This window comes from Mirounga angustirostris, unplaced genomic scaffold (assembly GCF_029215605.1).
Source record: "Mirounga angustirostris isolate CCGP_5_RB_7025 unplaced genomic scaffold, mMirAng1.0.hap1 SCAF_11, whole genome shotgun sequence".
In the NCBI taxonomy this organism is placed as follows: domain Eukaryota; kingdom Metazoa; phylum Chordata; class Mammalia; order Carnivora; family Phocidae; genus Mirounga; species Mirounga angustirostris.
The window spans coordinates 9,194,686-9,445,118 of record NW_026991719.1 but is presented as its reverse complement, the minus strand read 5'-3'; the positions used below and the strand labels follow the sequence as shown (position 1 = coordinate 9,445,118).

At 43.2% G+C, this 250,433-nt stretch overlaps 2 protein-coding genes across 2 annotated transcripts; one reads left to right on the top strand and one right to left on the bottom strand.

Moving 5' to 3' along the window:
• Nucleotides 1-42,734: 42,734 nt before the first annotated feature.
• Nucleotides 42,735-241,026, bottom strand: FRMPD4 (FERM and PDZ domain containing 4). Its single transcript, XM_064573738.1, has 17 exons — nt 240,975-241,026; nt 238,161-238,277; nt 134,576-134,736; nt 130,015-130,117; nt 91,045-91,090; nt 82,385-82,489; nt 79,427-79,534; nt 74,619-74,750; nt 70,111-70,230; nt 64,265-64,401; nt 61,187-61,313; nt 58,857-58,946; nt 58,176-58,358; nt 56,134-56,272; nt 50,378-51,442; nt 48,715-49,986; nt 42,735-46,662 (listed from the first exon to the last, which is right to left on the bottom strand). Exons 2-17 carry the CDS (start codon nt 238,196-238,198, stop codon nt 45,338-45,340), a joined length of 5,151 nt encoding a protein of 1,716 aa, XP_064429808.1. The 5' UTR covers nt 238,199-238,277; nt 240,975-241,026; the 3' UTR covers nt 42,735-45,337.
• Nucleotides 227,612-228,180, top strand: LOC123844289 (histone deacetylase complex subunit SAP18-like). The gene has a single exon (XM_045874565.3). It carries the CDS (start codon nt 227,640-227,642, stop codon nt 228,099-228,101), a length of 462 nt encoding a protein of 153 aa, XP_045730521.1. The 5' UTR covers nt 227,612-227,639; the 3' UTR covers nt 228,102-228,180.
• Nucleotides 241,027-250,433: the final 9,407 nt, after the last annotated feature.

Here is a 250,433-nt window from a genome sequence, read left to right as displayed (position 1 = left end):
GGGTGCCTGGGTGGCTCAGTCGGTTAAGCGGCTGCCTTCGGCTCAGGTCATGATCCCAGGGTCCTGGGATCGAGCCCCACGTCAGGATCCCTGCTCAGCGGGGAGCCTGCTTCTCCCTCTCCCTCTGCCTGCCGCTCTGCCTACTTGTGCTCTCTATCTCTCTGTCAAATAAATAAATAAAATCTTAAAAAAAAAAAGGACACTTTTCTTCATGATTCCAGCACCACGATCACATCTAACATATTAACATGTCATTGTCCCGCTATCAGTCATACTGAAGCTGATCACTGGTTTAAGGTGGTGACAGCCTGAGTTCTCCACAATAAGGCTTTCTACCCTACAAAATGCTAGTTTTCCAGTTCTATCATTCCTTCCTGTCTACAAACACTAGCTGGAATTCCTCAGTAAAGAAGAGCTTAAAAAAAACAAAAAAAAACAAAAAAAAACAAACCAAAAACAGAAGAGCTTCCCTTCATCTTCTGGGGCTCCTTGGTTACCCCAAAATAGAGTTCGTACTGGAAATGCAAGACAAAAGTTTCATTTTCTTTCCCTTTAATTATCAATCTTCAGAGAAAGGGGTTTGGTGTCTAAATGCTGCCTCCCACTAAAAGGGACCAGAGATCCTTGTGGATTTGTTAGATCCAAGGTCTGGGGCAGGGAAGGGACAATGTGAGCCGGGACATCTTGCCTCAGCTATATCAAAGACAAGGAGGAGTATGTCCAGAGGATAAAGAAACCAGCTTGAAGGAGTTGCTACTGATCAAAGGTAGGACAGTGTGAGCAGCAAAAATTCGTGGAATGATAATTGCCTGAAATGTACCAAATATGTTAAAATCAATGAGTCTACAACAACACTCAATTAAATGAAAACCAGAACAAAACAAAGAGAAGTAAACCTCACTTGAACCCAATGAAGAGGAATATTAGACTAAGTCCTTTCCATGAAAATTGGCCATTAAAGAGTAAGCTTTCTTGAGAGGCAAAGTGCAGATGGAATTAACTGATTTCTTGGGTAGTTACATATCATCTGATGCTTTCCATGTAGGTCAGATCAGTCACTTCTGGAAATTAGATCAAAGATAAAGGCTCTGGTGCCCTCAGTGGGCTTAAGAGAGCTAGATACAGCACACATAATTCAAGCAGAGGAGTCAAAGGCATGGAATTCCCAACCGGGGTGTGTAGATAGGAGCATGAGGAGGTTTTACAGCGGTGGAGCTGGAAGCTTCTTAAATGGGATACACCATTTGCATTGTTGTGAGAAGGTGGGGTAATGTTCTGATGAGAGGAGCAACAGGGTCAGTTAAACTGAGCTTCATTTTAGCGTGAGCCAAACTGACAGAGTAGAGGGTCTAAATTAAGTAGGGACCAATAAGAGCAAGTTACTGCAGATCCTTTCTAGAATAAGGTAGCCATTGAGGGAAGGAATAATGATATGAGACCTGTATATAACACTTACTACATGGCAGACCTTCACAGCAACCCTATGTAATCAGTCTTATTACTCTCACCCCCATTTCACAGGTAGAGAAACTAAGGAACAGAGAGGTTAAGTAACTTACCCGAGGTCACACAGCTTCGTAGTGGAGCCAGGCAGCTTTACCTACTGCCTCTTACTTCATTATGTAAGTGGGAGCAGTTGAAGAAGGCTATTTTGGATCAATGTGGTCTATAAAAAGAGTACTTCTTCCTTATGTTTCCTGCTCCTAAATAATCCCAGTAACACAATTTTGATAAAGATTATCCCACCCACCCAACATTTTTTGGAATGTTGTTGGAATAACTCCAAGCATGATCCTGGGCTTTCTTATCTTCTTTGTTCTTTTTATAAGCTCTCCTTACCGTCATCTAGGCCCATGACTGAATCCCAGTGACTTAATATACACATTTATATCTCCAGCTCCAATCTCTCTCGAGGGCTAGACTTGAACATCCAACTCTACAACAGGGGTGGGCAAGCTAAGGCCAAATCCTGTTCACAGCCTGTTTTGTAAATAAAGTGTTACACAATCACACACTTATCCATTGCCTCTGGCTGTCATTGTCTATGGCCACAAGAACAGAGTTGAGGAGGTGGGGCAGAAATCAGGTGGGTTTAGGGGCACCTGGGTGGCTCAGTCGTTAAGCGTCTGCCTTCAGCTCAAGTAATGATCCCAGTCCTGGGATCGAGCCCCGCATCGGGCTCCCTGCTCGGCGGGGAGCCTGCTTCTCCCTCTCCTTCTCCCCCTGCTTGTGTTCCCTCTATCGCTGTGTCTCTGTCAAATAAATAAAATCTTAAAAAAAAAAAAAAAAGAAATCATGTGGCTTTAAAGCCTCAATATTTACTGTTTGGTCCTTTACAGAAGAAGCCGGGCCTCTCCAATGAGAAGTCTTTTTTTTTCCTCCAGCTTTACTGAGATAAAATTGACATGTAACTTATGTACGTTTAAGGTGTACAAAGTGTTGATCTGATACACTTACGTATTGCAAAATGATGACTACCATGGCATTAGCTAACTCCTCTATCATGTCACATAATTACCATTTCTGTCTTGTGGTGAGAACAATTAAGATCTACTCTCTTAGCGACTTTCAAGTAGATAATACAGTATTATTAACTGTAATCACCATGCTGTACATGAGCTCCCCAGAGCTGGTTAATCTTATAACTGGAAGTTTGTACCCTTTGACCAACACCTCCCCATTTCCCCCACCCATGGCCCCTGGTAACCACCACTCTGCTCTGTGTTGTTCTGAGTTTGGCTTATTTATTTTTAATTTGTTTAGTAATCCCTACACCCAACGTGGGGCTTGAACTCACAACCCTGAGATCAAGAGTTGCATGCTCCACTGACTGAGCCAGCCAAGCACTCCTTTGGCTTTTTTAGATTCCATACAGTATTTGTTTTTCTCGATCTGGCTTATTTCACTTAGCATAATGCCCTCAAGGTCCATCCATGTTGTTGGAAACAGCACGATTTCCTTCTTACTCGTGGCTGAATAATATTCCACTGTGTGTGCACACACGAGCACACACACATCTTTTTTCTTTTTTTTTTCTTTTAAAGATTTTGTTTATTTATTTGAGAAAGAGTGAGAGAGAGCGCGTGCATGAGCAGGGGGGTAGGGGCAGAGGGAGAGGGAGAAGCAGGCTTCCCGCTGAGCAGGGAGCCCGATGCGGGACTCGATCCCAGGACCCTGGGATCATGACTTGAGCCAAAGGCAGACGCTTAACCATCTGAGCCCCCCAGGTGCCCCACACATCTTTATTCATTCATCTGCTGATTTGATGCTTCTCCTCCCAACAACCCATTCTTCCCTCTTTACATAGCTCCACTAACCATCCAGTTGCTCGAGTCAAAAATATGTGAAGCATCCTTGATCCTGACCTTCCCACTGCTTTTCATGTGCTGAGACTGTCGGTTCTGTTTGCAAAGTCTCGATCCAAGCCTGTTCACTTCTCTCCATGTCCATGGCCACCAGCCAGCCCCAGCATGGACCTCCTCCACAGTATTTTCATATCTTAGCCTCCTCCAGCCCCTTTCCACACAGCAATCAGAATGATTTTTTAAAATCAAACCTATTTGTATCATGTCACCCACCTGCTTAAAACCCATCTATGGCTTCCGATGCTACTTGGAACTGGGCTGTGCCTAATCTGCCAGCTTCATGTGCCCTTCCCTCACTGACTTTCAGCTTCTCTAGTCTCCTGCCTAAAACACGTATAAGTCTTCTGGCCACAGGACCCTTGCATATGTGCCTTCCTCTCTCACAAAGCTCTTTCCACTGGCTCCTCCATCACAGGCTTGACTCCTTTGATCTCTTGGTCTCAGTTTATAAATGTCATTTCTTTAACCTCCCCTCAAACCACAGGTCTCCTTCCTCTCCCACCGCCACTCCAGTTTGTCTTTTTCTCATTGCTCCCTGTGTGGGCTGCCATCATAGCATTTATCCTAATCTGTAATTATCATCTCACTGCTTTTATGTGCACATCGCCTCTCTGTTCCATTAGTAACTAGACTGTAAGTAGCACAGAGTCAGAGATTGGGTCAGTCTTGGTCACAGCTTTATCCTCAGAGTCCAGCACAGGGTTTGGCCAGAGAGTATTTTCAGCTTTGCCAGCTGTAGGGTCCCTGCCACAAATACTCAAGTCTGCTGCAGCACAAAAGCAGCCACACGGGGAAGCCAATGCACACGGCTGTGTTTCAGTAGAACTTTATTTATGGGCACTGCAGTGTAACTGTCGTCTTATTTAATGTGTCATGAAATATTATTCTTTTGGGGTTTTTTTCTTTTTTTTTTTTTTTGCCTCCAACCACTTAAAACTGTAAAAACCATTCTTAGCTCAAAGGCTGTACAGAAGCATTTGGCCATAAGTAGTTTGCCAGCCCCTCATCTAGCACATTGCTTGGCAGATTCTCCCAATTTTTTTCTTTCCTTTCTTTTTTTGGAAATAAAGAAGACATGCAGGGAAGAACTTAAAAATGAGAAACGTTCTCCAAACAATACTCCTTAAGTGTGCATTCAGAGAGGACGCAACGCATGGTTAGACACAAATGTGATTATTTTGCAATTGACATGATCCATATAGACCGCAACCAAAAGTCCCTTCATCGCTCGGCAGCTTCCGAAAGATCCACTTCCCTCTGTGTTGTGCAGACACGGCCACTCTCGTAAATACCAGTGATAAAATAGGAATTAATATCAAGTGACCCCTAGAAACTTCTTAGAGAGATGACGAATAACTCAACAAAACATGTCTATCTGATCATTATATAATACGGGACACACACACACACACACACACACACACACACCCCCCAAAGCTTTCCAGTTTTACCATTGGCTTTTTGTTCCTCTGGATTCTGAATTGCCCCAACCTCTTCTTCTCTTTCACCAGAACACAGAGACCCTTTTCCTTGGAGGAGCGGGTCTTGACCACGAGAAGAGCACCCAAGTCAGCGATGCGCATCTCCGTTGACTCGACGCTGCTCTTTACACCGCCAGCCATTCTCGGTTCCCACTGCCATTCAAGTCATCAGAACTGTGATGCTAAAACGATTTCTCTTTGTTCTCCTGCGCTTTTGTTCCTCAGGCTCAGAGGTGTCCGTTCAAACGAGACTGTTTATGCCATATAATTAATTTAGCAAAGGTAGTGGGGAAGTGTTGAGATCAATGATTCCTCGTGTTTATTAAAAAAAAAACACCCTTTATTTAAAAAAAAAGTTTCTTTCTATAAAGAAAATGAATAATTTTTGAAAAAAAGAAAATGAGTAATTTTTGAAAACTTTTTTTTTCTCCAACATAGAACTCTAAAGGGGGTGAAAGAATTCGGAATGTACTTTTCTGAAGATTTATCATATGTAAGAATCTGATTTACAAGCACAGCTTTTTAGCAAAAAAATGTTCCTTTCTCTGAATGCCAACTTACGACAATGATCTACATATCAGTTCTCAAAAGCATGATGTGATTTTCTTGATCTTTTTTTTAAAGATTTTATTTATTTATTTGAGAGAGAGAACGAGATAGAGAGAGAGAGCATGAGAAGGGGGAGGGTCAGAGGGAGAAGCAGACTCCCTGCTGAGCAGGGAGCCGGACGCCGGACTCCATCCTGGGACTGCAGGATCATGACCTGAGCCGAAGGCAGTCACTCAACCAACTGAGCCACCCAGGTGCCCAATTTCCTTGATCTTTTGAAAGAAGAATAATGTGACCTTAATCAGGCTTGAAAAAGTCTCAGCTCAAGTGTCTTTGGGGAAAAAGCCACGCTTAGTAAATTATTAACCCCACTGGCACTCCTTCAAGGTTATGCTATCATAGGTAAGAGAGGGACTGTAGCCAAGATCACGAATTTTAGTTCAAACACACTCCTCTGGAATATTTAGACCCTTAAATTTCAGGTGCTTTAAATTCGGTCAATAGAATATATTTAATAAACACCTCTACTGAGTGAAATACAAAGCACTAGCTATAAATCATCTCAGTTTAATATAGAAAAAGGTTGCTCGTGAATTCCTTCATTAACGGAAACCCCAGAGGGAACATGAGTCCCTAGTATGCGCCACACTCCTTCACATACAGACGTTCAGTTCTCCCCACAACCCCGTGGGCTATGGAAAACTGAGGCTCAAAGAAGGTTAGTAAGGCATTCAAGGTGAGTGGTGGGCAAGCATTTGAACTCCCCTCTCTGTTTCTTCTTCCTTTTTTTTTTTTTAAGATTATTTATTTATTTGGCGCCTGGGTGGCTCAGTTGGTTAAGCGACTGCCTTCGGCTCAGGTCATGATCCTGGAGTCCCAGGATCGAGTCCCGCATCGGGCTCCCTGCTCGGCGGGGAGTCTGCTTCTCCCTCTCACCCTCCCCCCTCTCATGCTCTCTTTCTCTATCTCATTCTCTCTCAAATAAATAAATAAAATCTTAAAAAAAAAGAAAGAAAAAAAAAGATTATTTATTTATTTGACAGCAAGAGAGAGCACAAGTAGGGGGGAGCAGCAGAGGGAGAGGGAGAAGCAGATTCCCCACTGAGCAGGGAGCCCGATGCGGGACTCGATCCCACGACCCTGAGATCATGACCTGAGCCAAAGGCAGGCACTTAACCAACTGAGCCACCCAGGCGCCCCTCCCCTCTCTGTTTCTATGTTCCAATTTTTTAATATGTTGAAACACAGAATCTAATTGCTCACTCTTCAATATTGGATTTGGGAACCAGTGGGATTCTAGACACCTGATGACAGCCACCGGTGAAATAAATATATTTACAACTGCAGTGGGAATAAAATTAATATAAAAATCCATACACACATAAAATTATAAGTGTGCTCCCTGTATACTCTAAATAAATGAAACTATACCAACCCCAAACTGCTTACCAAGTAGTCTAAGCGGTAGCATATCGCTCACTGGATTTCGTAATAATTTTCAAATAATTTCTGATTTTTTAGAAAGGGTTGATGTGCTCTGTTACTTGACGCAGCTAAATGATGCCTCTGTCCGAGCCATGATGTAACACAAGGAACCACATCTAACTCTTCCAGTGATGGTCCCCTTAAATGGATGTGGGCCCCAATGCCAGATCTTGGATTTGTTGCGGCCCAGGGACCAGCAGGCTGGGTGCCCCAGATCGGAGCCTGTGAATACCACGACGTTCTTCGGCACAGCACGGACCAGGAGAACTATGGCTCTGCAGATCACGAGGCCACCAACACCCCTTGCCCCAGCCTGCTGGGCACCCCCGCCCCATTGCCATCACTAAGTACCCTCCACCCCACTGCCCCCACATCCCATTGCTGCCAGGAAGCTCTATTATCTGGTGACTTCTTATCTAATCAGCAGAGAGTATATGCTAACGGCAACATTATTCTCGCCCTGAATTTACTCTCAGCCTCTGACGAACCCACAGCAAATTGATGAAAACATTTTTCAGCTGCTTTTCCTAGCTGGGATATTAATATATTTAATATCTCTATAACCGGGGCGCCTGGGTGGCTCAGTCGTTAAGCGTCTGCCTTCGGCTCAGGTCATGATCCCAGGGTCCTGGGATCGAGCCCCGCATCGGGCTCCCTGCTCCGCGGGAGGCCTGCTTCTCCCTCTCCCTCTCCCCCTGCTTGGGTTCCCTCTCTCGCTGTGTCTCTCTCTCTCTGTCAAATAAATAAATAAAATCTTTAAAAAAATATCTCTATAACCTACTGAGACACACAGCCACTACAACGCTTGGTTATCATGCCGTTCAATGACAGGGCGGTTACCATCCACTAACGAGTTTGTATTAGAAGGCAAGTTCTTCAGTCACTATGTTGCATATGTAGCATAGACATATATCCATGTCAGGTTGAAACTGCTGAAACTGCTGACAGTCAACCATTTCCGACCGGCCCAAACAGCAATTTCGAAATGTGTGGTTGCACCTGCCAGTTCTAACAACTTGAATGGCGGTACTGGGTACACCTGGGGAATCGGCTCCCTGACTGAGATAAACGTGCTTCTCTCTCGGCCTCTCAAGCAGAGGCAATTTAGTCCCCCAGTAGTGCTGAGGCTGAGAAAGCCCGCTCTAGGCTAATCTGTCGACTAGCTGGCCACGCCTGGGTGTGCTACCCTCGCTTGCATTTTTTTTTTTTAAAGATTTTATTTATCTATTTGAGAGAGAGAATGAGATAGAGCATGAGAAGGGGGAGGGTCAGAGGGAGAAGCAGACCCCCCGCTGAGCAGGGAGCCCGACGCGGGACTCGATCCCGGGACTCCAGGATCATGACCTGAGCCGAAGGCAGTCGCTTAACCAACTGAGCCACCCAGGCGCCCCTACCCTCGCTTGCATTTCACATCGCTCAGTTTCTTCGGGCCCTACCTTTGTGCTGAATCTCGACTAGTACACCACTTATATTTCATTAACTTGGTAAAGACAAAACAATTGGAAACCAGAAGCTAGGAAACTGGTAGACCACAGATTAAAAAAAAAAAAAAGCAGCTCTACTGCGATTGTAAAACATTTTGGGACGCTTGGCTGGCTCAGTTGGTAGACTGTGTGACTCTTGATCTCAAGATCGTGAGTTCAAGGCCCAGGTTGGGTGTAGAGCCTACTTAAAAAAACAGACCACAAAACAAAAGAAAGAAAGAAAGAGAAAACAAATGAGTAATGCCGTTGTCTACTGCCTACAGGGAGTCCAGGTCTATAGCAGTGGGCCCTCATTTTTTCCAGACTTTTCACCTAAAACCTCCCCTAACAGATCCTCTGCCTCACCCACAGTGGTTTACCCAATTGTCTTAAGATATCTTGTTCTTTCTGGGATTTTTACGTTTACCCATACTGGAACTCAGCTGTGTTTTCACCCTTATTCTCTACTTACTTGCTACACTTACCATGGTGATGCTCACGGACAACCTGCTTGTTCAATATGTGTTTTTTTGTTTTTGTTTAATTTATTCATTTGAGACAGAGAGATACAGAGAGAGAGAGAGAGGGAGAGAGAGAGAGCATGATCAGGGGAGAGGCAGAGGAAGAGGAAGAAGCAGGCTCCCAGACGAGCCAAGAGCCAGACGTGGGGCTCGATCCCAGGATCCTGGGATCATGGCCTGAGCCGAAGGCAGACGCTTAACCATCTGAGCCACCCAGGCGCCCTCAATATGTGTTTTATGAATTAACTGAGTGAACAGATTTCACACGTTATTTTATATAGTTGCCCTTTTTTTTTTTTAGATTTTATTTATTTATTTGACAGAGAGAGACACAGCGAGAGAGGGAACACAAGCAGGGGAGCGGGAGAGGGAGAAGCAGGCTTCCCGCGGAGCAGGGAGCCCGATGCAGGGCTCGATCCCAGGACCCTGGGATCATGACCTGAGCCGAAGGCAGACGCTTCACGACTGAGCCACCCAGGCGCCCCTATATAGTTCCTTTTAAAGTAAACTGTATTGGGTCAACTGGGTGGCACAGTCTGTTGAGCACCTGACTCTTGATTTCTGCTCAGGTCATGATCTCAGGGTCGTGAGATGGAGCCCTGCATCGGGCTCCACGCTCAGCATGATGTCTGCTTGATATTCTCTCTCTCCCTCTCCCCCCACCCACTGCTCGTGGGTGTGCTCTCTCTCTCAAATAAATAAAATCTTTTAAAATAAATAAATAAAACTGTATTGTGGGATAATTAAAAAAAAAGAGAGAGCATGTGTGTGAGCAAGTGGAGTGGTAGGTAGAGGGAGAGGGACAAGCTGACTCCCCACTGAGCTGGGAGCCCGATGTGGGGCTCGATCCCAGGACCCTGGGATCATGACCTGAGCTGAAGGCAGACACTTAACCAACTGAGCCACCCCGGTGTCCCAGGAAAATTTTAGATATACAGAGAAGTTGCCAAGCTAGTACAGAGTTCCCAGACAACCCTTCACTCAGTCTCCCGTCCCATTCCCATCTTACAGAACTGGGGTCCATTTGTCAAAAGTAAGAACTTCACATTGGTTCGATACCACTAACTACACTCCAGATGTCATTTGATTTTACTATTTTACCATTAGGGGGTTTTTGCTCCTGTTCCAGGATCCAGTCCAGGACACCACCTTGCATTTAGTATACAGTGTTTTTTCTTTTAATATTTCCTCGAAAGAAGAGTTTCTGAAAGAATGGCATGTATCTCAGTTTATATTTCAAGGACAAATGCAACCCTGAGGTGAACTGCCCGCTCTAGGCCACAATGAGAAACCCATGCCTTGCGGTTCTGTTTTCTTTGCTTGTCGTAGTGACGTTGAGGTGTTGTAGCCTGTCACTTGAACGAGTTGCCGACTTTTTTTTTTAAGATTTTATTTATTTAATTATTTTTTTGGTAAAGATTTTATTTATTTATTTGACAGAGAGATAGAGAGAGAGCACGAGTAGGCAGAGTGGCAGGCAGAGGGAGAGGGAGAAGCAGGCTCCCCGCTGAGCAGGGAGCCCAATGCGGGGCTCGATCCCAGGACCCCGGGACCCTGGGACCATGACCTGAGCCGAAGGCAGACGCTTAACCAACTGAGCCACCCAGGTGCCCCAAGATTTTATTTATTTATTTGACAGAGGGAGAGAGCGAGCACACAAGCAGGGGGAGCAGTAGAGGGAGAGGGAAGCAGACTCCCTGCTGAGCAGGGAGCCCGATGCGGGGCTCGATCCCAGGACCCTGGGATCATGACCTGAGCCAAAGGCAGGCAGATGCTTAACCGACTGAGCCACCCAGGCGCCCCGAGTTGCTAACTTTTAAAACAGAGACCAGTTCCTAGAAAAGCCAGATCTAGGACTTCTCTTGAAGAATCCAAAGATCTGGACACCAGCCTTGCTTTGGCATCGAGCCACAATTGTTTACCCCGTGGTCAAGGCTGTCCCCTTTGGGGGGGGGTAGCAGTCTCCCCTCTGCCATGCCCCAGCAGTCTCTATTTTATCCCCATGGAGGTCAAATGTCAAGTGCCCTTTCTCATCAACATTGTGCTTCTGTTTGTCGTTACGCCATGCTCTCACCGCCCATTTCCATCGTCATCCTGGCTCTAGAAGGCGGCTGATTTTCCTTGTCTACCTCTAAGCCTTAGGACCCATTTAAATTAAAGGACAAATAGCTGCCTGGCTCCAATTATCCTGGGCCTGCAGCTTGGGACATGCATGCATCTGGAGAAATTTAATTATCCTCCTAGAGAGGGAGTGTGCTTTTACTGCTGAAGAAAAAAAAAACCCAAACAAAGAGCATATCGAATACGTCTGTATAAATGTTGCCTTAATATGTCTACATTTCGATTTTTGTTTCAGATACTGTTGGTTGGCAATTTTCCTTTCCTTTTGGATTATTTGCAGGTTTAGCTTAACTGAGATTTGCATGTTTAGCTTCACTTCCCAAACAGCAGTTATTTTAGGAATGTGTTGATATTTTAATTGTCTTCTAGAAAAAGGCTTTTATTGAATCATCATTGTTTTGGTAAGAATTTTCATTTTTTATTGGGCATTTTCTCTGACTTGGGAAAATTAAAATATGGCATGTGTGGGTCTCATGGTGAATTCGGCATTGTAGAAGGGAAGGAACCAGAACTTTCTATTTGAGCTTTCTGAAATAGAGCAACTTTCAACAAACCTGTTTTTCTAAAAGTGAAGGAAATATAAGAATGTTTTACCTCTTGGTTATTTTACTGATATGTGTCTTGAGATCATATATTGTTAGTTTTTAAATTTGGGAAAAAGAAAACTCCAAAGAAAGTATCTAATTATCTTGAATTAAAGATCACCATATGCAAATCAAACCTTTAACTGTCTTATTAAGCTAGTATTTCACTACAGTTACATTACAGGTATAAAAATTCAGAAAAAAATACTGGGGAAACTCCTAAAGAGAGAAATAAGGTTTCCCTAGAAGTTTTTCTTTCCATAGCCCCCACGCCTTCTTACAAAGGAGAACAATTTTGAATGCTCCTATTATTAGAATGATGAATAATAACATAGCCAGTCACGTAGTGGTGTCCAGCTTTCTGCTGGAAACAAAATGATAAAACTATACTTATGTATTTGGCTATACTATGTTTATTTATTTGAGACAGAGAGAATGAGAGAGAGAGAGCATGAGAGGGGGGAGGGTCAGAGGGAGAAGCAGACTCCCTGCCAAGCAGGGAGCCCGATGCGGGACTCGATGCGGGACTCGATGCGGGACTCGATCCCGGGACTCCAGGATCATGACCTGAGCCGAAGGCAGTCGCTTAACCAACTGAGCCACCCAGGCGCCCTGGCTATACTATGTATTAAGCCCCTATTACGCATTCTCCAAGCACTGCGCCAAGTGTTTGCGTTTATTATTTCAATTAATCTTCACAAAAGCCAAAGGAGTATGAATTACTATCCCCATTTTACAGATGAATAAACTGAAGAACAGAGAATAAGCCACGTGATAGCACGCAGCAGAGCTGGGGTTTGAACCCAGGTGGATCCGATCTCCCGAGCCTGTCCCCTGAGCTACTGTACATACTGTCCCCACTTACTGCTTAGGCTTTCTGTCCCGTGATTCCTCTGGGTTAAGAAAAAGGAGAGCAAAAGCGTGTTTCTGTCCCCGGCCACCCCTTCCACTTCCGTGAGCAGGAAGCAGGGTCCAGGGGTCTCCTGGTCTCTCGTTTCCCCAGTGCCTGCCTATAACCAGATCGCAAAGGCTCGGAGTTAGAGATGCTTACTTCCAATTCATGTGTTTGTTTATTCTCGTCCCCTTCCTAAAGGGTTTTGGAGCTGCTTGAAGAGAAAAAGCACAGAAATCATAAAGCTGAACATACTAACACAGCTTCAGAAGACCTAGCGGGTTTGGAAGAACTCCATTAGAAAGCCAAGCTAATAGAGAACATTGGAAACCCCAAACGGCTCTGAGCTTCCAGGCAGCCAAGGGAGGCAAAGAAGGCAAAGTAGCGTCTATGATTCCCGGAGCAACCTTGGAGATGGGGGGCACCCCCAGACTCAGGATTTTGCAAGGCAGCTTCTGACATTTACTGAAGATCCGGTTGCAGGGAGAAATGAAAGGACCCCCTGGCCAGAAGCTGAAGCAGCTCAGCACCTCTGTTCTTAATACATCAATTTTAGGAGCCCTCTATTATACACGAGGCCAAGCCATCCAAGCCAGCAAGTGAGGTTCCCCCCTTTCCCTCCCAGAAACTGCTTTGTGATTCCCAGCTGAGAGAGGCTTCCCCTCACAGGTAAACACATTTCAAAGGCCGTTTGAAACACAAAACTGATCCTATTTTTGAGACGAGGTTAAACTTGTACTTGAATATGGGGGGAATCGGTATTTGCTCAGAAGAATAGAGGCAAGATTGACACTGAAGATCGATGAGGAGTCATGGTGTGTGTTCAGGGGAGTAAACAAGATCTTTCTATTAGCTGAGTTTTTCATGTTTAGAGTACAAGGCATGAAGTTCTCTTGAATATGGATGAGCTGGAGCAAGTCTTTTCAGAAACGTTCTCAGAGAAAGTGTTTTTTAGAAAGAGAAAAAAGAGAGAGAGACAGAGATGTTCTACATGTACCTGGAGAAATGACCTGAACCAGCAGGAAGCCATCCCAGGGGAGTACTGGCCTTGAAGTGACAGCCACTGGGTTTGGCTGGGAGGTCTTGCAAAACTGAGCTGGTGGGCCACCAGCTCTCATGTTAGAAACACAAGTCGAGGTGGTCATCTTTCTCCCTTCTGCGATACCTAGCGTCAGAGCAGCCCCACCATGTTGCACAAACAAGGGGCTGTGATTCACATCACCGGCCACGTGGCACAGGCCTCCTGGAGTGGTGCAGTGCACAACCTATGTACCCATACATGGCAGACCCGAGGGAAAGTTCCTCTTTTTGTTTTCTTGTCTGCTGGATGAGCAAGTACAAAAATAAAGAGCCAGTGGCTTGGACAAATAGTTTGATGTGCTTCGCTTTAACCCAAAAAAAGGATTGCCAAGTAGGTGAATATAGAATCGGGTTTTTTAACTAACTAATTTAAGTTATAGAAAAGGAGTCAGTTGTCTTAAGAAATCCTGTGGTGATTTTTTTTTCATAAAGAGAAGAAGCCTTTCACAAAGTAAATAATCATCCCATATAATCAGAAAAATTTGGATTTTCCTGCCTTTGTTTTGCTTTAAATAAAGTATGTTGAAATGAAGGACATTGGTCTGGGATGTGGCCTGGGCTGTGGAATTTTTAAAAGATCCCAGGTGATGCTAATGTCCAGACATGTCAAAACCACTGGGGTAGTCCAGTTCTACCCCCTTCTCTAGACAAACCTCTCCTAGGAGAGATTCGTACTGGATTAGAACACAGACAAGAGCTTAGCCATCAATTCTGTTTTCTTTCACATCCTTGTGTGTTTCATATGCCATATCTTGAAACTTTTGGTTGAACCACATTTCATTTTACGTCAAATAATTTTGAACATCTACTCTGCATTAGGCACTTAAAAAAAAAAAACAACAACAACCCAGCTCATATTTCAGGGATCAGATCATTGTTCGAAAGAGAAGATGTGTTCTTAATTTAGCCACTAGATGGCAGGAATTTGTAAATCAAAGTGAACATACACCCAAAGCCCACGATAAATCAAAGCATTTTTTACTACAAAAACAAATAAATGGCCCCTTGGTGAGGATGGGACAGGCTTAGGCAGTATTTTAAGGGAAGTGCAATTTATCTCTGATGCCTCTAGAGTTCCCTTTCCCCCCCACCTGCTTTGGCTCTGCTCCCATCTGGTACTGACCTGCCCCCACATTGGTGGGTACCCTGCTGGTCCGCTCCTCCTGCTGGGAGCGCCATGTCTCCTGCTGATCAGGAAGGGCTGGGAGAGCCAACCAAGCGGCGGATCATGGCACGTGGATTACGCCAACCCCAGGCCGATGTATGCAAGATGGGGGACAGTGAGTTTTGACTCACTATAGTTGCTTCCGGAGGACAATGCAACTCGTAGAGCTGGGAAGGAAATGTGGGCACACTGCTGCAGGATCCAGGATGCATGCGGACCTGATCTGTGGAGGAAGCCACAGGCCCTTAGGACCCTAGGCAAGCAGGTGTGCTGACTTGGGTGACATACCACTGTAGTTGGGATCAGGACAGTCTCCATGTTTAAACGATGACAGAGAAGCGAAGGAAGGGTAGTTTGATCCATCCCCCACTATTACCTGTCAGTGCTAGCAGGTGAATATGGCTGTTTCTGCTTTAGGTTTTTTTAGCCTCAGATTAGGTAGGCCCTCTCCCTCAGCCTGAGTCCTTGGAGAGACGATGTCCTTTTTATGCCTCAGCTAAAATCTCCACCTGCTAATTTTCAGCCACCAAACTTGTAGATTGAAACTGCTCTTCTATAGCAATGACTCAGTGCTTTTGATAGTCAGGTGGGACAAAAGATGCCTGTAGAACACCCATCTGGGGACACCTGGGTGGCTGAGTCAGTTGAGCATCCAACTCTTGATTTCGGCTTGGGTCATGACCTCAGGGTCCTGGGATCGAGCCCCACAGTGGGCTCTGTGCTCGGTGCCGACTCTGCTTGGGATTCTACCTCTCCCTCGGCCCCTTTCCCTGCTTGTGCTCAATCAATCAATCAATCAATCAATCAAATCTTAAAGAAAAAGAATACCCATCTGACTCATTTCCACTTTCCAATGGAGGAAAGATGTAAGAGATAACAAGGAAATCTTGCTTTATAAGCACTTTTGGCTAATAATGTCATCTTTAGCAATAGGAATGGGGAAGACCACCAAAATCCACCTGCACCTTCCTGGGCCCATGGCCACACACACAAAAAGTTGGAGAAAACGTATGGAGGATGTGATTTGAAAATGTATCTAAAATATTGCTGTCAAGTCAGTCCATCCTATGTTTCCTGATGTTTCAGACATGTGCAAATTTCCCAGTTGCCTTTGCAGTTAGGAGCGGGGGCAGGTGGCTGACTTCTAGCCAGTGGAACTGGAGCAGAAGTGACCTGGAGGGCCACAGCCTCCTCCACGGCCTTCCCCCCTCCCTGCTGGCTTCACTGGTGACCGCAGCGTGCCTGGAAGCCACGTGCTGAAGGTGCTGGAGATGCCATCGGCCTGGGGCGCTGAGTGGCTGTGTGGAGCTGAGCCCCTCCCTTCCCTCTCCCCACCAACCTTGCCCGCTGCCCGCCTCCCATCCCTCTACTCCTGCCCCTTCCGAGTGCTGTGTGAATCAGAAACGGCTTTACAAGAGCCATTACGTGCTGGATCTACCTGCTACCGCAGTTCAGCTTCTAACGAAGCATGTGGATGATTCCTATTCGGAGTCTAGATCTTAGGCACCGTCCACCCTGTTTGGGGAAATTACAGGCCCCCGGTTGGCAAAAGCATACCTTGGGCTGACAAAAATCACTGCCAACAAGCTAGAGGAAGACGTTACAGTGGAACGCAACTGCAAATCACACCCTGGGAGGCACTGATTGTGCATTCTCCGTGTTCTCGAAAAGTTTGGGAATCTCAGTTCCGCGCGAGCTTTAGGGCGCCCGGCCTGCGTTGCAGAATGCTCAATTAGATTGCCCCGCCAACCCTGGTCACGCGCCAGTTTTCGTTCACGAAACCCTACTTTAGTGACTTTTTATGACCCGCCTAGATGGAAAGCCACTTAAAAGCAGCGATAGATGAGGGGAGATAGCAGCGTGGTGGTGGACGTGGGGCTGCGGGGGCGAGGGGGGGGGACCAGGGCCTGGAGAACGCCGCAAGGTCCCCCCACCACCCAGGACCCGGGACCAGCTGTCTCCCCCGCAACCCCGCACACCTGTCTCCCCCCACACCTGTCTCCTCCCTCCTGAACAATGCGCCTGCACGTGATCTCTTCCAGCGCTAACGTTTTAGGATTCTGTCGTCATTCATTTTTTTTTTTAATTTTTGCTTTTCTTTCATTTAGTTTTTATTCTTATAAACACCGACTTGATAAATGTTTGATTGAATAATCCCCGCCATCAATATTGTATTGGTTTCAGGTGTAGAAACGCGGATGGTTTAAAACGGGGGGGTTGGCACACTTCTTCTGTCAAGAGCCAGATGGTAAATATTTTAGGCTCTGTGGGCCCCAGGGACCCTCGCAACGACTTACAGCTTTCCGTCTGCCCTTGTCGTGGGAAAGCGGCCAGCGACAGCAAGGAAACACATGGGCGGGACTGTGTGCCAGGAAAACTTCGTTTAGAGCGAGAGGCGGCCGGCTCCGCCCCCGCCGGCCCATCCACCCTCTGGTGGTTCGGCCGCAGGTAACCACCGCTTACAACCTTCCCATTCCTCCCCTCATTAACCTCCTAGCTCTCCAGTATATGGACACACAGTTACTGCCCAGGAAGCTTGCACGGCTTCAACCAACCCTCCAGCTGATTTGCGTTCAAGCTGGAGACCCCCTGCTCCAGAGGATTTTCTCTGTTCTGTTATTGAAAATGTATGTAAAAGAGTGTTTAAAAATATGTTTGCTTTTCTCGTAAGCCCAGTCCTCCTGTTACTAGCCCCACCTTTGTCACTGGTTCTAGAGTTTTTCTGGAACCATCTCCTTCTCTTTCTTTGGGACTCACTCCCTCCTTTGGGGGGCGGGTGGGGGGGCCTGTCTTCTAGTAGCTTCCTGAGCAATAACGCATAGGAAATAAGTTTTTGCAGTTCTGCAAGTCTGAAAATGGCTTCAGCATACATCATTCACACTGAACTCCAATCTTGGCTGTCTGCAGAATTGTTAATTGGAAATTGTTTTCTCCCAACATTTTAAAGGTTTCGTTCTATAAACAGTAGTCCCCCTTATCTGTGGGGGATTCGTTCCAGAACCTCCGGTGGATGCCTGAAACCCCAGCTAGTACCGAAGGTGACATGCGATGTTTTGTCTTATGCACACTTCCCATGCCTATGACAGTTTGATTTATAAATTAGGTACAGTAAGAGATTAACAGCAGTAATAATAAAGTAGAACCATTATAATAATATACTGTAATAAAAGTTAGGTGAATGTGGTCTCTCAAAATATCATATCGTGCTGGGCGCCTGGGTGGCTCAGTTGGTTAAGCGACTGCCTTCGGCTCAGGTCATGATCCTGGAGTCCCTGGATCGAGTCCCGCATCGGGGTCCCTGCTCGGCAGGGAGTCTGCTTCTCCCTCTGACCCTCCCCCCCTCTCATGCTCTATCTCATTCTCTCTCTCAAATAAATAAATAAAATCTTTAAAAAAATATATCATATCGTGCTGTACTCACCCTTTTTCTTGTGATGAGGTGACATGATGAAAGGCCTGCGTGATGAGATGAAGTGAGGTAACCGATGCAGGCTACTGTTGACCTTCTGAGGAGAGGTCAGGAGGAGGAGCATCTGCTTCCAGACGGCAGTTGACTTTGGGTAACCCCAACCGCGGAAAGCGAAACAGCAACAGCGGATAAGCGGGGACTGCCCTCGTTCTCCCAGCTTCGTTTCTGTTGAGAAGATCAGAGCATTTCAACTTCTGATCTTTGGCACGAGGTTTTCTTCCCCACTTTCCCTGGGGAAGCCATTCCTGTGCAATCTTTTTCCCCCTGGCTTTTTCCCTCTGACTGTTTCGTTCTCTAATTTTAACATTAGAAGGTTCCCTTTGATGATAATATCAATTAATAAAAGCTAACATTTTTATGGCACCTACTGTCTGGCAGAAACTCTTTCAAGTACTTTACACATATTAACTCACTTAATCTTAACATTCCTAAGTGGAAGGGACTATCAGAGATGAGGACACGCGAGGCTCAGGTGTCTCAACTGTCTGCTAACATTTAAGACAAGGCACCAAAGAGAGGGGCAGAAGCTGTGTACCAGTGAATGGGGCTTGTCAACCAGGGGTTTCGTGGAGAGTGATGGGGACATCGGTGATAAGCGCAATAATGGCCCCCAAAGGTGTCCTCGCCCTCAGCTCTGGAACCTGAGAATATGTTCCTTTATGTGGCAAAAGGGGACTTCGTCCATGCGGTTAAGGACATTGAGATGGAGAGATGATCCTGGACATTCCAGGTGGGCCCGGTGTGTTCCCAAGGGTCCTTGCAGATGAAGAGGAAGGCAGGAGTCAGAGAAGATGTGAGGAAAGAAGCAGAGGTTGGGTCATAAAGGGCCATGAGCCAAGGAATGCAGGCAACATCCATCATGTCGGGTATCTTGAATTGATACAATGTCGTATGTCAATTCTATCTCAGGACAACTGAAAAAAAACCCCTATTTTTAGCCTAGAGGGCTTTGGAATGGGACAGAGAAAAGTGCTGAATTTTAATGGACCATCTTTAACTGGAAATCCTGGTCATTAAATTGATATTTGGGTGTTTCAGCAGAGATCAAAAGAAATAGAAAATTTGAACATCCAATTTTTTCAAGACTTACCCAGGGTCTTTTTTTTTTTTTTTTAAAGACTTTATTTATTTGTCAGAGAGGCAGAGAGAGAGAGAGCAGGGGGAGCAGCAGGCAGAGGGAGAAACAGGCTCCCTACTGAGCAGGGCGTCCGATGCAGGACTCGATCCCAGGACCCTGGGATCATGACCTGAGCCGCAGGCAGACGCTTAACCGACTGAGCCACTCAGGCGTCCCACCCAGGGTCCTTTGAAAATAAGTCAAATTCACTATAGTTTTCCATTTTAAGCATTTGAATACATATACTAGCAGATTTTTGAATTAGCACCAAGTCTCTGTATTTGAATGAACTTCCTTGAGGTCCATGTGGTAAATGATGGATTAGTGCTAATTATCTGAAAAACACGTGCTAGGAAAGCGTTGGAATGTTTTAACTGCCAATTAAGTGACCACGGAAGTGCATTTTGTACTTTATTCATTCTCACAAGTCCGTCAAGGTGATGTTGCTCATAAAACTAGAATATTCTTAGAGACAGAGAGACACAGCAAGAGAGGGAACACAAGTCTCTGTATTTGAAGCCTGCTTCTCCCTCTCCCAAGTCCTCAGCTGAGAAAAATTCCCGCTCATTCTGGAATGGGCCCCACTGTTTCCCACTTTGCATGAAGTAAATTGACTTGCCATGTACCTGCGAATAAAGCCCGCCTCTTACTTTTCCTCAGATACACGTGTATTCTGCCACATTTTCTCTCTCAAATCTCACATCCAGAGTGGGTCACAAACTTAAAACATATTTTAGAATATGGACCTTTACAGGTGACTCTTAAGAGTAGTGGTTCTCGGGGCACCCGGCTGGTTCAGTCGGTGGAACGTAGGACTCTTGATCTCCGGGTTGTGAGTTCGAGCCCCAGGTTGGGTGTAGAGATTACCTAAAAAGAAAATCTTAAAAAAAAAAAAGCAGTGGTTCTCAAAGTGTGGGCCCTGGTCCCACCCGGCGTTAATATCACCTGGGACCATGGTAGAAATGCAAATTCTTGGGCCCCATCTCAGACCTAGTGAATCAGAAACCCTAGAGATGGGCCCAGAGTTTTAACAAGCCCCGCAGGGGATTGCAGTGCACACTCAAGTTTGAGAAGCCCTGCCTTGGAGGACTCCAGGATAAACTGACTGCCATTTTGGCAGCTGGTACATTGACATACTGAGGGTACTCAATAAATTTTTCAGGGAAGGAACCTAAGAAAGACTCGCTTAAGACACATAATATTGGAAGAGACAGCCGAATGGGCATAGTATATCTTTAATCTTTATAAAGGATCAATAGAGGAATCCATCATGCAGACAGGCAATGACTCTTAGGTAACTGTAGTTAAAGGTGTTGTGTCGACTTTGTGACCAAGTGTCCTTTACTCAATACCCCGTTGTGATAAATGAGCTTACTTTAGGAAAAAAGTTTGTTTCTGAAGAAGAATAAAAAAAAAAAAAAAAAAAACATGAGCCAAGATCTGCCTTTTTGGCTTCGTTGTCAGGAAGCTTAGCGCCGCCAAGAGCATTCTCGGCTCTCTTTGTCACCGGGTCTCTTTATTTTCTATGTACCCCATTGTGCCTTTTGCATGTGCATGTGAGTAGCCGCAAAGCCTTTGGAAAAGTCAGGGTACAGGTTTGAGATAAGAAGGTTCCCAAAGGGCCTCAGGCAGCCCCGAGGCCAGGGCCAGCTAGCAGAAAGCAGGCCGCAAAGGTGACCTTGATCCCTGGGGACAATGCAGCAGCTTGCTCCTGAGAACACGGGTAAGACTCTGGAATATTTGGTAGGATGGGGGTGCAAGCTAGAGAATGTGAAAAAAACCCTGAGGGAATGGCACACAGGAATTTCTGGAAAACACGCCCTGAGCTCCTCCTCTCTTTGATCAGCTGGGTGACTTGGTGGAAGGTCAAGTTTGGTGAAGCTTGTCCTTCCAGCTGGGGGCACGCGTGGGCTCCTTCTGTGGTTAGGTTGCTCGCGGAACCTTGTATCCTTGGCCTGGGATCTTTCCAGCAATTGGATCCTTGGCCTGTTGGGACAACCAAGCAGTAGTTTAAAACAGAAATGACCGAGGGGCCCCCGGCTGGCTCAGTCAGCGGAGCCTGTGACCCTTAATCTAGGGTCATGAGTTGGAGCCTCAGGGTGGGTGTAGAGATTACTCGAAAACATAAAAAGTAAATAAGATAAAAATGACTGAGATGTGGAGGCCTTACGTGCCCAGAAATCCTTGGCCTTGGCTCTCACCAAGAGCCACGGACTACGGGCGGGCCTTCGTCGCTCGCCTCGAATGAGAATGCAGCTTCATCGAATGAGCCGCTTCGTGACTCCTCCCGAGGCGAGGTCATCAAAAATGACACGACTTCTACCCGCTGTCTCCTTGGGTCACACGCTGTGGGGGGTGGGAGAGGGGAGGCTGCTGGGGAGCAGTTGCAGGGAGAAGACACTGCGGGAAGAACACCGCGCTAGAGAATGATGGGGGGCTCCGCCGCCCCCCGCTCCAGCTGTTGGCATCTGCCCAGCCCACATGCAGACCTGGGACTGAAGCAGCTTTGAGACGGCTGCAGCCTCAGCCATCGGCTGACCCTAGTCCCACGGGAAACCCTGAGCCGGAGCCCCCCGCCCAGCAGAGCCCACTCAGTGCCCCCAACCACGAGGGATAGGAATGATCAAGGAGCGCTGACTGAGGGCACCGGGTTTGGGGGCGGTTTGTTACACGACAGTAGATTTGTGCAGCCTGCACTGGGCACTTTTCATCCCGTGGCTTCGTGGTATCCCCTCCCTGGGTTTTCCTCCTGCTCTGTGGCTCCCCTTCCCAGTCCCGCCATGGGCTCTTCCTCTCCTGCCAGTCTCTCAGGCGGCTTGCGTCCTCGAGGTCCCAACCTCTTCTCTCTCCATTCTTTGCCCTTTCCTTGGATCGCATCACCCCCGTTACTCCCATGACCTCAGGTAGGGGCGGGGGTAGTGGCAGGTACTGGTGACAGCCAGCCCACCAGCCATGGCGCTGCTGACCCAACAGGGTCACGTCCAGGTCTCTGGCGGCGACCCTTGATCTCATCCCCAGCACCAAGGGATGCATCATGATTAGTCTGAATCAACATGGGGCTCTCATTCCCTTTGGCCCCTGATTGGTGTGGGGGTGAGCATTTCTTCCAGGGCTGGCTAGCGAGCTGAAAGGGGAGGTTTGCTTGGGAGTTTCCCTTCCCACATAAAGAAATTACAAGAATGTAGAAGCTCGGGCGCCTGGGTGGCTCAGTTGGTTAAGCGACTGCCTTCGGCTCAGGTCATGATCCTGGAGTCCCGGGATCGAGTCCCGCATCGGGCTCCCTGCTCGGTGGGGAGTCTGCTTCTCCCCCTGACCCTCCCCACTCTCATGCGGTCTCTCATTCTCTCTCTCTCAAATGAATAAATAAAATCTTTAAAAAAAAAAAAAGAATGTAGAAGCTCGCAGGGGAGACCTTCTGGCTGTCATCCTTCCCCACTTCTTCCTGCTTGAAGCATGTAGCTCGACCTCTAAAGCAAAAAGACAACGCGCGAGGGATGGAGGAGGCACAAGATAGAAAGCATTTGGTTCCTTGGTGGCATTACCGTCTCCCCGAGCTCACTCTTGCAGTGGCTTCCCTCTGCGTTTTGTGGAGGGAGAAAAATCACATATGGAACCCTCAGCGTCCTGCCTGAATTTCCTTGCGTGCGCTCTCCTGGTGCTGAGCACTACCTCTCCAGTCTCGGTGCGCGTCGCTTCTAGCTGTTCACACTGCTGACCTTGAGTTCTACCGGCCACTTTCAGCGAGAGAAGTCACAGCATGCAGCCTTCTTGGGCAGCCGAAGACCGACGGGGGCAGAGCTTTGAGACCCCAACTGCTTTCTCTCACAACGCAGAGTACTAACCACTGTACGATCACGGCCCCAACTCCTTTCTCTCAAAGTGAAACACCCCAGAACCCCTCCAAGATCCCAGTGACTAAGTAACTAGGATGAGAATCGGAACCCCAGGCAGCCTCGTCCCCCAAGTCAGAACGCTGTTCCTTTTGACCTCTTGATCGCACTCTATTGAAATAACAGAAATCCAGGAGTAAAAGCGCTCACAGCCTGGTCAAGATCACATTTACATTTTCATGCGCCCTACCGCTTTCTGGGTCTTCTCAGTCTGTACATTCAATTTTTATATATTTGCGGTGAAATATTTTACAGCATTTTATGTTTGATGTGCCCCATGTATGTTACAATATGTATTCTTTTCCATCTGCTCGTCTTCTCTTCCCAAGGCCCCGCTCTGCAAACCTTTCTTCCCCTGCCCTTTCTCTACCTGTCATGAAGGCAACTGGTTTTAGAAATGGTAGAACGATGTAAATGTGCAAACCCCAGACTTAGCTGCTTCTGATTGTGTGACCGCAGGCATCTTTCATCATTTCTTTGTATCTCATTTCCTCATCTGTAATCCTGGGATCATAATACAAGGATTTACCTCCTAGGGTTGTTGGGAGGCTGAAAGGGGTGTTATCTATCCTGCCCGCAGGGTACCTAGGGCACAGTAAGTCCTCGGCGCACTTGCTGGTTATACATCGCACACCTGTTGCTATGTATATTTCCGCCTGGCAGGTCAAGGCCATCTTGGCTGGCTACTGGGTTCTTCAAGTGCAATTCTCTTTTTCTCCATTGTGTATGGATGTTATTTCGCATCCTTCTAATTTAATTTTTTTTTCTAGAGAGGGAGGGGGCTGGGGGGGGCAAAGGGAGAGAGAGGGAGAGAGAGAAATCCCAAGCAGGCTCCATGCCCAGCATGGAGCCCAATGCAAGGCTCAATCTCACGACCCTGACGTCATGACCTGAACCGAAATCAAGAAGCAGATGCTTAACCCACTGAATGGGTTTAAATGTTTATGAGAAGTCTGATGGCTGCCTGTTTCTTCTGCCTTTCTAAGTAATGCATGATTTTTGTCTGAACAATGCTCATAAGATTGTCTCGGTACCTCTGGAACTCAGGAATATCATCAAGACATTGCTAGGCAAGGGCCTTTGATTTCCATTAATCCTACCTGGATCTCGGTGGGCCCTTTTGGTCTGCAGCCTTGTCTTTCTTCAAAACAGGAAAATCATTCTTTTATTATCTCTTTAATTATTCACCTTCCTTTTGTTCTTTTTCTGCTTCCAGAACTCCTATTACTTACATATTACAGTCCCCAACCTCTTGCCTTCGTGTATCCTATCTTGTTCTTCCTAAATTCTGCTTTGGTAATTTTTCTCCAGAACTTTCTCATCTTCCCAAACTGAAACTTTGTGCCCATTAAACAATTCTCCTCCTCTCCAGCCCCCACCATCATTCTACTTTCTGTCTCTATGAATTTGACTATTTTGGATACCTCCCCGCCAAAAAAAATTTTTAAAGGGGGTGGCACCTGGCTGGCTCAGTCAGTAGAGCATGTGACTCTTGATCTCAGGGTCAGGATTTCAAGCCCCATGGTCGGTGCAGAGTTTACCTAAAAAAAAAAAAAAAAAAAAAATTTAGATACCTCACATTAAGTGGAATCATACAGTATTTGCCCCTTTGTGTCTGACTTATTTCAATTAGCATAATGTCCTCGAGGTTCAGCCATGTTGTAGCAGGTGTCAGGATTTCCTTTCTTTTTTAGGCTAAATAATATTCCATCATATAGATGGACCACACTTTGGTTATACATCCACCTGTCGATGGAGATCTGGGTTGTCGCCACCTTTGAACTATGGTGCACGCTGCTGCTCGGAACACCGGTGTCCACATGTCTGCCCAAGGGGCTGCCCTCATTTACGTGGGGTGTATACGCAGCAGGGCAGTTGCTGGGTCTCATGATAACTCTATGTTTCGTTTTTCGAGGAACTATCACGCTGCCTTCCACGGTGGGTGCTCCACGTCACATTCCCAGTGCCGATGCGGGATTCCCTTTGCTCCACATTCTCGCCAACACTTGTTACTGTTTTGCTTTATTTATTTATTTATTTAGAAAGATTTTATTTATTTATTTGACAGAGAGATAGAGAGAGCACAAGTAGGCAGAGTGGCAGGCAGAGGGAGAGGGAGAAGCAGGCTCCCCGTTGAGCAGGAAGCCCGATGCGGGGCTCGATCCCAGGACCCTGGGACCATGACCTGAGCCGAAGGCAGACGCTTAAGGACTGAGCCACCCAGGCGCCCGTTTTGCCTCTTTTGTTTTGTTTTGTTTTAAAGATTTTATTTATTTATTTGCGAGAGAGAGAATGAGAGAGAGCATGAGAGGGAGGAGGGCCAGAGGGAGAAGCAGACTCCCTGCCGAGCAGGGAGCCCGACGCGGGACTCGATCCCAGGACTCCAGGATCATGACCTGAGCCGAAGGCAGTCGCTTAGCTTAACCAACTGAGCCACCCAGGCGCCCTGTTTTGCCTTTTTTAATAACAGCCATCATCCTACTGGCTGTGAAGTGGTAGCTCCTCGTGATTTTCTTTCATGTCTTTAATTGTTGGAGCATCTTGCGTCCACTTGGAGGTCACCGATTCTCTTCTCTTCGGTTCCCGCTGCCTCTTCTATTTTATCTATTGAATTTTATTCATTTATTCACTGAATATTTGTGTAATATGTAATGAACAGGAACAGAGACAGTGAACAAAATCCACACATTCTCTTTTAAAACTTAGAAATTATTTGCTTTGTTTGCTTTTAGCTCCAGAGAGTGTTTTTCTAATGCTGAATCGAATTTCCCTAAGTCTTCTCCTCCATTTTCTGTTTCAGTGAGAGGCACTACGTCTCTTCCATCTATTACTGTTCACTAGAAGATACCTATTCTGGGGCTTCTGTTTGCTCTCCTTCACCTTGGTTACTGGGCTCTATTTGCTGAGAGGTCACCTTCTGCAGGTGGGTGACGCCGTTGGTGCCGCCCCCCACCCCCCCCCCGGCCCCGGGAATGGCAAAGCTCAGTCTCTCCTCCGATGGGGTGAGGTTGACCTTCACAGAAGCTCCTGGGAGAGAAAGCCTTTGGCAGAAGAAAGAACCAGTGAGCCCTCCTAGGTTAATACTCACAGAGGCAGATAACACCCGTCCTGGGAGGGATTCATGCATCAGCAACTTCAGAAGATTTAGTTCCTTTTATTACTTCTACATTTTTCATTAGAACGTGTTGTGCGTGTTCTGCTCCTGAGAAAGAAAATCTGCGTGAGACGGTTGCAAAGCTTGCTCTACGATAAACCGAAGCTTTCGGTGATTTGGAAAATTTAACCCAATGTTTATGGATAAGCTCTCTCTGGTCTCCCTGTTCGGTGAGAGAGGGCAGGACTGGAAGGGTGGCCACTCGTGGGGCAGAGACAGGGGGAGAAGCAGCTAAAAACGGCTTGTGGGGAAGTTGGAATTTGGTGCCTGGGAACAGAAGTCACCGACCTGGGAGCGACTCCATGGGAAGGCCTCGGCACACACCTGCGGCGGCCGGCGATGCTCAGTCTCATGTGCCAACCGGAGCAGGCCGCAGCTGCGGACCCTCGGCCAAGCATTGTTTCTGTGAGGGTGTTTGGGGATGAGATTAACATTTAGATGGGTGCACTGAGTAAACAGACGGTACTCCCTGATGTGGGAGGGCCTCGTCCAAATCGGTGGAGGGCCTGAACAGAACAAAAGGCTGACCCACCCTCGATGAAGAGGATTCTCCCACCTGTGGGCCCCACTGGGACACCGGATCTTCCTGGTTCTCTAGCAGCTTCCTGGTGTTGGGGCTCCATCCGGGCCATGGGCCCTGCAGATGCCCAGTTCGCCAGCGTCTATAATCTCATGAGCTAGTTCCTTACAGTAAGTCTCTTTCTATGGATGTACACATTCTATTGGTTCTGTTTCTCCGGAAAACCTTAATACACTTCCTCCCCAGGGATATTTGGAGTTCTAATCTTTGGCCAGGTAGCTCCACCTTTTATCTCTTGGTTCACCGGAGAACAAAGTCCTGTGCTCGTTGTTTCGTCTAGGACAGTAGAGGAAAACAATTTCAGCATCATCAGAAACACATACACACTGACGTCCATAAATGCACTTACTTACAAATTATATACATGTACCACCCCATTAATAAGTCAAAACTATTACATGCATTTACTTGCAAATTAAATAAATGGATCACTTCATTAATATGGCAAATGTGCAATACACTGTAAAAAGATGAAAAAATATAAATAGTTTTCTTCTTTCACCCCCACTGAATAGTCTTGTTCCTGGGGTGTTTGCAGCGTATTCTGCAGAGCCCTAACTCAGAGTCCCCTGCCCAAGCTGAGGCTGTGGGTGCCCCCGGGCTCTGTCTGTGCGCCAGCTGGCTCTGGGGAGGACGCCGAATGGGAGTCGCGAGAGGAAGGCCGTCAGGGTCTCCAGATGACGTCACCATCTCATCTGTTCATGTTAGAGTATTTGCTTACACCAATGCATCTCCAACCTAGTGAGAAGCTTGGGTCCTCTTTCTTTCTTTCTTTCTTTCTTTCTTTTTTTTCCTATGGCTTTCCAGGTGATCGTGATGTTTAGTCACTTTGGAAAACGGTCGAACTAGACTAGGCTGCTTTCTTTCGTCTTTTGTGAATGGTCACAGCTTCATAGGAATGAAAACTAAAACGTATTTTTTTTTTTTCAGGCAGGTCAAAAATAAAATCAGGGACAAACGCTGGTCTGTGCCCCGAAAGGTCTGAGAAGGAATAATTTGATGAGAGACATAGGATATGTATATTTTTTATTGATTTTGCTTTTCCTTTCTTCTGAGTTTAGTATTACCCATCTCTTAAATTTTACTGAGATTGAGCTCTCTTTATACTTTCCCAGCTGCTCAAGGAAGAGATGACATGAATTAAATTTCACTTTCGCTTTTTTTTTAAAAAGATTTTATTTATTTATTTGAGACAGAGAGCATGAGAGGGAGGAGGGTCAGAGGGAGAAGCAGACTCCCTGCTGAGCAGGGAGCCCGATGAGGGACTCGATCCTGGGACTCCAGGATCATGACCTGAGCCGAAGGCAGTCGCTTAACCGACTGAGCCACCCAGGCGCCCCTCACTTTCACTCTTGAGCATGGGCTGTGTGTGTGTGTTTGTGTGTGCGTGTGTATTCCAACTTTGGATATCCAGGCATTGCCACAAAAAAGTAGACAACATTTCTATCACTCACAAGGTAGATATAATTAATTGGTATATTTATTATGACAATTTCCTAGCAAACAATAATAAATTGTGTTGGCCTCGAAAAAAATGTAGTACATTTCAGCAATTTTCCAACATGTGAGGTAAAGTATCTCCAGGAAGGTGTATCTTCTTCTTTTTTTAAAAAAGAGTATTTATTTATTTGAGAGAGAGAGACAGTGAGAGAGGGAACACAAGCAGGGGGAGCGGGAGAGGGAGAAGCAGGCTTCCCGTGGAGCTGGGACCCCGATGTGGGGCTCGATCCCAGGACCCTGGGATCATGACCTGAGCCGAAGGCAGATGCTTAACGACTGAGCCACCCAGGCGCCCCAGGTGTATCTTCTTCTAATTTGCACGAAGGTATCCTATGGATACCTTTTTGGCTGGGGGGTTAATTAACTGTTCCAGCTACCTCTGCTATCGACTTCCCACCTCTGGCCTCTGGCCCGTCCCCCGGAGACACTATTCCTCTAAGAGTGCATAGTGCCAAGTCCCATTAATTTATTTGGCAACCCTACTGGGTTGGCCTGCCTGTTCTGGAAGGCACGGCTGGGCGCCCCGGCGCAGGGGCTCTAGCCAGCTGACCGAAAGCCATGCAGGCTGAGCTGAAAACCCCATCAGATGCCTGCCCTTCTCTGCAATCCCTTGATTTCAAGGAAATAAAACCACGGGGCCCAATAACAGAGGCACAAGGCCCTTACATGTGATTCTTTCATTTTTGTCATCAGGAAATCGAATCCCATAGTCCCTGTTATCTCCATTGTAAACGTCAGAGCGGGTGGGGCTCAGAGGGGTTACGTGGCTTCCCGGAAAATAGCGTAACTGGGATTTGAACTCAGGTCTGTTTGGCTCCCCTGACCACAATTCCAAGGTTCACTGGTCCCTGACAAAAAATGACTCTCTCTCTTGCTTCTGTCAACCGAAGCATTTGGCTTCTCACAGTTGATTAAGGAGCAGAGCTGGTTGTTTTGTCCTTTCACCATGATTCATACACAACCAGTGCAAGCTTTCTAGGACTGAGGGAAAGTGGCACCTGAATGGACAGATGAAACTGCCAAGTCAAAGTCAATTAATAAAGCATTCTAGTAAGTGACTGCAAGATTTGCTATGCCACCTTGTTAAAGTTGGTAAACATCAATTTGGTGCTCACAGATTCATAACAATGCAAAAATTTCATAGAGAGTTCTGCACATTTGAAAACAATTTATACATTAGATTTTATTCTTCATGACGTTCCTGAGTGCTCATGAAAAGAGCCAAGAAATTAGAAGCAAGGGCTGATTGAATGATTACTCATAACTGATTTCAAAAGCGAATTATGAAAACTGTGTCATTCTAAATCTATGTTTAGTGTGGGTTACGGGGTGATTTGTTAACATTTTATTTTCCAACTTCTTACTGTGAAAATATTTGACACCCATCGCTTAAATTCAACCATCGACACCATTTTCCCATATTTGCTTTGCTTATGCAGCGACCTATCTTTATTTTTGCTGAGCCTCTTGAAAGCTGCAGGTGCTATAACGTATCACTCCGGTATCTCCTAAAGACAAGGATATATTTTTTATGATCATAATAACCTATCACACTTAAAGTTAATAATGTCCTGATAGCATATAATATCTAGTGCATATTTGAATTACCATCATCATTCCCTGAATCAGTTCTCAATTGCCATGTAACGAACACCCGAACCCTTGCTTGGTGCCTTCACACAAAAGCCCCTCACTTAGCTCGCGGTTCTGTCGGCTTGCTCTGTAGCCTGGGCTTGGCTGGGCCCTTCTGGCTTCAGTAGGGCTCTCTCACTCAGCTATGGGAGGCAACGGGTCAGCTGGGCCCTTCTGTTTCTGGAGGTTGCCTGGCTATCAGCTGGGGCGTTGGGGGCAACCGAGCCACGCGTCCCTCCTCACCTAGCAGGCTTGTCCGAGATTTCCCACGTGCTATTTAGTCTGTAGGCCAGCCTTCTCGATGATCCCAACTCTCTCCTGGGCCTCCCTCCGTTTTTCCGTTAGCTTCGTCTTCTCTTCCTTACCTCAATTAGCCACCATGGCAACACCTTGACTCTGGAAAACAGTTCTGGCTTGCTGGATATAGCATTTTCGGGCAATCTGGGCTCCTAGCTAGGTTTCCTTCCTTTGTCTGCCCGTGCACTTTTTGGCCACTGCTCCTGGCCTCAGCCACGCAACCACAGGCCGAGCGCTCCTAACGACGGAAGCCAATCCCACCTAAGCATCCATACTGGCGTAGCCAAAGCCCCAACCTGCGGGCTGTTAAGACCACCTATTTCCACTTAATTCGTGGGACTCAGACTAACTAGGAGGGTAACTGAAACCACCCCCTTTCATCCTTGATTCCCTTCTGCCCAGCCTGGCTTCCTGATGTTTCTCTCCACCCCCCCACCTGTGCTTGCTGCGCTCAGGAGACCCTTCCAGTGGGTGGCAACCTCTACTACACGGCGAAGCAAAGAGCAGAGGAATTGGTGGTGGATTCAAAATGAGGGCTACGAGTCAATATATGCATCTTTATGTTGGAAAACAGAGGCGTGGACATCCTTCATATGTCCACACGCTATGGTCTGCCGTATGACATGGGGTGGTATCAGGATGTGAGCTGGGCATTCCGAGTCAAGGACCAGAGCCACACTTCTGCCTCCCGTCCTTCTCTCTTCACAGGTCCCTGAGCAGATCCTCCAACCTCTCTGACTCTTTACAGATCATTTCTTTGGTGTGAAAGGGGGATAACAACAGAATTGTGTGGGAGATTGAAAGAGGACAGCTGAGAACGCCCTCTGTAAATCAAAACACTGTGTAAGCCTAATGAATCATTTCTAAAAGTTGTGCTGAGAGAACTACGCTCTGAACAACTTTTCAAGTGTACAGTATTGTTACAGTGTTGTACGGCAGATCTCTAGGACTTAGCGCTCATAACTGAAGCTTTATACTTCTTAAAAACCTGCCCGTTTGCTCTTCCCCCAGCTCCTGGCAATCACCATCCTGCTCTCCACTTCTCTGAGTTCCACTATTGTAGAATCCTCATATAAGTGGAATCATGCCACATTTATCCTTCTGTGACTGGCTTATTTCACTTTGCAAAATGTCCGCCAGATTCATCCGTGTTGTTGCATATGCTAGGACTTCCTTCTTCTTCTTCTTTTTTTAAAGATTTTATTTATTTAGCTGACACATAGAGCACAAGCAGGGGGAGCGGCAGAGGGAGAGGGAGAAGCAGGCTTCCCGCGGAGCAGGGAGCCCAACACGGGACTCCATCCCACGACCCTGGGATCATGACCTGAGCCGAAGGCAGACGCTTAACCGACTGAGCCACCCAGGCGCCCCTGAACTGCCTTCTTTTTTTTTTTTTTTTAAGATTTTATTTATTTATTCATGAGAGAGAGAGAGAGGCAGAGGCAGAGGGAGAAGCAGGCTCCCCGCAGAGCAGGGAGCCCGATGCGGGGCTCGATCCCAGGACCCTGGGATCATGACCTGAGCCGAACGCAGACGCTTAACCGACTGAGCCACCCAGGCGTCCCTGAACTGCCTTCTTTTTGATGGCCGAACAGTATTCCAGTGTGTGTGTATCACATGTAATTATATAGAGAGAACGCATTTTCTTTATGTAGTCATCTGTCGATGGACACTTAGGTTGCTTGCATATCTTGGTTGTTGCGAACAGGGCTGCTATGAACATGGGGGTGCAGATCTCACGAACCACTGAGACACGGAGAGTCAGGAAGAACCAGGCTTGGAGAAGCACCGTGTCTGAAGCCAGGAACAAACCCCGGGACTCCAACCGCTGAATGATACAGGGGAGGCTCACCTTGATCTGCAGTCAGGAGAAGGACCCAGACAAGACCCTTTGGAGCTCAGGATCTGGGTGGGGGCAAACACCGCCTCTGGCTATGGTTAGAAAGCCCCCACCTTCCTCCAAATGTGTTTGTTTTTGCTCACTCTTAGAATAATAATAGTGAACATTTATTAGGGCTTATCATACGTCAGACCCTCTCCTTTTAAAGACATCTATTATTATGTTCCGGGAAGCAAATTCAGGCTCAGAGACTGGCTTTGTCTTTGCCAGTAATTTATTTAACACAGGTTAATGTCTCTTCATAAGCCAATAAAGAAAGAACATAGTCCAAACCAACAATAGATTAATCACACCATCGAGCCGCCCGGTTGCTGGGGGCGACAGCGACAGCAAGAGGTTCGCCCGTCCCGCGCTGCCCGGCTGTTGTCACTGCCTGTAAGAGTCGCTTTAAATGGCCCAAGGTCTTGGGAGAGCTTTGCAGATCAGCAAAGAGCGGCGTTGTGCAGCCCCAGCTCCGGCGGGGCGCGTCCGTGCTTCTCGGTGACCAGGGATGAGGCGACGCCACCGCGTCTCAGCTGACTTCACTCTTCCAGCAAAACTACGCATAAAAACAACTCCAGTTTTGTCATACGCAAGTGGATTTGAAATCAGATCAAACCAATATACAACAGCTTTTTTTTTTTTTTTAAGGTCTTATTTTTTAAGTACTCTCTTCACCCAAGGTGGGGCTCGAACTCACAACCCCGGATGCTCTACTCACTGAGCCAGCCAGGCCCCCGCGCAAGAGCTGTTTTATCCCTGTCTTACAGATAAGAAATTCCAGGCACATAAACATGAGGTGCCTCACCCAAAAGTCACAGCTGGGACGCGGGCAGGGCTGGGAAAAAAGAGGAATATGGATTTATCGTTCTACTAACCAGGAAAGTGTTTCTAACTAAAAAATAACTTCTAAAATCTAAAAAACAAACACCTAAGTGCAAAAAGATTTCTTTTATTAATGAAAACTTTTACAGTAATAAAAGCCCCAATTTATTTATAAAAGCAAGGCCCTGTAGGAAAACTTTTCTTAATAAAGCTCGTGATAAAGAGCAGCAGTAAAAATACTTGCCTGCGAAAATAATTCTATGTATCATTAAATCTGAAAATTTAAAAAAAAAAGTCATTTATAACTCAGCAACCATGGATTCGTCCCAAGAGAGTCGTTTTCGGCATTGAATTATGAGTCCCTCATTCCCAGTGCTACTTGGTGGGGCATTCCCTTCTAGCAATACTTGAAAGCAACTAAAATTAGAGAATTAGCATAAAGCCAGGGTTTATTACTTTTATTCATTCAATAGCAAACATTTAATGAGTACCTGCTCTTTGCCAGGGGTATTCTATGCTTGAGAATAAATAGAAATAAAACTCATCTCTGTCTTCAAGGAACTCAGAGTCTTTTTGTTGAGCTAGAGAAACAGACCCACCATCGTACTGCTCGAGAGTAAAGGCCAAAGGTCCAGTGAGCTGGAAGGTTGGAATTGCCTGGGGGAGTTCCGGTGGGTCAGCAGAGTGAGGCTTACAGCAGCTAAGTGTGGAAGTACAGATAGGGAAATTGAGGCTTGGGGAGGTTCAGAATTTCCCGAGGGGATGTAAGTCACAGGTTCAAGACCCCGAACTGGAAGTCAGGATTGGAGCCGAAGTGAGGACGAATCCCTAATATCGCGGGCCACCAACTCACTGTCATGTGACAGACGGTGCTGACGTGCTCCCATCCGTTCCCCTAACATCACCTGCGTGAATGATTGGATTCTGACCATTGTGGATGAATTGGTCATTGATTGATTACAATGGTTTCAAGGTGACTTTTAGAGCAATGGTTCCCAAAGGGTGGTCCCTGGACGGCAACATCAGCCTCACCTGAGAGCTTGTTAGGAATGCAGATTCCCTAGCCCCACCCGGACTCCCTGAATCCGGAGCACTGGGTCCTGGGCCCAGACATCTGGGCTTTAACAAGGTCTCCCGGTGATAGTGATGACGCTAGTTTATGAGGCACTGTCTTCGAAGTTTAGAAAAGCTTACTTTCACATGCTTTTGCTTGTTGATCAGGTGTCCAAATGCTGTAAGTACATTTCGTGCGTTTCGTTAGCAGTGGGGACTAGATTCTTGCTACTTCCTATATTGGCTGGTGGGTCAAAAACACTGCATCACCTGGGAGCTTGTTAGAAATGCAGACTCTCAGGCTTGCGCCAGACCTCCTAAGCCATTTTCTGTATCTTAGCAAATGCCCAGGTGATTTACGCGCATGTTAAACTTTATGTCAATACATAAAGAAGGTCCTTAGCATTTCAGTTCACTCTTCAAAAAAAAAAAAAAAAAAGACATTTATTTATCTTTTCTTTTTAAGAAATCTCTACACCCAATGTGGGGTTGGAACTCATGACCCCGAGATCAAGAGTCGCATGCTCTGCTGACGGAGGCGGCCAGACGCCCTTAAAAAACCCATTTATATGGTGCCTGCTGCACGCCAGGTATTGTTCGGAGCACTGGGAATACACATATGAATGAGATGCAGGTATTTCCCTAAGCAGAACAGATTAAAAAATGAAACCTAAAATAAATAATAATACTGCGTGAGTAATGCAGGGAGTTTTGCTCTTGGGTAGGATTAGAGGGCCAATCGCAGAGGGCTGTCCAGGGAGGTGACCTCTGAGGTGTGATTTGAAAAACAAATAGGACTTCATTAGTTGGATAAAGCAGAGAAAGGACTTCAAGTTGGAGAGTTATTTTCCTTGAAAAAGGGTCACTTCAAATTATAATTACGAATTCAAGAGGTATTTTTCAAAAATCGACCATTATTATACTCGAAACTGTACTTATTTCCTGCGTTTCCCCAGGCACCTGTGACCTCTACTCCGCCTTCTGTTCTGTATTCCCAAAGACAGATAAAAATGTCTTCCTGAATTTAGTTATTTTTTCCATTATGCTATTTTAGTTAAGATACATTCAAGGGTGATTTAGTGACATTTTTACATGATTAAATGTTATAATTATAATGTCTTATTTCATATCCATTTGCCTTTAACAGTATAATAGAAAAACAGTGTAATAGAAAAATAACTCTAAAATATAGAGTCATCCTTCACTCATAACAACATGAATGGGAGACATATACAGCCTTGGTTTCAAGAATAAAAATTTTTTTCTTTTCAAACTGCAATTTACTCCCAGGAATGTAATTCTTATTTAATGAACCTGAAAATAAATGGTAGTTTCACCCCACCACACAGTAGAGAATGCAATTTACATATATTGTTCTATTTCCCCGACCCCATCAACTGTGTGGTTATAGAAGGGGTCGACTTAATAGCAATAAACCATGGCTTGGCTGTTCTTGTACCTACCTAGCAATGTAGGACTTTTCTTTCCTGTTAACGTCTCACCCAGTTTCTCCTGGGAGTTCTTGATGGTACCTCACAGGAGCTGACCAGTAGTTCTGCCCAGAACTTGGGCCATCTGCCATGTTCTTTGGCTTTAGTTCATCCTTGTTGTGATCTGCTCCCTATAAGCTGGTGGGGAGCACCTCAGTTTTTCCCCACTTCACCACAATGGAATCTGTGTCATGGCCAAGGGTGTTCCCTCCAAAGACTCCCAAGCGGACCAGGGGCAGAATGTGTATCACTTAGAAGCAATACAAATCACCATCCCCAACCTGTCCACACTTTGCCATCTAAGCCTCGACATATGCTGCTTGTCCCACAGGATCTGATCAGCGATCTGATGTTGACGAAATGGTCTACATCTATGGAGAAAAATAAAAGCAGATTCCTACCTGACTTCATATAAAAAAGTGGATTTTAGATGGATTAAAGACCTACATATGAATGGTGGAACTATAAAGTAAAGAGAAGAGGAGGTGGGAAAATCATTTCTCATAAGGGACCGAGGAAGGACTTTTAAAGAAAACCCTCAAGGCATACATCATATGATTAAAGATTGGTGGGCTTGATTATTTCCATACTAAGGCTTTCTGTTTTCGAAAGGAAACTGTGGACAAAGATTACAAGTGATGGATTGGGAAAAGATATTTGCAGTGTCCCAAACCAGTGAGGGCCTTATATATAAATATGTAAAAAACATCTGTAAATCAACATAGAAAAATAGAAAACTTAATTGAAAATTGGGCAAAAGACATAAAAGGAAATTAAAAGAAAAGGAACCCAAATGGTCAACGACCATATGAAGAGAAGCTCAAACCCTTTATCAATCAGAGAATGCAAATTAAAACAACAAAGAAATATAAATCCATCAAATAGGCAAAGTCAGAAAGCTGGATAATGCACACTGTGGGTGGGATACATCAATTAGAGCCCTACGGGTGTGTAGATAGGTGCCACCATCTTGGTCATATCAAGTTTCCCTTGTGATCCAGTATGTGTGTGTGTGTGTGTGTGTTTGCTTTGTTGTTCCTTTCTCAGAAATCCAGGGAGTACTAAAGGAATACTCCACTAAAGTCTGATTCAACAATATAGCTTTATATAGCTTTGGAAAATCAAGGGAGAGAAAAAGGGTCACAGAATCTAGAAACAAATGAGCCCTGTTCTATATTCTTCTCTTTTGGAACCCACATGGAGGAAGCAGCATCCTTTCAGGGTACTCTGGCCAAAAGTTCCAAGTGGCACATGGTGGGGAGTTGAATGAGTGGGCTCCACCTGCAGCTGAATAACTTAGGAGTAAGCAACCTGAGTTGACTCATCCCCCTTCTCATAAATACTTGAGAAAGGCATGGTTATACTGGTTAAAGTTCAGCGTCTTTAATAATTCATCTGTCAGTTGAATTATTTGATCTAACCTGATCTTGAAGTCATAACTTGACTCTAAAATGAGTACAGTGAAAAAAGTCATATTGTCACAGGAAGCTTACCTACGGACTTAGTACTAATAAAATTCTGACCTGCACAGGTCAGTACATCATAATTATTGGCATTTGCAGCCCCAGAGCAACTTGGCATATTATCAGGGAAATATGTCTAGAGAATGGGCCTGGGCCAGGGCAGAGAAGACTGAAGGCTGCAGGTTCCGAAAGACTTTCAAATCTGTATTTCAAGTGTCTACACTATTTCTTCTGTCCAGAGGAATATGTCATCTGTTGAGTTTGTAGCCGAGGGAAGAGCCTTAGAGGGCATGGTGGACAGACCCTAAGGTGGTCCCCCATGATTCCTGCTTCCTAGTATTTATGCCCCATGCAGCCCTCTCCTCTTGAGTGTGGGCAGAACCTGTGACATGCTTCTAAGCAACAGAATGTGGCAACAGTGAAGTAATTTTGGAGATGTACTTATGGTCCCAACTCAGTTAATTTTTATTTTTTAAGGATTTCCTCTTAAGTAATCTCTATACCCAATATGGGGCTCAAACCCACAACCTTGAGACCGAGTCGCACACCCCACCAACTGAGCTAGCCAGGCGCCCCCCAAATCAGTTAATTTTGAATTAATCCAAAGGGAGATTATCCTGAGTGGGCCTGACTTAATCAGGTGAAAACCCATAAAGGAGGGACTGGACCCTCCCTGCGGTCAGAGCTTCTCCTTGTGGGCTTGATAAAATAAGGAGCCATGTTGGAGATGCCCCTGTAGCAAGGAACCGTGGGCAGCCTCTGTGACCCGAGGGCAGCCTCTGGGACCCTAGGGCAGCCTCCAGCCTCCAGCAGCAAAACACCAGGGCTACTTGCCAGTCATATAGCTGCAAGAAATTGAATTATTTTAACAATCTGAATGAGCTTGGAAGCAGATTCATCCCCAGCTGAGCCTTCAGATGAGACTGCAGCCCAGCCAAAATCTTGATGAGACCCTGAGCAGATGACCCAGATAAATTTTGCCCAGACTCCTGAGCTCCAGAAACTGTGAGATAATAAACGCACCATTAAGTTTGTGTGCATTCGTTACACAGCAATAGAAAACTAATACAGAGGGGTCGGGTGGGGAGGGTGAGGGGAGATAAGGAAGGGAAAGAAAAGGGAAGATAGTGGTGATTAAATTTAAATTGGTTTTTATCAAGCTCTGAGCTCACATTTTCCTTTATTCCTCTGTATATTTTATATGTATATTTTAGACTGCAGAATGCATTGGGTGACATCTGAGTGGACTTGGGTGCAGGCTTGGAACCCAACCAAGAAGGAAGTTAGGCCCAAGAACTGGTGGAAAGATGAGGAAAAGCAGAGGAAAGTTTCTGCTCTGGGCTAAGGGCTGGTATGGAATCAGACTGTGTTGGGAAGGACAGGTTTTAGGGAACAGACTACTTATGCTGGCTGTTAGGTCAATATTTGCCACAACACTTCCCACACCCCATTGCAGTTGTCAGTCATTCACAAACTAATGTGCACTCAACAGTCTACAGCAGATTTTCAGATCTTGGGGAAGAAATAGTTATTCACGCAAATCATACATCATCATCATCTAAGGCACCCAAAGGCTAAGAACAAGTGAGTATGTATGTGTTTGTTTGCATTATTCAGGGGATACTCAATTGTCTTTTGACCTGGGACTTAGGAAAGGATTTGGGTAAGTCAGAACCCAAGTCTAATGAGGGAGAGTCTTATATCATTTAAATATCGTTAGCAGGGCCTTTGTGAAATGGGTGTCGTGTACTAAATGATCAGAGTTGGCTCCTTCATTCCAAACCTAGACAAAGTCCTGACTTATCTGTAGTCCCTTCCTCAGCAGACTATCAATTTCCCTCTTAGAACTTACTGCAGTCTGTCATTATTCTGTTTATTTTACTCTTCTTTGCTTGCCCCCCAACACCTGCACTTGCCCACTAGACCTCCACGTGCCACTAGCCACACGTGGGCTTTAAATTTAAATTAATTAAATTACATTGACTTAAAGATTCCGTTGCTTTGTCATTCTGGCCACACTGAAAATACACAATAGCCACGTATGGCTATTTGCTACCATATTGTGCATCACAGATTTAGAAAATGTCCACGATTGCAGGAAATCCTATTGGACAGTGCCGAACGCTACCTGTTCAGCTATTTTTCACCACTGGCTTCAGACCCCTTAAATATTTGTGCACAGGCAGTCCTCATTCTGCATGGGTCTGATATGCATGAATTTCAGTTACCATGGTTTTAGCTAAACACCTGTCCCCCAACAACATGGTTTAAACTTCAGTTACCATGGTATGTTAACTGTGAATCATTGCACAAAGTACAAACTTTGCGACTACCTCTTCAATCCAGAAAGCACTATATAAATAAAAGAGGTGCATGATGATCAGTGACCAATCGTATCACCTCTTGCAATGTCTGTTAGTGATGGGCCACCGAGCATCTGCTATTCAGCTCAGGCACAGACAGCCAAGCATGTAGTCGTCCTGCCTCCTTTCTTCCCCCCTGCATGATAAAGCCACATAACATTTTATAAAAATGAATGATTGAAGGAGGGAATTGGTCAACAAAGATGAAAGTGCAGTAAAGAAACAAGAAATGATAATGCTGGAAGTGAAATGAAGATAGAATGTAAATGGGATGATAGAAAAAGTAGCTGCTTTTGGGAATGTGAGCACTGCCTTCATCTGAGACTGGACATATGCAGCCAGAGGAAGGTAGTGAAGGCGAATTCATTGACAGAAGCAAGGAGGGTGGCTGTGATGAAAAGGATGAAGCTGTCCCAGAGGAAGTAACACTGGAAAAGAAACCCACTTACATTAAAGGAACTCTTGGAGACATTTCACAACATTGGAAGCACGAACGATAAAATATGGGAAGCTGATCCAAATTTAGAAAGCAGTATGACAATTTGCCAAAGCACAGAAAAGATGCTCACTCCAGATTATAAGTTAAATGATGAATAAAAGACGACAAGCTCTGTTCACATTACCCTCTGTAAGGCTTTACCAAAAAAGTCCACTTTAATTCTCCCAGTTTCTAATGTTTTAAATTACTGTGTACCAAATAAATATCCATTTTACTATATTTTTTTCATGTCCCCATATATTTAAAATTGACAGTAAGATAGTAATGTTTTCACAAAGATCTCTATAGGTCATGGAACAATTGTAATTTTTTCTCATTGACAATTAAGATCATTTTGCACGTTTCTGGCTTGCTTGGTCATCTTTGCGGTCCTGTGATGCCATGCAAAGTGGAGACTGCCTGCAATGCTGACTCGCTCTGAGCCCCTCCTTTCTTGAGGAATGACCCGTTCTAGAATGGGTGCTCCATTTTTGGCAAGGACCATGTCAGTCATTCACCATTGTATCTCACCTCCAGCCCCTAGCAGTGTTTGCCCAGATTAGGAATGAATGAACGGACTCATCTTGCCTCTTTTAAGTGGGTGACAGAAAGGAGTCAGGGATCATTTAGTGAAAGGGCAGAATGTGCAAAAGGTACTAATCAAAGTGAAAACAGAAATATTACTTAGTTGGAGGTTATTAAGAAGGCTCAGCTTCCCAAATCCCACATACCTCCACTGCCAAAGCTAATTCTGCCTAAAGTTGTGAATGACAATGCCGCAACCAGAATTTTGGTCCAGACTGGAGAGTAGAAGATGAAAATTAACAGGTAGAACAACAACAACAACAACAAACCCAAACAAACTCACAAACAACTCAATGCTTTGAGGTTAATGTGTAACAGAAAATTGAGATGCGATTATAAATACAGAGGCAAGATTGGAGAAAGTTCAGCTGCAGGCAGGAGGTTAATTTCAAGTTGAATGGTGAAATAAGCTATGTGGGATAAGTGGCTATCTACTTATTTCAGTGACCCAGGATTTAATTCATTCCATTATTTTGTGCAGCAGAAACATTTGATAAAGACATGGATTTCCTATGTATAAGCTTCGAAATTAAAAAGTGAGTGGGATAGGCCAGAGAATAGGGAGATAATTAAAAAGTATCCAGCTTAGTGATGTTCAAGTTCTTATGAATAAAAATTCAGTTCAAAAGGTTAGATTCTGACTGATCTTTCAAAGCAGAGAAGCCATCTCTGCAATGTTAACTCTAAAGGAAGATTTGGAACGTTATATAGAGAACGTTTTATCATAGTTTTTGGACTGCCACAGGGGAAACTAGCACTGGAATCCATAAAACCAAACTGAAAACTAGTCTTACCGCCCCCCCAACACAGAGCTCCTCAAACACCTCCCACCTCTGAGCACCCCTCCACCCCCCTAAATGCGGAGACAAAATCAGGTTAGAGAGAAACAATGTAATATATGTATTTTGATCCTTATGAAGATTTCTAAATGTTTGGAAAAGATAAGGAATCACCTGAACAGAGCCGATTTGCTCATTTCCCAATTTAAAAATCAGTTAACACAATTATGACTGGTAAACCAGTCAGAGAGTGGACTTCTCCCATTGCCAAACCAAGAGTAATCCAGGAGAAATAAATCCGAGTGACATCCTGAGTAGCTCAGAAGTATCATGCCGAGAATAACTGGCATTTGGAAATACATGAAAAAGGAACATAAATGAAGACTGTCTTTATAAGACCAATCATCATGGAAGATGAAATTCATAGCAAAGGGAATCGATCCATTGCAACTGTCAGCAACTGGTCATTCCAGTATTTGTTAGTCTTTCTTTTCTGGAAAGTAATTTATTTTGCGATTAGACTGATTCCAGTTGCGCCTAGGGGGTCTGTGTTAATTTCAATGTCTGAAGCAACTGCACTACTTGTTGGATTTTACTAGAAGCCTAATGCTGTGGTGGTTGTTCACCTGAGTACTGTCTTTCCACGTCCATCATACCCCGTCTGGCCAATCCACGTCCATCATACCCCTTCTGGCCAGTCCACGTACATAAAATATGCTGGAATGAGGACTCAGCTAGAAGGGCAGTTGCAGTCAGACCAACTCAGAGTCAAATGTTAAACTCAAACCCAGACAATAATACTAACATCAACATATATAGGTATGAAGTTGAAAGAAGATGCCCTATGTTATTGACAAGGACTCTCTTTGGGGGTTGGGTCTATAGGAATTTTCACTTTCTTCGTTACTTACTTCTCTAATATTGACTTGATAACATTAGGAAATTATTGATTTTTGAAAGTGTGAAAATGGCATTGTGGTTATGTTTAAAAGTTATCTGTAAGAAGTTCTTACTAAATGAATTGGTGTGTGAGAAGTACATACCGATTCATTATATGATTGTGTCTACTTTTGTGTACGTTTCAAAGTTTTAGAATAAAAGATTAATAGTGATACACACGGAAAACCAGGCTGCGGACTAAATAGAAAGGACCACGAGTACAGGGGCGCCTGTGTGGCGTAGTCAGTCCCGCGGCCGACTCTTGGTTTCGGCTCAGGTCGTGATCTCGGGGTTCTGGGATGGAGCCCCACCAACGGGCTCTGTGCTCAGTGGGGAGTCTGCTTTTCTCTCTCTCTGCCCCTCCCCCCGCCCCCGCGTGCTCTCCCCCTCTCTCTAAAATAAACAGATCTTTAAAAAAAAAGGATCTCGGGTTACAAGGAAGTTTTATTCTCTAGTTCAGTGGTCTCCCAACTTGTGTGAATGCAACCCTACCTGCGACAAGATTTTTGCATACATGCACCAGGCATATGCTTATTAATTGATTTATTTATTTAAAATGATGTACATATACCACCACACTATTAAGCCATTATAAAACATACACAAACATAAAAAAGGCTAGATAAAAATAAACACAAGGATCATTCTAACATGTTCTTCCTACACTCTAGTGGACCTGGACCCCACTCAGGAGCCCCATGTGTAGTGAATTGGTGGTGGTGGGGGGGGGCTTGAGGTTTTCGAAGTACTGAAGAGTTTGTTTGTAAGAGAAATGTACCGGAGCACCCATAGGTAATGGGAGATGATCTGGAAAGACCCAGAGCTGCTTCACTGAGGCCTCTCAAAGAACTGGAAGGGACTAAAAGCCGTTCTAACCGCATAGGATTTGAACAAGGATCACCACTTCCTTGTACGCTCCTTTTAGACACATGCAACGCACATAATGCATCCTGCACATACAGGCAGGAGACAATATGCATATAAAGCAAACATCTCCCACACGTTATCTTGGGCAATATATTTGACGTAATGACTATGATGAAATTATCTTAACATTAAAGTGTTTACTCTGCCAGGTAATGCAGTAAAACCTTCACACACGTGATTGTACTTAAAAGTCATGACAATCCTATGGAAAGAGATTTTCGTTTTACTATAAGGAAATCGAGGTTTAGAAAACATTAACTTTCCCAAGATGAAAGGGGTAGAAAATGGCAGAGTCCAGATGTAAATCAAGAAGTTTCTGACCCCAGGCCCCATGTCCTTAACGATTAAACCATATTGCCTCCGTAGGGAATTAACAACAGTGTCCAAACCATAAGATTGTTCTGATGGTTAAATATATGTGATATGCTTAGCACATTGTCTGACATAGAACACACATCCTATTAATGTTAGCATTTTAGTGCACAGAATATTTACCAAAAATTTCCACAGTAAACACCATTAATATTTATCAATATCAAACACCAATATTTATAATTATAAGAAAATAATGTTGTATTATTTAAACATTATTTATAATAACACACAGCTAAACTCCTTTTGTTTGCTACCATCTAGAAATATGTGTGACTTTTGTGATGGCATCTCTAAGGAACGACTGATGAGAAGAGATAGCAACTACAGACTCTTACACCTCCTGCCCAGTAGGCTACAAGAATGAAATATTTGCACCTGGCATACTCCCGTCATCTTTTAAGGAGCCATCTACATAAACAGGAGTGGGCGGAGCTTAAGCACTAAATGACCCATGAAGTACATATGTACATGTCTATTTTATTTGACAATTGCGGCTTGCATCCTTTTGCTTTGACCCAAAGATACATTTGTAGACAGAGGACAGTTCTGAAGACTTCTTTATGTTCCATCAGTTTCACCGGAAGTGGTCAAATTTACCACTTGTTTGTTTTCCACCCAGCTTTCCTATTTCTATCTACCATTCCAAATGAGAACTTCTACTGAATACTTTATCATGGCTTCTATATTAGAGGAGCCATCTCTCCCTGATTTTCTGGAACATTCCGGATTTGAAACTGTCCCAATGTTAGGCTGGGATTCCGAATTTGGTTGGAAGCATTGGCCCTGTAGAGGTGATGCACAAAGCTCTATGCGGAGAGCCGTGCCTCATAGGCTGGTGTCCTGTCCACTTTATAGGACTGGATCTGCACTGACTCCGATGATCCTTGATTGTGGCTTTTTGTAATTTTGCAAATACTTCACTAAATGTTCTGTCACTCTTAATGGGATTCTAAGTTTCACGGTTGAGTTGGGGTGGGGAGGAAGATGACGTCTTTGGTTTATATATTTTGACATTAAATCAAAGGAGAGCTCTCTTTTTTTTAATTTTGATGTTATTCATTCCTTTCATTTTATGTAATTAGATAATCTCTAACTCTAGGTATTGCCTAGGAACCTGCCCATCGTTACCTCTCTTCTTCTATTTGGGAAGTATTTTAATTATAGAAACATCATGAAGAGCATTTCTAGTGACACAATAGAATCCACCGCACCCCAATTTCTAGTCCAAATGGCATAAGCCAAAATTAAATTTGATGTAGGATTCCTGGAAGAAAGCATCAGATAACCAAACACTATGAGCAAAAAATTGATTTATTATATATATTCTCTATTAATTCATAATAGCTTCTTGGATCTTAAATGTCTTCTTTGCTATTTCCAATGCTTAAAAATTGTAATTTTAAAACATAAGTACTGTTTTATATACATTGTGATTTCTTTCTCTCTCTCTTTCTCTTTTAACTTCTAAGCATGAATGATATGGTCTCCAAGTATCCGCTTGGGAGGGAAAGGGGATAGGATTCATTGTTTTGCTCTAACACGGTAGAATTTAAAACTTCACATCATATACCTGGAGTTTCAATTATATGAAAAATAGCCAAATGTCATCACTTTCTTGGATATTTCTTTTTCATGTATATATATGTATAATATAAACAGAATACGTCTGATTAGTACATTTCAACATTTCATCAGTGTGACTTTTATCTCCTATTTTATATAAAATAACAAAATATACAGAGAGAAGAAAGGAGACATCTGTTCATCGTACACATAAAGTAAATAAACGTTCATGTATGGCTTTGCAAAGGTAGGTTATGATGTGACTTTCATACTTTATTTATTTAAAAGCATCTTGAGAGAACGCATTAGTGTGCTTACGAGGGCGGCCATGGTGGTTGAATGTCGCGCCGAGAGTCCAACATTAGGATCCCCACTGGTCTTTCCAGTGGCTGCCTCTGCAGCTTTCAGGAGACAAATATAGTTTATGACCACTTCATTGATCTTTGCTACGATTTCCTGCCGCTGTGTTTCTGAGTTCACGACCTTCACTAATCGCATGCAAGCTTCCGTTAGGCAACAGAGCACTTGAAAGCTGGAAGTCATAGCTAGGAGCATCTCCTCTGGGCTTTTCTCGGCCATCGCCAGTTTCCTACAGGCACTTCCCAACTGTCTGGACTCGATGGACAACAGCTGCTTGTACTGAGAAAGCGTAAGGTCATATGCTTCAGGGCGTGACTCCTCTCTCTTCCCCTTTGTTGCCCTGACAAGGCAGAGCAACTCATTGGCATCGTTTTGGGCTGCAAGGAACCCATCAGGCATTGCATACGTGCTCTCTTTTAGGGCATTGATTCTTGCAATCCGGGCATCGAAGGCCAGGTTGCTAAAGTCCGCATCCTCTGGGCCAGTCAGGTCGTCTGCCCAGACCTTCAGCACTGACCCTCTGGTCAGCTCCCCTCCTTGCTTCCGAATCCCAACAGCCAGAGGTGGGCTGATTGGTTCTGGCATGGCTTGAGTCATCTGTGGTCGAAAGAGGCAAGAGACCTGGCGTGTGGCCTCTCCCTCCTCTTCATCCTCATCGCCGTCTTCATCCTGCCCTCGGTTCAGGAAGCAGTAGCTGAAAGGTCCCCGGCATCTCCAATTGCTGCCTTCCAGCTTGCGCAAGGGTAATGTCCTATACAGCTTTGAGTCTTTGTGAGCCACCGGGGACCTTTTGTGAACTTTCCCCTCGGAGCTAAAGAACATCGAGCTTTGGGAAAAACTTTTGGTGAGCTTCTTCCCCAGGGGGAGTTCTGCTCGCTTTTCCGAGCTGGCCTCCTGTGCTTCCGTGACACCTGGACACTTTAAGCTGACCGCACCCTTGGTTCTCTCTTGGAAGGTCTCCAAACCTACAGATCCCAAGAGGATACTGCTGCTACGCCTCAGAGCCCTCTGGCTGGGGGGTGTTCCGAGGCTCCCCCCTCTCAGATCCAGTGGCCGCCAGTTCACAGCCTCTCCGTATGCCAGATTTGCTTGGGAGAAATCATTAGGGTCTTGATTTGGAATTGGCACCTTTGATTCCGAGTGAATGTTTGATGGTAGCAGGATGGGATCAGCTTCAGGATGTTGAGACCAAGCTGAAGGCATGCCTCCTCGTCTCTCCTTCCCAGGCTCTGTCAAAGCTACACTAGGGGTAGCAGAGAAACAGAGAGAATCATTAAGCATCTCATGGGTGGTCATTTTCACTGAATCTCTACATGCTGTTTGTCACTGCCCGAGGATGCACTCTAGAAGGGCAGCCATTTGCCAGGGTCACCCGCCTTTTCAAAGACTGCCTCCTGAGATCTCATCAGATTTCCATTTCAACACATTTCAAGAAATTCAGGGAATCTGTTATTTCTGAAACTACGGATTTCTTTGGAATTGGCTAGCAATCACAGTCGTTTTCAGAGACCATGGCGTTTCATGACTTGCCTTGCCCCCAGTATTTATCTATCAGCGTTTAGACATGTAATTAGAAAACATACCTCCTAGATCTCGACTATGCAAACATATTTATGACATTGAAGTTTCATTTCAAGGGAGTTAGGTTAATTTTGGCATCAGTTATCTTTTTTTTTTTTTTAATGGTCTAATTTAATGAATGCAAAGTAAACAAGGTCAACTTTTTAAGAGGACCCCACGAGGTCTGCCTGGTGCTGGGTTTGAAGCAGAGACCCTGGGCGAGTTGCCCAGCTTTTCTCAAAAAAGTTGTCATGTGAGGGGCCCCTGGGTGGCTCAGTCATTAAGCATCTGCCTTCGGGTCAGGTCATGATCCCCAGGTCCTGGGATTGAGCCCCGCATCAGGCTCACTGCTCGGCGGGAAGCCTGCTTCTCCCTCTCCCACTCCCCCTGCTTGTGTTCCCTCTCTCGCTGTGTCTCTCTCTGTCAAATAAATAAATAAATAAAAATCTTAAAAAAAAAAGTTGTCATGTGAATTTAAATTAAAAAAAATTTAAAAAAAGCTGTTATGTGAAGAAAATATTTCTGCCTCGCAGAATTTTTGTGAGAAGAGGGAAGTTAGGGGAAAGCTCTTTGTAAACCACGAAAGAATAAACAGCATGCTTTAATTAGATGTCAAGATGCTAGCGGAGTGACAAGTTAAGGAACATTCATAGACCAGTTTCCCAAGGCTGGGGATGCCAGTGGTGGGTTTTGTGAAAGGAGATCATCTTAAAAGGGCTGCAAACGAACCAAGGTAAGCTCTCCCTACCATCTACTGACCTAGTATGGAAGCAACACTGTTGATATACTTTGACATTTGAGAGTATGAAAGAACATCTGGTTTTTGCCACGTGACGGCTGGCCGAGTGGATCGGTGAGAGGAATGTGTGCCCACTGGGTGGCAGAATGGTGAAGATGGGCGCAGAAGGTGGCTGTGTTCTTGTTTCTACCTGTGCTTATATTTTATTCTTTTGGGGAAAATAGAATTTTTTTTAAAATTTATTCATTTGAGACAGAGAGATACAGAGAGAGAGAGAGAGAGAGAGAGAGTAGGAGCAGTGGGGAGAGGCAGAGGGAGAGGGAGAAGCAGACTCCCCGCCGAGCAGGGAGCCCAATGCGGGGCTCGATCCCAGGACCTGGAGATCATGACCTGAGCCGAAGGCAGACGCTTAACGACTGAGCCACCCAGGCGCCCCATTCTTTTGTGGAAAATAAAGCAGCTCGTCGTGCGTACCCCCAGAGCCTTCCTGACACCGAGATGTGCCAGATACTGAAGAACACGTCTCTAAGAGAGTCTTACAGAGTAGGGAGGGATGTTAAGTATTGCTGAAGGGCAAATGGTCTTCCCCAACCCCTTTGATCTCCCCGCTACCCTGCTCTATTCTTCCTTGCCCCTCAATAACAAAATGGCAGAAAGAGAAATTCGAGATCTTGAGAGGGACATCAAACTCTTGGGACTCTACGTCATACTGTCTTGTAACCAAAAGTCCTGCTAGCACACAGCAAGATTCTCAAGAGTGGACGCCATTTCCACATTGTTCCTGATCTAGGAACTTCAGTGTTCACTAAACACAGGGAAGGGGGGCGGCGGAATCAATGACCGATAGTTAACCTGGCCACAGTTCTGCAGCCTTTAAACAAAATTCTAACTTTTAGTTTTCTTCCAGACTTTATATTTTTAGGTTTGTTGTAAATCTGGCTTACATGCTTCCGGGGTGTAATGCAAAGCGCTAAATCCATCATTGCTGTACCTGTGGTTTCCTTAATCTTGGGGAGTCGATGACATCCATCTCTCAAAGTGCCAAACAGGGGTTCCGCATTAATAGCTGTGTGCAGGGCGGGCACTGTCATCCGCGGACACATCCCCTCCGTCTGGGGGTGTAATTCCTTAAAGGTGGCTCCGTGGGCGGGCAGCCCAGCGGCTCTCTCCTCAGAAGGAACGTAACTCATGCCTTTCCCCGAAGTCTCGGGCATCAGGTGCTTCCCCATAGCGGGGCAGAGTGGGGACTCCACAGGTGCGGCACAGGTACCACAGCCCGCCTCCACTGACGAGCCTTGAGAGCTCTGTAGAGAAAAATGGCACTCGCCTTGTAACGATGACATCCGCTTGGCCAAGTGGTAGTCACAGAGGCGGGCCACGCTCTCTTCCGCCTCGGGAAGCTTGGAAGGATGGTCACAGGTGGACGGGTCAGTATCCTCGGGGTTATCTAAGTCTTTGGCTGAAGATACACAGGTCACGTCAGTTAAGAAGTGGTCCCGTTGGCCAAGTGCTGAAACCTCACTGGCTTCTCCATCAGGAGCCCCTTCATCCTTCTCTTCCGCCTCCCTTGTCCCCAGACCAGAAGCTCTCGGAAACGTTATCCCCGTTGCCGCTTCCAATCCACTTTGCTCGGCCACCGCCCCCTCAGCGGCCATGTACCATCTTTGGCTGTCCTTGCGAAAGGCAGTTCTTTCCAGGTTAAAAGTGCTTAGGTGTTGACTGTCCCTTGAAGACACAGTACCAAATTTACCTTTGGCTTCCTCCTCTGCCTCGGCCGTTTTGGTCCCCTGCTGCTTTTTCCCTGGCATGTTTGCACTAGGCGCTGCCTTCCCCTCCCCATCGGCCAGCTTGCTTTTCCTTTTGCTGGTGCAGGAATACACCACCGACCCCATGTGCAGTTTGCTAAAATAGTCAGTGACCGACTTGGTCTCCATGGTTTCAGGCTCCATCTCCATGGGGTCTGGGTGAAGGATCTGCTTGGAAGGCACAACTTTGGGCGGGAGGTCAGTCACTGGGCGGGTGGCCAGGGCGTGGGAGGACTTGGGAGGCAAGCCCCCGGCAGGGGTTTTGGAGGTGGGGAACTCGGTCTGCTCCTCTGCAAGGGGGTGGTAGCCTTCGTGAGTGGCCAAGAACATGCGGGAGAGGCTTTCTGACTGCTTCTGTGCTGTGGCCAGTTCAGAGCTCTCAGTCATTTCAGAAGAGTTAGTCTCATTGCCCGAGTCTGACGAAGACTCGGGACTATAAGCCCGCAAGATGGCTACACCTGCATGTCGTAAAAGACAAGAGCCGATTAATGGATGCATCAGAGGCATTAGGAGACACGTAAGAAAATGGGACTCGTTATTATAAAACAGCAACAACAACAAAAGACAAACAAAAAACCAAGGTTTTCCCTTTGCGGTAAGGACTCTGAGTTTATTGCACAATTGTTCCAGAAATGGGGAAAAATACGTGCCACATATTTAAAAAAACAAAAACCAAAAAAACGAAGGAAACCACGTACACAAAAAACCCACGATGGTAGTTTCGACACACTTATGAAACGGGACATGTGTGAAATGGAGAACAGCACATAACAGGACTTCGGGGGTAAATGGCTTGAGAGGATGCAATGCATGGTTATCAGTGAATAAATGTAACAATCGTGAAAGAACCTGAATTGTCACTGGTCTGCTGTTCTTCTGACACGGACAGAGCTTCTAGAGATTCCAGCGTGGAAACCACGGTGTTATCCAGGCCCTTCTCACACTTGCCCTCAGCGCTGGTGGGCACAGCGTCAATGAGGGACACGGGGATCTCGTCACTTTGCAGATTTCTGCCTGGCTCCTTGTCCTCGAGGAAGGAGGCTGCCTGGCTCTGGGAGTCCTCCTCATCTGAACTATCTCGAAAGCCAGGTGGGGGTGCGGCGATGGCCATGTTCAAGGAACGCAACAGGAAGTCATCCTCATTGTCATCCCCTTCTGGAGGGGGCAGGGACGTGAGGTCAATGATGTCATCGCTTGACCCAGACAGGTTGAGGATGGCTGGCTGGTTCATCTCTCCCACCACGAGGTCCTCCTCACAGCTCACCTCATCCTCGTCCTCTGCATCGTCGGTGTTTTCTGCGTAACAGATGTCGTGCAGGAGGGGCTCCTCTATCCCCTCGGCAGCCTCGAAGTTTTTGACATCACCTATGTTTGCATAAACGGAATTTGCCACAAACTGGATGCTCTCAGCATCAGGAGCGAGATCCAGGCCCTTCATGTCATTGGCACTGCCGATGTAGAGATTCCTCTGCTTCTCCAGCAGTTCTGGGCTCTCCTCCAATAGTCTATCGTAGCCGAGAGTCGGGGGATTCATGCCATCATCCAAGGCGAGATCTCCAAAAATAAAGGACACTTTAGCTCCTCTCGGAGACTCCTGGGCTTTCTTTAGTGTTTCTGGTCCTGAGAGGGTCAACAGGGACCGCTGAGCTAGAGTCCTGTAGTCGGCCTCACATGGAGCATCCCCCGGCTGGGTCAGCGGCTGGTTGAGTTCGTCTGGATTATAGGTGTTGTCTATATACAGGTGCCGGTGGTCTTTGGGACACAAGGTGCCATCCGAAATATCGACCGTCTTCTGTTTTGAATCTATATATGTTATTTGGGCTTCTTGCTCCCCTTCGCCAATAAAGGTCGTCATCTGGGGTATACAGTTCCAATCGGGGCCAAGGAGGTTATGCTTTCCTTTATTTTCAGTTCCTAAGGAGAAAGAATCATGCAAAGACAACATTACTGTGAGGCCTGGTTTCTTAATTTCATGGCTTGTAGCATCATCACTTTTGTAAATATGGTCATGCAGCTTTCCGGATATGGTACCAGTTGATTGAGGCTTCCGGTGTCAGGATTTCCTGGTTAGGAGAACTGACCTTAACAAAATCAGTCCTGCACAAAATGTAATTGCTATTTGATAAAAAAAAGAATACCATCCGAGAATAAGGAACTACAGCTTAACTCCCTCTGACCCTCGGTTCTATTATTAGAAGACCTCATTTCTGTCTATGAATGGGAATATACAAAATGCCTTTCAAATTCCTTAAAGGCCACAGTCCAATCAGTTGTCATTCCAGAAAATAGATTCCCCTTTTCTCGGTAAAGCGAGATCTGACATCCCCCACTTTGTGGACGAAGATGTTGGACTTTTTCCTCATTGAGTTAAGAGAAAGTCAAGGAACCTCATACTTCCACCACATATTTTAGGAAATATTGTAATGATAATGTAATAATGTCACAATAAAAATAATCTAATATATACATACATAAAAATATGATAATATTGTAACAATAGCACAAAAACCTCTATTTCAGCCTTTGTATATCCTAGTGGGTGTTAAGATATTCACGCATAAAGGTTATGCATATGCACACGTGTATGATTGCATAACGTGGAGCACATCACAAGTAATGTGCTTCTCTCTACTATTTCTTCTCTTTTTTTAAAGATTTTTTTTTTTTAAGATTTTATTTGTTTGACAGAGAGAGACACAGCGAGACAGGGAACACAAGCAGGGCGAGTGGGAGAGAGAGAAGCAGGCTTCCCGCCGAGCAGGGAGCCCGATGCGGGGCTCAATCCCAGGACCCTGGGATCATGACCTGAGCCGAAGGCAGATGCTTAACGACTGAGCCACCCAGGTGTCCCTATTTCTTCTCTTTTCTTTTTTCCCCTCTCTGCTATTTCTAAGCATAGTTAACAGTTTGGCTAATTTCAATTTTTATTGGTATCAGGAGAACTCCTGAAGATTTGTTTGATGTTCCTCATGAATTAAAATTGCAAAACCCTAATTTAAAAATCATTGGTTTGGTTGTTCCTCAAGGGTCTTCCAGTAGGGAATTTTGCTGTGGAAATTTTGCTCTGACATTTAACAAGACAAGGCAGTGTGTCATTCTGTCAATACTGCTTTGTAGATTCCAGAGGAAATGCTGGGGCCACATATTCTCCCATTAGTGCCCTCAAATTGCCCCCTGGCCTAGGCATGGATAATACTGACATCAGATGTACAAGACATACGGGAAAAAAATCAGTTCTACCCAAGATGTTTTTGCTTCCCGCAAGTTATACACATTAAACTCAATGCTGAATGTTGTTCCAAGTCCTTTAGCTAAATGCATATATTTTCACATGAATGGCAAGTAAAGATACAACTTTGAAGACACTGAGCTACATAAGAACCATATGTACATGTTACCTTATGATAAACAGACCTGTGGGGGTTCAGCATTGTTTTATGAACAATTTCGATTACGACTGGCTGTGTGCGGGGCTGTGTGTGTAACGCATGCTCGCATATGTCAGGAGATTGAATTGCTGGAAGACAGAGAGTAGTTTAGCAAAGCTATGACAGAGCTCTGGGTTTAAACTAGTGGCTGGCAAATTGTTCCTGTAAAGGGAGGGCTAGGTGGTAGACATTTTTAGGTTTCGTGGGCCAACTGCTCAGTCGAGCAACCACTCAACTCTGCTGTTCTAACATGGAAGTACCCAGCGTTGACACATAAAAATATGCACAGAGTGGGTTGAATGGTGGCCTCTTCAAAAGATAGGTCCACTCTGTGAATGTGACCTTATTTGAAAAAAGAGCCTTTGCAAGTATAATTCAGTTATGGATCTTGAGATGAGTTCATCCGGATTATCTGTGTGGGCCTTAAATCCAACAACACGTGTCCTCATAGGAGGAAAGCAGAGGGAAATTTAAGCCCCCCAGGAAAGCAGGGAAGGCTGTGTAAAGACGGAAGCAGAGATTGGAGGTATGCAGCCACAAGGAATGCTGGTGGCCCCTGGAAGTTGGAAGAGGCAAGAAAAGATTCTCCCCTTGAGCCTTTGGAGGAAGTATGGCCCTGCTGCTGCCTAGATTTTGGACCTGTAGCCACCAGAACTGTGAGAGAGTAAGTTGCTGTTACGTTAAACCCCAGGGTTTGCGATAACCTGTCATGGCAGCCCTAGGAAAACAAATACAATGTGCACGGCTGAGTACCAATAAGACTTTGTTTACAAGAACAAGATTTGATCCCTGTGCCATAGTTTGCCAACTTCTGGTTTAGGACAACATGAAAGCTGAACAGATCAGCAGGCTAAAACAGGCTGACTGATACTTCCTCAGAGCCTCCTAATGCTCAGAGATGCATAGATATGTGGGTTCAGGGATTCTGAAAGTAACTGAAGGTTCATTTTCAAGATAGGGAAGAAATGGGGGCTTGCTGTTCCTTATTAGAGATCCTGACTAAGGTCTCTGATCAATTTGAGATAGGAAGGAAACAGACACTCAATCTTGGCTTCCTTCCAGAAGGGTGTACTGACTTGGCTTTTGGAATGATTTTAGAGACACAGAAGGATGTGGGTTAGGAACTGGGGTCTATACCATGGCCCAATCTTGTGGGAGGACAGTGTGGACCAGGGATGAACGGGTCCAAACAGACTTCACTCTCTACACTTCTTGGGTGGTGGGGGGAGTTTCGGAAGAGGAGAGAGAACTTGCAACCATGAGAGGGTGCTAAGCCCCTGGCCGCTGCTCAGCTCAGGTTAACTAGGTGCTCCTTGGAGCATGCCCGCTCTTCTCCCTCAGCGCCCGCTGCTTACAGGCACGTTCCTCACACGCCCCAGCAAGAGGGAGATACCTGGAACCCTCATTCTCAGTGTTACCAAAAGGTTGAAGTTCCATTCTTTCCCCATGGTGATAATAGTGTTCCCCCCTCGAAACCTGATCAAACATTACACTGTGAGTCACTATCAACTGGACAGAATGGAGGCCCTTATTACTGGGACTCTTTTTGAAATTGTAGGTTTCGTCTTCTTCCCGCACCAGTATAATCTCGACAGTCTATGGGGAAAAAAGGTTTTATTTTCAAGACCAACTTCAAGGTTTGAAAATAAAGAGCCAAAAACCGGTTTTCCAATGCAAAAGGCTCATGTTACACCGCAGAACTGATCTTCAGAATTTCCCAGGCTGGGGCAAAATTGCTCGAAACCTCCTAGCTCAAAAAAGTGTGATCCCACCTTCGCCACGGCCTTCTTCTTCCTCCCGTTTATTTTGGATCATTTGCACGTCTCAGGGTCTTTCCTTGCCTTATGTCTCTCTTCCTTTCTTTTCTCCGTTTCTGTCACCTTCCTTCTTAAGTTCTCCCACTCCTGCTTCCCTGCCCCTTGTTGACAGAAGTCTCGGGCATCCTTTTAGGTGCTGTACACAAGTTCCTTCCAAACCCTTCCCTTGCCAGCTAGCTTCTCGATCCCGATTTTACAAACGAGAAGACCCAAACTTTGAGAAATTAAAACCAGACACTTCCAGGTGGGGCTGGATCCTCTCCACTTGTAATTCCAAGTTGCCTTCTGGCATGCCTCGTCCATCTCCCTCGTTTTCTCTCAGGCTTCCCTGCGTCCTGTGACCAACTGCTCCCCCCTACCCGGCCATCATCATAAACTGCGCGCGAGCCTATTGGGTTGTGTGTGTCTACAAGGGACAAGATATTTAGGGAATAATGATTTACGTTTTCTGCTAAGTCTGAAAGTGAGAGGATTTTTCCCTCCCCCCACCCCCTTTCAGAAATGGTGACAATGGAGTTTGTTCTTAAGATCTTCCCTTTCTTTTAAGAGAAACCCTGAGTACGGAACCCCCAATTATAATTTTTTCATGGGTCGGCAGCTCTGGCTTGAGGGCTAGTGTCTGTCCATCAGCCACATTTACTGAGTGTCTACTGTAGACGGAAGAAAATAATCAAACACTAAAGAAAACAAATTCTAAAGCAAATGAAAACCACCCACTCTCAGAGAAGCTGTTAATACTGCAGCCCTCCTTGTCCTCACTTGTGAGCTGTCTTGTCCTGTCAAGTGGCTGAACTTGTTTGATGCCTTTGCCATCTCCATGCTCCCACTACAGAGCTAAGATGGCTGCTAGGGTTCCTTCTAGAGGCCCAAGTCCAAGTGCTGGGTGATCCCTAAGTCCTCCAGTGGGTCTCAGAGCTCCCAGAATCCTGGATGTAAGTCTGACATTGAAGGAGGTGCCCAGACATCTAGGCCTAGGGCCCCTTAAGGAGGGCAAAGACCTAAGACGGGGGGTTCACAACTCCCACTGTGCATTCCATCATTAATTCTCCGCATCCTGACCTCTGGAAGAGCAAGGCAATAAAAACTCAGTCATAAAGACTGATGCTTACTACCTTCAGAATAGGAAAATCATTCCCTTTGAAACACGTTCCCCAGCATTTCCAAGTGACAAGTAAAATAGGATGGACATTTTCATTAAAAAGAATTAGACCACATCAGAAGTATTTGAAGGCTCTTGTATAAAATTTGGACATTAGATTTTTGTATGAGCACAATTTTAACTTTTCAAGAAACGTCCTATTGTTGTCAGGTGGGGTGGGGAAGGGGGGGTCAGTGCTTCATGAGTTTAGGAAGAGAATACCTGTTTCCTGGGTCCCTGTATTTTTCTTGTTGGCCATGTTAAATATTGACCTCCTGGAATCCACAAGTAGCCGGTAGTAGCCAGCAGTTAAGCAGGCCAGGTTCATGGCATCTGATGATTCCATCAGGAGTGTGATGGGCTACACAAAAGAGAATATTTTGGTTAAAGCCATCCCTCCTTAAGAAGCTCCCTCAGGTGACAACAAAGAAAGTTCCTGAGCAACCATTTCATTGGAGAAACACAGAAGGTCAGAAGTAACACCGAGAGCCTTGCTGAAAAACATTTAGGTGACACCATCTTGAAAACGTGGACATTTTGAATCTTCCCAAGTAATATTGGAATGGGAGAAAAAAAGTAGACATTGGTTTTGTTTCCAAAGAGTTAACATTTTAAGAAAGTGAGAGTTAAGGAGGCAGTTACCAAATGTGAACCTGCGAGCTGAAAAATCACAGGAAGGTTAAATTTGGGTTCATAGTGAAAATTAGTGCTGAAAAGAAGTAAAAACTCAAGTGGAAATTACGTCTAAGACTGAAGGAAAAGTGTCAAAAAGATCCAGGAGAAAGATGCTTGAAAAAGAAATTGTAAATTCACAGGAGAGCAAAACAGAGATGGGAGTTGAGAAAAGGCCTTGCTAAAACTTTCTGGAAACAATGAGGCTCTCATATATATGATTGGAGACGAGTCTTGGGCATATAGGGAAGTGGTTAGTTGAAGCAATTCTTCTCCTTGAATTAGGAAGGGTAGACTGGCTGGTGTGTTCTTGGTGAGAGAGAGGGAACTTGAGAGGAATAAGGGAGCGACATGAAAGCAGACACCCAGAGAGGCACAGAAATGTCGAGGTGACCAGCTCTTACTTTCACTCCCAGGTATAGGACCCTGGCCACGTTTGACGGCCCTGGCTAGTGGAATCTAACATCCCACCAAAAGCCCCCATACTACTTGATAACCTGACTTTTCTTTCCATTTCTACTGAGGTCTTCCCTCAAGGCATCGCACAATTCTTTCCTATAAGCAGGAGACCACCAGTAGGGTCTTGCCACCTACTTCTGTTGGGTCAGATTATCCCGTTATCAGGTGTGTGATGACTGCACCCAATTCACTCTTCTCCCTACTCTTTCTACAAAGGGCCCATTGTTCTTAGCATCTTTGCTCATGGAGTGGGCCAGGAATCCCAAGTCTGTTCTTGCACTTTCATTGCCATGAAGTCAACTGGAGCCCCTGGATTCAGCCATGAGGTGCCACCAGCCATGGCCACCATGTCTGAGCTCCATACTCTCCCTTCCATGGTCACTTCTTCCCGCCGCAGAGTACACAGAGTCTTTTCGATTTGCTGTGTAGACAGAACCCTCTCCTGTTCTCAGAGCACTCCTCCTGGTTGACACGGTTTCCTTTTCTCCATGGAAACATAGATGTGTTCACATGGCCAAAATCCAATGACTCATCTACTACTGGGACAAGAAGGTTGTGTGCAGGGGACCGGGATTATTTCCCGTCAACTTCTGTTTCGGGAGTCGAGTTCTGCCCTTTGAGGACTATGCCAGATTGTTGTTTTAAATGGAATGGCCATGACATTCATAGGGGCCCGCTGTTCAGTCAGTACGAATGGCTACAGCACAAAAAGACAGACTGAAATGCTCAGCTTTCCCCAAAGAATAAACACATACGGGCCGAACGGGAGTTCTAAACAAAGTTGGGAAAAATCTCCCTGACTCTCTGCACAGGAATATTCTAGAAGGCTAGCAGGGAAAAACCTTCCCACTCTCTGTGATTCATGCACTCGGGAGCTACAATGGACCTTAGAAATGAACTCGTTGGCTTTCTCATGTATAGATAAAGAAGCTGAGCAACTTTTCCCCAGATTACATGGCTCTTTAGTGAGGACTGGAGCCCTCGGGCCGGAGTTGGGTGATTTTTCTCTGCACCTCCTCACATTTCTGATCCTCTGCCCACAGTACAATGTCGACTGCTTTGTAAATATTAGCGGTGTTATCACAAATGAGCTATTCAGATCAAGGCGCTGTGTCAACAGCTGAAAGATTTACCTTCACATCCAGCACGTGCAGCTCCACCCGCACCAAGCTGTCCTCCTCGGTAAACATCTCGATTCTGTTGACGTGGCTGAAGTCGGCTAAAAGAGCCACCAGATTGGTTTTGGTGTTTATGACGTGGCTTATGCCGTATCGGGGCCCAACCAGGAGGGTCACTTCCGAGCGCTTTTCCGCCTGCTGAGAGATGTGGACAAAGCCTAAAAATCCTAGACCTCTAAAGCACCATGCAGAGTTGAGCCTGAGAGTCTGTTCTTATAAGATTACATTTTCTTTAGCAAGTATTTCTCGATTACATTGTACTAAATCATCCAATTAGAAGAACCAGGCACTACGATTGCATCGAGGTGCTGATCAATTATGAATAATGTAGGAAATAAACGTTATCATAGCACATATATTCCTAATCAGGAGACACTTTTAGAAATAGGGACTTTTTTTTTTTTTCTTTTTTAGCATGAAAGCAACTTCTGGCCCAATGATTTAAAAGAAGGCCATTGTTAGAGTGCATCGATTCTCTCGGTTCTTCATATTTCTTTCGCTAGGGCATTCTGCAGTGGCGCTATCTAGTTTAACATTTCTTCTGGTATTTCCAGACTGTGCTGCAGTCGCTTAGAAATGCAGTGACATTGTGCAGGCTTCTGTAGCTCCCAAGAGAAAGCAAGAAAAAGCAATTACCACTAATGTTGCCTTGAACACACGACCCCCATACAGTCGAAGGTCACTGAGGAACTTGAGATAGTGGACCTTGGCTTGCAGTGCAGAGAGCTGAGGAGAGAGAAGAAACCTCAGGTGTTAATGCCAGTGGGTGTGGTTCGGTTTCTGCTGGAGACCAGCTAAACACCACTGGGAACCGGGGTGCTCTCACTGCCAACAGATGGGGCGTGGCAAGGAGCAAAAGTAAATTGCTATATATTTGGTTTCGTGATAAAGGGCTGCATCGAGGCATCCGGATGAAAGCCTTTTATCTGGGGGGAAATGCATGGGGGTGGGTGGGTCATAAACGTGGATATGCTGGGCCAGGGCACTCAAATGAGAACAAGATGGTGAGATAGTCCACTGAAATGTCTCCTCGTTGGAGACTTCAAGAGTCGAGTGGTGCTTTCCAATCGTGGACAGGGACCACGCGCGTCGTGTACAGGAGACTCACCTGTGCACAGAGCTTGTGGGAGTCATTTTGAACACACGCCTGCTATCTACATACAGCCCGTGGAAGAGGCTCTCCGCACTCATCTCAAGTTTGGCAGAGTTTTTGCAAGTTTTCAGGGAAAGTGACCTTTCTGTGCTCCAATCATTGGGGAAATGTTTGAACTTGCCAGAAGTCCCTGTTTGATTAGTTCAACTCAAGCATCTTTTGAGTTTCGGGGAGGATATAAAAAATACAATTTTATCCAGATAAAAGTTATCTTTTAAAGACTTAAAAAGGGAGATTCCCACATCCTAAAAGGAGTACTTGGTTGTTAACTATACCTAAATGCATGACCCTTTATGGCATTGTTAGTTAGCACTGTTCGGCCATCCTCCTCCTTTCGAAAACCCAGAGCACTTTGCAGATTGATTTGAAAGCAAACCACTCACTCTTGGCTAGAGAAACTGACCTTTATAGAAAAACAGAGATAGACAGATCCTAGAGCAGTTAACCGAATTGTTACAAAACCAGTGGGCCATGCTTGGAAAAAATCCTATGGAGCCAATTGAAAGAAACTAGCTTTGGGCCAATCAGAACTGAAATTTTAAAAAAAAGAAAATCTTTTTCTTTTTTTAAAGTTTACTTATTTGAGTAATTTTTACCCCCAACGCGGGGCTCGAAATCATGACCATGAGATCAAGAGGCACACACTCTACCCACTGAGCCAGCCCGGCACCCCTACAAAATCTGAGAGATCCTTGACGTCCTGCTAGATTTCTGTGAGCTGAATGCTTACAGAAATGAGGAAGTAAGGCAACAGTGGCTGGAGGGTGTCAAACCTGGTTTTACATTTTTAAAAAGCCATGGGGTGAGAAGGGAATAGCAATAAGTATGTTTTAGCCAGTAAAAATGACTTACAACCCAATACCAAGACCAAAGAATTACCCACATAAACAGTGATTTGTATTAGAGCTACCCAAGTTTCTATGGCCAATATCAACCATTAAGTGTTCTCGGGCTGTTACACTGCTTCCGACTTTATAGATCCTGTATTTTTAGGTTCCTCTTTCTGGTTCTTGAAACCCTTTGCTTTTTATTACCTATAAACATAACTCACCATTCTGACCCACAATCTATTTTAAAATGTCCTTTCTGTTTCTTCTGATAAAAGAAAAAATAAGGGAGACTTTAACACTAACGATGGTGAATGGTAGAAATAATTTTACCTTCCCTTCGAAAGTAAGATTTAATTCAGTGGTTGTGAACCAGGGGTGATTTTGTTCCCCAGGGCCCATTTGGCAATGCCTAAAAACATTTTTCTATGTCATGATTGAGGGCTTCTTGTAGGTAGAGACCAGGGATGCTGCTAAATATCACACAAGAAGCAAGACGGCCTCCCTCCCTCTCCCTCCCCCAGCAAAGAATGATTCCAAATGTCAACATACCAACTGTGGTTTAAATAATGCGGTATCTGGTCTGCGAGGACTCTTGCTGGCTGCTGTGCATTTAAGACAGTCTGAGTGGTAAGCAAGAGCACGATGGAAATGTACAATTGTCTTGCAATTCTGTTCTCTAATCACAAGGTCTCAGTGGCTATGCAAGGTTCTCTTGCACGCACACGGGAACACATACACTCTCCGTGTAATAAGTCCATAGCTTACAAGAAATAAATAAGTTTCCATAAGAACACTTACTTTTCATTAGCCTTAGAAACAGGTTAATAGTGGGGAAAAGGGGGGGGGGTTGGGGTTATACAGTTACTGCCTATGAAAATATGGTGCCAAGTATTTTATTCACGGGCTAATTTTAAACATTTTTAAAAATGCACGCAAGCCTTTCTCTTTAAAATCCATTTTCTATTAAGATGCAAATGTGATACCTTTTTACCCGGTGGTACCAAGTTTTGATTTGCTTTGACAAGGTGTGAAAGTGCTTTCTTTATGTTCTTCTCTTTCATGCTTTGCAGCACAGCAGAGGGAAGAAAAGTCTCTAATCCCCATTCTTTTCTGCAATAAAGAGCATATCTTTAATTTCATTCTTGTGATGATTAGTTATCTACGACAAAATGGCGCTCTGATGTATGTTGGAAGAAACGAACTCTGAGGAAGTCAGGAAATGGAGGTAGGTCCCCAATTAGGGAAGCAACTTCGAGTTTACACACAGAAAGCATACTATCTGAACAGTAATACATCTGTTTGCATTTTAAAGGAAACATAGTCTTCCTTCTCCAGGGAGAATGCCTTTGGGACCAATGGAAATTGAAGAGTCGATTTATCCAACCCACCTCGGAGTCTCACTGAATTCATTCACATACCTGAGTATGTATTTCCAACACAATTTCTCCCAGTTCCTTTGTTTGTCGCCATTGTTACTACTCCCTGTCAGCCCACACGGTCATTCTCTCTTCACTTAGAAGGGACTATGCAACTCCTTCAGGCCCCCAAACCATTCTTCCCTTCCTCCTCCCCAATGGCTGCTTCACTAGAAATACACACGTCTCTTCTCTGCCGGCCAGATGATGTCTGTCTGGGTCCTTCAAGCAACATTTCTTGCTGGTGTGTGTGTGTGTGTGTGTGTGTGTGTGTGGAGTCAGGGTGGGGTTCATGACCCTTAAGTATGTGTGGCACTGATGGGGAGGTGCAAACATCACCAATAGGTGTTCATATACAAGAAACACAGACAGATAGGACTGGGTTAATTAATACAGGTTTACGAAGGGCCCATTTCCCCAGCAATGACTACAGCCCTAGCCCAACAGTGCTCCATATTTTGAACTCTATCCTCGTTGGTTAGGTGCCCAACCAGTGTCTCCTAAATACTGTAAAGACCTTCAAGGTTTGCTTATTTCTCCTGTGCCAGATCCTCTCCAAAGAAGGGTAGGGAGACGGCCTTCCCCCACCTGACCATCCATGCCATCGCTAGTTAAGGTGAGGTTTTTCATGATCACCATGTCCTCCTTCTCCTCCACTTGCACATATTTCTACCCATCACCTGGCACTCCTTATGGGGTGCCTGGTAATTCTACTTGTATCAGTATTTTAAATCATAACTTTTCATATCTTTTTTTTAAAGATTTCATTTATTTATTGGAGAGAGTGCACGCATACATACAAGCAGGGGGAGGGGCAGAGGGAGAAGGAGAAGCAGGCTCCCCGCTGAGTGGGGAGCCCAAAGCAGGATCCCCAGATCACGACCTGAACTGCAGTCAGACGCTCAACCGACTGAGTCACCCAGGCCCCCCTCATATCTTTATAATCGGATCACAAGTCCTTTATGCTCAGGATTATAATTTACGCTTATTTGTACTTTCCACTGTCCTAGCATGAATACCACATAAAATGCTCAGTGAATAGGTGTTGGGTGAGTGAATTAATTAATGAGAACATTCTTACTCAAGCCAGTTATCTCTGGGAGGTTTCTGCCTGTACCATATTCCAACTGGTAAAATGTGGGGACAGACAATCGGAACAGAAATGCATTTTAATGGTCCGAAAACCATGGCAGGTTGTTCAGGCCACCTTTTCACATGGAGGCCAGTATCATCCGTGCCCAGGAACATACGAAAAGGGGAACGGATGAGGGAGCGAATGTGTCCAGCTGCGCGTAAGACCTCTCTGTGAGCCGAGTCTCTCTCAGGCGACACTCACAGCCTGTGTGGCAACAAAGAGATAAGCCACCTGCGACAAAGAGTGGGCCAAGAAGGGAAGGCCTGAGGTTCTCGAACTGCACACGAGGATTTGTCCCTCGGTGTAGACGGGAGAACTGAGAGTCGTGAGAACACGGGCCTCGGAGTCAGCGACCTGGAGCTCTCATCCTCCCGCACACAGGCTCACGAACTCTGTTGAGAAGCAGCCATTTTGCTCCCTGGTGGGTCAAGCTGGCATGCAGGAATTTAGAAAGGCTTTACAGCTTCTTGGGAAGGTGGGATTTCAATGAGCGTGTACATCACTTGTGCAGATGGAGAGGGCTCTAAGGCTCTCAGTGTTAGGTGGAGATGTGGCTTCAGTCCTGCCATAAACTTTGAAACTACGAGCGTTCCTTTCTTTAGCATCAGCGCTGCCAAGGTTAAGAGAGCTGTGGCAGCTTCAGGCTTCTGAGTCACCTACCACCGGGAAGCCGACAGACCGGGCGACAGAGGCTTCTCTTTGAAAGGACCACCCTTAAGGAGACCTAACTGAAGGCAACACAAACTGCTTATTTCTAAGCGGGGATCTTCTCCGGCCAAAGAGGTCGGAGTGTATGCCGATGGCAAGCCAGAGAAGGCAGTCACATTTCCCAAACAACATTCGAATCCCAAAGCCAAGTGTGATCGCGTAGCACCCTTTCCCACCATTACAGTTTTTTTTACTACAAATACCATCCTTCCTGATTGTGACCGAGAGCGTTACTTTGATACTGCCCTTTAGCCCCCTGAAGCGATCTCAGGTGGTGCGGGCCACTTTCCAAACACAGGTGCTTCCACTGATCACACGAACGTGGAGCACCCCGTGGAGCTGCACTGCCTGGGTTCGAATCCTGAGCCCTCTAGCTAGTAGCCGTGTGACTCGGGCAAGGTCTCCCTTGTCCTTGCGGTGCCTGGGTTGGCTCATCTGTAAAATACAGCTAAAATGCTACTGCTCTCCTAGGGACGTCATGAGAATCAAAGACCTTCATGTCTGAAAAGCACGGAGACCAAAGCTTGGCTTAAAATCAAGTCCGTTTAGGACTTCTAAAACGTATGCTTCATTTGAAATCTGATCCTCCTTTTAACCACAATTCGCTAAAGGTGGATTATGTAAGAAGTGGATCTCTTCCACCCAAAACGAACACGATGTTCATACATTGTGCCCATGTTGAACAAAAGCCCTTCCACAAACAAGATCAATTTTGGAAATAGAGACATACGTCACAAATCGCACTTGGGCGTTACGGAGGCAGCATCCTTGTGCCTGAAACGGCTCTGAGGCTCAACACTTACTCGATGTATTTGAGAGAGATCTTCTGCGTTTGCTTGGTGGTAATGGTTGCGATGTACATTTGCAGAGCCGCCAGTCGCAGGGCTATGTCGTATTTCAGCTCAGGCCCAAACCGCTCCTGCACGACGTCGTTACAGCTCTGCAAAAAGAGACCAGCAGAGGGCGCCACGGGTCAAAGAATGGGCCGCAGCGCGCTGTCCCGGGGACAGGTGACACGCACTTCCCCACAGTTCCAACCTTGGCTTCAAAGGCGAGGAGGCCAAACGTGGAAACACTTCCACCAGGCCGCATGGAGCCCAGTCTGAACTGGGCTGCATGCACACACACAGAGACCACACAAAACATCCAACATTCATCGACAAGTGGGCTGCTACTGAAATACTTAGCTTTTTGTAAGAATAATAGGAATGTAGCTTGGAACACGCAAAGCACGGACAGCACCAAGTACCTTCTGCTGGGCTTGGAATGCTGGGTTCGAACCCTATTCTTCCGCTACAGAGGGGTGGGGACTTGGGCAAGCTCCTTAAATTGTTCCGTGCCTCAGTTTCCTCTTTTGTAAATTGGGGACAATACTGCTGCCCATTCACAGGGTGGTGGTGAGGACTAAATGGCTGAACAACATAAAGCCCTTAGGACTCTACCTGGTACGTTTTAAGTGTTTGTAGGCATACACGGCTGTCATCACCAACGTCTTTAACGTCCTCTTCGCTATCTAGAGCAGCTTTTGGGAGGTGGAGTTAGCAAGGCAATGGACAGGAGCAGCTCTGGACTCACACACCCCCGCTTCGGAATCTTGGCTTCACCAATGCCCCCCGCGCATGTAACTTCAACTACTTTCCTCTTGCAGCCTCAGTTTACTCATCTGTGCAATGGGGATTCGTGCCAAAGACCTCACTGGGGGTGGTGCCAAGACTGAATGAGCTACATATCATCGCAGCGCACTGGTACGCTCAGTAAAGGGTTGCTATTGAAATCCTCGGTTCATCCCAGTGGTGTCTGCCCCTGCTGGGACTCTGAGGGCGTCATCCCATATCCCTGGGCCTCAGTTTGCTCATCTGTAAGAGGGAGATGCCTACATCACAGGGTGGTGAGCATCAAATTGAAGAGGGGCTGAGAAACGTGCCAAGTCCTGTGTGACCCCAGTGACTGGCTTTCCAGTGGCGTGCTCACTCGTTAGGAGCAGAGCACGGAGCTGCACATTGCCGGGAAGCACGGCACTGCTTCATTACATTCTGCCTATCTGTGCGCATGCATTTTTGTTCTGGAAAACTAGGCTTTTGGACTAGAAAATATGATATTTAGCCTCCTTCTTCCTTGTTTGCCTTGTTCCGAGATTTCAAATGCAAAAACTGTCTCAGACTCTGTTTGGCTCTTTTCCAAGAACAGCACATTTGAGACCCCTTCCTATGTTGACTTGACTCAGTGCGAACACGTACCGCTATATGGTTTCTGCGCACAATATTTACCCTTCAAATACTTACCCATGCCCTAGTGGGGCCGTACAACGCATGCTCTGTCCCCACGGTCCAGGTTCGCGCTTCTCGGCTTATCCCTTCACCCCTAAGAGGGAAGTCCCATTCTCTTCCTGCCTCCATCCTTCAGACGGTCTTCTACCTTTGCTTCTCCTTCACACCTTACACCTGTCAGGACCGCAAGCACTCCTCACTGGAAGCAGGTCTGACAGGGGGCGGGACACAGGGTGGGCTGAGTGAAGGCCCCCTCTGAGTGCCATTCCAGGCTGCCATTTTGTTCTAGTTTTGGGTTTCTCAGTTACTTCCCAGTGCCTAGGGGTGTCCATAAAGGGGCACCATGGGGTGGAGCTCTTGTGAGGGGGAGGTGGGGGAAGCCCCCGGGCACAGTGCCAGGCCATCACAAGCCCTTGATGCTTGCTGGTAAATCATTTTAATAAATGGCTTTCTCCTAGGACTGCTATTGCATGTCATGTGTGAAACAGGATTTTAGCATAGGACTTAGAGACAAAAGCTTTGAGCCTAGGCTCTGTCAACTACTAATCAAATGACCTTGAACATGGCATTTCATCTCTCAAGTCTGTTTTCTTACCTGAAAAGTGGGCTAACTCTCAAGGCTGCTGGCACACCTCTTAAGGATGTTGCATAAACTGGAATGCGCTTTATTAGGGTGAGTCACCACTATAACTTCTCCGAAGAGTTGTGACTGGGACTGTTGTTTCCCACCCTTTTCATACCCTGTGTTTAACCAGACTTCTGGGTGAGGTTTTTGTCAAGGTGATTAGTCACTTAATTACATTATATAATTAGTTCAGATGGATCCTGGAGAATTAGTGTGAAGTCTGACATATATATTGTGTGGGACAGATCATGCTTTTATTACTCATAACTACAGGACTTAAAATACAGTCAACACAAGCAAATGGTGCTCATGGCTTTGCTGAATGGAGGTCCTCACATCATAGACTCTACTTAGGTCTAAGAAAGTTCATTTACAATGGACATGTTAGATATTAAAAAGGAAACCAACGCTGCACCAAGTGTTTTAAAACATTTCGTAGCCTCTTAGGTGTTGTCCTGTTTACGAATCATTGTAACCATCTTTTTCTTCCTAGATAGCGGACAGGTAATCATGAACTTCAACAGTCTGAGTGGTTAGGGTTTTCTGTTACTATATATGCTAAAATCTGTAAAATACCTCACAGCCCATTAGCGAGCAGGAGGTTAGCAGATAGTACCTCTGTTTTCATTGTCATGGTTCATCTAGAGTCAATGGCTTTTATCCTCAACAGGAACCCACAAAGCTGAACGGAGTTTGGTCTTTGTAATATGATCTATATCGTTTCTGTTTACTCTTTTGTTCTCTAGGCTAATTTTACTGCATCTTTTTAGTGCCTTAGAATCGATATGGGCACCCAGCACCATTTGCAGATCCACTGACTTATGTCAGACAGGTAAGTTATTTTAGACCATACCTCACATTCTGTGAAACAGAGTCTGATGTCAAGAAATTCTCATTTCCTATTCTCGGTGGGGGACATAGGAGATGACGGTAGCTTAATTTTGGTCCACCATACATGGCTTCCCACCCTCCTCCCTCCCTCCATTGGATACTCCTTGAAGGGGTGACTGGCTAGCCCACCAGCCATGCAACAGCCAAGGTGGGAAAGCAGAAACGTCATCCGTGTTTTTTGAGTCCCTGGGTAAGATCACCGGCAGGTTTTCCGCTTCTTAGTGCGGTCCCACAGGTATAAAAAGTGTATCTTTTGAATAAGGGAGCTCTCTATGCACTGCATCAGGTTTGAGTAGACACGCCTTAAAAAAAGAATCGTGCTCAGCAGTACCTCTGGTCTACCTAAGAGGCCGGCCCTCTGTAGGGGAAACACAACCACATTCCTCTTTTGTAAATGCAATGGGCATTTTTAAATGGGATGTTTAGAACAGGAGCAGAGTAAAATGGTTTGGAAACATCATCTTGTGAATGGGAGGCATACGTAATTATAGGGAACGACAAGTGAATGCATCCAATGCGCTGACGGGCACCTATAACTACTTCCTTGCAACGAACAAGCTAAAAGACCTAGCATATCCTCTGAGCTGCTATGGCAGAGACCAGGGTTGGGTCTTCACAGGAATAGGGGGACGAGGCAGTCACATCTGGGTTATTCGGCCTGCCGGGGAAGGGGGCATATAGTTGAGGGGTCCAGGTGACCAAAGTTGAACATTTAAAAAACCCAGGTCATGACAGTTTCACTGTTCTGGGTAGAAAACGGTGTAAGGTGCACCGCACATTTCTTTACTTGATGAACAGGGTATGCTGAATAGGACTTGCCTTTTCCAAATGACGCAGGGTTATCTTCATGAACATTAATCATCCTACTGAGCTGCAAGTACCACAGTCTCTTCCAAAGACCACTGAGGTGGGGAATGTTTAAGCGGGTCTTGCCCTTAGTGCCCCATCTGCTGGAATGTTCTGGTACATATTCTGCTTTTTTCTCCTTCAACTTAATTTCTGTTCTCTAGGGCTTATTGTCACTTTAATTTATGTCACCATTCCTAACCTCTGGCATTTATCCTGTCTATGTCTCTCCGCCATCTTCTACCTGTTTTCTTTTTCCACTCAACTTTTTAAAGCCCACAAAAGTTTTGAAATATACAAGAAAATGTTGAGAATAGGAAAACAAAAACCAGTGTATCAACTACCCAGAATTAACAAAGGTTTCTTTTTCCAACTTCTTTGCTTTTTATTTCTTATGGCTCCAGAAATCCTTGCCTTATACAGGTACGCCAGCCAAAGGGAGCATGTCTACGTTTTTTTTTTTTTTTTTGCCTTGCTTTGGCATTTTCTCCTTTTTTTGTCAGGGGAGGTTACATTTGGGTTTACAGTCTCTTTGAGTAGATCTAATGTGAGATGCTTAAACTTCAGGTAAACAGGTTCTTACTGTTTAATGTGATTGTACTGGGAATTTAAGTGAGAGTAATGGGAAGCAGTTATGGAAAAATACAGGAACATCTCCTAAATGTCAAACGAATAAATTCCCTCTGGGGCAAACTAGCAAAGATTCTCATCTCTTGAAGCCTTGTTTTTTGAGAATTATAACCCAGAACTGGAGATAGTCAGTCTGCAAAAGATACCATTTTCTTAAAATCTTATTGCCTTGAAATTAATTATTCCGTTATAAGGAATATCACATTTCAGAACAATCGAAGCACCAAAAAAAAAAAAAAAGTGAATGAATAAATGAGTAAATAAAGAAGGGAAAGAAAATCCTTTTTATAGTAGAATGCTAATTAATAAATGAAGAAGAAATAATGGAATTAGAAAAATCATCATTCTGAACCCTTGCAGTAATAATGGATTCTGGCAAGAACCATCAGTGAATACTAAAACCATTGAGTGAAAGGGTATTAAGAGAGTTGCAAGTGCCTCTCCACAAATTACTTATTAATTACAAAAAAACTAGTAACTTCTGAATGGATAAATTTGGAGAACATCACTATAACCAAGAGTCAAAGTTAACCTCATCATTACGGGGACAAATGGACATCACATGCCCCCCAATGTAGTGCACTAATGAGGACATGAAGTCACGCATGTCTTTCTTCTGCCCAAATAACATAACCTCAACCTAATCAGGAGAAAACCTCGCAGACACCCAAATTGAGAGATTGCTACAAAATAACTGACCAGTACTCCTTAAAACTGTCAAGGTGTTGCAAGTCAAAGAAAGACTGAGGAATATTCTGGACTTAAGGAGATTGAAGTGACATGACAACTAGATGCAAAATGAGATCCTGGCGTGGATCCTGTTCTAGAAGAAAATGAATTTCTAGAAGAAAAAGGCCATTTTGGGGACAGTAGGCAAAATCTGGATATAGATTGTACACTAGGATAGAAATGTATCAGTGTTAAATTTTCTTATTTTGTTAATTATGCCATGATTATGTAAGAAAAGGTCTTTGCTACTAGGAAATACACACTAAAGTAGTTATGGGTAAATGAGCAGGATTTGGAAAATGACATTCATGTGGTTCAGAAAAATATCGTGTGTGTGTGCGCGCATGCGTGCACACACGGGGGAACATGTGTTCTCACTAAAGATAAAGTAAATATGGTAAAATGTGAACAACTGGTGAATCTGGGTGAAGGTTATCAAAGAGTTCTTTTACTACTCTTGCAACTTGCTCTTAAGTATGAAATGATTTCAAAATCCAAAGGGAAAATTAAAAAAAAAACACCATGGAATCATTTCACAATGCACGGAGCTTGGGGTGGAGGACAAAGAAAGAAGATGCCAAATGAAAGAATTTAGGGGCAAAACGCCACATTTAATTTATCCCCCAATATTAATATAAAACGTGCTCAAATTCTCACATACCTGAACATAGAGATATTCGAAAGCAACTGGATCTCTCCTTAAAAGGTCAATTGGATCCTTTGGGACGAAGCTAATTCGGAAAAGACACCTCATCTTATGGGAACTGGGCCGCTGTGTCACCTAGAAGATCAGACCAAACACAAGAATCCTTCAGTGCCGGCAGAGGGACGCAGAAGCAAAGGGCAACTTCATTTCAACACCAAGGAAGGAAGTGGTCAAAGTTCTTTTATGATGTGTCCTAGATACTCCCTGAAAGCTGCATATATCCTAGGTTGTGTTCCCCAGAAGCCAACCCTGAGATGAGGGACCTACTAAGGAACTGCTTCTGGGAGAGATGGGTAAGGGAGTGGGGGGAGCAGGTCAGGCAGGAGAGGAGCCAAGGAAAGGCAGAGTGCGCAGCAGTGGGTAGATACAGCCTGACCCACAGGGGACTCAGGAGGATCATCTACACCGCAGAGCCACCAGGACCTGAGCCAAAGGACCACAGATCAGCCGTTGGTTTCAGGCTGTCCCAGGGGGATGTGAATTTCCAGGTGTGGACAGAATGGGTTACCACAGTCTAGGGGTAGTCCTCTGAAGAAGATCCGAAGATGCTGGTGCCGGAAGTGATAGCTGACCAAAACTAGGGTGGGGGTGAGGGGTCAAAAAGGGGATCTGGAGGGAGAGTACTGTATGACACAGCTGTGAGTTCTTTCTAAAGGAGACCCCAGACTGACTGCAGCAGGGAAAGCAGGACCTTGTCAACCTTGGATAACAATGCATTGTAAATGTCAGAAAACAAAAGTTTTGGCCCAAGCACTAAATCTGGAGTCCACAAGTTTCCAAACTACCCCAAACTTTCAATAACAGGACACTGTTCAAGGGAGCTTAGAATACACCGCAGGTTCTTCAGGTCTAAGGACCATGGATTGTTTTGTTTTCCTCTTTTACAGTACAGTGTAGGCCAACTACTAGGTGTTACGTTTCTTAATTCCCTTTTTTTTTTTAAAGATTTTATTTATTTATTTGACAGAGAGAGACACAGAGAGAGAGGAAACACAAGTAGGGGGAGTGGGAGAGGGAGAAGCAGGCTTCCAGCTGAGCAGGGAGCCCAATGTGGGGCTTGATCCCAGGACCCTGGAACCATGACCTGAGCTGAAGGCAGACGCCTAACAACTGAGCCACCCACGCGCCCCTCTTAATTCCTTTTGCAACTGAAGGGAATCAGCCAATGTAATAGTAGGTGCTTCATAAACAGCCAAATGAATACAAGACATTGGACTCCAAGGAAGAAGGTAAAAGCTCTTCGATTTCCCTTAAAGAGGTCAACATGATGCACCTGAACCATGAACCATGAACCAACAGTTGCTCTACTTGTAGTTTCATGTACTTGTGTGTGCTTTTCTATGTATCTGTATGTAGCTTCATGGCCTTGTAACTCCTTTGTTACAGAGGAAAAATCTGGCGAAATAAAAATGTTGGTGAACGGCAACTGAAAATTCAAAATAAAAATAGCAATAGCTTTACTGAACCCCATGTTGTGTGTGTGCATTCTTCCAGTTGACATCGCTAATTTTGTTGAGCTGAAGAATTTCAATGGGAAAACACTCCTTTTAAAGGTATAAGGCATACTGAAAAGTAGTAACACTGACCCAGCTTTTTGGCTGTGGGCGGGATTACAGACCTGAGTGGACTCACCAGCCCCATGGGCTGGGGGCTGCTCATCACCAGCTGAAGGTCAACCAAACCAGGAAGAAGAAAATGTGGGAACTCTAAGAGACCCAAAGTGCTGCTCAGGCCTGCTGTGGGGTTGTACGGTGATGTCATAGGGTATTTTGTCAGAAGGTCTGGGCTGGGGTTAGAAAGTCGGGTATCATTTCATTACTGGTTAAAAATCTATCTTTCCCGAATTTTCCACAAGCGATCTTGAGTCTACTTTCATCATCAGGAGGCTGCACTAGTTTTGAGAAATCATGTAATGCAAAAAAAGCGCTTTAGACTCATTAAAAAATGCAGTCCATAAAAAGAGCAGTCCCTAAAACAAACAAGAAAACAATTTGCTCGAAACTTACAGTAGTATGTAAATAGACAATAGTATTTTCTATGTAAAGTTTAGTTATAAGCTGCCAGAAACTCAGAGCTGTTTAAAAGTTCTTTTGAGGGTTTTCACCAAAATTGAATGTTTTAAATGAATTTTGTTATTGGACACATTTCTTATACTTACTCTCCCTTTCTGCCATGCCTATAAATATTTTGGTGATCAAGCTTTTCATATGCAGTGATTTCAGAGGCATATAGCTGGTTTGTCTCAGGAGATTTAAATCAAACAATTTTCTTTCTAGAGAGCATACTTGAAGTTTTAACACTTCGCTTTTAGTTCTGGCTAAACTTGAAACAAAGCCTCTTCTAGAAAGATAAGGGAAGAGTCAGGGTTAGGGGCTTTTTGTTTCCTTCTAACATTCTAACAGAGATTTAATAATCGGAAATCAATCTGGAACGAGAAATTATGTGTACCTAGCACCAAAAGAGACTCTGAAAGGATCGCTGTCCAGCTAAAATCATCAGCCAGCAGTTTTCCCATAAAGGCTATGTAGTAGATAGAAGTTCAGAGGGAACGTCTAACCACAACTATCAGGAAGTTGTGGGAGGTTTCATTAGACTCACAGCAACTGGCTGTTGGCCCCTACGCCCTTAGCATTTACCGCTACCAGCTGAAGGCTGCTCACTGCAAATACCTGTGACCATCGGCCGGCACCAGGCACCTGCAGAGCAGGGGACCGACTGCCCTCGGGAGCAGCCCACCACCACCACCAAAGGACAAATGCCCCCGCGCCCCGCCGCTTAGGTGCGATACCTCCCAGGTATGTTCTAGGCGTGTTCTCCGCTGGCTCGCAGTGCTCCCCAGTAGGACTGAACTCCAGTGGCCCACAGTAGAAACTGGCTCATTACCACGCTCTCTACTGGTGCCCCCGTTTTTCCCATTTCCCTTCCTCATCCTCTCCCAGTGCTTCCTGCTATCACCTCCCAAAGAACCACGTGCCCCCAAGCCCTTGTCTTAAGTCCGGCGTCTGGAGGAACTCTGAGCCAGACAATGACCTTTCACATGGGGGATTCTCATTATCAGGGCTTGTTCCCCTAGAGCCAAGTACAAAAGAAGTCCTCTGTGTCCAAGGGAGTTTTGGCACAGGTTAAAATAATGAACAACACGAGACGTGATTTCAAATATCTGTAGGTCAATTTAAAACTGGTAAAGATAGGTCAAATGTAGGTGGAGGGCTATAACTGAACACAAACGATAGCTTTGTAACTAATTCCCTGCACTAAGTTGGACCGAATCCAGAGGTTTAGGGATATTGTGGGAGCAAATTTGTGGGACACCAGCTTCTAGTTATGCAACGACCAGGAAGCACTTTAGTGTGACAACACCTTCAGCTACTCTATCCATCTGGGGGCACCTTGACTCCTTGCTTCTCCTCCTGGTCTCCCTGCATGTCCCTCTCCCTGCCTAAAGTTCCCTTATCACTGAGCTCTCCCACATAAAAGGAGCATGTTGAAATCCCTTATACTTCCAGCAAACACTCTGCTTGTGTCGAATCACAAGAGAAGTCAGGGTGCCACGCTGAATTCAGCAGCCAAGCAGCCTGCTCGTCTCCCGAGCGAATAGATGGGGGTGGCGTTTTGGTAAAGCAGGAACTGGGACGCATTGGCGGATCACGTATTTACAGTGCGCAGCACTGGGGCAGGGATTTTAAGCTTCCACAAATAGTCGCGAGTATGCACCCAGAACTTAAGGCAATGAAATATGATGTTGGTTCCGAGTATGCACCCAAACTTAAGGCAATGAAATATGATGTTGGTTCCGAGTATGCACCCAGAACTTAAGGCAATGAAATATGATGTTGGTTCCGAGTATGCACCCAGAACTTAAGGCAATAAAATATGATGTTGGTTCCGAGCATGCACCCAGAACTTAAGGCAATGAAATATGATGTTGGTTCCGAGTATGCACCCAAACTTAAGGCAATGAAATATGATGTTGGTTCCGAGTATGCACCCAGAACTTAAGGCAATGAAATATGTTGGTTCCGAGTATGCACCCAGAACTTAAGGCAATGAAATATGATGTTGGTTCCGAGCATGCACCCAGAACTTAAGGCAATGAAATATGATATTGGCTTCGTTTAAGTAATCTCAGAAGCTGTATCTTTTTAAGGGTTTCAAGAGATCAGTGGTCAAAACAGGTGAACAAATCATTTCCCGTAACATAAAATATAATCCTACAGAGCCATATTCCCAGCGAGTAGTTGCTGGGTTTTTGACAATTCTGTATGTGACACCGACTGACAGTCTATGAAAAATTGATAAAAAAGGGAACCATTACCTTGAGATGTAAAACCCATTATGAATGCCAGAGCTTTCGTTAGTGGGGATACACGCAGCTGCAGTGAGTACATTTAAAGGATTCGAGGACAGGGGAATTCTGGGGCCGGGCAGCCTCTGACCTCACCTGGGGGTGTAATTTCACACACCTGAGTTAGAGTCTCCTGTTCATGAAGCAAGAGCAGCTTGGTTCCGGCCCCTTCCGTCCTCTGCTCCAGCATGAGGGAGAAGTGTTCAATGCCTTTGATGGAAAGCTTCTCTTGAAGAGTCAAGATGACATCCTTACAGAGGAAACATGGACAAGATGCCATCAAAATCAGCATAGCTCTCTTGCAGAGTTTACCAGGACTGAAAAGTGTTGCACAAATAGGCTTCAGATCTTTACATTATACCTTTGGTTCATTCCGAAGCTTGATGCTCCTTTTCCTGACCTCACCCACCACCCCAAATCATTATGGAGTTCAGAAACAGGGAGGCAACAAGTTGACTAGCTGGAGGAGGTGCTTACTGAACTTAAAGACTGATCAACAGATGGTGGAGTGGAGTTGGTTCGGGTCTCCTTTCTTCCAAATGGGGCGGCAATGAAACCACCTTGGAAAATGCTCTACTCTAGGGGGTGGGCAAAATACCCCCTGTATGCCAAATCCAGCCCACCACCTCTTTATGTAAATAAAGTTTTATTGAAACACAGTCACACTCATCTGTTTACATATTGTCTATAGCTGCTCTTGCCCCTTGCATCGGCAACAGAGACTGTGTGCTCTGTGAAGCCTAAGATATTTGCTATCTGGTCCTGTACAGAGAAAGTTTGCTGACCCCTAGTCTATACCTCTGGTTTTTTGTTTTTGCTTTTTTTCTTTTTTTAATTTTTTTAAGAGAGAGAGAGAGCACAAGCCGGGGAGGGGGAAAGGGGAGGGGCAGAGGGAGAGAGAGAATCTTAAGCAGGCTTCACACTCAGCACAGAGCCCGACATAGGGCTTGATCCCATGACCCTGAGGTCATGACCTAAGCCAAAATCAAGAGTCGGATGCAGGGTGCCTGGATGGCTCAGTCAGTTGGGCCTCTGTCTTCGGCTCAGGTCATGATCCCGGGGTGCTGGAATCGAGACCCACGTTGGGCTCCCTGCTCAGCAGGGAGTTTGTTTCTCCCTCTCACCCTCCCTCTGTGCTCTCCCTCTCTCTCTCTCAAATAAATAAAATCTTAAAAAAAAAAAAAGAGATGCTTAACCGACTGAGCCACCCAGGTGCCCATAGTCTCTCCTTCTGGTAAGAGCATGCGGTAGTGGTCAGGAATGTGGGCTCTGGAAACAGTGGTTTCTACTCCCAGCTTGACTTCATGTTAGCTGTGCAGCTTTAGGCAAGTTATTTAACTTCTAAGTGTCTTGATGTCCTTATCTATAAACTGGGGATGATACTAATACCTGCCTCAGAATAGATATAAGGACTAAATGAGTTCACACAGAGAACACATTTACTGTAGCACTATTTGATACAGACTTAGGGCACTATAACGATATACACATATTAGCTTTTATTTTAAATCCCTGGGGAAAGTAGAACGAGCAAGCTTTGTTAGCAATCCTTTACAGGATTAAACATTTATGATCAGATAGGTGTTCTATACACAAGCACATGTTTACTGCAATGCAAAACAGATGTCTTTGAAAATGAAAAAAAAACCACATTTTTTTTCATGTACTCGAAAACTAGTAAATGGTCTCTCTTCAAGATAATTTATACTCAGATGCTAAAAATCCCAAAGAGCCGTGCTTTTCCACTCCGGGGCAATTCTACCTCACAGCAATTGGTAATTTCTAGAGACATTTGTGGTGGTCACAAGGGGGTTGGGGCTGCTATCGATATTGAGGGATGCAGCTCAGCATCTTACAATGCACAGGACAGGCCCCACAATAAAGAATTACCTGGTCCAAAGTATCACAATGCCAAGATAGAAAAACTCTGCAATACATAGAGGTTTGGTTTTGTTTTTTTTTTAACTGATCTTTTTGAAATTTTGATTCTTCCCTGTAGACCTTTCTCAATTTCTTCAGGCCCCTTTAATGGTTGTTTTGCTATTGTTTATTTTTTTGTTATTAAGTAAACGTTACCCCCAGCGTAGGGCTTGAACTCACAACCCCGAAATCAAAGAGTGGCACGCTCTATCGACTGAGCCAGCCCGGTGCGCTTCCCCAGGCCCCTTTAAACAAAGATCCCCACACCCACCCACCGCCACAGACATCATTCAACAGAAATGCCTTGATTATATATTGAATTTCATAAAAAGATTCTCTGTGTCATAAATTTTGTTCAAGGCCCAGAAAAGAACGAACAAAAGCAGCCTTTGTGTGGCAACACATACTTTATAAAATAGTCTCCTGAAACACCAGGGAGGACACCAGAAAATCGATAGCAGTAGTTTTTCCTCGCTGTGATTCTGTAGCAAGAATTTTGGCAATTTTTATTAAACAGTGTCGTATCCCTTTCATAATATCCCTTCTATTTTACGCCTCCCAACCCGTGTCTGCGGCGATAGGAAAGCTGTTAGGTACAAGCAAAGCAAGCTTGAATTTGCTGTTCCCTGTCTTCTCATGGCCATTCGCCACCCTCAGGGAAATCAGACTCACTCCAGTGTGGGTTCCTAAGAAAAAGGCCAGAGGGAATTAACAACAGGGCTCTCTTTGAAATTTAGAGGTATTTCTGTTAAGGAATGCATTCAAGTCTTGACCTATATCTTCAGATGGGGGAGGGGGTGTAAGGGCAAGGAGCTTTCCTGACCACGTGGTATCACAGACCAAGTCGTGGTAGCAGGGGGCGTTCTGATAATGCGGCGCTATGGGTTACCTTGGGGCTCTGCAAACCATGGCCTGGCCCTAGCGTCCAATCAGGCCACGCCCATTCATTTACATATTGTCTGGGTAGGAAAGGAGTCGTCTTGCCTCAAGAAAGGTTTGCCTCTTTGCTCCTGGCTCTTGGGAGATAAGCTGTAAGTCCTTGGAGTGTAGTGCCTGATAGGAGTGTCTGTTCACCTGAGAGCCTGAGAGATAGCAGACAGCCTATGCAACAACGTGAGGACCTTGGGCCAAGTGATGGCAGCACGACCTCTGGAGGAGCAGGATACTAGAGTCAGCCCCACGGGTGCTCAGCTTGTCTATGTGGCCAACCTCTGACAAAAACTCTGAACACCGAGGCTCAGGTGAACCTCCCTGGTTAACAGTACCGTACACATGTTGTCACGTGTGATTGCTGGAAGAAATAAGCAAGGTCCGAAGAACTCCACAGGAAGAGGACGTTGGGAAACTGTGAGTTGGAAAACTCTCCTGCCCCATGCACCTTTGCCCACTGCTGATTTTAACTGGGATCCTCTTGCTGTGATAAACTGTAACTGTGAGGGCGCCCAGGGGGCTCAGCCGGTTAAGCGTCTGCCTTCGGCTCAGGTCATGATCTTGGGGTCCTGGGATCGAGTCCCGCATAGGCTCCCTGCTCAGCGGGGAGTCTACTCCTCCCTCTCCCTCTGTGATCTCTCTCGCTTCCACTCTCTCGCAAATAAATAAATAAAATCTTTAAAAAAAAAAATCCCTGTAACTGTGCTTATAACAATTTGCCGAGTTCTGCAAGTCCTTCAAGTGAATTATGGAACCAAAGGGTGGACTTAAGGGCCTCCTGAGCCCACCATCTACGGCTGCTTTGTTGATATAACAGAGCAGAGTAGTTTCAAGGGGGATCAAATAGGCCACAGAGCTGGAAATATTTACTCTTCTTCCAGAAGTCTGCCCACCTCTAGGCTAGCAGATCAATAATAAGAGTAACACCTTGCCATACACGGATTTTGAGTAGGAATAAAGGAAAAGGACTTTGTCAGTCACCCCCATTTGAAATGAGTGGTCTTGCACGAAGCTGATTGTTCAATGTAGAAGGATTTAAGGATGGCTTATCGGCTCCATTATTAATCTAGAATACCATCTGCTCTATAACCTGCTACATCAGCACCTACTTAAAGCAATTCCAAACAGGCTGCTTGTTGGTATCATGGCAATAAGGGAGCGGGCCTTTGCAGAAATGCTTCCACTCGTAAGGTCTATGCTGACTAATTTACAAAACTGAGAACTAGGGGTTGACTATTGACAGACGTTTTTAATACAGACTTGATACATTATTATACAGATCATCACTAGGTACTTTTTTTTAAAACCTCAATAAAATCTCTTTTATGGTACCATTTGAAGAAAGCCTATTTTAGGCTGCTGGAGTGTTAGGGAGCAACCAATTTCTGCACACACTTTTGTCCAATAAAAAATAGAATATGCACTTTTTTTCCCAGGAAGGAAGTATGGGGGGAAAGAACCCATCTGCTGTGCTATAATACCCATTGCATAAAACTCACCTGTGGCTCTGCAATAATAGGATTGTTCTGTGACTCTTCCTTTTTACCCCTTCTCCTAAGAAGCATGCCTCATTTCTGTCTTTTTAGGTGTCATTTCCATGAAATTGGTTACACCAATTAAAAGTAAATGCTATCTTTATATTATCCTACCCCTTGTTTTTGCTGGACACCAAAGGAGCAGATATTCAATTAACTGCTAGCATCTTCATCTTCTTGGGGGCTGACATTGCTAGGAAATCCTCTGGCTTTAGGCAGGGTGCCAAGCCTTCTTGGGGACAGTCACACTCTTTTAATTAAACTGGAGTTGCGTTCAAATGACTAGCCCTAGTGGTTCGTCACTGAGAGCCTATCATATCATTTTGCAACACGTATACACGCACAGCACAACCTTCTTAGTTTAAGCTTTTTTACCCCAGTTTGTTTTTAAGTATTCACACACTACTTTATTTGGAAACAACCGAAAAACATCTCAGAAATAAACATAGTTCTGAAAGAAGGTGCTGCTACACGAGGTGGACAGCGGGACTTGCAAGCCACACCTGCCAGTGTCCACGTGGAGTTCAGCGGGTCCGCTTACCTTTATGGAGGTGTTGCAGTCAAAGCGAAATGATTTGGTCTGCCCATTTTCCAGATACACTTTCAAAACATTTGGCATAAAAAGAAGTGAATTATCCTTAACAGTTTCCTGTTTAATGACAGCAACAAAAAAGAAGGTCAAATGAACATTCTGCTCTTTGCAGAAGCAGCATATATCTACAATGTATTCTAATCGCACCATTAAAAAAAAAAAAAAGGGAACTCTCTAAGGCTAAAAGGTGTCCCTCCGGTGATATCTGAGTTCAGTTGTTCATAGCAAAACTCTTCTTTTCCAGCTACAAATAATTCAGTCGATGCAGATGAAAGAACTTTTTTTCAATCAGAAAATAAATCAGATGAATGTTTTTAAAAGTCAAGGTTTCCCATTGGAAAACCCAATGAAGGAAATAATTCCTTTGTAATTAAGCCACCATGCTTAGGACAAGCCCAGACTTCAGCAGAGCAGCCGATCTTGGAAAGAGCAGGGACCAGCAATGATGGTGTTTGATGTGGTGTCTGGCAGAGCTCATGCAAAGTGAGTAACAAGCAGTAACAAGCTTGAAGTATAAAGTTGTTTTAGGAAACAATTTTTTTAAAGCAGGCTCCATGCCCAATGTGGGGCTCCAACCCACGACCCCGAGAGCTCAAGAGTTGCACGCTCCACCGACTGAGCCAGGAAGGTAGAACAATTTTTAACCTTTACGGAATAATTTTTAACCCATTTAGAAATGTTCCTTAAACTCCAAGGGGACATTTAAGGAATGGGTTAGTGTGTTAAAGATTAAAACACTGAGTCTATAACAAACATCGTAACTTAAAAATAATTCAAAAAGAGATGCTTGGAACATGACCAAAAATTAACAATAGAAATGTATTCCTTTGAATTTTCTCTTTAATTGAAAGTAGGGAGATATGGCAGGGGAAGAAAGAAGGCATGTGGGATGAGTTCCGCCAATCTTTTCTCACATGTAGCTGGTCATGGGGTCACAGAAGTCAAGCGGAACTCACCAATCACGAAACCCTATGTCCCTTGTTTTACAGATGAAGAAACTGAAGACAAGATGTCCAGAGATTGGCTAATGTCCTACAGATAGTCCATGAGAACTCAATCTCTAAGTATTTCTGTAAGAGACTCTTTGCCTTTCACTTTCTGTTCCTTTCTCTGAGTTTCCTCCCTCTCCTTTCTCCTCCTGTGGACTTGACACATGACTTTCTTGCTACCCAATTCACGAAGGGGGTTTGGCTCCAAGTCCACATGAACAGACACACGATGACTCGGTAGAGCAAGAGTAGGCTGGACATGAAGATGGTTCCAAAGGTTGAGGTGCAGACACGTGACTGAACGTCCCTGCCACACATAGGCCTGTGGGGAGGCAGCGGGGGCTGCAGGTGATGACTGACCCCCAGAGCTGTCCTCACACACCAGCTGCCTTGAATGAGCCCTATTATATCCAGGACGAAGTAAAACTGCCATTGCAGCTTCTAGAATCATATTCTCTCTAAAGATGTGCAAGCTGGGGCGCCTGGGTGGCTCAGATGGTTAAGCGTCTGCCTTCGGCTCAGGTCATGATCTCAGGGTCCTGGGATCGAGTCCCGCATCGGGCTCCCTGCTCCTTGGGAGCCTGCTTCTCCCTCTGCCTCTCTCTCTCTGTCTCTAATGAATAAATAAATAAAATCTTAAAAAAAAAAAAAAAAAGATGTGCAAGCTGATTGCCCAATCTCGTGCTCGGAAGCTGGAGAAAAGATGGGGTAAGTTTCGGATGACCTTCTGCGATACCATGATTCCTCTGCGACTGGAACCTTCCTGCTTTGTCTTGTGAAATGCTAATGGATGCTAACTGCATCCAGAGGGGCAGGGAGGCACTGTGGTGAGCAGAACAGAGTGGGGTGAATGGGGACAGAGGAGATGGGGCGGGAGATGCGACTGGGAGGACAAGGCCACAGCTGAAATGCTCCCAGGGCAGCACAGTGACAGCCCGAGGCCCCTCCCACAAGCATCACGTAGTTGAACAGATTGGCCAGCTGACCCCTAGACTCCAAGCGGGGCAGACACAGGTCAGCAAGTTTTGACAAGGAGACACGTGGATCAGGAGGGCCTCGCTCAGGATGTGCAGGCCTACGTCTTCAAATTCAGATCCAGGACCACCCTCAGGGAAGAATTTGTGACCCGTCATGAGCATGTCATGGACGAGATTTTGTCTTTGTGAGTTTATTTAAACACCACCGCCAGCAACAACATAACCTCCACAACAAAAGCTGGTATTTCAGAGGTCCAAAAATGATTAGTGCCTTAGATGACCACTTTCTAAAAACTAAAAACATGAGGCTAGATTTTCTTGGGGGAAAAAATGAAAAATACAGCATCCTATTGATGTTTGCACTGTTCATTTTGAAGATGAATTATGTGCCTGAGCAATCATGATTTCTATCAAGACCTATTGATGGAGATCCAGGAAATATTTCTTCACTTCTGCTTGCATATATAACACTTTCCCAGCATCTTAACTTCTTTCCATTTTGATTAGTGAAAAGAATAGACATTTGATTTTGAATAAGGAAAAACTTAGGGGAAACCTTTCTCAAAATATATAATGGAAGCATGCTCATTTGGCACAATGAGAAGAAGCAGGTGGAAGTTCCAAAGAGGCCTATTTTCCTCAATATGGGGCAATGCCAGGGATCTCAGATCAAATGAACTTCTTTGCAAAGTAGTGAGGTTTCTAACACTGGAAGCATTCAAAGACACACTGGATGACTACATATTCTGGATACGATAGAGGGAACCCATCAGGCACAACATGGTGATCTCTCAAGCCCTTTACAATTCTGAGATTCAGCAGCCCTGTGAAATCCAACCACGAATTCTCAATTGACCATTCCAGAGGGGCGACTGGCTGTGCTTTGTGCAAAGCCCCTATTTCAGCCACTCTGAGTCGCAAGCAGGCAACAGTCAACTCACCGACACTTGGCCATTGATGATGACCTCCTCGGAGAACCGCACTTTGACTGGATTGGACTTTAATCTTGCCTTTTTTGCAGCACTAATAAATGCTGACTTGGGAGACTAGAAAAAAGAAAACATTGGATATGATTATTGGGAACATAATGCAAACCCTGGAACACTTGTTTTCTAAGCTTTATCCTCTCGAATATGCAATATTTTTGCTAAAAAGTATGTTTGGTGCATGTCCAATTCGAGGATGAAACACAAATCACGGAGGCAATCAAAACCCTGTCATGCTCATAAAGTAGGAGGTTTGATTTAGTCAGCAGACCAGAACTGCAAATAGCATGGTCCTTGTTCTTACTGAGCACATTCCCGAGAATCTTCTTATTTTTCTTGTTCTTAAAAAGGAAGAGAGGGAGAGAAAGAGAGCAGGGGCAGAGGAAGAGGGAGAATCTTAAGCAGGTGTTATGCCCAGCGCAGAGCCTGACACAGGGCTCGATCTCACAACCCTGAGATCACGACCTGAGCCGAAATCAAGAGTCTGACGTTCAACCAACTGAGCCACCCAGGCGCCCCACCCAAGGATTTTTTAAAATGATGGCTGTGAAAGTACACAAACCTTGCTTTGACTATAGAGCTTTGAGCATGATGTGGGGGGTGAAGTGGTGGTCAAATCTCATGTTGGGTTCATGTCGAATTGATCACTCATTATTTTAATGAGGTGGAGAAGAGTCACTGATAGTTCTAAAGTGATCAATAATCCCACTGTTATTCACATGAAGGGCTTAAGGGCATGTGAACAGGCAAACGCACACACTTGCAAAACACCCCCACTTTATGTGCCCAAAACTTGAATTTCAGCCTCTTGTTGGTAACCTGTCATCCTGGGGTCTTGCAGGAGAGGGCAGAGACCACCTTGGCTTACAACTGAATGTGGACTTCATATTCTGTCTCATTGTAAAGGCTCTTTGTACAGTTGACCCTTCAATGGCACAGGATCCACTTATATGTGGATTTTTTGGGGAAAGTACAGTACAATACCATAAATGTACTTTCCTTTTTAAAATTTATATTTATTTTGTTATTATTTTTTTAAGTAATCTCTACACCTAACTTGGGGCTCAAACTCAAGACCCCAAGATCAGGAGTCAGATGCTCTACTGACTGAACCAGCCAGACACTCCAACATATTTTCCTTATGATTTTCTTAATAACATTCTTTTCCATAGCTTGCTTTATTCTAAGAACACAGTATATAATACATAGAACATACAAAATATGTGTTTACGTTATCGGTAAGGCTTCTGGTCAACCTATCAGTAGTTAAGTTTTTGGGGAGTCAAAAGTTACATGCAGGTTTTTGATTGCACAGGGGTTGGTGCTCCCAAAACCCATGTTGTTCAAGGGTCAATTGTACTGTCTCTTATTGGAAAGAGGAGCCGAGTGACTCAATTTTTCTTCCTCAGAAACTAAACATGCAAGAGGGAAACTTGCTCAGAAGGGTACTATGATCCAGGGAGCTCTTACTGCACAGTCCTGGTCAATTTACTCCATGTGAGAATCATCCTTGTTGCGTAATTTTAATGAAGCCTGAGGAGAAGGGAACTCGCATCTAGGAGGCGTCTACTATGCTGCGGGCACCATTTGTTTATTTTTAAAGAGGACTGCATTCTCTACTGAAACTAATATACAGGTAAATATTTAGTTTGAATCATGAAATTGCTATTTTATAGATTAAAATTGTCAAATACTGCAAATTGCATTGTCCAACCTAATGGTTTTCATGGTTTGTAGTCCTAAGAGGTTCAGACTGTTGTGGAAAGAATCCTAGTAACTGACTCTAGAACCAACACAGAGGCTCAACTTTCTGTGTATTGTATTAATCTCAAGGCACAAAAGCCACTTAGGGTGTCCCATACTTTGAATTTCAAGTAAAAATGAAGAAGGTTCCCATCTTTGTCAAATACAAGTATACTTGAGATCAATCAAAACAACATGATGAAATGACAAATCCACACAATGGAATATTATTCAGCCATAAAATGGAATGAAGTTCTGGTTCGTGCTACAACATAGATGAACCTCAAAAACATTATGCTGAGTGAAAGAAACCAGACACAAAAGGCCACGTATTGTAGGATTTGATTCCATTTACATGAACTGTCCAGAACAGGCAAATCCATATAGACAGAAGGTAGATTAGTGGTTGCCCTGGGCTGGGGAGGAGAATGGGGAGCGACTAACATCTGCAGGGTTGATTTCCTTTTGGGGTCATGAAAAGGTTCTGGAACTAGACAGCAGCGACAGTCGAACAAGATGGTGGATGCACTTAATGTCCTAGATTTGAATACTTTAAAATAGTGAAAATGGTAGCTTTACGTTATGTGCATCTTATTATAAGAAGACAAAATCACTATTGAAAAAAATACGATAAAATATGTGTATGTCTATTTCCGGGTGGAGTTTTCTTAAATACTGGAAAAAAATCCTGTTATCTCAAGTTCCCCTCCACACCTATCCCACCCTCTGCTCTGATCAGTGTCTGAGGGGACTGGATGGATGAATGAATGGTTTGGCTGCCAGAGCTTTAATTCCCCTATTTATGCAAGATGTTTTCAGAGAAGGGCTGCCCTCTTAGAACACAACAAAAGAAAACAAAACCAAGAACCCAAAAGACTCTAAAGAACAACAACTTTGAACATGTTCAACATGACTTTGTAAAAGTCCTACTCCAGGGGCGCCTGGGTGGCTCAGTCGTTAAGCGTCTGCCTTCGGCTCAGGTCATGGTCCCAGGGTCCTGGGATCGAGCCCCGCATTGGGCTCCCTGCTCCGCGGGAAGCCTGCTTCTCCCTCTCCCTCTGTGGCTCCCCCTGCTTGTGCGCTCTCTCTCTCTCTCTCTCTTTCTCAAATGAATAAATAAAATCTTTAAAAAAATAAAAAATAAAAGTCCTACTCCAGGGGCGCCTGACCGGCTCAGTGGGTGGAGCATGAACTTCTTGATCTTGGGGTCGAGTGTTCAGAGCCCCACGTTGAGTGTAGAGATTACTAAACAAACAAACTTAAAAAAACAAAAAGAGTCCTACTACAGAGCTTAAGTGATGCGACGGTGGCGTTCTCCTCCCTATCTGTAATTCTAGACTGGGTTTGGTGATGATTAATGAACAAATCGTGCGGTTTTGATATGCCATTTTTCAGCTGAAGGGAAAACATTATTCTCCTTTAATGATTCTAAGCAGGCAATATTTACACCGGCGCAATGGGTTTCACACAAGGGGAGTGGCTGTCAGAAAGCCACCCGGGACTGACGCCACTGATTAGATGAGGCGCTTGAGCGAGGCTGTGCCCCGAGGCTCCAGCGTTGTTTGTGAATGAAGCCTCTCACAAGTGTCCAACACGCCAGGTACGGACGTTGGTTCCTCTGTGCATCCGAATCTTTTAATGTAATACTTTGCCACATTTTCTTAAGATGATCTATGTATGTCACTGCTTGCCTCAATAAAAAGCATTTCACAGGGATGCCTAGGTGGCTCAGTCGGTTAAGCATCGCCTTCGGCTCAGGTCATGATCCCAGGGTCCTGGGATTGAGTCCCGCATCGGGCTCCCTGCTCAACGGGGGCGGGGGGGGGGGGGTGTCCTGCTTCTCCCTCTCCCCTATAGCCTCTTCCCCAGATTTATTTGCCCTGCCCTAACGACAAACCTGATAAATGAAGAGAACCAGCCAGGAACCTAGATAGCCAAGGTAGTTAAGTAAATACTATTCTACATGTATTTTGAAGTCAACGGACTTGGGATACAAGGCCAAGAATTCAGGCCAGGGCATTTTTCTTGTTCTGGATTTGCGACTATTTTATATAACTGACATATGTTTTAAAAATTACTTCTGGTTAATAAAAACATAAGCTCCTTGAGTCTGAAGGTCACTGAGTTAGAGTCAACAAAATAATGGCTTATCCCACTGGCTGGAGTTATTTGCGACACGCAGGGTATGTAATCCCGCCAAGACTGTGGTTTTCACTCGGATCTCCTTTTGCAGCTCAAAAAACATACAATGTACACCACTCAGTAACCCGATGAGTTAATTCTTAGCAATCTAAAGGCCTGTAGGTGCTGATCACAAGCATTTCCTATCCTGTGTTGGGAAATGATGAGTAATTACCATTTAAAATAATCAGATTCTCCTGCCATTAATTAATTTAAGATTAGAAGTTGCTAAGGTGGCCAGAGTAGATGTGTGCCATGCTCTTGGGGCTTTTAGATGCTGAGAAGTCACTAGAAAACATCATTTGGAAAAAATTACATAAATACGGTAAAATTTCTGAAACTAAAGCATAAGGTCTTACATTTGCACTTCCTGTATGTCTACAGTACTACAGACACAGTAGGCATGGAGTACATATTTGCTGAGGTCTCAGTAGCCCACAGTTCTCACCGGGTAACTTAGCGTGGAGGTCCCCCAAAGTAGACCCTGAGACAAGACTCCACAAACAGGTAGCTGAATGGGAGGCGCTCCCAGGAAGCACGCATAGGTGGGCAGGAGGAAGGGAGACGGGGTGGAAGAGTAAGCCAATGAAGCATTCTGTAAGTCATTCGCCACTGTGAGCAACTGGAGCTTAAAGCGGTTGGGGACATCTTGGAACGAGGCAGCCCACAGGCCTCAGAGTTAGAATGTCAGAGGAGACAGAGAGCTAGGGTATATATTCATCAGCTCCTGTCAATCAGTGATGGAGGGGCTGCTCGTCCAGGAGTGTTATTTCCTCAGCACTTGTGGCCTGCTGCATGAGCATCCTCTTGCAGCCCGAAAAAACCCATGGGCAAACAATCACTGGCGCTCTCGGCTGGGTATTGGGCTGGCACGCTCAGCATGACACATGGCAGGAGGATCTGGTCTGGGTTCTGATACCATCTAATACTCGGGGGCTCCCATGAGGAGATATGTGGCCTCCCTCACGTGTGTGGAACCTAGTGGAAGTTGGGCAGGAAGGGAGAAGCAGGCAAGCAGGTCCCTCAGCTCTTGCGCCTAGAAAAAGGCTGAGTGAATGTGAAGCATGGACCAGAGAATGGAGAGTGACTTATCCCAAGTCTCATTAAGCTGGGACTGTGTGAGGGGAGGTAATTGAGACTCTTTCAATAGTCTCTGTCTTTAGACTAGGAAGTTCTGGAAGTTCTAGATTTGGGAATTGTGGGAGGCAGAGTCAAAGGAGAGGAGGAAGGAGTTAGCCAAGAAAGCTCTGTAATAAAAAACAGTAACAGTGCAAGGAAAGAAGATGGTATAAAAGATGGAATAAAATTCATAAGAAATCCAGGGACGCCTGGGTGGCTCCGTCAGTTAAGCGTCTGCCTTCGGCCTGGGGCCATGATCCCAGGGTCCTGGGATCGAGCCCCGCATTGGGCTCCTTGCTCAGCGGGGAGCTTGCTTCTCCCTCTCTCTCCCTCTGCTTGTGCTCTGTCAAATAAATAAAATCTTAAAAAAAAAAAAATCGTGAGAAATCCAGAAATTCCTTTTCTAGAATGCCATTGTAATGGAATGGGGGAACTACTGACTAGATACAGATAAAGACTTCTACACAAAGATGTTGCATGCAGAAGTAAAAACCATTGAAGTCAGTATGAAGGGTGCTGGTTAAGTAAATCCTGGTTCGATAGAATGCTTTCCAGCCATGGATACGATGCTTACAAAGAATTCTCGATGGTATGAAACCATGCTTATGATAGACTCAGTGAAAGGAGCAGAAGAAACTGTATGTCCAAGATCTCCACTACTGACAAGGCATCTATCAAATGACTGGAAGGAAACAGGCCGATTGTTTACACTGCTTGTCTCTGAGGAAAAGACGTGCTGACACATATTTTTTTGCTTTTGTGTGTATTTCCTTCTATGCTTCCACAATTTTTCTCTAAGAAATAAAGTAAACATGGCGGAGGGGGAGAGCCATCTATAATGCTTCACAAACAAGGCAGCAGCCTGTTAAAAATGGCTTCTCAAAAGCCTCAGGAGTTTCCACAGCTGGGCTCACTGTGGGTGCCCCGGGACCGTGTGGAGTGAGGTAAGAAGGGGCAAACATCGGCTCTCTGTCTGGACTGGACCCTATTAGGCAGAAGAAATACAACATCACAAATGCTGGCCGGCAAGTTACAGGATAAATTAAAATGCTAATTTTGACTATCTGCAATAAAAGTAGAAATTATACACGTTCTTTTGGCCTGGTGGGTCATCTGTTCCAGGAAGCCAATCCCGACTGCTGAGAGAAATGTTCAGCAAGTAAGTGGGACTCAGGGAGGTTTTGTATTTTAAAAAGCAATGTGCCGGTAGGAAAATCCAAACACAAAAATGTAAGGAAGAACATGTAGCCTCTTCTCCCATCTTCTCTCCTCTCTGGGTCTAATCTGTCTATTTAAGTCACTTTGGGGTTTCAATTCCTTCATTTCCATTCCCATACTGCAGAGGAAAAAGCCACTTTGGGCTGGATCAGTGAGGGGAGACTCTAGGTGGGACAGTGGTTCCCAAGTGGAAGGAATCCCCCCGACGCCAGGCACCCCTGGCAATGCCTGGAGACATTTTTGGTTGTCACAATATGGGGAGAAGGCACCACTAGCATCTAATGGGTAGAGGCCAGAGATACTACTAAATATCCCATAGGCCATGGAACGACACCACAGAATGTAGAGTTCTCCAGGCCAAATGTCAGCAGTGGGGACAGTGAGAAACCCTGAGATAGCATTTAGAGCTTGTGCTGAGGCTTGGAAGGTGAGAACGGTTTGGCTAGGCTGAGGAGGTGGGGTGGGGTATGTAGTGGGCATTTCAGGAAGTAGGGCTGGTCAAGGAAAGTCAAAGACGAGGATTCCATCCACAATGACCAGGCAGGGAGAGACTGCTGCAAGGCGCAGAGGTGCAGCCGTTGGCCAGAAGAACATGCAACACTTGTTCCTGGAAAGCTCCAGATGATCGATTACAGGAAGTTCCACGACTCACTGATAATAATGAGTATTCATATGAATAACCAGTCACGCACACTCAAATGGCAAAAACAGCAAGCAAAGCCACAAGACACAACCCTTAACTTAAATGCCAAACTCCTTGTTCTTTCTCCAACTTTACTGCATGGGGTAAAACATCACCTCACATTGCAAAAATAACCTGGTATGGAATACAATGGTTCTGCAGTCAAATGCTCTACCACTGAGCTATACCCCCTGGAATACAATGGTTCTGATCTCGCATGTCTAAGAGGTTACAAAGTGGGAAGAGAGAATTCAGGAAACACAAGGGGAACTTGAAGTTCCATTAGGAATTTGTAGTTGGCCAACCACTCGGTTATTGTAGACACTTCCATTGGCTTCACCCAACCTATTTGTCCACTGTCAAGAAATGAGGAAGTGTGGATAGATTTGAAGTGAGTGTGAGTGACAATCGGGTTAACAGAAACAATGTAGCTGTACTTTCTCTGGAAGGAATCACAGAATCATGAGATGCAGAGCAGGGGAGCCCTTGCCCATGAGTCAGTGTGACCCTCTCAGGCAGGTGCAGAAATCTGAGCGGGTGTGGGAGTCACCTGTTCTATTGCTGGGAACTAGATCTCAAATCTCGGTTCTCTTACATCCTGCTGTCTCCTTGGTTTTCAAATCCAGACATGCGTGTGCAGTTGTGGCAGAGAGGGACCAAAAGGAACAGTGAATGGTAAACTAAGCTTTTATTATAAATAGTTACATCCTGGATGGCATGATTTATTGTCTTGGTTAATTCTATTTGTTATCTTATTGGAATCTTGAATACATATTTTTTTCCTGCCTGAAATGCTTAGGCCATAGTGCTTAGGAGGGAAGTGCTGGGACAGGGGAGAGAAAGAGTTTGGTCAGGAGATGGAGACCGACCATTGGCAGAGCCTCCAACTCCACGGGGAAGAAAACAGAAGCGTAAACAGGTGGGATTTCCATGAATCCCTGCAAAGGCCACAAAGTACCGATGGTAAATGTTTTGGGGGGGGATCTGGAGGAATTTCTTGCTATTTTTGGGTTCAACTGCCGATGTATGGAATTCACAAGCAACAGCAAATCTACAGAAATAGAAGGTCAGTTAGTAGTTGTCTGGGTCTGAGGGTAGGCAGGGGGTATTCACTGTAAATGGGAACGAGGGTTCTCATGGGGCTGAAGGAAGTGTTCTCGAACTGGACCGTGGTGATGCCTGCAAACTTTGGTAAATTTTATACAGATCATTGAATTGTACGCTTAAATCAAATTCTGACAGCCGTATTTCCTCTAATAGCCACCTTTAAAGGGGGGAGGTCTCCCTGAAATATCTACCAATTAGAAGGGGATATGAAAAAGAATTATGCTAGAACATCCTACAATCAAACATTCCCATTCCATTTGTGATTCTTAAGCTAGAAACCATAAGAAAGTCTTGAGTCTTGTCTGATTTCCAGATGTGAGTCCCACAGATTGAATAGCTGGTTTTCAAGATATATAGAAAATGCGTTATTTTCCTTTCTCTCCTATGAATGGTTTTGCTATCATGGTGTATAAAATACAAATAATGAAGACTTCTGAACTCATATTGTGAGTGCATGCTGTTTTTCTCTGCTGTTACTCATTGTCACGGTTTCCCCGGCCTGGGAGGAGGAGGAGGCTAGAATCCTGGGATCATACAGTGGCACTTTCACTCACAAGACACTTACAGGGTAAGGCTGAATAACAGTGAGGAGTATCGATTCTTTGCAGCTTCTGAAAGAGAAGAAAAACAAACATATTTATGAAATGCACAGAGGCCGGACTCTACATGACAGCGTTCTTTTGAAATGCAATGCATGATGTGTTGGCGAATGTTTCCGGGGCTCTCAGGCAGAGTAAATCAAAAAGCTCAAAAATGGGCTTTCAGACCTCAGAGAAAACCAAAATCCAGTGTTCACCCAGTGTAACAAACAGCCTGATTGAAAGCTTCCCATGCGGTTTATGTTGGGCGCATTATCTGTGAGGCCGAACAGCACGCCTTTGAAATCAGCACTCGCCCAGAGAAACGACTGGTGGAGAAGCCTCGACTCCATCAGTCTCCGCACTTTCCGCTACCCTCCACATTGATTCTCCCCCTTTTGATTTTAATTTTCTAGAAAGGGAATCGATTTTTAAAAATTCGTAACATCCATATCTGCTCAGGGTCAGCAGCATGAAAGAGAACTGTCAGTGCGGGTTTCTTGTGTGCAAATAGCACCCCGCGAACATCACTTCCCCACGCCAGGGAGCTCACCGGGTCCACAGTAACAACGCCCAGGACGCTGGGGCACTAAGTAGTTCAGATGGGCACTCGCCGGGAAATCGTGTTCACGATAGGTGTCCCCCAAGGCAATATCATGGTTTATTTAATGTCCCCCAAATAACCCAATCCTGACAAATAACTCAACCCCTCAGGGAAAATCATGCTGTGGGTATAATACTTTTCCTTCCTTCCCTTTCCATCCTGAGTAGAAGGAAGGTCAGATGCCACTTTGTTGAGGAGACGCTGACTTTTCCTACTCTAGGTTTTAATGAATGACCTGCTTTTGTGATTTTCTGTCCAAATGAATAAAGTAAAGGGAGTCCGTTTCAAGGCCATTTCCTGGAAGAAGCCACGGCAGATCGTATTTCTAGCAATCTTTGCACTGGGGCTAGGTGCCCTCCCGTCAGGCTGGGTTGGACCGGGTTGGGCCACTGGCCACAGCAGCGCTGGGTGTGGACCGGGAGGTGGGGAGTGTGGTGGGGGAGGACAGAAATCAACAGAGTAGAGAGGGGAGGAATAAAACGCAAGAAACTCAGAGAAGTACCAGAACATCTCGGATGATGGTAATTTTGGGTGGCGGCAGGGAGCAGCACGTGGTTAATAGCAGCCCGTGTGCTCCCCTGCGTTCCCAGTTGCCAACGGTGGGCAGAAAGCTCCAGTAAGAAGTACGCAGCCAGCATTCCCATTAGATGGAGAAACAGAGCAACAGTATAACCAAGGCAGAGTGAAGTGGATACAAGGAGTGATCATGCATTGCTGCTGGGTGTGTGGACAGGTGCAGCCCTTCGGCGGAGCATTGTGGCATCACTAGGCAAAGCTCAGTGTCACATGCACTATGACCTCAGCTTTCCACTCTGGTTTAGATCACAAAGAAATTCTGCCGCTGGCCTTTAAGGGCTGTATGGGGGTGAAGCGCTAGAGAGCAGCTGGGCATCCAGCTATAGGACAGTGGACACGGACGTGCGTGGATGCACAGCATGGAAGGATGTGACAGGAAGAGGCAGGAGCCTAGCTGTGCCTGGTAACTCTGAGGATGGTGCTTCAGACGCAAGGTAAGAAACCAGACAGGGTACAGAACAGAAGACCATTCGCAAAAGTGCAAAACCACACGCGCATACTAAAGGACACACTAAACGTGTTCCAAAGGATTTCTCTCAGGGGAGAGAGGGGCGGGCGTGAATATAAATAAGCAACATCAGAGAAGAGGGGCCTTCCATGGGTCTATGATGATTGTTTATACCCTGAATGGATGAGTTTGATGAATTCCACTCTCTGCACGTATGGTTTAATAAAAAACTCATGAGTTGGAAGAGGATGAAGAAATGGGGGGTAGATGTATGTTAGCAATCTTACGAACTGCTGAAGGGGAGGTGGCTCTTGGAGACCTCTGAAGTAATCCCTCATTTGCTCACCAAGACAATGGAGGACCAGCCTCCCAACTCTTTGGGGCCAATCCACTGCACCAAACTACCACTCATTTGGTGGACCTAACACCATCCCCCAGCCCCCACTGTTGCCATACAGATGTCTGCATGAGAGAAACAAACACTCAGAAAGCAACACAAGTGCTGCTTCTCAGCTCTTACTCGAGTTCCCCTTGCTTGAGGGAAACAAGGAACGCCCAGCAGATGAGAGATGGGATACAGCCCAGTTGACTGAAGCCTTTGTGCACATGGCAGCCATAGTAGTGGGCGTGCTCTGCCCAAGGCCTGCCCCCAGGGCCCTCGGGAGCAGGCACTGGGCCCAGGGATCCGTGCTCAGGGCAGAGCTGATTGGACCCAGGGGTTGGAGTGAGCCAATCGGATTTCCTCTCTGCAGGATCAGAACCAAGAAACACAAGAGTGTTGGATGCTGAGGGCCAGTCGTGGCTGAGCCAAGAGTAAAGGTGACAGAGGCTGGTACACCCCTGTGCCGTCCTGGCTCCCACCATCCTGTTAGAAAGAAAAGAATTGATGGAAAAATCTCAATAGAACTATTATCAGCTCTGGGAATGGGCTTTTATTTCTGTTTCCTTTCATCTACAAGTACTTAATTACCCCTGCCAGACATGAAGAATGAACTCCATAGTGCTTTGGGTCTGTTAGGATTCCTCACTCAATCCTACGATGGGTAAAACAACAACAACAACAACAACAACAACAACAACAACAAGGAAGCCCTGTGTGTTCGTAAGTTACAGGATGCCAAGCCAGCTGAGGCGGATCCAGCTGAGGCTTCATGCCAACAGATCCCAATCAGCTTTGCACGCCAAAGCAAGGTGCTGCAGGACTTTCAAGGAGGTACTGAAAACCAGAGTTTGGGACTTTTAACCCCTTATGCACCTCGGAGCTGGACTCATTGCTTAATTAAAAACAACAACAAAAGGCAACTGGGAGAGGTTGGTAGAAGCAACATATGCCCAAAGAACAGAGGCTACATTTACAAAATTCCTACCCTCCCACTGAGGCAGGCCTAAAGTGTGCAATTCCTGGGGCCAATATGTGGACGATGCAGTAGAAACGGTACCTTGGGGTCATTGAAGAAAGGCATCTTGCTCAGCTGAGCCGCTCTAGGGGTGGGAGAGCTTTGGTAGAAAGATGGAGAAGCCAGCCATCCTCTGGGTTCTCTCTGACTCAAGGGAGCTGCAGTTGGAGAAATCTTCCAGGAATCCACAAACATGCCCATAAGGGAAAGAGTCAACTTTCTTTTTCTTTTTTTTTTTTTTTTTTTTTAAGATTTATTTATTTATTTGAGAGAGAGAGTATGAGAGAGAGCACAAGAGAGGGGGGAGGGTCAGAGGGAGAAGCAGACTCCCTGCCGAGCAGGGAGCCCGATGCGGGACTCGATCCCGGGGCTCCAGGACCATGACCTGAGCCGAAGGCAGTCGCTTAACCAACTGAGCCACCCAGGCGCCCTCTTTTTCTTTTTTAAAGATTTTATTTATTTGAAAGAGAGGGAGTGAGCATGAGCATGGGGAGGGGCAGAGGGAGAGGGAGAAGGAGTCTCCTTGCTCATGGGGCTCGATCCCAGGACCCTGGGATCATGACCTGAGCCGAAGGCAGCTGCTCAACCAACTGAGCCACCCAGGCGCCCAAGAGTCAACTTGCATTATCCTCCATAGATAGAGGAAACACCAATGCCAGATTACGTTGGTGCCAATCAAGTGAGAACTCTCCTGCTTTTTACCTTACTGTCCTGGTCCCATTTCTATGTGGAAGGAGCCAAAGCTAGAGAAGAAGGTTGGGGAATGCCCCTTAGCCCACTGCAGGCTTCCCAGGCATGGAACAGGGGCAAGGAAGGCGTTTTGTGGAGTTGGGAGTTTCGATTCTCACACAACAATTGAATGTTTAAACTATGGATTACAAGCTGTTGTGATTACAAGTGTACAAGTGACTGGAGAATTTCCCTAAACCTGCTTTGGATCTCTTAGAATTCCTAACCCTAAGATCCTGGGGGTGGGGGTGGTGTGTGTGGATCTAAGCCATTTTAAAATCGCTTCAACAGGAAGATTAGAATGGAGAATGGAAGATGCCACATCCCAGTAAGCAGATAACTTCCTTTTATGAAGGTCTGAAACAGCTAGGGACGTTAAAAAATACATTTAGGGGCATGTGTAGAGAAGTATTATTTCATAATAAATTCCAGGTGACTCTTCTACTTTTGAAGAATAGCTTCAAAGTGCAGTACCAATAGTTTTGAAATAGTTGAGTTTGTTAAAAGCATCATTTAAATCCCTGAATCACAGTGCTGATCTGCAGAGGAAAATAGAGTTTGACCTCCCCTAAACTGCTCCTATCAAATTTGCCTTTGATTCTTCAACAGAAGTCCCTTATCTCTTTTTGATGGGATCCCTTGAAACATGTTTGGGACATCCGGCATCAGCGGTTGCAGGTCACGCTTTGGCAACACATCCCATGTGTAAATTTCCCTGGCGGTGAATTTGTTGCAGCCAGCAAAGTGATGTGAGGAAGAGCTAGGATTCTAATGAGGCTTTCGGTGTTAAAATCTCTTCCAACAATGCAGCTAAAGCCGGTGTCGTCTTTTTCTTAGAGCAGCATAGCTTGGCATCTTTCCTAAACTGCCTCTCTCACTTCATATTTACACGAATTTATTGTCGCAATATGTAATCATATTGGCATGCACTATTGTATATTTCCTTCTGCACCAACTAAATAGATCCCCTGATCAACTCAGAAACTGATACAGATGTAACAAAGTTCTGAAGAGCCCTGAGATTTCCTCAGAGATTGGGAAAACGAAACAAAACCAAGCCCAAATAACTAAAATATATAGGAAGATATTTTATGTCAAAATTCAAGAGTCCTGCTTAAAAAAAAAAAGCCCAAAAAATTAACTATAAGGTTTTAAACTTCAAAAATGAAGTAAGGAATCAATCTATGAAGGCTGAAAGGTTCAGCTATGGGAAGGCAAAATAAAGAGGTAATTTAGGGCTATATATGAAAGGATTTGGTAAACTGTAACATGACATTCTAACATGATGCGACTGATGTGCAGTATTTTTATTTGAAAAGAAAGGTGGTAAGACACAGAGAAAGGGCATTGGAACTCTCACTTCTAAGGTAAATGCACACACAACATCAGATTCTTTCTTCTTCTTGTACTTCAGAGTTCTTCGGCGAGATTAGCAAAATATTCTTTTCTGCAAGCTACTGCGTGCACCTCGGCCCTTACACTCTCGGCTGGTGGACAGCTGCTGATGAAGGAAATCAGAGATGATTATAACAGCATTTCTCCAGTGACTCTTTGCTCAGAAGAGCCTTTCTGCAGTCCTAGGCTTCCTTTTTATTTTTTTCTTTCTATCTGAACCAGGAGATGTGAAAAGAACATTAAGATTTTTATGATCTGAGAACCAGCCATAACATTGTCTGCCTAGTCAACTGCAGGCAAAGCCGGAGGAAATAATGCTGCCCTTCACTTTTAGAAAAGTTGCCACAGGACTACTTAGATTGGTGGTTTAATGCTTCATCTAGTTGACCTTTCCAACACTCTGCAGAGAGACACTAATTATCCATTGTATCGATTCCTAACATGTGCTGAAGCCATTAGCTGGAAGAGAATGGAAACAGCTAGCAAATGGCTAAGCATGCAAACCAGATCAACACATTAAGGCTAAGTGTGATCTGTCATGGACATTAGGAAACATTAACGCTCTACACATTGTTGCTGAACCGTGTCTTTACTTTGATAACTGCAAGGAATGGGATTATTTGTCATTTCTCAGTTATGTTCAGGGGATGCTGACAAAGAAAATGCACATAATGAAGCCACCATAGTCATCAGGGCAGCTAAGACAGAAGAGATGGATCAAAGAGTTCACTTGTCCAGGAGCACCGGCCTGGCTGCCACTAATTCTACAGTGTCTCTCCCAGTACCATTTTAACCCTTGAGAGAGGGGTTATACTGCCAAGCAAAAAAACCCCAACAGTTTGGTAGCCAGTGGGAAAAATGGAGAGAATTTAAGAAAAGATCCTTAATAAGCAATAGGTTAACGACCTCACCCTGAAAAACTGGATGACTGAACTGTTCATCTTTTCCCATCTGAGCTACAGAGGCCCCCCCAAGATGGACCTCAATGAACCACACCTTCTGGTATCTAGACCTTGCGTAGTCTCCTCCCCTTGAATCCGGGCAAGTTCTGTGACTTACTTTTGATAAACAGAAATAGTGTGGAAGGGACACTGCATGACTGCCAGGCCTCGGTTAGAAGAATCCTAGGAAGCCTTGCAGAGACCCATTCCACGGGTATCTTGGAATGCTCACTGAGAAGCCACCTACCAGGTAGGAAAGCCAACAACCGTGCGACCACCATGTTGTGAGGAAGCTGGCCATGTGGAGAAGCCCCGTGGAGAGAGGGGGACTCGCCTGGCCAGCTGCACCTCTGTCGGCTGCCCAGGTCCAGGCAAGAACGCAGGAATGAACTGCTGGGATGAGTCACCTGGGATGTGCAGCCCAAACAAGCCTGCATGTGGCTACAGCTCTAGCTGGCTCTGAACAGCAGTGACAAGAGAGATACCAGCGAGAACCATGTGGATGAGTCCGGTCAACCCGCAGAGCACGACAGAGAAGATATTATTTTATTATTTATTTTATGTATTTATTAGTTATTAATTAATTATTTTATTAAGCCCTTACATTTGTTGGGCAGCAATAGAAAACTGGAAAACCATCTGTCCATAAGGACTTTGAAAACTATGTTTTTAGGGGCACCTGGGTGGCTCAGCCGGTTAGGCGTCCGACTCTTGGTTTCGGCTCAGGTCATGATCTCAGTGGTTGTGAGATGGAGCCCCATGTTGGCCTCTGCGCTCAGAGCAGAGTCTGCTTGGGATTCTTTCTCCCTCTGCCCCCCCACCCCCCACCCCGCACACACATGCGCTTTCTCACTCTCTTCCAATAAATAAAAATCTTAAAAAAGAAAAAAAAACTATGTTTTTAAAAAACAGTCATCAAAGGGGTCAAATGATTTTGAAATTGAACATGTCTCCCTTATCAAAGAAAAGACAGGGTCCAATTTAATGGCTCCCCAGAATACCGTGACATGGACTCACATTGAAATACAAAATGTCCGTCCTACAAACAGAGGTGGAAGCAGGGACAAAGATGCTCTAATACACTCAGGAGAGAGAAAAAGTTCCTACCAGAGTCTTGGACTAAAAGTGCTTCACTACAAAGAAGAATTTTGAGGGCACAATTGGCAGCATATTGTTGGGTAGGTATTTGAACTTTGCAGAGCAGGGATTAAAGTACGTTGTAATTTTAGGTTTAGAATTAAATACTTATATACAGCCAAGGACTATAGATACAAACCTAGGGAGAAACCACAATTCTTTGCAAAATCGAATTCACATTTTAATGAATGTCGTTAAGGCTTAGGCTGTGCTTTTCTTTGTGAAAAATATTAGGTCATTAGGTTAAAATCACATAAATGATGCAGTGATTATCAAAATTAACATTTAAATGAAATCGGCTCACTTCAAGCACTTTATTTTACTGTACTTTTTAAACCTTTGCAGTGAAATTTCAGGTTAGGCGCTCAGAATGTGGGAACTGCTGTCAAGAGAGTTTCATTTGCATGTGATGTTTGTTTTTGGTCTGACCTAAATTTTTTGCCTATTTAATTTATTTTCAGCTGAATGAATGTTGTCTTTCACCTTTGAACTACTTACCTTTAACTAATGGATGAAACCGGTACTTAGATTTAAGATTCATAAAGGACAGCTCTCCAGCTCTTGAGATAAAAATTAAATTGTTTTATACACATGTATGATACTAAGTAGCTCTCACCTCATTCACTCCTTTGATAAGTATTTACTGAGTATCTAGTAGTGCCAGGCATTTGAGATACATTGATGGTTCTCAACAGGGAACGATTCTGCGCCACAGAGCGCATTTGGCAATGACTGGCGACACTGATGGCTGTCACAACAACGGGGATGCCACTGGCATCTAGTAGGTAGAGGACAGTGTCCTACAGTGCACTGCACAGCCCCCTAAAACAAACAATTTTCAGCCAAAAGTGTCAGTAGTGCCCAGACTGAGAGACCCTGGGCTGTATCAGACATACCCCCCCCTCAGGAATAATCACTATCCTGACTTCGTTTTTCTGTTCTTTTCTTTCTTTATTCCTTTCTATTTTTTAAAGAGAGAGAGAGAGAGAGAGAGAGAGAGAGAGAGAGAGAGGAGTGGGGGAGGGGCAGAGGGAGAGGGAGAGAAGAACCTTAAGCAGGCTCCTCATCCAGCGCAGAACCCGTTGTAGGGCTCGATCTCATGTCCCTGAGAACACAACCTGAGCCGAAACCAAGAGTCCAGCGCTTAACTGAGTGCGCCACCCGGGTACCCCATTCATTATCCTGACTTCTAACACCACAGAACAGTTTACCAATTGATGGGCATTTGGGTGGTTTTCAAATTGGAGCTGCAAGATGGTATTGCTATTATTATTCTTGTAGATGTCCTCTGGTGAAAAAACGTACACACTTCTGTTTGGCATGTACCTAGGAGTAGGGCTGATAGGTCACTGGGTATGCACGTGTTCAGGTGAAGACAGTGTTTTATTTGACTGTGCCATTCCTTCGTGGTCCTGTGACATGGCTAGCTCTTTAATATGACGAACTCTACTAGCCTTCCTTAACCTTATTCTTCTACTCCTCTTGGTGTCTGACTGAGCTCCAGGAATGTCCTAAAGTTACTTATACATAGTTAAAGCTCTGTCGTCTTAGAGAGGGGTGCAAAAAGGTATGAGTGTACAACATTCAACTCATCCAACTAAATACTACAAACTGTATCAAAATTATTGGGAATCCTACAGATTTTATTTTAATAGTTCTTTTTTTTTTTTTTTAAGATTTTATTTATTTGACAGAGAGAGACACAGCGAGAGAGGGAACACAAACAGGGGGAGTGGGAGAAGGAGAAGGAGGCTTCCCTCTGAGCAGGGAGCCCGATGTGGGGCTCAATCCCAGGACCCTGGGATCCTGACCTGAGCCGAAGGCAGACGCTTAACGACTGAGCCACCCAGGCGCCCCGGGAATCCCACAGATTTTAAACGGTGCTCCACGCAACCCTTCTGAGACAGGGCCACAGGCCAGTAGGAAGAGTCCTGGGCATGCTGTGTGTTTTCTTCTTCTTCTTTTTTTTTAAATTAATCTTTTTAAGAGTTTTTATTCATTTGAGAGGGAGGGTGCACAAGCAGGGGGAGGGGTAAAGGGAGAGGGAGAAGCAGATTCCCCGATGAATGGGGAGCCTGATGCTGGGCTCGATCCCAGAACCCAGAGATCATGACCTGAGTTGAGGGCAGTTGCTTAACTGATGGAGCCACCCAGGTGCCCCTGCTGTGCATTTTCAACCAGAAACTCTCCAGGGCTTTACCCACTGGATTGTGTCTGTTGAAGGTGTCTGTTGAAGAAAGGATTCTACTGCTAAAAACAAATAAGAAAACCAATGGACAAAAAGATTGCTATTGGTTCATCAAATTCCAGTAGGCCTTAGTGTGCAATTCTAAATCTCATTCTAATTTCCATGAAGCTATCCGGCATCCTCTTCTAGCTTTAACTTCCAGTCCTCAATGAAAAGTAAAGTTAAAAAAAAAATTTTAAAAAAAGTAAAGTTTTGGGGCACCTGGGTAGCTCATTCGTTAAGCACCTGCCTTCGGCTCAGGTCATGATCCCAGGGTCCTGGGATCGAGCCCCACATTGGCCTCCCTGCTCCACGGGAAGCCTGCTTCTCCCTCTCCCACTCCCCCTGCTTGTGTTCCCTCTCTAGCTGTGTCTCTCTGTCAAATAAATAAATAAAATCTTTAAAAAATAAAATAAAAGAGTACAGTTTTATTGGATTAGGTTGCTTTTCTACTCTTTACATTTTAAGAACAACAATAATATTGTTTGCTATTTCACATGGCAAATGTAGAACATTGTAGTAATAATCACAATGCTCTAAGAGACAGGAAAAACTATTATCCCATTTTTACTGATAAGAAAACGAGGCTCAGAAAAGTTACAGTGGCATTTATATTCCTGACTGGAGACTTTGGGCTTGGCCATGACTTGCTGTGGTAAGAGGTAAAGAAGTGACAGCATGCCAGATCAGAGCCCACACTTTTGGAGGCCTTGTGTGTTCCTGCTTGTCCACACCTGCTCCGTATGAGCAGGTACAGACCGTACCCCAGCCAGCTCCTTGGCCCAAGGAGGATGAGACACCCGTGCAGTGGACCTGCCCCTCATCTGCAGCTTTCGGGCAAGCCCGGCCAAGATCAGCAGAACCACCCCAACCAGTTTTCAGATGCATGAGAAAAAAATGCTTATTTCTAGACACAAAAGGACAAATATCGTAAGATTCCACTTATGAAATATCTGGACTAGGCAGATTCATAGAGCCAGAAGGTAGATTCAAGGTTACCGGGGCGGGGGGTGGGGGAGGGGGAGGAGGACTAGGAGGAAGGTGGGATGGAGACGTTTTGGTGAATGGGTACGGAGTTTCTGTTTGGGGTGACGAACAATTATTTGGAAATAGGCAGCGGTGATGGTCGTACAACACTCTGAGTGTAATTAATGTCTCTGAGTTGTACACGTAGAAGTGGTGAAAATGGCAAATGTAATGCTATGTGATATTACCACAGTCATAAAAAAGAAAATGTTTGTTGTCACAAGCCACTGAGACCTTGTGGTTATTTGTTGTGAAGCAATACGGCCCCCAATCCAACAGTAGGGCAGATCTTCTATAAAGAGAAGAATGAGAATTTGATGGAACACTGAATAGGAGTACGAGGAGAAGAAAGAGGGGGAAAATGTCACATTCAACATCTGGTCTGCTGCATAACATCTCTCCATGGTAAAAATAAATTAGGTAGCGGGCCAAGGAAGGGACTGATGGTTGGGGCCATTAAAAGAGACCATTTGGAAGTGGCTCGTGCCATTTCAGGGTCATTCCCACGGAGGCCCTGCTGTCGTGGAGCATACGAAATGACGAGAAAAATTCAGGGAGCTGGAAACATTAAAAAATTGGAAGCTAATACAAATTTGGAGCCTGAAAGACTGGGAGAGATCAGAAGGAGACAGGCAGTGTCATCTGCCAAGCTGAAGCTGTTAGAAAGAATAGTTCACAACCCGAGTTGATTCTTTAAAAAAAATCAAAAATCAAAAATCACATTGTTATGCAATTCAAATCAATTTGCCTTGACAGTCGCTTTCCCTTTCTCTCTTAGTTCAGAGGAATTTTACGTGCGATTCTGCCCTCTTTCAGGGCTTACGGCACCTTCTGTTCACCAGTCCTGCAGTGCGCTCACAATACAGGGGCTTAATATATTTTTAAACGATAAAATTAAACAGAAGGCCAGAGACTGTAATGCACTACATGGCACAGTGGCAAATGGGAGGCGGCAGTTGAAGCCTTTTTTATACATAAGCCGGGGGGCGAACATTGTTCAAGAAATGAGGTGCTGTTGGCCAAAAGTCTCAGCAGCAAGCGATGTGCCCACAAATTGGAAATAATAACAGTAATAATAATAACAGGCATGTTCAGGGGATTGTTGGGAGGAGGACAAATTATAGATGGCTGAAATGCTTTTAGTATCTTGGCAGAAAGGTATTATGTAAATTCCCAGTTTTTTTTCCTTTCATTATTTTTCCTTGAAGACTGCCAAAAAAAAAAAAAAAAGATCCTAGTGGGTGGATGAGAACAGGGATTGAGGGAGGAAAGGGAGAAAAAATAATTCAGGGAAGCAAGTGATAGAGAGAAGTACTTCTTGGCCATTGCGTTTGCTTTAATAAACTTCATCTACTTAGCCACGTGGCTATGGAGGACGCTGAGTGTCTGCGAGATTTCATCCCCGCCCCCGGCTCTTGCCCAGGAAATATTTAGATTTTATGTCCATTTTGCTAAAAGAATCCTCTCCATCTTGTTGACACGGCTATTGCCTTCACTCCCAACACTGTGTTCGGTGTTTTAGCATGCACCAAGAGTATCTTCTGCAGGCGACTATAAATGCCCGGTCCCAAGGGCAGACACTGATACTCATGCTCTAGGACAGGTGCATGCAAAGGCCATTAAGTACAATTCTTGTTTTAAACAGAACATTTCGGAAGGCAGGGCTGAATTCAGTCAGCGTGTTGCCATTCGTAGTGAGAGAAATTAAATTCCGATCTTGGACTCCACGGATGTATTCAACGTCACCAGGTGAGATGAGAATGAGACGCTTAGAGCTTTCAGACAACCAACACAGGGATTGGGCTTTAAGTTCATTCACTTCATCAGCATATTTGGAAAAAAAATAGCTTTTTTATCAAGAAGTGGAATGCCTCCTGTCTCCTTTCTCTCTGGTCTATTTGGAAGCAATTTGAACCATTTTCCTGAGCTATTATGTTGATCATATCACTTCCTTCGCAAAACACTATAATGATTTCCAACTGCATCTTATCTCTAGTAGGATTCTTAATCTCTTTCTCCCAGTAGAGGACATCCCTAGTAGCTCTCCACTTATCTTTACTTACATTTCACCTTTAAAAACCACTGGAATTCATTGAACACACATTTGACAAGCCTCTGCTATGCATCAAAGACTCTTCTAGGCTTTATGGATACATCAGTGAACAAAACACAAAATCATCCCTGCTCGCCTGTGGTTGCCAATCTGTGGAATCATCAAGGACTTGGGCATTGAGCAGGGGATGCCTTAGCCGGCTGGCAGCGGGCCTGAGCGAGCCCCTTATACCTCCGGCCATTTGTGTTCTCATCCCAAAGATGCAGAAACTGGATGGAATCTCCAATTACATGGGTTTCTCCCAGAGACCCAGTGCTGCTTACTCTTTCAGTCCCCTACATTAACCAATCCGCTTGGTTCAATGTTATTTACCTAAAACTGCCCGAAACGTTTTCTTTGATAACAAATGATACCCCATCCTCTTTCTTCAGACCACTCTCCAAGAATCACTCCCTTCAAGTCTTCCCAGATTACCCCATCTGCCTTCAAACCTACTGGTGTCCATGGCAACCTTTCAACATTCAGAGACAGCTCTGCAGGGGCAGGTGGGAGGAAAGACTGACTCTCCTTAACGAAAAGAGGGAACAAATTGGGAAAAGAGAGAAACGGGTTGCTTGGCTACCTGGAGTCACATGGCTTGGATCGGTTTTATGAGAAGGCTACCGCACACACGGTTCCAGTGTGGATAGGAATGAGAGATGGTCAAGATCTGTGTGGGCCCAACTGGCAACATTCTGAGACGAAGTACTGGTACAAGCGAGCATTTATTTCATGTCTACTGTATGCTGGGGACAGTGTAAAGCACTTCGTACCCAGTATTTCTCATGTACTCCCTCCAGGTAAATTAGGAATTAAGTGTTATTATTTCCCATTTAGAGATGAAGGTACAGAGGCTCTGAAGACAAAAATACTTTGAACCCAGGTGCCAGAAGTGTAAAAAAAAACAACAAAAAAACCTCATTTACCAAAGCTTGTCCACTCTTGCTGTCCTGCTGCAGGAAGGTCCTTGCTACAAACTCAGTCACAGGCTCACCCTGGGGCAGAATCTGGGTCACGAGTGACAGGATTAAGCAGGGATAAGGTATGAGAGATGTATTGCACACGACCCTGACCCATATGTCTTTGTTGTTCTCATTTCAACCACTATCGTTTTTATTATCATTAATGCCTGTCTCAAGAGCCCAGAGGGAGAGCATTGTAGAAGATACAGAGGAGAGTGTAGTCCAGTGATAGAGTTGCTCATTTCACTGCAACATAAAGAATCGTTCTTCCCTGACCAGGCACGCTGCACAGTCTTCGTGCTTCTGTCTCAGCTCACCATCCCTGAGGTTCTGAGGCTCGACCACTCCTGCAGGAGATGACGAGATGCTCTAGATTTGTTCTCACCTGTGACTTGGAGAAGCCTGGGAGTGTGCTGATTGGCAAGGTAGGTTTCTAAAGCAGGACCCTGACACTTGTCCAGGTCGGCAGCCTCCTAGGATGGGACCTAGTCTCTTGGGTGTGACAAACACTTTCTCAGGCCTTGCCCAGTCACATAACACTGCGTCCTGCCTGTGGCATGTGTCCCAGCCAGTATGGCCCATGTAGGAAATGACAGGGAACACTGCAAAGCAGCCAAGTTCAAGACATCACGCTCCGTCGGCGTCCGTTCATTATTCATCACTGACTGCATCAGGCCTGGCTCAGGCTGCTTGACCCTCATCATCTCAAACCTTTAAAATAACTCTGCAACGTGTTTTTCATTATTTCTGCCTCCACGTCAGAAAACAGGCTCTCTTCAGAGGCTAAGCATCTTGTCCAAGGCCACACTGCTCATTTGAGGGGGAGCCAGGAATCCCACCCAGGCTATGCACCCCAATATTCTTTCCCTCCTTCCATGGTAGTCATTATCTGCATTCAGAGCGCCCACACCCCAAAGTTTTACCCATGACAGCTGCCTAATAAAGATACATGTTGCATTTATCTTACAGGCCCCAAAGCATGTTCTCATATTGTTTCTTTATATTTCCACAATGCTAGTGACAATTAAGTATCAAGTTCTCCATTTGGTAGTTAACTACACTGTGGTGCAGAGAGGTTCACGATCTGCTGGATCTGTGCAGTTCACCCAGCAGGGCGGGGTTTGGCAGCTATAAAGCAGAGCTACTGCAGATGTCTTGGAAACAGAACGGAGAAAGAACAACTAAACTTGTGGGAGCTAGGGGGACACTCAGTGGAGAGCCACCCAGAAGGCAGCTTTTGAGCTGGATCTTGATGGATGGGGAAGAGCTTGACAAAAGTAGTTTCTAGGAACACCGAAGATGAAAACAGTTTTTCTTCTTTTTTAGAGAGAGCATGAGCAGGGCGTGGAGGGGCAGAGGGAGGATTTTAAGCAACCTCCATGCTCAGCTCAGAGCCCGATGCGGGGCTCGATCTCACGACCCTGAGATCACGACCTGAGCCAAAATCAAGAGTCAGATGCTTAACAAACTGAGCCACCCACACGTTCCGGTGAAAACAGTTCCATAGGCAGGAATGCTTTGGGGCTGGTTAGGGAATAGTGCATTTCCAAGTGTAACTAGGACACAAGATGGGTGAGTGGCTCTTGAGGGAGAAAAAACTGGAAAGCAAGACTAGGGAGAGGTAAGGAAGACCCAGTTGATGGAAAAAATCCTGATGAGAACCACCCTTCAGTAGCGGAGTCATTACCGAATGAGAAATAACTGGCAGAAATTATCCTGTGCATCAGAAAGCAAATGGACAATCAGCTTTATTTTTCTAAAGGTTCACTCAGCCCACAGAGAAGGCAAATGTCAGGGGCATGGGGAGAAGGTGACTCAGTGATGAAGCTCTTGCCATATTCCAGGTGAGGGGAAATGATGACTTAAACTAAAGAGGCAGAAAGGGCAACGAGGAAGGGAGATATGAGGAAGATTTAGAGGAAACCTGTGTCCAGAGGCTCACAATTGAATGGTGTCCAAGAATGAAAAGGTGAAAGGCACTGATGGAGTTCATGAAATGGAACCGTGGATAAGGCTGTTCCGGTGCCAGAAGTAGCTGGGGCTCGCAGGTGTTCCTAGAGTTAACGATCATAGCCACTAACTCCCAATCTCCATGCATTGGAGCTGGAACCACGAGGAGCTCTAAGGGGGGTGAACTTGCGCTTGAGTATTAACAAGGCAATGGTAGGCTCTGAACTCTTGTTCCAGCTGGTAACTTTCATGTGCGTGTCAGTTAACGGGGCACATGTAAAAGAGAGAAATACTATTTTTAACGTTGGCAAGGAAGAGAGGTGACGCCGATGAAGAAGCTGTAATTCTAAGATGGCACATACAGAGAGTACTTGGAAACAGCTGCAAGACAGACTGCACCTTCCCGCTAGGAGGAGAAATCAGGTTAAGGAAGCATAGGTACAAAGCTCAAACAGCTATCCAGAAACAACACCCTCAACACCCTCTCAGAAAACCTAGCAATGCCCTAATCCCCTCTAAAAGTTGACAGATTTTCAGTCAACCATGATAATATTTCACTGATGGAAAGAAGTTGTGGGATTTACACTAAATTTTTGAAGTGTGCCTGCCACGTCTGAATTTAGCCTCAACCTAAGAAAACTATTTTTTTTTTAAAGATTTTATTTATTTATTTGACAGAGAGAGACAGTGAGAGAGGGAACACAAGCAGGCAGAGTGGGAGAGGGAGAAGCAGTCTCCCCGCCGAACAGAGAGCCCGATGCGGGGCTCGATCCCAGGACCCTGGGATCATGACCTGAGCTGAAGGCAGACGCCCAACGACTGAGCCACCCAGGCGCCACCTAAGAAAACTATTTATAAATTAATCTTTGGCAAGGCAGAGAGAAATCTTGTTTTCCTGTCTATTGGGAAATAACTGCTTTGAACATGACCTTGGACTGCACTAACCTTGCAAATGAATTCTGAGACCTTTCTGCTTTGTATTAATACGGCTTATGGTCTACATTTGGGCTGATGATATAAAAAAAAGTGTTTCACTCTCAAAAGCTATCTAATTACTACATGAAGAATCATATGAAGATTACTTTTTTCTTTTTTCCTTTTAAAGATTTTATTTATTTGTCAGAGAGAAACAGCACAAGGAGGGGGAGAGGCAGGCAGAGGGAGAAGCAGGCTCCTTGCCGAGCAAGGAGCCCGATGCAGGACTCGATCCCAGGACCCCGGGATCATGACCTGAGCCGAAGGCAGACGCTTAACTGGCTGAGCCACCCAGGCGCCCCTGAAGATTACTTTTCCAAAGCAGATATCCACTGGGGTTAAAAACAAACAGCAAACAAACATAAGTAGTGAAACAGCTTCCTTCCTATAGAACCTAAGGACACGGCTTACATCATTTCCCCATATATCCCCAATATAGTAAGAGATTAGAATTTCAGCAGAACAACTGCCCTTTTCCACTTTCAAGGCCATTAAGAACAGAGGGTGTGGTTGGTGATTTCTACTTGTAATCATCCTGGATTTTTCACTCCTGCCACCAAATGGAAGCATGTCCATACTCAGACACAACCCATGTCCATACCCAGAGACAACTCAAAAGGATACAAGTCAAAATGTATGTAACAATCTTAAAAACATGATTTTTATATTTTAAAATTTTTATATTTTAAAATTTTATTTTTGTCTCTTATACTATTTTTTCTCTTGAGTTTCAGTAATGTCCAAGGAGGATCAATATTCAGCTTCATAAAATAGAAAAAAAAGCCCTATAGGGTGGTGAGGAGATAAGAAAAGGCGAATATAAAAACTGGGTTAAAGAGCAAGTTTTCAAAATTACCTATTGCTTAATACAAAATAACATGCATAGAAAAACAGTTTGAAATAAAATCCAACAAGATCTGAGTGAATCATAACACACTGGAAACAATGATAAGGGATTAGCAGGAAATATAAAATAGGTAACAAACTATTGCTATGTGAATATTATTTTCAGAAGATGGTAGTCTTATTTTTCATATTTGATGAAGAGTACCAACATTAAAAGTACCAGGAGACACGATTATACAAACACATATTAGGATTTCTTTTAAAAAATGCATCTTCTTCGCCCAAATGAGACATTAATAGCTCCTTTGAAACTCATGTAATGTATCATATAAATAGGTCTTTAAACATATGCCCTATAAAACTCTTGGGGGGGGGAAGTCTGAACAGAACAGGTGAAGTTGTTCATTTGCATAGTCAATAAGTCACTCTTCACATGCTTTGCTCTTATTCACGTGCAGTTTCTCCATGTAGAGGAACTGCTATTCATTTAAAGAAGGGGGAAACAAAAGTCCTCCATATAGATCTCCAGAAAATAATTATGTGTGCATGGTAGTCTGAGCTTGAATTTGAAACGTGGCTAGCAGGGTCATCCTTCAGCTTCCAACTTCTAACCTGGGCTGGGTCTGCCGCTTAAGAAGATGTGGGTGGAGATACCATGGGGCTTAAAATTCCATTCCACCCGAGGAGTATAGTGAGGCCACCAAGGGAAACCCCTTACTGCCCTCCCAGCTGCCTAGATGGGAAGATGAGCCAGATGTGGGCAGTCTCTTGTTATGTTTGGAGGCCTCAGAGCTACTCCTGGCCAGTCTATGGCTAAGCACAATTCTAGAATCTCCATGATTTCCAATCAGGACCGGAGAAATGTTAGTGAGTGGGTCTCCCACGGCTGTCAGAGACAAATGTTATGGTGACAAGGACCCCACAACTATTTTGAATCCTATACTGTATGTCATCAAAGATGCTCTCTGCATAGTGTGTGTGGGTACATATATAATTCACAACTGAAAGATTTTAATCAATGGTCTGAAATGTTTTTTTCAAAAGATGAAGCTCAAAATTAGCTCATGCTTATGCATAATGTAAATTATACACAAACTCTGTCAAGTCTAAAGACAAGGCCACACAATTACAGGCATATCTGCCTAAACCAGATCACTCTGGCCATTTCTTTGTGGCCCGATGACACAATCGCTCCAAATGTCGGCAGAGAAAAGATTGATTGTTCGTGATCTTAAGTCAAAGGCGCTCATTCAACTGAGAGTTAAACCCATGTGATGATTCCTATGCAAGTCCACGTAGTTTATCTGAAAACCATGATGAGTTGGTCTCCAGTGCAGACTTTGTTGACGTAAGAGCACAGAACTCTGAGCAACTTCAACTTACTCACTCACCTAAATGACTTCCACCAGCTCCTGTTGGCTTAGCTCATTGCCTGGCACCATCATTCACCCACAGCTGAAGCTAGAAATTCGGGAGTTCCCTCCATTCTTTCTTGTCTCCCAATCTCCGCATCAAATATGTCACCAAGTCCTACCAATCAATTCTTCCTCTATGACACAGCTTTTATGACTCTCAAGGACTCCTTTGGGCCAGGTCTCTAGCTGTTATTTCTTACCTGGACTTTTTCAAGACCTTCTAATGGCTTCTCCGTTTCCACTCGTGTCTCCCATATTCCATTCACCACACAGTGCAGCCAGAGTGAAATTGTAAAATGCAAGCTAGATTATTTTACTCCACTGCTGAAAACCCTCCAGCGGTTCCCTCTCTCTCGTAGAATAAAATCCAGACTTTTTTTCATAGTCTAGATCAGAGGTCAGCATACTTTTTCTGTAAAGGGCCAGACAGTAAATATTTTAGGCTTTGTGGGCCACATGGCCTCTCGCCGCCACCCTCGTCTGCAGTCTTAGCACAAAAGTAGCCACAGACAATATGTAAAAGCGCGGTCATGGCTATGTTCCAAAAATACTTGATTTACAAAAACAAGCAAAAGGCCAGATTTGGCTCTTGGGCCACAATGAACTAACCCCTACTCTAGAAGGCCCTCCAATACTCAGTTCCTGTCTCTCTCTCTCTAACCTTTTCATACCACGTTTCCTTTTGTGGGCCAAGGACAGCCACACTGTCTTATTTTTCTCCCCCAAAAGTAAGCTTTTTTCCTCCCTCCACTCTTCCTGGTTGGCTTTTCCCATCCTCTCAGGAACAACTTCAATGTCACCTCCTCATTCAGGATTTCCCTGAGTCTCCTACTCCTATACCATCATTCTCCCTTTTAGTGACCCATTCTTTTCCTTCATGGCAGTTACCGTAACTGTAATTACCTATGTATTTGCTCCTTTCACCGCTTAAAGTCCATCTTCCTCACAAGACCACATGAATGAGGAAGGTAGGGACAGGGTCTGTGTTCAGTCTCCATAACCAGCAACTACCACCAGGCCTAGCACACCGCAGGCACCAAAATATTTATCAAATGAACACATCGCGTGCCTTTGAGTCTTAGATTCCTCACCTGTAAAATGGCAATAATGATACTCTTTGCCCCTTTGGCTTGTATCAGAATTGCTGTGTTGACTAAATATTTCAAGCACCCCAGGGACGTGCTCGGACTCGGACATTTTCCTTGCATTTGGTTCTCTTCAGCACAGATACAGTTAATGGATAGGAACCATCCTATCTTTCAAGTGGCATTCAAGTAGTTGGGGAGCTGTCACCCCAGTCAGAACATTCAGGCTACTTTAGTTGCATATTTATCATGTGACGTAAAGATTAGAAAAGCATGTTTTTCTTGTTATAGCAGATGTTTTTTCTACTTAATTCACTCTCAAGTCCTTTTTCTAGAGATACTTGTCAGTAAACGTGGAATGTTGGGATAGAAACAAATGTTGGATTAGGTGCAGGTGGTCTCCGATAGTCGATGTGTTTCTAGAAAATGTAGCTCAACTTGAACTTCTTATATGCACCTCTGTCTGCTCAAGATGGCCACGGAAACTCTAGGATGTGTTGGCGGAAACAGCTTGCACATGTCATGTGCAAGAAGCAGAGCAAGAGCCCCACAGGCAGCCACCGTACGGCTTCTATTCTGGTCACCCAGCACCTGGACTTGACTCCTTATTCAAGAAATAGCCTCAGTGCTGCTGAGTTGGCCATTGCCTCAGATCACAGAGGGTGCACTAGTGGGAATTTACATGCCCCAGGGGGCAGACCCTAACCAGTGACTGTCCTGTGGTGGAGAAGGACTATAAATGCCTCTGATGGGACAACTATTAGGTGTGACAGAGAAAATACCCAGAACTCCCTTGTGGATTGAGCCAAAGATACCCATCTGGAACATGGCCTGATATGGCATCTTTGTTTGGCCTCCTTTTCTTCCAGGTCTGACTTCCCCACTCCCTTATTTAGTTTTCAAGAGAACTCTTCCTCTGAAGTCACTTGCACATGAATCCTCATCTCAGGGTGAGCTTCTGGTAGGCCAACCTAAGACAGTGAACAAGCGCTTAATGATGAAACACTGGTATTCCCCTTGTAAATTGTCATTTCAGTTCCACATCCTAGTGGTCATGATTTGGGCAATCCCTTTTGTAGAAGGGATACATAGACAAGTCCAGCTTACTTGGAAAGTTGAAATAAATGCCATTCAACAATTTCTGAACTAGAAAGAGTAGAAGAAGACAACTCAAAAGTATTTGGAGTGGGCACGTAAATAAGAAACAGACCAGATGAAAAGTAAAACCTCCCAAGTCAAGGCCATACTGGGAGCATTTTCCTCTATCAAAACATTGAAATAAGTATCGTTAATAAAGATCATTCTTTTAAAAGGATGACTGGAAATGTTCTTTTAAACCTAAGAGATGCCAATCTCCATTAGTCTTACATAAAGATTTCTCTGAGCAAAGAGGTAATTACAGCCTGACAGATGCCTAAAATAGCTTCGATTCTGTGTTTCTTTTTCAATCCAGAGGTGGGCAGATACCACCCTAGTGCCTCTCTGAATTATAGCTTATGAAACTTGAGAGAGAAAAAAAATGTTATCTATTGAACTGCAATGTTTAGACTACCCAAGCCTTTCAACAAGCTTCTCCTTCCCCCTCCTCTCCTCACCACCCTGGAAGCAAATGAACAGCCTAAGTTCTCTTCTCCAATGGAAACTGTTCGAATCCCTTCTTGTGTTGAAAATGGTGCTGCATGCTTTCTGCCTGTGCTCGTACGATGGTTCTCAATCTCCATTCCACTTAGCATCCGTGTCTGACTCTGGGCTCTGCTATTTACTGGCTGCACAATGGCAAGAAAATACCCTCATTCCTGGAATAAAGGAAATCTTTGCTGTGAGGCTATCATTTTGTGAAGGTGAACAGTACCCTTTACTCACATATGTCAGTCATGGAAGAACGTATAGTAGGAAAATAATCCTGGCAGAAGCAATGCCTTCAGTGGATCAAATATTTCCCACACAACTTTACAAGTAGATGCTTTACAGTGCAGGAAGTCAATTTTTAAAATCTATGCTTTGTTTGATGTCCACAAGTGTAACAGCCTCAACATTTAAACTTCAGATGGCAAATTTCACGAGTACCCTAAAAACTGGTCTGCTATTTACTTCTAAGGAAAAAAGAAAACATTTAAACATTGTGTTTTCATCAGAAGAGCTAGTTTTTTTTTATTTCTCCCATAATATATTTCTCCATAATATTTCTTCTTTATTAAAAAGAGCAGGACTTGACCTGAACCCATGATCATTGCCATTTGATTGTATTTGTTGGCTGGGACTGCTAGAGAATTATTCAAATGAAAGTACTACGTGCCCATAAGAGATACTGAATATTTGTAAATAGTTCTTCAGATGTCAAGCTTTTCAATAAAATCTGCAGCCATTGGAGGATAATGTGAAGTTGGTGAAACAGACTGGAATCTCCCTGAGTTACGCCATAAAAAGAGAGAAAGCAACTAGGATAGCAAAGCCCAAAAGCCATGACACCAGCCCAGCAAAACTATGTGAGAGAGAGCCCCACGGGCAGCCAAATTGGAGCTGGTGAAGACAGACCACCAATGTATCTGTGTGGGAGGACCTGGAAGGAAGGGAGAGGGGCCTCTCATGGCTCAGAGAGCAGAAAAACCTTGGAATTGCCAACAGGTCCTCCCAAAAAGTGGGAGATTCCTATCCAGGGAGAGTAAGCCGTAGACACCTATACAGGGTGGTGAGATGGAAGCACATATTTCCCTGGAGAACTACCGCTCTGATGCTCTAAGGGCGACAGGGAGCTTCTGCGTTAATTCCATTCTGACAAGGTGAATGCAGTCTATCTATGTAAAAATGGGGGGGCAGGGGCGCCTGGGGGGCTCAGTCAGTGAAACGTTTGCCTTCGGCTCAGGTCATGATCCTGGGGTCCTGCGATCGAGCCCCACATCAGGCTCCCAGCTCAGAGGGGAGGCTGCTTCTCCCTCTCCCTCTGCAGCTCCCCCTCTCTGTCAAAAAAAGAAATAAAATCTTAAAAAAAAAATAGGGGGAGGAAAAGGAAAGCTGACCAAGAGCAGAGGTAGGTGAATGCTTGCCTTATAGGTATTAATATGAATTGTGAGTATAAAGATAATATTTCAAGTTCAATGTTCAAGGAGATGGCAAGAAGGGCAAAGAAGAGGTTATTCGCTAATTTCAAAAATGCTCGGAGTAGGAAACCAATAGATAATAGCCTGAAATAAAAAATGGTGGGTAGGTGTGTGTGTGGGGAGACCAGGCCATTATATAAAGACATCAGTCTAATGACAACCACCTGACCAAAAACATCTATCTTCCTAATTACGATGAGTCACCCACAAACACACACGCGTGTGTGTAAGAAACACAATGATACGATGTACCGATCAGTAGGACACACAGTCAAGTGAAAAAAGTATGTCTCATTTACCACTCTTTCTAAGAATGGAGACAAATTGGAGTATGTGCTCATATTAAATAATGGAAGAAAGAACCACAATATAAAATAAAAAATAAGTGTTACATATCTGGGACGATATAGGGAGGGGAGCACAGGGACAGAATTTATACTTCCTTGAACATACATTTTGTAGATTTGACTTGGGAATCATGTAAATAGACATAATTATAAAACACAGTTAAATAAAATCCCTAAATATTGCTTTTAAAATGAAATAAAGAACCCAAGTATCTTGTTGGAGGAATGGCTACAGCTACGCATAATTTTAAAACAAAATTAAATCAAGGAGCCATCCTAGCAATTGTAAGTAAGATGAAGTAATTGCACCTGTGAATCCAGTTAGAGGCAGTGTGACAAAGAGAGGAACTGTCCCAAGTGATTTTAAAACAGTATTTTGAACATCCTTGTGAGATATGTCAGGAAGACAAATAGAACTGCAACAAAATGGTCTTAAAATGCATTGGGTAATCAGGTTATTTGTGGTAGTGTTGTTATTCTGAGGCGGGAATATGGGTTGTGTGGGATCAAGCTGAGAAGTCATGATAGGGTCGCCAAGAACAGGGATTTAGTTTGAGAAAAAGGAGATAAAGATGAAAGATAGACAGGGTCATGTCAAAACATTTTGTCCTGAACTTGAATCAGACATATCGATATCAGCTCATGATACATTTCATCTTTAAAAAATGTACACAAATATCATAGTTCTATCCATCTCAACGATCACACTGATGTTCAGATTACCAAACACCATTTCCCACTAGAAGGAATCATGGCTCCTTGGAGCAATGACTGATTCCAGATCTGGAGCAACAAACACAAGCCAAACCTTGAGTATCTTGTCTTATCAGAAAGTCGAGACACTAACACAGACCCTTAGGGTCATGTCATGAGGACTCAATAGCCCACTGGCAACAGGCTCCCATTTACCAAAGATGAGACGAGTTGAGCTTTGACAAGAATAAGAATATCAATGGATTTAAATAATCAAACATACCTAAATCCATGAGTTCATAATAACATTAAAAAAAAAAAGACTGTTTTGGGGAGAAAAGCTGGTGAAACAACTCATTGTGAAAACTGGTTTTGAAAAGTGGTAAATGAAGGGACAGAATCAAATATTTACCCTGCCTTCCATATGAATTGTTCCTCAGGGTAACCAAATTTATTTTCTCAGCTAATGGTTTCCATGCTGGCTGTGGAGCACACTCATAAGTAAGTAAGTAAGTAAATAAATAAATAAATAAATAAATTTATTCAGCTAATAACTGAACAAGAAATAATAGAATTAGAGTATCACTTCACTGCAATCACTAATGAAATGAGAATCTGGCCAAGATTATCAGTAGTTGCTTACATGATACAAAGAAACACAACCAACTATCATCCACCCCTGGAGATTAAAAGCATCCTCCATAAGGAAACAAATCAGACTCATAGAAAATACAGGAAGACAGAGGATCGTGGGACATGACACCCAGGGATACAGTTGGCAATTTCGGGCTCTAGGATTCTCTACAGGACAAATAACTTGTTTTTTTTTTTTTTATAAATATAAGTAAATTGTTTTGGAAGATAATTAAAAAAAGAAATGGAAGGAGAAAGTATAGTTTAGAAGAGTCATGGGGCGCCTGGGTGGCTCAGTCAGTTAACCGTCTGCCTTCAGCTCAGGTCATGATCCCAGGGTCCTGGGATCGAGTCCCACATTGGGCTCCCTGCTCAGCAGGGAGTCGGCTTCTCCCTCTGACCCTCCCCCTGCTCCTGTGCTGGTGCGCTCTCTCAAATAAATAAATAAATAAATAAATAAATAAATAAATAAATAAATAAAATCTTCAAAAAGAAATAAAAATAAAAGAGTCTTAAAAGACATCTGAACAGATCATATTATATGGACTTTATATGGATCTTGATTCAAATACACTGTAACAAGAAATCATTTTCTGAGACCATGGAAGAGATGTGAATACTGTGAATATTTGATTACATTGTATACTATAAGGTATGATAATGCTATATTGGGTTTTTAATTTTTATAAAGAATGCAGATCTCTTAGAGGTACATACTGAATTATTACAGATGAAATGATATGATACGTGGGGTTTGCTTCAATAACATGAAAGAGTAGAGGGGTGTCTTGGGGTATGGATGGCTGACTGGCCACAAGTGGGGACGGTTGAAGCTGGGTGATGGGAATATGGGTTGACTACACTTTTCTCAACACTTATGATCCCTTTCAAGATTTTCCATAATAAAACGTTTCCAAAACAACCTGCAGCCATAAGGGACCAGTAATAATGGTAGTGGTTTCCTTAGCTTGACCAGGATTCAGTCCACTCTTCCAGTAATGGCCACCAGATGTCCTTTGCAGAGCCAACCTCTCCAACTCTTAGACCCTAAAAATCCAGGTAGGGCTGACCCCATCTTCATCACATGACCCAGACCTGCCCCCTCCCCCAGCCCCCAGGGCATAGTCTGCTCCCCAAGGGCCAGTGATTTATTTAGGGGTAGACAGTCACCGTACAGGGCCAGTAAATGCCCTCTCTGGGAAGCTGGTTTAGATTTTTGTGGGAAATGGTGGGCCTTCACCCCCTTGAATTGTTAAGCTGGTGACATGCAAGCCTAGAGGTCTGGTTTGGCCTCACTACTCCTTGGAGAGAGCTCTCCTAAAGAAGCAAACACAGGAAAGTGGGCCGAGGCCAAAGATGGAGGGCAAAGGACTCCTGTCACCGTCGGGTTTCAACACCCGACTCCCCTTGGGCCTGACCAGCTCCACCCTAGATCCATTTGGAGTTCCATCAGCCACTAGGATCCACTTTTTTGCTTAAGCCAGTTTGAATTATGTTCCACTTCTGCCTGGAACAACTCTTACTCATCACAGCTATGCTACTTTTAAGACCTACTGTATATTTGAGAGACCAAGGAAAGGGACTTGATGGAGAAAAGAAAACAAATTACAAAGGAAGGCCACCCTTAAGGGCCTCCCACATATTGTATTACTTCGTAAAATAATGGAAACCGGTACCTCACTGTGTTTAAGACACATACTATATGCAGGAAATTAAAGGGCGAGAAATGTGAGTTTTTAAGAAATTGTCACACTTCTAGAAACTTTCCCCAGACTTCGTAGGTTTTATTATAAATCCCAAGAGAGGTTTCTTTTGTTATTGTGTTTGGTTATTCAGTTTTGAAATTACCAAGCTCCTAGTCACCCAGATATCCTGAAGTGCTCTATGAGAAAGAACATTCCCTGTTATTTCCAGAATTCAAAGTGAGCTGATACTGTTGATTAGGTTCAATGAAGAACAGTCTGTTCCACCTCTAATATCCTTGATTTAACATTAAATATAAATGAAAACACCCTGGGGCAGAGTTTCAGAGCGTGTGATGAAAATTCAGCTCTGACATGCTTCTTGTAAGAACCCAAGAATGCTCAGCCCACAGAGTAATCCCATTTATTAGACACAGAGATGTAGACTATTTTGTGCATAAATATATAAATAGATAGCAGCAAGGAGCTACAAGGAAAAGAAGGATGTCTAATAGTGATAAGTTCTCATATGGGGGGGGAAGTAACAAATCTTCTGTTTTCTGGGTCCTTTATTATTTGATGTAGAATCAGTAACAAATTTTGCCTTGGTTGTTTAAATGGGGAATACAAGAAAGCAAAGATGTTGAAATAGAAATGAAATCTTGTTTAGAATAATAATATATTATACATGCTTCCATCTAAACGCCAAGATCCACAATTTTTTGGGTACTTTTCTGTCTAAACATATGTAACTTACGGAGTAAATGAGTTTATATTTCATCTTTTAGGTTGTAATCAAATGGCTTATTAACTGCTTTTTAATGTCTACTATGTGGTGCCGTATAATTTGGTACTATTAATAAAGACTGATTTATAATATACAGAATATTGATAAGCCAAAATGTTGAAATAAAAGCTGATTTGAAAGATTTTTTGTTTAATTGATTTGACAGAGACAGAACACGCACACGAGCGTGGGCGAGGGGCAGAGGGAGAGGGAGAAGGAGAGGATCTCAAGCAGACTCTCTGCTGAGGGCAGAGCCAATGTGGGGCTTGATCCTACAACCCGGAGATCATGATCTGAGCCGAAACCAAAAGTCGAATGCTCAACCAACTGAGCCTCCCAGGAGCCCCAATTGCTGATTTGATAGACACAAGCTCATATGCTTGCATGTGGAATCAAAAAGCATTTCAGAGTGGACAAACGGCCCTCAAGAAAATCTTCCTTTTCCCTGTGTGTGCATTTTGTCCAACATAAGAAAAAGACTAGGTAGTGAGAATTTTAACTCCAGAACACTAGCTGTCAAAAACATCCTTTAAAAAAATATATTTCTACTTAATGTATTTCTACTCTGAACTCCCGCCCAGTGGCCTGGTGGGAAGCATATTCTCAGTTGTGTCTGGGGAGAGTTCCCTTCTTGCCCAGGTCACTCGAGGGTCCTGGGGACGTTACTCAGCTCTCACCGCTCAGGAAGGGTGCTCTGGTGCTAATCCACACAGCCACCAGAGATGGGTCTGCTCGGTGTTCAAGGGTCCCTCAGACACCAAGGGACAGCATGGAGTAATGGACGGTACATACCGTAGACGGACATGGGACTGACTTCCTGGCTTCATCAAGTATTGCTCAACTGACCTTGAGCAAATCACAGAACTCCGTTAGCACAGCACAGAGCCCAGCAGACACTCAGCATGACCTGAACCCTGTCTTCTTAACTAGAAATGAGTCTAATGACTCCCAGTCACAGAGAAGTGTTAGGATTTGGTGTGTGGGGCCCAGAGGTGGGCTTAAGAAATGGTGGTGGTTCCACGTTTCCTTGTTTGAAAAATTGTGGTTCGAGTGCCTCTTTCAGCGGCTTTGGTTTGCTTGAAGAAACAAGCTAGCAACAGAGAGGCAAAGGAGTACAAAATCTCTCCTTGCATCTTAGTTGTGCAAAGAATCCTTTTCTGCCTGAGATTTACAAGCCAATACATTTTTTATAGATCCTATTTATAATGAAAATTCACGGTCTTACCGTTTAGTTTATGAACATGGGGTCTCTGCTACCACAACCATCTGGACTCCCAGCAGGGAGAGGGTGGCTTTTGATGATTGCTGCCTCCCTGCTCCATGCTCTGGTTGCCTGGGAACAGGGACAGGACTTGCCTCATTACCTCCCCTCTTCTCTTCTCAATCATTTCATGGATATTTTCCCATCTTTGGACATTCCCACTCACTGGGGAACCATTCATCTGCAGGAATTTGAAATGATACCCTCTTGAGAAAAAGGGGAGAGGTGTCTACTCCTGATCATAGCATGCTTAAGATGGCAAGATTTCATAAGTATCATATCCAGTGGCCCTCAATGGGGTGAGAATGTCCCCGATTATTGGGGAGCACCACCGGGGGGTAGTGGATGAGGCGCCAGATGTCAAATGTCCTTCCATTCAAGGACAGACCTGGACAATGAAGCATGGCCGCATACAAAATGCCTATGATCCTCCATCACAAATTTTGGGGCTGTGACATGCCCAACTTGACAGAGCTAGTTGGGAGATGCCTGGGGAAGAACCCTGATCTTCTCTCTCCCACACGCAGGTCGATCTCATGCTCCTGTGTTCGGCATCTTCATGACCAGGGGGCACGGGGAGATTACATAGCACCGATGCCTATTCAGTCAGGAAGGGAGGATGTTTATCTGCCAGTTCACATGTAAGCAATGCATACCATGCATGAATAGGACCATAAAAAAGCCCACGCTGCGTTTTCTTAGAGAAAAGAGAAGTTTAATGTACACTAGAGGTCATTGTAATTATGGGCATAAATATAACTCTGGTTATGCTGGGTATGGGATCTGACAGCGCGGTGAGGCCAAGGGGCAGTTTAATTCCAGAATGGTAACTTGAACCACTTACTAAATACCCCCATTTCAAATCTATGAGCAGAGGGCAATGTGATGTGAAGAGGCTGAGACCGATGAAGTCAGGAAAAGTGAGGCAGACAGAGATAGGACAGTGAGCCGAGCTGGTGAAGGATGCGGATGTTTGGAACATGGGTGTCAAGACTAAAATCAACACATATGCAAAGGCACGAGACAAACCATGGACCTGCTGCTGACACGATGGCTGAAAAGGTTATGAACTTGCTTAGATTTGATTAAAGGAATAATGAGACGAATTGCACGTAATCATGTAAAAGGCAGGTCCATATTAAATTCCCTGGCAGGGGTACTCGTGAAAACATGTATTTCTATTCAGTTTTGTGTTGGGCACTGCACCAGGCACGAAGGCTAGCCTAATGAATAAAAGAGGATCTGTGCCCAAAGTGACTGTGTGCTCCGCAGACCCACTCCCTCCACGGACTGGGCACAAAGCTGGACTGCACGAAGCTTCCAGCGCAGGGAGATTCATCCATGTGGCTGACTTCCTACCAAAGGGAGAGGAGTGGAAGTGCTGTATACCCCCACCCACCTCCTTCCAGGCCTGGCCCAGCCAACTCTTACCTCTCTGCTGTATGACAAGGACAAAGCCGGGCTGCGTGCTGAAGACAGCAGAGTCGCAGAACAGGTAGGGTCTGGGTTGGGCCCCCGGATTCCCCCCACCCCACCCCCCCTACTCTCCCCACCGGAAGGGGAACTGTCCACCAATCAGGAGCACTCATTACTAGTGTCCTAATTCGGGTCCTCGTCACTAAGAAACACAGACTCGTGACAGAGACTGACAAGTTCACAAATACGGATAACCTGGTGTGGTATAGATTATAATAAAGATCTCTGTACATTTCAGTGGATCAAGATCCGGGAGTATTTAAGTTTGGGGGCTGACTGGGGAGGATAAGGGAAGGCAATACAGAAATCTGTGATGTTTATCTGTTTGCTTGTTTCCTTATTTTTTTCGCCATCACTCCACTTTCCAAAAAGGATTTTAGGTGGCCACAGAGTTCATCATATTGGCTTTATTTTTATTATTTTTGCTAGCAAAAAAAGCCCCCAGCACCCTCTGCTTCACTGCTCTGCCTCTCAGGTCCCCTTATCTTCAAAACAGGTCTTGAAGTTTCATTGGTTTAAGTCAGGGGCCAGCAGACAACAGCCTGGGGGCTAAATCTGTCCTTCTCTGTTTCTGTAAACAAAGTTTTAGTGGAACACAGCCACACTCATTTGTTTACATATTATTTATGGCTGTTGTGACAGAGACCATATGGCCCTCAAAGCCTAAAATATGTACAACCTGGTCCTTTGCAGAAAACGCTTGCCGACCCCTGATTTAGGTCATTCCTAACCTAGTATTAACCGCAGCAGGGCACATGCCAAGAGCCCCCCAGATCTGCCCCCACCCCCTTCCCCCTTATGACACGACACTGAAATCCCTCTTGTTCCAGCCACCACCTCATCACCCTGCTGCACACCTGTGTGGATCTGAGTCAAGTTCACTGATCATCACTGCTGGGTTCTAGTGCCCTAGAGGCTACCTTTGCCAACAAACCCTGGGGGCTTTCTGGGCTTTTGCATCATTCCTCAAGTTAAGTTATCTTCATCTTCTAAAAGACTAAATTTCTAAAAAAAAAAAAAAAAAAAGACTCAATTTCTGCTCAGGTTCCTCTCTTTGGTTTTGACTGAGTATCTAGATTGTTCTCCAATCCCCTGCTCTGCAATTTCATGAGCATTAATGACAACATCTGACACAATGACCTGCCTGATTACAAGTCACCAAGTGCTCTCACATACATGATCTCATTCTGGTTTATCTAAGTCTTACAACTGTATAAACTAGATCTCCATTTTATGGCTCAAGAAACAGGATTATGTAAATGAAGTCCACACCCAGGCACAGCAAATCCATTTCGGATGTAGCATTTGCATTCACTTTTTTCTCATTTCTATGCCACATGTCTTTTCATCAGGTAGCACGATAGTATTACTGAAATATTCACCAATGTCCCCCTCTCACCTCCATGCCCTCCCTGCTCATTTCTTGGCTCTGCCTGATCCGCTCTATTCCTCTGCTTGTTTGGTCAGTCAGACCACACACCAATCATCCCCCACCCCCCGGACACGGTCATGACAGAAGTGATAAAATATCTAGGTTCTAGGAACTGAGGGTAAAAAATAAGGCTAGGAAGGACATTCAACAAAGCAGAGAAAAGCTTACTCCTCTCCGGCATGGGGACCGGTCAGAGGATGGGGAGACAGAGTGAATCTTAAGGCACGCAGAAGAGCACCAAATTGGGGGTGCCTGTGAAAGAGCAGGCATCCTCCCCCTCTTTTCAGAAGCTTATCCTCCAGGAAGATTCCATTGGGAACCCCCAAATAGTCTGGTGGAATGAAAGAGTATAATGACCTGTGCCTTCTTTTGTAATGTGACAAGATCCTGGAGGAAATGAGCCCTAGAGAGGAGGGGCAAGTGCACCCAAGATGGCAGACAAGTGGCTGAGGAAGTGCTGATAGCGGTGAACAAGGGATGCCATAGTAGCTCCCTGACAAGGTGAATGACCGCAGGCAGACCAGACGGGCACAAAGGTATCTCGGCAAATTCTAGTAAGATGGAAGATGAGGGCAGAGCGGATCCGCTTCACCTCTCCCAGTGCCTCCTCCTGTTCAAGCAACCCTCCTGATGGAGATGCGGCACTGTGGAAAATGGGACGGACTGACCAAACACTAGGATAGGGACTGGGAATAATGTGGATTATTATACATAATAGATAAATAACGGTACACTTCTGGCTCAGTCAGGAGAGCATGTGACTCCTGATCTCGGGGTTGTGAGTTCAAGCCCTTTGTTGGGCACAGAGCTTACTTAAAAAAGAAAAAAAAAGAGATATGCTTCTTGCACATCCGAGCATGTGGCCTGAGATTCTTGCCCATCCACTGTGTTGGCTGCATAGATAGGTTTGGGTGCTGAGCTCCTGAAACCTACCAAAATCTCTAGGAAATGAGGCTTCTATTTGGTCCTGGGTATGTTCTGACTGCAGGCTCACTGGGATGTGTTTTTTGTTTGTTTGTTTTTGTCTTTTCAGCTACTTCTAGAAAGTGTGTGGAATAACTTATCAATTTGTATTTCTAAAGGATCAACAGAACATGGCACAGGGCCAATAATCATCTTCTACCCTTTTTTCTTCATGTAGAAAAGATGCTAAGACATTCAGTCTTGTCAACCATATGAGATCACTGAAAATAGGCCCTAGTTGAAAATTTTTTCCCTATTCTTCAATCTTCGACATCCATTTGCCAGACATGAGTTGCATAAAAGAATGTACAGTAATTTAGGAGAGATCTAGTGAGAGACTAGGAGATGCTCGTCAACAAAATGTAAGGGAAGTTGTAATAATCTGGATGAAACCATTTTTCTTATTAATTTTCATTGTAACCTTTATGAACTATAGACTCAAATCACTTTTTCTACTTTGTCCTTATTAGAAGGTTTTCCCACACATTCCATTTTCTAGAATCGCTGACCTCTCTCTCCCCAGGCTCTGTAATTTGCAAATGTCAGAAAACGTGTACACTGCAAGTGTGTATTAGGTGAGTCTACAGTGTGTCGTGTCAGCATACCAAGGGGCTGTTCTTTTCTGTTTTCACTGAAATTGCTTGCCGGTCTTAACTCTAATAAGGCCTTATCATATCATACATCATCATGCATATTTTATATGCCTGATGCTCGGTGGATGTTCTCTGCTTTGTTATTTTACTAAGCAGCATTGTGATGCATCTAAACCCAGCTGAAATTAGATGGGAAGGTGACCCTCCTAATAGATTCTTTTGCAGACACAGTGCCCCTGGAACATGATCTGATTTGACTTTCCATTATAATTCGGGTGAGGAGAGACTGATAAAAAGACAGAGGGGCTGAGATCTAATTTTTAGATGGGTCCCTTCTAAATGGTTTCTCTTGCTCTTGCCTAGCTCCCACCGACGGCAACAAGCAGGTACTCCTGGGCACTTCCTGCTAAAATCAAAGCAAATGCTTGGCAAACCTGGGATAGGAGACAGGCTCTGTGCATATAATTCAAAAATGGAGGTGCTCAGACCCACGATCTAGAGGCCAAATCCAGCTCCGTTGTTTGATGAGCCCACCAAGTGAAGACTTGATAACTAGGCTTGGTCCCCTTTGAACCAACAGGCCCCGGTAATTCCTACTGGCTTATTCCACCCCCACTGCGTGCCTCCCTACTTGCCCTGAGCAACTGCTTTAACTTCTTTAAGCCCCCTTTTCCATTCTGTAATGGGGGTACAATAAACAATACTTGCTCATAGGGCTGTTGTAAGAAATACACATGATGAGCAGGTTAAGAGCGGTCACTAAGGAGGCAGAATGGGTCTCACCATGCCACTTACTAGCTCGGGGATCTTGGGCACATTCCTTAACCTTTCTGCACTTCAGGTTCCCCACCTGTAAATTAGAGGTCACCACTGTACCCACGAATCATTGTGAGGACTGAATGAGTTAATATACTAAATGTACACGGGACAGGGTATAGTAAGTGCTGTATAAGTGTTATCTGGCCTTAATACTAAGGGATGAAAAACCGGGATTGGCATCCAGGGGGGTCGAGAAACATTCTGACGCTATATGCAAAACTGTGTGTGCCTGTGGATTCTTCTGGGTGGAGGTGTAGGTCCACGCTCTTCCTCCAATTCTCAGGTGGATCTTGAATCCCAAAAGAAATATGCCTCCAGTCTAACCCAAGCCAGGAGTTTTGCTGCTGCCTTAAAGGGGTGACTGCGGGAGGGCAAGACCAAATTTCGACGTCGTGGTTTAGGACGGCCATACGGGCAATGGATATTTCTCTATCAGCAGGTTGGAAAGTAAGTGTCCATCAGGAGGGGCTGGGGTTTCCGGGGACGAAGGAAAGATGTATTTGACAACCCTCTCTCCAGCCATGAACCTGCCCTTCCACTCAGGGTCCACAGCTACCCATTGCCACTTCATTACATTCCTGCACATCCCCATCCATCCTCATCAAACATTCCTCCCAAACACTACCCTCCGCTGCAGCCTTGCAACACTCATAAATACAGTGCAATTAGCTGGAAGTCTCCTCCCTAAGTGCAAGAATCATGTCTTTGGTATTTATGCATGGCCAGTACCCTACCCGTCATCTGCTACCTAGTTAATGCTCAATAATTGTTTGTTGAAGTCAAACGAATTCAAGTGGGTTGGCTAGCCTTGAGGGATGGGGCATGATTCATGATGTCTATGAGCAATTATACTCCATAGTTTTCAAAAATAAAATTTTGGAAACTGTTTCAAGTTAATTTGTCTAATTATGAAAAGCCAAGGGAAATTATCCGCGGGTACTTCTAAAGAAGAAAGATACGGTAATTTGCAAAGGGCACGAATTCTGCAGAGATTTTGCTCCTCAGCCACTATAAAGTATGAGAGAGTTAAGAACTTAGAAAACTGTGAAATGAACAGATCGCATCTAATTTCAGTGCAGCAATTATAGCTCTTTCTGAGGATACATGAAAAAACCCAAATGTGGTTACTATAGTAGTAAATTGGTCTCCAAGAAACTCCTTCATTTTCTCTAGAAAAATAAATAATTTTCTATCACAGAGCAACCAAATGATAAGAAAAATAACCCACAAAGAGAAACACAAATGTATCTGGAAAGAAAAAAAAAAAAAAGATCTGCAAGCAAATGCCATGGTGGGAGAAAAAAGAACAAAACAAGACTAAACCATTTAGGCGAGTGAATGGATGCCAATTTTTAAAGAGTGAATTTTACAAGGTTATTAAAATGATGAGTGTTTTCCCAAATTCCTTAGTAGCAAAGAAAATGGGATATTTTATTAAACAGAAAGGGAATTTATCTTGTGTAAGATACAGACATTAAAACACATATCGGCTGAGAAGCCCAGAGATGATGTTACGCGAGCTACATTTTTAGGTTAGTACACATATGGCAGACAGATGACTAAGCTGATGGGAAGGCACGGGAAGATTTTCTAATACTTGAACTTCTTCATTAGTGAGAAATGCATTATTTCCAAATTCCGGTGTAGTGAGTTGGAAGGTACCAGCCACAATAGGAACTCCACGACTGACTGCATTTCATCTCTGCGAACTGCACCGTGTTACTGGATGAGGCTTTCTTTGGTTAAAAAAAGAAAGCACCGGGCGCCTGGGTGGCTCAGTTGGTTAGGCAACTGCCTTCGGCTCAGGTCATGATCCTGGAGTCCCGGGATCGAGTCCCGCATCGGGCTTCCTGCTCGGCAGGGAGTCTGCTTCTCCCTCTGACCCTCCCCTCTCTCCTGTGCTCTCTCTCATTCTCTCTCTCTCAAATAAATAAATAAAATCTTAAAAAAAAGATAAAAATAAAAAATAAATAAAAAAAGAAAGCACCTTGTTACTTTTATACAGATAAATGGATTGCACGGAGATTAAAGGGAGCAGCCTTGAGGATTGTGGGGCATGTTCACCATCTCAGTGGCATCCAGGGCCAATGTGCTTTTCTCACTAGCAACATCCCTTCGAATCTGACAAAATTCCCCCAAGGGTTCGATGTGGGGTCTTGTCTGTCTCGAGGAGGTTCAACTTGAAGAGGCATCACTAGTCATGGTGGCGAGGACTGTCGGCTCCCTGAGGGCTGGGCGCTGTCTCATCCCTCCCTGTGTCTGGTGCCTTTGCTCTGTGTCCCGTATACACAGTGGCTGCCTGATAAACAAGGGTTTCCTGAGAGGTGGACCCCTTAGCTGACACTCACACTTGCAGAACGTTGAGCTGAAGGAGGGGCTGGGGGAAACCACGCAAATCGGTAGGTTTCACAGAGTGCTCCTCAGAGTCCACCCACTCACTCAACACATTGTCACCGAGCACTTCCTATGCACCCGGCTTTGGAGCAGGTCATGGGGACACGGAAGGGGACAACACAGACAAGGTCTCTTTTCTCATGGGACTCAGGATCCAGGTCAGCCAATTCCACCCCACCCAGCTACATTCCGGATTTAAACTGTGTCCTTGTCACATATCAGAGACAGCAGCGAAGAGACTCAGGCCACATTCTAAAGTGAGCTGCAAACAAGTGGGACCCCCCAGAACTTTCCGGGAAGAGGCACAATGTGATCTGCTACTGCCAGCCAGCACCTCCTCCCCCTCTTTCCTCCTCCAGTCCACATAAGGAGCCGAAAGAGGGAACTTCAACATTGTCAGAAGGGCCGAGATCCAGGGAGAGGTGACTTCCTGTCCTCTGTGATGGGGTCAAGCACACGACCTGAAGGGTAGCTGGTCTTGCTGGTGCCAGGCCCCTGTGCATGGCACTGGGCAGTGGGGTGGCTCCTCAGAATGCCCTCCTTTCCTGCCTCCAGAGAATTTATGGGACAGCTGGCTTGTAGGGACTGATGATACCAAGGGAGTCGCCAGCCAGGGCCAGTCGGGGAGCAGCCACCGCTGGCCAAGAGGGGGCTCTAACTGCAGGTGGTTTGGCAAGATGACCTCGGCTCTCTCCTATTGCCCTGCGACCTCTGACCCCGGGGGTTGGCCTCCACAGGTGAACGGGAGTTTTATGCACCCGAAGGATTTCATGATGTTTAAAAAGCACACACGCTTTCCATGTCAAATGCCACAACCTCTTGATCAAGAATGCGGGCATGTTGCAGCAATCACCAACTAAAATGCCATTACTCCTACAAGAGGGGTTGACAAACTTCTCCTCTCAAGGGCCAGATGGGTGTCAGTCACAAGTAGTCAGCTCTGCTACTGGAGGGAGAAAACACTCTGAGACGACACAGAAATGGCTGCGTGTGACCACTGGCACGGTATTTATGGACTCTGGACCCTGAATTTCACATGGATTGCATGTGTCACAAAATATTCTTCTTTTATTTTTTCCCCCAGCCATTTAAAAATGGCACAGACCATTCTTAGCTCATGGGCTGTGCAGAAGCAGGCGGAAGGCTGGATGTGGACTGCGAGCTGTCGCTCATTTAGTCAACTCATCTTTGCTGCACCCTGTTACACAGAATGTTCTCCAGAGACTTTGTTCAAGGTGAGGTCATTTTCTTCCAAATGCATTAAATGCAGAAGGAAAAGATTTTCTGGAAAAGCTCTCTCAAGATGCCCCAGTAGGGTTGCTGGGAAATGATGGCACTTTCAGACCCAGCACACCCAAACACAGATATCTTCGTTCTTCTACCATCTTCCGGGGACACAGATCGACAGAACTGATTGCAGAGGGGGTGTGCCCAGGGGAGAAAAAAAGAAGCGTGTGGCCTGCCATCAGGCCTGAACAAGGCACTCCAGGACGCAGGCCTACATAAGGCTTAGAGCCTGCCTGGATGACGTCCGTCCCTGCTGACAACCACAAGCATCTCAAGAGAGAAGTGGCTCGAAATGGTAACGTTGCAGCTCCCTCCCCGGGGCTTGACAATACAGAGTCACCCCTGATTCTTGCATTCCTGGCCCCCAGGAAAATGGGAGGTGTCACCAGGTCTCACTCCTGATGCAGGGTGAGTCTGACACGAACCTCAGTGCCCGCTCACGAGGAAGAACCCTTGGGAGATGTGGACGCCCCATGGGGACTTGGCCAGCCATTTGCAAAGGCTCCATGCTATTGGGCCTACACTGAAAAGTGGCCAACCCTTCTGGAACTGAGAGGTTTCCCAGGATGTGGGCCTTGCTGGGCTCAAACTGGAAATGTTGCTCACCCTAAAAGTGAGCCTCCTCTATTTCTATTTCTCTGTCTTCTTACCCCTCTCCCAGTCCTTCCAAGGAAGCAGGACCCTCCAGTGTTTCTTTGTGAAGCAGAAGCTGAACAAAGCTTGGGAAAGAAACTTTCTCTGGAAAACCCCTGAAACGCTCCACTTAATGCCTTTTCAAAGTGCAGATGTACTTTTTGTAATGAAAGAACATAAATGTTAGAAGATCCCCTTCTCAGTTTAAAATGTTCTGATAGCTTTAGCTTCTGCTTCAGTCTTGCTTGAAAAAAAAAAAAATCACTTTATAAAAGACAAGTGTCACACACTCATTATCCCTTAACATCCCCGGAGCACAAGTGGATCTGCTCATACAATAGACACAGCTTCATTTCCAACTTCTAACGACCCCTTTTTGCCCTAAGTACACTGTGGGAGAGGAACTCCAGTGAGCTTCAACAATCTCCTGAATAATACTTTAACATCACATAAAACAGATTTTCTGGTGCTCCACTAAGAATCTCACACAACAAATTATTTACATCTACGATCAAGCTAAGCCAATAAACCAAAAGCACATTTTTAAACTGTCATAGCTTTGACCTAATTATCCTTTTGCTTTGGTTGATGCTTTCACAAGTCAGTAATGAATCACTCAGTCAAGCATGAAAAATCAGTGAACTCTCTGTTTGCATATCCATGGGATTATATAAAATTACTCATCGCTTGTACAGAATTCAGGTATTGCATTTTGATCTCCTCGATTAGGCAATATCAATGTGTCAGTAATTCTGGAAGGGGAAAACAATGCAACCTTTGGATATAGCAATGGAAGTAGGAGCCAAAGAGCGTTCCAGCCGAAGCATATGCACCTTGGCTGTTAACACAGAATGGGCGACTGGGTGTTTCGTGCTTAGGGGGCACGCGTTTTTACGTCAGAGGTCGGTGTTGCCGGCACCGTCGAGGTGAATGCGTGGGCTCGTGTTACTGCCCTACACTGGCTCACAGGAAGCCCTTCCTTCATGGGACGAGGTCTGCAACCTGTGTATCAGCCCTCGCAGCAGAATGGGGCCCAGGGGAGTGAGTCACGCACCTGACCAGGTCGATGACCCGCTCCCTTGGCGCAGCGCTGACTGGCTCATCGTTAATCATTACGATCTGATCTCCCGGGATCAGCTTGCCTTCGGAGGGGCCACCTGGAGACAAAGGAGAGCGAAGCGCAGGTGAGAAGACCATGGCCAATCCATCCGTGTCCTCCTCGCCCCATCACCATTCATTGTAAGCACCTGGCGCTGTCTGCCAAAACCCCCACCTTGCTGGCACATTAGAAAGACTTGGGGAGGGGTGCCTGGCCGGTTTGGTCGGTAGAGCACAGGAATCTTGATCTTGGGGTCATGAGTTCAAGCCCCATGTTGAAAGTAGAGCTTAATAAAAAAAAAAAGAGAGAGAGAGAGAGAGAAAGAACGAACTGGGGAGCTCTGGATAAACTCCAGAGGCCCAGGCTACACCCTGGCCAATTAAATCAGAATCTTTGGAGGTGGGAATCAGGCATCGGCATTTCTCTAGAACTTCCCCGGCAGGCTTGAGACACAGCAGCCTAGGAGAGCTCACACTTTAATGGACACACGCAACCCTGGGGGCCTTGTTACCCTGTAGACCGATTCAGTAGATTTGGAGGAGCAACGGGTGAGGTAACGCACTTCTCACCAGCTCCCAGGGGCTCCGTACGCTGCTGGTCAACTGAATATACTTTGAGTATGGAAGCCCCCAAAAGAAGGGTATTGCCCCAAAGGGATGGCCAACCAGCTGTGTAGACGGCCTGCAGCCAAAGCTGCCATCACCTGGGCACACCTGTATTTGAACAAAGTTGCATTTACTTGGCATAACTAGGGAGGCCACATACTATGGGGAACCGTGAGGCAGCAAGCACATCAGAGGAAGGACTGACACGATGGGGCCTATGTTATGTGCTTCCGGGGAGGGGTCAAGATGTGGGGGCATCTTCCTCATTCTTGTCTAAAAGGTGGGGGCAAGGAAGGAGAGCGAAAGCTGGGATTGTTCAGGAAGCAACAGACAGTCATATCAGCTGGGGGATGAGGCTGTTTGGTCATTTCTGTGGCTGGGACTGTGGCAGGGACCAAGCCTGGGTGTGTGTGCCCGTGCTCACACGAGATGACAGAGGACTCTTGTGTTTGTCTCAGTCCACCATAGTCTTTTCCATTGGTTTTTGCAAGGAGGTAAGGAGCTAATATTTGTTGAGCATTTATTATGTACCAGGCAAGGGGCTAGCTGCCTTGCCTAGAATCCCACTGACCCTTAAAACCCCTTCCATATAATGAGATCCCCCAGGCTCACACAGGTCCAAGAATTGAATTAAAGGGTAGAACCGGGTCGCAGCATAGGTCTGTGGACTCTGCCAAGTTCAGGGTGACCGGCATCTCTTTTGAACTTGCTCCTATAATTTAAAAACCGGTCACTGCCAGGTCTCCCAACACATAAACTTAAAGCCACAACTGCATGAAGCATACATCGGCATTAAATTAAACCTGTAAGTAAATATTTCAACCATCTCCATGTCTAATGTAATTACCTCCCAAATACTGATTAGGGTACGATAATTTTCATTTTATTTCCAGGTCTGTCACTGGGTCATAGGTGCAGCTGAAACATGATCTTTCAAATATTATTGCGATTACTTTATTTAGTAATTGAAATGAACACTTCACAGCCAGGATGAGATCTCGAAGTAATTCAGATGCTTCCCACCCACCCACCCTCCCACCCAGACACTTGGCATGTGTGTCACTGAAGCTGGAGCATAAAGGAATCTTCTTTCTGGGTAGTAAAAAAGTAGGGAAAACCTTAATATTTCTTCATATCAGTGATAAAAAAATATTCATTTCAAGATGTGGGAACTGAGATACAGTGTTTGCACACATAAGAAATTCTGAAAATCACTTCAGAGAGTTTATATAACCATTGGATTATCTGCAAACACTCACTCAAATTCAGTCCAACAAATGGTTAGAAATCAGATGCTGATCAAATACTGAAAAACGTTTGCACGAATTGGCTGATGGATGTTAACTACTTTCTTGGGAAAACCACTTGCAGATTAATAGGCCATACTTTTACATCTGACCCATGCTTTTTGACCAAATGGAAATATTCTTGTTTAATCAAGCAACTTAAACCCAGAATTTCAGAAGGAAGCAAGACATAGTTCTTTCCAAAATACGAAGCCGAGGCACTCTTCAGAGAATTGTCTCGCGCCCCGTACTCTGAAGGCTGGGGTGTCTAGTACAGAAAATCTGGTCAGGCCACAGAAACCATCTGAGACCTCAGCAGAGTCATTTTTATGAAAGACACCGTTTATTGGATCAGTATTTTCACACCTAAAAATGACTGGAAACGGTACTCTTTGACCTGTCTCACATTTGTCCCCTGTTCTCAAAATCGTCGAAGATTAGGTGTTACTGTCTGACTAAGGAGAGTCCAGGGCAAAGAAGGGAAGAGGTTGAAGGAACGATGAGGCAATACAAGAAAATCTACAACAACACTCAGATCTCCCGTCAGCTCTGGGAAGGACTCCTCTTTAAGAGAATCTCAGAACCAGAGACGTTATAGCGTCCCTCTATCAGAAAGCGGCATGCTCAATGTCACCCCACTCAGGAAAAGATGTGTGCACACACACCTATCATACATTATATAGCTCATACATACGACACATAGCATATGCACCCGCATGCATGGACTTGTCTCTTCTATGTACACATTAATAATGGTTCGCTCTGGGTGGTCGCAGCTCAGGCGATTCTGTGTTTTTTTTAGCTTTCTCCTCTGTACGATCTATGTTGTATGTTTTTTTACAACGCATATGTATTATTTTGTTATCATAGCAGGCGACAAATCTCTTTCATTTTAGGAATACAATTCTCAGTAGTGTCAAGCTCAACAATCCCACACAGAGAACTGAGGTCGGACCTACAGCTAATAAAATAAAAAGCTGGGCAAACAGGAAGAAGTTGTGTGGTGAGTCAGTGGTGGGAGAGAAAAGGAAGCCGATTCTTCCCTGCGCGAGTCTGTAAGGTGGTTGACTGTGTTCACAGGGCTTACCCCGGGCCATATGATGTCAAAATAATGAAAAATGCAATCAACTTTTGAAATCTTTACTACTCACTGGATGCCTTTTATTCTCCTTAACCGGCAGACTCAGCAGCCCAGCTATTTTAGAGTTTAGTAATAATAACAATAAATATTTCTGGAATGAGAAGCAGGTAAAGCTGGTGCTCTTTTATTTATTTATCTTTTTGAGTTTTTAAAATTTTAATACAGTTCAAATCAGTGTACCAGCTTCATTTCAGCTCCTTCACCGCCAAACCTGGGGGCAGAGACTACGTCACTCTGGTGCCTTCTCTTTGTCTGGGATGGCCAAGATATAAGCACAGCCTAATAGGGGGGCAGAGGTGAGGTCCAAAGCCATCAAACCTGGGCAGTCAGCTGCCAGAGGCTGTGCCCCTTACCACAGGACTATTCTCAGCCCTGCTCCTGACTTGCCAAATCCTGAGGAGGAAGAGTATGGAAGGCAAGTTCCTTTTGTGCGAAAATAAATCCAATACAAGTCCATTAAAATAAGCTCATAAGTACACATCATGAAGAAAGAAATCATTAAAAGAGCCTTGTTTCTGGAAAGGCCAGGGCAGCGCACTTCAGGCAATTGCACCCTAGAGCATTACGTTCAACCGTGTTGATGGTCGACCATCTGTATAGTCTAATGAGAAAGACTGAGGCAGAGGACATTAATCATCTGCTCATACTGTCGAATTTAAGGGATTTGCCCCATCGTCGATCAGTCAGCCATTACTGTATGACGAACTACCCTCCAATTCAGTAGGCTGACGGTCACTTCTTCTCAGGCCTGTGGGCCTTTCGGATGAGCACAGACCGGCTGACCTAGGCTAGGCTCTTCCCACGGCAGAGCAGGCTGTATTTATCTCTAGATGGCAGGCTGGTAGCACCCTGTGTTTATTTGGGGGCTCAGGCTGAAAAAGTAACAGCCACCTGAGGGAAACTCTCTTGTCACTTAAACCCAATAAAGAAGGTCAACTGTACAAAGACTTGTCGAGGCTCTGAGTGTCATCTCTGCTAATATGCCGCTGGCCAAAGTCAGTGACCTGGTCCAGCTCAACGTCAGCGGGGTAGACAACTATATTCTGCGGCCAGTGGGGAAAGAAGAGTGCATCTTCAAAAAAAGAATCCAAGCGCTCGGACAACTAAAATCCTTCTGTGACTTCAGTGCCCCTTTCTGCTGCTGTTCACTAAGGGGTTTTATCGTGAACTTACTGAAATAAAGTGCAGTGCCTGCCTCTTTTGATGTACATTCATACTTTAAGAAGTAGGTCATTTCCATGGTTACAAATGAAAGATCAGTGTTTTCCTAAGTCAAATGATATGATGCATTCGGCAGCTAAAACCCAGTTTGCAGAGCCCTTTGTGTCCCTCTGGTGGTCTGACTCTATCCAGATGTTGGAAAAACTCAGCGAGTCTCCACGGCCTGATGCGGAGCCGTATGAAACTTCTGGGACTAAGCGACAGTCGCTGGGGCAGGGTGTGGCGGGTGACCCCAGGAGACCGGGAGGGGGCCGGATGCTTACCTGGTGTTACGGAGCGAACGACTACTGGCTTTTCACTGCCGGCCACGAAACCAAACCCTAGCACAGGGTCCCTCCTCATCTCCACCCTCCGAGGGGCTGGAGGGAGGATTTGGCAGCTCTCCAACCGAGGGTCGTCGAATGGGATGCCCTGTGTCATGTGACTGTGGGAAAAGCACACACAAAGGAAAAGAGGCGTTAGTGTAAGCATTTGGCAATGGCTTGGCAATCACATTCTCCCTCTTGTTTCCAAACTTTCGATTCCCTGCTTGGGAGAGCTTGGGGAAGATGTGGGAAGGCACGCAGGCATGCTACTTGCGTGCCCTCCTGAATTCCTTGAAAACACCAGACCCACTTCTGCTCTAGGCCTTTGCACTGGCTGTTCCCCAAAGCTGGCATGCTGATCCCGCAGCTATGCGCGTGGCTCCCCCTCCCTGCTCTCCAGTCTCTCCGCTCAGGTGTGACCCTCTGGCCACATACACTGCAAGCCTGCTCCCCCACACCCACATCCCCTTTACCCTCCTCTACTTTGTTACTTGTAGCGCTAATCACTTGATAACGACCTATAGAATACACTTCTTGTTATTGTTTTGCTCGCCACACCAGAATGTAAGCTCCATGAGGGCAAGGGACTTCGTTTCATCCGCTGATTCCCAGCTGCCTAGAACAGTACCTGTCGCACAGCGGATTTGCAATCAGTAAGTGAATAAATAAGTAGAGAAAGAGAGAATTCTTGGTTGAGCACTATCAATTTATAACCGATATGCCGAGAAAGAGCCTCAGAAGATTACTGATATTCAGTAAGTAGGATCTATGGCTTCTGGCTCCCGAGAAATTGAAGTGATGGGAATCATATTGGTGGTGGTAGGTTATCCTGGTGTCAAACACATTCCCCCTTTCCAAAAAAGATGAGAAACGAACTCCTGGCGTTTATATTCTGGAGAGATTTTCAACTGATTTAAATGAATCTCTTTGTTCACACCTAACTTCAGAAATTTTATCAATAATCTAAACTCAAGGGGCGCCTGGGTGGCTCAGTCAGTTAAGCGTCTGCCTTCAGCTCAGGTCATGATCCCGGGGTCCTGGGATGAGCCCCGCATTGGGCTCCCTGCTCAGCGGGGAGCCTGCTTCTCCCTCTGCCTCTACCCCTCCCCACCACTTATGTTCTCTGTCATATGGATAAATAAAATCTTAAAAAAAAATAATCTAAACTTGAAATATATGTGGGGTTCAAAAATTTTCAAAATGCATCTGCAAATATCTCATTTGATGCACAACACAAGCAGGGAATGATGGAGCCAGGCTGGTGTTCTTATTGTCATTATCCCAGGAAGGAAGCTGAAGTCAGTAGTGGCTTATTGGCCCTCGGGGCCCATGCCTTGTATGCCAGAGCGTCGGGTCAAAACCCAACTCCCCGGACTCATAATGAAGGCTTCGCTCACATACAGTAGCCAGGGTAGCCTTTTGTGAGGGGAGAGTTATTAGTTTGAACGCCAGAAACCTCCTTTAAGGAATGTAAGGCACTGTTATTTCAATGACGTGGACTTCATTCAATGTTTTTGCTCTCTAATGTTCAATAAGGAAAAGAAGATCATTTTGAAATACCTCGAAAGACGCTATTCTATATGCCATGTGGACAACATATTGTTCAAATGGAAAAAAAAAAGAAGACTGGGAAGGATGAATTCTGTGGTCCTTTTGTGTACTTAATAAGAGTTGAGAAGAATGAATGGAAACTCTCCGGAATCTGTCCTCTAGGCTTGTACCACCGACTAAGAAAATCAAAGTTTAAAATCCCCTTTAATCAGAAAGGAACCGTCTTCGATTTAGCAGCTAGCATTCTGGAATGCTCGGAAAAAGAGAAGCATTAGTTGAGAGCTAACGTGTTATGCGCTACACGCTGACACTCATCTGTTACCCGATTTCATCTTCAGAACACCCCACAGGAACAGCAGTTTGACCCCACGACCGCCTCATTGCAAACGCCAAACGTGGAAGAGTAACTGGGTCAAGGTCACACGCTTCTCAGAGGTAAGCCAGGTGCAACTCACACCAGGTCTCCTAGCTTGACCAGCTACCTAATTTGCACCGACAGTGAAAAATCAAAATGCGGGAGTGAAAAATCAAAATGCGGGACCCCTCACCCAAACATAATTCATAACTTCAAGATAGCAGAATGTGAAACCCAGCTCAGGGCCCTCCCTGAGTGACTGACTGGGTCACACACCCAAGAAGCTGGCCCTGGTGGTGTCCCATCCCCAACATCCCACCACCATTCTAGACGTGTGCAGGCTCAGAGCAGCCGTGTTTTAGGGTCAAAAGGGAGGGGTGGTCTTCTGTGAAGTTGCAGATGTTTGTCTGGACCCAGAGGTTAGACGTGGCTACCAGGGTGGGCAACATGCTCGGGATGAAGGGAGGTGGGAGCAGCAGGCAGAGGGAGAAGCAGACTCCCCGCTGAGCAAGGAGCCCGATGCGGGACTTGATCCCAGGACCCTGGGACCATGACCCGAGCCAAAGGCAGACGCTTAACTGACTGAGCCACCCAGGCATCCATCTCTCTGAGCATGCTGTTCTTGAGCTACCTTTGGCAATGGGGCTCTCCTGTTATGCCCAGATAGAATAACGGAAAAAAAGGGAAGGGGATACCCACAGTTTTAGGGGCTGGCCCTGAGCTATTAATTTGCACCATAATCCACAGAAGACATATTCTAAATGAAGCAGGTTGTAGAAGTGAAGTGACCGGCTCACGGTCACCTGTGTTGCAGGACAGAGAACTGAACCCTGGTTGGCCGAACTTTCCATTCTGAGTGTAGGAAGGGACTGGGGAAGGCTTTTCCCCATGCCACTGCCAGTCTGGAAAGCTTCCAGCACTGGTTCCCAACCTTGGCTGCACATCAGAATCACCTGGGGAGGATTCAAAAGTCCTAATGCCCAGGTTTCCCTCCAGACCAATCACATTGGAACATCTGGGGGTGTGAGGCAGGGTCAACTTTGAAAGGATCCCTAGGTGATTCCAAAGTGCAGCGAGGCCTGGGGACCATTCCCTGCTCAGGGAAGTGTGAGGTCTAGCTCTCCTTCCAGGTAATAGGAAAAGAGAACACAAATGATGTCCTGGACCACTTCCTCTAGCCTCTACTGCACATTCAGGTTAGGATATTTAAAGCATTTATAACTTGATTATCCTCTTTCCACTGCATGATAAAGTAATAGCCTCCAATTTTTAATTCATCATTCATTCAATAGCTATAATATTATTATTTTATGAATACCTGACATTTCTTAAACACTAATTTCATGCTAAGCAATTTTTGAAATTATTTCCATATGTTAGTTCATTTAATTCTCCGAAACAACTCCACAATGCATTCATTTAGTCAACAAATACTTATTGAACGCCCACAGGCTTCTCGCTGCCAGTGATACCACAGGAACCAAAGCCGAATAAAAATAATAAAATGTTCACTCTGGTATTCAGAGACGGAAAATGAACTAAGAAATTAGTAAAATGTATCGCATATCAGGTCTTTATAAGCACTGAGGAGAAAAATAATGCCGGAAGGGGAGAGAGCCCCTGGGTGGGGAAACTTCGGGGTTCTCTCAGGGGTCCGATAAATATCTGGGGGAGGAGGAGCATTTCGGGGAGAGGGACCGCTATGTGCAAAGGTCCTGAGACGGGCTGTGCCCAGGGAGAGTGCGCCTAAGGGACAGCAGGGAGGCCAACGGTAGGAGGAGGGGGAGGGGCTGGGACGGGGTGGGGGGCGGGTTTGGTGGTGACACAGGCTCTCGGAAGGGCTTTGTGTTTTGTTCTGAGTGACACGGGCAGCCTTTGGAAGGTTCTGAGTGGAGAAGTGATGGGATTGCGAGCTGCCCTGACCGAGAACAGACAGGAGGAGGCTCGGGTGGGCAGGGAGAGCTTTTCAGGGCCCATGGCACCCATCCTGACAAAATACACGGGGGCTTGGACCAGAGTGAGAGTGGCAGCGATGGCAAGAAATCATCGGGTTTTTAACACATCTGGAGGCCACCCCGACAGGGCTGGGACTCCTACTCTGAAGCCTCCTTCCTGCACACAGAGGACATTTAAGTGAGGAAGGACATATTAGCGCATTGTCTAAAGCAACTATCATGTCCTGATGTATGCAAATCACAGGAGCCATTTTTTCTTCGAGGAGCTAACCCTTCATGGTTTACACACGAAACACAAACGTATCTGCCCAGGTACAGGGCAAGCCTGAGACCGACAGGGTAAAGTTTGCAGGGAGATTTTGCAGCCAGACTCTCTAAAGCCGAATCCTGCACCCCCCACCCCCACTTCCTAGCAGTGTGACCTGTACAAACTACTTCCTGACTCTGGTGCCTCAGTTTCTTCATCGGAAAAATGGCGGTACTAACAGTCACAATCGCCTAAGACAGCTGTGAAGATGAATGAACAGAAGTGAAGCATTTAGCAAAATGTCTGGTGCATAGTCAGCACTCATCTCTTGAGGTCAATGAATAGAAAGGAATAGGTTTCAGATATCATGAGCTCATCCACTCTTTTTTTCTTTTTTAAAGATTTTATTTATTTATTTGAGAGAGAGAGAGAATGAGAGACAGAGAGCATGAGAGGGAGGAGGGTCAGAGGGAGAAGCAGACTCCCCGCCGAGCAGGGAGCCCGATGCGGGACTCGATCCCGGGACTCTGGGATCATGACCTGAGCCGAAGGCAGTCACTTAACCAACTGAGCCACCCAGGCACCCGAGCTCATCCACTCTTAAAATATGAAAACAAACCCAGTATCGTTTCAAATGCTGATAGCCCAACTCCCGGTGAAATGCCGCACAAATCCTTGCTAAGCTCTGAGACCTTTCGTTAGAAAAAATCTTACCAAATGCAATGATACAATAAACACAAGTATAAACTGATACACACGAGGCAGTCCTATGCCAGAATACAGACAAAGAAAAAAGAATAAAATCCAGGCTCTCTAAAGGACCAAATCGGGTAAGCTTTCCTCGGCCATGTTTCTAGAACCCTAAGTGAACACGGAGTCTGGGGCTGGTAGGAACCCACGTCATGGGAAAAATGAGAAGCGCCACTCAAGTTCTAAAGGACAGAGGAGACAGAGAGGCCGCCACCAGCTGTGTCCACAGAGAATGTGACATCAGTCTGCATCCCTTCATTGTTCTTTCCCCACCCAAATAACATTTGAGGCTCCCAATCGAATGTGTATTTTGTGGTCGATGTTTGTTCCAGCGTTTTTGTTTTTGTTTATGATGTTTCATTCTTTTTGTTTTGTTTGCACTTGAGGATAACCTTCCAATGGCGTTATTATTCTTGCGCAACAGGTGGCATTTTCAGAACACATTATCTAAAAATAATCAACCTGTCTTTTTTCCGGTAGGAATGGCTCTACACGAAAATACTCCCCCATGAAACATCATTTTGTGGTTTGTATTAAGGTAAGCATTTTTTGGCTCTCACCTTGCAGTATTTTCTATAAAGACGCTTGAGTCCTTTTACAATGAGCTGAGAAAGCAACATCTTTTTTACCTGCTCACCATGCTTCAGTGAATTCTGATACTAAGGCTGGAGAACACAACTAATGAGCCACACAAACTTTCAGCCCCAGCCCCAACCTTCTGCAACACACACACACACACACACACGCATGCGTGTGCACAGGCCAGGAATCAGAGACCTGAAAATCCAGTCTCTGTTAATTGAGATGGAAAATGTGTCCACTGAGATTCAATGAACAACCTTCCCGTTTCTGACAGATTCATTTTAAAAGGAATGACGGCGATCCTGCACAAAAGGAAAGGGCTTTCCTAGAACGTTGGGAGACTTTCTTCCTCCACAGAAGTAAAAGATTGGTACATTCAGTGTATCACAAAGAGTTACTTTGACTGGTAGATAGAATGCTATAAGAAAACCCAAAGTGATTCCATTTTTATAAGTACTTATTAGAGACAGTGACGTCCTTTTATGGAATATGTGCTGAGGGGATAGATTCTGGTAGGAAAAACTAGATTTCGAAGTTATTACTTTGTTGTAAAATTTAAAACTGCAGTAAGATGATGACAGGTAGGACACCTGGGTAGGTAAGACTGGAACGAAAATAAGTATAAATAAACAGCCGTGCCTGAATTCTACTTGAGAAGGTCATTGTCAGCGTGACTTTGCAGGGATGGCCAGCTGAGATTACACGACAGCATTACGCGTCAATATATTCTATCCTCATCATGCTAGTAGTGGTCTCTGTGATCGACTGAATTATTCTTCATTTGCTCCCCAGGATGTGATTGGCTGCCCTACGCCACAATGTTTTTCAGAGCCCCCCACTGTACGCAGTGCATATTTTGCTGTCCCTTGACTTGGCTAACGCCTCACAGGGCAAAGCAGGTCACATGGCTGAGCCCAGATATGACAAACAAAAAACACCTTTGTAGTTGGTCTTATGCTCTTGCTTCTTTATCATCACCACAAGAAGGCCTTCACAAGGTAGCTGCTGCCCCTTCAGCTTGGGTTCCAGAAGGGACGCACGGGGAACAGACCAGAGCCGGCAGCTCAGGAAGAAGCAGAGCTTCCCAGCCCCCCAGCCTAGATCAGCCGGCCAAATACGGGCTAATAAGAGCTAGGACACTGAATTTGGGAGAGTTTGTTAGGCACCAAAAGCTCACTCATACAATCTTTAAATAGTGATTTCAGTATTAGTTAAACACCCTGGAATTCCAGAGTTCGCCACGGATTCTACCAACCCTATTGTCCGCACCATTTATGACCAAATGTTACATTTCACGAACACTATAGACACTTTCAAAGGAAACTGCCCCCCTCCGCCTCAGTATCACAGTTGACATGATATACACAGGAACCCTATGGTCTCTTCATGGTTTTCTCATATCCCTGATCGGACTTGGGTAGCAGTGGTTTGCAAAGCAAGGGTAAAAATTCATAAGCCCTCCTGTGGCCTGTGAAGGCCCTACTAAGAAAAGCTCTGAACAAAAGTTCTAAGCTAGGCAAACCAGAATTCGCCAGAACAAAAAGAAGGAAGGAAAAAGAACTATTATTCAAGTTGACAGATTACAACTGAGGGAGGTCCGGAAGTAGATTAGACCCCAGGATGGGTTTCCAGCAAGTCCAAATTATAATGATGTGTGTGGCAAAGTAACATACTGAAAAAAATGTTTGCTGGCTTCTCATTGAGTTTTCTCCTCTACTGGGTCTAATGAAGAAGACAGGCCATTGGCCATCCCTAGCCTTAGGGAAGATGCATTTCCCAGGGTCCAGGGCAAAAACTGACTGCAGATAACCCTCTCTTCTGATTTTTGTTTCCTGAAAGTCTAAGCAACTTCACTAAGGAGGCAACGGCAAAGGGTCCTGTGAGGTGGCAGAAACTTCGGGAGGGCGGGCGTTGGTGCTACGTCTAACCAAACACCAAGATCCACAAGGTTGGGCCTGAAGAAATGGCAGTCTGTGCACTTCAGGGAACTCAGTCTCGGGAGAGGGTGTCTGAGGAGCAGGTACTGTGCACTGAAGACCAGAGAGGTCTACTCAGATTTCGACTCGGCACACATCCAGAGGATGTTTGAGTGTTTGCCGTGATGATATTCGAATTGCCAACCAGCAGGAATGTAATACGATACTCACACATGACTTTCTTTTTTTCCACACATGACTTGTAATGTGCTATGGGAGAGAACAGAAACTGTGAGTAAACAGAAGCTCTGAGGGGAAGGAGAGAGGGAAGCTGGAAGAGAAGTGACTAAGCCTGGAGAGAAACCATCCTGAGCAGTGACCTCACACGAGAAGATCTGGGAACTCCTGCTAATACGGATTGAAACTCCCCTGAATCGGGAACCTCCTAGTGCTGCTTCCCGCGAGGCAGGAGGCTCAGCCACTTTCCATATCTCGAATGTCCAGGGGATTCCATCCCCTCTTCTGATCTATGGATTTTCCCACTCAAAACCCATATTTTGAAAGCAAATCTGGGCAAGCCTCTGACCTCGGGGATCAAAAAGGCTCAACCATACACCGCCACTGAAGAGGAGTTAAATTTAATATAAAAGTAAGTAACTGTACATAATGTGTTTCCGGCTCACATAACATACTGGGTCTCATGCTTTTTGCCTTCATGAATATTCATATTGTGGGTTCAGAAGAACTCAACCTTCACTAATCAATTCCACAGGCCACTGTCACTCAATTCCACAACACGGCAGGAGTAGTTAAAGATTTCCAACTGTTTAGTCAAGCTTGGAAGCTGACACAGTACTTGCAAAGCTAACAGAATCCCGAATGCTTAACTGAGAAACCACAAACTGTTTAGAACAATCTTGTTGGAGAATTTTATGAGGGTTCGAAATAAACGGGACTTCTGAACGGGTAGACTAAATATGAAAATCTCGGCTCTCTTCAAGCTCATTTACAGATTTAATGCCATCCAGTAAAGATATCTCAACAGTCCGTTTTAAAGAATTCAACAAAGAGAACTCTAAACTTCATATGATCGTATAAAAGAACACTTCAAACAAGAAAAACACTGGTTGTGTCGCCGACAAGAATACCAGACCCTATCATAAAATGATAATTCTTAGGATGCTCTGACCTGGCACAAACATAGAAAAGTATAAGCTGGTGAAGTCACAGCTTCGACTAGAACAAACAAGGGTTCCAGGGTACATTTAGAGATGGCTGCCCTCTGGAAAAAAGTGAGTGCAAGCCAAGGGACCAAAGAAACTGAAGTGCTTTAGCGTGTCAATAATATGGTTGGTTTTGAACCAAAGCCCTTAAATCTTTTGTCCTCCACAGGGGTTGTTGACCGCTACCTGGTGACAATGAGCTAAAAGAGTTGCCTCTTCAGAGTAAAGGAGCTATCAGAATAATGAAGGAGAAAGTAACTTAAATTTTAAAAGAAACATGGGTTTGTGTTAAGAATGTAGGGAAACATGTTTAAAAATGATGCTACCATTATGTGCTTGTTTTATTGAAAATTATGCAAATATGTATCTATAAAAACAGTGGCCTTTGAAAACCTGGATATAAATTTTTCTAACCCTTTTAAAAATCCTCAAGTGAAGCATTTTGGTGGCTTGTGAACTCATTTGTTAAATATAATACCATGTAACATCTTCCATTTGGTTTGTGAGAACAGTTGAGGGACAACAAGGAGCATGGAAACTTTCTGGCTGAATCTCAACAAACTCACTTGCAGAGATGAGATGGAAAAACAGTAAGCAAGCTGGTGAAACATTCTGTCCCTTCGCCTCTTGAGAGTTTCTGCAGTTCTTTTTCTCTTCTGATGACAATGAGTGAAACCAAGTAAAGAAATAAGCTGAACTTGCAAACAGACCCTCAAATTTTTATTCAACGAAGTGGTAAACTACGATGCTCAAAAATACATAAGCATCCTTAATCACAATGCTGTCATTAAAATATTACCTAATTTGGAATGCAGCAATAATGGCAATGTGTTTACAAGTGATTAAAAAATATATACCACCTTCACCTCATCTTATTTTAACATTCCAGTTTAACATCTTTTTCACATATGCTTCATGTTTTCCATAACATATTCTTCACAGTGGTGTGGGTGTATATACATATAAATTACAAATAAATTAACACATATTCAGAGTTTACATGTTCAAAGCTTTTTTAGTAATAGGAATGGAGGGCACCTGGGTGGCTCAGTCGGTTAAGCACCTGCCTTCGGCTCAGGTCATGAGCCCAGGGTCCTGGGATCGAGCCCCGCATCAGGATCTTGGCTCAGCAGGGAGTCTGCTTCTCCCTCTGCCCTTCCCCCACCCCGCCCTACTCATGCTTGTGCTAGTTCTCTCTCTGAAATAAATAAACAAAATCTATAATAGGAATGGAGTACAAAAGCAAAAAGTGTGGAGATTTCTGTTCTGTATAATCTGATTTATGGCGTGAACCCCAGAAGTGTTTTATATATTCAAACATGATGGACAGAATCACTGATATTACAAAGCTCAGCATAGCTCTTAAAAAGCCCAGCTCTCACATTCCAGTCTATTCCGAATCAAGTTTAGAAACCTACAGACGAAGTTAACATGCTGATGGGAAATGGTGCATTTTGTTCTGCTTGTCTAATCCTTGCTAATCCCAGCAAGCAAGATGAAACAGAGTGGCCCCAGGTTTGGGTGACAAAAGGACAGACAAATTGATAGTTATTACATGTGTTCCTGCTTTGGCTCCAAAAGATTGAACCCTTTGGGGGTTGGAAAGCTAACCACCCCATATCTTTCTAAGTTTCAATTGGCTTTCTGGCTCAATCAAAACAGAGCATAACGAATTACAGGGCAGGGCGAGGGCAGGGCAGACTTTTCCATCTTGAATGATTACCCTTATTTTTTTGTACCTACAGGAAAATCCATTTTTGAACAAAAGACTTGATAACAACGAGTGAAGCCTTTCTCAAACTGTTAAAATCATCACTTTAGGTTTGAAAGTTCATCTCCATCAAATTGGATTCTACCCATACTTTAGAGCAGTACATGGGGGAAGCAGAAGGTTGAAGATGCAGGAGGTGACCTCCCCATCCCAAGGGGCTGTTGTATATATTGCTGTGATCTCTTTGTGTATTCTTTGAAAATTTCTATTATAGTTTTATATTTGGAATGTGAAAACTATCCCATGGGTTTGTAAATTTAAACTATGAGTTATAGAAACCATGATCTAAGATAATACTGAAAAACATGAATTGATTTTGGGGCATGTGGCCGGCTTAGTCGATAGAGTCTTTTTTTTTTTTCAAAGATTTTATTTATTCATTTGAGACACAGAGAGAGAGAGAGCATGAGCAGGGGGAGAGGCAGAAGGAGAGGGAGAAGCAGGCTTCCCGCTGAGCCAGGAGCCCGATGTGGGGCTCGATCCCAGGACCCTGGGATCATGACCTGAGCCGAAGGCAGACACTTAACCATCTGGGCCACCCAGGCACCCCAGTCGATAGAGTCTTGATCTCGGGGTTGTGAGTTTGAGCTCCACGTTGGGTATAGAGTTTATGAAAAATAATTAAGTAAATGAATAGATACAATGTGGAGATATTAAAAAAAACATGAATTGACTTTTTAAAAAGGACCTACTTTTAGAGAGATGATTAGCCACACTTCATAAATTTCATGATTTTATAATCTTTACACAAAGGATTTGAAAAAGTGATTAAGCGGTAAGGGCTCCTTTGATGACTAAGAACTTTTTCTTTAAAAAAGATTTTATTTACTTATTTGAGAGAGAGAGAGACAGAGCGTGCACCAACATGGGAGTGGGGAAGGGACAGGAGAGGGAGGGAATCTCAAGGAGACTCCCCGCTGAGCACAGAGCCCCATGCAGGGCTCAATCTCATGACCTGGAGATCAAGACCTGAGCCAAAATCAAGAGTTGGATGCTTAACCGACTGAGCCACCCAGGAGCTCCTGATGACTAAGAAATTCTGATAGAAGTTAAAAGAAGCTGGGGTGCCTGGGTGGCTCGGTCAGTTGGGCGTCTGCCTTCGGCTCAGGTCATGAGATCGGGGTCCTGGGATGGAGTTCCACATCAGGCCCCCTGCTCGATGGGGAGTCTGCTTCTCCCTCTCCCTCTGCTGCTCGCCCTGTTTGTGCTCTCTCTCTCTCTTATTCTCTCTCTCTCAAATAAATAAATAAAATAAAAAAAAAAGTTAAAAGAAGCTGGTAAGGAAATCATAGAATCAAAGGTTTCAGCTAACAGTTCTATTTTAATTAAGAAATTACGATCTCCTCATCTTTTCTGCATTAAAATAATTATTCTTAGCCCCTACCTAGAGAATTTAGTTTCCTTAGACATCGAACTACATTATAGCCCAAGGTTACACATCTTTTCTGCTTTGAGTTTTGTTTGTTTGCTTCTGTTTCCCCTCTTCTAAGCTCCATACACATGAACTGAACCTCTTTACCCGAGGCCCCAGATCCAGGCCTGCTTCCTTCTCTGCCTGCTCTGTGCAATGGGAGCTTTGTCCCTGCAGGTGACATCACATCACATAGGCCCCTTGCCCAGGTCCCAGGTGCTGCTGGTCGCTAGTCCCTGGGTGCCTCAGTGGGACTTATTGATTTATTTGTGCCTCCATCTATCCATTCTTCACCAGGACTCAACCACACATCAGGCCTCTCTCCAATGAAGAAACCTGCTGAGTCCCAGGAAACACACCCTGCCTTGGGAATGGCACTGATGGGGAACGTCCTCATCCAGACTCCAACTGAAAAATGTAATTAGACCTTCCGTGTTAATTCTTAGCCAAAAGCAATAAACATTTCTGTACTGAGAGCAATATTGAGATCAATTATTCAACTAATATTTATTTACAATACATCAACCATACCTATATTTACACCAACAGTTCTCAAAACACAAACAAATCCCAAATACCTCTTAAATAAATACTTCTGGATGTAATGCATTTTCCACATATAAACCTTCAAACACAACGAAGACGTTAGCTTCATGTATTGACCGCTGTAGAATTCATTTCTAAATGAAAAGCAATCTCCTTTTGTCTTAACTGAAGCATTTTCTCTGGTTGTCTCTGAAGTATTCTCAGTAAACTTTTATCTTTGGTCAATATTACTCACATAGCAGCCATTTTCATGTCTTAGAGGAGTCGATAGGCTCAATGGAAGATTTTGTCTATCCTTTTCTCTCAGGCTAACAGCCATTGACTTCGCAAATTCTGTCATAATCAGGCTCTTTTGTTATTTATGGTGGCTCAAACTTGATCCACCATTCATTCAATAGCTATTTAATGGAACCTTTCTATGTGTCTGGTACCCAGACTATGGCTGTGATTCAGACCCACAAGCTTCTATTCTAGCCCAGGTGGCAGCAAACTGTTGCCCATGGGCCAAATCTGGCCTCTGCCTGCTTTAATAAATAAAGTTTTATTGGAGCAAAGCCATGCCCTTCCATTTATGCACTGTAGCTGTTTTCATGCTATCAGGGCAGAGGTTGTAGTGGTGATGGAGGCTTTCTGGCCCGCAAAGCCTGAAGTATTTACTATCTGGTCCTTTACAGAAAAAGGTTTGCTGACCCCTCCTCTAGTGGAAAGACTGAGACGATAAAAATCAAACATAAACTATATCTAGTATTGTTGGGTGGCGGATATGTTTTTATGAAAAAAACCAGAGCAGGATAGAGAACGAAAGAGTGGGTGGATTGGTTTAACAAGACGGGAGCGGAGGCCTCTCTGAGGAGGTTACTTTTGAGACCTGAATGAAGTGAGGGATTCAGCTGGGAGGCTATCCATGAAAAAGATCCCAGGCAGAGGGAAGAGAGGTATAATGGCCTTGAGAGAATAGTTTCCTGGCCATTGATTTACTCAGACATTCATTCCTTTATTGAAAAAAGTTGTAGTTCAATTTACTGTGAAGTTCTCCTTGGTTCTTTGCCCTGAAAGAAATTCCACTCCAGTAGGAGCTACAGATATAAACATCTGAGTCCAGTAGATTGCTGGAGGCAGGTGCCAAGGAAGGATATACGCCATACTGTGGGGGCGCATTCCACGGGGGTAGTCAGCCTAACCCAAGGGCAGTCAGGGGGACCAGGAAAGACCTCACAGAGAAGATGCCCAGGAGATGAGTCTAGAGATGTGAGGCGGTAAATACCAGATGGATAAGGAAGGGAATTACATTCCAATCCAAGGGAAGAGCAAGCAAAGCCATAGGGGCATTAAAGAAACTGGTGTTTGGGACAACTGTACATGTTACTTGCTGGGTAATGGGGGAGGATGTTTAGGAGAGTGAGCAGTGGGCGCCTGGGTGGCTCAGGCATTAAGCGTCTGCCTTCAGCTCAGGTCATGATCCCAGGGTCCTGGGATGGAGCCCCACATCGGGCTCCCTGCTCAGCTGGAGGCCTGCTTCTCCCTCTCCCACTCCCCCTGCTTGTGTTCCCTCTCTCGTTGTCTCTCTCTGTCAAATAAATAAATAAAATCTTAAAAAAAAAAAAAAAGGAGAGCGAGCAGTATCAAGGACAAACGAGGTTAAAGAAGAAAACCGTAAGCCATGTTAGAATGCTGCCCGCTATCACCCACACACCCTTTATGTAAGCAAGAGTACATCCTTCCTGCAAAGGTCAGAGGCTCTAAAATCTATCACTTGAGTAGGACCTGGTATACACTGGGTTGGGAAAAGAAAAATCCTGAAATTTTTCTCCACATTCTAGGAGACGAAAGTAGAATATCTTAGAAAAGAAGGTTAATATAGTTCTTAAATATTAACTTGAATGCACATACTATTAATTTTATTTACAAATCAGTAATATTCATTGTGAGGGTTATAGTTCAAAGGACTACAGAGTTTAAACAGAACCCAGACGGATGCATTTTTCTAGTCATGCCTTCAGCTTTAGCAAATGAGATGCAATAAATCAAGGATCTATTAGGGCTGGTATAAATTAACGTCCAACATAGGTCCCATTAATTCATGATCAAATTTATCTTTCAAGGACTCAGTTCTATTTGTCAATACCACTATTGAAAACCACTTCAACAATTAGTCTTTTATCAACAGCCAGTTCATCTACCCAGATTTTTGTCATCGTTAAAGATGATGAATTTAGCGCCTGCAAAATGCTTATTGACTGTGCCTTGTGAATCTAATTGTAGGATCTAAAAGGGCAAAAATGTTTGTCAGTTTCCCTAAAGCTGCAAAATCCCTACAGCTAGGTCGGTAATCAATTATATTAATTGAGTTCAGTTCAATGTGTTTAAGAGATGACTTTTATGTTAATGACACCCTAAGTGTCAGAGGCAATAATAATCAAGTTGCATCCTTGGGTTGATTGAGATGCTCAGCAGAGCTGGTAGCTCTCAACCTCACCTCACACCATCAAGCCAGATATGCATGACTCCCAAGGAACCTTAGATTGAGATTTATTGGTGATTACTAATTTAAAAGACAGGTAATACAGGAAGGTAGCCGCATAATAAATGCTCAGAATCACATGCTTGACAGTAATCTGTATAAACAGTGTGCCATTTGGGTGAATGTAAGTTAATGTGAATTGAATTTGAGAGGAGGCTATAGAACACTTCAAATACCACTATGGAAATCTATTCCTGGAGACTACATTGGAATAACCACATCAGAAAATGATTTTGCTGGCGCCTGGGTGGCTCAGTTGGTTAAGCGACTGCCTTCGGCTCAGGTCATGATCCTGGAGTCCCTGGATCGAGTCCCGCATCGGGCTCCCTGCTCGGCGGGGAGTCTGCTTCTCCCTCTCCCACTCCCCCTGCTTGTGTTCCCTCTCTCACTGTGTCTTTCTCTGTCAAATAAAAAAAAAAAAGAAAAAAAAAAAGAAAATGATTTCGCAGTAAGCCCAACCCTGTAATTCCCAACCCTGACTTGTGAGCTATTGGATAGAACCCAGAAGTATCATTCAGAGCATGTCAATTGGGAGAAGCAGGCTCCCCGCTGAGGAAGAAGCCTGATGAGGGCCTCAATCCCAGGACTCTGGGATCATATGAGCTGAAGGCAGATGCTTAACCAACTGAGTCACCCAGGCATCCCTGCATATTGAAACTTTAAAAGAACTCAATTACTTTAAAAAATAATTAACATGTATCAGCAGTACCCATTTTATAAGATGCAGATTTTTTTTTTTTAAGGTTTTATTTATTTATTTGACAGAGAGAGACACAGCGAGAGAGGGAACACAAGCAGGGAGAGTGGGAGAAGGAGAAGCAGGCTTCCTGCCAAGCAGGGAGCCCGATGTGGGGCTCGATCCCAGGACCCTGGGACTATGACCTGAGCCGAAGGCAGATGCTTAACGACTGAGCCACCCAGGTGCCCCAAGATGCAGATTTCTTATGATCATAATTGATGTTTAACGAAATATGAAAGATAGGCATTTTCAACGACATATATTTAGCAATTTTATGTATGCATAATTAACTTGTTACAATAGTATTCATTTAACTCAATTTAAGGGCTAAAAAGTATTTTCAGCTTTTATTAGCGTGACACTTACTTTCTGGGCCACAGAAACCACGGAGATAAACAAATCAAAGACACAGGATAAAACTGGGAGATTTTGCCTCAATCCTTTTTCACCTTTACAAAAGGGCATTAAAACGTCCTCCTCTTCTCTCTTCATCAGAGGGAGTTTCCATTCCCTTCAATACTTTATACTCATTCATCTGATCTTTATATCAGTCTTTTAATCAGGCATTAGGCTAGACCCTGAAGAAAAGAACCATTACCATAAAAGCAGCAGATACTGTGAACAGGCCTGAGCTTGCCAAGCACTGCTTTGATGATATACATGCATTGCCACATTCATTCTCACAACAAACCTACTAGGTGGGTAATATTTTTATCATTTATACTTGAGCTGAGCAGTAACATTTAAGCTATGAAAGTACTAGAATAAAATACCTTTTTTTTTTTTTAAAGATTTTATTTATTTATTTGACAGACAGAGACACAGCGAGAGAGGAAACACAAGCAGGGGGAGTGGGAGAGGGAGAAGCAGGCCTCCCACAGAGCAGGGAGCCCAATGCGGGGCTCGATCCCAGGACCCTGGGACCATGACCTGAGCCGAAGGCAGGCGCTTAACAACTGAGCCACCCAGGCGCCCCTAGAATAAAATACTTCTTAAAAAAAGAAACGACAAGCTCAAAATGGAGTCACTTGTGCTAAGCCCCAGGTCAGGAAACCAAGACTGAATACTGAACATAACTGTAGTTTCAGCCTCTCCCAGGAATGTAATCTTTGCACTCAGTTTGAAACTACCTGGTCAGCACTAGTGAGGTAATCTATCTGATAGACCCTGCCTATCCCCCTTAGGAAGGAGGCTTTGTCTGAAATACCTAGTCTTCGCTAGAAATTTCTTTTTCCTGCCCCCTTCTATCCATAAAAGCCTTTTATTTTGTGCAGTTCTTTGGAGTTCCTTTCTATTTGCTGGATGGAGTGCTGCCTGATTCATGAGTCACTGAATAAGGCCAATTAGATCTTCAAATTTACTCAGTTGAATTTTGGGGTTTTTTTCTTTTTAACATACTAAAGAATACATTTAGAGTCTCGTGGTAGGAAGGCAATTTCCAAATATAATGTGAAATCTAAAAGCTAAAAAGGAAAAGACAAACAGATTCAACTCAGTAATTTAAGAGGGCAAAAGCATAAGCAAAGTTACAAGAGAAAATGCCGGAAGATGTGCGTAACATATAGAACAGACAAATGTATGATATACGTAATAGATAAAGAGTTTGTACAATTCAAAAACCAAAGATAATCCAATAAACAATGGTGAAGTATATGACCAGGGACATAGATGAAAATAATACAAATGGCTAATAATGTTCTGAAAGACACTCAGTCTTACTGAGAAATGCAAAGTAAAATACTAATATAGCACTTTTTCCCCCTTGAAGCAAAAATGGAGCTGGTACAACCTGTTTCTGAAGGGCCATCACAAACTTCCAAAATTTACATGCATATAGTATGTGTCTCAGCAATGTTGGTTCTAGGCCTGTATCCTGAAAGATAACTGGGGAGAGCTGTGTACCCAAGGATGTGCACTGCAGCACTTTATTGAAAACAAAAATAGGGAGGGAATATGAGAATATGAAGGAGTGCTCTTGAAAAGTAAATATATACTTTCATATTCAATTCAATAGAAAGCTTGAAGGATAAATTTTTAAAAATATTTTTATTTATTTGAGAGAGAGCAAGCAGAAGCAGGGGGAGGGGGAGAGGGAGAAACAGACTCCCCGCTGAGCAAGGAGCCCGATGCGGGACTCGGTCCCAGGACCCTGGGATCATGACCTGAGCTGAAGGCAGACGCTTTACCAACTGAGCCACCCAGGTGCCCCTTGAAGGATAAATTCTTTTTTTTTTTTTTTTTTTAAGATTTTATTTATTTATTTGAGACAGAGAGAATGAGAGAGAGAGCACATGAGAGGGGGGAGGGTCAGAGGGAGAAGCAGACTCCCTGCCGAGCAGGGAGCCCGACACGGGACTCGATCCCGGGACTCCAGGATCATGACCTGAGCCGAAGGCAGTCGCCCAACCAACTGAGCCACCCAGGCGCCCCAAGGATAAATTCTTAAAAAATCCTTCAGACAACTAAATAACGAGACAAGGTGTTAGAAATATAAAGGAAACAAGAGAAAATTACATATGATCAATTCAGAAAAGCCAATACAAAATTGGTAAGAATTTCTAAAATCAAAAAGCGAAAACAATAGGGAGAAAGGAATTGCCAAAGAAATGATTCTGAACAGTCTCTGGACTGAAGGACCTGAGAACTTAGCTGGAGAGCCTGTAGCCCGACAGTAAAAGTACCTTCCCATCTTGATGCAGCACAATGAAATTTTAATACACCAAGGATAAAGAAATCATCTTTAAAGCTATAGAAAGAAAAGACACACTGAAGATAAAGGAAGGAGAATCAGAGCAGTAGCTCAGTGCAGGACTGGAGGCCTGAAGGCAATATAGCCAGAATTAAAACCTTCCTGGAAAAATAATTTTCAACCTAGATTTCTACGTCAAGTGTGAGGGCAAAATAAAGACAGGTCCAGACATGCAAAGATCTAGAAGGTTTACTTCCCACACATCTTCTCTAAGAAAATGATCAGAGGATGTGCTCCAATCAAATCAAGACAGAGAAAGGCATGAGATCAAGATAACCTTGGCTCCAACACAGGAATCCAACCCAGGAAAGAAGGCAGCAAAGTCCCAAGATGACTGTTTGCTGGTGGCTCAGGAAGTCAGCAATCAAGATTAGGGCAGGAGGGGGGGTGGGAGGAAGGGTGAGCCTGGTGATGGGTATTGAGGAGGGCACGTTCTGCATGGAGCACTGGGTGTTATGCACAGACAATGAATCATGGAACCCTTCATCTAAAACTAATGATGTGATGTATGGGGATTAACATAAGAATAAAAAAAATTACAAATAAATAAATAAATAAAATCTTTAAAAAAAAAAAAAAAGATTAGGGCAGGAGGAGGAATTCAGGAGGGACAAGCGTGGGAAAGAAGGTACTTCCAGAGATGGGCCTCTACCATTGAGAAGAACAAAATGTTCAAGACAGGACATGCACGGCGGAACATGAAAACACAGAAACTGCTAAAAAACAAAAAACTTTAAAGTAGTGGCAGTATAACCAGCACTAATTAGTGATATAATGAATACTCTTTATTAGGAATAAATATTAAAACTCCTCGGTGAGCTTGAAAATTTAGGATCAACCTATAGATAAGGCCCCAAAAACTCTGTAATGATTACAAGACAACTGTAAATGTTTTCAACCTTTGTATTATTAAAGACAAAATATGTAAAAAAAAAAAAAATATGGGAAAGAAGAGGGTAAGGAGAAGCAAGCAAGAAGGATGCCAGAATTATATTTTCACCTCACTAAGTGGAAATTACTAGTATCAGGACATGCTGCTTATGGTAGAAGGAAAAAGAAACAAAGGTATGATCTATCAATTAGAATCACAAAGTAAGTGGCAGTAACTGAACTACAAGGAGAAGAGGAACATTAGGAGAGGTAGGGAATGGTGCCACTGATCTAGCCTTTATCTGGCAGAGTGAGCAACAGTAGATAAGGTCTAAAATCGGTAATCTTAGAAATACCAGTTTAAGCATAATATTTAGAACAGAAGTTGGCAGATAGTTTTCTGTAAGAGGCCAGGCAGTAACTACTTTAGACTTTTTGGTCATATGGTCTTGATCACAAATAGTCAACTTTGCTGTTGTAGCACAAAAACAGCCATAAACAAATGTATAAGGAATGAATAGGACTGTGTTACAATAAAACTTTATTTACAAAAACAAGTAAAGGGCCATCTTTGACCCAGGAGCCATAGTTTGCTGAGCCCAGATCTAAAAATACATAGGGAACCATCACATTACAAAAATTATAGAGCAAAGCCAAACACTTATATTTGCTTTTTCATTTAGCTCCTAGGAGGAATTTTCTTCCTTGATTCTTAAAGTCATGTCAAGAGCAGAAATGCTCCACTAATGTTAAACAATGGGAGACTTTTCCCAAAGGTCATGACAGGAAAGGTCAAGACCAAAATGTACCTAAATTTAAGCTTTATTCCAGTATTTGTCTTGGTAAATCATTGATAAATGCATCCCCTTGGCAATTTTAGAACTGAATACTACTAGGTTCCAGACTCCTTGAAAGTTGCATAATACCCCTAATTTCAGTCTCTTCCACAGTGTATGGGATACAGTCGATGCGCAAAGCATACTTGGAAAATGCAGATATAATTTAGCAAAACTTACCTATTCAGTTACTTTAAATTTAATTTAATAATATATCATGATGTTTCCCAAAGAATTCCAGAGATGTTACTCCCCACATGAAGTCTTAGAATCATTGTTTTCATTTTAAACTTGGTATAATCAGCATTGTTTTATCTAGTTAGAAGAAACAGAAAGACTATAAAACAAGATGATGAACCAGGGTTAGAAACTTCTGCAAGGTTCATTTCAGGCCTTAGAACTGCCTGATGAACAACAGGTATTTTTGTATAGGTATTTCAAAAGCTATCATAAAAGCTTTAAAAAATATTTTCAAGGCAAAACTCAAAATGTAATGATGATAAGCACATTCTGAAGTTTGAGAGTAATATCTATTAGCATTGAAGAGGCAATCATATTCAAGTTTCCAGTTATTCCTCAATTCAAGAAATTGCCTTCTCTCCTGAAAATTAAAAAGGTTCCCATGGGAACTTAAACTGTGTCAGAAATGAATTACTTGTTTATATTACACCCCCGTTCCCAACACCAAACGAAAGTTAAAGTGAAGAAGTAAACTTCTGTGATTTTAGTTCACATAAAGCCTTGTCTATACACTGGAGCAAAACCACATTTCATCATTTAATTATAGATAGTCTCACATGATAATTATGCAAAGTAGACTTTCATTATGTCTCAAATTGAGCCCTGAAAAATGTGGATTCTGTAGGCGGAAGGAATCAGCTGATGAATTTTTGCTATAGAGCTTTGCCCCGTTAATCACAACCATGAAATTGGAGTGTAGGGTGAGGGAAAGAAAAAAGAAAATGTTTGGTAGAAACATCTGGAAATAAATCTAACTCTCCTTTTCAGAGAGGTGTTGCCTTTGAAATGTTATGGCTATAAATATTATTTTATGGGCATTATAAAATCATGTACAATTAAGAAACAAATTAAGCATGGAAAGGCCACAATTCACTTTTCAGAGGCCTGTCTCTGGAAGTGTTTAATGATAACAGTGTATGAAAAAGGAGGTTATGGAGACAAAAGAGTTTAAACACTTGTTCTCTGCTCATATCAAATTTAGGGGTTTGCAGAGGATAATGATAAAATTGCTAGGACTTTTTATCTTACCTGGGCTACATAAAAAGATAAACATTTTCTGTGTGTGAGGATTACTATGAAACAGAATGTAACACTTTTTGTATTCAGTTTCAGATATGTTAAAATCTGAGACTTTTCATACCCGTGTGAGCCTGGGTCTCTCTCCTCACAAAATTTTCCCTGAATTCAGACAATTTGTTAAGAAGCAGCCGAATGAATAGTGAGTAGCTGGACCTCTGGAAAAGAACTGCACTGCTGCATTCATCAATATCATCAACAGACAATAAAAGTTTCAAATGAAACACCTGTTGTTGGCCTAAGGGAAAGGGTCAGATTAGCCATTAGCTTAATTTAAAACATATTGGATAAAATTTTCTCAAAGAGTCTAAGATTCAAGCCTATCAAATACCAGTGAACTTAAAACTCTGAGGTCTACATTATGAAAATAATCCAACACACTCAGTAAATAGTCTAAATTATTTCAATATGCCTTTGACCAAATATTTGGATCATACTGACTAGGGAAAATCTTTTATCTAATAAAAGCTGGCGATAAATAATGATACCCCAAGATCCTTAGACAACACCTAAGAGCATTGCAGACACTGTATTTTTTATGAATGTTGATGGTTTTCCATAAAAAATAATACCTATGCATACACACACGTTTGAAACGAGCTGAAGAACAGTTCAAAATAAGATACATTTGAAATATACTGGTAAGCAACTGAATGTTCTGAGCAAACTGACATTAGCTGTGGGGTGGAGGATTTCCTTACAAACTAAGTACACTGAATTGGAAATAGACTGACTTGTCTACATCATGGAGAACCATCTGGCTTACTTTTAGTGGGGAGCGAAAGCAAACTGAAATGTGAAATATTGTTGGGGAGGCTCAGGATCTCTATTGCTAACTCATGCCTCTGATATAGTTACCAAATACGCCCAGATATCTTCTGCATCCCGTTCTCTAGCTCTTCATGAGTGGTGTCACCTTTACTTATTTATGCAGTGAACATAAAGATACTCTGATTTTCAATTCAGATACCCACAGACATGGACAACCCGGTCTGATGGTTAACAGCAGAGTAGGGTGCATGACATGGCACTTTACTAGATTCTTATTTTATACCCAAAGGCAGGAAATCTTGGGTCCTGACACTTTGCACTTCACAAAGTCTCCTTTATCCTTTCAGTTAACAATTCTCTTAACTACTGTCTTTTATCTACCACTGAAATCAAATTAAAGACATAAGCATTCTACATACCAGGCCACAATGGTTTTGAAAACTGCACTAAATATGGCGGTTGATCAGTAAGTTAAACACAGAGATTGCATATAACTCAGCAATTCTTCTCCTAGGTATGTACCAGAAAGAACTGAAAACAAGTGTTAAAACAAAAAATTGCATGTAAAATGTTCATAGCATCACTATTCATGATATATCCATTTATCTATTAATGGAAATTTGGGGTGTGAACACTTTTTGGTTATCACAAACAGCGTTGCTATACACAAATATACATACATATATAGTGGAATATTAGTCAGCCATGAAAATCAATGAATGTTGATTCATCGAAAACATGATGTTAAATGAAAGAAAGCCAGACAAAGAGGCCACATGGAACAGAGAGAGCAAGGAAGCTCCATGCTCCTTCCCCAGACCTTACTCTACATCTCCTTCATCTGGCTGTTCTTGAGTTATACTCTTTATCCTAATCTGATGATCTAGTAAGTAAAATGCTTCTCTGAGTTCTGTGAGCTGCTTTAGCAAATTAATCGAACCTAAGGAGGGGACATTGCATAGAGGTTGGTTAGAAGCCCAGGTGACAACTGGCACGAGCGATTGGCCTCTGAAGTTGGGGGGATGGGGAGGACTGTCTTACGAAACCCAGCCCTTAAACCACGGAATGGGACAATAGCTCCAGGTAGAATTGAGTTGAGGACACCCAGCAGGTGGCGGAGAATTGCTTGGTGGTGCGGGAAAAGCTCACACAGTGGTGCAGAATCATAGCTGTTAATATTATGAAGGTACAAATGTCCCTAATAGTAAATTTTAGGTTAAGGGTATTTTACCACAATAAGAAAAAGCACTAAAGTATTTCCTTTCAAGGGGTTAATTTTCTCCCTGAATCTGCCTTGTTCCCTTCAATGCTCCCATGGGGCAGTGCCTGGGAGTAAGGATAATATTAAAAAGAAATGAAAGTTTTTGTGCAAAGTCCAAGCATTCAATTTCCTGAAACATGATACATAGGATTTTTTCTAAGGAAGGGAATAGGGAGAGTAGAGGTGGGGAGGGTATTCATGAAGGAACAGTCTTTAAGAAAAGACCCAATGAGTCCTACCTGTCAGTGGAAGGTTCTACAGTCACGTTTGGGCAGGTTCCTGGTCTGATACGTGGTGTTTGTGATTCTGAGCGGGAGAATCACAGAATGGATTGCCGTGGAATTAGCTTCTGGTCCTCATATTTCCTGTGTATCAGTGAGTGAACAGTGACAGCTGAAGCTTATGTCTGCACTGTCTGGTTAGGAACGTCAATAGCTGAAGTTAAGAAGCTAGGCCACTGATCGGGTCAAACCTTGCAGTGGGCAACCAGCACTGATGCATGTTTAACTCTGCAAAGAGAACGAACAGCATGCAAAGAGGGGCCAAGACGCAAAAACCAGCTACTAAAGATGTCTTTTTTTTTTTTTGAGGAACCACAGCCTATGATCTCTTTGGCATTAGATCCATACTTCCTGTGTTTAAAGAAAGCAAAGAGTAAACTTTGAGAGTGGTTAAGACTGCAAGTTGACTGTTCTCCAACCAGCAGGTTGGCAGAGGTTCTAGGTAAGTGAACATAGCTTCCAGGTGGGTTTGTAGCTCTTGTAATATCTGCCCAAAGCTACTTCTCCAGTATTTAATCAATTCTTGCCTCTAGCAACAAGAATGGGAAAGGTCACAGCATGCATTGTAAGGGGGCTTGGCTTTGTTACTCACTAGTGACAGCTTATAGTTTTGCTTTCCATAATGCAGCAAATATTTCTTGAATGCCTCTAATGTACAAGAGAGTGTAGTAGGCACTTCCTGAAGTACAAAGATACATCAATATATTGATCATCTATTTCAAGAGTCTTCTATGGACCAGGCACTAAACATACATTATTCCTAGTCTTCGCAACCTCGATTTGGAAAGTTTAATATTTCCAATTTTCAGAAGACATAGGTAGAGTTGAGAAAGCAAATTATTCTTATCCTTAGAAGTTTGCAGTCTGGTCAATGCTGACAAATCTATTCATAATTTTAACACACAGGAATACTGTAAGTCACAGAATCAGAGAATTCTTGCCCCAGAAGGGATCTGAGTGGTCAGATTGCAAACCCTTGACAGATGAGTAATTGGACACAATGATTTGTCAAAAGACAAATAGCAATTTTGTGACGCACGTAGGGGCGGATCCCAGGGTCAAGACTATAATGAGGGTTCACAGGAATGAGAGTGCCATGAGGTGCTGGGACCCAGGATAAGCTTGACTGAGAAGGTAGCAGAGGAAATCGGTCTTAAAGGATGGGTAAGCATGGAAGGAGAGGGGGCAAGGCAGGCGAAGTGCAACCAAAGACTAGTGAGAATAAGGCTAAAATGGAAGCAGATGCGGGCAGTGTTCTGTGGCCTGTATTCCTAGAATCCGTTGACCATTTCCCTACTTCCTGTCTCTAGATGATTTCCCTCCCAAGAGCTAGCACCCTGTCTCTTGGTTGGCGGACAGCACTAGGCCACCAGAACTGGTCTTGCCTCTGCTCACAGAGAGCCAGAAACAATTTTACAATGAAGGGTATATTGGGGTAGAATTTCTCTGGCTTCTTGTCCCCAGAGTGTAGACAACTCTGGAGATGTGAACTTAATTGTCCACAGCGCTCCACTGTAGGGCTGGACAAAGACTGCCATCCTTCCTTGTGACTGTCTTGATGTTGCCACCTTGCTAGGCCTCCTTCCCTGTCCTATACTTCTTGACTCGTACACGGGGGGTTTTCCTGTGAAGCATTCCAATAACTCGCTTCACCAGAAACCCTGGTCTCAGGTTTTACCTCTGGAGATGCCACCTAAGGCAAGGGCCAAATCACGGATCCTTGAATAATAGGATGTGAGACACATTCTTAATTTATTGGGGGCGGGGCTGGGCAGGCAAGTTTTCAAGCTTTGGAAAATGAATTGGCTGTTGACATGGATGGCGTGAAGAAATGGAGAGATGATTTTCATCATGCAATTATCACTGACTTATCACGGCAAGCTAATCCAATTCCATTATTGTATTTTCTGTCTCAAACAGAAACCAGGGTAGAGAGACACCAATGCTGTCTTCCACGATCTCCTTGAATATCTGCATTTCTGAGTCAGGGGCAGACGGTGAAAGTATGGCGATTAATTCATGATTATAGCATGTTGTACAAGGAGACAGAAAAAGGTCCTTCACTCCTTCACGCATTTCATGAGTATTTTTAACAAGCTACTCCACGCCAAGCACTGTTCTAAGAACCGTAGAGACAGCGGATAGCAAACAACAAAGGTCTCTGCACTCAGGGGAGCCTACATTCTAGGGAGACGGACAATAAAATATGGAAATTAACACTACATAAAGTGAGAGGCTAATAAGTGGTATGGAGAAAAAAACCAGGAAATGGGTTTTAAAAAGTGTCAGGAGGCAGAGGTGAGAAAGGTCTCCTTGAAATAATAGAGTTCCAGCAAGAATCTGAAGGAGCAGAGGGAGTGAGTCATGTGGATTCCTGGGGGAAGGGCATTTTAGGCAGAGGGAACTCTACATGAAAAGGCCATAGGCTGGAGGGTGCCCAGCATATTCAAAGAACCCCAAGCAGGCACTGGGCTGAAGGGGATGGGCTGCCCACTAGTCTATAGAGAGACAGGTGGAGCGAACACGGCACTGGTAAGGAGTTTCCCTTATTCATAGGTTCACCAGATACCTGACATCATGCTCAGCCCTGGGGGCACCCTTCCAGGCCCAGGAGCTCCAAGGCCTGCTGGCACCCTGCTCGTTCATGCTTCCCTACCTTGATCTGGAATGCTTTTCCTGCCTTTCAACTATTTGGTAATGCTTCCTTCTTTTGGGGCTCTGTTCATTTACCATGTTTGTTAAGAAATCTTCATTGGCTCCCTCTATCCCAGGCCAAATTCGGGGGCTGCCCTCAGTGTCCACTTACTTGACATACTCAGATATAAAAGGGACTATTACCAACTCGACTTTGCATTTTGGGTTCTGTGCTCAACTCTTAATCTTGCAAGAAGGTCCATGACAATTTCCTGGATCACTGCCTTATGGGAAATAGGAATTTATTCAAGACTACGTCAGAATAAGGATTTAGACCTAGAAACATTAGTCTCAGTGTCTCCCCCATTCATAGTTCTTTCTAAGATGAACCACCATGCCTAAATTCCCTGAACCATGTCACTCCTACTCTACCACTGGGACACATCTAATTGGACAGGGATGGACTCCTAATGCAAGAGAATCCAATTCATAGGCTGACCACCGGACCTGTGATTTGGCTCAGCAGCAAAAGATGAGCTGGGCTAAACAGTGTCTCTACTGGCGAGAAACTGGGAAACTATGTCTCCTCCCAAGCAAACTAGATCCAGATAACCAGAGTCAATAACCACACACCTTTCGAGTATCCCATCTCTAGAGGCGAAGGAGAATTAATATATTCTTCTTCAGTCAATGCCGCGGGGTTCTTGGATTTAAAAAAAGTCAGTACAACAAGTTTTACTGTCGACACAAATTAAAGACAGGAAGAAGATAATCCATTGTCGAATAGTAAGAATTCATAGCTACATTATACCAATTTTTGTCCTGCTCAAAAATTGTAATAACTTGGACATAGATTAGACCAAACTTGTTACTGTACTCTATGAAAAACAAAAGAGATTTAAGAAACAACTTAGTAAGCAATAAAAGACTGCATTAGATGCTTTAATCTTTTCTTAAAACTTGAGATACCACATTGGTATAATATATATATTAAAATTCTCAAGCAGGCTACAAATGATCTGTGGCTGTTACTTAAAGCAAGAGCTCTTGACAATTTATCTGGCACGAGTGTATATTATTATATAAATCTTAAAGTAATTGTGCTCTACTGACTTTTCAGATACCACATTTTTCAATTCCATAACTTCCATTTTTTTTTTTAATGAATTCTAGTTCTCTGCTGAGATTTCCAAGCTTTTCATTTACCATACATATATTTAATTTTAGGTCATTGAGCATGGTTATGCCCATTTGCATAATCAATAATGGTCTCTATGGATTGTCTTTTTTTCTTAAGAATGATTCACATTTGGGACGCCTGAGTGGCTCAGTCGGCTAAGCGTCTGCCTTCGGCTCAGGTCAGGATCCCGGGGTCCTGGATCAAATCCTGCATCGGGCTCCCTGCTCAGCAGGAAGCCTGCTTCTCCCTCTGCCTGCCGCTCCCCCTGCTTGTGCTCATGCTCTCTCTCTCTGACAAATACATAAATAAAATCTTTAAAAAAAAAAAAAAGAATGATTCACATTTTCAGGGTGCCTGGGTTGGCTCAGTCAATTGAGCATCTACCTTCGACCCAGGTCATGATCCCATAAAAACTGGCAAACATATCTTGCAATTCCTTTCTTCCAAGAGTCAACGCCACTCCAGAATCTTGCTACCTTTGTCAATTTTCCAATGTCTGCGGTAGGTGTTTAAATTTTTTTCCCTATCGTGTTCAGAGTTTATAATTATTATATAGAAGAGAATCAGTCTCGTAGGAGTTTCTTTGGCCATACTGGAAATGGCCACTTTTATTTTTAAAGAAATCTGAAATTTGAACTTGTCACCTGTTTCAATAACTTTCCTTCACATGGAATGAAGTTTTATTTTATTTTCCAAAGACATTTTATCTCCTCGTTTCAACATCTTTTTCTTTCGACCTCAATTTTTACTAAAGCCCAGAACAAGGAAGCGTTTTGAGTTTTATTTTGCTTACTGAGAGTATTTTTGAACTGCAGGGAAGCATTCATGGAAGGAACTAGATTTAACTTCTCTGTCCAATACAAATTTCAAGAAGGCACTAAATAATTAGCTCCTGATGGATTAAAACTGATTTTGTCCATAAAATCCATAGATTTTTAAAAATAAAATATCCAAAAAGCATTATTAGGTATTGATGAAAATGTATTCATCAGCTGTGGGGTTAAACAGGGTATTCTCAGTCCACTCCCTGACTCATGATCACCGCACGTGGGCTCCACTGGGGAACTACAGGATTTGAGACAAGGTCAGCAAACGGTTACCCCTGAAGCTGAAATTACTCAGGACAACATATAATGGATCTGCTGGGGTAACTCTCTCTCAGTAGATGGCTCTGCAATGTGTCCCTGATGATACTAGAATCTGCGGTCTGATCCAATTAAGAAAACGAAGATGGTTCTCAAGGGCTATCAACGACTGAACTGCATTATAACAAATATGAGACAATTGCTGTATTATCATAAAATTGGAAGGGTGTTCTGAAGGGTGTCTAGAAACAGCAGAATGGAAAAAACAGATTTTGAAAATTCATTCAGCATTGTCGATGAGAGCAATATTTTATACATTGCAGAGTTAGGTCTATTTTCTCACTAACGTAAGATTTTATATGTTACGAGTGAGGGATAGTTCGTCAGGTGTTTCTGTACCTTGGATGAAATACTCTGCACAACTACCCACGTTACTTTCTTTGGTGCAATGGTCTTTAGGCAGTCTTTTTTCCCCGTCTCTACTGCTTCCATTTTCCTGGTAGGTGGTTGGAATGTGGGAACATTCAATCCTTTGGAAAGTAACACTTTCCACTGTGAATGAGGAAGTACCGTCTGACTTGGCATTCTAACTCCTCTGTGCAATAAGGTAGGACACAGATGACCACACAGACGTACATACACGTGCGCACGTGCATTACACATTCTCAGTACGAGTGATATCGCTTCCAGGGGGGTGGGGATTGGTTCTTGCGAAGCAAAAATCTTTCTCTTTTTATATATAAAGTGCAGATATACATACAGTACATAAACTTATATACAGCATAAATACCTGTTATTAAATGGAGGGGCAATTAGGAAAAAACCTGTTAAATTGTTGACGAAAGCTTCTTCTCCTTGGGGGGAAATAATGAAAAACAATTGAGAAACATGGACATAAGCACACACACATATGTATCTCAGAATACTCATTAGGTATAGACAGTTATAACAGAGACCTAAATAGAGAGACATAGAGTTTATATGTACAACTATCTTTATATCATTTGGGGGTTTTGTGTGAGTCTGTCAGTTTACTATGGTCCCTCGAAGACCTTTGGCCAGCCCGAATGACAGACACAGCACATGAAACCGGCCTCGGAGTGAATGCCCACGCCTGCACGTTTTCTTACTACAGACAGAAAGTGGCCAAAAAGTGACGAATGCCTCAAATTAAATGATCTTCGTTTCCTTAGATTCCAAACAAGATTTCTGAGATTTGCAACATGACCCCTGTGGCAGTGGGCTGCCCCCCGTGGCACCCCAGGACACCCCCGAGAAGGTGCCCTCCGTTCATTTCCTCTTGCCAGGACGCAGCCAGCCTCCTGCACCCTTGACAACGGATTTGTTTTTCTCACTTGGATTCCCACAAGGGTGCCTGAGGGTGCTGCTGTGAAGGAAGGGACTGACAACTCTCCAGATTCACAAACGTCCCCTCCAGGCAGGCCTTCAGCAGCTGAGAATGCACTATGATAAAAAGCAAAGTTGCCCTGGACAGATGGACTGCCTCCAGAGTCCTTGCAGGCCCAGACGTCCTCAATGTCTGCATTCATGTGGGCTCTGCTCGGAGCAGGAATCCTTTTTATGGTCCCTCCCCAAATTCAGCATGATTCATTAACAGTCTGAAATGAACCTCTTTTTCTGATTTTGGTTTTATTAAAAAGAAAGAAAGAAAGAAAGAAAGAAAGAAAGAAATCCATCCAACATGAAGGTAAAGCCCTTATTTTTATGAGAAGCACATATAACCAGCCCATTTTAACTCTGACCTTGGCTGTGAATGAGAAGGCAGGGGTTTTGGAGTCTACGGCTAGCCACAAAATGACATTGGGGAACGCATCATGGTCATCCCTCTGCAGAGAGGCCCCCCTGGAAATGTACACAGAGTTGGGTGTGTGAACATGGATGTACACGGTTTGGTTTCCTGAGGCTGCTGTGACCAGTTGCCCCAAGCTCAGTGGTTTCAATCAACACGAATTTATGATTTTATAGTTCTGGAGTCAGAAGTCTGAAGGGGGGCTCACTGAGCTAAAATCAAAGTGTCTGTAGGGCTGGTTCCTATCTATCCGGAGGGCTTCAGAGGAAAATCTGTTTCTTGGTCTTTTCCTATATTCCCTGGCTTGTGGCCTCCTTTCATTTTCAGTTAGCAAATGCCAGTCAATTCTTCCTCACATTCCATCACTCTGAAGCTCACCCTTTTGTTTCCCCCTTGCTCATTCAATGGGTCTTGTGACAACAGCGGGCCCACCTGAATGAGCCAGGCCAATCTCCCTATTTTAACGCCAGCTGATTAGATGCCTTGATTTCACCTGCAACCAAGATTGCCCCTTTGCCATTTTCTGGAACATATTTACAGACTCTGGGAGACCAGGGCATGAGACTCTCGGGGGAGGCCCTTATTCTGCCTACCAAATGTATCTTTCGGGGGGAAAGGGTTAGTAGCTGTGAACAGATCCTCGAAGGGCAATGTAAGAAGCACTGGGTTCGGTGCTAAAAGGTTTCTTGAAACACGAACACAGCTCGAGGCTAAGAATGTTACCGACCTGCTGTGTATTCCAAGGTAAAGGATCCCAGCTCCCCCACCTGGGCCTCAACTTGATCAGGAGGACTAAGTGATACAGAGGGTCACAAGAGAGATAAGACACAGTGTTGAAAATCTAGGTCTTTAAGTTTAAAAATTAATTTACAGCTTCCTGTTTAGCCCATCAGGAAACAAAGGTTTTCGGCTGGTTTTTATAACCTACTTAACAAACGGGGAAAAGAGAGGAGAGATGACCTGCCAGATTCCGGGGGAGATGGACAGGAAAGCCTGATGATCCAGGCTAACGTGGACTTTCTGGTTTTTGTTTTTGTTTTCCCCACAGATTTAAATAATCATGCATATTAATGAGTTCTCCACGAACAGCGAGCCTCACTTGAGGGACCTCCTTAATCTGTCACTTCCAGGAGGGAACGATGGATCGGGTGGAGAGGACAACCAGACAGCCGAGGGACCTGCATTCCCTCTCGTGAAATCAGAGCTTCTAGTTATGAGTTAGTAGAAGGTGAAGACGATGCAAAAGCTGTCAGGAAGGAGACTCATTTTATTGATTTTCCTGTTTAATGAGTGCCCTCAGGAGATAGGAGAGTGTCAGAAGAGAAACCTGACTTTTAATGGGGCATTTTATTGGGTTGAAGATGTTAATGAATCCCAGCCCTGAGACTTTAAACTACCTTTCAATGTGTATTTCAAATGCTCCCCCATGCTACGGGCTCCTTTGAGTTTAGTCTGATCTTTCCCTGTCCACACACACCCAGCAGAATATTCTCGTTCTCTAGCACAATACTTCTTAAGCTCTTGGACGCAGCACCCCTCTTTCTCTGCCTATGAATTGCTAGGTACCTCACAGAGCTTTCATTTATATGGGTGGTATCTATTGATCGTCACCACATTGGAAATAAAAACTGTGAAAAACTGTTAATAATTATTAATATATTGGGGCGCCTGGGTGGCACAGTCTGTCAAGCGTCCGACTCTTGATTTCAACTCAGGTTGTGATCTCAGGGTTGTGAGACCTGGCCCAGCACTGGGCTCCGTGCTCAGCTCAGAGTCTGCTTGGAATTCTCTCTCTCTCTCTCTGCCTGCCCGCCCCCGTCTGCCCACCCCCCGCCCATGCTTTCTCTCTCTCTCTGAACTAAATAAATCTATAAAAAATAAAAAAGTACTTATTAATATACTAAAATAATAATAAGCCTACATATTGTAACACAAACAACATATTTATAAAATATAACTGTTTTCGCAAACAAGATTAATGAGGAGAGTAGGATTGCTTTCCATTTCCATAAATCTCTCTAATGCCTGGATTAGCACGAGACAGCTGGTTGCTCAACTACTTCCTTACTGCATCTCTTGTAAGATCACACGTGCAGCAAATGCCACTGTATACTTGTGATAGACTGAGACGGAAAGGGCAACTAAAATCTCAGCGTTATTATGCAAATCGTTTCAATATCACGGACCCCCTAATGGGTCTTCCAAACTCCCGAGGGTCCTGAGATCACACTTTGAGAACCGCTGCTCTAGTGGTTTTCCCCAGGGAGTTAGTGCTATATGGACCCCTGATCAATGGTAAACTTACGGAATGCCCAGAATATGGGCTGGAGCTGAAGTCAGAGAAAGCCTGTGTTAAAAAGCGAAGTTTTGTTCTAGGAGTCCACGTTACCACTGTAAATGAATTTAGACTTTTTTATTTAGTCTCAACACCAAACGAGCGGTTCGAACACAGGACCCCAAGATCGGGAGTCTCACACTCCACCGACTGAGCCAGCCAGGTGCCCCTGAATTTAGTCTTTTAAAACTGCGAGAAGCAGGAAGAATTTTGGGGAGTCTGGTCTCCCAGGAAGTCTCTGGGGGGGCGGGGGGCTGTTCTACCCTCTGTTCTCTAAGCTGCCCTTTACATAGGGCTGCTCCAGTTGTTATCCTTCATTGGCTTCTGAGATTTTTTTCAACTGGAAGAGTTTTTAAGTGGCATTTCACCAGTGATCTATGAACAAAAGCAGATTGCCCTTTAAGTCCCTTTTAATAAGTAAGACAGGTAGAGCACCATTATGCTTTAAAGATTTTATTTATTTATTTGACAGAGAGAGACACAGCGAGAGAGGGAACACAAGCAGGGGGAGTGGGAGAGGGAGAAGCAGGCTTCCCATGGAGCAGGGAGCCCGATGCAGGGCTCGATCCCAGGACCCTGGGACCATGACCTGAGCCGATGGCAGACGCTTAACGACTGAGTCACCCAGGCGCCCCCATTATGCTTTAAAGGTACAAAACCAAAGCACTTGATCAAGGTTCCCTTTGGCGATTTCTTGGCCTTACCTCTCAATTACATTAAGCAACTACCTTCAAATGTTTTATTTGGTTCCACCTTAAATATTAGATATTGCTCGAAGGGAACAAGCCACATTTTGAACAAGTTGGAATATTTCCCGTGGAAAAGGAATTGGTGGTTATCCACTGTTAGGAAGCTCTAAGGCAGCTGTTCACACAGGGGGGCAGTTTGGCCCCCTAGCGTACCTCTGCCAGTGCCTGGAGACTTTTCTGGCTGTCCCAACTGGGGATGGGAGGGGTTCCTGGCCTCTAGTGGTCCAGACCAGGGATGCTGCTCAACATCCCATAGCTACAGACCCGCCGGCAAAGCAGCATCTGACCTCAAATGTCCATAGTACCCCGACTGTGAAGCCATGCTATAAAGAATGACTTTATCTTTAATTTTCATCTTAGAACAAGGGCAAGTCTTTTTCTAAAAGTAGCACGTATTCTGCTCTCGTCAATGAGACCCTAGTCACCTCTCCTTCGATCATACCTTTTAAGGAGTTTTTGGAACCCTAATATGATGAACTTAGAATGTATATGGTAAGATTTGAAAATGTTTGAGTGCCTCCTAAGCTCAGTTTAACATATGTCACTTGAACACAGGGTCTATCATCTGGGAGACAATGTACCAATCTAAGTTAGAAAAAGTAAGAGTAAACTAAACGGGGTTTGTTATTGTTGCAAGAATCATCAGAGATTTTTAAAGTCTAAAACACACTGCGGGGGCACCTGGGAGGCTCAGTCGGTTGAGCGGCTGCCTTCGGCTCAGGTCATGATCCCAGGGTCCCAGGATCGAGTCCCGCATTGGGCTCCCTGCTCATTGGGGAGCCTGCTTCTCCCTCTCCCTCTGTCTGCGGCTCCCCCTGCTTGTGCTCTCTTGCTCTCTCTCAAATAAATAAATAAAATCTTTAAAAAAAACAACACACTGGGAACCTCAAAAACCAGTATATTGGTTTTTTTGGGAACACAGATTCCTTTCTTTAGGGAGCCCTCTCGGTGAGAGTATCTGAGGAACATTTGGAATAACTGTCTTTTGAAGACAAGGCAAGTTGTTTCAGAATTTTATATATTTGAAGTGAAAAAGCTCATGAAGCTTATTAATTTTTTCTTGCTGTTTTCTTCAATTTAGAAAATATTGCCTTTAAGAGAAATAGAAATAAAATCACTATTACTTTATACAGATGTTCACTGCTGACCACACAAAATAACCCTTGTGGAAGCAAATTAAAGTTTTGGCCACCTCGTGATTAGCTGAGCATAGTTTTAGAGTGTGGGAATTTTCAGTCACGTGGACAACAGTAATTAGGCAACCGCTTTTCAAAGTTCCCCAGATTTGAGAGGATTTATCATACCACCTAAGTGTAGACACAACCATTCAGATGGCGAAGAGGCGGAGACAGATGCTTGCCTGGAAGGGTAAGAAAGAGTAGGCCGGGGTCCTCTAGCGGAGTACTCCAGAAAAGCCAGGACATGGCCTGATGATTGCCAATTACAAAGGGGAATGATAATTGATCATCTACAATTATGAGACAGAATGACGGTTCTGAGCTGTTCATCACTATAGAAAGCCTGAAACGGCTCGGGCAAGGAAGGAGAAACAGGCAGGAAAGGAGAGGGCAAACCCAGCCGACTCTACTTCTCATTAAGCCACTGCCATGTTCAATGTCATATAAATGCATACTCGAAAGAAATTACACAAGACCCATACTTACTTCGTGCACCAACTGTTCAAAAATTAAGAAACAAATTGTTTCCATAGCAACAGCTATCTGTAAACAGCATAAATATGTCTTATATGCAAGTTAATAAGGGTTTTCTTAGGATCATTTGTGCGGTTTTCATTTAATTAATTCACAGGCATGCTTGGCTGAAGAGTGAATTATTCATTGTGGGAGAAGAGAGTTTAATAGCTCAATAAACGAAAGTCAGGCTTAACGATTGGGGAGAGAATTTTGACCTCAGAGTTTAGGTTTGGATGCAGGTTACTTCAAGACATTTCAAACAAAAATGACATTTAGTTTTACTTACTGAGATAACAGTATTTCTGTGTTTTGTACTGTGGTGTTGCGAGGAAAAGCTGAAGGAAGATACCTGTTTGGTGGTGAAGCTCAGAGGAGCTGAGTTCTGCCTGCTCAGGCAGGTGGCGGCTGGATGCTGCCCTAAGGCACTGGCGGGAAGGACTCCCATTTACCAGGAGATGCCCTGGGTGAAAATTCCGAGTCCTGCCCAGGGCAAGTATCTTCACCCCCTGGCAACTCTTGGGAAATATACACGGACCCAAAGCGATAACAATGTAAAAACAACCATAAAGTGCTATTCGATTTTTTAAAGTGAAACAAACCAGGAGGAGTATAAATTAAGAGGGTAAGGCCAACACACGAACAGAGGGCAATGGAAGCAATTTAAATTTACTCAGTGAGTATTTGTGACCTAGAAGTGAGCTCCTTTTAAGACACAGGGTTTTAACCTAAGGCAGCTCAGTTAGTAGGGAATTCTGAATGAAATGTTGGAGGTAGTGTGACACCCCTGTGCCTCTCCTTCAAGGGGGCGCGTTGGGGGAGGAGAGCATGTCTCCAAGACTGAGTCAGCTGCCCTCCCCAGCAAAGGGACAGGAAATTCAGTGTGTCCCTTCAAGGTCGTTTTCTTTGGAGACAGGGGAGAGCAAAGGAGAAGCAGCTGCAAAGATGAGTCCCAGCGAGGCTAAGAAGAGGCGCTGGGAGGCCCAGGGGCTTCGGCTGAGTGGGCACGCTAGGCGTCTGGGAAAGGACATCTAACTGCCCTGTAAGCACTTAGGGAGAGGCCTGTAGGTCCAGGGAGGCTCTCAAGGGCAGGGCCGAGGAGGAAAAAGAGCCCAGAGAGACAAAGCTGGAAGGAACTTGAAAGGCCTCATGATAAGCTGGTGCAGAACATTGAGCCATTTGGGGATGTGGGATGGCACCTAGAGATGGGCTAGGAAGGAGACTCCTCCGGGCAAGAACAAACAGCTCTGAAATCAGCCAAACCTGGATGGCAACCCCAAGGACTGCCTATGTGATCTACATCTAGATCAATTAAAAAAAACAAAACAAAACAATTGGGTGGGAACCTGTGCCTCAGTGGAAAAAACTACATTACCCAGAACACACCATTCCTGGTTACCTGATTCTATGGTAGCTATTTTACAACTCCTTAAATCATGGATAACAGATAGCAATGCAAAATCATTCCTGACCACAGATAGACGTGCAAATTCCATCCTGGAAGGCCAGGGAAATTCTACTGACAGCCTTCCCGACTGTGCAAGCTGATTTTGCCTCCATTTGCATATTTACATCGATATTTCTGATCTGCACGGGTATCTATTCTTGGATTCTCCTTTGGAGTAGTTGTAACATAACAGCACTTTCCTAACTAATGAGTTAAATGAAATCTGTTACACAGGTCAGTTTTAAATCTGTATAAGAGTAGGGGCACCTGGGTGGCTCAACTGGTTAAGTGTCTGCCTTCGGCTCAGGTCAGGATCCCAGGGTCCTGGGATCGAGTCCTGTATCGGGCTCCTTGCTCGGCAGGAAGCCTGCTTCTCCCTCTCCCACTCCCTTTGCTTGTGTTCCCTCTCTCGCTGTGTCTCTCTCTGTCAAATAAATAAATACAATCTTAAAAAAAAAATAAATGAAATCTTTAAAAAAATTAAAAAAAAAATCTGTACGAGAGTCATGATTTTCCCTTGTCTTGAAAATTATCTTTTAATGGGTAATGATTAAGTAACTACTAATATGTCTAATGCTGTACCAGGTAGTGCTGGAGATACATGACTGTTATATTAGTTCTGAACATAAGGCTTTTACTTCTAAAGTGAACTATCCAAACTAATTCCTACAATTTCTCTGATTTAAGCACCTTTACTCTTGCTCAATTCCTTCCATTGACATATATTGTGTTTTTAAACTACATTCTCAGGTCACTAGACAAAGCGAAAAAAATACCAGAAATAAATGTTATTTTACCAATACAAGAGGAGTAAAAAACTAACAGCAGGAAACAAAAAATTAGGAATATGTTCTTTTAAAATCCTTTTCTTCAAGTTTCTACCTGAATTTCTTAGACTTTAAATCGTGGGTAAAAAAAATGTTGATCTCTCATTGATACGTGTGAATACAATCATTCCCATTCTGCTTATTGATAACTGGTGGCGGAGAGAAGAAAATACCTTAATATTAATATTTTATTCTCTTTAAAAATGTCTTATTATACGATGAATGCCTCAATCAGGAGAGAAATTTTACACTGTGAGTCTGACTTACAGCTTAAAAGCATTTGAATGCAAACATGCATTAGCATCACTAGTTTTCTTTACCACAATGTAGTTTACCTAAATGTTCACTTGACATATCCTAACTTCCACTCTCAAGGAACTTCTTCGTTTTTGAAATTTAGATGTGATTTTTGTAGACCATGTAACTCTGAAATGTCCATCTTGTTTGTATGCAATCCACATTAAATTGTCTGTGTCACAGGCTAGGAATCATGTTCTCATTTATAATCCTAGACTGGCTTTCTAAAATGATAAAAGTAAAACCTGCTTTAGGAGAAAAATGGAGAGTATAAAATGAAAAATATGGAACTTGCCCCAGTTCCTCAGTCCAATGCCCAGAAGACATCATTATCAACCATTACTAATGTACCCTCAAATAAATATTTTAATGAGACACAAAATTCACATAAAATAGAATTCTATGTAGCATTTTTGAAAAAGATTCATTTATTTATTTTAGAGACAGAGAGAGAGGGACCGAGAGAGAGCGTGAACGCGCACCAGCAGAGGGGAGAGGCGAGAGGGGGAGAATCTCAAGCAGACTCCCCACTGAGCACAGAGCCTGACGCAGGGCTCAATTTCACAACCCTGAGATCCTGACCTGAGTTGAAACCAAGAGTCGGATGCTTAGATGACTGCGCCACTCAGGCATCCCTCTATGTAGCATTTACAAAAGATGAGAGAGGGGCGCCTTGGTGGCTCAGTTGGCTAGGCGACTGCCTTCAGCTCAGGTCATGATCTCAGTGTCCTGGGATCGAGCCCCACATCGGGCTCCCCGCTCAGTGGCGAGTCTGCTTCTCACTCTGCAATCTCCCTCCCTCTCCCTTTGTGATTTCTCTCACATAAATAAATAAAATCTTTCAAAACTAGAAGTAAAAAAATAAAAAGGATGAGAGGGGTACATGGAACATGTCAAGATGTATTAATTTAGCCTTTTATTAATCATATGCAGGGCAAAGGGATTTTCCCAGTTGGCTTTTTAAATTTGTTTTGGTACTTGATCATTAATCTATTTAAATTTTGAAACAATTATTGTTAATTGCACTAGTTATTGCCAGCTTAAGGTTTAAAAAGCATGACCCTTAGATAAATAAACTATGCTGGGAAATTATTTGAACTATAGAACTAAAAGATAAAAGACTTCGAAATGCAAGGAATTACCAATACCACATAGTACCTTTCTTGACTGAGTTCTCATTCTAGCTGCTATACATTGATCTGGTTATCTGAAACTTTTCCGAATGCCAGTATTTTCTTGCTAAACAAAATGAAGTGTGATGCAGATTCAAATATTTTCAAAAGGCACTGAGCCCTGGTGGCCTCTAGAGGGCAGCAAAGAGGCCTCTCCATTTTTGTGGCTGTCATTAGGAGATTTATTTTTTAGACAGTCTTTCTAGAAATGTTGATAATGCTTTGAATACACATAATCGGGTCGTTCTTAAAACAGTCAAAGATATGAGGACATTATTATACACCGAGACTATCTATGCTATAGGAACCTCTATTGGTTCACAAGCTATAGAGGAAAAGTCCAGTGTCTTTTGGATAGTAAACTCGGCCCTTCAGAACCTGCCTCAGGGGCGCCTGGGTGGCTCAGGCAGTTAAGCGTCTCTCTGCCTTCGGCTCAGGTCATGATTGCGGGGTCCTGGGATGGAGCCCCGCATGGGGCTCCCTGCTCAGTGGGGAGTCTGCTTCTCCCTCTCCCTCTGCCGCTCCCCCCAACACTTGTGCTCTCTCTCTCTGTCTCACTCTCTTTCAAATAAATAAATAAAATATTTTTTTGAAAAAGGAACCTGCCTCAAATAGTCCTCTCCACGATAATCTGGCATGGCACCTCACTAAGATCCAGGGACACGGATCCTAGCATAGGGAATACGTAAGCCCTGTCATGGGCCCGGCAGTCCACGCTAGTCCCTCTTTCCCCAGAGTTCGAGGCTTATCTACATAGAGGACTCGTGCTCATCATGTGTGCATCATCTCATCTACTCAAACCTTCTCCAGTTCTGGTCATTTCTGGAGTTTAGCACTGGCCGCACTGTATGGTGATTATCTTCTTGTAGGATACTGATTCCCTCCATGAAATAGTAAACTCTTCAGTGTAGGGCCCCTTGGTTTATTCACTTTGTAATCCTAACACACAGTAGCTGCCAAGTGTTTAAGGAATGGACGAGTGCACACACGTGTGCATGCAGGAGTGAATGGTTAGAGGGAGCAAGGAATTTTAGATTCTATTTTCTTAGAAAAATCAATTCTATGCCACAGAAACATCACAAAGAGACAGAGATATTTCACTTCAAATAAAACCCTTATCTTAAATCGAAATGGCTCTAAACCAGCAGTGGAGGGCTGCTGGAAGAGGACTATTGTACAAATCTTTGACCTTGAAGCCTGATGTAGCAGAAGTCCACCTTCCTCAGAAACCCCAAACAGTAAGAATACAGTTATTTATTATAACTCGGACAATGGGAATCACCAGCAGTTCCGAATGTGTCTGTGGGTGACAGAGCTAGCTGAGGGAGAATTTAGTGAAGAAGAAAAAAATTGTTTCCTTTTAAATCTAGGACAAAGAGGAAAATGTGTGATGGCTTACCTATTTTGTGGGAAGAATATACTGAAATGAAAGGAACGAAATCAGCATTAATTCCTATTTTCTGTGAGTAAACTTTGGGTTATAGCCAAGATAAGAACGAAGGATGCTTATATTGCAAGCGAGAAAAGAAAGGTGGCTTTCTCATCACTGAGAGCTAAGTGAGGGCATGGGTTTAGGGTGTGATCTGGGGGAAAAAGTTTCTGCCACTTTCTAAATGATTCCCAAATACTCCTCAAACAAAAGAGTCAATTCCTAAATCCAAAGAACAGTGAGCAGTTATTAATATGATCTGCTCTGGAAAAAATCCCACCCTCCCACCCTCCCACCTCAAGAGAAAGGTGAAATAAAGATGTTAGATAAGTAATTTCTTATTCATTCTTACTCCTTCAAATTTTAGAAATTTAAGACAGTTCATCTTACAGCTGCTGCTTTTTTTGCCATCTTGAAATTCCACGGGGAAAAGAGATTTTTCCTTCATTTCATTTCTGTCGGCTTGAAGAAAATAATCACACAATAAAACAATACACACATACATATATACATATTATGACATTGGGTTGTTTGTGATTTTTTGAAGTGAATTCTTTTTCTAAGAACAAAATTAGCATGTTAATTTTGAGTATTCAGGAGGGAGTCACTGTGGTAAGATGAAAAAGCATATATAGAAAACAAAATGCCTGGTGTCAAGAATTATTGGGAAAACAGGAGCCTTCTCTAGGGTTTGCAGGAGACTGGGAGCAGACGAGGTCAAGCAAGGGCACAAACCCAACCTCCATGTTGGAGGACCTGAAGCCTGATACAAATCCTTTGCACACTTGGCTGCATTGCATTTCCCGGAGTTTTCAAGGCCCCGTTGTATTCACATTATCACCTATGGAATTATATTCTGATTCTCTCGCTGGCTGACATGCTGTGTAAGGCGCTGGGTTGAGCCATAGGAGACGGTTCTCAGTCCCTGGCTTGTAGGTGCTCAGGAGCTCTTAGGCCTTCATGACCCCCTGACTTCAACACTGTTTCCCAGACGCCCCAGTTCATACACCACCATCATGGTCTGCAATGACTCAGTGCCCTGCCTCTGGCATGACTGATATGATCTAGAAGACTGTGCTTCAGATTCACGGGTTAAAGCTTCACTGCATCATTTCAAGACATTTTGTACTTTGGAAAAATTTTAGATTTGGAGAAAAGTTACAAAGATAGCACGGACGGTTCAGTTTACCCCTCACCATTTCCCCCATTTTCACAACGAAGAAACCTATGGTGGTATGTTCCTATTAACCAAACCCTGGGCTTTATTTGGATTTCTCAAGTTTTCCCATTACTGTTCTTCTTCTGTTCCAGGATGCATTTCGGGGTGCCCCAGTCTGTTCGGTTGTCACATCTCTTTAGTCTCCTCTGGTGTGTGACAGCTCCTCAGTCTTTCCTGATTTTTCATGACCTTGACAGTCTTGAGGAGAACTGGTCGGTTATTTGATAGAGTGTCTCAAGAACTGGGTTGGCCTGACATTTTTTTTCACGGTTAGACTAGGTTATGGATTTTTGGGAAGAACATCCCTGTGGTGATATGCTTTTCTTATTACATTATGTCAGCAGTACATGCTCTCCACATGACTTATCACTGTTGATATTAACCTTGATCACCTGGTTTAGTAGTGCTTGCCAAGGTTTGTTTTTCCTTCCTCTGCATATTCGACTCTTTGGCAGCAAGTCACAACATGCAGCTTCCTTGCCAATAAAGGGGGTGGGGAGAGGGGGCTAAGCTCCACTTCCTGGAGAAAGAAGTTACAGAAATTATTCAGCATTTGTTTGCAAGGAAGATTTGTCTCCTTTCTCATTAATTTATTTCTTAAATTGTTCATTTATTTCAGTAAGGACTCGTGTCTATTTATGTTTACCTTGGGTGGTAAGGTAATACTACACTATTATTTTGTCACTGAAATTGTCCAGGTCTGGCCCTTGGGCGCCCTGTAAGGTCAACTTCTGTGTCCCTCTGATTTGTCTTCATTTATTTGTTTTTTTAAAAATGTTTCCGAACGTTCCAGCACAACAAGATGCTCTAGGCTCATCTTGTATTTTCCCTCTTCGAGTCTCCAAATCACCATTTCTCCAAGGAGCCCTGCTTCCTTTTATTGGAAAATGATATAATTCTTTCAGGTTAATGCGGGCCTTAGTAAGAGTCATGTGCCTTAACCTGCCATGATTGTACTTATTACTACACTAAGTACCTGCTTAGTAAAATTAAATATTAAACTGTGAAATTGCAGGTTCTGGACAAGACTCATGTTGGGGGAAATTACTGCATTTATATATAGCATTGGCACTTACAATTAAATAGTGTCTTTGAGGGGCATCTGGGTGGCTCAGTCATTAAGCGTCTGCCTTTGGCTCAGGTCCTGATCCCAGGGTTCTGGGATCGAGTCCCACATCCGGCTCCCTGCTCAGCGGGGAGTCTGCTTCTCCCTCTCCCTCTGCCTGCCGCTCCCCCCTGCTTGTGCTCTCTCTCTGTGTGTCAAATGAATGGATAAAATCTTAAAAAAAAAAAAAAAAAGTGTCTTTGATGAGGGAGCAGAAGGCAAGCTGACACCCCTAAGTGCCCCCCGCCCCCAAGGTGGGATATGGGAGACATTCCTCAGGCACTCCTAGCTGCCCTAAAGCTAAGGGAAGGAAAAAAACCCAAATGGTTAAACTAATAGAGATCACAGTCTAGCAAAACATAAGTCTCCCTCAGTTTAGAAATGTCGTAGTGATTTACAAGAAAAAGCACTCTTATCAATAACCTAACTTCCAGAAGGAAACTCCCAACTGTCTTAACCTTAATGCTTTACTAGAGGGAAAAACAACTTTAACTTGACAATGGCAAGGCCTCCAATATCTTGAAGGTCCTCTTTGGCATACAAAAATTCTTTTGAAAACCTCCCTTTTTCCTAACCCCCAATGCCCAAATATATAATCAGCCACCCCTCATGACCCCAGTGCAGCAGCTCTGTCTGCCCAGGGGTCCTGTCCCCAGGCTTTAATAAAGCCACCATTTTGCACCAAAGACGTCTCAAGAATTCCTTCTTGGTCCTCGGCTCCGGACCCCACCAACCTCACCTACGTTCAAAAAAATCATCTTCACGCAATAACACATGGCTGAAGAATTTCGTTTTGCCAGATGGGATAAACTCTTATCAACGCATGTTTTATCTTTTGTTATAGTTTTGCCATAAAATAGAAATCTGCGCCATTTGGATTACAAAATTTATCCAGTTAAACTCGGGTTCTGTAAATGTGTTATCAGCACACCTATTCCAATCTGGAAAGCATTTAAAGGAATCACCAGGAATGGGAAGTCAAATTCCATGGGATTTCCGAGGTGTAGTTCAAGTAGATAAAAAACTAACACTCCATGAATATTTTCATGTTTTGGCATGGTCAAGGCTTACTAGGAAAACAGCACTGGCACCTGGTTTAAAGGATAACTGAATAGCAACCCGAAGGATCGAAGGATCGAAGGATTGAAGGATCGAAGGATCGAGGCCTCCCTAAGGACAAAGTCTCCAGTAGGCCTGGAGCCCTGTGCTTCCATTCCACAGTGGTGAAGTAGAGACCTTTGCCTCCTCTTCCCGAGGGGATCTGTCTACAGATCAGAGCAATGAAATCCTTTCTCTCTAGAGGGGAAAATGGATAGATGTGTTAGTAGTTCCTATATAAGCTCTGGGGTTCATAATTCTGGCATCCTTCTGTGTTGGAAAGCATCAACACACAGCGAGATACATTTGGTTTTCACTGAATTGCCCTCACAGAACTGGGGCTCTGGGAAGAGCTTCTTTGTGAGCAAGCAGTCTATATCTGATCCAGAGGCCTGGGGAGGGGGGATGTATGTGCGCACGCATGTGTGTATAAACATATAATGGTGACAGGCTGATTTGTTAGCTTGAGAATAACATTTCAGACACTTCACTGTTTCCGACTCAACAATGAGCACAAATACCCCAAGGAAACCGGGATGTATTTCCATAGGCACCCCCTGGTTTGGCGATAAGATGTCATTGTTGACTGGGATCTCCCCTGATTTCTCTGTGTCCATTCTATTAATGCTATTAAAATATTTTGAGTATCACCCATGATGAGAAACACCAAACGTCCTAAGCTCCATGGGAAAAATGTCTTTACTTTAATGCAAGCAAATAGAAAGAGTAGGCCAAGATTTACTTCTGCCCAGACATGCCTCATGACAGATTTTAGTCAAATCTGTTCTTTCAGTGGTTTTTCACTCTGGGTCTCAGCACGCAAGGTCAGTTCACAGAGGGTGTGTTTATGTGAATTTTCAACTCAATTTCCGGTGTTTCATTTTGTTTCATCTTTCAACTAACAACCCTGAAAAGAAAAAAGAATTAATCATAACACTTTGTACTTCTTTTGCACATTTTTTCCTCCTGAGGAGATGATAAGACTTCACACTGAGTTCCACAGAGATCGAGAAAGAAGTCTCTAGGTAGACAGACTGCAAGTATTTTCATAATTGTCCAGATGAGGGAAATGCAGCTAGAGAGAAGTTTCCAATGGCCAGTACTGGAAAATAGCAACGTGGGTAAATTTCCTGGCTATCATAGTGCACAATAGTCAAAAGTTTGATGAGATCATTTGAGTTAGGCAGCTCTTTGTAAAACGTAAGAGGAAATCCCCAAAAGAAGACAGAATCTTAAGAAAAGAATATTTCCAAGTTATAGAAAGATTATCATTTAATGTCAAACATCTCTGGGAAATAACTAACCCTCTACACACATAGGTTCATATAAGCCCAAGATAGGTTTTTAAACCCAAATTGTGTATATTAAACTAATGAAACATGAGGTAGAATTCCTTGAACAAATTTGTTCTGCTTAAAGAGCCTGAACTGGTCACAGGTAGCATGCGATAACTGCATGCAGGATGGGTACATGACTTGGGTCGGATGATGTGCAACAGACAAAAAATTATCTTCCCAGTGTCAATATACCTACTACAATTAGGGACATCTACTCACCCTTTGGCTTGATGGTTGCTTAATATCTAATTGTCATCTAGCCAGGGAGAGCTTTCTTTTCTCTTAAAGAGATATTCAGGGGCGCCTGGGTGGCTCTGTTGGTTAAGCATCTGACTTCAGCTCAGGTCATGATCTCAGGGTCTTGGGATCTAGCTCAGTGGGGAGACTGCTTCTCCTTCTCCCTCTGTCCTTCCCCCTGCTCGTGTGCGCATGCGCGCGTGCTGTCTCTCTCTCAAATAAATAAATTCTTAAAAAAAGAGAGAGAGATGGGGCGCCTGAGTGGGTCAGTTGTTTAAGCATCTGCCTTTGGCTCGGGTCGTGATCCCATCAGGCTCCCTGCCCAGTGGGGAGCCTGCTTCTCTCTCTCTTTCCCTCTGCCTCTCCTCGGGCTTGTGCTCTCTCTCTCTCAAATAAATAAATAAAATATTAAAAAAATATATAAATAAACATTTGCTTTATTAAAAAGAGAGAGAGAGAGAGAGAGATTCACAGAGCCAGCTTTCTTTGTTTTTTAAATTCTTTTCAAAAATAATGTGTCATAGTTTCCTTTTACTTCCGATCTTTACTGTATATCACCTCAATGTTAATTTTTAAAATACCATTTCCTTTGGCTCACAAAATGAGCTGCAATAGAATGCTCTGAGAGCCAGGAAAGAGTCACCATGTTGCTCAATGATTTCAAGTTCATTGTTGTTACCAGAAACCAACCTGGTGCATATAGCTTTAGTGGGGAATGTATGAATCTGCAAAATAATATGCAGAATTCTGTGTATGCACTGTCTAGGAGCAAGGTTCATTACTGTCATCAGATTCTCCAGAAGTGTCTGGGACCCAAATTAATAAGCCTTGGTCTAAAGCAATGTTTATCAACCTTTCTATCTCTTTAGACATTTTTCCTAATAGACCACCGCCCACGCATGAAATTTCATCAAAGATTTATTTAAATTGTTTATATACTATATTTGTATCTGTGCTTTATACATGAAAAGAATAAAAGATTTTTGTCTCTAAAAAGCAATTTTTGCCCAGGATGGAGTGATATCAGCCTCCACTGAGAATGCCTGGTCTATAGGGTCACAACCGAATCCCTCTATCTGGTTCCCTGCCTGTCCCTTCTGCTCCTCGCCGCACTAACCAAGCTCTACCTGGCAGTTTCTTACGGGCAACGCCCAGCATTCCAGCCTGAAATTCACTTGCACAGTCATATCTTTCACTGGGCCAGCAACTCCATGAAGTTCATATTAGATGCTTTAACTCACTCTTCCTCTAAATTCCTAAAGGTATTTCCATCTCAACAATGTGTTCATGGCATCATCAGCTTTGGCTTGGTTGTCTTTCCTCCTTGGAAATCTCCTTTTCTTCCATGACATAGATCAGGAAAATATATAATAGACCCATGGCATAATTTTTATGTTTGTGTTTTAGATAGCAGGCAGTCTTGCCCCACCATTATTAGGTATCTAATTTTGAGTAGACAGCTAATTGACTTTGCCAGGCACATTCCTCCTTCTCAAAAGTTTTCCTCTGAAGAACCACTTGCCACCCCTTTAACCCATGTTTATGTTGAGGTGACCCCCAAAATTTGGCTCCTTTGGTAGTCACATGATGTAGGCCTAGACAATGATCACATCCCACTGGGACCAGTGACATAATTTGTGGGATTTATTATTTTTTTTAAGACTTTATTTATTTGTGAGAGAGAGAAAGAGAGAGAGCACGCACACGAGCAGGGGGAGGGGCAGAGAGAGGGGGAGACAAGGAGACTCCCCGCTGAGCCCACTCCATCATGACCTGAGCCGAATTCAAGGGTCAGCTGCTCAACAGACTGAGCCACCCAGTCAACCCCATGCTATGCAGTTTAAAATGAAAATGCAGGGTGCTTGGCTGCCTCAGTTGCAATAATATACAAATCTTGATCTCAGGGTCACAAGTTCGAGCCCCACATTTGGGAATAGAGATTACTAAAAAAAAAATAAAATAAAACGAAGACGGAGGACTCCTTGTTCAAAAATTAATACTAATTTCAATGTAGTGGAGGATTAGAGCAAGCATGGGACCCTTCTAAGTGCAGAGTCCTGTGTGACCACACAGATTTCACACCTAAGTTGGCCCTCCATCCCATGCTTCCCGCCACAGTTAATGGTTCAGGAATGGATACCAAAGAAGTCAAGATTGTTAGACCTATACTTTGTATGGGAGGGAAGACTGAGAAAGAGAAACACTCTTTCTGCCAGATCCAAAGTTTGCAACATGTATCCCTGAAACTGACAGTGGTCCAGAGAATCTGCCTGAAAGTGAAGCCAGGACAGAGGGAAACTCAGCTTGGAGAAATAAAAGATACCGAGTCCTGGTAACATTGTTGGAGCCCCTGGATCCAGACCTACCACTGGAAATGAGTCACCAAAACCCTCTTTGTTCTCAAAGCACTTAGAGTTGGAATTTCTGTCACTTGCAACCGGAAGAGCCTTGACTAACAAAAAGCTATGTTTTAGGGATGTAGGTGGAGAGAATTAACATGGTACCCAGAACAGATAAATATTAGCTGCTATAATTATAATGATTGATACGTCAAACTCTGAAAACACTGCCAATCTTTTGCACTTGTGATGCATCACACACACTACTTTATATTGTTGATTTAGGTTTATGACAACCACATTTAAAGCTTTTTGAGAATACAGGATATTTTAAAAAATATTTCATTAAAACCTAGACTTGAAGAGGAAAGATATACTCATAAGTATGTCAATATGATTGTGTTAAAATATGACATGAATTGATTCCTAATTTAGCAACCTGGAGGAAAATTAAGTATAGATAAGAGTGTTTACAATAGGTGATTTCATTTGACAGAAACAGAAAATTCTCTGAGGTGCAACGCAAAATTTGTGAAGTTTCTAATTTATTATGACTTGTAGCGAAGGCTCTATTCCAGGAAATTTACATCCATTGGGAATATGAGATTGAAATATGTTTTACCTTATTTATATATTTTTTGAAAAATTATTTCAATCATGAATGTTACATTGAATCATTGCAGTCCTTCAATTAATTGAAAAAGGAGAATATCTGTAGATTTTTAGGCACAGACTTACAAATTTCCTGAAGGCCATGAAAAGTAAAAGTAGGTAAAAGCAATATTCACAATTTCCATTTGACTGAGAAGTTAATGGTGGGGCTGTCAAAAAAGATAAGGGAAGATGTAAACACTGGGGAGAACTCCTACTCTCGGATGCTGGGACAGTACAAAAACTATATACACACCAATTACTGTCCAGACACTTGTCATGTCAAATTTATAAAAATACAGCAAAGATTTATTGAGAATCACTGCACATAATAAATATTTGCAGCCAATGAAACTGAATTTTGTTAGCTTCAAAACTTTATTTCCCTGTTATTCTTAGTAGGATTTTCCAAAAGTTACACCATAGCTTTTTTGTGTTGTTCAAGAAATCATGGGCTATTTACATTTTTCTCCTTAAAATTAAGAGTCCTTGTTATGAAGCCAAAATACTGTCAAGTCTAGTCAATATCCCTCCTTTGAGGTCCTTCAGTAGATGTGGGTTTATTTTGGTTCCTTCTAAATTCCCGCTTGCTGACTGTCCTTCCTCTCAATCCAGGCTGCTTCTCTTTGCATACCCATGAGATTTCACCCCTCTTATATGTCTTATATGTGGTTTTGACAACTCATCTAAATGAACTTTGGATAAGAAAACACAATTATATATTTGAATACATATTTTGACAAGGGAAAAATATTAATTACAAAATCACAGGCCTTTGTATTTAAAGGGAACAGTTCCCACCTGTGGGAACTTTGCATCTACTGCCCGTTATTCTATTGTGAGAGTTAAATCAGTATTTTTGCCAGTGGATTTTGGAAAAAGTACTGTGAATTGTTACTTAATAAATTTTGTCACTTCCTAACTCAATAAAAGATCTATTTGAATGCACTGTAATTACAATGCATTTCTAAAAGAAAACTCTATTTTCTCTCTGAACTAGATCTTGGGCTTACTGCACCGAAAACAGGAAGGGCATATCGAAAATAGAGTAGATGTTTTTATTCTTCCGAGAACAATATCTAATTTGAACACATCAGCTTTCTCTTCTCCAAATTTAAAATTTAAAATCATTGCTCAACCAAGCAAGTCACAAGTGCCCAACACTGTAAGAGTTTCTGTAACTAAATGTTTGTTTGAGGAAGGCAGTTTTGCTCAAATAAGAGTTATAGGAATATTTCAACAGAGTGAGCAATTATGCCCTAATGGGAAGGTTCTTCTGCCACTTTTCCAAACCTCCTTATTCTTGTTTACTATTTCCACTTTACCTACCCATTTCTATAAGTAATTCTTTCCACTCCACCATTATTTCTCGTTTGCTTTTATTTTCTCAAACATACTACTGATATGCTAGAAGGTATGTTTATTACTTAGTTAGTTAACCAATAAACCATTTCTCAACCCAAATCCGGCAGCGTATTGGATGTGCAGCCCAAATGACTTTTCTGTGCTTTAGAATTATCTTGGATAATGGACAGGCAAATTTTGTCAGTTTCCAAATTGAAAATTCTGCCATTTACCTTATTCCTCCTGGCTCCAGTCTTGATGCCAATATAAAATCTATAATGCAGTACTGAAGAGGTTCAAAGCAAGTCTCTAAAAAATGTGCCCCTTTGGCACGAGAAGTAGTTTGAGCTGAAGGCAACTGAGACCCTATGGGCTAAACACAAACTTCTGCCCCTCCCTTGACAACCTAGAAAAATCTAAATTGGGGTCTTTTCTAGACTGAGATTGATTACCAGCGATACATTTTATCTGAGTGACCTGTCTGTATGGAAGGGCAAACATGAATTACCACACACCTGCTCTTCTTCTTCTTCTTCCCATTGAAGCCCCAGGCCCCTATCCTGTTTGTTAGCTCAGGATGGCACTGCTATTTCATTTTACATTTCTGTCATCGAACCTCTCAAATTTGAGGGGCTCCTGTATGAATGAAATTAAATTAGACTTTTTCAAGTTAATCTGTCTCACGTCAATTTAGTTCTTAGACCAGCTGGAAAAACCTTTGCATGGTAGAGGAAATTTCCTCCTCTCCAGCCTTCTCATGCCCTGAACTTGCCCCTTTCCATTTTGGAGGGTATTTTAATGCTGTCCTTATTTGAATAAATCCATTTAATAACTAAGGCTGCTGTTTTCAAAAGACATTACTTTTGCTTAGCCTTATGTGTAAGGGAAAAGAACTGTCAGCATTTTGTCTATCTCCTTTTGAAGAAAGTTGACATGTATCATGCTGTAACAGGTATCATTTAGCAAAAAACAGTTTCTATTTTAAAGGCAGATAACTTCCCAAGGATGTCTTGAAGGAAAAACACAAAATATCTGGTTTTCATTATAACCTTACACTTGCAGAGACAGATAACAGTGTTGCTATTGTTTTGTTTATGAAACCAGGATGCTCATCTAAATGTCTGAAGGCCACTTTCTTTTCATCACTGACTTGTTAGGCAGGAACCTATTCCTATTCACTTCCAGATTATGTGCTTTCAGTCTTTTTTTTAAAGGGGAGAGCATGGGACAGTTTTGCATGATCAGTCAACCTTGTGGAGATCAAATGAAATACATACAGGTTAATTGCAACCCATGAAGGAATGTACAAATGGCAGGCATTATTGTCACTCATGAATGGTTTAGTTGGTGACTTTGGGGAAGAATATGCAAAGTTTGACATCCTGTTCATCTCTTATTGCACAATGTAGTGGCAAAAGACTGCCTTTTTGGTATCTTTCAGACTAAGGATAGAGTAAAAAGGAGCCGATGTTAAGTATATGCCTTTGGTTGACTTCATCTCCTTGAGACTATTGTCTGTCTCATTCCCAGAAAAGGGGGAAATAATGCCTAATCCAGGGGCGCCTGGGTGGCTCAGTCGGTTAGGCATCTGCTTTCGGCTCAGGTCATGATCTCAGGGTCCTGGGATCGAGCCCCACGTCGGGCTCCCTGCTCCACGGGGAGCCTGCTTCTCCCTCTGCCTGCTGCTCCCCCTGCTGCGTGCTCTCTCTGTCAAATAAATAAATAAAATCTTAAAAAATAAAATAAAATGCAACTTTAAAAAAAAAAGCCCAACCCAGAAGATGCTGTTAAAATTAAATAAGCTTACTGAATATTAGAGAACTTGATCCATAGAAAGCTTCTAATACTGATTTATCATCTTCTCCTAAAAACTCTAGCTCCCTCCAGCTTTTAAAAATATTTATTTATTTTAGAGAGAGCATGAGTAGGAGGGGCAGAGAACCCCAAGCCGACTTCACACTGAGCCCCAACATGGGGCTCGATCTCCCGACCCTGAGATCATGACCTGAGCCGAAACCAAGGGTCAGACACTTAACCAACCGCACCACCCAGGCGCCCCTTATTGTGCTTATTTCTTATCGCACTTCCTTGGGGCATTGATGAAGGTGTTTTGCAATGACCCGGAACAACCCAACCACCGGATCAGAAAAGTACTGATAGCAACAGAATGCATTGAAGACCACACCCCACAAGACCTTTCCCTGCCCATGACTATGGGCTGAACACATACTGATCCTCCTCCAACCCCTTCCCCCCCCCACCCTGTGCTCCCTGCCTGCACTGACGGCCCCAAAGCTTTCCTATACAACTCCAGGTGTCCATCTTGCAGGCCGAGAAGTCAGCTGTTAAGGCTTCAGCCTGCCACCTCCCTGAGACACAGGCACCCGAAGTAAATCTCTGGCTTTCTCTGTTCCAAACCTCATTTCTTGAGTTATTGGTTTCTCTTGTGACAAGTTTATTTGGCAACACTGTTGGCAAACCCAGCCAGAGGCTATGCTTTCGATTTGTCTAGACCCCTCAGGATTCCCCAGGACACAGCACTCTGCTGTGGCAGCTACAGGGCTCACCAAACCAATTCGATTCCTGAGTTAGCAGCAGTGATAGATCATTCCGCAACAAATTGAGTTCAAGAGTTACTAACAGGCCAGGCTCCGATTTGAAAAACAATGACCCTTTGTTAATCTTTTCTTTGCATATGAACCACCAGAGTCTGCATTGGGGCAGCTCCTGAATACATCAGGGGGCCTGGCATTGGAGATTAGCTCCTCCTGGAATCAAAAAAACACACTTCCAGAGTGTATCTAATTTGTCAAAGATGCCCGTTAAAGAAATTATGTTTGTATATGACAAACATTTATATAAAATACTCTATTACACACAGGCAGAATTTCCTAGATCATATTTTTTGATATGAAAATAAAACACAAGCTAAAATATAACATTAAATATAAATATACATATATACTTATCACAGGTATTACATTTTTTAAAGCAGAGTTAACGGGGCGCCTGGGTGGCTCAGTCGTTAAGCGTCTGCCTTTGGCTCAGGTCATGATCCCAGGGTCCTGGGATCGAGCCCCGCATCAGGCTCTCCGCTCCATGGGAAGCCTCCTTCTCCCTCTCCCACTCCCCTTGCTTGTGTTCCCTCTCTCACTGTCTCTGTCTCCGTCAAATAAATAAATAAAATCTTTAAAAAAAAATAAAATAAAATAAAGCAGAGTTAACTACTTGCCAAATTCTAAAATATGTGTATATGTCTCTTAATATGTTCTTTGGTTTATAAATATACAAAGGAAAGCACGAATTCATAATAATGAAAACAACCCCAAAGATAACTACTTTTCCCCCCCTAATAAGGCCTCTGAAGTCCCTGGAATATATTTTTCAATATAAAACCCCTGACCCCACAGCTTCTAAGGTCAGGTCACTATTTTTTTCTGGAATCCCCTCAAAATGTCATCACTTTAGAGAAATACACTTTACAGGACATTGGAAAGCTGCAGTCAGATACATGTTTTGTTTTGTTTTTTAAAGATTTTATTTATTTATTTGAGAGAGAGAATGAGAGAGAGAGAGAGAGCACATGAGAGGGGGGAGGGTCAGAGGGAGAAGCAGACCCCCCGCTGAGCAGGGAGCCAGATGCGGGACTCGATCTTGGGACTCCAGGATCATGACCTGAGCCGAAGGCAGTCGCTTAACCAACTGAGCCACCCAGGCGCCCCAGATACATGTTTGTAAACATCCTTTTAAATGGAATAACAAGATATATTTGCATATATCTTCCTAGAATCCTGACAAGGACAGGATACAAAATGGGAGCTTTGCAGCAAGACTTAGGCTTCACAGAACTAGAATTATTTGACATTTTTAAAAACTAGGTTTACCATAATACTGACTTTTTAAAAATTTAGTTTAATAAAAGAAAGGAAAATACAGTCATGTAGTTTTATATATTGCTGAGTGGGTCATAAATTAGGCACTAAACTTTCTCGAAGCAAACATGGAGGGAAATCTAGCCAGGTATACAACTCACGGAGTCTATAAGATAAAACTCACAGCGTTTAAAAGAAGCACAGCTATTTAAATACTTAAATGAAACAGATGTTTCTCCTCAAATGTTTCTTCATGAGGGGGCTGGGCAAGATAATGGAAATCAAGACTCCAGCTTTCTTTCTTTTTTTTTTTTTTTAAAGATTTTATTTATTTATCTGAGACAGAGAGAATGAGAGAGACAGAGAGCACATGAGAGGGGGGAGGGTCAGAGGGAGGAGCAGACTCCCTGCAGAGCAGGGAGCCCGATGCGGGACTCGATCCCGGGACTCCAGGATCATGACCTGAGCCGAAGGCAGTCGCTTAACCAACTGAGCCACCCAGGCGCCCGACTCCAGCTTTCTTGGACCTAGTCGTTAATCTAGCAGGATTTGGGCCTGTGAGTTCAGTGCCAGCTACAGCTTTGGAGAGTTTGTGTAAAGACCTGGGGTCCTGGGGCGCCTGGGGGGCTCAGTCATTGAGCATCTGCCTTCAGCTCAGGTCATGATCCCGGGTCCTGGGATGGAGTCCTGCGTTGGGCTCCCTGCTCCGCGGGGAGCCTGCTTCTCCCTCTGCGGGCTGTTTTCTCTGTCTCTCTCTTTGACAAATAAATAAATAAAATCTTAAAAAAAAAAAAAGACCTGGGGTCCTGGGTAAGGAGCAATGATTTGAAGGCACTCACATGTGGAGGAGGTTGCTGTAGGTAAAAATAGAGGGCTAGATGTATATTTTGCAATATGGATAAATGTCACAAAGTTAGTGTGCTCTTTGTAGTAGTACAAAACTAGAACCAACCCAAATGTCCATTAGTATTGTCTGCAGTTGCAAAACAGAGCAAGGACTTCTTCTGTATTTCTCTAGCGAGTGATCTCCAGAATGTAAGGTAAAGTGAAAATCATGGTGGAACAAAGCATGTTTAGTATGCTCCTGTTTATTTTAAAACCAAAGATAGGTGTTAAATTAATGAAACAAAGAGGCCATTAGACTGGCCTGGCTCCAATGCCAAGGCGGCCTACTGAAGCAAACCGAAATCTAAGCCTTTAAATGCCGCAAGTCGGTAAAATCAGTACACCAAGAACAATCAAACAGAAGAGCCACATAGGCTTTAAACTACAGCCAATCAATCATTCCTTTACTTTGCTTCTGCCTTTTCTCTAGAAGTCTTTGCCCAGCTCCTGTCACTGGAGTGTTCCTAACAACTTCCGGTTTGGCTCTTCCCAACTAGAATCGATTTTTGCTAAAACAAACTCAAAATTATTAATATGCCTTAGTTTATCCTTAATCAAAGGATGGAATAAAAACTAGAAAAAAGTAAAATATTATCTCTGAGGGAGAGACAGAAGAAGGTGGAATGGACAGAGAGAAAATTTCATCTTTGAATACATCTCATTTTAGAGATTGCACATTAGGACCAGGTATAGGTTTTAAATACTTATAGAACCAGATTGAATGTAAAAAGGAACTTTTATAAATAAAAGCAAAGTGAAAGAAAAGAACATAACTGTGAATTGAGTTGGTGACTAAGTGTAAAGAAAGGAAACATTTCAATTAAATTTAAAGCACAGAAATGTAATTAAACATCTCTAGTTGTTCCCTAGGAGAGGGTAAAATAAAAGATATATATAAATATTCACAAAAACACATATGTAGATGATGTATATATATGAAAAATGGAATCCACTAATATATAAATACATGGGACTATATATACTATATTCCTATATATTATACTCACTATGAAGGAGAATATGTACACACAGAGAGACAAAGATATGCATATGAGCATGCATATGGGGGGGCATGTGAATCAAGAATGATTAATGTTCTACGAATTGAGGAGTATTATGAAATCAATCTTCCTCACCCAAGGACCAAAAGAAAAAAAAAAGGCTGTGTATATACGGAGAACAATTTTTTTTTGCTCCATCATTTGGCTCTGAAAATGAATACTCTTTAACAAATGGGTTGGAAAACTGCGCTCAAAGTTGAAGCTGCAAACACAGCAACGGTGGTTCTTGCACTTGGCAATGCTATGGTGCAATATTCAATCCCACACCTCAGTGAATCCCAAATAAATCATTCTACTCTTTCCTGCGGAGAAATATCAGATATAATGCTCTTGTTTATTTATTTATTTTATTTGTATGAGTTTTACTTTTCAAGGAAGATGCTAACTAACACCTTTAAGTTCATTATGTGTGAGTTTAGTCTAGGAATTTGAGCTTGGTTGTGTTCCACACCTAACATAGAGCTCTACCCTAGAATATTAATAGAACTAACTGTCTATCAATAGCAGAAATTTTAATTATGGTTTGAAAGACTCAGGAGTCTGAAGCCTCTACTACATACCTGTCACTTTTTAACGCGCTATCCATCTCCTCCCTGTTGGAAAAGTATTTCCCCAGCTTCTAAAATGTTCTATTTAAGAAAGACATAAATGCAATTTCTAACTAAAATCGACCCTGTCACAGGGAAACATTTAAGCTAGGATTACAAAAAATTATACCTTCTCAGGTTAAGAGATGTAAGTCTCACTAACTTTATGCATTAGATGCCTTATTCCCCTCATTGCTATTCTGGTAAACTGAATGCATATAATAGAGTTTTATAGGAAATCGTGGCTCAGGGAGTTATTATGTGTACTAACACCAAAAAAAAAGGGGGGGGGCAGTTCTGAGGTTCAAAGGATTGGGAAAATGCTGGGTTGAAGGGCGTGAAAATGATTTCTTTATTCAGAACATATCATGCTAGGGAGCATTATGATTCTCCAAAAAAAGGCAGAAAGTAAGGCAGAGTTTCCAAACTTCTATTCCTTGGAAGCCTTTGCTTTCAGAGTGTTTTGTTGGACGAGTGTTCAGTGAACCACAGTTGGGGAAATGTTGGTATATTGGCCGTGGATCCTGCCAACAATAGGTACTGAGGGCTAGCAGCATGGAGCCCATTAAATCTTTTTTGTAACTCTGACTCAGAACCAAATGCAGAGGTTGGCAAATTTAGTGAAGAAAAATAAGTCCTTCTCCAAAGACACATCCTGGGCTTTTGTATTAGTGACCTTCTACAAAATACAAAATTTGTAGGAATTAATCAAGAAAATGAAGCTTGATTTGCAGCTATAGAATATAAATGAAAAAGATCTATATAATTTAATGGAAAATAATATTAATATTAGGTAAGAAATAGAATTTTGGATTCGGATTGTAGGAATCAGATTTGTGAAATAAATGACATTTTTTCTTCTCAGAATCTTCCAAAGAGGAGGCTGGGTTGTTAGCAGTTCTGAGCTCACCTAGGAGAGGAAAGCTATGGGGCAGGAGGGTGGGGGGTGGGGGGGTTGGAGGTGGGACCCATAACTCCTTGATTTCCCCATCCCCAACAGACACAAAACAACCTGTGGAATTCCTACTACTATTGGCTAGAAGTGATTTTTTTTCTCTTTTTAAGATTTTATTTATTTATTTATTTGCCAGAGAGAGAGAGAGAGAGAGGGAGTACGAGCAGGGGAAGTGGCAGGCAGAGGGAGAAGCAGGCCCCCCACTGAGTGAGGAGCCCGATGCAGGACTCTATCCCAGGACTAGGATCACAAGGCCGAAGGCGGACGCTCAACTCACTGAGCCACCCAGGCGTCCCTAGAAGTAATGGTTTTTTAAAGCTGATAATCTGGGAACGTTTGTGTGTGTGGACACCTTTTGCTAGCTGCAGCTCTATCATCCTCCTCATGCTGCATATGAGATCCCTGAGAACAGAGGCGAAAACAGGAAGTTTTTCAAAGAAGTCAAACTTTTGCAAAAAGAAAAAAAAAATTAAGCTGGAACTCCAAGGAAAGCAGTCTCCTTACAAACCTTTACAGTCCTGGGCACTATCCATGGTTCTGAGCTGCCTCCAAGGGAAACTCATAATGAGGAGTCAAGCCCCTGAGCTGGGCTGCCGGGGCCTTATTTGCTTTCATCACCAGTCTCATTTTTGCTTCTCAGAAAGGGATTAGCCTACCACTTTCCAGATCCATGCCTTCCTTATGATGGTGAAAACCTAATCTTCTGCCTGGCCCGCACAGAAAAGACAGTGTCTACTACATACCATCAGTAGCTTGTCTCCTGTCCATTCAGGTGTTGACTGTGTGCCATGCTCTAGGCTAGCTGCCCAGTTCCCTACACATTCCTATTAGGTTACTTCTCATTCAAGCAGTCCACAGAGAGATGGAGAAAATATCAGAAAAGGAAGCCATAATGGAGTGACACTCTTTAATGAGAACCAAAGGACAGTAGAGGGTAGAATTCACTGCAGTTATATTAGGTGTCATCATGTTGGCATGTGGCCAAAATGGGTGAAATGCACATTTTCCATATAACTGGATAGGATTCCAGACTATAGCATTTAGCAGTTACACGACTTTGGGCGAGTCAACTTTCCTGAGGTTCAAATTTCAGAAAGCATTAAACCACGACATTGTAATAATTGAATGACATGAGATAGGAATGCATAACCCAGAGAACTGGAATAGTATACTACTAAAAGGCCCTCTTTAGGGTTATAACACCCCTTATAAAATCCTTTTCATTTAAACTTATCTTTTTTTCCCTGTTTTACAATGCCCAGGTATCAATGAGATAGCTTTGTTGTTAGTGAAGTGATCTCTTTCGTCATCTTGAATTTCAATAATAATAATATAGTGGAGCGTACATCCAATGGGGCAAAATTTCTTTTCAGGATAACCATATTAAGAAGCTAACTAAAGGGGCGCCTGGGTGGCTCGGTCGTTAAGCGTATGCCTTCAGCTCAGGTCATGATCCCAGGGTCCTGGGATCGAGCCCCACATCGGGCTCCCTGCTCTGCGGGAGGCCTGCTTCTCCCTCTCCCACTCCCCCTGCTTGTGTTCCCTCTCTCGCTGTGTCTCTCTCTCTCTGTCAAATAAATAAATAAAATCTTAAAAAAAAAAAAAAAAGAAGCTAACTAAAGATGAAACAAACAGAATCTTAAGATCTAATTTCCCCCTATTTTAGAATTAATAAGGATATAGAGAGAGACTACAGATACTTAGAAATATATAAAGATCATACTTGTGAATGTGTCATTTAAAATTCTTGTAATGAAAACAGGGCGCCTAGCTGCCTCACTCAATAGAGCTTGCAGTTCTGGATGTCAGGGTCATGAGTTTGGGCCCCAAGATGGGTTTGGAGATTACTTCCAAGAAATGAAGCAAAACAAAATAAAAATAAGCAAAATTCTTGTAATGCAAGAAAAATTCTTGTAATGTACCTTTTAATCCCTGAAAAGTGATTTACATCTAGAGGTTATTAAAATGGATGAGGTACAGTTAGAAACTTTAATCCCAAAGTCTTTCATTCAAGAACTATGTGTTTTTGTCATTTATAATTTCTTTCATTCTTTGATAAATTAAACCTATCCTGCGCCAACCTACTTCATTGTTAAAGTTCACATTGTTATTGCAAAAGCCATACCTCATCACTGGAGAGAAGGTAGAAAATATAGATTAAAAAAAAAAATGGGGGTGCCTGAGTGGCTCAGTCGTTAAGTGTCTGCCTTCGGCTCAGGTCATGATCCCGGGGTCCTGGGATCGAGCCCCGCATCAGGCTCCTTGTTCAGCAGGAAGCCTGCTTCTCCCTCTCTCTGTCTGCCCCTCCCCCAGCTCCTGCTCTCTCTCAAATAAATAAATAAACTCTTTATATTAAAAAAAATCACACCTAATTCTATACTCCATTGTTAATGTTTTAGTGTATCTTTCCCTTTTTTAAAATTTTATTTATTTTTTTAGTGTATCTTTCCATGTATTTTCTATTTTTACTGTATTTTTCCACTATTTTCTGTTTAAACATTTTATATAAATTAGTGGAATCATACTTCCCATATACTTTTTTATCCCTTATCATTATGCCATAAGCCTTTTGTCATATTTAAAATTCGTTATAAAGATAATTTCAATGGTTGAAAAATAGCTTGTGATACATCTATCATATATTTATTTAATGTTTACTGTAATGTTGGGTATTAAGGTTGCTTTCCACTTACTTTAATATGAAAATTATCCCAAAAATTATTTTTACATATGAAACATTTTTCTACGTTCATAATTACATCCCAAGGATATAATCCCTGAAGTAGTTCTCCTGGGCCAAAGGAAATGAATAATTTTTTTTCAATTACTTGTATCATTTATAGTATTATAACAGTAATTTTAGACCACAAGATTTTCAAAATCCTTAATAATTGACTTATAAATCGTAACTCCATAGAAATTCACTCATCCCTTTACTTTGACTTCAAGTTCCCAAAAACACTGATCTCAGAGGATACACCAAAAAGCGGCATGAGTCAGGTTACATCTGACCTCAAATTTCACTGGGCTAAGTTTTAGTGAGAATGCCAGTGTTTAAAGGTGGGGGACATGGAGAATCGACTCCTCTATATGTTAGAGCAGAGACTCAGGTGATGTAGGCGTGCTCTTGGTCACCACTGAGCAGAGGTGCCTCAGCTGGAACGAAAGCGAAATGGATGTCAACACTGCACCCATGGTCCATGGGCATTTACCCTACAGTGTTTAATACTTTCTGCCTAAGGGTATTTCTTCTGGCAACAGGGTCACCTCAGCCTGAGAAATAACTGGCAAGGTGTTCATGCTTCCAAGTAGTTATCCTTCCACCAATGATAATACCATGGACGCCTGTCCCCCAGTTGGCGCAACTGTGAGTCTTGTTCTACACTGGCTCTAGAGTTCCCCAGAGGAGGACAGAGCCCACAGGAGCCACGTATTTGATAATGCATCTTCTGCTGACTCCATTCCCTGCGCAGAAGTGCACGCCTGCGTGTGTGTGTGTAAAAGAGAGAGAGGGAGGGAGAGGGAGAGAAACAGGATAGAATTCTTTCTTAATATATCAACTGAGTAAAGATTTGAGGAGGACAATGAAGTGAGCCACAATTATTTATTTCTTCTCCAGCTCATCACCATTGGGGTTGTAGCCAGGTTTTTGCTATTAAAATGCTGCTCTGAATATTTTTTTAAAGATTTTATTTATTTATTTATTTGACAGAGAGAGAGAGAGAGCACAAGCAGGGGGAGTGGCAGCAGGAGAGGGAGAAGCAGGCTTCCTGCTGAGCAGGGAGCGTGATGTGGGGCTCGATCCCAGGATCCCAGGATCATGACCCGAGCTGAAGGCAGACGCTCAACTGAGCCACACAGGCACCCCTGCTCTGGATATTTTTGTACAATCTCTTAATATACATGTGCAAGAGCCTCTCACTACTAAATACTTCTGCTAGATGTTAAATTTCTCAATTATAGAGAATACATTGTTACAGGCTGGGGAAGTACACTCTGCTTAGGAATGGATCTGAAGTGTACCTTCCTGTCAATACTGTTTTTTTATTAAAGATTTTATTTATTTATTTATTTATTTATTTATTTATTTATTTATTTATTTATTTGACAGAGAGAGAGACACAGCGAGAGAGGGAACACAAGCAGGGGGAGTGGGAGAGGGAGAGGCAGGCTTCCCGCCGAGCAGGGAGCCCAATGCGGGGCTTGATCCCAGGACCCCGGGACCATGACCTGTGCCGAAGGCAGACGCTTAACGACTGAGCCATCCAGACGCCCCTTTTCCTGTCAATACCTTAAGCCCCTCCCAGGCAGCTGGATTTAGAGTCCCTCTAGTCCCCCAGAAGATGCCTTTGGTCTTCCTGGAGCCCTCTGGCCTAATGGGCCACCAGTGACTATCTCAAGAACTGCTGTCGCAACAGGACAAGCAAAGTGTCAAGACCAGAGCCTTTGAGAGAGCCTTGACATTGGAAGCCAGTGGGGGCTTACAAGGAGGTGCAGTCACCAGGGTCCTGAAATTGGGGATTGGGCCATCTGGCATCTTCTAAATGGGAGAACACTGTGCACTACCTCCAACAATGGGAGGGAGACAAATTTGTTTCCACCAATATTTATTGAGGATTCATAATAATACAGACGTCGGGCCTGAGAGCTTTTCAGGCATTAGAGCAGAGATTGGCAAACTTCCTGAAAAGGTCCAGATGGTATTTTAAGCTTTGTAGGCAACAGGGTCACAACTACTCAATTTTGCCTTTCTGGCCCCAAAGCGGCTAAAAACAATATATACGCGAATAGGTGCGGGCTGTGTTCCAGCGGTTGTGTTGCTATATGCCTGTACAAAAACAGGAAATTATATTTCACATCATTTTCACATGTCACACAATATTCTTCTTCACCCCTCCCAACCCTTTACACATGGATAAAACCATTTTTAGCTCCAATGCCACACAGTAAGCGACGGTGCGCTAGACTTTGCTGACCACCTCACTGTAGCAACCGAGACCACCGCGTCTGAAGACAGACCACCTGCGATTCAGTTGGTTCAGCTGTTTGAAAGCTCTATGACCTTGGGCAAGCTTTTCTATGCCTCAGTTCCTCACTGGTGAAATAGACAAGCAGCACCACTCTGTAGGATAGTTGTAAGGGTATTGTGATCAGTGACGGACACATAATAAACACTTAATAAATATTATCTTTTTATTATTGCTCTTATCATATTTAATGATTTTTTAGAAGATTTTATTTATTTATTTCACAGAGAGAGAGAGAGAGAGACAGAGAGCACAAGCCGGGGGAGGGGGAGTGGCAGAGGGAGAAGCAGGCTCCCTGCTGAGCCGGGAGACCGACGCAGGAATTGATCCCAGGACCCCAGGATCATGACCTCAGCCAAAGGCAGACGCTTAACTGACTGAGCCACCCAGATGCTCCTTGCTCTTGTCATATTTACAAGTAAACACAACCATGATCATACAAGTCAGATACTAGTGTTTTAGTGGAGGATGAGGTCAGTGGCAGGTAAAGGCTCAGCTGGATTCAGCTCTGAGGTTTTTCCTCGGTGGATTCATCTGCCACCTCTGCCCCAGTGGCTATGGAGAGCCGAAATGAATGGATCGTATTACAATGTCGCATGAGGAAAATATGGGAAAAAGATTCCATAATCCTAAATACAGCTAAATTATATGTTAACTAAGTACCTTTTGTTGGCTAGCCTGGAATGTTGCCACCACTTTTAACATTATTTCTATGGAAAATTACATTCCACCTTCCAATTTGACGCTTACAAACCTCTAATTGGAAAACATTCTGGTAATAAGGACACACTGTAATAGAGCTGCCTGTGGGCTACTGAGAACAGGAAGAAAGGCAGTTGGCACGAACTAAAGCTCTCACAATTTAGGATACAATATATTTCCTAAAATGATGGCTGGCATAAAAGTAACATTCATTAGGAAGCATTATGCAAAAATTTGGACAACTCTTTTATTGACATACTGCAACTGCGGCTCAACATGAGGACTCTAAAATGACATTGCTCCTGAAACCATTTTTTCAGCTGTTCCTAGCATTGCTTTTAAGCACAACAGCTAACTGTTGGATGATAAAGATAAGTAAAGGGGCTAACTGATAATTAGGGAGTTTTCAGCTCTGCTTTCAAGATTTGCCACTGGCTGGGATGCGTCTTCATTTTTTTCAAATTTTCCTTAGGCTGTGGAGCCCTAAACTGGAAAGACTATTCTATTTATTATTATTATTTTTAAGATTTTATTTATTCATTTGAGACAGAGAGATAGAGAGAGAGCATGAGCAGGGGGAGAGGCAGAGGGAAAGGGAGAAGCAGGCTCCCCGTGGAGCAGGGAACCTGATGTGGGGCTCGATCTCAGGATCCTGGGATCATGACCAGAGCCAAAGGCAGATGCTTAACCATCTGAGCCATTCAGGCGCCCCAGGAAAAACTATTTTAATAAAGGGTTGGCCCATGCATTAAAGTACAGAAAGATTACTCCATACTATTTTCCCCTCCTCCCTATCTGTCCCCTTGCAGTTTATCACTAAACATCATTACCCTGATCTTTCTAAACTAAGCCTCATTACGGGAGTATGCAGCCTAGACAAGTCTTGTGGTCTTATTAAAATAGCACAAGTTTGAAGGGGGGGGAAGCATGGAGAGCCCCTTCCCCCTAACCTGGCAGTGTGTGCTGAACACTTTCCAAGTGAGTTATGCCCATCTGAATTATTTTTGGAAATCTCAGGGGTTTATACTTTTTATAAGTTGCTCACTGTGACTGCCCTAGGGCACACAGCATCCAGGGAGACTTTGATGTATCTTACACTTTGGTCCTGATGACAGGAAGACATAAATGAGAAAAGCGCTTATTCTGCAGCAGATCCAGAGGGAATGAATGGCTGAGTTCGAAGGAGCAGAGAATGACTCTAGAATCAACAAAATACTATTATCCGATATGCTAATATAAGAGCCTCAGGAGTGTTGGTGACATGCTAGGCAGCGGGGTAGAGAATTCAATAGGATCAGATTTAAAAATCCAAGAACCTGGTGGGTGCTGAGAATATAAAAGAAACAATATTTTGCCCCCAGTTCAAAAATCCTATGATTACACACAAAGGGCATTTACACTAACATAGAGGCAAAACTATGCAAATTCCAATTGAGTGGATTAAGCTGAGTGGGGTCTGTGTGTTCATGGAGAAGAAAGGACTAGGTCTTGTATGTAATTCAACTGCAGGGATCTGGGCTGCCTGACCACACCCCTAGAAAGCCCTGCGCTCCCCAACATCGCCCAGGCTGACAGGGATAGCACAACACATTAGGATTCCTCACAAGAACCTGCTGAGGTCCTGGCTGAGACTGCTTGTTGTTCAAAATTTCCAGGAAGCTCAGAAGGCAACCCCCAGATTTCATGGGACAATACAGTAGTTTATACAAAAACAATAGTCTTGGATGTGTTGAAATCTTGGGTCAAAAGTCATCTCAGAAACAGACACTGCATTTGACTTGTTAAGTGCAAGAGCATCTTTAAAATCTGGGAAGGTTGAGAACTGAAAAGAGAAATAACTGAGAGACTGAAAATCACCATATTAATATTTCTTGGTTAGAGCATCTGCACAAATTTGGTGTTGAATAGTCCTATGATAGTTAAAAGAATCTGAACTATTAAGATAATAGTCTTTTCATTTAAAATTGAACTCTAAATAAATTTATTTATATTTTAAAGCATTGCATGATGATTATTTGAACAAAACAAGCCCCTGAAGAGTCCCTTCTGTGAATAAAAGCTCCCATGAGACTAACAAAGATCTTCTATCAACAAGTGAAAGGTGACAAAAATCCTATTAGGTGGCTCAGCCTGGACCCGGCAATGAGCTAAATCTTTACACACGGTGTCCCTTTATCCTTACAGCTATATTCTAAGTCAGCATCGAACAAACTTTTTCTGAAAAAGGACAGACAGTAAATATTTTGGGGATCGTGGGCTGCATGCTCCATGTTGTAACCAAACTCTGCCATTCCAGGGTAAAAGCAGACATGGATAATATATAAACGAATGGGTATGGGCTGTGTTGCAATAAATCTTTATGGACAAAAACAGGCTGCAGGCTATATTTGGCCATTCGGCCCCAGTTTGCTCACTCTGGGTGAAGAACAATGTTATCCATCTTGTAAATGAGAAAACTGATTCCAAGATGCTATGGTCTGAATAGTTGTATCCCCCCAGATTTCATACGTGGAATCCAAAGCCCCAAATTGATGGTATTATGAAGCGGGACATTTGGAAACTGATTAGGTCAGGAGGGTGGAGTCCTCATGATTGGGATTAGTGCCCTTCTAAAAGAGGACACAAGGAATAGACTTTTTTTTAAAGATTTTATTTATTTATCTGACAGAGAGACACAGCAAGAGAGGGAACACAAGCAGGGGGAGTGGGAGAGGGAGAAGCAGGCTTCCTGTTGAGCAGGGAGCCCGATGTGGGGCTCGATCCCAGGACCCTGGGACCATGACCTGAGCCGAAGGCAGCCGCTTAACCAACTGAGCCACCCAGGTGCCCCTAGACTTTTTTCTCCTACAATGTTCAGGACAAAGCTAGAAGGTGTATACCATCTATGAACCCAAAACCAGACACTGAATCTGCCAGTGCCTTCATCTTGGGCTTCAAAGTGTGGAAAATAAAATTCTGTTGTTCAAGCCACCCAGTCTCCAGTAGTTTGTTATAGAGGCCCAAAGGTACCGAGACAAGGACAATGAAAATGATCTGGGCAAAGTCCCATAAGCTGTATGGCGGGAGTAGGCCCTTGAACCTTATCTTATTCCAGTGTGTCAGGCTACCTTGGGGGTCAGGTAGTTGAGCTACAGTTTCCTGGTCTACAAACTAAAAGATCTGACTCCACATGACGTTTACTCTTTTTTTTTTTTTAAGATTATTTATTTATTTATTTATTTATTTATTTATTTATTTATTTATTTATTTATTTATTTGGCAGAGAGAGACACAGCGAGAGAGGGAACACAAGCAGGGGGAGTGGGAGAGGGAGAAGCAGGCTTCCCGCTGAGTAGGGAGCCCGATGTGGGGCTTGATCCCAGGACCCTGGGACCATGACCTGAGCCGAAGGCAGCCGCTTAACCAACTGAGCCACCCAGGTGCCCCTACTCTCTTCTTTTAACAAATGTGCCATGGACCCCTTTGACAGTCTAGCAAGCCTATGAGACCCTTCTAAGAACAAAGTGTGTAAAGGCATAAAATAAAATACACAGGATTACAAAGGCAATTAATTATACTAAAATATAGCTATCATAATTTTTTTTTTAAAGCCTTTTAGTAGGCCTCTCAGTCTCATGGATTTATGGGACTGGATGATTCTTTCTACTAAGGGGGCTGTCTTGTGCATTCTGGGATATTCAGCGGGATCCCTGGCCTCCATGACTACATAGATGCCACTAAAACTTCCTTTCCTAGTAGCAACAATCAAAAATGTCTCTGTACCTTGTGAAATGTGATCGGTGAGGCAAAAACTCCCCCTATTGACAAACATGGGCCTATAGTAATGGATGCGCCTCTTCATTACTCTTCATTACTGTGTTCAATGAAAAGAGGTAGAAGAAGGTCTAAGAAGCACTAAAATGTTGACATAGTGCAAATATCACGATATTCTGATATCTACAAAACCTGTAATGTGATATCAAATACATTTGTGTTTTCTACTGGTGATGAAGTAACACATACTGCAAATACTACTATAGTTTGTCATTTATACTCCTGATTAAGGAAAATGCTCACTGACAGCCAGAGGGCAGTGAAAGTAAAAATATAATTCCACACACCTCCTCTCCAGGGAATCAAGGTTCATGGACTCTCTGACTTCTTTTCACAGAGTTCTTGCGGAGATCCATGAACCTCATGTTAGGAAGCTCCCCTTTAGTTTAGACTTATCAGGAGGAGATGAGGCTCAATCAGCCACTAGGTAATCAATTTTAACAGACCATAGAGGATCATTTAAATTTAATCTATTATTTTACAACCAACAAAACATTGGCTCAGGAAGGGTAAGCAATTTCCTCAAGGTCATGTAATTGTTTAGCACAAAGGTGGAGACTAGAGCTGCCTTGTTTTGAGCTAAACCAGCACTCCCTAGTAGGACTGCTTTACTCCTTTACTCCTTTGTTTTTGTTACACACACTGCTGATCTCCCTAAGATTGCGAATGATCAGATCCCAAATTCTTACTTAGAAAAGGGACTAGATCCCTGACCTCTGCCCCTTAATTAATTGTGCCTGTTTGAAGACTTTCAGGAATAGGAGACTGAAGACAAAATCTAAGGACTGGAAACAAAGCATTAAGGTAAGAAACGGTGAGGGAAAGTGGAGGGAGAGGGGAGGTCAGCTTTGACAGCTTCACTAAGGATCTGGAGGAAGGTAAAGACAGCGTGCTGGAGCTATCCTCACATATTATCACTAAGTTGGACGAGCTAGAAGCATCAGGGAAGGGATAGATAATAAAAATTCACACAGGGAGGCTATGAGTAATGGCAGGAGGTAAATGAAATTACGTGTTGAAAGGCAGCTTACAACCTGTGTCACCAAAAATGGAGGATGTCAGCCAAGTCACCGATATTGAATGGTAGCTTACCATCCTGGGCATTCAAAGGGTGATCCATGGATCAGCAGCATCAGAAACGCCTGGAAGTTTGTTAGGAAAAGAAGACTGCCAAGCCCCAACTCAGACCTCAAAGTCAGACTCCACCTTTTAACTAGATCTCTAGATGAAGCACTTTCAAGTGTGAGAAGCACTGTTTCAGAAAATATGATGTCCCAGAAACCTGAAGATTGCCAAGAAGTATGGTTATGCCAGTGATAGAAAATTAAAGGTAAGGGGGCGCCTGGGTGGCTCAGTCGTTAAGCATCTGCCTTCGGCTCAGGTCATGATCCCGGGGTCCTGGGATCGAGCCCCGCATCGGGCTCCCTGCTCTGCAGGAAGCCTGCTTCTCCCTCTCCCACTCCCTCTGCTTGTGTTCCCTCTCTCTCTGTGTCTCTCTCTCTCAAATAAATAAATAAAATCTTTAAAAAAAAAAAAGAAAGAAAATTAAAGGTAAGAAGATTGGTGTAGGATAGGAAAAGAGAAACTTATTCGATTTGAGTTTCTGGAAGCATTTTTTCAATATTCCCATGTCCCTTACTAAAACTATAGGGATGCTAAATGGCACTAGGCACCAGACTGGTAAGTTGCTTTCCATGTTGAGAATACAGTGATGAGAAATTTAATCGGTTTCCAAAATGTCCATATGATCTGCCTAAAGAGTTTGGTTCTCCAAGGAAACTATTCTTTCTTGAAATTTGTGGAAGCAGATGGAATAACAAGTTCTTGATGAAAACTAGGAAAGCATGGATGAACATAAAGAAGAAACATGGGTTAGTTTTCTAATTGCTCTCCTAAATCTTTCCACTGTCACTTTAGCCATCTGAGGTTCTTACTACTTCTTTCTACACATTTCCTTATATATCCCCAAAACTGATTTCTCTACTGTGTTCCCTTGGATGTTCAACAACACCATCAATAGACCCAGGCCACCCATCCATCCATCTCACATACATCATCTACTCATCTGTCAACCCACTGACTGCCAACATTCAACTAGCAGGCACCATTAGAATATTGAGATTCTGTTATCAAATAAGACATGGTTCTTCTTTTTAGAGGCTTTAATGCTCTTATAATAGAAATTCCATAGAAATCCTTGGCTCTTCCAGATCCCTCCCTCATTCCTAATAACTCTTGCTTGAATCTGGTAATCCTGTCAACTCCAGCCCTAAAACAACGCCTAATTTTGACCATTCCATTTCCATGGCCTTCTTTTTTCTTTATCTCATTTTACATCATCATCAAACTCTCCTTGGAATATTATCTTTCCTTCTTTTATCTAGTATCTCCAGCAAATGCTCAGTTCTCCCCCCATAGTTCATTTCTAAGGCATCTATCTCAGCACATCATTCTACTAATTAGAGAACATCACTGGCACTCTGCTTTCTATATACTAATGCCCACACCCCACGTTATAGCACTCAAGTTCTCTTCCCTATAACTATACTTCATATTTCCAGACATATTTTATGCTATTAACAACTCCCCTTCCCTAAACATATCCCCAACATTCTAGCCATATTGGAAGTTCCATCGCTCCTGGAATGTGTCAAATCGCACCAGCTCTCCATGCCTTTCATTGCGCTATGTTTTACACCTGGAAAGCCATTCCTACTCACTGGGTTTCGTAACAACAATCTCAAAAAGGTTGACTCTTTTGGGAATTGAGTTGGGGGAAAAAGAGTAGTGTCAGAGAAAATTCCACAGAAAAAGTGACAGCGTGTTTATTTTTAACTGTGAGAGAAAATGGGAGTCCCATGGTGGGATCAATCATGAACAAAGACATCCCTCTTTTCCATATGCTCATTGGGTTTTGAACTTGATTTTACTGTAACATTTTCCAAGTTAAAGTTAGAGGTTAACATGCTCATGTTTGCAAGTCGATTGTGAAATACTTGAGGGCAAGGGCTACTTATTATCACAGTTCCACCCTAGTGGTGACATGGATAAATGATGAGTTTGCTAAATGAGGGTGTCTGGGTGGTTCAGTAGGTTAGGCGTCTGCCTTTGGCTCAGGTCATGATCTCAGGGTCCTAGGATCGAGCCCCGCATCGGGCTTTCTGCTCAGCAGGAAGTTTGCTTCTCCTTCTCCCACTCCCCCTGCTTGTGTTCTCTCTCTCTTTGTCTCTGTCAAATAAATGAATAAAATCTTAAAAAAAAAAAAAAGAGTTTGCTAAATGAAATAATTATGGATCTAACTCCTAAGAGATGTCTGCAAACACACTCTCCTTCTTGGTATTGACTGCCTTGCATAATCTCCTCCCTTTCAGTAAATTGTTTCTAAATAAGAGAATATGCAATGTTCAGGAGATATGATTGTGATTAGATTGTACAAATTATTATTTCCATATTGCTAGCAGACTGTCTCTATGGCCTTCTTGGATGGGGCATTATGATGAAGTGAGCAGTTCTGCTAGGGAGGCCTACGTGGCAAGCAACTGGGGCAGCCTCTCAGGCCCAACAGCCAATGAGGAACTGAGTCATTCAGCCCATCAAAAGTGAAGGAAGTGGACCCTGCCAACAACCACTAAGTGAGTCAGGAAGTGCATCCTTCCCCACTCTATAACTTCCAAATAAGACTCCAGGCATCAGCCAAGTTTTGGAGTGCAGCCTACTGAGAACTCTGGGGCAAAGGAACCACCTTAGCCATGTCCAAACTGCTGACCCACAGAAACTGTGAGAAAATAAATGCATGTTGTTTTAAGCCACGATATCTTGGGATCATCAGTTACGGCAGCACAGGTAACCAATACAATAAGCATACCACTCTGAGTGGGTTGATAAATAATAATGACTCAAGGATAGTTACAGAGAATCGTGGATGCTGGGTTAAACAGGCGTATGCAAAAGAGTCTTTGAGAGGTGAGATATATTTAAGGAATCCCGATGCTGGATTTTTATACACTATGTATCTACACTGTAAAGAATTATCCCTTGGAACAAAGGTTAAGATACGTCAAAGAGGAGACAGCCACTTAGCAACGCTGTTATCTTTCTTCTCACCCTGGCAAGTATTTGTAATGTGAGGAACCCGGTGCAGACAAGGTCAGGTCAGGGAGGCTCTGCAGTCACATCAGAAGTGAAAGAAGTCACCAGAAGATTGGCTATTAAGAGTGAAATAAAGAGTTCTGCCAGCTACTTCCTCCTGGAGGCTTTGTGCTTTCTGATCTACTGCACAGCGCTTTTATACACAGTATGCTTATTTGGCCTCAGCTAACTTATGTGTCTGACACACACTGGGTGTTTAATAAACATTCTTGAATGAATAAACGGATAGATGAACAAACTGAGGCTCCTTGAAACCAGGGCAACATTTTGTATTTTTTCCTATTTCCTAACACATCGTTTGGCATGCAGTAACGGCTCGATACATTCATGGTGACTAATTGGTTGATGGATAACATGTAACATTTTTAAAAAGCCAATAGTGATAACATGAGAAAGCATTTCAATTTCCCCACTAAGCCAAAAGCATTTCCTAGGCTTGAACGTTACATTGGGATGAAAATGTGAGACGCCTCATCTAAATACCTTAGGAGAAATTTCAACTATGGCGTCTTAGCGCTTGAAGTAAATTTTCCTAGTAGAACAAATGAATGTAGCACACCCATCGTGGGGGGTTCACTTCCAGATGGTTAGAAACTAAACGAGGGGCACCTGGGTGGCTCAGTTGGTTAAGCGACTGCCTTCAGCTCAGGTCATGATCCTGGAGTCTCGGGATCGAGTCCCGCATCGGGCTCCCTTCTCAGCAGGGAGTCTGCTTCTCCCTCTGACCCTCCTCCCTCTCATGCTCTCTGTCTCTCATTCTCTCTCTCAAAAAAAAAAAAAAAACTTAAAAAAAGAAACTAAACGGTGCATAGGTATTTCACGTACGGTGACGCAATTCCAAGTGGGACTCTGTACACATTTTATTGCTATACAGATGATGGTTAAGGTGGGAAAAGGATCATTTTGTTGATTGGAGGAGTTCTCAGAAATGCAAAGCCAACTGAACCAACACACCAAGAAACAAAACAAAACAAAACAAAACAAAACAATCCACTTTCCAAGGAGGGTGATTTGCTTGTGCCTCACAAAGAAGGAAGTCAAAAAACAAACTAAGTCAGATCTCTGATGTTGGGTGGGGGCCAATTAATACTGCAAGCCCTAAGCCCAAAAGATTAACAAGGATCTCTCAGAGTAACAGAAGCAGGGCCAATAAAGTAAAGGGAAATGTAAATTAATAGGGGAAGAAATGAGGCTACAGAGCAAGCAACATAGGTGACTTCTCTAGGCGTGGACGTGGGCAGAAAGATGCCACTTACATGTCATTTTCCAGGAAGTAAAAAATGGGGAGCTATTGTAGTTACTCATCTGATATTTATCTCTCAGGAGATGCACTGATAGTGAGTTCACGACTTAAAAAAAAAAAAAAAAGATAAACTAAGGCCATTATTTTCTTCAGGAATTGGTTTACTAATTTTTTTGAACTTCCCCAAATTTTATCTTGGTTATAAGAGAACCCAGGAAACTAACTGAACGTAGCAAATGAAAACAGACCGTAGATAAGAAGCAGCACTTTTTCTTGTTTTTTGATCTAATTCTTTGACTGATCCTCCTGGGAATCTCAGGAGGAACATTTACAACCTAATGTGTTGTGAAAGATTGAAGAATTTAACAAGGTCCATATGCAAGTAATTCCTCTTAATGTATGTATACTGACGTATGCACAAGACAACAAGATTATTTTAAAGCATAAGAAATCTCTCTGCCTTAGTGGAAAATCAGACTGGCTCCTCATATAATTTCTTCTAGAAACTGAAAACTTTTCTGTTTGTCGCCCACCAATGATCTTGCTTGGAAACCCAAAGTGCTTCACGAGTGCACAATTTCCGCAATGCTGTCAAAGGCACTTTGAATGCACATTTGACCACGAGATGGCCGATGCTTACGTGAGAAAAAGGTTTAGAGACTGTGTTATGAAGGTTTAGAGACTGTGTTATGAAGGTTGCCACCGAAGGGCAAAGGGAACAGGACGAAGAGGGAGACGAGTGGTGAGGGGAACTGACATTAGGATTCCTAAGTCCTTTAGAAATGGACTTCTTTGCAGTCAGTGGCTTATGCACTCTTCCACTCTGGCCCCAAGGGGCTCGTGGTGAATGAAGAGGCAAACGTGTGCATGTATTAAGAATGATACACCAGGAAAGGATCTTGTGAAGGGCTCCTGTCACTCTGGCGGCGAGCAAACATGAAGACCGAAGGTGCCTAAAATTAAAATTCAGGGCAGATGACGGCTAATGTGAGACCCACTTCTTTCTTTTGGGAGACTGACACAGACAAACTCCACTTTGATGAGCTGGTCCCACTGAGGGAACGAAACCACCCGGGGAGCCTGCAGATGGCTTATGTGCTTGTGGGAATTGTTAATCAGTGCCGTACCTAGAAGGAGGTACTGTGAGGGCCTGGGAACTTTAAATCACCTCACTATAGCACTCTCAGACAGATAAAAATTTATTTCAAAACGTTTCAGGAAATAAAAACAGAGGTTTTCTCCTGAATATATGAAAAACCCTTACAACTCATTAATACGAACGTAAATGATCCCATTTAAAAATGGGTAAAAGATTTGAATAGATATTTCTCCAGAGAAGATAGGCAAATGGACACGAAGCATAGCAGAAGGCCCTCAATATCAAGAATCATCAAGAAAATACAAATCAAAACAACAATGAGATAGCACTTCACATCCACAAGGATGGCTATATTCAAAAACAGAGATAATCACAAGTATTGGTGAGGATGTAGAAACAGAAAACAATTGGTAGTTTCCCTAAAAGTTAAACAGACCTAACATATGATCCAGTAATTCTGCCCCTGGTAAACCACCAAAAGAAATGAAATCATATATTCACAGGCGAAGACTTGTACATGAACGATCAGACGCTGGAAGCAACCCAAATGTCCATCATCTAACAGACAGACCAACAAAATGTGAAATATCCATACAATGGAATGGTATTCAGCCACAAAAAGGAATGGAATACTGACAATGGTACCAATATGGATGAATCGTAAAAACATTATGCGAAGTGAACGAAGCCAGGCACAATGGATCGTATGTTACAGGATTCCATTTATAGGACATGTCCAGAAAAAGCAAACGCACACAGACAAAAAGCAGAATAGTGGTTGTCCGGAGGTTGATGGTGAGAACAGGGAGTAACTGCAAATGGGCACAAAATTATTTTGGGAGTGGTAAAAATGTGCTAAAATTAGACTGTGGTAACAGCTGCGCAACTGCTACTTTGCAAAAAGGCATTGAATTGTACACTCAAAATAAGTCAATGTTATGGAACGGAAGTTACATTTAAATAACGGAAAACAAAGACCTCTCTTATAGCTGTATATATCCATAGTCAGTATATATTTTCCAGGTATTCTTTAGCAACCTGTTTTCCCATTCAACCTTCTATTTGAGATATGTCAATGTTGATGGTGAAACTTGTAACTCTACCAGAATCCACTATCACCATTTTGATATGATGGTTTCCGTTTCCCAAAAGCATTAATTAATTTTTTTTTTAAGATTTTATTTATTTATTTGACAGAGAGAGACACAGCGAGAGAGGGAACACAAGCAGGGGGAGTGGGAGAGGGAGAAGCAGGCCTCCTGCCGAGGGGGAGCCCGATGCGGGGCTCGAACCCAGGACCCTGGGATCATCACCTGAGCCGAAGGCAGACGCTTAACGACTGAGCCACCCAGGTGCCCCAGCATTAATTAATTTACTTAAAAGTGTCTACTACATTTAATACCTTGGTGAAGGCAGTTCACTGGGGAAATTAGAGCAGGCCAGGCTCTAGTGGGTTCAGTAACATAGAGCAGTGTGAAGGAGGAGACAGCACAGCGATATCATCAATGATTTTACGTACATAGAGAAAGTGAAATTATAGGCACAAAGCAGGTTGTAAGGGAAAAGTGGTTTCATCTTATTATATTTTTAATTTTATAATGTACTAACTTCTCCATATTTAGATACTGATCTGAGGGGTGCCTGGGTGGGTCAGGGGGTTAAATGTCCAACTCTTGATTTCATCAGGTCATGAATGAACCCTCACTCAGGGGTGTGAGATCAAGCCCAGCGTCAGGCTCACACACTTGGCATTGAGCCTGCTTAAGATTCTCTCTCTCCAACCCCTCTCTCACCCTCTCTTAAAAATCAATAAATCAGGGGCATCTGCCTTCAGCTCTGGCCATGATCCCAGGGTCCTGAGATGGAGCCCTGTGTCCAGCTCCCTGCTCAGTGGGGAGTCTGCTTGTCCCTCGCCCTCTGCTCCTCCCCCAGCTCCTGCTCTCTCTCTCGCTCTCAAATAAATAAAATCTTTTAAAAATCAATCAATCAATCAGTCAATACTGATTTGAAGTTGCCTGGATCATAGATACTAAATATTAAGCAAAGAGATGGCATGACAGAGGAAATCAGGTTCCAAAGATGGTGGCAGGGTTTGCATCATGGGATTGAGGATCATCTGGATCTGATGCGCAGGGGTTTCCTCTCTATTATATTGATGAGACCAAAGTGGGTGAACAGGGATAAGAGTGCATCTATGTGCATAGGAATGTGGGTTGGTGGGTGGGCAAGAAAGTGAAAGATAGTAGGGGGGTCATTGACACCAAAACTTTCACTGTTAGGTTTAATTGTATGGTTAAAGACATTGTACCTTTAATAAAATGCAAACAGCCCTGGGAAGCACATTATACTGGATCCTCAGTAATTTAGATGCTAATATGGCCGGCTCTATTACATGCATTCCCAACTGAAGGTTCTTTTTCCTTTCTATCTTTTTAAATAAATTCCTTTTTATAATTTTTGCTTTTATTTTTTTTTTAAAGATTTTATTTATTTATTTGAGAGAGAGAGAATGAGAGATAGCACGAGAGGGAAGGGGGTCAGAGGGAGAAGCAGACTCCCTGCTGAGCAGGGAGCCCGATGTGGGACTCCATCCCGGGACTCCAGGATCATGACCTGAGCTGAAGGCAGTCGCTTAACCAACTGAGCCACCCAGGCGCCCTATAATTTTTGCTTTTAAAAGGCACACAACACGATGATTTGAGAAACATTCACATTGTGAAATTATTATCACAATCACGTTAATTAACGCATAAATAACCTCACACAGTTACCATTTCCTGTGTGCGTGGGAAGGTGGGTAAGAACAAATGAGAACTTGTCTTCGTGAATTTCAAATATATAATACAGTATTATTAACTACAATAACAGTGCTTATATTAGATACACAGAACTTATTCATCTCAAAAGTGAAAGTTGGTAACGTTTCACCAACATTTCCCCATTTCTAACCCAAACTCTGGTAACCACCATTTTACTCTATTTTAAGAGTTTGACTTTTTCAGATTCCACATATATTGAAATCACAAACTATTTGTCTTTCTCTGTCTTGCTTATTAAATTTAAAATAATGACTTCCAGGTTTATCCAGGCTGTCATAAATGGCAAGATTTCCGTTTTTATTATGGCAGAATAATATTCCATCATATACATATACCACATCTTTATTCATTCATCCCTCAATGGACATTTAGATTGTTTCTATGATCTTGATTATTGTGAATAATGCTCTGATGAACAGGGGAGTACACATGTCTTGAAGAATCTGATTTAATTTCCTTTCGCTACATAACCACAAGTGGGATTGCTGTGTCATATGGTAGTTCTATTTTTAATTTTTGAGGAACCTCCACAGTGTTTCCAATAGTGGCTATAGCAGTCTGCATTCCGACCAACCATGCACGAGGGTTCCCCTTTGTCCACATGCTCGCCAACAGTTCTCGCTCATCTTTTTATAATAGTCATTTTGACAGATGTGCAGATATCTCATTGCAGTTTTGATTTGAATTTCCCTGATGATGAGTGATTTAATATATCGGTTTGTTATTTGTATGCCTTCTTTGAGAAAACAATTATGCTTGTGTTATGCCCATTTTCAATTAGGTTATTTCAATTTTTTTTTTAATCTTTTTTTTTTTTTTAAAGATTTTATTTATTTATTTGAGACAGAGAGAATGAGAGAGACAGGGAGCACATGGGGGGGGAGGGTCAGAGGGAGAAGCAGGCTCCCTGCTGAGCAGGGAGCCCGATGCGGGACTCGATCCTGGGACTCCAGGATCATGACCTGAGCCGAAGGCAGTCGCTTAACCAACTGAGCCACCCAGGTTGCCCCGGTTATTTCAATTTTTTTAAAAAAATTTTATTTATTTATTTGAGAGAGAGAGACAGAAATAGCGACAGAGACAGTGAGAGAGAGCACAAGTGGACAGGAGACGGAGAAGCAGACTCCCCGCTGAGCAGGGAGCCCAAATGGGGGCTCCATCCCAGGACCCCTGGATCATGACCTAAGCCAAAGGAAGCACTTAACCGACTGAGCCACCCAGGGGTCCCTCAGATGGTTTATTTTTAGTGTATAGAAATGCAACTGATTTGGGTGCCTGCGTGGCTCAGTCAGTTAAGTGTCTGCCTTCAGCTCAGGTCATGATCTCAGGGTCCTGGGATCGAGTCCCGAGTTGCTCCCTGCTCAGCGGGGAGTCTGCTTCTCCCTCTCCCTCTGCCCCTCCCCAGCGTTGGTGCTTGTGCTCTCTCTCTCTCTCAAATAAAAAAAAATGCAACTGATTTTTATGTAATTTATTTTTTTTTCTACAACTTTACTGAATACATTTATTCTAACAGTTCCTACTGGGGTGTGTGTGTGTGTAGTGCTTTCTATATGTAAGATCCTGTCATCCGCAAACATTGACAAGTTAACTTCTTTTCCAAATTGGATACCATTTATTTCTTGTTCTTGCCTAAGTACTATGGCTAGAACATTTAAGACTATGTTGCATAGGAGTAGTGAGACTAGGCATTATTTGTCTCATTCCTGATTTAGAGGAAATCTCATAGCTTTTCATCATTGAGTGTGAGGTTAGCTGTAGATTTGTCATATATGGGCTCTGTCATGTTAAAGTACATTCATTCTATACGTAACTTATTGAGAGCTTTTATCATGAAAGAATGCTGAATTTTATAAATGTTTTTTGATCCATCTATTGGGTTGATCATATGATTCTTACCATTACTCAGTTACTGTGGTGTATGGTGTTTATTTATTTGTGGATGTTAAATCATCCTTGTATCCAGAGATAAATCCTACTTGGTCACCGTGTATAATCTTATCAATGTGCTTAAATGGGATTGTTTTCTTAATTTCAATTACAGATAAATCATGGTGCATAAAAAAGCAATTAGTTTTTGCATACTGCTTTTGTTTCCTGATGTGCAGTTGAATTAGATCTGTGGGTATTTTCTTGATGATTTTTTTTATGTATGCAGTTATATTCTTCTCTTGTAGTTTTTTTTTCTAAGATTTTATTTATTTATTTGACAGAGAGAGAGCGCGCACGCTCACAAGCAGGGGGAGGGGCAGGCAGAGGGAGAAGCAGGCTCTCTGCTGAGCAGGGAGCCCTATGCGGGGCTCCATCCCAGGACCCCGAGATCATGACCAGAGCCAAAGGCAGACACTTAACCGACTGAGCCACCCAGGCGCCCCTCTTGTAGTGTTTATATCTGGCTTTGGTATGAGGGTAGTGTTGGCCTCATAAAATGAGTCTGGAAGTGTTCCCTCCTGTTCAATTTTTGGAAAAATTTGAAAAGAATTTGCATTAATTGTTCTTTAAATACTTGGTGGAATCGATCCATAAAGCCATCTGGTCCTGGACTTTTCTTTGTTGGGAAGTTTTGAATTCTTCTGCAGTCTCTTTCTCATTATTTCCTATTCAGATTTTCTATCTCCTGATGATTGTCCTGGCAGGCTGTGTGCTTCCATCCACATGTTCTACATCATCCAGTTCATTGGTATATAAATGTACATAGCAGTCTCTTATAATCCTCTATGCCTTTGTGGTTATCAGGTGCAATGTCCCATATTTATTCATTATTTTATTCACCCGAGTTCACTCTTTTTTTCTTTTGGTTATTTTAGCTAAAGCTTTCTCAGTTCTGTCCATCCTTCCAAAAAACAGCTTTGTTGATTCTATCTATTGTCTCTCTAGTCTCTATTATACTTATTTCAACTCTAGTCTTTATCATTTCCCTTCCTCTTCGATGCCTTTGCCCAACCCATTCTTCTTCTCCTTCCTCAGTTGGGTTGCCTCATTTAAGAAAAAAGAAATGCCACCACATTTCTTTTTTCTTAACAAAGGCACTTATTGTTATAAACTTCCCTCTTTGAAGTGCCTTTGTTGCATCCCACAAGTTCTGTCGTCTTGTGTTTCCATTTCCATGTATCTCAAGATACACTAATATCTCCCTGTTGATTTCTTCCCTGACTAATTGGCTGTCCAGGAGTGTGCATTCCATTTTCTAGACATTTGTGAATTTCCCATTTTCCTTCTGCTACTGGTGTCTAGCTTCATACCACTCTGTCTGGGAAAGACAGTAGATATGATTTCAATCTTCCCAAATTGGTCAAGACAGGTACCGAAGTCCAACTGCTGATCCATCCTGGAAAATGCTCCATGCATGCCTGAGAAGACCAGGTACTCTGCTGCTGCTGGAAGGAACACACTACACATGTCTGTTAGGTACCCCTGGTCTACAGTGTTATTAAAGACCACTATTTCCCCACTAATCCTCTGGCTGCTTAATCCATCCACTGGGGAAAGTGGGGCATTATTGCCCTCTACCATCATTGCATTTTTGTTAGTTTCTCCCTTGAGCTCTGCTCATTTTTTGTCAACTAGACTGGGCTAAGACATGCCCAGATACCTGCTAAAACATTACATCCAGATATGTCTTTGAGGATGTTTCCAAATGAGATTACTACTTCAATTGGGAGATTGCATAAACAAAAACACTCTAACCAATGTAGATAGGCATTATCCCAATCCCCTGAGGGCCTGAACAGAACAAACAGAGGAATAATGGGCAAGTTGGCTCACTGTGGTTGAGTTGGAACATCCATCTCTCTCTTCTCCTGTTAAAGGAAATTGGTGCTCCAGAATCTCAGGCCTTCAGACTCAGACAGGAACATACAAAATTGACGCAGTTTGACATGGACTGAAATTACACCACGGCTTTCTGGAATCTCCAGCTTGCAGATAACAGATCATGGGACTTCTCAGTCTTCTTAATCACATGAGTCAATTACTCAAAACAAACCTCTTTTTATATCTGTCTATATATCCTATGGGTTCTAATTTTCTGTAGAATGCTAATATACCTTACTAATATAATGCTTTCTTTAGAGGTATGTTTATTTAAAAAAGACAGGGATTAGAAAAGAAAAGTATACATCATATGCCTCAAGACACCATTCCCAGTGATGATATTTAACTTGATGTCTGCATGGAGAGTGCGCTTCCTTACTTTTTCTACAACTCGATCTATGACCAATGAAAATAATAATAATAATAATAACAATGCTTGAATATTTACTGTTCTTTTTTAAATTTTTTTTTTTTTAAGATTTTATTTATTTACGAGAGAGACAATGAGAGACAGAGAGCATGAGAGGGAGGAGGGTCAGAGGGAGAAGCAGACTCCCTGCCGAGCAGGGAGCCCGATGCGGGACTCGATCCCGGGACTCCAGGATCATGACCTGAGCCGAAGGCAGTTGCTTAACCAACTGAGCCACCCAGGCGCCCGAATATTTACTGTTCTTAACACATAACATGAATAAGGCATTTAACCCTCTTAAAATTCAATCAAATACGAGCTACTATTATGCCCTTTTGGCAGATGACTAAAAGAAGACAGAACAATGAGGTATCTTGTCCAACATCAGATGAGCAGAAAGTGAAAGATTCAAAGCCAGGCAGCCTAAATCCATAGCTTGTACTCATAACCACCAAGATTTCCTCCATCTTAGCTTTTTTTCCACCAATAATAAAAACACTAAATAAGAACACTATTTTTTTTTTTAAAGATTTTTATTTATTTATTTGAGAGAGAATGAGAGACAGAGAGCACGAGAGGGAAGAGGGTCAGAGGAAGAAGCAGGCTCCTCGCTGAGCAGGGAGCCCGATGCGGGACTCGATCCCGGGACTCCAGGATCATGACCTGAGCTGAAGGCAGTTTGCTTAACCAGCTGAGCCACACAGGCGCCCAAGAACACTATTTATAAGTCACTTTCCTATAAATGCAATTATTTGGAATACAAAAATCAAGAATTGGAAAGGATATGGGTAATGTAAACCTAAAGACTATTTGAACAGAAGGAGATAAAACTAAAACTAAAACTCTTTTTTTTCCTGAGAGTCCATAAGGATCTTGCTTAGACACTAATAACTTTTAATTTATTTATAATTCTACCAACCCCAACCAAATGCTTTCTTAGTCATTATGAGATTATAGAGTACAAATTCAATTTATACTCTATAAACTAAAAGGGAATCATGTCATAGAATAATTTAGGGAGGAGCTACTATTAGGAGACACATTTATTTATTTATTTATTTATTCATTTATTTTAAAGATTTTATTTATATACTTGACAGAGAGAGAGAGAAAGAGAGCACAAGCTCTCTTGGGGGAGTGGCAGGTAGAGGGAGAGGGAGAAGCAGGCTCCCTGCGGAGCAGGGAGCCCCATGAGGCGCTCGATCCCTGGACCCTGGGATCATGACCTGCGTCGAAGGCAGATGCTTAACCGACTGAGCCACCCAGGCGCCCCAGAAGGCACACTAAAAGACGAAACTTGTGTCATTATGCAAGGAGGGAAACCTCTAATTTAGAAAATAAAAGAAAGTAAAGAAAAATACAACAACAAAGGCTAGAGAAGACAGAAAATCAGCAAAACCATCATGGGAACACTTAGATTTAGGATCCAAACTAACACTCTCTACTTTCCTTGAGTATATCTCATCATGGAAGCTCAAGAGAGCTTGAAAGGAGGTACTGTATACTATTCCCGGGGAAATCTTCTTGTTCAAGCAATTGCTAGAATAAAATTCTGCAGTCTATGTTAATATGTTGGTATTAAACCAAGTAAGCTTTGTGAAGAGCTATACAGTTAAATCTCTATTTGATACATGCATTCTTATCAATGCATGTGAATTGCACCTAGCCCGTCATAGTCCTGTCCCCCTACGTGGTCTTTTGACCCTGTTTGAAAATTACAACTGGGAAACCACTAGTAAGAGGACTGCCACTCAATTACGTGTCTTTGAGCATGAACCACCTGAAACTCAGGCCTCTGCAATTGGAGCATGGCCGAAGAGCAAAACTGCGGTTGAAATCTAACCTCACAGGGCCCTGAAAACCAACCTGACAGGGCCCTGAAAACCTTGAATAATATCACAAAGATGCCACAAGCTGGTACATAAGATTCCAAGCAATTTTAATTCAAATTGAGAGCTCCACAAATGAGCTGAGGCTCACATTTTTTTTTAGAAGTAGGAGGGTCATAAAGAGTGAACAAATTTAAAAAGTCATTATATGTGCTAAAGTATTTGGACAACAATTCCAAGGCTGCCAAAACACATTTGACCAAATCATTCCACGGTTGCCAATTTTAGTTTTAAAACAGATCATTGCCCTCCCACAGCACCAAGCTATTCCAATCAAGTTTGCTTTCTCCCAAGCCTGTTTTCTTTTCATCTTCCTCCAGAGATCCAGCCAAACTCTCCCCTTGTAGGAAATTAAAAGCTTCCTTGACTTTATTCTTCCTCTGTTCCTTACTGTTGAGCTCTATCTCTAATTCCTCTCTCCAGTATCACCCTCTGACACTAAAGATCTTGAAATCCACATTTTGACTACTTACTTCAATCATTTACATAATGGCACTCTGATCAATGACTGGAAAATAAAGCTATTAAGAAACAGATCTTTCCGAAGACTGTTTTAGTCTAAGTATTTAAGCTAGACAAAAGGACATGAGTAAAAGTCAACAAAAATAGAACAGTTGCATTGCAACATGACAAGTTTTAACCTAATTCATCGTGCCTACAGATTTGAAGGTATCTCTTTAATTTCCAATTAATAGTTGAGAAGAGTCATTATCTCTAATACTTAACAGTACACTGTCCTGTATGTGCAAATTGTTGTCTTATGGCAACCAAGAAATTATGACAGTTCAGTACACAAGGGGAAAGGGAAAGAGATTGTATGGCCTTCCAAATGCCTGTTGCAACTCAGACACAAATGCCTTCTTTCAAGAGCTAAAAGGCATTTGGACAGATTATCTTGAACAGGGAATCTGCAAGCTGCAGCCTGTGGGCCAAATCCTACCAGCCATCTGTGAGCTAAGACGGTTTTACATTTTTAAATGGTTAAGAAAAAACAAAGTAAGTATGACATTTCATGATAGATGAAATTATATGAAATCCAAGTTTGAGTATCTGTAAAGTTTTATTGGAATGCAGCCACATTCCCTTATTTAAGGTCTCTGGCTGCTCTCATGCTACAATTGCAGAGATTAATAGCTGCAGTGGAAACCAGATATGACCCACAAAGGACAAATATTTATAATATAGCCCAATACAAAAGTTTGCTGACGCCTGGTGTGAAAACGACCTCTCTCCCAAGTGGTAAGGCAAGGATTGATTCGACTCGCACTTTCAGGGTAAGCCCTGTTTGTTTTAGGTCAATCAACATTTCCCGTATGTCCAACCATGGTGATTTGTTGAAGTTGGGGTATGTGGCCTACACATGGGGAATGGTGGGAGGCTGCATTCATGAGGTATGAAACTGGAGGGTGAAGGCAGAACAGAGAGAATCCAGGGACGGGGAAAAAAGCTCTGATAACTCTGGGTGCTCTTTAAACCTGTTGTGAAGCTGGTGCTAGTACTTTGTATATATATATGTACAAACACACACATATATATATACATATTTTATCATGGTGAAAAACACATATCATAAAATGTTCCCTCTTCAGCATCTTAAAGTGCACAATTCACTACTGTTATATACAAATACATTGTTGTGAAACATTTCCAGGATCTAGATACTGTTTAGAACAAAAACTTTATACTTATTAAACAACAACGTTCTGTTCTTACCGCAGACACTGGTAAACGCTAATTGATTTATATATATCTATGAGTGGAAACTTACAGTATGTTTTAAGACTGGCTCATTTTACAGGCTTAATTTCCTCAAGGCTCTTTCTCATGTTGTAGCATGCCATAGGATTTCCTTCCTTTTAAAGGCTGCATATTATATCACTATAAGTATTTACCGTATTTTGTGTGTCTATGGACTTTTGGGTTGTTGGCACTTGACTATTGGGAAGGCTGTTGTGATGAACTTGGCTATGAAAATATCTTTGAGACTCTGCTTTCAATTCTTTTGGAAATATACCCAAAAGTGGGATTGCTAGATCATACATTACTTCTACTCTTAATTATTTAAGGAACCAATATACTGCATTTCGTAGTGGTTGTACCATTTTACAATACTAGCAACAATGTACAAGGATTCCCTTTTTTTTCACATCCTTGCCAACAATTCTTATATTTGTTTTCTTGATAATAATCACCCTAATGAATGTGATAACTAATTGTGGATTTGGTTTACATATTCTTAATTAGTAGTGATACTTACCATATTTTAATATGATTGTTTGGGCCATTCATATATCATTTGTGGAGAAATGTTAAGTCTTTGCCCATTTACCAAATTTACTGACAAAATTTTTTTGTTTTATTTATAAATACTTTCTGCCATGCCTTAGGTCATCTGTTCACTATGTTATTACTGTCGTTTGATGCACAAAAGATTTTAAGTGTGACATAGTCCAATTTCTCTGTTTTTCAACGTGTGTTGTCTATGCCTTTGGTGTCATATCTAAGAAATCATTGCCTAATCCAATATTATAAAGATATTCTTCTGGAAGTTTATACTTTTCCATCTTCAGTTCAGGTCTTTAACTTATTTTTTAATTTTTATATATGGTTTAAGATCAGGTTGAAAATTCATTATTTTCTCTGTGGGTATCCAATTTTTCAACACCATATGTAGAATTCTGTCCTTTCCCCATTGAGTGATCTTGGTACCCTTGTCAAAAATCATTTAGCTCAATACATAAAGGTTTATTTCTTTTCTTTTTAATATTTTATTTATTTAGTTGAGAGAGAGAAATAGAGAGCAAGGGTAGGGAGGGAGAGAAGCAGACTCCCCACTGAACAGGGAGCTTGATGTGGAGCTCGATCCCAGGACCCTGGGATCATGACCTGAGCCAAAGGCAGATGCTTAAAGGATTGAGGCACCCAGGCGACCCCATTTATTACTTTTCTATTTCATTCGTTTATAAGCCTATGTTGATACTAGTACCATACTGTTTTCATTCCTTTATCTTTATAATATGAGTTTTGAAATCAGGAAGAGTGATTACTACAGCTGTCTACTGCTTTTTTGAAAAATTTTTACTATTCAGGGTTTATTGAGATTATATATGAATTTTAGGATATTTTTGCTTTTTTGTAATCTCTGTGCCCAACTTGGGGTTTGAACTCATGACCCTGAGATGAAGAGTCCCATGCTCTATGGGGCGCCTGGGTGGCTCAGTCGTCAAGCGTCTGCCTTCGGCTCAGGTCATGATCCCAGGGTCCTGGGATCGAGCCCCACATCGGGCTCCCTGCTAGGCGGGAAGCCTGCTTCTCCCTCTCCCACTTCCCCTGCTTGTGTTCCCTCTCTCGCCGTGTCTCTCTCTGTCAAATAAATAAATAAAATCTTAAAAAAAAAAAGAGTCCCATGCTGTACTGACTGAGCCAGCCAGGTACCCCTAGGATGGTATTTTTCCATTAACCCTAGGGTATTTTTCTATTTCTGCAAAAATGCCATGGGAATGTTGACAGGGATTGATTTAAATCTCTAGATCACTTTGGGTATTATTAACATCTTAATATCATGTGTGCCAATTTATGAACCTACGTCATCTTTGCATTTATTTGTGTCTTCCTTAATTTCTTTCAGCAATGTTTTGTAGTTTACAGTATACATGGTTTTCACCTACTTGGTTAGATTCATTCTAAAAATATTTTATTTTTTTTGATGCAGTTGTAAATAGAATTATTGTTTTTAACTTCCTTATGCAATTGTTCATTAAATGGGTATAAAAACATAACAGATTGTTCTATGTGGATCTTATAACACACAACTTTAATGAATATATTTACTGGTTCTAGCTTTATTATTATTTTTTTCTTCTTATACTTTTTTTTTCTGTGTGTAGAATCTTTAGTATTTTCTCAATATGACATCATATAATCTGAACAGAGATAATTTTATTTCTTTTTTCCAATTGGGAAGCCTTTTGTTTCTTTCTCTTGGCCAATGACTCTGGCTGGGATTTCCAATTCAATGATGACTAGAAGCATTGAGAGCAGACATGTTTTCTTGTTCCTGATGGTAGAGTAAAACCTTTCAGGCTTTAACCACTGAGAGTGATGTTACATGTGGGCTTTTTACATAAGACCTTTATTATGTTGAAGTCCTATCGTTCTATTCAAAGCTTATTGAGTGCTTCTATCATAAAAGGGTGTTGAATATTGTCATATGCTTGTTCTCAATCAATTGACATGATCATGTCAATTTTCCCTTCATTCTCTGAATGTGCTGTAGTTACACATTACTTGAATTCCGTATGTTGAAGCATCCTTGCATCCCCAGGACCCTGGGATCATGACCTGAGCCCAAGGCAGACGCGTAACAACTGAGTCACCCAGGCGCCCCATAGAAAAAAATATCACTAATTCATTATATATAAAGATATTAAGGGGCTGTTGAATTTATGATGCTAGTATTCTTTTTTTTTTAATGTTTTATTTATTTATTCATTAGAGTCACAGAGAGAGAGAGAGAGGCAGAGGGAGAAGCAGGCTCCCCGCCTAGCAGGGAGCCCGATGTGGGGCTCGATCCCAGGACCCTGGGTTCATGACCTGAGCCGAAGGCAGACGCCTAATCATCTGAGCCACCCAGGCGCCCCGATGCTAGTATTCTGTTGGAGGATTTGGGGATCAATATTCATCAAGGATATTTGTCTGTATTTTCCTTTTCTAGTCATGTGTTTGTCTGGATTTTGTATAAGTTTAGTGCGACCCTCACATAGAGAGCTTATGAGTGCCACCTCATATTCAATTATTTGGAAGAGTTTAGGAGGATTGATGTTACTTCTCCTTTAAGTGTTTAGTAGCAGTCTCCAATGAAGCCAACCAGTCCTCAACTTTTTGTTGTTAAAAGGTTTTAGAATACTGATCCAATTTTCTTCCTAGTAATTATTCTGTTCAGATTTTTTTATTACTTCATGATTCAGTACTGGTAAGGTTGTGTGTTTTAAAGAATTTACCCATTTCCTCTGTTATTCAATTTGTTGCCATACATTTGTTTAAAGTATTCTCTAATATTCCTTTTTCATTTCTGTGACAATGATTCTTTTTTTGTGTGCATCTTTTTTTTATTGTTTTGTTAATCCCCATACATTACATCATTAGTTTTAGATGCAGTGTTCCATGATTCATTGTTTGTGCATAACACCCAGTGCTCCATGCAATAAGTGCCCTCCTCAATACCCATCACCAGGCTAACCCATCCTCCCACCCCCCTCCCCTCTAGAACCCTCAGTTTGTTTTTCAGAGTCCATCATCTCTCATAGTTCGTCTATCCCTCCGATTTCCCCCCCTTCATTCTTCCCCTCCTGCTATCTTCTTCTTTTTTTCCTTAACATATATTGCATTATTTGTTTCAGAGGTACAGATCTGAGATTCAACAGTCTTGCACAATTCACAGCGCTTACCAGAGCACATACCCTCCCCAGTGTCTATCACCCAGCCACCCCATCCCTCCCACCCCACCCCCCACTCCAGCAACCCTCAGTTTGTTTCCTGAGATTAAGAATTCCTCATATCAGTGAGGTCATATGATACATGTCTTTCTCTGTTTGACTTATTTCGCTCAGCATAATACCCTCCAGTTCCATCCACGTCGTTGCAAATGGCAAGATCTCATTTCTTTTGATGGCTGCATAATATTCCATTGTATATATATACCACATCTTCTTTATCCATTCATCTATCGATGGACATCTTGGCTCTTTCCACAGTTGGGCTATTGTGGACATTGCTGCTATAAACTTCGGGGTGCACGTACCCTTTTGGATCCCTACTTTTGTATCTTTGGGGTAAATACCCAGTAGTGCAATTGCTGGATCATATGGTAGCTCTATTTTCAACTTTTTGAGGAACCTCCATACTGTTTTCCAGAGTGGCTGCACCAGCTTGCATTCCCACCAACAGTGTAGGGGGGTTCCCCTTTCTCCACATCCCCGCCAACATCTGTCATTTCCTGACTTGTTAATTTTAGCCATTCTGACTGGTGTGAGGTGGTATCTCATTGAGGTTTTGATTTGGATTTCCCTGATGCCAAGCGATATTGAGCTCTTTTTCAGGTGTCTGTTGGCCATTTGGATGTCTTCTTTGGAAAAATGTCTGTTCATGTCTTCTGCCCATTTTTTGATTGGATTCTTTGTTCTTTGGGTGTTGAGTTTGATAAGTTCTTTATAGATTTTGGATACTAACCCTTTATCTGATATGTCATTTGCAAATATCATCTCCCATTCTGTGTGACAATGATTCTAATGAAACTTCTTTCATTTCTGAGTTTAGATATTGAAGGCTTCTCTCCTTTTTCTTAAACTAGATAATAGCTTGCCAATGATTTTGATCTTTTTTTTTTTTTAAAGATTTTATTTATTTATTCATGAGAGAGAGAGAGAGAGAAGCAGGCTCCCAAGGAGCAGGGAGCCCAATGTGGGACTTGATCCCAGGACCCTGGGATCATGACCTGAGCTGAAGGCAGACACTTAACCATCTGAGCCACCCAGGCGCCCAATGATTTTGATCTTTTAAAAAAATCACAAGTTTGGTTTTATTGAGTTTTGTCTCCTGCTTTACAATTTTCCATTTCATTAATTTGTGTACTCATCTTTATTATTTCCTTCCTTTTGCTAGATTTAGGATTAATTTGTTCAGGTGTAAAGGTAGCATTTAGATTTCAGAAGGTTTTCTTTTGTATATTTGTACTAATTTCCCTCTTAGGTCTGAATTCAGTGCCATCTCTTAAATTTTAATATGTATTCATATATATTTCTCACAAGGTAGTTTATAATTTCCCTTGATACATTTTCTTTGACCAATTGGTAGGTTAAGTGCATTGTTTAATTTTTACATGTTCATTAGTCTCCCACTTTTCCCTCTTCTGTTGACTTCTAGTTTCATTCCAGTTTAATGTGAAAAGAGATTTTGAATAGTTTCACACTTTAAAATTTGCTGAGACTTCTCTTAGGGCCTAACGTGTAATCTATCTTGGATGATGTTAGAAAGGTTCCTTGAGAAGAATGTGTATATTGTGATGTTATCTGGTACAGTATACTGTATATGACTTCTAGGTGCAATTAGTCTATTTCCTAATTTATCTTTTCTCTTTTATCCACAATTGAAGTGGGCTATTGGAAGTCTCCAACTATCACTGTGTTGCTATATGTTTTTGAATTCTGTCAATATTTGCTTTATATACTTAGGAGCTTACTATGTTCATTGTATGAATATTTGTAATGATTAGGTCTTCTTCATTTGTAATGATTATGTGAACTGTGATTTTATCATAATATAATATCCTTCTTTGTCTTTTGTAATAGGTTTTTTCCTTACTCATAAGTTTAAGGCATTGTCTTTTGTAATAGTTTTTTATTTAAAAATGATTTTGGGGGTGCCTGGGTGGCTCAGTTGGTTAAGTGACTGCCTTCGGCTCATGTCATGATACTGGGGTCCTGCGATCCAGCCCGGAGTGGGGCTCCCTGCGGGGAGTCTGCTTCTCTCCCTGCTCATGCTTGCACTCTCTCTGTCTCTCTCAAATAAATAAATAAATAAATAAATAAATAAATAAATAAAAATCTACAAAAAATAAATAAATAAAACTGATTTTGTTTGATATTAACATAGCCACTCCCTGGCTCTTTTGGTTACCATTTAAATGTAATTTTTCCCCATACTTTCACGTTGATTGTTGTGAAATCAAAAGTGAGTTTCTTATACATGGTATATAGTCAGATTCTGTGTTTCTAAAATACCTTCTTAATAAATATGTGTTTTGATTGGGGAGTTTAATCTATTTGTACTTCAAGAAATTACTGATATAAAAGGACATACTATTGCTACTTAAATTGTATCTTTTTGTCCAGCCTTCCTTCTATTACCACCTTCCTTTGTGTTTCATTGATTTTTTGTACTGACATGCTTTCATTTCCTTCTCATTCCCTTTTTCTTCTATTTTATAGATAATTTCTTTGTGGGCTATCATTACAATTACATAAAACATTGTAATATTATACCATTCTATTTCAAACAGATAAAAACTTAATTTCAATTGCATATAAAAACCACTCAAAAAGTTCTACCCTCCCCTGGCACATTATGTTACTGATGTCACAAATCGCATCTTTAAATACTGTATACTCATTTTCATGATTTATGTTATTTTTCAATGTTTTTATCATTTAAATCCTATGTAGGAATTAAAATTGAACTGATCCATGAAGATTCTATTAATAGAGGAAGCTATTTATGTCAACATACTTAGCTTTATTGGAGAACTTCATAATTTCATTTGACTTTGCATTAAGGTATAGCATCCTTTCCTTTCACCTTAAAGGACTCCTTTTACCATTTCTTAAAGAATTTTTCTTAGAATGTCTTAATTTCTTCATTTATGAAGGACAGTTTTCCTGGATATATTATTCTTGGTTGAAAATTATTTTTTTCCAGCAATCTGAATATATCATCTCACTCATTGTAGTCTACAATGTTTTTGCAGAGAAATCCACTCATAACCTTATATAAACTCCCTTGTATGTGATGGGTTGTTTTTCTCTTCCAGTCAAAGATTTTCTCTTTGCCTTCAACTTTTACAGTTTGATTATCATCTGACTGGCTGTGTGTCTTTTTGGATTTATCCTGAATTACGTTATTTGAGTTTAGTTTCTTCAATTACTGCGTATATTTCTTTCCTCAAATTTGGGAAGTTTCCATGGTTACTTGTTCAAAGAATGTTTATGCCCAGTTCTGACCCTCTTCTCTTTTTGGCCTTCCCTAATGCGTATAATGTTGATTCGTGTCCCATGGTCTCTAAGGCTCTCTTCATTTTTCTTCCTACTACTTTTCTTTTTGCTCCTTTGACTCCACCACTTCAAATGATTCATGCAGTTTTTTTTTTCTGCCTTATCAAGTCTGCTGTAAACTCCTCTAGTGTACCTTTCATTTCAACACCAGAATTTCCATTTGGGTTTTTTTTTTTTTTTTAAAGATTTTATTTATTTATTTGACAGAGAGAGAGAGAGGGAACACAAGCAGGGGGAGTAGGAGAGGGAGAAGGAGGCTTCCCGCGGAGCGGAGAGCCCGATGCGGGGCCCCATCCCAGACCCCAGGATCATGACCTGAGCTGAAGGCAGACGCTTAACGACTGAGCCACACAGGCGCCCCTCCATTTGGGGTGTTTTATAGTTTATATCTCCTTATTGAAATTCTCATTTTGTTCATGCATTGTTTTCCTTATTTCGTTTAGTTGCTAACTCTGTTCTCATTTAGCTCATTGAACATTTTCATGACTGGTCTTTTGACATGTGAAACAAAGCCATGTAATGCACATGGATGTGCATTACATTAGAGTCCATTTCAAGCATTTAATTTTGTTGCTTTGCTTGGCCCACGTTTCCTTGTTTTTTAGTATACCACAATTTTTTGTCATTGTTGAACTTGGGCATTTGAGAAAAAAAATCTCTTCCAGCCTTTATACACTGGTGTTATTTAGAGAAATACTTCACTGATCAGCCCAGATAGAGATCCTAGGATGTTTTAAACATTTTCTGAGGATGTTTCTTCTCTGGATTTGTGCATATGATTTTAGTCATTTAAAATTCAGTGGGTGGCTTATTCCTATTTCTTCTCAGAAGCTCATGGTCTCTTGCTCCTCCTGACACCAGCCACTGGAACTGTAGCTCTAATAAGATGCCATAGTGATAGCATGGTGTCAGCAGCTTCCAAACAACACTTTCAGTCCAATCAGCACTCCACGACAGGTAAGACAGATTACAGTCCCTGAGGGAGCGCCCAAGCTAGCTAGAACATTGGATGCATGATATGCTCTATTGTTTGTGTCCTGAACAAGAATCTTTGGTGTAGGAGGTTATCTTCCTGGTCGCATCATGGTAGGTCACATAGCGGGAGGAACACAGCCAAGGATGCAAAACAACAAGAATTTAACCAACACGGTTACTGGAATTCATTCTTTGTTTTACATTGGTTAGGGTACTACTACTTCTTAATTGGTCTCTAGAACTCTCACAAAGGTATATTGCTCCATATAGAAACACAGTGTCTATGTGGGAGAGTGAAATTACAAAGCTTCTTGGACTGTTATCTTGCTGATATCCCGCCACTTTGAGTATTTCTTATATCCAAATTATTTTAGAACATTTGTACAGTTATAGAAAACTACAGAGTTCCCATTCATCTGGCACTCAGTTTGACTAATGTTAACATTTTACGGTAGCATGGTAAATTTGTCACAATCAGTGAACCAATACTGATACATTATTAGTAATTAAAGTTTATATTTCACTCTGATTTCCTTAGATTTTAACCTAATGTCGTTTATCTGTTCTAGAATGCCATCCAGGATATTATATCACATTTAGTACTCCTACCTTCTTAGGCTCGTCTAGGCTATGAGCGTTTTACCACTACACTGGAGTGATATAAACCAAAAAATTAGTTTCATGGTTAAGCCAAATTTGTTAAGAATTTTCTGCTGTTTGTATACTCGTTAGATTACCAAATGATACTGCTTTCTAGTGCAAATACACTATTTTATAATGATAAAAGTGAGGCCAGGCCCACAGTATCCAAATGATTACCCACCATTACATACAATACCCTGTATTGGCCGTCAACCTACTCAAAATTATGAGAGAGAACGAAAGGGAAAGATAGGACTTTTTCCTTTCAATTTTATTATGCTCAACAGCAAGCCAAAAGTAGGGAGCTTTGGTAGAGTGTCCTCACACTGAGAAGTAAAATAAAAACCGTTAAATTAATTTTGTGTACCATTTCAACTTTCTGGGTTGGAATGAAATACGCGTAAATGTATAAGCTATGAAATACAAATTGTGTATTTCACTGATTTGCATATGAGTGCAAGCTCTCATATTTGCATATAAAGCTCACTTTGCACCACAGAAGGATCATCAGTAATATTCATGCTAATAAATTAAAACTTTTAATTTTAACTTAATGAGAATGGTGGTAAATGGCAAATAAAAACTAGTACTGAGGGAGCGTCTCGCGGGCCGTAGGAGGAAGATGGCGGTGGAGTCGCGCGTTACCCAGGAGGAAATTAAGAAGGAGCCGGAGAAACCGATCGATCGGGAGAAAACGTGCCCGCTGTTGCTGCGTGTTTTCACCACCAATAACGGCCGCCACCACCGAATGGACGAGTTTTCCCGCAGAAACATACCGTCCAGCGAGCTGCAGATCTACACTTGGATGGATGCAACTTTGAAAGAGTTGACTAGTTTAGTAAAAGAAGTCTACCCAGAAGCTAGAAAGAAGGGCACACACTTCAATTTTGCAATTGTTTTTACAGATCCTAAAAGGCCTGGCTATCGAGTAAAGGAGATTGGCAGCACCATGTCTGGGAGGAAGGGGACTGATGACTCCATGACCCTGCAGTCGCAGAAGTTCCAAATAGGAGACTATCTGGACATAGCAATCACACCTCCAAATCGGGCACCACCTCCTTTAGGGCGCATGAAACCATATTAAATTTTATTTACTATTTCTTGAATTATTTTTCATTCAGTTATGTAAAATAAATTCTTTTTCTTCCCCTCAAAAAAAAAAAAAAAAACAACAACAAAAAACTAGTACTGAGAAGAGCTGGGATCCTAGCCCAAGAGTTTTTAGTTCTTACCACCCAATTTCTGTGCTTTACAGTGTAATTACAGTACCCCAGAAATTCACCTTCATTACATTCTGAATTTTGACTATCCTATAAACAAGCACAATAAGCTATGAATCAGTGACAAGGACGTGAAGATTTTTCAAGGTCTCAAGGTTTTATTAGGAAATATATGCTTTATCAATGTGCTCAAATTCTGTTAGTGAAATTCCTAAAGCAGAAAGTTAACAGGAGATTATGTTAACTCACGGACTTATTGATCATCATTTTTTCTAACAATTTACTGAACATAGTGCTTCAGAAATAGTTCTATTCATGTATCCATTAATTGATCATCCATCTACATCCATCTCTCTCTCTCTATATATATATACATCTAAACATTTTTATAACAAATATTTATTAACCATCTACTATTGCCCAGAATGCAGTGAAAACAACCCTGATTAATCTCCTGTAGAGGAACAGTCATGAGTTTCCAGGAATTTTTGGACTGAAATTAAATGGCATCAATATAATGAAATAAACAAATCCATTTAATTTTTTATAAGATCTAAGTAGAAATGTAGGCTTAATAATGTGGGAAACTGAACTTTAATCATTAAACTGAAAAATAAGAACTAGCTGAGGAGACAAGAGAAGGAGTGAGTTTGGAGAATAAGAAGGGGGTGGTATCACAGGAGCCAAGAGAATAACTTAGAACAGAACATCACCAGAAATGAATCGGGGACTTTTATCTGGGAGCTGTATAAAATTCCTCAAGTAAAATGAGCAGTATTACTTCAAAAACACTATGGACAATTAACTTCTTCAAAGTACAATAGGGTTGTTTCTCTGTAGACCACTGGTGACAACAAGTTGCTATGTAATTTTCACATCCCTAATAATTATATGCACTTGCATTTGGCATTCCATTGTGACTAGGTTTTATGCTGCTATTGTTGCTCCCTGTTCAACCCCTCCCACAAAGGTGCTGGGTGGTGGTGGGAGCAGCTGCAAACCCTGTCATCAGCAGACTCCTCTCCCCCAGTCCCCATCACCAGGAAGGAGGGAGTCATGATATTCTCACAGTGAAGGTTTTACTTCTCTGTTGAATTTTGATGATGTGAACCCTACAACACTCTTTAGAGGTAGGCAGTGGTTGTTAGAGCTGTGCAAGAAGTTCCCACTGACAGTACACATACCACAGAAGCTGGCATTGCTCATAGTACAACCTCAGAAAAGACACTTTCCAATGTCTACGATAATTTCCGTCATACATAAAATAAATGACAACTTCCCATCTCATGGGAGGGTTTTATAAATTTATCAGAGAGTGAATCAGAAATACAAGAATGGGGTCAAATGCAAGATATTCTAGAGTAAGGTTTGGAAAACAATTACACCCCATAGGACAAAGGTGGCCCCTGGTTTCTTCTTGTAAATAAAGTTTCATTAGAATACAACCACATCCGTTTGTTTACATATTTCCTATGGCTGCATTCACACTACAATGGTAGAGTTGCCATGATTATGTCAATTGCTTTGAGTTGTGACAGAGACCACATTACTCCCAAAGCCGAGAATATTTACTATATGACCTCTTACAGAAAAAGTTTGCTGAAATAAAGGCTAAGAGTGGAGGAGAAAAGTGTGTATCTTTTGGTGAGAAAATCCATCCATAACAGGGCAAAGAGATGACTTTCTGAGAGAGTCAAGAGCTAGAAGCAATCTGTCCTCTTTGCTAGGCCTTTATTGAAAATGCCACATGAAAAAAATTATAAGAAAAAAAATCAGGAGGTGAGATTAGGAGGTGAGGGCTGAAGGCTAATCAGTCTTTAGCAGTTATAGTCTTCTAAGAAATGTGAGTGAACGAGCAATCCTGTCATATCCTTTCTGACTTGTCTTCTTTCCCTGTATTGGCCGTCAACCTACTGAAAATGATGATAGAGGAGGAAAGGGAAAGATAGGACCTTTTCCTTTTCAATTTTATTATGCTCAACAGCAAGCCAAAAGTAGGGAGCTTTGGTAGAGTGTCCTCACACTGAGAAGTAAAATAAACACCGTTAAATTAATTTTGTGTACCATTTCAACTTTCTGGGTTGGAATGAAATACGCGTAAATGTATAAGCTATGAAATACAAATTGTGTAATTTCACTGATTCTCATACAAGTGCAAGCTCTCATATTTGCATATAAAGCTCACTTTGCACCATAGAAGGATCATCAGTAATATTCATGCTAATAAATTAAAACTTTTAATTTTAACTTAATGAGAATGGTGGTAAATGGCAAATAAAAAATTATGAAATACTGATAGACCACAAAAGGAAGGGAAACCCTGTAGATTTTAGTACGTTTATCTGGCTCTTTGAGGAAGGGGACTCTTGTTTTCATTTTGCAATGGGTGCGGACAATTAAGGGGTTGGCCCTGTGTACTGACCAGCATCCTTTAAGATCAACTAGTCTTAGAGAGTCTCTCCCAGCCACCACCATCTGAGCTGCTATTGCCAACCTCGAGCTCCTGGAGCAGCTGAGCGACACACTCCACGAAAACAACGGAGTGACCTGCCCACTCGTGACTCAGGCTGATGTGTGTGTCTGCTGGTGCAATAAAGCAATGCCCCTTCTCATCAGCTTTGCAATGGAAGAGACTCCTCTACAGAAAACGGCCATTGCTAACAAGGATTTATTCAGGCTTTGAGAGGCTAGAGAGGACAAGGGCTTGGCAGCAAGCATGGTTCCCGACCCCTGGGGGACCACAGCAAGGCACTGTATATCCAGCCCTCCTCTTCTCTGATGCAGGGGTGCAGACAGTCAAGAAAAGACACCTGCCACAAACGTGATACCATGTCCTCTTAAGTTCAACTGATTTATTTGGCAACAACACCCACACTGGCCAGTTGGCATTTGGCACCGGCCAGAATTTCCTGCCTGTGCCCCAGCCTTAGGTGAGGACATCAAAATTGCTCTCTGCGAGGGTTGGCTCAAGCCAGAAAGAAGAGCTCCAAAGGCCACTCAAAAGAATCAAGAGGTGGTAACAGCCTCAAGCTAGCATTTCAATTACAGGCTGTGACAGAAACCTGGTCACCCAGGTGCTTCTGCTTTTCAGTTTGGCTGTCCCTGTGATTCCGAATGGCCTTTGTGACCCACTTTGGGTACATCCCTAGAGGCTGCAAAAAAAAAAAAAATAATAATAATGATAATAAGGAGAAGAAAGAACCAGTCCTGATCACCACCTAACCTGCTGTCCACAGCTCTCCTTGACGTGCATGTCCCAACTCTTTGTCAGTAAGTGGCCCAAGGAAATTCAGGTTAATTACAAAACCTTCAGCTACGTTGGCTTCCTGAACAAAAGAAGCCAGGGGTTTGAGGGATTTATGCAAGAGAGATGGACAGACTAAGTAAAGCAGCAACAGCTCGAGAACGAACGCACAAGAAGCTGGAAACAGACTCTGCTAGCGGGGAGACTGCGTAGCACAGCCCCTTTCCGCCGTATGCCAGGTTAGAAATGACAGAGTCATTCCAAAGCATTACTTTTCAAAGCCCTTCCATCAACTCTGCAGACTTACCTTCCAGCTGGGAGCAGTAATTATTAACTCAGCAGATAGGTGCTTTGTCAGATTAGAAAGAAAACAAATCTGCTTCAATGAAGGGAATAAACAGCCCCTAATGTTCAGCCAGGGAAGCTTGTGCGTTGACAGGACATAATTACCTTTCATTGCATGTAATGATATTATCACTTTTACTTTGTTCCTCCAATTCCAAAATTATAATATACCTCCCTCGCTTAATTGGATGCTTGGGCTCCTCAGGAATTCACTTAACTCAATGGCATTTGCTTTTGTCATGAGGTAATTATTTGCATTTTATGAAGAATTCATTGTGTATACTTGGAAGCAATATGTTTTATTTAAGAACTCCTCATCACAAATACCAAAAAAGGGAGGCAAACTGCCTCTTTTCTAACATCATGCCAATTTGTAACTCTTTTAACAGTTAAAAGGTCACAAAATAATATAGCAACCCAACGCAGATAAATCTCTCCTATTTCCATCCTTGGCACACCTTTCAATTTCCAAACACACACAAAAAACTTGTGTTTCATTCCCAGAATCAAAAGGTAACAACCTATGTAATCACTCAGATCCATCTGTCCTTTGTTGGATGTCTATTAATAATGTCGGATTAATGAAGTGGGAAATTGACGTCCATTTCAAATATGAAAATTTTACAGGGGATGGTGGGTGCTACCACAATATCCAAATTCTACTTTACAACTTTAAATTTTTAGAGAAGGAAAAGATTAAAAGAACTCATGAAAGAGAACAAATGAAGGAACCTACCCACAGAATGTGAGCCAGACTCTCTTCTGAAATCTTGGGGTAAAAATAAAGGGAAAAAATGCCCCAAGAATAACCTTAGAAGTGCCATACAGTGCTTGAGGACAATCAGTTGCTTTTGCCCTCTTGGGAACATACTAGGTAAAGCCCAGGGGAACTACTTGGCCTCAAACTTAAGGATGAAGTATGGATTTGCTCTTTCTATTTCCCATGATGACAGACTCCTATCACGTGACTTGACAATTATGCTTGTGGTTAACAAAACAGGGAGGTGGGACACACAAGCTGCTTGCATTTCCTCAGATGATTCTTTTCTGGAACTAGGTAAGTCAAAAATACCTTTCACACTGACCCCTGAACTGACTGGCAGAGGGGAATGGCTAAACTTGTCCCACGATGGGCAATGTCCATCCTGGAGAACAAAGTGGAAGTTTCCACACCTCATTACGAACCTCCACTATTCAGGTTTCGGGACTGAACTCTCCTGCATTACAGAAGATAGTGACTCGGTTTAATTGCCCACCACGGGAATTGCTGGCAGAGTAAAAGAACAGTGTGTCTTGTCCAATAAGCATGCAGGGCTACTTTTTGTAGGTTTACAGGGGGAAGGTAGCCAGAAATCCAACAGGCCAAAAAAGAAGAGGAGAAAAAAAAAAAAAAAAAAGAAGGAGAAGATGAAGAAAAGGAAGCCTCTCAAATGCAGAACTTGAAAAATCAGGGCATGTATTTTTGCAATGACCCTCCAGTCTCCTTTCCCACCCCCGATTGCTATCCCCAGACTCCAACTGGGCTGGCTCTTCATAAACATCTATCTTGCCAACGAGTGTTCTAATATTAATTTTGACCATGTTTTAATTTTCCTTTCAATCTTCAAAAACCAAAGTTCCAGATTTATGAAGGACTTTTTTTTTTTTTTGTATTAACCCTCCACACCCTCACAGTCCAACAAGAGTGTTTTTACTCCGTTTAATGAAAAAAATGGGATATTAGGACCACACAGAGTTCCCTATTCTCCATGACACGTATTATATGTCTCTAAGGAAGTTAAACAGATCTTGCACAGTTGAGTATGATGGCAGGACTATCACTTCCACCATCCTCTAAGATCACGGAAGGTAAGAAATTGTCTTAGTGATCTTGGTATCTTCAGCATATACTAATGTTCAATAAATGTTTGGTGGATGTATGTTGGGTGGGCCAAGAAGTGCTTTTAAAAGAAGCACATGACCAGACGACCAGGCGGATGGGGCCATTTCTAAAGGATGCTGAATGGGGAGGGCAAGCTGGGGAAAGGAGGTGAGAGGGTATGGCTGCGTGATCGCAGGGGCGGTGATAAGGCTATGGAATACAAGGGACTTAGCATTAAGTCCAATACATTAGACTCCAATACAAAGCCAAAACAACCGGGGCTTTATAGTCTGATGATGTGGAAGAAACGCTAGTCTGACTCTACAGAGGATGTGGCAATCCGCACTTCTGGGGAACCTCACCTTTTCCCCAAAAAGAAGATTCCTCAATGTAGCTCACCATCTCCCAGGTCACTTGTCAAGTTTTAATGAAACCTCTGGTCTCGCAAGAATTTTCTAAACTTGCTTTATCCAAATCAGATCACATTAAGAGCAAAAGGAGGTGCTGTCTGTAATTATGTCAGAACAATACTCATAAACCAGGACTCTCCTGGGCAGACAAGGTTATACGCCTCCATCTACACTTCTCTATACGCACATATATGGGTCATCTATATCTATATTCTATATCCATTTATAACTATATCCACAACTACATCTGTATCTGAACCAAGAGCTATGTTAATATCTATATTTCTATCTACAACTATATCTAAGCTTTATGCATCTAGATCCACAACCACACCGACATCTGTTATTTTTTTTTTTTTAAAGATGTTATTTATTTATATGGCACAGAGAGACACAGTGAGAGAGGGAACACAAGCAGGGGGAGTGGGAGAAGGAGAAGCAGACTTCCCGCTGAGCAGGGAGCCTGATGCGGGGCTTGATCCCAGGACCCTGGGACCATGACCTGAGCCGAAGGCAGTCGCTTAACCAACTGAGCCACCCAGGCGCCCTTCCTGAACCTATTTCAAAGTGCAGCAAACACTGATAACCAATAGTCTATTGTCTATATAATGCTATACAAATGTACATTAATATGTGCATAATGGCATTAAAATTTTTTAACCCTATGCATTACCAGTTTTTTTATAAAATATAAGGTATTGGTTCCACTCTAAATAATTGGGGATGGGAAAAGGAACATGAAATTTGAACACATTTAACTACCGTGGGCTGTGTTCTGAAGGACTCATCAAGATAGAATTAGCTCATTATTGAGCTAGAAGACTCTAACTTTGAACATGGGAAGCCTGGATCTTCCCATAGCTTCATTAATAACTTGAAAGTAGTTGTACCACCATCAAAACCAATTGTCTGATTTGGGATATCATTTGGATCCTAAGACAAGATAAAAAAAGAAGACATCTAACATCTTTCAAAGAGAATATGTAAAAGAGTGAGAAATTAAATGCAAAGGTGCTAATTACTAGTCACAGCTTAATTTTCAAATTGTTCTTTTAACTCACAAAACTAATGAGTAGAGATATACTCCACACTGCAAACCAGAGCTCGACAGAAACTTGAGTAATTAGAGTATTTCTTTGTAATGGAGAGTACTCAGTAGATAAGAAAACACCACCACCAGAATGATTCTCATTTATAAAACCCACTGGCGATAAAGAACAAACACTTTTGAAATAAGTACTGTTCTTCACATCTGATAACAATGAGTCTGAGAGAGCTGTGGAAACTTACTTTTCCAGTAAAAAAAAACCCTACAGATTTGGGGGCACCTGGGTGGCTCAGTAGGTTGAGAGGCCAACTCTTGATTTCTGCTCAGGTCATGATCTCGGGATCCTGAAGTGGAGCCTGGTGTTGGGCTCTGGACTCAGCAGGGAGCCTGCTTGAGATTCTCTCTGGCTCCCTCCGCCCCTCTCCCAGCTTGGGTGCAAGAGCACGTGCTTGGGAAGAATGACACTGGGGACATTGGTTTTTAATGCTGCTATTTAGTAATCAGTGCAGCTTTCTCTATGAAGTTGCTGATTTACTCTTACAGGTTATAACAGCCGGTAGGAGGCCAGTGTAAATGGTATATTCACAGGTGGGCTTGCCCTTAAAAATGTCAAGGACATGAAGGGAAATGCATGTGGCTAGGGCTAGCTGGGATTCCTGGCATCTACAACCAACAGGCCTTGGTTTGGGTTTCCATCTATTATTGATCAACTGGCTTGGAATGCACGGGAGCCCAAATCCAACGAGGAAAAAGAAAAATGCATTTGCCTTGGAAAAGTCTATGATACACCTCCATAAATTTATAATCTGAATCTTTTAGAAAGTATATTCTTATTGTTTTGAGTCAAAGCATCTAGGCCACCTCAACTGAGCCAATTACATGAATTCATAACGATGTTACAAAATGGATAGCACAATGTAATATGACAAAATATCATCTTTTCAGCATTATAAAGCACTCGGGGAAACCGTACGAAATGAACAACTCAGAATCTAAGGTATAAGCAAAACTGTTGGTCTTTCTTCCAGTCTTTGTGCTTTCTGGGAGATTCTACTCCCACGGCCAATTCCAGTGTAGTTTCTATGGTAGCACATCCTCAAGAAAGCCTCGAAGAGGCAGAGGACCACTGCACACAGGCTCCCTGTAGTGGGCCATGTTCATGGGCAACTTGAAACTTCCCGAAGGCCAGGCCCTCAGGAACAAATTGTACTCTGAAGAGTACTGCTCTCCCCTTTGCAGGAAATTCAAGAAAGAGGAGAGATTTGGGCCACAAAGACTGGAAATCTGACCAAAACATTCATATGTTTTTCGCATAGATAGCTTCCCATAATCACCTGGAGGTGCTGGGTTGTGCAGAGACCAAATCCCCATAAACAATCTTCTCTCTCTTTTTTTTTTTAAAGATTTACTTATTTATTCATTTGACAGAGAGAGACACAGCGAGAGAGGGAACACAAGCAGGGGGAGTGGGAGAGGGAGAAGCAGGCTTCCTGCAGTGCAGGGAGCCCGATGTGGGGCTCGATCCCAGGACCCTGGGATCATGACCTGAGCCGAAGGCAGACGCTTAACGACTGAGCCACCCAGGTGCCCCCCAAAAAGCAATCTTCAAAGATTTTTATCTTTATAAACATGATCCCCCACCTCATAGTGACCCTGTCTGCTTATCAGTCCACAGTCAGATTGACGAGAACAAAGAAATGCAGCCTGTAGTCTGAAAAATGCTTCCCTTGGCATTCAGTCTCAACTCAACTGTATTAGCTTAGGATCAAACGTGCTTACTGATCTAGAATTTACTTTGAAAATTCTCATACTTAAGAATATTCCACATAGGTTGTAAAAGAAAGCAGGGTAGATCCTTGCTTTTTTGCTAAGTGCAATAGGAAGACTCATACCATTGCGAAAAACCAGAGACCTATAGCCACTGATGCCTCCAAAATTCTTTGGTGGTTCCTCCGAAACGTAAACATAGAATTATCTTATGATCCAGTGATTACACTGCTAGGTATATACCCACAAGAATTGCAAGCAGGGACCCATACAGATACTTATAAAGCACTGGTCACAGCAACATTATTCATGAGACCCAAAAGGTAGAAACAACCCTCATTTCCATTGACAGATGAATGGTTAAACAAATGAGGGCTATCCATAAAATGGATTATGTACAATGGAACATTATTCAGCCTTGAAAAGGAACGAAATTGCTATATATACCACGCCATGGAAGAAACGTTGAGGACATCATGCTAAGTAAAATAAGCTATACACAGAACAAATACTTTATGATTTCACTTATATGAGATATCTACAATAGGCAGATTCATAGCGACAGAAAGTAAAACAGAGCTTACCGGGGGGTGGGGGGATGGGAAATTATTTTTTAATGGGTACAGAGTTTCTGTTGGGCATGATGATAAAGTTCTAGAAATGGAGAGTGGTTAATGGTTGTACAATGTTCTGAATGTACTTAAATGTCACAGAATTGTATACCCCAAAATGTGAAAATGTTAGAAAAATTTACCTTTATGTTATATACATTTTAACCCATTAAAAAAAAAAAAAGCACCACAAAAGTCCAAAATCTTAGCCAGTGTAAGCGAGAGGAATGCATATAATGCTGTTAGCTCATGTTTTTCGTTACGAATGACCCAGAAACATTCCTGTCTTGACCAACTCTACAAAGCAACTGAAATGATAGTCCTCCATGTCAAACTTTAGTTCTAGCCTCAGACAGTGGGTACAACTGGCCTCGGATTTACTAATGAACACTTTTGCTCTTTCCCAGAATGACCTTACTGTAGTGAGAATTATCCGCTTAACATGGCACGCGACCCACTATGAAGCAACTGCATGTCACAAGACATAGAAGACAGAGGAGATTAAGCAGCTTGACCGATGACCTCCACATGTCTATGAGCCCCAAAGGGAGGCATGTTAATTCTCTGAGTCAAGGCTGGAAATAGAGACAAGGAACAGGAAGAAGATTTCACAGTTCAAGCTGTCAGTTCCACCTACTTGATGAAGCAGTCTCGGCCATCCCGGTTCGCAGTCATCTCCCATCCATAGGGTGGCGCCTGGTTCAAGCCCCAGGTGCCCGAGGGAGGTGGCCAGCCAGAAGCCTTCGTCCTGTGGCTGGAGAGAAAAAAAAAGAGAGAGAGAAAGAAAAGCATCATTACACCTGACACCTGAACATTTCTTCTGAGACAAACTCCAGAAGGAGCACGGGGTTTGCTCCTCTCAACTGGGGGCTATATCCTCAGCTGATTAAATGAATAAACACAACGCGTGATTTTACGACAGGTACCATGCTCATCGGTTTTCCTCATACTGTCTTCCTTCCTTCCTCACAGACACCCTGTGAGGGAAGTACGTGTATTCCATTACATGTATTACATTTTACAGATGAGGAAACAACGAGCGGCTCAGAAAGATCAAATAACATTATGAAGGGCACAGTATCCATTTTGAACAAAAGTTTTGCACACATTCCATTACACTATGCCTCCTGATACCAGACATCAGGAAGTGTGGCAGATAAGCAGATATCACACGCAGTATCAAGACATATATGTAAAGGCTGTTTTTATGGATATGAAGCAAATAACCTGAAGCCACAATTTCCTGGCCTCCCCCAACCAAAGCACAGAATTTCCACTCGTATTAACCACCTTCCAGTCAAAGTGAGATATAACCCAGAGACAAACTCTCCATTTAAGGTGCAGAGAAAATCCACACATTAGCTTTTACACTTTCAATTCAAACCCTGAATTTCAGTCATCAGCAAAAGGGAAGGGTAGGCTACGGAGAACCGTCTAGAAGCCTGCATTCCCAAGCGCAAGAGTAAAGGTGAAGTAACTGCATGTGACAAGCAACTGCGACAGGCAGGACGGCACGGTGACAATCTCCAACCAGAGGGCAAAGCCCAGGTTCTGGAGCACTGCTGAGTTCTGGCCGTTCCTCTGCCACCAAGGACCTCCAGAACTTCTACCGTTTGCGCAACAACACTGAAAACTGCTTCAGAGCAAAATCACAAGAGGAAATATCAACTGCCGTTTCTGGACTGGCCAGTATCCTTCATCGTTCGGTCCACCCACCCGACGTGAATTTCTGGATGGCCTCGGAGATCTTCCAGACTGTAAACTGGGGTCTCCAAGTGACGGGTGGGGGTGGGGGGAAAGCAGTGCTCACACTTCCAGGGCCTTGCACTCAGCATCTGAGTAGAGAACCTGGGAGCCTTTGACAGGGCACCAGGGACCACACGCACAAGGTGCACAGCCCTGTGTGGGCAGCGGTCCAAAGCTAGCAGCCCCCCTGCTGCAAGCATCCAAAGACAGGGTGTCAGCTTTTCTGAAAGGAGGCACCTCCGAATCCCCCAGAACACAGGGCAACTCACCCCCACGTCACACCCAACGCACACATCTGATCATAACCCAACACCTCTCTGCAGGGGAAACAAGCCCGTTTTCGGTAAGACTTCTCGATGGGAAGTATCTTGCATAATTTCAACCACCTCTGTTGCTGTTTTTTAAACTTCCTTTCTGGTTTCCCACATCCTTCATGAAGCATGGTGAGCAAAGTTCACAAATCTAATACAGGTCTGGCAAATTTAAAATCCCACCATAGGATTCTTTCTCGCCCCTAGACTATTAAAATAAAAGACAAGGCAACAGTTTCTGTTCCTCTTCTCTGTGCAAAAGTCAGCAGGGGCAGTTTCCTCTGGAGGTTTTATAAAAATGGGCTGCTTCCCTACAGTTAGAGAACACATGAATTTGCCATCCCATGGAAAGAAAAAAAAATAAACGCCAATTTCTCTGAAGTACCAGAGAACACATTTGGAGAGCTTTCTGAGGTTGGACCAAGAACACAAGCCCTTAGGCGATGAACACACCATATCCTGTTATTAAAAAGTTTTCCAAAAGCAGTTTTCCAAAAGTACAGTAAGAGGTAACACAAGGAATACTCTAGTGAAAGACTGTTCATGTAGAGAATGCAACTGTTTACACTGGATGAGTAAATTATGCACTGTATCAGAATGTTAATTGTTGCCAGAGAGGGCTAACTTACTAAAAACAAACGGTCTCTTCTTTTAGGTATTCTTCTCTTTCACTGGCCACGGCCACCAATGCCTAAATCACTAAAAGAAAGACACAGGCTTCCTAATGTAATTGGTGTGTAAAACACAATATTAGTAGGCCTGAATGTTATTATAAAGTACATCCTGTCCTGTACAGTATGTTCAGAAAGCAGAAAACAACAGTTCATGAAGATGTTTTCCAGTAAAGACGTTGGTCATAAAACACCCAATGAAGTGCGAATACTAGAGAAATTTACAAATGCTAATTTAGTTACTTCAGTTCAAGGACATCAGCTGATATTAAAAAACTGAATAATTAAAATCAGATATGTCATTACGTCTGTTAGTGTGTTGACATAAAATACACGGGTTGGAAAGGAATTAGTACAACTTAGCAAATTAAAATGCACAAAGAACAAAAAAATAACACCCTAAGTATCTAAACATAACAGTCTTAACAAAAATCAAGGACAAAGGTCATAATTATAGAAAGATTTGGCTCCTGCTTCTATGAGTGGGATTGCTGGAGGTCCACCCAACAATACGGACCTTATGAGCTGATTGTTTGCTCTCCCTTTACTAGGGACCTTCTTTCCTGGCTCCAACCTCTGTGTCTTCACCAAACCCTCCACCACTCACAAATGTGCCCATCCCAGAACTGCTGAGAGACAGTCTTTTCCATCAGGAATGCAAAGAGTTAGCATCTTGCAGAGCAGTACATGGGGCCAGTGCTTATAAAAGTAGAGTTCACTTACTGGTTTGTACCAGAGGCCTCTCTGATGCAGATATTATACCTTCGCTGACACAGTTCTGTGCAGAACTCCTCCTGTTGGGAAAAAATACTGACTCTGGGTCCCAGTGTGAGATGCATGCCCTTTATTTCCCCCAATCTCCCAAAGAGTCCATTCGGAGATCCTGGGTAGTCTTCCCAAGGACTGATACCTTTTGTTATTGCTCCTCTTTGAAGGAGGTCTCACTTTTCTTGTCCAAGTTCCTATTAGCCTCTGTGGTGCTCTTGACCACTTCAAAGACTGTTCTGTAAGTAGAAACCTGCAGTGCTGCTCAGGAGCCAGCAGGACTGAGGATGATAAGCAGGCTGGCCCCACTGAGATCATTGCAAGAATGTTCTCCAGCCCAGGGTTGCCAGAATTGCCAATTGTAAACATAGGACATCATGTTCAATGTGAATTTCGTGTAAACCACAATTTTCTTTGCATCAGAAGATCTCACATAATATTTGGGGGTTACTTATATACTAAAAAATGGATTCATCATTTATATGAAATTCAAATTTGACTAGACATCCTATATTTTATCGGCAAACTCTACTCTAGCACCTCAAATAATTGAATACCCAGATTTTCTTCCACAATCAAAGAAGACAGCTTATCCACGGAACTAAAATATCATAGCCCAGAATTCTGAAGACTTACCCTCACCTAGTAGTGGGACCGAATACTACTCTCACAGAGTCTATGATGTGCTAAAGAAGCACCCTCAGCTCCCTGACTAGCCTCAAACCAAAGTACACCCTCCTAACGTGTCTTTGGGAGTGACAGGGGGATTACAAGTAGTCATGAGTTAGGGGTTGATCTATTTCCCAACTTTAGCTGGTAAGAATCACCTCACACTGCTTGGTAACTATAAAGATAATGAGACCCCAGAAATTACGATTTAGCAGGTCTGGGTTAGAACTAGGCATCTATGAGTGAATGAGTACATGTGTGTGCTGAAACAAGCAATTCACATAATTCTCTTTTGGATAGGATTGCTAGATTTACCAACCCAAATGAAACGAAAGAAAACAAGAATGTCCATGTCAATTGAAATTTCAGAAACGTAATGAATAATTTTTAGCATAAGTGTGACCCATGCAATATTGGGAAATACTGATAAAAAAATAAACATCCAGATTCAACTGGATATCCTGTATTTTATAGGAGCCATGGGGCTTGGGGAACATTAGTCCCTGCTACTCAAAGTTTGTGTGAAAATCCAACGGCATGAGAATCTACTGGGTTCTTGGCATGACGTGAAATCTGCATTTTATCAAGATCCCCAAGTAATTCCCATATGCATTCAAGTTCTCTAACCACAGCCCAAATCACTGATTTCCAACATGAAGCCTCGCAGCAGGTTGGAATCACATGGTGAAAATTGTTAACTCCAGATGCCTGGGATGGAGGCCAAGCACTTGAGTCAGAATATCTGAGGATGAAGCCTAGGCATTGGTATTTCACCCCAAGATGGCCACCCACTGATCAAAGTCATTCTATATTTGTATTTGAGCTGATTGAATCAGAGCAGCACGGCGTGTTGCTCAAGAGCCTGTCAATTTGCAGCAGTGGGTTCTCCAAAGTGTGGCCCCAGGGACAGCAGCGGCCACACCAAGGCCTCTATCACAAATGCAAATTCATATGCATCACCCAAGACCTATCAAAACACAAAACGCTGAGGTGATGGGGCTGACCAAGCAAACCTCTGTTTAACAAGCCTGCAGGCAAGGCTGGGGCCCACTCAACTTTGCTAACCACTGAGTTAGAATCAGACTCTCTTTAATCCAAGCCCTGCCATTTCTTTTCCACAATCTTCAACAAGTTCTTCAACCTCTAACCCACTTGGTCCCAGCTACTCCTCTATAAATGCTGGTAAGAGGACCAGGTCCTTGGAACAATTAGTTTTGTAAGGCACTTCCTACAGTATGTGCTAGAAAGTCTCTGCTAAATAAATCCCAACCTAACTTAGACGGGAGACAATAAGGGACTTTGGGGGTAAGGCAAGAATAGGTGTCTATACTCGTTCTCTAAATAGAAGAAGGGTGAATGGCTCAGTCCTCTATTCTTTTCCAGTCTGGCAAGAGCAGGGTAATAAGGGGCTGAATCAAGCCAGGTTACACCTTCTTCCCGGGTCACAAGTTGAGTTCAGCTGTTCTAAAGGCAGAGGAAACATCAGAAAGTTTGGCCCAGGAACCAGTAACCCCAGCTGTGTGTGTGATCCTAGGTAGAGAAGCTAATTTCCACTGCTCTCAGGCCCCACCTTGAGACTGTCTGCAACCGCAGGTTCCGTCACTGCAGCCCTGAGATCACGGTTGTGTGAACCACTTTCAAACACTTAGCTCAGCCTTCAAAATAGCGACCTACATTGCCAGGGCTATTTCAGTCACTCCAGAAATTCCTGGCCGCTGACTGAACCGCTTTGCAATGCTGTGCTTTCTCACATCTATTGTTTGCAACAGATCGAAAAGGGTCTGGACAAAAAAGATCTTCAGAGAGGAGAGGATGTGAGAGCAGCCAGGAAGTGGAGGGGGAGAGCTGCGGAACTAACCGGTTTAGGGACCAGCGGTGGAAGCCACGCCCCGTGTCCTCCTGTGTGCCCGCCTCCAAGCCCCGGACGCAATCCGGGTGGCCAATCTGCCTCGGGAGAAGGCGGGCTCTTAGAAACCATGGGCAGGCCAATACAGTGACCTGGACGGGGGGGGGGGGGGTTAGAAACACAACTCAGGAGGAGAGAAAGGGATGATCTCTGGGAGAAGGACGGTGGGTGAGGTCTGGGTCCACAGTCCTGACGCAAACCCATTCAAATGCTGTGGCTCACGAGCTTTGTGACCCTGGATTCTAAACTCGCCCTACTTAATTTTCATCACCTGTAAGACAGACTTAGTCTCGCTCAGTGGTTCTCACCTGCGGGGGGTTTGCCACCAGGAAGACATTATTTTGGAGACAAGTGAGGTGGGCACAAACGGGGCAAGGGGAGGCACCTCAGGCACTTAGTGGGTACAAGGCATGGATGCTGCTACACTTCCCCCAGGACACAACTCACCCCCAACACAAAGACAAAACGACATCAGTGCCCCTGCTTAGCTCCTAAAGTTGTGGTGTGAAAGAAACAAAATGATGAACGTACAGTTCTGACCACTTTCCTTGATAGATACTTGGGGCTCAAAACACTTTGGTTGAAAAACAAACACACAGAACACCCCACACATTCTCAAAGTTTCCACTTAAAGGCGAATTCGGATAAGCAGAACCTATGTTTCCATCACAATGAAAGAGTTCAAAACCGAGGTTTGCCACTGAAAGCTTCAAGGCTTTGGGTAAATCATTTGGCCTCCCAGGGGTTTAGTCCTATGTGTAAAAATAAAAACACCAACATCCAGCTCTCAGTGATGTTATGCAGATAAATAATAATATGTGCCAAGCACTAAGGTCCAGTGGTTGACTCACTGAGAATAGTCTCATCAAATGCTGTTGTGTTAGAAGTGGTTATCATCGTAATGAAGGTAATTTTAGTATTTGACCTCATAGTTTAAACACCACTTCTACATACAGAATTTCTTTTGATGCAAAGTTGACTTCATCATGGAACAAAATGCCTGCTAGAGCATTCATGTTTTTGTTTTAAAGATGCAGAAATGGACCTCAGAGAGAATGTATAACTTACCCCATAGCCAATGGAGGCACCATAATGGCCTCACTGGAGGGAAACATGGGCAGCCATGGACTTGGACTGGAGACCACATGTTGTGGCAAGCACTGTCTGTTTCATGGATTGTACTAGGGATGGAAATGGTGGGGAAGAGGGTATAGCCTCCGAAAAATCTCCCCATGCACAGATCCTCCTGCTGTGACACAGCCAGTTAGGAGAATGTCTATGATGAACCCAGGGCTTCCTGCCCTAAATTCCTCTTACTTACACAGTGTCATTATGAAGTGTGACTTCAACATATGGGCTTATTTAGATACCTGGTAATATTTTGGATGACTAGTCAGAATTAACCTGCGTTTGAAACTGGTATTGAGAAATGAATTCTTCTATCCATTTCAGATACTGTAAAACCTAAGCCACATCTATTCAGTTACTCATCCCGGACATCCAATGAACTTACAAATCCAACAAAATCCAATTCTTCCCCAGAATTTGATCATCCTTATCTCTTTGGACTCACAGAGATTATTTTCAGAATACCCCAAAGTTATATAGTGTTAAAGATGATGTTACAAAATGTAAAGCACGTTCTCATTTGTATTGCTCTAAGTGGTGGCTGGATTACAGTATCCAAAACTCTACAAGAATTCCTAACATCACACAATATACAAGCAGGTTAAATACAAAGTATCTTGTGGGTTGACTGGCCATTTGGTTTAAGGTAAAGGAAGTAGAGAGGGATTGAGACAAATGAATAATGGATAAAGAATGCTTCTGAGGGCGCCTGGGTGGCTCAGTCAGTGAAGCATCTTGATTTCGGCTCAGGTCATGATCTAGGGTCCCGGGATCAGTTCCCAGGTCAGGCTCCTTACTCAGTGAGGAGTTTTCTTGAGAATCTTTCCCTCTTCCTCTGCCCCTCTTCCCCACTAGCGCTCTCTCTCCTTCTCTCTCTCTCTCAATCTCTCTATAAAATAAATGAATAAATCTTAAAAAAAATTAAAGGAATGCTCTGGATGAATTCAAAAAGCTCCATGATTAGTGGCAGCCTTGTTCCTATAATGACCGATTCGCTGTGCCTCAATTGGACGAGAAGAGTTCCATTGGGACAGGGTTTCGCGTCTCCATGATTCAGGGAGGAATTGACTGGCCAAGTCTTTTAGCTCCAGTCAATCATGCTATTGACACAAAGACACATCTTGAATTAGCTGCATTGTGCTGTCTCAGAACATAACTCTCTTCATTCAATCAGGCTGTAGTACAGAAGTCACAGTATGTCAGTCTCATGAGGCAACAGTTTTCCATCCAACTGCCCTTTATTAGACACATCGAGTGCAGGTGCATGTGCAGAAAGCCTGATTGGTAAGATAAGAATAATATCAAAGCCATACAGACAGAAGTAAAAATCATCCAAACAATTATTTATAAGATTTCACTTCTGTTTTAACAAGAAATACAAAAATATACAGTAAAAGGGGAATAGCAGTTACTTAAAAGCTCATTTAAATATTGACAAATCGCATAAACATACACAATATATACATTCCAAAGTCATTAGATTCAAACAAAAATGTATTATTAATCAAGAGGTTAACTATGATAAAAGACATTTGGATATAATTTTAATAACCAAATTTAAAAATTTTTTAGCTCTCTTTCATTTGCTTCACATACCAAGAGTCCCTAAACATTGCACACAGTGCTGGCCATTAATGACAGACGAAGAAGGTTTGCCTTAAATTAAGCTTTTCTTTTTTGCGAAGTGCATTTGTATGTATTAGCTAGCTGAATTCTCTAATTCTGTGAATCGAGAAGGACAATTATAATTAGCCCTGTACCATAACAAATAAAGCAGATAGAGACTGGACACAGTAGCCAAGGATTCCCAGAAAGGCAATACAGAGCTCTACGTAGGAACATTCACCCAATCAAGGATAGAGCCACTTTTGCTGGAATGCTGTCGAACTACTACTGGGTTCAGAGTCCTATCTCCCAGGTAACCACATGATGTCAACTGGGTATGCTAAGCCTGGCGCACACCTGTGAAGGGGGTCTTCTTCACCCTTATACTCTATTATTCACACTAGTATCTAGCACATAAGAGAGACTCAGTATGAATTGAATTAATAAAGGAAACCAAGGTACAAGATGCTAGTCACACAGAATCCTAGGCATTAGAACTGCGGCTTCCTGCCTTCGGGCATTTAACAGTCTATGAGAGGAAGAGGGCAAGGTAATGAGATTAATAAATGCTATTAGGCAGGAACCATTCTAGGAACTTTCATAGGTTATTCCTTTTTAAATCTCATGACAGGTCAAAAAGGGGGGCTGGCTGCCACTGTGATGGCTAATCCAACAATGGATACCATTCAGGCATAAACCCAAATGGTACATGAAGACTGTTTGCTGTAAGATTTACAGTTAAATGAACAAAATTGATTACAAAAGGAGTGACCACAGCATGATCGACTACGTAAAAGGAAAAGTCTATGTACATAGGCCTAACAAAACTGTACGAAGGAGGGATCAAAAGTCGCTGTCCACCAGTTGTGGGATTGAGGTGGGTTTTTTTGGGGGGGGGTGTGGTTTCCAGTGTGATTTTGTCTTTCCTTATATCCTATAAGAAAAATGTATTACTTTTATAAATAAAATTTTATTTTAAACAAAAGAAATGGATAAGATTCCATATGGATTTCTGGTGGATTCAGTGAAGAAATTGTCAAAAGGCAGTATTGAAAGTCTGAAAACAAGGTGTGAAAGAGGCTGTAAGGAAATATGCATTATAATATACTGTTCAGAGTTCATTTCAACACTCCCCTATGGAGAACAATCTAGCAGTTTCTATCCAAATGGCAAATGCATATACCCTCTGAGACCCAATCAGTATGAGATGGATTAAATAAACTATGACACAAACACACAGTAAGATACCATGCACCTCTAAAAATAGATTGACAATTTGCTTTGTTTACAGATTTATGAAGATCCTAAAGTGAAAAAAAAAGATAGACAAGATGAAGAAATGTGGAGAGCCATCTACCATTTCACGAATATCAAGAAGTAAAAAATTCCACATAAGGCTAACCCATAGAATCTAGATTCAGACAGAGCAACATTGAACCTTGAATCGAAAACTTAGTGGGTTCCTGTTCCTTCCCGAAACATCAGCGTTATCTTCTGAAAGCTAAGGATAATACTAACCACCTTGCCAGGACTATTGAAAGGAGTAGAATGATTAATTGCAAAAATGAGATACTACCATTATCGCTTGCACATATTGACGCGCATAACTAATAGTGATTACCTAGTATATGCCGCATGCTGTTCAAGGGGTTGACAATTCATCAGTGAACAACACAGATGCTGAAAATAAGACTCAAGAACATAGGAAATAAACACCCCAGTCATCTGAACCAAATCTTTTGTTTTCGTAACCTGGCATCGCATGCACATTGTGTAATGATATTCTGTGACTTTTAAACTAACTTCCCTAATCATTCCCTGAAAACATGGTTCTCATGTTCATACTCCAAGCGATGGCCTCTGGCTAAAACACACTTCTTCCTCCATTCCAAACCCTCATACCTCTACATACCTGTAAAGCTTGACCCATGCTCCAAAACCCATTGTAAATGCTACTACCCGCATAAAGTAGTCCCTGAATAGCCCAACCCTAAAATGATTACCTCACTTCCCCATAATGATTGGAAATGACAGTTTGCACTACGGAGGTAGCAGCTACATTATGTAATTACCAATAACTCTGCGAATACATGTCTTCCTACATTATAAGATCCTGAGAGCTCATACAATTAAAAAAAATCAAACATTTGCATGTTCATATACTTATGGCAACTTGAAATCGTCTCATTTGCTTTGCCTCCTTGAATAGGAATTATTTCTTATTTATCTGTTATACCGCGTAGCCAATTCTGATTTTCGGAAGGTCAGGGGCAAATCTTCATCTTTCCATCTCTGGAATTGACACAGCATTTGGCAACGGTAGCTGTGCAATACGTACTGTGTGTTCAGTGAGCTGATACAGAAGTTGTCCTGCTATGCTTGGTTTAGTAAGTGCCTCAAAATTGTACAGAAATGGGAATTTTAGCAATTGCTTTTGGAGGGGAGATCTAAACACATGAAAGCAGTAACCTAACTTCTTCATATTGCCTTCTATTGTTGAATGGCCAGGCGGATGTATCTGTGCATGATGAGAATGTACAGACATGGGATTCATGGGACTCCTAGGCCAACAACCCTCACCTCTCTGGTCGGCAATAGCCACGAAGCCTACCATCCAAATCCATGACCACTCCTTACATAAGTATTCAGTGCATAATCTCGCACGTGGAAACTGTTTTATAATCGGATTTGTTTAAACAAATGAATGAATAGCAGTCAACTCTGTAGCATCCTCCAAAATGAGCACTATGATAGTGCCCGCTTGGGTCCAGGATTACAAGAGATGGACGTTACAACCCAGAAGAGAACACCATATAATCAACAGCACCTCCCTACCTTGGCATTCGGGAAAGCCTCATATTTTCTTGTAAAGACAACAGTGCAGTTCAGAGGGCCCAAACTTAATGATGTTAAATTATTAGGCCTTGATTAGTTTCATTGATATAAGCTTCTTTATTTATTCCAGATCAAGGATCCCGAAGCAGGAAGTGGTTCTTCATTGATAGTGAGCTCATAGCCACAACGATTGTATCCCTGACTTACCATTCTGAGAAAGTTCAATCACATAGAAAAGTTGAAAGAGTACAACAGCCATCCTTGTAATCTTCTAGAGCAGTGGTTCTCAACAAGAGATGATTTTGCCCCCCAGTGGACATCTGACAATATCTAGAGACATTTTTGGTCACAACAACTGGGGGTGGTGGAATGCTACTGGCATCTAGCGGGTAGAGGTCAAGGATGCTGCAACAGTCAGTACACAGGACAGGCCCACAGCAAAAAACAACTGGATCCCAAATGTCAATAGTGTGGACGCTGAGAAACACTACTCGAGGTTGACCAATTATTTCTAGTTTGCAACATTTTTAAAATGTCTTCTGCCTCTCTCTTTCTGAATTTGAAATATTTATTTCAGTCATTTGATATGTACTAACAGCCGTTATGTACTAATGGACATGAGGACACTTCCCCTGAAAATTCTACAGAATCTATCACTTAAGAAAAATGACATACTCTTGTAAAACCACAATATCACATCACACTAAAATTTAATATAAATACAATATTACATATACTCCATATCGAAATTTCCCCAAAGATACAACTACTTTTGTAGGTTTTTTTGGTGTGATTCAGTATCCAAACTAGCTCTACATGCCTTGCATCTAGTTATGCTGTCTCTTTATTAAACACTCATTTAAGGATGCAAAATTGTCATAAAAATGAGGCAAGAAAATATGATGCCACCTTTACCCCCACCCCCGAAAAACAATGATGACCAATATTCGTAAATGACACAATAGACTCTATATAAACGAGACTCCTAGAGTTCACAAAATGCCTAGCAAGGCTAGTTGCCCAACAGATACTGTTAGTTGACACACAAGTTGTTAGAAGCTATTCTGCAAGACCATGATACTAGCGGGAGTCTGGGACAAGGCAGAAAGGGCCCCAAAGAATCCTAAGATTTTTCGAAAGCGGAGTTCAAGATGACAACATGATGTATCAACTTGTGAACAAACAGAAAGGAGGACCAACAGGAAGTGCCCAACAATTTATGATGAGGAAACTGAACAGTTACCAAAGGCCCTGACATTTTGTGCGGCAGGAAA

Excerpts from the sequence above, each read along its gene's own strand:
- LOC123844289 (XM_045874565.3), top strand. The coding sequence starts at position 227,640 with ATGGCGGTGGAGTCGCGCGTTACCCAGGAGGAAATTAAGAAGGAGCCG.
- FRMPD4 (XM_064573738.1), bottom strand. The coding sequence starts at position 238,198 with ATGACTGCGAACCGGGATGGCCGAGACTGCTTCATCAA. Across the intron at positions 56,273-58,175 it reads TGCACGTGCTGGATGTGAAG|CCCATCACACTCCTGATGGA; the intron begins GTAAATCTTTCA and ends TCTTTTGTGTAG. Across the intron at positions 51,443-56,133 it reads TACAGGGACCCAGGAAACAG|GAACTGAAAATAAAGGAAAG; the intron begins GTATTCTCTTCC and ends CTTTCTCCTTAG.